Source organism: Streptopelia decaocto (genome assembly GCF_964273445.1).
Source record: "Streptopelia decaocto genome assembly, chromosome: 8".
NCBI lineage: Eukaryota > Metazoa > Chordata > Aves > Columbiformes > Columbidae > Streptopelia > Streptopelia decaocto.
This window is the reverse complement of record NC_138662.1, coordinates 13,047,937-13,284,267: the sequence shown is the minus strand read 5'-3', so window position 1 is coordinate 13,284,267 and position 236,331 is coordinate 13,047,937. Positions and strand designations below refer to the sequence as shown.

General features: G+C 42.9%; 6 protein-coding genes across 18 annotated transcripts; 1 reads left to right on the top strand and 5 right to left on the bottom strand.

Annotated features, from left to right (window-relative positions):
• Window positions 1-14,434: 14,434 nt before the first annotated feature.
• EOGT (EGF domain specific O-linked N-acetylglucosamine transferase) lies at window positions 14,435-35,062 on the bottom strand. Of its 3 annotated transcripts, none has more exons than XM_082060378.1 (17): window positions 34,546-35,060; window positions 34,019-34,065; window positions 32,995-33,224; window positions 32,130-32,230; window positions 31,469-31,577; window positions 31,289-31,383; window positions 30,069-30,173; window positions 28,806-28,912; window positions 26,994-27,097; window positions 24,364-24,456; window positions 23,543-23,614; window positions 22,918-23,004; window positions 21,733-21,801; window positions 20,339-20,400; window positions 19,141-19,260; window positions 18,031-18,133; window positions 14,435-17,652 (listed from the first exon to the last, which is right to left on the bottom strand). In XM_082060378.1, the coding sequence occupies exons 3-17, from the start codon at window positions 33,202-33,204 to the stop codon at window positions 17,506-17,508; spliced, it is 1,584 nt and encodes a 527-aa protein (XP_081916504.1). In that variant the 5' UTR covers window positions 33,205-33,224; window positions 34,019-34,065; window positions 34,546-35,060; the 3' UTR covers window positions 14,435-17,505. The 3 variants fall into 3 exon arrangements, with proteins under 3 accessions (XP_081916504.1, XP_081916503.1, XP_081916505.1); XM_082060377.1 differs by having other exon boundaries at window positions 32,995-33,219; XM_082060379.1 differs by lacking the exon at window positions 22,918-23,004 and having other exon boundaries at window positions 32,995-33,219; window positions 34,546-35,062.
• Window positions 35,063-37,272: 2,210 nt separating this feature from the next.
• Window positions 37,273-54,136, bottom strand: TMF1 (TATA element modulatory factor 1). Its single transcript, XM_082060376.1, has 17 exons — window positions 53,840-54,136; window positions 50,108-51,348; window positions 49,225-49,328; window positions 48,224-48,350; window positions 47,162-47,267; window positions 46,389-46,531; window positions 45,631-45,797; window positions 45,320-45,476; window positions 44,751-44,843; window positions 43,983-44,139; window positions 43,048-43,240; window positions 42,660-42,729; window positions 42,484-42,576; window positions 41,281-41,391; window positions 40,505-40,651; window positions 39,826-39,951; window positions 37,273-38,966 (listed from the first exon to the last, which is right to left on the bottom strand). The coding sequence occupies exons 1-17, from the start codon at window positions 53,979-53,981 to the stop codon at window positions 38,823-38,825; spliced, it is 3,321 nt and encodes a 1,106-aa protein (XP_081916502.1). The 5' UTR covers window positions 53,982-54,136; the 3' UTR covers window positions 37,273-38,822.
• Window positions 54,137-54,771: 635 nt separating this feature from the next.
• On the bottom strand, window positions 54,772-68,656 carry UBA3 (ubiquitin like modifier activating enzyme 3). Of its 5 annotated transcripts, none has more exons than XM_082059778.1 (18): window positions 68,566-68,656; window positions 68,388-68,429; window positions 65,408-65,528; window positions 64,481-64,561; window positions 62,861-62,943; window positions 62,265-62,345; window positions 61,581-61,624; window positions 61,223-61,287; window positions 60,196-60,351; window positions 59,968-60,070; window positions 59,413-59,526; window positions 57,880-57,933; window positions 57,556-57,592; window positions 57,395-57,476; window positions 56,371-56,471; window positions 56,200-56,263; window positions 56,036-56,090; window positions 54,772-55,548 (listed from the first exon to the last, which is right to left on the bottom strand). In XM_082059778.1, the coding sequence occupies exons 1-18, from the start codon at window positions 68,583-68,585 to the stop codon at window positions 55,460-55,462; spliced, it is 1,392 nt and encodes a 463-aa protein (XP_081915904.1). In that variant the 5' UTR covers window positions 68,586-68,656; the 3' UTR covers window positions 54,772-55,459. The 5 variants fall into 5 exon arrangements, with proteins under 5 accessions (XP_081915904.1, XP_081915906.1, XP_081915905.1 ...); XM_082059780.1 differs by having other exon boundaries at window positions 68,555-68,604; XM_082059779.1 differs by lacking the exon at window positions 68,388-68,429 and having other exon boundaries at window positions 68,566-68,600.
• A 1,478-nt stretch (window positions 68,657-70,134) lies between these two features.
• ARL6IP5 (ARF like GTPase 6 interacting protein 5) lies at window positions 70,135-80,230 on the top strand. Its single transcript, XM_082059725.1, has 3 exons — window positions 70,135-70,463; window positions 77,953-78,170; window positions 78,493-80,230. Exons 1-3 carry the CDS (start codon window positions 70,288-70,290, stop codon window positions 78,663-78,665), a joined length of 567 nt encoding a protein of 188 aa, XP_081915851.1. The 5' UTR covers window positions 70,135-70,287; the 3' UTR covers window positions 78,666-80,230.
• Window positions 80,231-82,193: 1,963 nt separating this feature from the next.
• On the bottom strand, window positions 82,194-91,012 carry LMOD3 (leiomodin 3). The gene is made up of 4 exons (XM_082059939.1): window positions 90,898-91,012; window positions 87,701-88,021; window positions 84,515-85,900; window positions 82,194-82,720 (listed from the first exon to the last, which is right to left on the bottom strand). Exons 2-4 carry the CDS (start codon window positions 87,989-87,991, stop codon window positions 82,694-82,696), a joined length of 1,704 nt encoding a protein of 567 aa, XP_081916065.1. The 5' UTR covers window positions 87,992-88,021; window positions 90,898-91,012; the 3' UTR covers window positions 82,194-82,693.
• Window positions 91,013-98,813: 7,801 nt separating this feature from the next.
• On the bottom strand, window positions 98,814-230,038 carry FRMD4B (FERM domain containing 4B). 7 transcript variants are annotated; one of them, XM_082059772.1, is made up of 24 exons: window positions 229,492-229,572; window positions 192,554-192,647; window positions 160,703-160,768; window positions 159,846-159,940; window positions 158,429-158,521; window positions 154,663-154,747; window positions 142,863-142,919; window positions 141,848-141,870; window positions 127,989-128,072; window positions 126,693-126,758; window positions 125,566-125,623; window positions 124,541-124,627; window positions 115,212-115,288; window positions 113,996-114,134; window positions 113,356-113,497; window positions 112,405-112,538; window positions 112,195-112,314; window positions 110,701-110,929; window positions 107,354-107,410; window positions 105,883-106,030; window positions 104,548-104,673; window positions 102,583-103,388; window positions 101,859-101,991; window positions 98,814-100,392 (listed from the first exon to the last, which is right to left on the bottom strand). In XM_082059772.1, the coding sequence occupies exons 3-24, from the start codon at window positions 160,766-160,768 to the stop codon at window positions 100,272-100,274; spliced, it is 2,946 nt and encodes a 981-aa protein (XP_081915898.1). In that variant the 5' UTR covers window positions 192,554-192,647; window positions 229,492-229,572; the 3' UTR covers window positions 98,814-100,271. The 7 variants fall into 7 exon arrangements, with proteins under 7 accessions (XP_081915898.1, XP_081915900.1, XP_081915899.1 ...); XM_082059774.1 differs by having other exon boundaries at window positions 192,554-192,715; window positions 229,492-229,550; XM_082059773.1 differs by lacking the exon at window positions 229,492-229,572 and adding an exon at window positions 220,212-220,295.
• Window positions 230,039-236,331: the final 6,293 nt, after the last annotated feature.

Here is a 236,331-nt window from a genome sequence, read left to right as displayed (position 1 = left end):
AGATCTGCAAAGCAAAACGCCATTCAGCCAGCCCGAGATGGGAAATGCACGAAGCTCCCTGACCCCGTTCAGAGCCGTGCTGCTTCCCCACTTCTCACAGCTATTATTCCAGCTGACTTGCAGATACCTGATAGTTATTTTTGAAATGAAGGTGCATTCAGATCAGGCTGTCACAGCCTGTCTTTTCAATCATGAGTTACTTGATCAGATGCTTTTTTGCTGTAACATAATCACACGATACCAGCTTTACACAGGACCTATATTCTGGCTCCAGCACTGGATACTTCCTTGCCAGAAAGATATTGACACATTGGGAGACAGCTATAAAAGAAAAGAAAGATCCTGCATAAATTAACTTGTGCTATTTATAGACATGGAGAGCAGTCTATCCATGGGACCATCTGCTGATTTATGTCCCATGGCAATTAAAGTCAACATTTCACCATATCGTCTCCATCAAGGGCTGAGATTATGCACTGTACTATTTTTTTAATGTAACACCGACCTTACATCTGTGCTGTTTAGTGTCTCTTTCCAACTTTTCTTAACACTTCCCATATCCAGTCTCTCAGTGCCTGCAACAAGAAAGGAAAATGTTTATCTTTATTACCATGAGGTGAACGAGCCAGTAGTTGACAAAGACTCTATTTATTCAATTTATTCTCAATAACTTTTCTGTTTTAATACAAAGAAAACAGACATTATGCACTGAAGCAATGGACTTATAGATTAAATATAGAGTGGCATTCATACAGTTAAATCTTTTCAGTGCTCCTTGTTATAAACATCCCACAGACATTTTCAGAAGCGACTTATGATTCTGGACACTATTATTTTTAAGCATTCAACCCAAGATGTTTTCCAAAATTATCAGAAACACAGAAACAGTTCTCTTATCATCTCGTTTTCTTCAGGGAAAGCTGGAAGCCTAAAAACTACAGCATCTGAACATATTGCTTTGGAAAACACGTAAAGACAAACAAAATAGCTGTATTTAATGTATAGCTTGTCCACATTATACATATTAGAGAATTTTCTGAAGTAACGTAAAAGCCTGAGTCCTCCTGCCTTGTTCCGTATCTTCTTATATACAATATCTTTTTATTACTCTATGCAATTTTAATAATTTACACTGGCACCATCATTTTAACAACTGCATTCACTGCATTTAGCAACAGGAATTATTATAAAAGCAGGGAAGAAAATATTTGATTAGCAGGAAGACTTCCCAGAAAGGCAGCCTTACAGCCAGACTGATGGACACTTGCTCAGGTGAAAGATATTTTACAGAAACAATAAATCAAGAATACATGTTTCATGGACACTAACAGATTAAGTTAATTTAAAAAAATATTAATAGCTTTCTTAGCTAATATGTCAAACACATGAAAAACATCTCAAGCAATGTTTCATCTCTGTCATAGCTGATACTACAAAAAGCTTTTTTTTCCAGATATATGGGGGTGTGTGTGTGAGAGAGGCACAGGAGTTTCAATGTTAAGCAGTGACACAACCAAGCACTATCCATTTTGATCTGAAACTTAGTCACAAAACAATTAGAAGTTACATGAGCACAGACATATACAAAATCTGTGCTGCCTGAGCCAGTCTGTGTGGGAACAATCCTCTCCCTGATCTCTTTTCCCCATCCAGCCTCTCCAAAACGTTCCTGTCTCCGCTTTCTACTTTCCAACACAGGATACAAAAAACTCTGCGAATGAAGGTGCTGAGAATGAGCTTTACAACCACAACCATCTTCCCAAAGGTCTAAGCTCCTGCTCAGAACCTAAAGGTTATTATGCAAAGTCGTCGAGGAGAAAAAACAGTGTAATACCTTCCCTTGGCATCTAAAAAGATATAACAGACCATTACTGACCACGGATATAACATATACAAAGTATACCAAAGCATAGATGGAAGTATTTGTGGAGAGGTTTTAAAGCCATTGTTGTCCATTTTTGCACATTAAAACCCACAAAGAGATTTATTTAGAGCACTAAATTGTTTCATTTCTCTCTGGCTAGATTTTTAACTATTAAAATATTCATCATGCACTCCAAGAAACTCTATGCCAAGTATTTATTTTATTTTTTATAGCCTTTTAAATAGCTTCTTTAAAATACCTTCAAGTGTACATATTGCTCTTGAAAGAAAACACTGAAAATGAGAGCTTATTGTAAAACACCGAAGAGAGAAATGAGACATCAGGCGCTGCTGGGACCAGAGATCTGCCCATCAGCAGTGGCTTCTGACCACAGTACAATAAAGGAGTAGATTCCATGAAATTCTGTGCTCAGAATAAACAGAAAGCACATTTTTTCAAAGTTGAAAGTTTTCAGAGTGAAAGTTCTTGCGGTTTCACATGGATAGATGTAACATTCTGCTGCCAAGAAGACTGGGGGGGCAGGAGAAAGCTTCTGTAAAGGGAATATTTGTGTCAAAACCTTCCTTTTAGATTTCCCCTCAGATGGACAATATTTTCCGTAAGGCGGATGGTTGGCACTGAGAAAAATCACTATTTTCTGTTTGAAAATCTCCCCTTCATCTTGTTACCCTCTCTGACTGACAGGATCCCCCTGGCTCTGGAACGATGCTCGGCACCAAGCAGCCCTCTCGGCTCGCAGGCAGGTGCTGGACATGGCACTGGTGCCGCGGCTCTCTCCACTCGCACCACACACCTGAAAACTAATCTGTGCCTCTGACTTTCTCAAACACAACCAAGCAGAGAGCTGCACGTAACTCCTACTTGAAGTGGCCTGACGTAGTTGGTACTGATGATCCCAAGCTGCATTTGTCAGGGATGATTACAGAGCTGCCTCATCAGAGGTGAATGTCATATGGTGACGCATAAGTTGCCGTCCCCACAGCCAGCTGGCCTTGCACATTTGTCACAGGGTCAGGAGGGCCCATGTGCCAGCAAAAGGGATCTCTTACCCATGGAGCAATGGGATGAAAGCACAGATACAACAGTCATTGTGTGAGCAGAAATAGCTGAGTCTGTAGCTCACGAGCTCATCCCCAGCACTGGGTTCCTGGCCAAAAGATCAGCAGCACCACAGAGACTCAGCCCACCTCGTCCTGTAGCTTTCAGTATGGTGGCAGATCAAGTATCTCCCATCTGGAAAGGCACTTTGGACGGAGCCTCTGATAGAGACCAAGCCAAAGCTGGCTCGGATGCCTTCATATCCCAGTGATACGGCTGCTCCTCACCCTGCAGCCTCCACAGCTAGAGATGCTGAATGTGATCAAATACAATTTGGCAGCTGTAAAGCTCGGTTACAACCTGCCTGGGAAGAGATTACCTTCGGTTTCAAGAACATTTCTTTTAATCTGAAGAGAAGCAGACACCTCCCCTCTCCTCCCCAGGAATCCTCTGCTTTATGCACAGAGCCAACCTCGTTCTCAAACACTAGAATTTGAACTATTATAATCCTCTATATTCTCACATTACTTTACTTCTTCCACATGGAAAAAAAAAAAAATTAACTGTTCCTCCTTCTATTTCTTCTTACAGCAGAAGGAGTCGAAGAGTGAGAGACAAACCCAAAAAATTATACCACTGACTGCTTTGGCATATCCTCCAAGAGCTCTCTGGCCACCATGGCTCCTTGGAGGACAATGGCAGGCATTATCCTCAGGTGATTTCATACAGAATTTGTGCCATTGCTTCTCTGTCCAAAGAGGTTTCATTCTGCATCTATCTAAATGTAGAAAGAAGAGGCTGTTTACCATTTATCCTCTCCAAGGAGTATGGATGTGTTTGTACATAATTATTCCACCTCTGTTGTTTTCTCTCCCAAACAATGAGACTAATGAAAAAAAGGCAAGGAGGACTGCATTTGTAGACACTGACTACATTATTACTGACCGCAGAACTTAACACTGAATGTCTGGGTCATTTAAAAGGTTACATGCATTTGTGAGAAAATGCATTTAGTGTATTTATGGACAGAGAGACACACTGGATTCATGATATCATAGGTTTTCCCAAGCTAAATGCTCCAGTCAAGGTAGAGGAAGTGAAGAGATCTTGCAACTGGGTAGGAAGCTGCTTCTTTTTCAACAAATTGCTGGTTATACGGCATATTAGGTATCATTAGTGGGCTAAATAACTTTTACTGAAACATGACCTGCTTTTTCCACAAGTCTCTTACCTTTACCACATTTATTTCCTACAAACTCTTTGATTTTCATTTAATGTCTATCTAAAAGGCTAAAGACCCAGGTACTCCACTCAGTCGCACAGACATTATCTTTTAATTAGTAGAGGTCACTTAATGCTTTTAGTACAATCAACAGTTACTTTCCATGATCAACTGCAACAGCATCACAGTTAATGCTGACTGATTAAAACTTAAAAATCCTTTAGCATAAAAGTATCTTAGGACAAATATAATCAAGCCGTTGCATGTAGATCCTTTTCCTTGACAGCTTTGATTGCCACTCCATTAGCGTGTGACTGATTATCACTGTGCAGTATCAGTTTACAGAAAACACCCTGATTTGCTCAGCACCACCAGGTCACAGAAAAAACAGTTCAGGATCAGAGAGTAAATGGCCTCTTGTATTGTGGGTCTTGCCAGAAGACTGACAAAGCTGTGGGTGAAATTAATCCCCAGGGCTATCTCCAGCTGCATGTGTTCAATATCCTTTAAGTGCTTCCAAAACCCTTGTCTCAGAAGGAAAATTTAAATTAGGGTTCACATCTGATTGGTAAGTGATAAATAAATCTCACACTGGTCAGACGTACACAACTCGCTGCTCGGCATTGCAGCTGAATGCACACCTAAAAAAATGTGACCAGCCATATAATGTCTTGCAAGTATAAACCAGTTTCTGCATACACACATGGAGAAGGAATCCTTGCCTGATTTCAGTCGTGAAAGACCTATTGGGTGTTTGGTGGTGACAGATTTGTCCAAAGTGAATGAGGTTTTTGGCTGCAGGGACCACGGTCACTTCAAAAGAGTGGCAGGTGTTCTCACACCAGCGTCATCTGCCCTTTTAAGAGACAGATATTAAAAGCTAAAGGTAAACAAACAGGACTACTGTCTCCAATAACTAATAGTTTTGTTAATCTTTACCCTTTTGACCCATGCACAAAGAAAATTATTCCAGGAAACCAACAGTAAGAACTCCTTTATAATCCCTGTATTATATTATATCTGCTCATGAGTTTGCAAAGTCCACAAAATGAGAAGAGCTCATATTATGTCTGTTACAAATGAACTAACGTTTCTTAGCCTTGGTAGCTTTTTATTGCTAGACAAGGAGCATATGTCAGAAAACATATGGCAAACAACAAAACCAGGATGAACCAGGCCAAAAGAAATAGAGCAAGCATTTCTATTTAAAAAACAATTACATGAAGCTGCCTTGGAATGGCCATATACATCCACAAACCAGCCGTTTTCATCTCCTTTGATGCATTTAGGTTATGAAAGGATTTAGTTTTCCAAGAAAAGAATTTGAGACATAAGGAATGCAGGACAATTTTAAATTAAACAGCATGACTATGGTAACATCTGCAATAGATTGGTTGCCCTAAACACAGTACAGGAGATAACAGTCGTCTTATCTACGGTTTGGTAAATAATTTCTCCTACCTCAAGGGTCATTACATCTTCAGCTCTTTCTGTCATTTGTGATTCCACTGAGGAGTTGAAGAATAAAGTCTCTACAGGTGTTTATGGTGCAAGTGAGCAGCTATAAATAACATTCCCCCGTTTGGCTGCGCAGGACAAGAAACCTCATTCACATCCTGACGTTTCTTCATTAGACACCACCTTTCAGCCCTACAGATCTCAGCATCTTCCAACATCGGATCTGGCAGGCAGTCACTAAGCAGCACTGTGAGGCATTAGGGAAAAGGTTTTCTGCTTTCCTACATCCCAAGAGCTCCACAGCCCTCTCCTGAGATAAATGGGGAGTTGGGGTGGGGGAAAAATCCCTCCAAGTGGAATGTTCCCAAACGCACGCATCAGCAGAAAAATCTTTCTCTCCAGTCCTAAAGTTTGAACTCATTGGGTGGGGAATAACATCAGCCGGGAGCAGATCCCCACCACGGGGTAGCACTTGCTCATCTTTCCCCGCGCCACTGCTGGGTGTTTGCTCCAGCCAAGCCGAGCACAAGGCTTCCTCAAAATCGCCAGCACGAGCTGCTCGCCGGTCCCTGCCCTGCCAGTGATACCCTGTGGCTCCGTTATAGCCCGATGTCTGTTAAAACAGACCTGCAGGTTTGTGGCTGGAAACTGTGTTTCTGTCACTGGGAAAAAGATTTAAGACTGGGGAGTGCAGCAGCATTGGACGCTGCCTGCGTAAGGTATCGGCATAAAGAGGAGTTCAAGCATAAGGCCATGGGGGAGTTCTATCATATGTGTGTAATTTTTTGGAGAGTGCCTAAAACAAGAGGGTCACCCCTTAACTGAAGACAAGAGGGGGTGCAACCCAGCGAGATTTGGCATACAAAGGTACTAAAACTAAAAAAGCTGAGGAGAAGGCAAGGGAGCACTTGGATCAGGCAGGCAGAGCTAGACACGTAAGCAATGTACAGAGATATCATGGGACAAGGTTAGGACAGAAGTGACAGCTGGTCTGAAGAAATAGCATTTTAAGATCCAAAACCCTGTCAGGAAAACCCAACTGTGCGATGGGCAGAGAAGTTCAATAAAAATGGGGTGGCAGAAAAAGGACACGAGGTACATAAATACATGCTTATTCAATAAAGCCAGAAATGAATTGGCAAAATTGAGCAAACAAGGCTGCCCGGTGATGGGAGACAGCCTGATTTATCTGCCTTGCTGAAACACGGTAGCGTGGAAAACACAGCGGGGAAACTGTGTTGTCTCACTAGGAATTATTCAGCAAAGGAGGGTTAGATCATGGCTAGAGCACCAGAAAGAGCCTCTGGAAGCCAAGTTTCCAAAGGAAGAAAAATCACACAGATGATGTATAATTGATGCAGATGTACCAGGAGTGTTGTATGCTCTGGAGAGAGAGAGAGGAAAATTACTTTTGAAAAAAATCAACAAATAGTTAATAATAAAGCAGTAGTGACTTCTAATTACCTGTATACAACTGATTACAGCCCCTGCCACAGTGACAAGCTGTTTCTTAGCAACTCAAGAGACGGCTTTTGGAAGGGCTCCTTCCAGTGAGAGAAACTCCCCTCTCCTGGGGACCAAAGTTTAGCAGTAAATTCTGCCTGGACCATTAGGTTTTAGGGGCTGCAGTACATCGCTGCGATGTAATTTACCTCCCACAGGAAGAGATCACATTTAAAAAAAAAAAAAAAAAAAGAAGATTTGGGAATGTGGACAGGAATCATATTCAAATCGTGCCTGTGGCCTCAGGGATACCCAGGTGTTTCTGGCAGAAGAGGTGGAGCAGCATCGCCAGAGCCAGCAGCACAGAGAGAAGTGCAGATTATCAGGGCCAGATGGCTGCACCCAAATGCTCTGCAAGGAGAGAGCAACTGAGCTGCTAACACGGAGATCCCTCCTCATTAACCTCAGGTGTGCCCTTTTTTTGAGAAATGCTCAAGACAAATCCATTCCTCAGCTGTGATTTTTTTCTTGCACAAAGAGGTTGATTGTTTTGTTACACACACCTAGGTGAGCAATATATTTCCATAGAGGAAAACTGCACCTTTCCATAAGCTAGTCTGCACAATAACAAGGGAAACTCACATACAAATCAAATAATCTTTGAAAATTTCTTGGGAAAGGGCACTGATGAGGGTCTGTTGATGAGCTGAAATATCCAGGAGAGAGGGAGTATTGCCATGGCTCAAAAACCGGTTAAGAGACGGGCATAGCTGGTTAATTTTTAAGATGATCAAAGATCTGCATCACTGTTGATGTTTAATAAATTAACGAGCAAAGATTAAATGTCAAATACTAGAGAGAAGCTAGAAACACTCCAGGGGTTCAGAAAACCTACATGAACAGACACACAGAAAAATAAAGACACACTGAGAGCATGATGCAGCCCTACTCCTCAATTGACATGAGTCTCTTAATTCATCAGAAAATGCTTCCAATAATAAATAATAGTGAAAAAGAACAAGATGAAATGGAGCTGCCTACAATGCCCTGACAAAGCTTTTCTCTGTGAAGTGCTGGCTTGGAGAGTGACTGGCAGAAGTGTCACCATGTGCAATGACATCTGCCCCCACCTCTGATGTAGTCTTAGTGCTGCTGAAGGCCCAGGAGGGACGAGTTGTGGATGTCAGTGCCAGCCCAGGTCTCGTTAACACCAAGAGGAGACGAGTAACAGAATATACTGGGGGTAAACTGACACCTGCCCCCAGGGAGAGAAACTTGGTCATCTCTTCTAGTAAGGAGAAAAAAAAACCCAAACCTTAGATGACAGGAATTTAAAAAGAGATGGAAGGATATGCTGGGGGCCAAAAAAGCTGCAAGGAAATTCTGTAGTTGCTTCACATTTTGATGTCCAGTAAGATTTTGCCCATAGCAGGATTAGCACAAGGTTGTACACAGGATCTTCAGTCACATTCCTTTTCATGCTTCTTCATTTAAATGTCCCAAGCACAAAATTTGACAAGCAAATCACCATATTACTGCATTCAGGAGAAAACTTTCTCGTGCAGCAGTGCTCTGACACAGCATTGCAATGCATATATTCTCATGAAAGATGCTTTAATAAACTGCTCTAATAAAAATGATCTGCCAACAGAAGAGTATCGACTGTGTAAATATGATATTGGAGAGTTGTTAGAAAGTAAATACGAGAACAAGTAAACACTGTATTATTAAGAGAGGACAAAACCCAGAAAGCCTTGGAAAGAAGCAAAATTTTTTACAATGTGCAAAACATAAGGTAAAAATTTTTAGCTGAGTACCGAGTCAGTGGGATCTGGGATGTCCTCAACCAAGTCCCTTCCGCGGGGACCAAGGCCACGCAGACAGGGTTTGTACTGTCCACTGTTGTCTCCAAGGGAAAACAGCATCCTCAGCTGATGTCATTCCATGAAGCTAATATTAAATGTTTTCAAATCTGATCAATAAAACACAGTTTACATTAAATGACCAGAGAGCTGTCAATTTTGTTTTTTTAAATCCTGGACTTTCTCATGAGTTCCTGACTCGAAAGGAAAACATTATGGTTATTAAGTAAGTAATGATTGATTTATTACATACCCATTTGGAAGTGTTTACTTTGAAGCATGCATTAAAAGGTCAAATATTCCCATGTTTTTATTTGGGTGGAACACTAAAAACATTGAATAAATAATATCCAGGGGTGTTTTGCAGCCAAGGGCATTAGAAGGAAGTCTGGTCTACCTGTGTTCCCCTTAATCTACTCAGGGCTTTTTACGTTTTGGGCTTTTTTTTTTTTTAATGAAATGTTTTAATATTCTGCATTGGACTAACTACATAGTTTTCTTCTGTTAGGGAAAAGTAGTGCTGCAAATAAGCCTGATGCCTTCTGGGGTCACGGTTCCTGGATGCAGACCTGCAGACGTTACACACAGAAACTGGGGGGCTGGGGAATGGCATATTTGGCAGCGATTCAAACACCCAGGGAGTAAACTGATTGCTTGCAAGAATTCAAATCAAAGCATCGCTCAGACTTCAAAATGTACAGCCACACTTTTCAGCTGCAATTGTTCCTGTTGACAGTTATCCAACTTCGTAATTAATGACAAAGCAGGGAGTACTTTGTACTCCAAGTGCACCTCCAGCAAAGGAATCCACTGCGTTCCCCCAGTGCTAACACAGCCGCTGCTGTGGGACGGGTGCTCCAGGGCTCCAGGTCCCAGCAGGAGTGGGGTTTCCACCCAGCTGTCTGGGTACCAAGAGCCTCAGTGCCTCGTTCCCCATCTAAAGAGCCATTGAGCCACTTTCTCCCTCAGAAAAGCTCCCAGGCTTCAAAGCAACACACGTTCAAGCATCACTTCAGCATGGACTCGGGTGCTTTGCAGGAACTGTGGCACACGAGCTCTGGCTGCCCAACACGTTTTGCCACCAAGGTCTCTGCTCCTCACCAAGCAGGAGAGTGATGCGGGCACTGGAGGCGAGGGCAGAGGGTCCAGAGCATCCCCCCCTGCCCCGTGCCCGCTGGAACACTGCTGACACAGATACACAAATAACCAACAATATTAAGCCACCACGGAGAAGGTAGTTTTGTAAAGCAGAACGCAGGCTGCTTAAATAATGAATTAAGAGGCATCAAAGAATGCGTATGTAACAGGACAGAAAGGGAAGGTCTGATATTTTAGACTATGCTAGACCACAATGAATAAATTATAAGAAGGCCTGAATACTTTACTAAGTATAAAGACGTCTAGCAAAAGAAGAGTTCCTACACTTCTCATCCCCCACTGGGTCTCAAATGAAGATCAAGCTGCGGGCTCGGTCAGCCTGCAAGGTTTTTTCCATGTACATTTTCATCTGGACTGAGGTGTCTTTATTTAACAGCATCCGTTCTGCCTTGGAGCCTTTTACACCAGAGGCAAGCTTGCTTATTTTTCTGATGCTGCTGAAGTTCTCCCAGTCATAACAAACTAAGAACGCCCGGTCAGTTTGACAAAGATGAAGTGATAGGTAGGAGGCACATTTCATTACACTACCAAGGTAGTGTAATGTGCCAAGCTTTGGCACGGTAATTGGTGAAGAAACAATTCAGAGCTGTCAGCTCTGTACACACGCCTGTTCCCTGACTGATGTGATGAGTCCTCGATGGGGTAATGAAGGATGTCAAACGGCGCTCACCGCCGTGCGCGCACCCTCGCAAAGCCCTGGCCAGCGTGACCATCCGTCCCCATCACAGACCTGGCTCCCCCGACACCTCCTGCACATCCCAAGGGCCAGGACAGGTTCCTGCACCTGACACGTGACCACGACAAGGATTTTAATTACTTGCAGGATGCAAAATAATCAACTGCTGAACAAGAATGAGTCCTGCTGCAGTCTCCACCAGCACTGCACACAAACTGCACTCCACGTTCAGGATCTGTCCACGTTCCTCACCTGACACAGACTCACGAATGACAGCATAGAAGTGACAATCGGTAGCAGTTATTGCCCTGCCCTGTCCAGGGCAGCACCCCTATTGCCACAGGGTCTGCCCCACCCCTGCACCCCTGGAAGGAAAATAAGTGTTTCCAGGTTTTCATAACATATGCCCAGAGAGGGACCCCGAGGAGGCCCAGTTCAAACACTGAAGTTAATGATGGACATATCACTCTGGCATCACTGAAAGGGAGAGCACCTGCCTTCTCTTAGTATTTCCATCATATTACAAATCTCACCTGCTTTCTGTTCTTCTTGCAAGGTAATTTGAACAATTACCACCCTGTATTAACTTTTAAAACTTAGGTTTATTTTGCTCAGCTGTTGAAAGCTGTGGGTCAGACAACAGGCAGAGGAAGCAACTCCACCAGCTCTAACCAGCGAGCAGGGGCATTGCAGGACCACACAGCCCTCCCTGGGGCAGCTCAAAGGTTTGTAAAACTGCAAAGAAGTGTCAATTCCATTTTTAATCACCAACTGTGGGATAAGTTTGGTAAAGGGGCAATGTCCAAAGCTCAAATATTTTTCTTTAAAAACAAATGCCTTCATAGTATTTTTTAACAGAAAGAAAAACTCCACCATTTTCCAGTATTGTCTTACTATTTTCTGAGTGCCAGCGGTCTACATTTTCAATTACACCACATGCATATGCACGCACACACACCCCACAGCGAACTAAATGGGAGAAGTAATGAGGTAGTGGAAGGTGCACGATATATTGCCAGACTGGGTAATGCCGTTGTGTACATGAAAATCAAGACTTTGCAACAGAACAGAAATTACATTATCTGGAAAAACTGATGGTTTGGTACAAAATGTTTTTACAAAAAAATGAGAAATGGCATTTTGCTACCAAAGAATAACCAAAAATTATCTTTCAACACCAACTAAGTTGCTTAAAGAAAAACTGAAGAAAAATATTCTGATATTATAGCATCTGAATAATCCTACATTAAAACCTAAAATCTCCCTGGATTAATTTGTTTCCAGGCATTTCCTTCTACAAACAGGAAGGGGGCAAAACAAAATTATCATCTGCAGGAGTAGATGCTCTGTTGTAGCCCTGGGTGAGCTGACTGTCCGCATTTGAAATGAGATTCCCTTTGAACAACCGAGATGACATAGCAAAGGGCTCTAGTGCCACCTTCTGCACTCTGCTGAAACAGGTAGTAAATGCTGCTCTCTCTTACCTGTAAATGGGGTGTCCACTCCATGAAAAAAGACATTTCCAGTTGACAGAGACCCCGGGACAAGCAGCAAACCTTGGCTGAGGCTGATGACCTTCCAGCACCACACTGGGCGAGTGGGCTCTGAAAAGCTGGGGAGATCAACAGGACTGACTTAACCCCACCGTACAGGCACATCACTGCCCACCAACGCATAACCAGGCAAAGCAGATTGCAAGTTCTTGAGGGATGATGTTCAGGAACTAATAAACCAACTCAAATTCTAAGTGATGGGGTAGCTGAGCTTTAGACAATTGATTTCGTTTGCCTCGACTCAAAGGCTTTGTACATTTTTTGCACTATATGGTTTTACATCCTTTCCTAAGGGTCAAAACAGGACTTGATTTTTTAAAAATCCAGGTCAAAAAAATCAATTCCATGTTAAAGGCTGTGCATATTGAAAACAAATTCAAATATTTTTATTCTCAGTAATAGTGTCATTTTCCTTTTTTGCTACCTGTTCTCCTTTTGATTTGCTGTGGAAATATAGGAAGGGGAAGGAAAAACAAGAAAATGTAAATGAAAGTAAGAGAGAAAGCCTGCTCTTTATTTTGGAGTTTTATTCCCTGATTCAGAAAACAAGAGTAATAACAGAAATAAACTTATATTTAATATATAAAAAGAATCATATCAATTTAATTTATTTAATTATATTTGTTATATTTTGTTTATATACAAACATTATTTTTATGTTTTGTCTATATTGTATTTTTATACTATAAAAACATTTCACTTTTCTAAGAGAGGACAGCAGCCTATAAAAAAACCATTTGAGAGTGTGCTGTCAGCTCCACCAAACTGTGGCAAAACACCCCCAGCCAAACCCCTGCCCTTTTCAGCCCCTCTCTCCAGCCCAACTTGCACATCAGCCCCCAGTTCTTCAGCCCGGACCCTTCTCCCCAAGACGCCCCCTGGCAGGGGCTGCTGCCCCCTCCTCATCTGGCTCAGACCCAGGGGAATCCAGGTCCTTCCATTTCTCCCTCCTGAGTCAGTGACAGTAACATTTTCCCCACCTTCATTCCTGACTCTGTCCCAATGGAGTTTCAACACACTTCACTGCATTTACAATTGTGTTCAGAGGTCTTTTGAGCCTCAGGCCTGGGAATGATGCTCTCTCTGCCCACTTAACCCATCTGCAGGCTTTATACTTTTTCATTCTCTTTCCACCTTCCCTCTAGATCTCTCTGTGCATCTCCCTCCCCACCTCCACAAAATCCTTTTAGCAGCTGCACTGAGATACCCCCACTGTCAATTACTCGATACCACCAGTGCAGAAGTTACTAAAACTTCAGACTTGGGCTCACCAAGGCTGGTTCAGTCACTTACTTCTACCTCTAGTTTTTCCTAGAAAGGCTCCCCCAACCACCACCAAGCCCTGTCTGGCTGCTTCAAGGCACAAGCAGCTCATGTGGCCATCCCTGACACCATAGGAAAAACAGGTCTGTGGCAAATAGTTGAAACCACAGGTTGCGGATAAACCATCTGGTTTTAGAGGACACGAGTCAGAGCCCTCATTCAGGTTGAGTGACACCATCCGTAGTTGGCAGCTCCCATTCAGGGTGGATCAGGACCTGCAAGATGAGGAAATGAACTGCACAAAGGATGAAGAGAATTGATGAAGAAACAGCAAAAAGCCAAGTGACTTCGGCCCTTCCAGCGCCAAAGCCAGAGGAGTGTTTAGTAGCAGTTCTTTTATTTCTAGCAATAAGCCCAGTCCATGAGAAACATGTCCAGAGGAGTGGAAGGAAGAGCTCAACTTCAAGGCAAACACTGCAAATTGAAACAGTTATTCAATGTTGAAATGAAAAAAAAAAAAATCACCCCTTCAGATTTGAGCCTTCTGAGCAGATAAAAAGCTCTCAAGGAAAACGTTTCCTTCAGTTTCTCTCCTGCTTAAAAAAAAAGATTAAGAGACATTCTAAACCCTGAGTTATCTCATTAAAGGTAAAACTGGTAAGATTAACAACCAAAATTAAGCAATTCCATTACTAGTTGCTTTTAAAAATTTATCACCTTAATATTGATAACTGGACTCTTAAAATTAATAATCCTGATTTGCCACCTCCCCATTACAAAGCATTTCTCACACCCACCCAATTTCCAGAGAACTTCACAAAGAAATATTGAAAATACCTCTTCAAGACTTCTGAAGTAAAAAGGAACGACACCATATGCATCCATAAATTATTCTTTATTTCAAATCCAACTCTCAGTTTACATTGTACATGAAACAAAAGCAATCCTGTAATTATTCAGGATTGGCCACGTTCATTAAGCCCCAGAACTAAATTCATCACACTGATGCTAATGTGCCAGTTAAACAGACTCTAAACTTCAGCAAACTGGAGACAAAACAAACAAACAAAACCAGAAGTAGCAAGGAACAAGACTCATAGTCTGTTTAGGAAAACATAATCCAGAGCTATACCCTGCCTAAAGAAAAAGTGGCCCAAAAGTCTCATTAATTCCCTCAAATACCGATTTCCAGGCAGACTGAGATGGCCCAGACCCTCTTCAAGAAAGTCATGAGCCAGATCTTTGCTCTTACCCAAATTCTCTCTCAGGATTTATTGGCAAAATCCCATTAATCTCCTTCTACTGCCAAGATAATTTTGCGACTATTTGTAAAGCTAATCAACCAAAATAGTATTTGCATCCCAGTAATATTAAGCCATTAAAGGCCGAAGAATATCTTGGTCATCAACTAGCCAAAGCTGCACTCAAATTTGCTGAATGTTGGCAGGATATTTACCGTTGGATTAAGTCCCCACAGCCTCTCCCCACACACTCAGGTGTATGTTCAACTGCTTGCTCTCCTGAGTCCTAACAGAGCAGCTTCTCATCGGCTGCTCCTGGACAGACTCAAGCACCCGCCAACATTCACACACCGGCTTCAACAGCATCATCTGCAGCGCAGAAGGTTAAACATACACAAGTGTTTTCCACAAACCAATCTTAAAATACCAGGCAACAAAGCCACCAGTGCAAGACAACAGCGTTAGCTCGAAATGATTCCCAGATGCATAAATATGACTGATTGGACCTCAGAATATCAGGCTGACATGGCAGGAAAAAGCAGAGACACATGACTCTATGCAATTAACACTATTTAAAATATTTGCCTCTAAAATCTGGCAAACCAAATATATTACACTTTTTTTTTAAGTAAAAAGCTTTTTTTATTTTTTAAAAAAATCACTTATCTGTGCACAGTTCATAGTTAAACGTTGTCTTTATTTTGAGTTGGTTTCATTCAAACTCAGACATTTTCCTGACTTAAGTTTTAAACATTTTTTGTTTAACAATCCCACAAGGTAAAAAAATACCAACCACACACACAAACACAGGAAATGGTGTTTCTCAAGGGCTTTGTTTTTTTTTTCATGTCAAGAAGTCCAATTTTGTTTCTATAGTTCTTCAAAGTTAAACAGTTTTATCCATCAGTAAAACAATACACTATGCCAAGAATTGCACCAGATACCTTAATTTATCTTATGTACCAGCTGTATCCAGCTTGTCCTATGCACTGCGTAAGGTCGTGAGAGATCTATATGGAAATGATGCTTACGGTAACTCATCTTTACCAGTATAGGCAGGTCAGTGAATGTATCTACACTCTGCGAAATTGCCTATGACTGTTGGAGAATGGAAGTCAATAATATCTACAATTGTACCAGTGAAATGTTTGTATTTACTGTAATTGTCTTGCTTTTGCATACAAACGCATGCTCTGCTTCCAGCCACGGAGACTGTGTGATTATACCGCAAGTCTATCAAGGGAATACATTCCTAAAAAAAAAATGCATAATGTAACATAGAACTCTGGTTTTTATCTCATTGAACTTGATTCTTCCACACATCCTTCTGGCCCCACTTAAGACAACAGAACTACTCCCTTTTTTTTCCTCCCCTCACTACCACCAACAATCAGCTTCAGAGCGAATTTTATAAAGAACTCGGCTTTGGCTTAGTATTTCCTTCACTGGAAACAGTGAATTATGCTACTGGCTTTGGAAGGATTTTCAAAAATTTTCTAGATCAACACTTAGACATTTTGAGAAAAGAATATCAGCAGATGACGCTCTTAATTATTCCAAAAATCAGGTTCCTCATGACTTGATTCCCTTTCAGCTGCAGCTGAAAGATGCCCTATACATCTTATCATTCATCATGAAAATCTAGAAGTCCATTCCCTTTAGTATCCTCAAAAAGACTCAAGTTTTATTCCAATTTGCTCAGGTTTTCCATTGCAGAGCGCTGTTCCATGTGAAAAAGCGGGAAACACCCAGATTACCTGAAGTTTGACGTATTCACTTAGGAAAAGATTTACCTGCTTTGAGATAGAAAACTGACTAAACCTACTGAGCAGACCTGTTATATTTTAGCAGTTAAAACTACAGGGAGAAGCATCAAAGTTTATATTTAAATGCAAAACCATAAGATTCTGCTCTCTAACATGAAAACGTTTCTAAACTTGAAAAAGAAATCTGCAGTGTCTGTTGGATCAAACAACAAAAGTTAAAGCTTTCTTCACCACTTCATTCTCACAAACACTATTTTACAAAGAAAAGTCTTAAAACCTAGAAGCAACACAGGGATGAGCACAGCAGTGACATGGATGGTGACGGCAAGGAACTAACCCCTCATCCTGGAATGACTGCAGCATGTAACTCAACTGCAAAAAGCAACTGCAAATAACATACTGGGCAGTGTCTTGCAATGGGAAGGTGATTCCTATTCAGACACTTACTTACAGGTGCAGAACTATCGTATAATAGCATCCAGCTTCTTAAAAAGAGGAACCAGGGAGCTCTGCCAGGCCTATTTCATTCCCAGAGAGACTGTACTGGGAAGCCAGGCTGTGACACTCCATCCTCCAGCATTTCCTCACGTAATAGTAGACATAAATTATCACAAAATCAGTATCTACCCCAGATAATCTTATATGAAATGGATGGACACATCTTTGTACAAAGAGAAGGATTTATGAATTTGGAATGCAAAAATACAGTGCAAAAAACAAAAATAGCTCTGAAAAAATATTTTTTACATATCAAAAACTCCCAGGATTAAAGCGCGGTATTATAAAGATAAGGTATGGTGCTAAAAGTGGTTTGACAAATTCATAATGGGTTATTGCCCTCGCAGAGGTTTACATATTTCACACCAGCATTTTGCTTTATGTTGTTACAGTATTTTTATGGAGCGTTATTTAAAAATAGTATTTCAGTCGGAAGTCTAATTTAGAATTCATCATGTTTTACCCTAAATGGCCACTTGGAATGCTGTGAAACATGATTTGCAGCCAGAAGCACCAAGTACATAAATTCTTCCACATCAAAGGAGTAGTTTGTAAATTTTGGATGTTCTCCCAGTGTTGGGTGGTGTCCCTAGAAAAAATGAAATAAGACCTTTTAGACAGAAAAAAAAAAACCCATCTTCCATTCAAAAAGCAAGAAAAAAATTAAGCATCTGCCATTTTAAATTATTATTTCTGATCCACTGATCTGCTCTGAGGCAAGAGAGTCAGCAAAGTAACTGCATAACAGCAATGCTATAGATGGCTTGGATTAATGGCCAATTAATTTCATTCCTCTTCTTCCCTCAGCCCTTAATATCAAATGATTTCTTAATCTCAACAGGGAAGTTAATTTGGTCTGAAAAATGAAAATCCTATTTCAAAGATTAGAAACATTGATAGCTGAAGCAAGATAACCTTTAAATGCTTCACATAGAGCACCGCACCCTTCCAGCAGTTCCATCATTACCTGATCTTGAGGAAACACTTTATTCCTTTTTCGCCAAGTGATGTAGTGAATGCCTCTCAGCCTTGCCAAATCCAGGTAACAACGTTCATCTTCACAATTGTATCTAGGGCCAGGCAGAAAAAAGTCATTTACCCACCGAGATGGTGTTTACCAGGGTGACACAGGGAAGAAATAAACAAACAAAAAAAATCCAAAAGCAAACCCAAAAATCTTCAGGTCAAAACATGTGTCGTCCAGTTCTAAGGCACCAAAACCATGGACAAATTCTAATCCATTGAAAACAAGGGCTACCCTCTGTTTTTAACATGTGGCCCAGGAGACACTGGGGCACACCTGCATGTCAGACATGTCCCTGTCCAGTCACAGCAGATCTTGGACATGTAAAAAACCTCTGGGCTTCTGAACTAATTTGGAGATCACAGTATCACAGTATGTACCACAGATTGGACAAAATACCCTCAAGCCAAGATGATGCTGCAAAGCACCAGCTCCACAGCTTTTCCACAGCAGGGTCTTCAAGCAGAATCTCCCAGGACAGAGAATTCAGTGCTCTTCTGAGAAGTATTCTGTAGAACTGGAGTGTCTATTAACAACCACACTTTGTGATAAAATAAGTTTACAAGGAAGCTACCAGAGAAATTTAGGTAAACGGCTCAGCTTGGCCAGCAAGCTAGTGCTCACACCCTGAGCACAGCACGCAGTATAGAAATAACCTTCAGGGGGATCTTTAACACCCTGGACACTGCACCTCATGTCACCAGTTCTCCCGGACCACCAAAATGCCATTTGATCTCAGACTCACCAGGTAGAATCTGACCAGTGAGGCTCTTTTTTTTGCAGTTTTCCCCAAGCAATTGTTGACCTGGCTGCATTTTATTTATACTATGGCATCTTAAGAAATCACATGTTAAACCTGTAAGCTATAGTTATTTTATAATGAAAGCTTCCTCGCTTTCAGTTCCCAGAAGAGACTGCCAAAAATGAAGTCTAGACAAGAATGCAAGACAAATATTCCCAGTCAAATACCAGCAATGGACAGTGCTTCATGAACACATAAGAACAGACATTAGGAGCTGTGTGTACAATAGAGGGAGAGAGAAACAGACTTACAGTTCAAAAACAACAGCCCAGTCTGGCAGAAAGAGCAAATGGGTAAGTCCCGCTCCATGCATCCCAATGAATATATCAGAGTTGTGGGTAATTCTCAGTTGCTCTGAAAATTCAAGTTCCCTGCAGACAATACAATAAAAATGGTTATCTGGCACGCCTATCCATCTCAGCAAGGATTAGTTTCATGTAGAAAGCGCAAAATTAACTTAAGGGCATACTGAAAAGGAGAATTGATCTTTCAAGGAACAATTCCAAGAATCACAAATGCTGCAGCCAGCAATAACTCAGCATGGAATTAAAAGAAAGGCAGACAGGTTTCAAAACTTCACAAGAGTCTGTTCCACAAATTTTCTTTTTTTTTTTTCCAAGTTAAAGTTTCTGCAAGTTTGGGCATTTTTCACTTGCCTTAAAAAAAAAAAAGCAGCATCTCCTTCTAAAAACAAACAAACAACACAAACAAAATCAAAAACCCCAAACAAACAAAAAAAAAACACTAAACAAAAAACCCACAAGCAAACAAAAAAAACCCACTACATAAAAGACCTAATTGTTTTTAATGTAATGTAGAAGCATATAATTCCCATCTAAAGATGTGGATACCCAAGGTGAACTTATACAAAGGGCATCCAGCAGAAATTAGGAGACCAGGCTTTTCTCAGCTCCTGGAACTGTCACTTTCTCAAATCCTTTGACTGTAAGCTCCAAATAAAGTATTAGCTTTAAATAACCAGGTGTTCCCTGAGCAAACAAGGAAAGAATGGACTAAAGATACTTAATTGTAAGAGAAGAAAGACAACTGAAACGGGGCAAGTGCAACAGGCTTCACTTGCATACAAACAGTTCATAAATCAGAAAGGAAGAGAATAACAACCTCTCTGATCATTTGGAAGCGAGTATAAAGAAACTGGCTTAAATCGCAACAATAAAGTTTAAACTGCTGTAAGGGCAGACATCAGGGAAATGCTTCTAACTATGACAACAGTGATGCTGCAGGATAGCTGGGGAAATCCATAGTGCATCGTAGCATGGGAACACTTAACTAGCTCACCCACCACTCCCCTCAATAACATCCTTTCTTACCAGTTCTTGGAATTTGCAAAGGTCAGACATTGGGGCTTACATAGCTATGCCTGCAAAGAGCTTTCACCAGCCATAGGCAGCGTGAGATCACACTAGTTTCTTCTATCAACTTACGTACTTGTATTTGTAGTCTACCACTTTGACCTTCAATGTTGATACTGTTTTCAAAGCATTCACAAGCTAAGGAAGAGAATAAAAACAAAATTATTTGATGTCCTCCTTCAATTAATTCCTCCCCTGCACTCCTGATCATTTTACACACTCCTTGTCACCCACCAGGAATTACAATGAGTGAGACAGAACATGCTATTACTACTGTATAAAGGAGCTGTTCCCCTCCTTTTGTGCCTTCCCATCCAAGCCACACACGTTATTCCTGGCAGAGTAAACCCTGGAGAGGAGACTCAGATTTCCTGCCCTCTCACAGACGCTACTGTTGACTTTCACATGCTCCACAACTCAATCCTAAACCACTCAAAGTAGTAGGAGTTTTGCCAGGAATAGTGGGAAGACGTGGCTGGATTTCCAGAAGATATACCAACACCTAAAGAAGCAAATTGGTAGCTAGGTGGATTTTCAAAAATACCCTTCCAGGTCAGATTCCTACTCAAATGAGAAGTGAAACCAGGCTAAAGCCTGGGCTTCTATCCTAAAAGGGCTTTTTCCAAGTCTCCAACCCATAGCCAACAGGAGAGGGAGAAGAAGCCAAGCATTTTCTTTTACAAAAGTACAGTAAAGATAACATTAACTTCTCCCTTTCTGCCATGTGTTCATTATCAGAAAACACACTACATGTAGTAGTGCAGGCACGCGCTGTGGACAGTCTCGCAGAAAAGGCACAAATCAGCCATCTGAGCTCTGCCTATTCTGCCACTGAGCTACTGCATCAAACAGGCCTCGGTTTCTCCCTACATAAGGTGAGGCTGATAATGCAAACTCATTTTTGTCAGGCACGAGCAGCTAAAAATGAACATCAGTATGAAAACATTAGATATTGTCATTTTACCACAAGAGAAGCCACACCGTAGTTCCGCTAAGTTGCACGATTTAAAAACATGAATCAATATGAAAATTCATTAAGTTTTGAATGCACATACTCAGACACAATAGCTTATGCATTTTAATCTGCAAGTATAACAGAGGTTTTTGTTAGTCTTCAACACTGGGGATGCTAGAAATAAATGAGATAATCTGAAAGCAAAAAACTGATTTTATCAGAAGCTCTGTAGTGTCTGTTTGTTAAGAGGAAATACTTTTAGTATTACATCTGTCATCTTCCACTGGCTATTTAAAAAGGACAGCAAGGTTCAGTGTGTAGTGTACAGACACAGAGACCGGTTAAAAGACATATGCGAAGAAATTTATATTAGAACTGAACACATTTGTCCAAGATTTGTCAGCAGATAGATGTCATTGCTGTACCCAAAAAAAAAAAATTAAAAAAAAAAAATCAATCCAATGAGCAAAATTAAAGTCCTGACAAATTTGTGTTAAAAATAAAAAGGACCATACCTCATTCTGGTTTAATATTTTCCGGTAATCTGTACTACGTGCAAGTATTGTGACTCGAATTTTTCCATCCTGAAAAGAAAGAAGCAGCAGTGTATTAGCTATGAGACAGGCCTCACTAAACAAACCTCAAATGCTTCCATATTTACTTTTGGCAATTATTTGGGCAATTAAATATGTTCCTTCCCCATGTAACAGATGATGTAACCACCTCAAAATTCGTATCATATTTTCCAACAGATTAAAAGTGTCAAAAACTTTGTGAAAGTCTGACTATTAACAAAGTATAAAACATTTTCTGAAAGATTTATTTAATTCAGTATAAAAGAGCCTTTGTATTACACATTATATGGCAGTTTTTGAAAGCAGCTTTCAGGGTGGCTTGGAAAAAAATATTTTACTTCTATAACAGTTCCTCCTTTTACCTCTTTAAATTAATTGGACTCACAGGGGTGTGTTCCAAATGAAATAAAGAGATTTAACTGCATGACTCCCATTAGTGTCAGCAGGAGAAGCATAACTAAATGCCTGTGCGGTGCTTTGAATGTGTGCCCCTCAGCGATAATATGTAGGCTACTCTCTAGCAAATACTTCAAGAAGCCCAGAACTGCCTTATCCATCAGCGCAGCCATTGCAACAATTTGCAAAAACTACCAGTGTGTAGAAGAGAGAAGCCCAGGGTCAGATGGTACCAGGCAGGGATCGGAAGGACCAAATTCAATCATTTCCTCCTCTGCTCTGAGCTCAGCAGCAGCTCTGAGGATCGATAAAGAGCACACTCACTGCATTGCTCTGTGAGACCCGCTCTGCTGGAGCCAAGGACAGCACCTTGCCAGCTGCTCCACAACTGACCACGCACCACGTATCTTCCTTAACTAGGAAGGACACAAAAGCCTTGAGCACAGAGAACAGAGCTGGGGAAGAGATCCCAGGGTCAGAAATAGGATGTTCTAAAGTCTGTCCTATGAAAATAAGACATGAGGGCAACTGTCACAAACATACAGAAATGTTTGCTGAAGGCCTTTAAAGAGCAGGCTGACTTACTGGAAAAAAGATTCCGAGCATCACACTAAAGGAAAAAAAGTGCGTGATATGCCATTATGTCTCGCTGGGTCCAGCTTGCTAATGCTGTTTCTCTGGTAAGAGTCATCAGCTCCATATTACAGCTTTATTATTCAGTTATCATACCTTGGGTCCTTCTTGTGTGATATTTAATCTGTGCAACACATGCTGAGAAAATGCTCTAAATAGCCCTGTACTGTGACAGCCTGAGATCTGAAATTTAAAAGAAAAAATCATTAATATGAAAAAGTTATTTTGCTCAGAAAACCTCTCTTTGTGGTCAAGTCTTTTGCCATTCTTGTGGAACAAAAGCCCAGTATCATGCACTGCGCTAAACATGTCACTATTCACTGCAACACAAGCGGTACGTTCATTTAGAAAGAAAAAGAACTCTCACTACAGTGTTACAGCCTGAACACATGAGCTAATATCTCCAGGAAAGTCTGTCAGTGTACAAGCTCTTGTGCTCTGCAAAAATACCAGTAAGTTCCCAGTGCCCAGCCATTAAAGAGGAATAAAATGCATCTCATGAGCTGTGACATACAAGATCACACACAACCAGTTATTATCAACCAGCTAAAGTAACTTCAAAAGCCTGATCTTTAGGGAAGATCACTTCACCAGGAGTTGCATAGGCTTTCAGGGCAGTACATTTCATGATAATGCAGCTGTTGGAGAGATTCATTAGCTCAGATTCTATACTGTCACACACACATCTAGTTAACACGGTGGATGGATAAAAAGGACTCACCAATGGTGTGTTATAAAACAAGCCGTATCGCATCCGAGGCAGTAATGAGAAGACTGCTTCTTTAAAGCATACCTGCAAAGGAAGATCACAAGAAGTTACACTGCACTGCTACCTTCTGCTGGCACAGCCCCTGCTCATTCAGTGGGATCACGGCTTACACTGAGCTCGCAATTACACGTTCCTGTCAAGAACATCCTCACTTCCTTCACTGTGCAAATGAATAGAACAAAGACAATCCTGATCCCAGAAGAGCTGTCACTAAAGATGTTACAGATGCAAGTGTGGGAAGAGGTAAAGAAACCACCCCCAAAACAGAACAAACATGAACTAAATAGAAGAAACCAGTTAGAGAGTAGAGACCTTAAGACAGGTTTTAAGGGATTTAAAAGACCAAAATGAGCTCTGAATGAATGGGTAAATTTTTGGTGAGAGTAGAATTTTTTTTTTAATGATAAGCAGCAGGTATACTAACAGTTGCAGGGGAAGATAAACACCTCAGTAGGAATCAGGATACTAGAAAGACAGCACCATTTGAAAACCCTTAATTTCAGTAATGGGTCCTGCAGAAGTAAAACCAATATACAAATACCACCTCCCAGATGACACAAAAGTTAGGCCCATCTATACAAAGCACAGACATGCCACAGAATCAGGTTACAGCTCTGTCTCATTTGTGAGGTAGAGTACTCATATTACACAAATTAAATATGCATGGAAAGTATTAATGCTTTCCTCTGAAACACCCACATCCACAAACTTGAGAAACTGGCATATTTGCTACATAGTGACTATGAATTAAAACAAAATATAAAATTCCATACCCTTTTAGAGTCAAAGGTTTTCAAGTGTATTATTTCATAATCAGTAAATGCCTTCCATGTCTCAGTGAACAGGTCACCATAGCCATATGAGCTCTAGGAGGAAAGGAAAAAACACAAGGGCATAATGATTACACAAACACATAAAACTCTCTTAATGATTTACAAGTTCTGTACATCAGTTTTAACATACAGTTAATATGTGCATCCCCACCATGGGACAGCCTAGCACAGAACACACACAAACCCTACCTTTACAATGGCAGTTAACTCAAGTTACCTGTCAAGTAGTAAATTTTTAATAAAACGGTTCTATACATCAGCAATCTAGACAACTCCTTCAGTAACAGATTAGAATTTCTGAGTTGGAACCAAGTACTACCTATGACTTTCCCCAGAGACAACAGAACCCAAGTTAAATATGAAGTAACAAAAACACAGAGATGGTAGAAGGCATGAACCTTGACTCCTGAGACTAAAAAAAACACCTGGGAATTCAAGTGCAACAGTAATGTTGGAAGTAAAAAGTCACAACCAGCCTGTTTCACATTTGCCTCTGTTTTGGGATGGTCACTTATATCACAAATTGAAGGCAATGATCTGATTTGATGGAAGAAACAGCCAGGAAACTATGTTTTGCATTACTTTGACAAGCTTTTATATCAAGAAGTTTCTCTGAAGGGCAGTATAAATGCTCTGTGGAACCCTTTAAGACCCGTCTACTCCCTACAACATTTACCCAGCAGCAAGGGCTCTTGCCTTCAAATTTGTAATATTTCCTACACATCTGAGGGCTACAAGTCACCACCTCTGGCTCTTCGAATGCAACTAAATATGTCCTCAGTAGCCCTGGTACCAATTCTTGCTTAAAGCTTCCTTTCAACTCTGGAGCTGGTTCAGGCTGCTTGGAAAGTTATGTGGAAATATTCCCAACAACAAGTTTGAGAATAAGACTACAAATAACTGCAGAAGAGAACAGACATGTAGTTAAATGTAAAAAATTTTAAAGGGTGCCAGATTTCCTTCAGTTGAAGAGATGCTGCCTTCCTCTTCTTCTGCCATTAAGTTTTAATGAATTGTAGAATCCACACTGCTTTCTGGCCATCTCTGTCACAAGAACTGCTCTTTCAGATTAGAAGAAGAGAACTGATCTTCAAAGCTGTAAGTATTACTTTTATACTCTATCTGCTCTTCTTAGAAGTGCTTTATAAACATTTCTTTCCTGTATTTACAGTCTACAAATCAACAACCAGAGGACTTCCTACTAATTTTCTGCTTTGTTTAACCTACATTTACAAACATTATTGTTTAATAAGAACAGTGCACTGATTCTACAGTAGCTAGAAAGTATGGCCAAATCTAATTACATCAAGAAAAAATAAAAGAGAATGAAGAATAAGCTCAAGTCCATCTTTCAAGCGGTGTAGACAGTTCATCAGGAGTTAGTTGATGCCATCATCTGGTTGTTCACGGTAAGGAACTCAAGCAGACTGAGCAGTTAAGACATTTAAAATGATAGTACCATGACAGTACATACTTTGCATGGTACATTTGAAAGTTATTTGATTCAACAACGTGATATAAGAAAAAGAGTTGCTTTTCAAAAGAATTTACAGGGCTGTCTGACACATTTGATCTTTTCAGAAAGTCAACAGAGCCAGATTAACAGGTCCCTGTATAACATCTAGAAAACTTGCTGATCTAGCAGGTGCACTAGTTTAGCTTTCAAAATACAAGACAACTAGAAAAAAGGGTCTCACCAAAGAGGTTTCTTATCAAATAATTAACAGGAGATATTTGCAGCTCTCTATCGAATATAAGTTGTCCTTACAGTAAATACTCAGAAAGAGAACCCAGGATTTTATGAGAATGAGACAGACACGGGACAATATTGTAGTCAAGGATGGTGTTATTTCTGGACTTGATTATACATGTTACCTGGCATGCTACAAATTGATTAGTTTTTCGTTGTTTTTAACATTCTCCTACACAACTTGAATACTGGCCAGAAAAAATAATATTACTCTTAAAAACAGTCATGGTTTCAACTCAGCAGTACCGCAGAAATAGCCCCACGTTAAAAATTGCTTTATATGTCATCGTGGCATTCTAAGAGGCGATTGAGAGACGTAACTGCAAGACTACTTAAAGGAATTAAGTATTTAACTCTGTTTTGATACGTATACGAATTTCATTTAGTTGTTTTCCTTATTACAGGCTGCACATTACTGACTTCAAAAGATGCGAGGCTGCATTTCTTTTTAAATATAGGATAGTTTTGAGTAAATCTACTCCAATATTCTCAGAGGAAAAGAAGTCTACAGAAAACAGCATGAAATGTACAAATGCCACATATTAGAAAAACAAATAATGTTATTTTTGGGGTCACACCAAAAAAAGCATAATTATGTACTAGCAAAAGATGAGCTATGTTCAAACAGCACGTGGCTTATTGTCAAAAGTCTGTTACCTAACTATTGTTCATGCAGCTGTATTAACAACATCCAAAAACTTATCGGTTCCACATGGCTAAGCCCACAAGAAAGCTATGTATTGTCTACCAAAAGCTTCAGGGTCTCTATGAAGCAGAAATACAACCCTTTACAAATAGGTTAAAAGCACAACAGACTTACAGTATCCCACATGACTATGTTGACATCAGTGCTGAAGGAATTATTAATATGCTGCGTAATATAAAGATTGACGAAATCACAGAAGTGATGGTACATATTAACACCTGAGAAAGAAAGAATTGTTAGCAAAATACATTACTCACTCTTTATTGGTTCAGGCTTTTTTTTTCATTAATAGTATCCTGCATCTTATACTAGTTTTCCCTTGCTTCTGACTGAATGCTTCTTAGATACCCTAAAAAAGCAAACCTTTAGCAACCAAGGTAAGAAATTTGAAGTAAAACGTGTTTTTAAAGAGGTCAGAGAAATTAGAAGAGTGGTCAAAAGACAGCATAAGAAAAAGATAAGTTTCACATGCTACTTCTCATTACAGTCTGCAGCTGCTTTCAGAGGTATATGAACAAAACTACTGCTTTAACAATAGCTAGTTAGACATAAAGGAAACACTAAACCCAGGCCTTTGGCACTGATCTTAATTCTGCTTTATTAGGGTTGAGAGAAGCTCTGTCTGCAGGACTACAAGACAGAACTTGTACTTTTACACGAGCCAAAGCCCAATTCCTCAGGTTTTCTCTCCAAGCATTCTTGTTCATTCTTGGTTTCTTAATCTAATACCTTAAGACCATGGTGCATAAAAATCTACCATGAAACAAAGGAGCTAACATAGTCCAGTCTCCTTGCTGGTGAAGACCAGATCCCAGGCTTGGAACCATGTGCACACAGTCCTTATTTCTAAGCCTCTGACCAAGAAGAGCTGCCATGATAGGAACTGGCTGCTGTGCCTCTCATGCTGCTCAAACAGCACTTTTCCCCTGCTTCCCTTAAAACGAAGGGCTGGACAAAATCACCTCCTGAGCCACAGACAGACCACCCCTCTCAAAGGTACAAAGTGACAGCAAAGCAACGCTCCCACCATTCAGGAGCCTGCAGGGGAAGAGGGACAATCCAGTTCACAGTTTGTCGCAGGGTCAGAACACAGCAGACAACTATGCAGTTTAAACCATCGCTTACCCCACAGCAGCTTCTCTGCATGTCTACAACTTGAACACCCCCACTTCATTAAAATTTGTTTACAAAATATGCTGCATGAACAAAAAGGCTGGTGAACTTCCAAAAACATCAGAAACCACTGGCTTGGGTGCTGCCCCTCTCAAGGATTTTGGCCGAGCGTTGCACAGCATTCACCAGAGCTCTCTGTACTGACATAGCCAACTTCTTCCTGTGGCTTTCCACCTAAACTTGAAACTTTAAGATTAAAAAAGGTCTGTATTTAGTTTTGTGCATTTTGGCTTTTCTGGGATGGGCGAGGGGACATATTTTAATCAACTAATGAAACTTATTCCCTTGAGCTTTGTCTTTGAATACTGCTTCTTCTCCCAATGGACAGAGAATCCTCAACTACTGAATACATACCACAACACACGTACACACCTATGTCTTGTGCTTTATGGTATGAAAACTGTCATCCAGAAACACAGTCAAAATCAAAGAGTCTATACAGAAAAGTATTTGGCACAAAGACTCTGTCAAAACACAGTGGAGAGTCAAGGACTGTGCAAAACAAGTGGCAGGAGTTTTATTCATTTATTTATTACCTGTGACAAAATGTAAGAGTTTTAAAATCTGAGTTTCCAGCTTCATAAATGGAACTACAGAAAAAAAGGACTTTAAAATTCATATGATTTTTCAAAAATAAAAATATATTATAAGCAAACTTGACAATAACAAAGGCATAATGTAGTTGGGCAAGTTGTATATGAGGTCTTTTTACTGCAGTCCTGGAGGATAAAAAACACTAACAACACCAATTACCTGCATCTAATTTCATGAAGTATGTTGGCTTTTCAATAACAACATCACACTTCTGATCTTCTAGGGGCTTGAAGTCTAATGCAGTAAATGTCTGGAGTTCTGCAAACCTATGAAGATTCAATCACACAGAACATGCTTTGTCATTAACACACTTAAACAAATGTACTTCATACATCTAAGATTTCAGAACTGTTCATCCAGTCCATTTGATTTAATAGGAATGCTGAAAACTGATAGAGTTTGACAATTAAAATGATTTGAAATTGTAATGGAAGGTTCTTCAGGTTATGAGCTTCAAGAGGTTAAACACTGCCTTTGATCTCAGGAGGGAGCAGCACCTTTGATCTACAAATCAAGGCAGCAGAGATGTAACAAAGAGCCTTAGAGCCAAGATCTGTGGGTCTCTCCAACCTGATCCGCATTGGCAAAGACACTTCAGCAAGATCTTCATGCTTTGGTCGGAATAATGAATGGAGATGCAATATTTGTTATTCCTGGATCTCAACAAGGATGAGCAGTTGAGATGACAATAGCAGGTAGAGAAGAAAAGTCTTTTCCTCCTCTCAGCTCCTCTTAACTGAAACCGACCACCAATGCAAAATGAGGAAAAAAAAAATACGAGAAAAGCATAAAAATGAGTTCTTATATGTATCTTGATGTCTCCAGTTCCTTCATGCTTCATCAGTTAACCAGCAAAGCAGCTCTGAAGTGCTAACATACAATCCATGATACTTAACCAGCTACTGCTAAGCACCCTTTGCACTTCCCACTTGGCCTGCAGACTGTTGCCCATTTCCCATTCCAGACACAGGCTCCCCTGGGAACATCGTGCGAATAAATACCCAGATCAGGTGTTGCATTAGCCCCAGCATCGCCAAGGACTGTGTTAACTACGACACAAGTACAAACTTCAAGGCACTTCACAACAAAACAATTGTCTCCTTCTAGAAGCAGATCAGGTGTACAACCAGCACCCTGTCCAGAGAACATCTGAAGGTTAGAACTTCAAATTACAAGACATTTTCAGATCTTTTGCTGCAGTAAATTAGGCATGACACAATTACACATGGCGTAATTGAGAACATTCTACATAGATGTAATTACCAGGCGTACCCTATATGAACTCTCAAATTGACCTTACAAAGGAGCAACTATTTCCTCAGTATTAAATCCCCCCCACAGAGCTGCAAGTGGCAATATAATATATATATATTCATATATTAGTAAGTGAACTTGGAAGCAGCCTTGACAGATGATTCTTACCAAGACTGCAGAGGGCTCTTGCGTTGACCTTCAGCCAAAAATGCTTGAACATCGAGCGTGCAATGACCTCCAATTTCTCCCTTCTGCAAGAAGTCTTCTTTGAATCTAATGCAAATTAGTAAAAGTCTATCAGCTTTTGTGCAACAGTGTTACAAGTGCTCTGCAATCTCAGTTACACACTCAAATCAGCGCTAGTTAGTCTCAATTTAGAAAGGTACCTCACACATATTTAACACTTGAGTATTTTCTTCTGCATAAATCAAGCATTTTCCACAATTCCCCAATAAAGATAGTGGTGTCCTTGGAGTTCAATTTAGAAAACAGCACTAATTCACCCAGAAATGTTATTAAGAATCATTTTCACATACTCAAATGAGAAATTTAATCAGATTTGGTACATGATTACTTTCAGGAGTAGCATTAATTGGGTTTTTTATTTGTTTTTAATAACAATTTCTCACTGAAAATCACCTCAGATTTCATAACCCAATTAGTAAACTAGGAATTTTATACAGCATACGAAGAGTTAGGTGCAAGAAGGAGTTGCATGAAAATGAACTGCCAACTAAAAGCTCTGTCTAAATTATCTTTTAGGATAGGCTGAGAAGATGAGAAAACCTGTTGTGAAGGGTATCAGCAACAGAAGCATGAACCAGCTCTTTTCAAGTCATGTACCCAAGACACTGACTTCAAAGATAAGGCAGAAGGAAAAATCAGTGATGCCAGTATCAGTGGTATGGAGTTTTTTACCCTGTTTTCCAATATGCAGTATTTTAATTTGAGATGGAAGAGATTCATGTTCAAATCTCTCTTCAGTCTCACTGTATCTAAAAATGTAATTCCTGGTTCTGGTATAAAGGCACCTGCTATAGGAAAGGTCCTCTCAGTGCCTCATACAAAACCAGTTCTACTTTGCACATCACCTGATCAAGAAAGGAGGTGAGTGAAGACACAGAAAAGTCGTCTTCTCTTCCATCAGAAAGCAGGATTTCAATCACCCATTATCATTCCATAAAAGTAGGAGCTTAGGTTTTTAAATAACCTGTACTGCTGACAGCAGCAGCAAACACAAGGTGTAGATCTCAACAGGACCTTCAGCAACAAGTCCCTGATCAGCAGTAAAGCCCACGGCAACAAGCACACCAGCTTTGTTAAACAAATTCTGGAGTCCTTTTCCCTGCCGTCCCTTGGTTTTACTACATAACAAGCAAATCAGAGACCTGTCATGGTTTCTCTTCACAGTTCGTAAATCAATGTACAAGTTTGTTGCTCTGCAGTGCTGAAGGTACTGAGAACAGGTCAGAGATGAATCTCCCTGTTAGGAAAGAGTAGGATCTTGTCAGCAACAAAAATTATGTTTGAAAATAGTGAAAACTATCACATCTATCAAAAATACCTACCGTTGCTGCAGGCTTGCAATGGGTTTTCATTTCATTGAGCCTCTCTCGAATGTAACCAAAGTCAGCTTGTTTCCAGAATATCTCTTGGGCTGTCTCAATGTCACTTGCCCTGATGTATGAAGGAGAGAGGGAAAAAAATCAAGGCCTATTGCTCAATTCCAGTAATAACTTTAACAGATATTTTTTTCCACTAAAAGTGGAAAAGAAGAGCCAGTTGGTCACTTTGTTCACATTTAAGATGCAAAACAGGAAGCAACTTATCAGCTGCATGTAAGGGAAAGTATCAATGACAATTTAAAGCTATTCTTCCGTAAAAGGATGTAATTTTTTTTTCACATTTTTCCTCTGCTTTTAAAGCTAAGAAAGGAAATCCAGAGTTATTTTAGGAATCTGAATTCAAGGCTAAATCAGAATAATGAAAACATTGTGTCAGAAAGTATTTCAAACAGTATTTTCTTCCTTAAAAAGTTAAATTCTTAAAATCATCTTGAAAAACATCACATGTAAATACACACATATATAGACGCACACATATTTCCACAAAAAAATCATCCTTTAAACTCTATACATCACAATAATGTTAACTTCAAGCTAATATGAAAGTGAGCACTATATTCTTTTTTTAATATACTGTATTTTACACACATAACATGACACTTACCATCCAGTTTCAACATAATCACACACTGGGTAACTGAACCTGTAATCTGATTTGCAAGATTTCTCATAACCCCAGCAGGATTTTAGTTTCTTCAAGTATTTCTGTAACACAGAATAACTGAATCAAGTTATGCAACTGTAAAATGGGAAATGCCTTAAGTTAGTTGTTAGCTTATAAACTACCTTTTGGTAATAAATCTCACATAAATTACTTTTGTTTTGGTCTGTTTTCTAATGGAGTTTAAGAAAAAACACCCGAAGTCTTTATGCACAACAGAGGCTCCAAAGACACATGCACAGCAACACTATCCTTGTCTTTAATATGTCTGTTCTGGGACAACCACTTTTCCTGACCCAGTGAGTAGGATTCCAAACTTTTCACATCGCTGATGGATATAAGAATAGGTAAAAGAGCTACGATCGCACAAAGGACAGTGCAACCACAGGGTAAGATTATATGCAACCACAGGGTAAGATTAAATCGGCATTTTGTTGATTTGCCTATACCCTTGGCACTTCTGCAAAAGTACTGCAGCACGGGCCTAGAAACTACTAACTCTACTGAGTTCAAACTCCTTTTGCATGTGCCGGAGTCATTAAGATTAAGATCATCGTTTCAGCTCTGTAACAATTAAAAGAGGGAGGATAAAAATCTTGCAAAACAGTATGTTAAAAATCCAGTCTAGTCAAAGCCTCAGATTCAGGAAAAGCCCCATACAACTATTTCAAAAGCAACAACTCCAACTCTCAGTGGAACCAACCAATTGGCAAGGAGACCAATTCATCACCACCTTTAACTGCCATGGCTCCCAGAACAAACCACCCCAACATTATACGTGAACAAACAAACAAGCAAGGAGACCTACTTTATATGGGCAACGAGAGTCCTGCTTACAGATGCCAGCAATATGCTGATTATTGTGCAGAAAGTAGGGAATATGTTCATCTGGCAAGTTGATAGCTTTGTAGCTATATAATGGCTCTTCTGGAATGTTTTTTAATTCAGTAAGATTTTCAGCTTGGGAATTAGCCAGAATTTCTTGCAGCAGCAATCCAAATGCAAGCAACATGAACATGGCAACCTGTGAGTTCTATACTTATTAAAAAAACAACAACAAAAAAAGACATCATATATTCAGCATAGCACATTTCAAGCATACTAGACAATATTTTGCCAAAGTCAGTCACGTACTCAAAGAATTTGTACTTGTATTTCTGGGGTGATTTCTTTTTCCTATGAAAAGTAAACTTTCACTAAGAGGCTAGACTGTACAACGTCAGGATTATCTTTGAATCATTAGTCATTGAGGGTTATTACGTACTCCCAACTCACAGTCAAACTAAAATGGGTGTGTTTACTTTAGCTGAATCCCAAGGGATCCTGAAAGTTCAAATGTGGAAACTAAGTATAGAGCATGTAACATCCAGTCAGTAGGATAAAAATGTAGAAGTGTTGGGGGGGAGGGGTGAGAAGAAGAAGAATTTTAGTTTAAAAATAAGTATAAAAATAATACATTCCCCACTTTGGAAGAAACTAATCATTAGCTGAAGGAAAACTATGCAGTCATAAATAAATGGTCAGACTTAAGTCTGTTTCAAGATGCTTGTTTTCAGTAGCTAACATAATGTTAAAGAAACTTTAAATACTGAGCTATATACATAAAATTGTAACTAGAGCCCCACACATAAATATATACTCTAAAGCAGATTGGATACCTTTCTGATAATAACAACAAACACCCCTGCTTTGAACCATTAAACTTCCTGAGAAAAAAAAAATGGATGGCCTGTATTTAAAAATCCTTTTTTGGCATTATAATTTGCCAAAATTTACATGCTTGCTAGCAACTGAAGCCGTTAGCAATATTCCTACAATACAAGTAGTTTTACCTGTTTGGTTTGAGGAGAACTGCTTTGGGCTTCTCAAGTACACAAACCTGGTGGGGGGAGAGAAAAATTGAGTTACGTACGTCCTGCAAAAGGAAGATTGCTCAGCAGACAGTCTTGCTTCTTGAGAAACATTCACAGCGATGAGAGGAACCTTCCAACAGCCCAGAGCGTTTCTGACCTGCCAGGGTACTCGGATCCCTACAAGAAAGCAACTCCCCTTCCCTTTGGCATGCATTCCAGGGCATGGGGCGATCCCGAGTGGATCACAGCGCACCCCATCCCCAGCCCAAACCAAACCCTGTGCTGCGGTGTCTGGCTCCCCCAAAACGCTGTTGCCCCCTACCCATCCCCTGGACCCTGGCTAAGGATCGGTCACTTCGGAAAGGTGCCCGACACCCAGTGCCGGGCCTGTGCCAGTGTCCAGCCCGCACTAGACTCAGCGTTGGACCTGCTGCCAGCCCCGAGCGAGCCCCATCCCGCCCGGCCGAGCCGCCCCCGGCGCCGCTCGCCCACGCCGGGCACCTCACCTCAGCTCAGACCCGTCGGCCCCGGGGAGCCCCGCGGCCCATGGGACCGGCTGCTCCTCCCGTTACGCGCTCGCCGACGGCCTTAATCCTCATGCCGCCGCGGCAGCTGGCGGCCGTCCCGGGGGGAGCGCCACGGCCCGGCCCCGCCAGGCTCCGCGGGGGAAAGGCGGCCGCCGTGAGAGGGCGGCACCGCCGCCGCGCCCCTCCTTCACACCCGCGGGGAGCGGGGCGGGCGGCACCGCCACACCCCGGCCCCCACCGCGGGGGGGACAGGGCTGCGGCGGCCGGGACCCGCCCCACCTGGAGGCGGCGGGAGCGCCGAAGCCGCCGGGGAAGGAGGGCGCGGGCCGGGCCGGCGGCGCCGCTCGCCGGAAAGCGGGCGGGGGGAGCGGGTTGGCCTCTCCTGGCGCTCTTCAGCCAGGTGGAGCCGGGTCGGTGCCCGCCAGCCCGGCTGCGGCCGCCCGGGGCTGCGCCGAGCGGCACCTGCCCGGGGGCAGCACCCCCGCCAAGGGAACGCGGTGCGGGAGCGGGGCCGGCGGCGCGTCTTCCTTCTGCTGCCGGAAATAAAGCGCTGCCGCCGCCTCGCACCGGGAACGGCGTCCTCAGGATGTGCAGGAAAAGGGCCTTTTCCTGCCGCCGCTCAGCAGGAAGCGCAGCCTCCGGGCACCCCATTGTTTGAGGCGGGCTCACCCCCGGGAGCCCCGGCTTTCACACGGCAGCGAGAAGCGGTGCCGTCAGACACCTTCATATCCGCAAGCGGGGAGGTTAATTAACCCCCTGCCAGGCACCCGGCGTCGTTCCTGCGCTGCCTCTATTGACAACTCACATCCTCGTTCACAGTTTTAGGCAATTCCCGCTTTGACAAGCACCGCAGGGGGCGGAGGCACCGCCCCTCAAATGCTTTGAGTCCTTCCAGCGCAGGAACGGGCCCTTGTCCCCTCCTTCACAGGTGGGGAGAAAGGTACAGCCGTCGGTCACAAAACCCGCGGGGGATCAAGCACCCAGGGCACCAGCCCCTTACAGACACCACTGGATCAGAAATGTTCTACTTCAATAGAGAAAAATAGTCTAAATTTCACATTACCTTTAATCCCATCACTGCAGTGCATTTATAAACAAACCAGTCTCTTGTACCTAAATAAGCCACAACACCACAAGATTAACTGGCCTTTCCAACTCTAAATTCAAACTACAGTTGATATGGTCTAACTTTAGCATCAGGTTCATACACACCCACCCATCACAAAACTATTTTTCAGTCTTTTCTCAAAATGAACCAGAACACAATCTTAGCACAAGATTTTATTTTACCCTGACCCATGCTTTTTACAGTTTATACACATTTTACAACTAGAAACCAAGGGTTCCAATTTCACTGTGCCACAACCCATTTCATATTCCAAATCATTGTAGCCCTTAGTGAAAAGTAAGTACATAAACTGCAACAAAACTTCTAGCAGAACAAAAAATTTAATAGAACTCCCCTTCTCATGTATAGATCCCTAGGATTTTGATCATCACTCCTGTGTTGATAAAGGATGCAAGCCCATGCCCAGAGGAGCGAGTACCAGTGTAGCCTACACCTCATGCCAACCCCCTACATCAAGGGAAACCGTTCCCTTACCTTTCACAGACCGGGAAATCAGGCCCCTCTGAACAGACACTTTGAGTACACCTTTAAACAGCATTTCTTCACAATTGCATACACAGCAAAAATGAGGTATAAATTAGTTGCTTTCATAAGGACTATTCAAAAATAATATACTTAAACAGAAGTGGATATTAGTATGCTGACCGAAGGCCTTTCATTCTGCATGTTACTCTTCTAGGCAATCTCGGCAAGAGCAATGAAGGTGCCCTAGTAGACATTAATCTTAATGATTCTTCAAAACAAGCACACAAGATTTCTACCAAAGATGATCAAAACAAAATACTTCATAAAGTCTGTTACCTTCCAACAGCTGCTTTGTTTTCTAAGGCTTTGACGATTAAGACACGGCAGGCCATCTGATTCTCATGGAATAGTAAAGGTTGCACTAAAGGGGAATAAAGAATCCAAAAATAGTCAGTACAAATATTTACACCTACTATTGGAAAATGAAAAAAACCCTAGTATTCTGACAAATGCTTTTATAGCTAAATGCTGACTGTGTGTTAAAATTTCCCATTTACCTAAGCTCTTCCCAAAAACCCAAGGTGGTCAGAGACATACGCCAAATAGCACCTTGTGTCAGCCCCTCAGGAGCATTTACTCACACATGACACAGGAAATGTTACCTTCAAAAGTACTGGCAGCAATAGGTCCAAATAAAAGTTCAAAGGATATTTTTTCTTTTAAGAGTGCTGCATTTGTCTACCAAAGATGTTAAAAAAAAAAAAAAAAAGACAATTATTGATTTCTTGGAGTAGAAAAAGTTGAATAAATTTCTTATCTTCGACCATCATAAAAAGTTTTCTTAAGAAAAGGCTGAACTTCTAACATTTGCACATCATAATTCTAACACAAAGCAAATCAGTAAGTTCCAATAAGTGGTTTTATAAGTAGTGTGGTGGTTTGTTTTCTGAACTCAGAACAACCAAGCACTCTTTAATATGAAGGCAAAATGTTAAATTCTGGGGATTTTTTTAGAAGAAAAATGATTTCACCTTTGTTTGCAAAACTGAAACTAATAGGGGAGCTCCTTCCCACCTCCCCATGAAAAAAAAAAAAAAAAAGAGAGAAAAAAATAAGAATAAAAGTCTTTTATTAAAGTAGTTAAAAGTTTCTATGACAGATGGGGAGTTCGGACAAATTGTAGTGTTCTTGCTCTATTGCTTTATTGAAATCCTTAGAATAACTGCCTGAATCTCAAACTGAACCAGGCTTTTCCAGAAATACACCCTTGCCTGTGCAACTGCAGTGACTAACGGTTCTCCCAATCAGGAATAAACCCCTAACACACATTTTAAAAGTCATTTTACTGAGAGGCTTTTCTCCAGAGCAACTTCGCATCATTCCCATCCTTTGTGTCTCTCACCCCACTGAATGCACAAGCAAGGACAGAGTTCTCTATCACAAATTACAACGTGCACGGATGTGAAAGAAACCTCTGACAATAGAGGCAACGGTATGATAAGCAAAGAATTTCAATTGCCAAGTATTTCATACGAGTGCCTATCACAGCTATAGTTCTGCGATGTAGCAAAATATTCGCTGTCTGGAATGCAGAGAGGAAGACGAAAGCTTCTTCCCCCAATTCTCAGCATTCCCAAGGGTTCAATTCAAACATTTCCTCTGACATCACCAAAAATGCAGCTAAACTTCAAGCTATTTGACCAATACCTTGCTTAAGGAACAGCATGAGAAATGCAGCCACTGGAGACTTGCTTGAAAACTATATTAAGTCACAGGACAATTTTGCAAAAAGTCTAAACCTTGCTACTTATATACAAGTAACCATGAGAGCAGCAGCAATGAATTACTAAAAAAAACCAAAACAGATTCTTTTGAACTATTTTAGTTATTGTTAGAAATCAGCATCCAAATCTAGATCAAATATTGAATAGTTCAGATTTCTGGTGTTAAAAGTTGAACACATTTAGAATTAGAAGCAAAACAGCTGTCTCTACACAGCTCATGAAACACCACAAGCAACATACAAGATGAAGCTGTAATTTATAGAATTTCATTTGAGTCTCACACTCTGCTTAGAGAACTTAGTGCAGAATAGTCAGACTAATCTGATCTGTTTAAGAATAGAGAATTATCACCCTATCATGTTTAGATGTTTTGAGATTTTCCTGTCATAAAAATACCCACCAATTATGCTCCAGATAGCAAGCCACTGCTATTTTGTTTTTAAAAATTTACTGATGAGGTTTTAGAAAAACTCTTATTGAGAACACTTTAAAAATACTTTTAACGTCATCGTCATAGACATCCAGAGTTTATGGATCCAGGGCTGCTTTAGGAAAACTCACACCTTCCAGTGCTGGTCTCACAGAGTAACCATCACCATTTCTGCTACTGTTCATGAGTAAAATGGTCCACCGTTTAGCAAAAACTTAAATAAAGGGATGACTAAGAAAAAAAATTAAATATTGCACAAATAATTTAACTGCAGACAGTCCAAGACACTTAAAGCATTGATTTTTGTCAACATATGAACTCTATTATATAGTAACACTTTCTATAATACAGTTTGTTTTTTTTTTTACAAGACATTTAAATTCAGCATTTACATAAACAACTATCTTTACAATCTGTTGGCATATAATGTTAAGAGTTCCAGCAGGAATTAATTTTGTCTTTGTTTTAAAAGTTCATCTATCTGAGTCTTGTACATGTTTTTCACATCTTCGAGATCCAGTCGCAGTTCTTCAGCTTCCTCTGCTTTCTCTCCATACATCTGAAGAATTGTATTGTATCTTTGATCCAAATCCTGCAAGGACACGGGGTTTGTTATCTGACTGGTTTTCAACTTAAAAGTTGCTGCTAGGATAATGTTTTACACTACCAGGGAAAATAAGCTCAGCATTATTTTATCAAAATATAACTACTTTATAATGAAGCAAATAGTAAACTCTTCAAAAATACTTTATGCTTTGAGTCTCTGAATACAGGTAGATTTATACTCTAGATACAAAAGGAAGATATTCCAAAGACTCGACTAGGAAGAATTAGTGCTTGCATCGGAGGACGTACTCAAGTACCTTGAAGTTCCACTGCTATAAGCATTAAAAGACAATTAGTAAACTGCACTAAATTTTACTACAGGAATGACCACAGTTTGTGAAAGGTTTCATTGGGAAATTTAACATTCTGTATTTAAAGAACAACGATAATTTCCAAAATTATCCCAAAACAATTTTCAATGTTTCAATTTAAGTTCTTAGACGTTCAGAGGATTAAAATATTTGCCCTATTACCCATACCAGTTCTGCACACTCATTAAGCTTCTGCATCAAACTCTCATAAATCCAGGTTATTTATCAAAACGTCCCTTACTCTAAAAAGACTACATCCAGACAAGTGTTTTAAATGAAACAATAACATGTTCTCTCCCTGATTTAGCGTGCAATCTTACACACAGCGCACATTTCTAACAACTGCATTTTGAAGTGACTCCCTAGTCACGGAGTAGGCATTTTCAGATCCTACTATGTAAAAAAAACCCTCAGGCACTTCAGTCATTTATGATTAGGGACAGATTGGAATACAATCCTAAATTCACAGGGGTATTCCAAAAAAACCTCAAGTATGTCAGTTTTACATCAAATTTACAACAGAAATACACCTACCTTTAACTGTACGCGTAATTTTGGTATTTCCTTTACTTTTTCTTCAAGTTCATCATTTTGATTTGTTAATTTAACCAGTTCTTCTGCCATTATTGACCGAGTTTTCTCAAGGTTCCCAATTTCCAGCTAAGGTAAACAATTAGCAGGAGGAAAAAATTTACTGTATTTATAAAATACCATATCAAAATATTTTGATACAGTAACTAAGGTTTTTTCTTAACTCAGACTACGTGGAAGCATTCTCACTTTCTTTGTGGGTTTGTTTGTTTGTTGGTGTGTTTTGTTTGGTTGGTTTTGGGTTTGTTTGGGGGGGTGGGCTTTTTTGTGTGTTTTTGTTTGGTTGGGTTTTTTTCTTTTGTGTTTTTCTTTTTCGTTTTTCATAATGGCAAGTTCAGTTTTATTTATAGGTCCTTGCCAAAACAAAAAGGAAGCAACAAATCCTTCTCTTGCTTTTCCCTTCTTCCCTACACAGACCTCCAGTGGCTATCCTGGTTAACAGAATTGTCATGAAAGGGGAAGAGCGAATACACTCTGCTGTGAGTAGAAGGATCAAGCTTTTTGAATATAAAATGGATTGCAGATATTTTATATTGAACATAAAACCCACAGATAATATTGATTGCATTAGTATTTACACTTATACATGCCATATTTGGTTAGATAAGATTAACTACAGTACCTGCAGATGTGAAATCTCCCCTTCTCTCAGTTTTAGCTGTGACTGAAGGTTTTCAATTATACTTGAACCTGCTCCCATCCTTATAGCATCATAAAGATTGCTCCCACTAGTAGCTATTGGCCCAAATGAGTGATCATGAGGATCATCCTACAAACAAAAGGTTAGAGAAGCTTAGACAAAAATGTGCACCCTTTGGAATCTTCCCCCTCCCAAAGCATTATTTCATTTAAGATTTAAAATCATACTGTTACTAAGCAAGCACTTCAATGCTTATATTTTGTTTTTAAAACAAAAGCTTAAGGTGAAAAGGTACAATTTGAGATAGCTCCTTACTGGCAAGTTCTTGTCACCTATACAAGTGTCATTTAACTGGGACATCAATAATCGGATCCGTAGGAAAGCAGCAGACTGCACAAGGACCACAACAGTCAGTGATACTGCCCAGGGTTGTGCCCTAACCCAGGGTTGTTGGTCAAAATAAATCAACTGATTTGACTCCTACTAGTGTTATTCAAGTCTCCTAGATGAAATTAGACACGTGAACTCAGCACCAATACACGTATGTATTACTCTGCAATAGAAGGACCAGTTTTACACTCTTTTTCATGGATGTTTTACAGTCACAGACATCCTGCAGGTTTGAGCCATTTCTGCATAGGAATTACCTCATCTAAGGCAAATATACTCTTGAAGAGTCATTTTCAACATTAACAAAAGTTCTTGAAGAGGACAAAAAGCAGTCTATCAAAAAAGTCAACATAATTGACATACGATACCTGCGAGAGGAAAGATGTCTGAAGACCTGCCATGTCAACTCCACTTATGGAACTAGAGCGTGACATAGTTGGAGTACTTGAAACAGTTTCAACTGTAAATGACTTCCGATCCTAAGGAAAAACACAACAACAACAAAGCCACCAACAAAACCCACACCCATACAATATCACCAGTTAGATAAAGAAAAAAGTTTAAAAGATGCTGAAAGACATTCAGTAAAGAACATACTGCCCTTTTCCACCAGCAACTACAGAACATAATGTGACAGATAAACTTTCCCCTTCCCTGACCCCTAAAACACATGGAAGTTCAACAATGAAGAATTACTGTGTTACTAACACTTCCAGCTTATTAATACGTACAAATCCTCAGACTTTTCAGGAAACAAAGTTGTTGCAAATTACACCAAAAGAACTTCTCTTTTAAGTAGCCAAGGCAGACTGAGAGGCCGTTCTGCATGCCCAAATGTATCACATGAAGAATACCCTGAACACAGAAGTATGTCTCTTTTTAAAATGCATGTTATTTTTTTAAATAATGTGTATTAATTTAATTCTGAGATTTTGCATATACCAATAACTTACTGACAACTTCCAAACAGACTAACCTCTTTCTAGAAGCAGTATCTGGAGGCATGCTAGCTTCTGAAGGATAGAGCACTTAGATTTTAGAACTGGAAATGGTAAGAAACCACCAACAGAAACAGTTTTACTTCAATATCAACCGCTTATTAGGAGTAACAAGGTTACTGACTATTGAGGACTGTTCGGTGACTTGTCACTTAAGCTGGAAGCATGTGGTACATTATACACGGTCAAGTTAAATGCAAAACAGGAATTCAGTGCAAGCAATGCTAGTAGATTTGAGCAAAGAAAACAAGTAGCTTCATAAGGAAAGGAATCAAAGAGCATTTAAAAAAAAATAAGATTATTAAGCCAATCATTATCCATATTTTATCTCTTCTCAGGTTAAATAGACTATTAGTCAAGATCCATTTCAGTGAGTATCACACAAGCACTTATTTCACTGGAAATAAAAGGCATTCACAATAAGGAAAAGCCAAGCCTTTAAGGCCTAGGCTGACAGTATACATTGTACTGCTCCAAGTCCATTTTGTTGATTCCAACAGTTTCAGGTTCTAGATAGCTACTAAAATAATCATAGTATCAATAAGATTGAACAGAAATGTTAAGGTTTGGTACCTTCTCCTTTGCTGCTTCTTGCACAAAAATTGCCTTCTTTCTTTCCTGTTCAACTTTCATCTTCTCCATTTCTAACTGAGTAGCAAGCAGTGTCTGCAAAAATAAATACAGGTTGCTAAACTTCTGCTAGCTCAGTCCTCAACGATAACATAGCTTAAAGCTGAAGTGGGCAATACCTTTTCTTTCTTTGCATCTTCCAAGGTTTTCGCGTACTCATCTTTGAGCCCTTCTAGTTCAACTTCATATCTACAATAAGGAAAGAAAGTAAATAAATATTCTGTGTTTGCTTTAGATCCATATACTTTTAGAACATAGTTTCAAGGCTGTAAAACATCATGAAAGTAACATACTTCAGACAACCTCTAGCAGGAAACAAAATATCTTTAACAAGCTGGGCGACTTTATCAAAAGCTGTCAATAATTTTGCACAGTCATATCAACATTCAAAAGAATCAAGTCTTCCAACTTGCAGAGATCTGCCACAGATGGTTATGTAAGGGATGGCTTACTCCTTCATTCCACTACAACTTTAAAGAAATGCTGCTAGCCAAAAATGCAACTCACCTACTGTTTTCATTTTCCATTTTCTTCAACCTGTTTCTCTCCACTTCTAGCTGAGCCTGAAGGCGTGTATTTTCTTGCCTTAAAAGACTATTCTGAGATTCAGTAGAAGACATCTGAATTTTATTAGAAAGAAGTTCTTCTGTAGCAGCCCGTTCTCTCTCAGCAGCTGCTGCTAGAAGAGTTTGAGATTCACCTATTATTGAGAAAAACAAGGAATTTAACTTTTTTGATCAAATATCTATAATATGGACCAATTATTTAAGCATAAAAATGGAATTTTTAAAAATAAAACTATTTTTTCTTTTAAAAACAAACAAAACACACACCCAGAACTGTCTTCTGTTGTAAAGGAAATTCAATATTTTTCACCATACAGTCAGAGGAACAAAGCAATGGAGAACAAGGAGACTTCACTCTTTCAGAATGCAATATATAGCTACAGCTTGCCTCCAGAAGAGAAGCAATTTCTCTAGGCCCACCTTTGGGCATTTTCTGCATTTTTCATTTAAAATAATAGATTCCTACTGTATCAATAAATACATGTCTCATTACCTATGCAGCTGGGTAAGTAAATGATTTGAGCCTTTACAATACAGTATCTAAGCCCCAGGCTTGACAACTGTAAATGCTGGTGTACTTTCAGCGTCTCAATGTCCATCATTCCTTTAGATGCTGTGAGGACACGTACACTTTAACACCTCTATCCTACAATCTTATGTTACACCGTGTTTTACAGAGAATTAGTGAATTACCTGTCCAAGAACCTTGGCAGAACACCCCACGCACCATTTCCTTACAGAAAAGCGTTTTGTGCTCGTCCCCCCTGTGTCACCACCTATGCTTTGGGTAAGTGTCAAGCCCTTTTCATTGACCTTCAGCCATCTCACAGCTACATCAAGACCCTCACTGTTCAGTAAAAGCTAAAAACATCTTACCAAGCCTGTCGGAAAGATTCTTTTCCAGTTTTTCCCATGCAGAGGTTTGTGCTCCCAGTGTGGCTTGCAGATTTTCTATCTGACGGAGAAGTGGCCGTGTAGCAGATGTAACACTTTGACTTAGTTCTTGGTTCCGGCTCTCTGCTTCTTGGAGTCTCTGAAATCACAAATTCAATATGATTAAGCTTTAAAATCATATGATAGATTAAAAGATTAATACAGAATTCAACTAAACTTGTAACAGTTGCTTTACACACTAAAATTCATATGTTCAGATTCACAGCAAAGTGTGGAATTTCTAGATGGAAGCCTAACATTTTTAGATACACGATAGAGCAACAGTCCAGAAATTTACATTTCAAAAGCCTTCTGAACATCACTTGAAACACTTTGGCAACAATCTACCTACCTTCTGGACCTTAAGAACAAGAAAAATATTCTTAAGAAGCAGCTAAAGAGTAATTTAAAACATATTTGCTAGCAATTTTAGAGGACTATTAAAATCATAATGGCTATACTTTCTCTTATACTAAAAGGATAGCATTACAGTTAAAAGCCATCATAATAGTTATATTCTGTTTTCAATATGTGATTAAAAAACCCATTTCCTTTAATATTCTTATTGTTTTTCTATACAGGATATATTGCAGGTAACCAGGAAAAAAAAGATCTCTTTTTCAGGCTATTAATGTCATACTAGCATTTCATTTTCAGTTTTTAGAAGCCCTCCTTGCAGATACAAGTGTAATCATCTATTTGCTACAGTACCTCTTGTAGTTCACCAATTTCCTGGCGTAAATAGTCTTCTTTTCTTGCTGCCTGCTGTTCTGATCGTTGCAGTGCTAGTCTCAGGTCTGCCACCTAAATAATCAAGACATTGTCACTAATCTCTTGCTAGAAGTTATAGTACCGCCATTGCTAGAATCCCACACCATTTTTAAACACTGTTAGCCAGGGTATGTCTGTTTACAAGTTAAAGGCTTAAGTTTTGCATTCACACAAATGGTTACACTCATTTATCTATCACTAAACATTTTAACTAAATTTCTTGAAGTTTGCCTCACAGTAAGAGCACTACAAACTTAACACAGAGCCTGTCAAAGTCACTTTATTTAGACAAGCAAAATTAAAAGTATTTTTATATAAAATTAAAATTTTAAAGCTTAGCACAACTACCACTAAACACTGAACAAGTTCACAGGAAATTAATCCACTGGGTACTTGATAAGTACACAAAAATGAGTTCCACCTTACACTGCACCTGCTTCATTATGCCAGATGCACACACCATCCATTTGTTTAATGCAAAAGTTTTATTCACTGCATTTAAGACCCACCTGAATTGCCAAAGCTTCTTGTTGCTGTCGTGCCTCATCCTGGGCCTTCTCCAGAGCTAACCCAAGCTCTTCCTTTGCCTTCATTTCCCGACTCAGGGCTGCTTCTTGTGCCTCACTGTCCTTTGTAGCATTAGCTTTATGAAGATCTGCAAGTTCCCTGGGGATTAAAAAAAAAAAAAAAGCAAAACTTTTTACAGTTCATACAACACCAACAACTTCGTTTATGTATTAACATTTCACAAGCATTGCACAAGAAATAGACACAGAAGCTGGATGTATGATTGAAGACAGGCACGCAAATATCTGCTTACTTGTATGCACTGTCAAGTGCCGCCTGGACACTTCTGTTCCGTTCTTCAAGGTCTTCCACTTCAGCCTGAAGTTTAGCAAGATCCTTTTCTTGTCGCTCTACAACACTGTTCAGTTGTTTAATGCTGTCTCGATGCTGCTTCTCAAGGTCTTCCTTGCCATCAAGCACCTATTAGAGTGTAAACAAGAAGCACGAGACTAATCCCAGCAGGTGGGGTACACAAGGCCATTTGAGAACAGTGACAACTGTGGCAATCAATTCAGGATGAGGTTACACAAAATGACTAAAACTGATCTAACGGCTGCCAAAAGAGATGGTTTTGCTCCCCCATCTTCCTCAGAGGAGGGGGCTCTTCATCACTACAACTTCACATACGTCCTCATACTTGGTCTGCTGCTTGTAAGGTCTTGATTCAATCACAAACTGAGCAAAAACACTGTCCAAATTCTGCTGGTTCAGGTTTTCCAACTAAAATGTAGTGTGCTGAATTGGGTCAGCCCACCTGAGAACCAGCAGCGCAAATGCAAACAAGCAGCTGGCAAGATACCTGACCACAGTTTTAAAGTGCCCTGAGAACACACTGAGAAATCACATCTCAGTGTTCCAATAATACAAATAGAGAAGTCTCCCAGCAAAACAAACAAACAACAAACCCAAACAAACAACACCAACAAAAACCCAGTCTACCTAGAGCCACCCCAAAAGGCTACTCTGCAGTCAATATAAAAAGCTTTTTAAAAAATCTCTTGGATATCTCACCTGCTTTAAATGCTGCAACTCCTCTTCCAATTCCTTAATCTTTTTGTTCTGTTTCGTGTTAATATTTTCCCTCTCTTTCTCTTTGGCTCTTAATTTCTTAATAATGTTGGAATTGTGCAGCTGCTGTTTGGAAAGCTTTTCTCCTGTGAAGAAAATGAACACAAAGCTTAGGACACATCGCTGTTATTCTATGAGCTCTCCCTATTCACACCTCCCCATGCTCTCCAGTATAATGAAAATGATAATCAAATATATATGGAAATACTTATATTTTGTCATGCAAGTTCTTAAGTTTTTAATCTACCTAATCCTAAAATGACCTTGCTACCCTAAGCTATAGTGAGGTAGGACAAGTAGTGAAAGGCTTTGAAAGTAAAGCAAATGAGCCCATTATATCAGGTAAAAAAAACCAAAATGGCCTGTGCATTTAGTAACTATATTTTACTTCCAAAATTGAAAAGTAGTAAGGGAGACGCTGTAGAAATGTCATGAACAATGCCTTCTACTGAACAGAAGATGGAGTGTTGTAGTGTATGCTGCTTTTACCTCCCAGCACCTTTGAATGCACACGGCAGGAAGCAGCCCTTGAGCCATCTGTATGTGACTCATCCCTCCTGAGGCTCTTCGCTATTAACCAAATGGTTCAAATGTTCAGAAGCATCTAACATGCTTCAAATATTGTATTTTCCAACATACAGAAGGCTCATATGAGAAGGCAGTACATTTCTAATCATCCTACAAATTTTTACTATTAAAAATGTCTTAGTTCTCACCTTCCTCCATTAATCCTTTGATTTGCTCTTCTTTTTCCTTCAGTAATTCAGCAGTTTCATTTGTATTAAGTCTAGTAGCCAATTCTTCTTTAACAGTCTTTACTTCCTAAATAATAGGATAAAATACTTAGAACCATTTATTAAAATATATATAGGGAAAAATGCACCGTAATTACACTGATCACCTTTTCCTTCCCCCCTTGCTGTCAAATGCTTTTCTTCGAAAACAATTTAGGTTGGAAGGGAACTTTGGAGATGATCTGATCAAATCAGATTGCTCAGAGCCTTGACTCCATCAAGTTTTAAAAACCTCTGAGGATTGAGACTTCTCTGTACAATTTGTTCTAACTCCCCCTTTCATTTCACCTTCTATACTTTAAACTTGTGCAGTATAGTAAAAACAAACATATTCACATACAGGTATCAGATCTTTTTCTTCTATTTCGGCTTACTACTGTGCCAACACAGTAAGACATACAGTCACAAAAAAAACTGTGAATTTTTTCTTTCCGCTGTTACTGATTTGAATTGACTTCTTGCAGACTAGCAATAAGTCAGAGAAATGCAATGCTGTGATACCAGGTCAAGAACATTTAAACTCCATTAACTTTGCTGCTGCAGACTTCAGTGCTCATTCCAAACCAATCCGCTATCAGGCCTTGACTTTCCTACCAGTTAACCCTTTAAAGAAGCCATTTTCATTCTTCATCACTTCCCCACATCCCCAGGCCATTCTTCTCCCTCACACCAATGCAAATGCATAATTGCGCACAAGGTAAATTAGAGCAGGTGTTAAACCTTTTTCCCCCAAACCAAACAAACTTTAACTTAAATGAGTTCCCCAACCTGGTTCACAAGACAGCTGCACGAATACATGTGTCAACACAAGGAAACAACAAGAAGCCTGGGAGGCTGGAATCAGCTTCTGCTGGTTACTAATACCATGAGGCAGCACCTGTTTGTCTCATGCTTTTCCCTAGCTTAATTTTTATGAATTTATCACAAGAAATGTAATAGTGTTCTAAAATAATAAAGACTCCTTTCACTAAAAAGCCAAGTTACCTTTTTTGCTGCATCTCTTTCTTTGCAGGCTAGCTGGAGCTTCTTCTCAGCATCTGCAATTCGCTGAGCAAACTCCTCTTTAAGAGATGAAAGGCTACTGCTCTCTTCTTTCATTCTGAACATTTCACTACATTTAAAATTAACATTTCAGAACAGTTGCACAATTATGACATCCCAAAGCAGTTTGCAGCAGGTTATCTTAAATGCTTTTAAAATGTGTTTGTTCAGGTTTTGTTTGTTCAGGTTTTTTTATTATTATTTAATTTACACGTAAGGCAGAAGTCTTTGTTGTTGTTTTTTTACACATCTATATTAGAAGTATTAATCAAAGATCTTTATTAGCTCAGAAATTACCCGTGAAAACAATGAAAGGCTTGATTTACCTTAAATGTTTTGCCCCTTAATCAAGTTCTTCCTGATTAACCACAGGGCTCAGGGCAAGTGATTAAAAGTACTTTTAAGTTAAGATCGATTTATTCATTAAATAATAGCTTCAGATATTATCTGTAAAGTTTTCAACTTTATATTTGATCAATAAACTGGTAAATTCAACTTTTTTTTTTTCTTTTCATTTTAACTGAATTAAATAATGAATTCAAGTTTTTCCCTACACCCAGCCCTTCTACCACACATTCACTGCTACATTTTCATCAGCAAATTACTTAGTAAATCAGGTTCCCCCATCTGGATCTGAATTATAACAAAGATCTTTATTAATAACTAAGTCTGACTCTACACATCTTTTTGTCATTCTTACTGCTTAGTGAAAAATGCCTCACTAGCCTCTTCCCAACAGAAACTGTGGCCTCAAGAAATAATGTGTCTTTAAAAACAAACACCATCACAGTACATGCAATCATTATTTCCACCTTTCCCAAACAGTGCACATCCTTGCAACCTTTGTTCTAGTTATAAAGCTACTTGTTTTACAATATTCTTTACTGATTGTATCACGGTAAAGTTACAGTTACACCCACTACTGTGTATATTTTCATACTTACTCTTTTAGGTTATCATATGCTTCTTCCAGACGCGCCTTTTCTTTACTAGTACTTAATAACTGTATTTCCCTCTTCTCCAGTTTCTCAGTTAATGAATCAATCATCTGGACAATGTTTTTACAGATAAAGATCACATGAATGGGACAATTAAAACACAAGAGGGGCAGGCTTCCCCTCCCCCCAACCATTCCCACCCAGCACTATTTAAAGCTGAACTTGTCAATGTTTTTAGGAACTGGAGGTAAAAGTCAGTGAAGATTGCCATACTTTTGCCACATTAATGTAGAGCTATGCAATACCTATGTAAACTAGCCATACAAATTTATTTTAATCTATCCACTATTCTTAACTATGCTCATCTTCATTAAAATGCATGGTGTACTTTCTTTTTAAAAGTAAAGATTATTTCTGCTAAAACAACCATTAGTTTATCTAGTGAAAAGGACTTATTTACACTACTGCTGTCCTCAAAGAACATGGATAATGCTCCTGAAACATGATCAAATTCTGACAGTTTCTAAGTCTGTGGAAAAAAATGCTTGCAAAAATACTTAAAGGAATCTCCTTCACCCTTCACAGAAAAAAATTGCACCAAGGAATTAAAATAACACATTTGACTTATCAAGGCTTCCCGTTTGCTAGCATTACACACAATTCACAATAACGATAATTGGTGGATTAGGTGAAATCTGAAATTGTTTGACCCAAAATTTCACCAGTATTTGTCTACTGCAGAAAATCAAGGATAGTTTTCTACAAGGTAGGGTAATTCAGCGTCAATTAATTCATTCAAATAAGGTGAAGCTAATACTTACATAAGGAGAAGACAGGAATTTCATCTGTAATTAAAGGGTGTGTTTGCATAAAACCATTTTACGGTTACCTTTTTAAGCTCTTGCTTTTCAGGGTCCTCTTCTAGCAACTTTTCAACAGCATCCTGCTGCAGCTCGGTCTCCTCTTTCACAATCTGTTCTTCAACAGTTTGCACAGCAGCAACCAAAACATCTGGCTGCTCAGAATTAACAGGGGTCGCACTTCTCCCACTCTCTTCCATCTCAGCTTCCTCAGCATGTAAAACAGAAGTGTCAGTCAAGTTTTCGGATTTATTTTTCAGGGCATCAACCGTTTCTGTCTTTGGTGCAGAAGGACTGACAGCAACAGATGCTGAAGCAGAAGCCCTGCCCGATAACTCATCATCTGAATTTATTTCGCTTACACTTCTACTATCTAAAGACTGTACACTAAATGAATCAATTCTTTCAAAAGCATCAGAGGAGCAGCAGCTCTCGGTCATTTTTTGAAAGTCATCCAAACGATTGTAATCTGCACAGGCAGATGTAGATAAAAGCTGAAATGATGTTTGCATTAGGTGAAGACTGGATTTTGAATCTGCAGCTTCTTGTCTTGAACTTACTGAGCTCTCACTTATTACACTTTCATGGTCCAGAACTTCAATATCACTAGTTGTGGATGTCCCTGAGGAGAACGTGCTAATTGGAGGTGACGGTGTATTGCTTTGCCTGTCCTCAGTCTTTCGCTCCTTCGTTTCCAAACCCATGTCTTTTGTACCTGCATTAAGAGACTGTGAAGTGCTACCTGGTGCACCTCCTGTTCCATCCCCTCCAACACTGGATTTTTCATTAAGAGCATCTTCAGTTACTTCCAAATTTAGAGCGGACACCTTTTGGTCAGTAACTTCATTTGCACTTTCTTCAGGCTTGGCATCAGATTTAAGCACAGAATTCTCTTCTAATTTCTCACTGGGAATATCGAGGTTTTTCAAGTCCACTAGGCCAGCTACAGAGGAATCCTTCACTTCTGCCTCTGTTGTCACTGTTACTTCCAGCTGACTGGGGTGCTGAGACTCCTTTAAAGAGTTTTTCACCTCCTCTTTGGGTCGCTGTGATTTGGCTGGAGGTTTGGATACCACTGGATTTTTCTGTATACTCTGAACATCTGTTGGAGAGAGAAAGGCACTGAAGAAGTTTTCGGATTCATCTACTACCGTCCTCCTCACTGGTTTAGTGATTGCTGTTGGTGATATTGGCTGATTCTGTGGTTCTGTATTTGAACTTAAACCCCAGGAAGATGTATCCCATCCTCCACTTATGAGAGAATTTGTTCCTAAAACAATAAAAAGGAGATAGGTTAAGAACACTTAAAATGTATGCTTTTTCAGTATTTGTCTTTCTAAGTGCAACAGAACAGAAAATAATGTTTTCAATATCATATAACTTAAAGTGAACATTATACGTGACCATAAACAGCACTGTTTTTGTCACTACTTCCTTACAAAGCTTGGAACTGATTTTTAGACAAAGCACGAGAAGCTTAAGGGAGACATGAAGTAACTCTAAGACTTAAGGTGGGCACAGACACCTCCAGAAAGTAGGAGTATCTGAATGGAACCAACTCGCTCACTCCCTGTTAAAGAGTTTAGTAACTTAAGCAAAGGCATAAAGAAACCATACACAAATTACACCACTAAATCCACGAGTGAAAAATTCAGAAGGATGGTAGAAAAGCATTTGAGAAAGGGAAACAAGCCCAGAGAGCATTCTGAAAGCTGTAAGGGCAAGTCTGAAGCCTATTCAGGCACATAAAGCAAGCATTTCTTTCGCAAACAGAACGTGGTCTCCTTCTTCCTCCAGTCAGAAGAGGCTAGGCAAAACAATCTGAAAAACTGTAGTTTAAAGTAGAGAATTATACAGATTACGAAAGGAGGAAACAACTACTAAGTCTTAAAAGTCACATGCCAGCAGCACACAGACAAACACTTCACACACCATTGCAGAAAGCAGGGGAAAAACACCTTAAATATTTGCAGAATTTACACTACAAGAAGGCCTCTTGCCCTTTCAGTTTGTGACAGGCTTCATACTTTTCCTCACATACCAAGCAACAGCATGAAGCTGACAACACACATTGTCAGCAGCCCAGCTGATAGCTTTCTTTTTCTCCTGGGGAGAAATACTGAATTGATTAGTGCTCAAGCTGACCTAAACCAACATCAATGGTTCCTATTATTGTAGTTCTTGCAGGTTTTCCAGGACTTGTCAACAGCAAGGATAATAAGAATTTCAGTATCAAATTTCAGCAGCGTCCCAAGTAAGAAAGATTAATCAAAAGCTAATATCCAATTTGATTTTGTACCTACAAACATAATCTGGATAACATAACTATTTCAGGCTACTTAAAAACAAGCTCACTTTATACAGTAGTATCTATTAAAAAACACTGAGTTATGCTACTTAAAGCAGACTACAATTTTCAGAAACTGTTAATAGCTATTGGCCTCAAGATCTCAAGTTTAGATAATCACTGCTCTCCTTGCCAAAAATACTACAAACACCTGATTTATTACCATCTTGTTCATGACTCAATAGCTTCAGAAAAAGCCTTGTGAGTGAAGTGTAACATTCAGAAAATATTTTGACTTGTTATGAAAATAAATCTGCCTTCCCTGAAAAACAGACACAGGCTTATCTTTGCTGCTTTGCTTATGAACTATAGAACTGCTATAAATACTAAGATATAAACTAAATTTAAAAATTGTTTGGATAGGTCTGAAGTTTTAGGAAACTAAGCACAACACAGTCTTTTATAAACAATTTCTGTAATTGAAGACGACACAGGACTATATAAGCGGCTGCTGAGCTCTTGCTCCCACAGAAGGATGAGGAGAGGCAAAACTGACCCTGTGCTTTCCTGAGCAACCAACTTAGAAAACACCTTCCATTGTTACAGCTTTCAATATCCAGAAATCTAACTCTGCTGTGGGTATACCTGGCAATAACCTCCTCCTACGAATACAGACATTTATTCTAGATACAGTCATAATAAGGACAGCGATTCCAGATGACTTAGCTTCCCGTCCTTTCCTTTATTCATTTTTATTTTCAAGGTGTTAATTATGGGTGGAAAAGTTTCTAAGAAGAGGACTCCTTTTTGGTCTTGCATTTCCAAACAGCAATTTAGGACCGATCAGGTTCTGCATCAGCACACGTACAAAGCAGACGCTTCCTCAAAACCAAAGTATGACAGTTCTTCCACCAACACGTTCCTTTCAACCGATGTTGAAGGATTATGAACTTAACACCACAAAATAGTGGAAACTTCACTTGGTTTTATGCGGACCAGACTTTCGGCTTCTTCATTGCTCTTCCTGTCACAAAGAGCGAATCCATGCATGCCTCAGAAAGAAACATCATTACTTCTTTTTTTATTAAGTGAGCGGTTTTTATCGCTCATTAGTTTCTCGGAAAAAAAACAAAATACAACGCCTTGAGAACCAGGGGTATGAAGTGCAGTGCTCCCCATGCAACAAAAGCAGGACACAGGTGACAACTACCAGGAGTTGCGTGTGCTGCTGAGGTTTCCTCCACTTTTGGTCAGTGTTATCCCGGCCCCGCCTGACCGGGGGAAACGAGAAGCACCACACGCATGGCTGAGCCGGTTAAACCCGACCCGGGTTCAGGGGGAGCCGGGGGAGGGTGTGGGGAAGGCGGCGGCCCGGCCAACCCCGCTGCGAGGGCCGGGGCGGGCGCTGTGAGGGCGCGGGGCGAGGCGGGGGGGTGAGGCACGGCGAGGGCCGCTCGCTGTGACCCACACTTACCGTCGCCGTAGTCGGGGATGACGGCGTCGGCCCAGGGGTTCTCCTCGGCCTGGATGTCCAGCACACGGTCGATGGACTTCTGGGCCTGCGACAGCGCCTGCTTGGCGAAGCTGGACAGCTGCGAGGCGTTGAACCAGCTCATCCTCCGCGCTGCCCGGTCCCGCGGCACCGAGCCACAAACACAGAGGCGGGTGCGGAGCGACCCGCCCCCAGAGCCCGCTCCCCGGCGGGCCGGGCGGCCGTGGCCTCGGGCTCGGCTCCGTGCGGGGGGGCAGCGCGGCCCCGCGCCTGCGCGCTGCCGGGCTCCACGTCGCAACGAGCTGAGGCGCAGCCGCCCTCCAGCCCCCTGAGACGTTACGAGAGGCGGAGCGCCGGCCTTCCGCCTCGGTACCCGCCCTGGCGGAGCGCCGGCCTTCCGCCTCGGTACCCGCCCTGCCGGAGCGCCGGCCCAGGCTGCCTTGCTGCTGTTGTGACAACTCTTACATATTAAAAAGTCAAGTTTTCTTCAAGCTTCTTAATCCTTCCTTCAGCCGGTTACCACAAATAACGAACCAAATATAGGCCATTCTAGACCTCAACCTCTCAATTTGCTGCTTAAAGTCCCACAGCTTACCAGAGGCCTTTAACGCTTCCAGAGGCTGCACAACACTTGAAAATCAGCTGTTTAAAAATTACAGTGGAGTGCAGCCCTTTTATTACAGGGTTCCAGTGCAAGGCTGGAAGATGGAATGTTTAAAGACAGTTCATAGTTTAAAAGATGGAAGAAGTTTAAGCATAGCTCATGCATCATGTAAAACCAGAGAATTCAGGTTGAGGTATCCAGCAGCACCTACTGAAATGTCTCTTATTAAAACAGCCAAATGATGCCCTAGACTTTTTAAATCAAAGTTATAAACACTCTTGAATGTCCACCGATAAGCCACAAATTAAGGTGTCTTTATGATTTTTTATTAATAAATACCTTAACAGCACCAATGATACCAAAACATAATCCTGCAATATCTTGCACAGCCCCAGCTTGGGGACTGTGACAAAACGTGTCCATATCCTCATGTACAGCTGATCATTTTGTTGTTTTGTGTTTGCTTGTTAACAAAGTAATCTCTTCCATATTTAACACTTCTCATAAAACTGATCAAATCAATACCAAGAGGAAAATGCTCATTTTAATCTACTACCCTCTTTTGGCTTTGAGGTGATTCATCAAATATATAGAAATGCGAGAATTTAAACCACATCACTGTGGTTCATTTTGAAGGGTCTTCTCTTTGCATATACATGTGCATATACACATTGAAAGCAAGACTTTTGGCCACCTTAAAATTTCCATGTTTCTGAAAGTATATCAGCATTAACATTTTGACAACAAAACCTGGAAAAAGTATATTCCTCTACATCCGAGTTCTGTACATTAAGAAGCATTTATACAAATATAATCCACCAAATATTGGCTTTTAAGTACAATTCTGAAATATGGTGATTCATTCCTATTACCTAACCTTCAACAACTCTAGTACTAACATGAACATTTCGGGCTGTTTTAATGCCCACAAAGCACGTTTGTTTTACAAGGTGGGTACAGATTTCTGTCACTGTATATGCAGCCTAGTTATGAATAATTTAAGTGGTGAAGTGAAGCTTGAACAGCATAGTCTGTGGTGTAGTAACATCAGCAACTGCAAGTTCCTGGCCATCCACAAGCCCCAGTTCTGAAACAGAAAGAAAAAATTAAGTACAGTAAACTCACGTAGGATTTTTTGTTTGTTGTTTTGGGGTGAGGCTTTGTTGTTGTTAATTAAAAAAAACCAAAGCTTACAAATGCCATTCCTGCAAACCATAGGTAGGAAATAGAACTGCAAACAGCTCGCTAACTAAACTAATATTCATCTAATTCAACCAGAAAATTAAAAGACCTTGTCAAGAAATATATAAAACACGACTGAAGTATGTATCATGTACATAAGTTATCATTGCTTTCTCGCCATGTTTTTCTTCACCAGATGACATCTGCCCACACTTCAGATTCAAGCAATTCAAAGCTCTTCCCTGAGCAACCTGAGAAAGGTATATTGCACAGAAAAGGATCATGAAGCTCACTCTACTGCATAGTGCAAAATAAATCTAAACATGCCACACAGAGGGATAAAAATGATTCAGGAGCATCTCGAAAATCTACATGTGACAACTGCATGATACCTTTTAGTGTCTTGGAAAGATTTGGCCTTGTTCGTTCTTCAATTGAAGCAACTGTCTGCAAAAAAAAGAAAAATAAAAAACCCCCAAATATTTCCTTTCAAATTCAGGCAAGTAAATTTCAATATATTAAGATTATTAAAGACAATTACGTATGCTCAGATTACCTGTAAATAAAGTGTTTTATTTCCCCCATACATAGTTGCTGTGATTGCAGGAGATTTCATTTGCCTATAGGAAAACATTAAAAAAAAAGTAAAAATACATTTAGAAATTACCTTTTTGAAACACTAAACTAATAAAAGTTATAAATAAGATCAGAATAGTTACACACTTACAATGAAGCATTATTTGTCAAGTAATCCAAGATCTCCTGCAATTTAGCTGATGGGGAAATCTCTATGTTTTGAGGAAGCTGGCTGCAGGCTGGACAGTTCTCCTACAACAAAGCAGCACAATGCCCATTACGTTAAATATGATTTTTTAAATACTGCTAATAAGGTCTCAAAAGTATTTGTGTGTGTGCGTTTTTGTTGTTTTGTTGTTGTTTTTTAAGTTTTAGCTCTAGAGATATTAATACTGTTCCAAATATTGACAAAACCCAATTCCTTGTGAAGTCTGTCACTACTGAACTGGCTCCAAGCAGCAACTAAGTATTTATGAACTACAACTTGCATCTGACACAAAATTAAATAGTACAAACCTTCAAATCAATTGTTGTCATAACCTCTTTTTGAGAAGATTTGCTTATGAGTCTTCTTAAGATTGTGTACCTTATACCTTATTTTGTGAACCACATTTTCTATATTACAGAGAAAATCTTCAGGATTCACTTTCAAAAAAGTCAAGTATTGTTTTCCTCTGCAGGTGGCACAGCAGAAACAGTTGAGGTACCAATGTTACACCAGAAGACACCAAAGAAATACCTGTCTGAAAAACATCCCTATACCAGCAGCTACTTTCCAAATATTAAGAAACTTTGGCTAAAGAGGCAAAAATGAAAGACACCATTACATATACTATGCAATATTTTTTTGTAAACTGATGGGTAGAAGAAAAAGTTTCATTACCAGGACATCAAATAAAATATCTGTTGATCTGGAGGTAAATAGTCCAGCTACTCTACATGGACAGACAGACCACCACTGTCATCACTATTAGACCCCAAAACCTCCAAGTTTTTTTTTTTAAATTCCTACATACTGGAAACAACCCTTCATAGTTTCTGGTTTTAAAACTTTAGAAATATTATTCAGTGCTAACGGCCAAGAGATTCAATATTGGGTTACCGAAATACACACAAACTGCATAAGTTGAATAAACATCAAGGAAACAACCTTGCAAGCCTTTAATGGCACTAACCTTTCTTTCAGCTTCAAACGTGTACGTGTACAATCCATCCACATCATTAAACACCAGGTAGTTGTTAAGGGGAATGTATGCACTATAATGACAAATATGTTAGTGTTAATAAATGTTATTATGTTGGAAAACATGTATGTTATTAATCAGAAATTAAATACCTTGTGGCTATTTTAAAAACTTCAGTGGCACAAACGGCTGGAATGAGAAAAAAAAATTCTTCACTTTCTAGCTCTATATACTGGGTTTTCCCATTATTTTTCCCCAGTCTCCAGTGCTTTTGCTCACTCCCACAGTCATACATGAACTTAAAATTTATACAGTCACATGCATTTTCTCTATGCAAAACAGAAATGAGACTATAAGAATAAATCAGACCCATTTAAAAACTACTATTATCCTCCCCGAGTTCTCAATTCCGAACTGTTGCCTTACAAAACTCTACAGCCTGTAAAGCGGAAGTGAAATGAGTTCTTTTAGCATACCTGCAATTGCTGCATTTGTAGAAGCTACTGCTGGAATAATTCGTTTAACCACCCCTGGAAGAACAAAACACAAAGCTTTCTCTTTTCAAAGAAACTATACCAAGAGATGACTTTAGCCACAATAATTACAGAAGGGTGTACCCAAAGCTACTTTAAGCACTTTATGGGAATTTCCAGAACAATAAGGCATAATGACATGCTGCTCAAGTACTTTGGCACTTTTTCATTTTAAGAATGGATCAAGCATGTTGAGATAAAGAAGGTATCACACAAAAAGAAGTAATGAACAAATTCTAAAAACAAGTATCCTGTATTGAGCATTGAAAATTAATTTTAAACTCAGTTCTATTCCCGTTTAACTGAAGAAATACATAAAGGAAAGATATTTGGTTTTGGTATTTCTTCTGCAAGAGCAGGCTTGCCAAACAGAATTGGCATCTTTATCCAACTCAGAGCCCATCCAGTCAAACAGCAAAGTACACATGCTGATATAAATCAAGATTTCCTACGCATACAAGTTTGTACATCAGGAACAAGGAAGTTCACTCTTTTTTCAGGCCTGCCAAAAAGACAGCAAATTCCTAAGTAGCGTGAAGTTCCTCTGGCTTCTTGTTATTGACTTGTATCCCTTCACACCCGAGAAAACACACACAGAACTTTTATCTTTGCCTTCTTTCTGTTGTGCTATATAACGAAGACATCTTCAAATGCTGGAAACATTTGCAGCCATTTGCATGGACATAATTAAATGCCATAACTGGAGTTCACACTTATCTGTACCAAAAAATACTACTAGGGAAGCCAGTATTAACTGCTGCAAAGAAAAATGCTATCTGCAATACAACAGCTGGGATCTGCAGAAGATTCACAAGGAATTAGTTAATCCTTTCTTGATAGAAAGGCGCACACTGGGGTTCAAGTGTGGCATTTCAAGCCCAGCGTCTCAAATCCATTCTTATTACTATAAATCAACAAATAGAAGATACCAAAAATTCTGGAGGTATTGTATGAGATTATCTACTTCTTTTCTGTCTGGTTAGCATTTAAAATGCTGATGAAATGATTAAATGAGTGGCAGCATTCTGCACTTGCATGTGAACAGAGGCATACACAGCAGTAATGAACAGATGCTATAGTCTTAACCAGTCTAAAGTGGCATAAATTGTTGCTGTTGCTAAAAGAGGCAATCACGTTCTTTTGTTCCCATTCTGTGACCCGGCAAAAGTGGTCACAGTGTAATGTAAACTTTGGAGCTGCTCCAGGTTAAAAATAAAATGGCAAAATAATGTTCATTTTTTTCCCAGATAAGTTCTCTGATTCATCATGAATGCCTAAACATCTGATTCATCATAAAATATTTGTGCTGGCACAGGAAAAAAACTGTTTGTTTCTGTTTTAAGATGTTAAGGGAGGAAAAAAAAAAAACTATTTCTTTCTCAACAGAGCTGCCAGCCTAGTCATTAAAAAATACAAAGAATGCCAATGCAGTCTAACTGCAAATGGTACAAACTTAGTGAAATGCAATATCCTTACCTTGGGTGAGTCTGTATGTAACACCTTTGATATTAAATTGTGATGCTCTTTCTAAAGACTTCTGGTAAATCCACTGTATATGTTCAGGGTCATCTCCATCCAATGCAACACCTTCTACAGTAAAGAATTTATAGATAAGTTAGAGTTCTTCAGAAATACAGCATTCTTTTTGTCTAAAAATTGAGTTAAAACAAATACCTAATTAACCTATTAAAACATGATGCTTTAAATAATCAAAATATCATTTCTACAAACACGTTAAGTTCTAACACATTCTATATATAAACTACCTCAACTTCATAGATTTATAGAGATGTTACACATTACAAGTCATTGTGCAGCATTAGAGCAATACGTGAACAAATACGGAGCTGCAGAGCAAGTTCAAGAATAGCAAATCCATCACCAGCTCAGAGGAGGCTTAGATTCAATACAGCAATGAGCCACATACGGCAGAAAGGCAGGATTGCTTTATTAAAAGTAGCTGTGTATAACTAACAAAAATTAGTTAAAATGAGAAATGTCAGTTTAGCACTAGTGTGATACACTACTTACCTCCAAAAGGTTGCTCTTTTGGCCACTGCAATATCCTGACGTACTCAATACAGTGCTCTGGCAGTCTGGGCATAGATGCAATAGTACACATGGGAAAATTGACCTGGTGTGTGCAGGGGAAGAAACCAAGAAAGCATGTAATACACTATGGATAGTAGTAGGAAAAGAAACAAGCAAATCAGAGGAATATTTAAAATATTTTAAAAAATATCCCTTGTTTTAGATTACCTGTGGTGGATAAAGCTCAAGCGTGCACTCAACACATGCTGTCATACCAGGAATAATCACACGAACGTTTCCTTTAAAACCTTCTGTTCCTCCGTCTATTAAAGGTATGATGGAACTTGGATCCAGTACACCATCTTCATAATGTAAAAATGACATCTAACAAACAAAGGGGGCAAAAGGGGATTGTTGGTCTTTGCTTGTTTCGGTTTTAAAACAAGCTGCAGGAAGAAAAAAATCCTAAAAATGTTATTCTTAAAGGTACATTACAAGACTGAATGCTTATTATACAGTTTAAGGGTACACAGTACATAAAACACTACTTTTTTGTCAGTGGACAGGACGTCATCTACCATCTCCACCCTCCACCTCCTCCTCCCCTTACTCCCTGACAAATGCTATAATTTCCTTATACTATAACAGAACAAATGGTTGAAGGATTCTGGGGTTTGATTCTTGGGTTTTATTTTGGTTTGGGTTTTTTTGTTTGTTTGTGGTGGTTTGGTTTGGTTTTGGTTAGTTTTTTAAATACGACATTTATTTATAAATCATTTATTTTATAAACAAATTCACAATGATAAAACTACCACATCCAATGACAAGCTTCCTTCTACTTTGCAGCAGTGGGGCTCCGAAAGATGACATTTACAAGTTGCGGCAAGATAAGTACTATTTGGCTAATGAAAAAAAAAAGCAACATTTACAGTGGGAGCATCCAGAGAGGCTGTGGAACTTCCCTTCTTAAGATTTTCAAAAGCTGACTGCGCAAGGCCATAAACAATGTAACCTAACTTTGAAATTACCCCTGCACGGCACTGCACAAATGTTGTCTAACATTCCTCAAGAATAAGGCAGATAAGAGAACATGCATTTTATCCTGTTCACAAAACAAAAACAGAAATAGATACATAAACCTGTGAGTTTCAACAGTTCTCATTTAATTTTAATGACACGTTCTAGACAAATCTGTTCAATTTTAGTTATTTAGACTCAAGTAATAACCAGGCTTTAAAAAGATTGAAGACTTTACCAGCATCCCATTTATCCATCTTCTTGCAATTACAGAGTCCAGCCCACACACAATAATATGAAATTCTAGGGGGAAAAAAAATATTATTTATAGTCTATACTAATGCAAACTTCTTAAGACAAGCAAAGTATTCAGTCCGGAACATCCAAAGCAACCGACTGCTGTTTATCTATCTCCCCTGGATTACATATGACAGATGGATTTAAGTTATGTCTATTTGTTACCTCTATTTCCAGTATAGTGTGGAAGACTAAAATAATCAGCAATCTAACTACCAAGAAAAGCAGCAAGCAGCAACAACTGCAATGTCCCCCTAAAGCACCAGTGGGTTTTTGGCAGGCAAACAAACACCACTTACGTCGATAGAAGCTTTCATCCATGTCTTGAATCTTTTTAAAATATCTGAATGTAGGCCCAGTAAAGGAATATATATATAAAGCAGCTGAGTTTACTTTTTTCTGTTTGCTGCCCTGAAGCCCAAACATTACATAATTTGTCACTATAATTTTATATGACAGTTTTTAGAAATGGATTGAAAGATTCGAAATTCCCACAACTGAAACTGTAGCATCTGACAAAACAAGAAAGTGACACAATGTAATAGTAACACACAGGAGAAAGCTCACCAGGCAAACTATTAATATTTAGGAAGCTTAAAACACGCTTTCTCACAAAGTCCTAGATCAGCAGCGCTGCTCTGTGTTTAAAAACTGTGTCCCACCAGTATGTACCCAAAACACTCTGGTGAATAAACCTGTAATTCCAGTATCTCAGTGAATATGACAATATCATATTTAAATAAGAAGACTCAGTGGGAACATACTAAATAGTTTCTTTAAGCTTAACCTTCTTTCCTCATGCATATTTCCTGTATGCTAATGCCACTGAGAAAGAATTCTCAATCAGCAGCTGAATGCAACTGTTCTTTAGTGTATGAAAAAGAGAGGATGGAAGCAAAATATTTTACATAGTCTTACCACCTACAGAGTTTTATAGACTTTTTTGAAGCCTTTGGGGCTACTACTTCTCTACAAAAGGATACGCTACAACAGCACAGTTGGGAATGCGGCTGTTCAGGAATTCTGCTGCAACTTCTGCTTTTGGTCTCCCAACATCCTTCGGTCTGGGAAAAAACCCAAGCAAGTTCAAATGCATTATTTTAGTAGATTAAATCTTTCCAGAGTCCATGCATAGCAATACTGAATTAAGTGACTAATTGTTACTGTAGGACAATTTATTGATACAGATAATAATAAGGCATCCTTGCAAAGCTTTAGATATGAGAGCTCCATAGTTATCTAAATATGTCCATGTAACTACAGCTATCAGCACAAAAAAAAAAATCCAAAAATTTATAATTTTGCTTGGAAGAAAATGGTACCAGAAAAACTGATATCTCAATCTGTGTGCATTATTCTTTGGTGTCACCTTTTCCATTATTCATTAGCTCTATTTGAATGGTAAGGAATGTATGTTAATTTTCTTCATGCTCAAACTATGACACCCTGGATCTCCAAACAAGACATCTTGTTCAACTAAAATAATGATCATAGTCATGTTACTGTTTAGGTACATTAGAAAAAAATTTTATATATATATATATATATATAAAGGTCCAACTATGAAAATATCACTTACCGAAACAGAAACTGTCGGTTAAGATTAGAAACATCTATAGTATCCATGTCAATAACATGGATCTGTCTAAACCCAGACAGGGCCTGTGAAAGAGACAGTCAATTTCATTTAATAGGAAATGAAACACTTGTCGTGCTCCAAAATTCATTCCACATGCCAAAGTGCAACCTTTGGACAAACAAATATATTTGCTCTTCCTTCCCTGTGCATGTAGACATATGGTCATTCTTCATTAAAATAACATTCTTTGTTGGATTGCTAATGCTGATATTTAGACAGATAGAATTAGCAATATTTCAGTGGCCAAAGACAATGTTTTACTGAACACAATATTGCTGTAGCCTACCTAATCATGACACAGGGAATTCAATAGCATGCTGATCTATAAGGGCAATTTGCAGTATTCCCTTCACAATTGTAGTAAATCAAAAGTGTTCACTGGGGAAAAAAAAAACCAGAATTTTAAAAAATACCATCAGCACTTCCCTGATTAGCAGGAATAGAAAAACGCAGTGTAATCACTCTAAAATTTTAAGTTTTTGAACATGCACACCATTTTTACAGTTTGCATAAATGAGTCTGGTGTATCCACCCTCAAATCACAGTTCAAACTAAGCCAGCATTCCTCACTGCATTCAATGCTGAACAGAACACAAACACAAAAATTCACCTTGCTATCTAAGAACATGCTGAACCCGTGACAGAAGTTCTGCCTCATCTCTGCCTGCAGCCCATTGCTAGATCTGGCAAATAACTTTAAAGTAAAATTGTCTTAAAACTGTATTCTGGGTCTGATCTGATACAGTAATAACATCTGTCATGCACAAAGAAACAATGTGAATTGTGGTTAAAGGGAAATAAATGTCGTAAAACATTTGGTTTAGAGAAAGGAAACGTGTTGTGATGTTCTGAAGTGATTCCAAAAAATTTGAGTCCTGTCCCCTAGCTTTTTTCCTTTGAGACTCAATCTTGTTATATATAAAGACTATCAAACTTTTCATTTTACACTTCCAGAACAAACAGAGCCATCCCACGTGCATGAAGTATTTAAAATGCTGTATCAGGAAAATGATTAAACAAATGAACAACAGAGGACTAAAGTTTTTCAGAATATAAACTAATTCCTGTAAGAAAAGCAGCAAGTATTTCTGTGTATCAGATTGAAGACCCGTGGAAGTGTCACTTTCCAGCTGAAAAGATACATTTTATCCATAGTATTCTACACAACACTTCTTTGTATCATTATGAACGTGTTCTTATTTTCCTCAGTTTCCCCTAATCTGGTAATTAAGGAAAACTACCAACATTACACCATATCTAAGGCTGCATGTGAACTTTTTTCTACACTTTTCATAAACAGCACCATGTTGTTCCTCCTGACAAGCTTTAAGAGAGCTATAAAAACATGCAACATATTAGACTATCACCATTCAAGCTTATTAACAAAGCACATCTTTCACGTTTATTGTCTGTATTGTCATTTATTTTATATGTTTTTATTAGAACTGAGAAACTTAGTAGCTACATACAATCAAAAATGTCAAATTAGCAAAGCAGAAAAGACAATTTCATCAAAAAAAGAAGATTCTAAGAAGTAAAATGTGAAAACTGAGTAATTACCAGGTTTTTCAGGAGTTCACATCCTAATCCTCCTGCTCCAATAACCAGTATTTTACATGTGCTTAACAAAAAGTCAAGAGCCTGTGGAAAATATAAAACAAAAAATTAATAAACTAAACAGGAAAAAGTATAGTTTGTCCTTTGTTTCATAACCCTTATAAATGCATTACCATAAATTTTCAGTGCCTAGTTAAGTTTCACATAAAACAACTTAGATCAATAAAACAATTTGTGTTTGTAGGAGTAATTACATATTGGACTTCAATCAGTTGTTGAGTTCATGCTGTTCCTGTATCCCAACTTACAAGCAAGACCTTTGTTGATACCAGCATTCTCTTTATATTAATTTTGACTATGAAAAAAACCCAAGGTCCACCTTCCTTATTATTTGGTGTAAGGAGATGTTTTCTCCTTCCAAAAATTCTACTGATACATAATACAAAAGAAAACTAAACAGACAGAAAAAAATGCAGGTCAAAAAGAGTTTGAAATTTTTAACTACATAAATGCTTTCTGCAAACTGTTCTACTAGACCCCAGCCTCCAACTAGTAAATAACAGAACATTATATTAAAAAGGTAACAGTAAAATACATTCAACTGTAAGCTGTGAAAGAAAATGTACCAAAAAAGGGAAAATAGAATAATTAAAATAGTCTAAATTTTGCTTTTCCCTACTAAACATCATCCCCAATTCTCTAAGTACTCATATTACAAGAAATTCCTTACTGTATCTAATTACTTACAAATGGAGACAAATGCTGCTATTTTTCAAGCAGGACTCAAAGATAGAGCATAATTCATTTGTTGTTACATACTTTTCATGCAGTTTCAGTACTCATACACTGCTGGTGATCAATTAATGAAACTATTCACATTAGTTTGCAACACACGCTACAATTTTTGTATTTAAAGTAAGTGTTTCTCACTTGAGTGCCTGGCTCGAAATCAGGATGTGTGAATGGTCCAGATCGCTCGAGGAACTTCTTTACATGGTTCCAGCGACCATCCCAGTCTCCAGTGTCCCCACACCCAACATCAACAGCCATTCTGCACAGAACACAGTAAATTCAGCTGCAAAATCATAGAGAAAAAGCCACATCTCTAAAATACTTTTTCTTTATATGTCTCAAAAACACCTAAATTATTGACCATTCATACAAATGCATCTGCATATTCCTTATGCATGTAAGTCATGTGCATGAACATTTGCATGAATGGGTTTTATTTGTGGAAATAGAAAGCAATAATAAAAATATGCATAGATGGTAAAAGCCCAGGCATTTCCATAAATCCCACTGATTAGGCTGTTACTAATAAAAGTTGACCTGAATTGAAAAAAGGGTCTAGTTTTTTTGCTTTTATTTTGCTCACATTTAAAGAGGACACAGAGAGAGGTTGTCCTTTTAGATTCTGAGGGTAATGGGTTTTTTCCCATCAGTCTATCTTGTACCCTTTTTTGACAGACTCCTTAAGATCATAAATCACATTTAGAGTTATCAATATGTAACTGCCATTGTGAGGCACTTAAGAAGTAACATTAGCATGCCCCAACATTGCCTCCTCTGAATCTTCATAGCTTATTTAAATAAGAATTAGAAAAATATGTATCTGGAATGCTCTCTCCCCTCAACTGGTATAATGTAATTTAGAACACTCCTATTTTTCACTCATTGTCTGAGCCTGTCAGTGGTACTGGTCTCACTTGGAAAAACAAACGTTTGCAGTTATGTTCTTTTAAAGTTTCAAGACAGAATTTTGCATCAAACACTCCACTACCCTTTTTCTGCTTTTACAGGTCACTTTTAGTAGTACACAAGTATAAATTTAAACTGTTAAGAGACTTACTGGAATAGTTCAAAATCTGCTCACTTAAGTAATTTTCTAACGCAATATCATCGCCCACCCCGAACAAGCCCTTCCTTAACAGAGCGCACTTCCCTTTTAAAATAGGAGTGCCACTCAATATATATATGAACGATTATGTTCTACATTAACACAAAACTAAGTTTGTTCTAAAAGAGCTTTGCCAATCCTGAGCATGAAAGCTTGTGTCACCATCGATAAGAAGGGTTATTTGCTTCCTCCTACAAAGTAATATGAAGAACATTTGTATCAATAACTGTTGGGTAATGCTTAGAATTTATTTTTACTTCCTGATGATTCGTCTCAAAATAAAAGTGCAGTGAAAACATCTAGACAGTGAATGCCTTTATCCTCACAGAATTCAGAAGATGGACAATACAGTATGTCTATAGTAATGTTAGCTTGGAAGCAATTCTGCAAAAGATTTTCAGTAACAGAGAAAAACTTCACTAAAGTGCAGGAATAAATATGTCATAATTTGCCTACATTTTGATTGCAGACTGAACTCATTCCTGGTTCACTGTTGACTTTACGTAAGTTACTTACTGTGTCAGCAGTTAAATAATATCTACAAAATTTATTTCAATTCATAAGGGTCTTTGACTTGCACTTTTGTATCTCCCCAAGTTTTCAAAATAATGTGAAAAAACAAATATTTCACATAATGGGAAACAGTGTGAATAAATATGGCATTCCCTTTGCTGAACCTTGGGCTCATCTGTTGTATACGAGTTTTCAGGATGTGCACTGAGCACTGACTTAAGCAAATAAAATGGGTCAATACACATCACAGTAATTGCTTCTATCGATTCTACTATAACCTTTAACTTCTCTGGAAACAAATTCAGAAGCTATGCTTGGTGACATTAAGAACAATTTTTTTTATCCTTTTATAAGTCATACAAACAGCCGTTAAGCAGCGGTACTCCTTTTCTGTTTAGATGTGCATTTTCCTTTATAGGTGATAACACTGTAAGATTTAGTTTCACTTTTGTGATTATACTACAGTTTCTTTTTTACAGGGTTGGCCGTTGTGGAGGTATGAAAAACAGCAACAATTAACCACAGATTTTATGTTTAACTTCAGAGACAGCTTTTTGGTTTATTTTTGTGTTGTTATAGCATTATCAGGTATCTGTACTATGAGAGTTTAACAAAATTCTTATTATTTAATCAAAGTACTTCCATTTTAAATTTTGTTTAAAACATCAGACCACTACAGTCCTTATACTGCTTTAGGTGCAGACTCTTCCCTGCCACCTTCACATCTCCAAAGCTCCATGCTTTCGAGGGACTTGGCATGCACCCCCCCCAGTCCAACATGCCCAGGGATTTTTGTGACCCTCACCCCGACACACGCATGCACGGCCTGCGAGCCCACCGCTCAGGCAGGTCTGCTTTGTGGTCTTGGGGAACAGGGCCACAAGCAGATGGGAGGATAGTTAGGGGATGGAAGCAGATGAGGTTAAAGATTTCTGAGCATTAGTTTTCAAGGCCATTAAGACAGATGCATAGAATTTAGGGTTTTAATAAGCAGAGGCAACTGTTCTGTAGTCTGCATTTTTATTTTTCAGTCAAAATTCAGTCACCTGCTTCTAGCCTAGAGGCCCTCCCCAGGCCCCTGGCCGGCAATGCAGCTTTTTCCAGCCCTGTCACAAAGCTCCCCAGCACACCAGCCTTTACTCATGCCAAGCTCCAGGCCCGCAATTCCCATCCCCGCTCCGGGTGAGCCCCTTGGTCCTCTCCCCAGGACATTCCTCTTCCCCAGTCCTTGCTGCTCAAGCGCCCTTTCGCCTTCGCCCTCCTCACACTGACCCGCTAACACCTTTACTCCACCCCCTCCTCCCGCCGGGCCCCGGGGCCGCTGGCCACGGTGGCCCCGAGCAGCGGGTCCCGCAGCCCTGAGCTAACCCGCAGCCTCCTCCCAGCCCACCCCTCTCCTGCGGGGCTGCGGCTCGCCCTGACCTACCAGCCGCCCCTCAGCAAGCGCTGCCTGCCCCTGCCCCGGGCCAGGAGCCCGCTCGCCCGCAGCCCCGCACTAACCCATCCGCCAGCAGCTCCTCTAGCCTCCTTCTTTTCTTCTCCCTAAAAGAGAGAGAATAAAAGAAGGGTCAGTATCGCGCTACAGAGACCGGGGAGGAGGGAGAGGGGACCCCGGAGCCCACCCGTCCCCAGGAAGCGCGGGAAGGGGCGGCCGAACACACACATACAGGGCACTTACGGTTCCTCAGCATCCGCCATATTTCCCTCTGCTTCCCACACGGCCCCGCGGCGCCTCTGTGGGCGGTGCTTTGTCAGAGCGCAGACACGCTTGCAGGCCTATAGAGTTGGGGACGGGGAGATAGAGCGCAAATCTCCGCGGCAACAAAGCGGGGACCACCCTCCCGGGGCCCGCATGTTCCCCAGGTCCTTCCGTAGGGCCTGGAGAGCGGCAGCCCCACCGGCGGGGAAAGGCCCGGAATGGAGCGCCCTCATGGAGTCTCAAGCGCCGTAACGGGGCCTGGCGGCGCGGGGCAGCCCCCGCCGCTGAGGGAACCGCGCCGCCTCCCTCCCTCCCGCGCTCCGAAGCGCTTGGCCCCGGGCAGCCGAGGGCTCCCCGTGCCCCCGCCTTCCTGGTGCTTCCCGGGAGCCTTGGGCAGCATCCTCGGGGACAAAGCATGTGGTGATGGCGGCGCTTTAAACCTCCGAGAAGCATAGAGACAAAACATGGAGGCGGGGTTGGCCTCGGGCTGGTCGCTAGCCCGCCAGCTGGGTGGTTCCTCCACCTGAGCCGTGTTGTCAAACGGTTTTTGTCTTGCCAGCCCTCCCTGGGCAGGCCGGCCTGGCCGTGCCCATGGGCTGTCCTGGGACCACCTGTCAAACAGCTTCTGCACGCAGGAGCCCTCGCTCTCCAAAACTAACAGCAGAGTCAAAGCATAGGGTGGGCAGCAGAGCAAGGTGTACAAGGGTTGTGCTTCAGGCCTCAGGCTCCTAAAGTTTAGGGATGTAAAGGAGGCCGAGGGGAGACCGTATCACTATCTACAACTACCTGAAAGGAGGTTGTAGCATGGAGGGTGTTGGTCTCCCAAGTAACAAGTGATAGGACAAGAGAAAATGGCTTCAAGTTGTGCCAGGGCAGGTTTAGATTGGATATTGGGAAAAAAATCTTCACGGAAAGGTTTGTCAGGCATTGGAACAGGCTGCCCAGGGAAATGGTGGAGTCACCATCCCTGGAGGGGTTTAAAAGGCATTTAGACAAGGTTCTTAGGGATATGGTTTAGTGACAGTTAGGTGAGGTTAGGGTTGGACTCAATGATCCTGAGGGTCTCTTCCAACTGAAATGATTCTATGACTTTATTGCCTAGTGTGGCGACACATTGTGCAATACACACGCGGACAGTGTGCTTGAGCCGTGGGGGATGGAGTGTGAAAGCGCTGAAACAGCAGCTGTTCTTCCAGGGACTGCTGGAGTTTGAACCACCATGGCTGCCAGCACCAGCCTCCCCGCCACGGGAGGGTTTGGGGCACTATCGCCCCACTAGCAGGGTCTACCTGCCATGGCTCCACACACCCTCGGTGCCTCCTTGGCTGGGGCAGCCACTGCGTGGACCCCTCCACATTCGGACCGCGACTCTCTGTTTCACGGAGGATGCGAACTGGATTCGCCATGTGAATATTAAAAAGTGCGTCATCTTTTGACGAAGAAACAATGCCCATACAGCGACCCCTCGCAGCAGCGCCGCGCCCCTGTCAGCTGCTTTCCTGGGCGTGTGCCGGGCGGCGCGGTGCGACACCCGCCTGTCGCTGGAGCCGCCGCTCGTTCTTCACTGTTTCATCAGCGTTCGGTCCCCGCCCCGAGCAGCGGCCGGGCCGGGTGGCGGCGGGGCCGGTGGCGGCGGCCGGGAGCCGCCCCGGGGCGGTGCCGCGGCGTTCTTAGGCCTGCGCGGCGGGGGCGGTGGCAGCCATGGAGGTGCAGGTGGCACCGCTGCGGGCCTGGGACGATTTCTTCCCCGGCTCGGACCGCTTCGCCCGGCCTGACTTCAAGGACATCTCGAAATGGAACAACAGGGTGGTCAACAACCTGCTCTACTACCAGACCAACTACCTGATGGTGGCCGCGGCCGTTGTCTCCATCGTGGGGTCAGTGCGTGGGCCGGGAGGGGTTTGGGATGGCGGGCTCGATGGGGGGCTGGGGTGGCCCCGGTTCCCGTGGGGACGGCGCTGCGGCTCCACCCGGTGCCGCGGGAAAGAGTCCGGCGCGGCCCTGGGTGCAGCGCGGCCGGGTGGGATGTCGGGGGTGCGGGGGCAGGGAAGCTCTCTTTCCCTTCCTCTGCCTCTCCTTGAGCCTCCAATTTATCTGCTGTCTCTAATAATAATACTGAAAAAATTCAGGCCTGGTTGCAGCCTCCGTGATGGAGGGGGAGCTTGTTACGTTAGGAGTGTTAGGTAGGGTTTAGGATTTTTTATTTTTGGCGAGTGTCTAACAAATCTGAGGACTCATGCTTCCATGAGAGCTCGTCAAGCTCTTTTGCCCAAGGAAGAGGGTTCTGAGCACCGAGGCTGTCTCAGGGCACCCTGTGCCCAGCAGAAAGCAGCCGTGGGTTTGAGTGCCGGATGTTGCTGCTCTATGAAAAACTGAGCAGCATCCTGCGCAGTGATCTGCGCTTCCTCGCTAAATCTATCCGGGGTGTTTGGTCAAGCTGAGATAAGCTTTGCTTTGAGTAAAAAAAAAAAAAAAAATAAATAAAGTCTGTTCTCTGTTGCAATTTTAAGCTTATGTCCAGGGGACAGAGCAAGCCTTTTTTATTTCTGAGCTAACTCATACTGAAAAAAGCCTTAAACATAAAATAGGTAAGGTACCCATTCATTTCATTTTGGGGCAGAATTGAGACCTTCTATGCAAGACCATCTGATGTTTCTGTAAGGTCTGACTTTCCTGAAGAGAATTGTGAAATAACCTTCGAATCACCTTTGAATCAAATCCTGTGTGACTCTTCTTCAAGTATTGCTGTGGAATATTTGGTCAGAAAACTCTTAAGCAAAACATGCAGCAGAGGCTGATGATTAAGCTTTTAATATGGAAACTGGAATACTCCACTCTTCACAACAAACAGTGCACAAATGCGAATGCTTAAACTGCAGAATTGCTGAGCCACTAGGCCAGAGTAGTTTTGGCTGAAGTGTATCTTATCTTCAATGTTGCAGAAGCTTGACATTCTTCCCCTAAATCCTTTTTTTTTTTAAAGCATAGGTTTAGCATAGTGACATAGGTCCTCTCTTCTTCTTAATTTTGGTGGGGATATGTGGCAGTCAGCTCAACAGACTACTAAACTGGTAAAATGAGACTTCGATGGTTTTGCTGTTCTTATTCTGCCTTCTAAACTTCTGTGCTCACCTACCCTTGTTTAGCAGTGTGATGCTGTGGCCAGCTCTCAGTGAGTAAGTAAATCACAGTGGCCCTGGAAAGCAGGGGGACAGTTCTCTCCAAGAAGGTGGGGAAAAGATGTGAACAGTTTTGATATCTCTGGTTGGAAAACTAGGAGAGCAGCAGCTTGTACTCCTAAATTCCTTCCTCCTTTTGAACTCTGATCTGTTTTCTTCAGATCAAGTGTGATGTATCTCCCACTTATTTCCCACTATTTTGCTGGGGTGGAAGGTGGAGGAGGAAGAGACCCACAGGAGGAGGAGATTAATGTCAGAACTACAATTCTAATATCAAGTGATAACCCTCTGAGTTGAAAACTTACGGATGAGAAACACCCGGAGTGGTATCTTGATCTCAAATATATTTTTTTTAATTGCATGTCTTAGAGCCTTCAGTATATGATGAATCCAATTCTTCTAACACTGAAGTAAAAGAGTGTGGGATAAGAACTCTAAAGGCAACAGGATAACACTTCAATAGGGAAAAAGCCTATTCATTTCTTTTAATAAAAAGATTTTTTGCTTGGCCAGACTGTGGCTTTGGGTGAAAGATAAAGGAACTTCTCTTGATAAATTTAAATTGATGATTAAGTTGTTGTCTTGCACTTCTGTATGTTCTGCAATGGTCAGGAATCCCCGAGTGATAAGTGATGAATCATGGCTTTTTAGGAACTCCAGGGCTGTATACAGGCCTAAGGGCAGGGTTATTGAAACTGCTAATGCAGTGGTCTTCCTGCAAGCAAAACTAAACTTAGCCCATGACAAACTCTACCTGTTCTTAAACCACTGAATTATATAGACAGACTTGTAATGCAGAGATTATATTTTCAGCTATTGTAATACAGGGTAGCCATGGTGGTGCTGGGCTGACTTGGAAATTGTAGCCAAGAGCTTTCTTGATATTGAAAGTACAGTGTTTATTGCCACGGCTGCAATTTACTGCCCCTTCTACAACAAAGTTGCCCTCTCCAGCCTATTACTATCTCCGCAAAGTATGGAATAACCTTACTGTGAATGTAGTAGAATTGTAATGGTCTCTACTGCATCATTTCTGTGCCTTTCTCCTTCCATTTGCCTTCTCTGATGGCTACTGTTACATGTAAATTATGCTCTGTGCTTTGCAATATTGTAGATTTTACTCTCAGACTACAGGACTAGGTAGAAAATAATCAGTGAACAAGCAGCTAACACTACTGAATTAGTGCCACTCTGCTAATACAGGCTGGTGGTAGTAGCCTGATCTCTTCTGCCCTCCATGCCCTGCTAATTAATTTAAGAATTAATCTGGACTAGTGTGCTGTTGTTTTGGGGTGTTTTGTGGTTTTTGTTGTTGTTGTTTTGGTTTTTCCCTTAAAATCGTGTTGAAGTAGACTGCTGACAAAAAACAATATCCTTACTAAATCAAATTGTGCCCTTTCTCCAAGTTGTGTAGGAATTGGACAGCCTGTTCTTACCCTGAGCCAGGACCCAGTCATTGTGAGTGCTATACAGATACTTATTAAAATCAGTGCCTCCCACAACGGCTTGCAACTCTCCCTCAGTGTGGTTAATAAATGGAATTTTTCTGTGCTTTCACCTACTCCAACAAGGCTTCTCTGTCTTGCAGTTCAAACTTAGAAACTGCATTAACTTGAGTAGTTAAGTTCTTCTAGGCTTTTGTTGCCACGTACTTGCTAAAAAGTAGTTTCTAAATCTGACAGTATTAAAAGGTGTACTGGATTTCACAGTGCCGTGTCTAAAAGAATGATGTCTCTTTCAGTTGCTGGTGCTTCTCTAAAACATCTACTGTGCACCTGCACAACCCCTAGCTATCAAGGAGCGTGTCTTTTTTCTTTTCTCCCCCAGATCACTACCTTAGCTGACATGCTTTGTAGTGGTTCCCTTGTCAAAATGAAGACTCCAGAGCAGCAAAATGCTTAGTTTCTCTAATGCCTAATGAAAAATCGAGTGAACAAAACACTTTGCTTTTAAAACATATGTTGCGTAATAATGTTAGTACATAACTTAATAAAAGTCTGGCAATTCTGCAGAAAGGAATCTGTCTCCCTGTTCTCAAAGCAATTTAACTGAACAACAGTAAGTAAAGAAGCATTGCTAACTCTGTGAATGCTGAGGGCTGTCACCTGGGAGACCATGCCGTATATAGTTTTATGTGCTACCTCTAATTACAGCTATATAACCTCATTGAAGATAGAAGTATCGGGAGAGAAGGCAAAACTTTACTTTTAAAGTTGTTTAAATTAATATAAATGAGAAAGAAAGCATTTAAGTGCTATAACCTGCCCACTGCTTGGAACATGATTGAGCAGAAGATCTTCTAAAACAGGATTTTCATGCTTATTTTGTGTTAACGGCCTGAGTTACTCTGAGTAAAAAAATGTTCTCAATAACTGGAAGTCTTCTACTCAGTGCCTTTGAGACTTGCCTGGTCACGTGCAAAAGAAACAGATGTGACAGCAACTGCTGAATAATCACCCTGAGACAGTCATCTAAGTGGTGATGATTTAATGATGGAGCTAGATTGCTTTTGCTTTTTACGTGGCTTGTCCTATTTCTGGGCTTGTGCCGCTGGAGGCTTCTTGTATTGTGCAAAGGATGTGTCTCGCCTGGCTCTTTTTTCCCTACACTATAGCTGCATATCCTCCAAGTGACTGTTTGTCTCTCCTGCTATATGGCTGTGCACAAATGTGCAGATATGAAATAATCTGTCCAGAAGAGGTGATGTGGTAAGTCACTGAAAGCAGAGCTCTTTGAGCTTTCCTATACCTATGTGAGAAATCTAACCTGTCTTGTCGTGCATGTAGGGCAGAGTCTAGAAATATTAATCCAGTAAAAAAAAAGAAACAAAAAAGGTATTTCAATCTGATTTTGTGGGCCAGAGGTAGCTGCCACTACTTCTTCTCGCACAACTGCACCCCCAGCGGTTCCATCTCTGCTGTCTTCTGATACTACTTCCACAAAGTGTCTCATGGTGCTACTTAGCACAGGAAAACGCCTGTGTCCCTGCCACCAGGCAAGATGTTTCTTTATTCTGTTTATTTTTCCCATCTCTTTACTTTGTATCAAAGCAGATACTGAAGGAAACCTGGTCTCTGGAGAGCAGCATGGGTGGAATTGCAAATCACCCTGCAATATTGCTGGAACTGAATCTAGGTGACAGCTCTTCCTTGCCAGTTTGTCCCAGCTGTACTGGGGGGTCACAGCAACTTTCTGGGTTTGTACGTTGTCCACCACAAGAACAATGCAGAAGATCATCCAGCTAGTGCACTCTGAGCTGTTAGCACCCCCAGATGTGATTTAGTCCTGCCATACTGACTGCTTTCAGGGTAGTGGGAGTTAGTGGTTTTCTTCTCCAGTCTCAAAAGAGTTTTTCTTGTGCCAAGTCATCTAAGCAGTGTAAACTGAAGTTACCACACCATTGTCATGCTGATAGTTCTGTGCATTTTTTAGTTATTTCCCTGCTAAAGGGAATTATATTTAGAAAATATCTGGTAGCATACTTAATGGCTGGTCACTTAGCTTGTCTGTGCATCTTTGAAAGACTTCCAGCCTTCTTGCCTGAGCAGGAATTTGGCATAGTGTGTTCTAATCTGTACATAAATAAGGCCAATATCAATGTTGCTGGTTCAATTCTAAGGTGACTGCTGGGGCTGTTACACAGCTCTCTTTTCCCTGGACGCTGATGTTCTAAAATAACATGTCTATATTTTTTTTTCCTTTTTAGTCTTTAGCTATCATGTTATCAAGAGCAGTGTCCCAACAGATCCAAGCAAAACTGGATAACTGAGGTCTACCTTCCCCCAAAAAATTCTGGAGAAGTTTCTATATATGAATTTCTAGGAGAATCTTAGATAGCACTGTGAATTACACTGTGGGTGAGTCTAGCAGGAAAGGGGAGCTTGGCATATGACACCCTTATCCAGTACTGTAATCAAAGTAATGAAGTCCGTGGACACATGGCTGATAATTTGAATACCAGTTTTTAGTGGCAACTGCTATCTCCATCTGTTTTCATGTGGCTCTGAGTGACTTCATTTGATACTTATGTTCACTGTTCCTTGTACGTGTTGGAATGCAGCCCACTGCAGAAAACATGTAATTCAAATAACTTTCCCCAGGAAAGTGGGATCTTTTGAATGTGTTGGTTGGTTTGTTTTTTTTGTTGTTTTTCTTCACATCCCTTACAGCCAGTAAGTTATATAGAACCTATATAATACCAGAAAGAAGTGTAGAGCAGAGAAGCCTTTGGTCTCTTGCTTATAAATATAAAGGGATTGCTCTTCACCACCAGCTTCTGAAGTTGTAGTGAGAGTAGTGGGAAGGGCAGGGAAGATAAAGCTTTGAAAATATTTACCAGACACATGGAAAATGTAGAGTGGAGTTCTGCCTTGCCCTTTGTCACTTCCACAATTATATTGTCTGTAGATTTTTGGGCACAAAAAATGGGTTGCTGTGAGTTGTCTGAGTAAGTTTGGCCATTTCTGCTCTGAGACAGCCATGATGTGGCACTGACTGCTGCTTAAAGAATCTCATATGTCCAGTAGTACATATATAAGCCAGGCACGAGTGTGGTCCAGTCATGAGTCACCCTCCTTCTCTGCTGCAAAGGAGCACAGATGAAACTGATTTCTTTCCAGAGCAATGCTGCTCACTTTTTCCAGCCTGGAAACTTTAGATTGACAATTCAGAGCTAAATATATTCTGGCTGGCTACAGGGAGTGACTCAGATGCAACAAGCAAGTCTGCCCTATCACCATTTCCAAAAAGCCCTGTTGGCTTTTCAGCATGAGTAGCAGAAGCAGGTGGTGAACTAGTCTGAATTTTAATCTCTTCCCATCCAGTTGTCCTGTTGCCTGTTGGCACAACTGACTTAAAGAATCAAGAGCCAGTCTCTGCTCTGAAATAATTATTGGGGGTTCTTCCTTCTCTAGGAAAATGCTCTCTGGCACTGCAGGTAGAGTGTTGGCATACCAGCAGCAGATTTCTTCTGCATGTGCCGGATATGAAGCACAGACCACAAACCATAGCATCTTCCTCAGCGGTGGGGTGGTGAGTCATTGTGCCTGTTGGTTTTGGAACAGTAAGACTGACTGCAAAGTCTGCAAGAGGAAATGTTGACTACATCTGGCTCTATCAGGCCAGTGTTATGCTGCTGTCATGGTTGTAGCAGCTCAGAGCCTTCAGCTGCTGTGTAATTAGATCAGCGCACATACAAGCAAGTAAATCGGAATGCACGTGAAATCTCATAACTTCTTACTAGATAAGTGAAATATAATAGAGCCTTGACTTTGTACGAGTAGAGAAACCTGCTAAGTAAAGCCATTGCTGGAAGCTTGACTCTAAACAAGCTCTAAATACTTGGGAAAGTTGTTTGAGCAGGTGATGTTCTCGCCCTGGTCCAAAAAAGGGACTTGCTGTTTATAGCCCAAAGCTGATCCACTTGATGGCTTGGTTTGCTTGGTAACTCCAATAACAATAATAGAACACAAACCTCAGCAGTGACCCTCTTGCCAGGCCTGGCTCTTCTTCCTGCAAGACCTTTATCCCATGCTCCATTTCCTTCTGACTCTTAGGCATGCTTGCTTGGATCTAAGCTTCTGTCTGTTGTGCTGATGGTAATAAGCTCCTTCTGCAGGTTCATAAAACTATTTTGAGTGTAAACCAATAAGGTTCATGCAGAAATAAGAAAGTGAATTAACTACTTTACACCATGTTCCCCTACTTTTTTCCCATTTTGCAAACCTAGACAAGATACTATGAAAAGCTAGTTCTTCTGAAGGCCTAGGCTAAGCTTGGTTTTGGTCATGTGCAGGGAAAAGATCAATCCCTTGGGCAACTGATTGTTGGTTTCATCTGCTCTCAGGTTTGTGTTGATTGCACAGGTAGGAGTGGTCCTGGAAGTAACTGCTGCTATTGATGAGGGGCTGCAGAAACTGTCATTATCCTGAGCTATGCTCAGGAAGAGAACATAAAGACAAAGATTATCTAAATTCACTGCTAACTGTTGCTTGTTCAGTTGCACTTGTTGCTTTATTTAGCTTCTGCCTAAAAATCAAAAGTTGATAAAGGTCTTGATAGCAACAACTGACATCTTAATGCCTTACCTCCCTAGTTACAAGTTACCAGTGAGCTAGATGTTTGCTATGTGGACACAAGTAATGAGAGCTCTGAAACGGGACACTTTCTTCTTTTTGTTCCTCTCCAGATTTCTGAGTCCCCTGAATATGCTTATTGGCGGTACTGTGGTGGTGCTGGTGTTCATGGGGTTTGTGTGGGTATCACACAACAAGGATATACTCCGCAGGCTGAAGAAGCAGTACCCAACCACATTTGTAGTGGTCATCATGCTGTCTAGCTACTTCTTGATCTCCTATCTGGGAGATGTCATGGTGTTCATGTTTGGGATCACGCTTCCTCTCCTCTGTAAGTATTTTTCCTTTTCTCTAATGGGCTGGGGCTTGACTTCAGCTTTCTCAAAGATGTCTATAGAGTCTAAATTGACTGTTGCCTTTACTACCTCTATTTAAATGATCCCCAAACTAAACTGGAGGGGAGGGGACACAAAACAGCACAAACCATCTTTAACATTATTATTAAATGGGTACCTGTGGTTACTTAAGTGGTCATTGAGACTTTGTCTTCTTCCAGGGTTGTCATAGTGTTGGAGTGTGTCTTCAGATGAATGCTGCAAGAACTATGCATTCCTGGAGTGCTAACAATTAATAATTGCATTTCTGTCATGCAGTGATGTTTGTCCATGCTTCTCTGAGGCTCCGGAACATAAAGAACAAGCTGGAGAACAAGATTGAAGGAATAGGCTTGAAGAAGACCCCAATGGGCATCATACTGGATGCTCTAGAACAGCAAGAGGATAGCATCAACAAACTGGCTGACTACATATCTAAAGCAAAGGAGTAAGCAGCTGCAACACAGCATTTACCTGTTGCAGGATTGTAGTTGCTATTTACTGTTGTTCAAGCTTGCTTTCAGTTTGTGTACAAAACAGGAAATGCACGTGATACAGACTAATAGTTGCAGGATACAGGTATTCCAAGGTCTTCAGGGCTCCTCTAAGAACATAAGAGCAGCAACTTTTTTTCTATTGTATAGCAAAATGTCTGGTGTTTACACAAATACATACTAACTTAAATGTGTTTCCTTGTCTCTTCTTCTGGGGGGTGGAGGAAGAAGAAGAGATGAAAACCGATAGAATGCAGTCTCTCAAACTGTCTTGTAGCAAATTTGTCTATTAAAAGTAACACCCCTTTCATCTCAGTTCTACAAGATTGCAGTTCAGGCAGTTTGTGCTGGCTGGCACCTTCAGGCTGGCGATGTTCAAGGTGAGCTGGAACAGATCAAAAGTAGGTATTTCCTGCATCCTGCAAATCCCTCCCTTGAGTGGTCTGTATTGAGCCTACATTGCTAGCTTACCTGGCAAGTGGTAAAACTGTGCAATACTGGTAATGAATATGGGTTCCTGTACTCACCTCACATTCCTCCTTTAGCAGCTGGGAAACAGTCTTGAGTAGATCTAAGCATAAAGACTATATATGGCACTGTGCCTGTCAGATCCAGTAAAACACCCCTTTGTTTTCTCTGAAACCTTGATCTATAGAAACTGCTCCTCTCTGCAGAACAGCCAGGCTTCCCTGCCCACCAGCTAAACCAGCATGGCCAAGCATGGGAGGAAAGAAGTTTTCAGATATGTTGGATGAGCTAGGTTTCCACCCAACTGATGTTTTTAAATACTGCTACTTTAGGGTCTTACCTTGTTCTGCTTTCTAGGCTGTTTTATAGATGGAGGTATATGTGTGTTCTCGAGCGTGCATCATCTTTTTCTTCTTAATCAGAATGCAAAGGTATAAGTAAAACATGCATCTCACTGACTCTGTACTTTTAACACTCTTCAAAGGAAAAAGCTGAATTTCAGGTTTACAAGTAAAAGCAATAATGTCAATATAAAGTTTTTGAAAACCCATTCCAAATTCATGAAGATATTTGCCTGTAACAACTCCTGAAAGTGGTGTGTAGGATTCTTTTATATATATTTCAACTTAACTGCCAGCCTGATGGAATTATTTTGGTAAGAGGAGCTTACCAACAATAGGGGGGAAAAGGTTGTCCAGGTGACACTCCATTTCAAATATTCTTACATTTCTCTTTTCTAACAAAGCAATTAATTTAACAAAAAAGCAAGGATCCTTAAAGTTGAAGCTTTTATGTAACTTACCATGCTGTTTTCATAGTGGACTGTAGAAATCTGAACATGTCATTCCATTTAAGTGTTAAGGTGATCAGTATTTATTGAAAATGTCTGTAAATTCCAGCTGAAGAGTCAATGGCCTATTCCGCACTCGTAGCGCATGGTCTTTGTTTTTTGAAAACTGTTTCTGCACTTAAAGAACATAGTAGTCTGAGACATCATCATTACTGTAGAATTTAAAAAACTGCACAGTTATGAAGAAAATAAACTCTAATGGTGATTACTGACTGCATGTACTTCTGTTGGGAGAACTGGCTGGAAACTTGAGCTTGTCTCTGTTGCTGTGGTTGGTGAAATACCCTGGAGTGGTGGTGGGAGATCTGCTGTCACCCTGCAGCTTGTGCTGGAGCTGGTGTTTGTGGTGAGTCGCTGGCTTTGAATGCTCGGTATCAGTGTTAACTCTGTGTGGCGTGAGGGATCTCAGAGCTGCAGGAATGGCCTTGCTCTTGCATCCTTACAAAGGCGTCTCTACAGAGGTGGAGCATTTAAGCATTTGTTCACACCATTTCAGTCTCTTGTATAACTCTACTTAACTGGGATTTTGACATTTCTCTTAATTACCTGAGAGAGATTTGTGTTTCTAGGATTAGTAGGGGCTGCGCCTGGAGTGGTTCTAGGAAGCCAACTCTGCTGCAGTCAAAATAATGGTACATTTTTATCTGGTGGCTTCCCTGTTCCTGTGATCACTCAAGAGGCTACTTGGTGGGCGGACATGGATCAGAGCAGATACCGCAGTACATATCTGGTGATATGTGTCAACTGCTTCTGGCTATAGCACTAATTTGTGCCTGGCAGCTCGAGATGGGGACTGTAAAGCACTATCATATATTTTCCTTTGTACTTCCCTGTCCCAGCTGCTGAAATCTGGGCTGTGCCAGCCTGGCCTTGACACCAGTACAGAGAACAGCTTTCTGGGGGAGTTGCTTCTTGCACTTGGCATTTGCTTCCCTGCTCCATGTGAGGGCTTCGTTAAAAGTATCAAGTTCTGTCCCTTTCCTGCCTTTATCCTTTACAAAAAGTGAGGCATGTATGAAATGACTGCAAAGAAAATGCTACTTCCTTTTTCTATGTCCCTGTTGTGCAGAAATGGGTCTCCCTCCCCCTTATGTGATTACTTAAACTACTTGCTGTGTCTTCGGCAATAAATCAGCCACGTTTCTGTGGCATTACAGTTGCAGACAGAAGCTGAGCTGAGGAGCTGTAAAAGTTTGGAAGACAGAGATTTGAAAGATACCAGGTGAAACAAAAAGGACAAGGCTAGACCAAAACTCGAACCTGAGGGTAGTGGAGACTACCTTGGATTCAAATTGGTCCTGGATGTTGCTGATACTACAGGACTATTAAGTAAATATGGGAAGGGGGAGCAGGGTGGGAGTGGGATTGAACTGTAGGGGAAGGTTACAGAGAGTTACAGGCAGGAGCAAGGAGAGACTCACCTCAAGGAAATCCTGCCAGGAGCTGCAAAGCTGTGCCTTTTGAATGAGTATCGGCCACAGGAAGGCAGGGGAGCTGCATGTTAGCAAAAGGAAAGGTTCGTTCTTCCCTATGCCTTATAGGCTTAAATGGCTTTCTTAAAAAAAGAAACCACCAAAACACCACAAAACACAATATCAAAAACAACCAGTATCTTGTGGGTATCTTCTCTGAGAGTGACTTACCTGTAGCTCCTTTACAAAGAAGGCTTGCAACAACAAAAAAATCTCATGTGATTAAAAAAGAGAGGAGAAAAAAATTCACAAAAATATTAAGGAAAAACTAAGTTGTGTATATGCAGGTTTAACCCCATCATATCCAGCCCTGCTGGGGGAGACATGCAGTCCACACCCAGTACTAGGAGGAATGATAAGTTTCTTAAACCACTGGCAAAGATGAGGGGTGAGGCTCATCCTCCTGCCACTTCAGAGCAGTGGGGACAGAGGCCTCAAATGGCATTTCACCGTGCTCCAAGGTGGCTGTAATTAAGGATTACAACATGAACTGAGGTGAGTTGTGGGGAATTAAGATTACAGCTCTCAAAGCAGAGCAAGGCATCACCCTTTATCTGCTGATCAGGTACAATACCAACTAGACTGTGTTCTGAGACTGAGGTAGCTCGAAACCATCAAGCCACAGTGTTTGAGGTACCAGAGCAGTTGTTCTGTTCTGTGGGCATCTTGTTAGCCATGGAAGTGCTACACACATCGTACAGAGAGAGTTTTATTTCATTTTTTCTTTCCTTAGCCTAAAAAATGAAGCTGTTTACATGGAAATCAAATATATTTCTCATGGACAAGAAAATAATAGAGGAGCATGTGTGTGAAAAGAAAGATAAGATAAAGCACAGCATGTTCCTGTAGAATCTGGCAGCAGAAGGACAACGTGAAAACAAATAGTTTGCTGACAAACTAGAAAGACAAAGTTATTGATGCCTCAGAGAAAATACTCCTACAACAAACTGGAGCCTCAAATCCACTTGGCAGACAGATGGCACCAGGATTGTTTGATACCTGATGGAAACGCTTCGCACTGACTTTTCCCATGCCAGCAGTTTTCACCACACTTCTAGAAGTGTGTATCTCAAGCTTTGTTCCCAAATAGTCATATATACCACCTGGGCTCTGCAGAAAACATCTGCTGAAACAGTTGTATGCAAAACTTGAATAGTCTTTATTCCCAGTTGTTTTCTTTGAGTCAGTCTGGTCTCTCATTCCAGCTGCTTCGGCAATGGCACCTGGACAAGGATAATAAGTATTAGGAGGAGGAAATTTCTCAGTCTTACTTTCCAAACCAGTTTAGTTTAATACAAACCTTCAGAAATTGTTAAACAATAAAAAATATACAGTGGGGGAGCTCCAAGGAGCTTTCTTTTGTTTGTAATTCCCTGCTTGCTGTTTTCGATTCCTAATTGCCAGGAAATCGGTTTGCAAGCAGTGAGTCCTACCATGGAGTGAACAAACATGCATCTCAGCTCAAGCAGTAAAACACCATTTTAGAGATAAAGCTGAGGATATTGAGGCAAATAAGGAGTTACCAAGATCACACAGGCAGTTAACAATAAACCCTAATGCCTCAAGTCCAAGCCCTTTGGCCCAATGACAGAGGACCAAAAATACATCCCAGAAAACAAACAAACAAAAAACAACCCCAAACCACCAACACACATGTCCATTGCTTCATCTTCCCATAGGCTGTGACAACAATTGTTATTTGGCCCATTTAGCATGGACTGTGAATTGTTCCTTCCACCGCAAACACCAGAGCTGTCATTTATAAAAACTGCCCAGGGATTCTGGGGGGAAGGGTTGGGGTTCACTAGTGCTCCCTGGCACCTGGCAGCACCTGGGTTTCTTAATCATCACTGTGCCAATTGAGGGCTGTGCCCAGCAGAGCATCAGCACCATTGTCCTTTGTCTTCCTGAGAGGAGGGGAGGCAGCAGATTCAGCAAGTGACTAACCTGCCATCACAAGCACCATCTTGGTGTGTACAGATAAACTGTGACCTTCACAAGAGCAGGTCCTGTCATCTTAAACATGATACTGAAGTGCAAAACCTAGACTGAGACCTAGGAAGGCCAGAAATGCCCTGAGGAGAGGCCCTGGCTGCAGCAAAGTCAGACTGGCCAGCAGGAACCACAGTCCCAAAGCTTGGGCTGGGGGCAGAACGGTCATCTTAAACCTGGACCAGGATCACTGCAGAACCCGCCCTGCCAAAATTTCAGGACAACCTACTCTCTCTGGAATTACTGAGGGATTAATTATATCTGCGTAGGTATAAAGGAAATAAAAATGTGGCCCACTATATAAAAATGTCAATATTAAATATGAATTACAAAATACTACTTGATCACTTTTAATTGCAAAGGATTTTGTCCTCTTCCTCTAGCCTTAGCTACACAAACAGAAGTGTCAACATCACACACTACAAATAAATCAGTCAGCTTTTAGTATTTCTCAGATAATGGTATGATACAGAGAAATATAATATTTCAGGAAAACAAAAAGTTAAATCTGGTGGCCAGCATTTTGAGAAGTGGCCCATGAATTTGATACCCAAGTGAGAGAATCACCAAGAGGCAGTTATCGCAATTGAGGACTTTGCACTCACACTAAAGCTTTTAACTTCATTTAAACCAGACCAACTGAAGGCAGTCCCAGACCGTGACTGTACCACAGACTTCTCGCTTTCTGCAACCTTGTCCTGGCAGATTTGTGGCAGCACTGCCAGCCCAGGGGCCTGGGCACCCACTGCAGGGGCAGGCAGAGGCAGAGGAGTGTGACCAGCACCTTACTGCTGAAGCCTTGGTGCTTGGTGTCATTTCTCTGTGCCAGCTGTACCTTAGTCCTGCCAGGGGAGACAACCACCTGCATCCCAGGAATGGCAGCTTCATGCAAAACAACAACACACAGTGTGTGGGTGCATTTACAGGACCCACCGAGTGGTCAATGTTTCAAACACCAGCTCCAAAATTCGCTGGGTGAGTGCAAGTGCAATTCCCTCCCCTCACAGCCATCTCTAAGCACTTACTGGTTTAAGATAAGCGACATTACTCTGACGGATGTCATTTAGTAGCTGATCTCTTGGGGTTATTTCGACAAGGGGAGGAGGTCTTCTCCTGGGAACTGGTTTAAGCGTTTTGATGACGTCTTTAAGGTTGGTTTTCTCGGCAGGTTCCACGTACTCCGGCACGGCGGGTTTGCGCTGAATCTTCTTCAGCTTGACCACTCTAAAGCTGACGGGGTTCTCTCTGAGTGGCTGCTCGGGGGCTGGTTGCCTTGCACTCTCCTGCCTTTTGCTCAGAGACACAGCCGTGGGGACGGGTGGCTTTGGGGCTTGTGGGGGTTTGTGCATCCCTGGCTGGGGCAGCGGTCCCCCCAGCATTTCCCACATCCCAGGAGGCAACCCTAGTCCATTCTCCAGCATCGCTATCAACTCCCTCTGCTCTTTCATTTGCTGCTGCCTTTGCTCCTCCTGCCTCTTTTGCCTCTGCTTGTCCAGATTTCTGCTGAGCAGGTTGGTCACCACCATCCTGGGGCCGGGCAGTTCAAAGTGATACCCCATTTTAAGGAGGGTGGCATTGGCTTTCAGCAGCCTGGCAATCTCCATTTCTGCCTGGTGGCCCAGCATGCTGCGCTGGTTGTGGAAGCGGAGCTCCGTCAGCGTCTCGTTGTACTGCAGGCACCTCATGATGGCAATGATCCCTTTGCCAGAGATGCAATTGGAATCGATGTTCAACGTGGTGATGCTCCTGTTCTCCCGCAGCATGTTGGCCAGCGCGAACGCCACATTGTCATCGGCCCCCACATTGGCCAAACTGAACGTTTTTACGTTCTTATTCTTTTTCATGGCATTGACAAAATCTATCAGCATCTCTTTGGGGACATTTTCTATGTTGTTCAGATTGATCTCTTTCACATCTGGGTTGTTTTTTCGAACTTTCTGCAAACTGTCTTCTAAGTTGGTTTGGTTTCCCGAAGGCCTGGCACTTAGCTTCATGAAGCTGGTATCCAGTGCTAACTTTTTGGGTATGTTTAATTTTGATATTTTATTCTCATTTTCATTTGGCTTTTCTGTGATTTTTCCCAATTCAGTACCTGGTTTCTTACTTATCTGATCACTGTGATGGTTCTCATTGGTGTCGGTCTCCTTTGTTTCCAATTCAGTCTTGTCTTCCTCTTCCTCTTCATCATCATCTTCATCTTCTTCCTCCTCCTCCTCTGCTGCTGCTTCCTCCTTCTCCTCCTCTCTCTCTTTATCACTTCCACCTTTGTTTGTCTCCCCACATGGTGTTCCTGAGTTGGACAAATGCTCATTTTTGTAATGTCTCTCTTTTCCCTCTGCTCCTGGCCCCCTTCCACCGTCCACCTCGCCGCTGCCGCCGGCCTTTCCTTCCATCTCCTCTGCAGCACTTCTCTGAGGAAGACAAAACCTCACAGCTGAAATAATTGAACACAGCTTTGTTACATTAACTTTCTGCTCAAATAAACACGTATTGTCTCGATTGCAATACCTTCATGCCCTTACATTATTGAATAATCCTTAAAAGTGCCCTTGCCTGTAAGCCAGAGCTGTGCTGGCTTGCTTGGGGACACAGGAACAATTGCTTTTAAAGTGGCTGCAAACAGTTTCTCATCTTTGCTTATTAATTTAAGTCCTGATGACTAAATCATCTACATATTTAATGCAATGTTAAGGTGGTCCTTGAAAACTTCTGGGTGTCAACATTCTCTGATCCAAAGTATTTTTCTGGATTTTGCGTCATATTTTTATCATTTCCTTAAACGTTTGTTTCATATGCCACGAAACATTGCAAATCAGTGTTAACCCCTGACTGTTTGCTCAGCCCAAGGAGGAGTGAAGAGGGCACATCGTGACAACAGTGGAGTCACCCAGTACATGAGACAACAACGCCACCTGCTCTGGTACCTGCCAGAGCATCACAGCTAAGGAAGATAAAGCAAAATATTAGCTCAGTTTAATTTTCAGTGCAGAGATGGGAAACTGGCCTCTGCACACATTTGTTGCAAGGCAATATGACTTCTAGCACCAAAATAAAATTAGTTGCAAACTTCAACCATCTGCAGAGAACATCCTCGCTGAGATTATTTTTCCAAGCATCTTTTTGCAAGTGAAACTGCCTCCATCACTGAGAAATGCTAACAAAGTGCTAATAAAGATCACAATATTTTCCTAAGAGATTTGCACTAGGCAGGGCAGTGTCATGCCTTGTGCTTCACTGAAAGTCAGACAAAATGGTCACAAAGTCACTTCTGCCCTCAGGGCTGTGTGTCCTATTTCCTGTGGTAGCGGATGGGTTTAGTACAGGAATCACTTGACCAGTTGTGAATGCAGGAGGCACCCAGATTCCAGATTTAAGCTCAGAAGTTTAAAATAATAATAATAATATTTTTTTGAGGCTAAGAGTGTTGCAGGAGGGAAAAACACCCAAAGATTTCTCTCCCTCTCCAGAGGTAGCCGTGAAACCTGCCCTGGGAAGTCTGCGATACACTGTGCTGTTGTGTGTCAGCAAAACCACTAGTGTTTAAAAAAAACCCCATTTACCTCAAATTCACTTGGTGTGGGTATAGATGTGTTTTAGCTGGTCGAGATTCCATTCTATTACCATATTTTTAAGTGTGTCCCTCACCCTGAAAGATACCCAAGTATGACCTTAACTTCATTTCAAAGTCATAGGTGTAGTAGAATAAGTTTAAGTACTTAAAGGGTTGGACTAGTTGTGTTGTTTGCATGCTTGCATGCATTTACTGAATGTTTCACATTTTTAACATACACTTTTTTTTTCCCCCAGTAGGACATTAAATTCTGCAAATTATTACATTAATCATATGTAATTAACTGTTTTCTATGGAAAAAACAATATGGTGTTTTTCCATATACGAAATCAAACAAATTTCGGTTTCATCCTCCAAAGTGATTTTATAACAATTTCTCAGTGATTTGCTTTACTGAAACAGAATTAGGATTTTCTTATATTAAAAAAACTTAAATAAATATTTAGGAAAATAAATTAAAATATCGCTAACTCTGACATCAGTTCAAGCCGGATCCTGACATTGCTGGAGGCTTTTAGGATTAATTTAAATTTGTTTGCATCGTACAGGGACGGAAACAGAGGCAGGTTAAGGTATTAAAGCTATAAAACAGATCCCATAGCAGATGCATAATAAATATTTGTGATTTTTTCTTTGTTACCTCAGAGGGTAAAAGGGTGACGGGAACTCTCTCGTCCTCGAGCATGCGTCTGGAAGCCTTCTGCCAGTACAGGTAGTCAACCAGGGACCTGTGGTCGAAGCTCCCGGTGGGGGGTTTCTCTGTCTGATCCTTCTGTATCATCCCGGTTGGGACTTGGGGGTCCGGGGCCATGACTTCCATCTCACACTGCAGCTCCTTTAGCTCCTCGGGGGACAGGTTTGCCAGGATTTCATCTTCATCGATGTCCTCAGGACACACTTCTTCATCTGAGTTTTGGCTGAGTTCAGACATGTTCTTTCTTCTCCTTCCTCTATTACTTTCCTAAATAGAAAGACAAATTTTAAAGGATTTTTTTCCCCCTTGACTAGCAGTAGTTCATTCAGTTAAATGGACAACTTCATGCTTTGGTCATGAGCTGTGGCAGCTCTTGGTTTCAGTGTGGGAGACAGACTGCGCGACTAAGTCTATATTAAGCTGCACTTGGCTGGATAAAGAGAATTTATGGCGATGCTGCCATGCTCCATTTTCAGCAACCTGTCAGCTGTGCAAACCCTTCTGACATTTCAGTGCAGCTGGTGCATCCCCCATGCAGTAGGGCAGGAGAAGGCCATTTTCTAGAGGATTCCCAGGGCTCTACACCTTTCCATGCTGCACCCCGTGTGTGGGTGCACTGATGTTAATGGTACCTGCGTGCTGCAGAAAGAATAAGCACAAGGTCTCTGTATCTGTCATGTCTCAAATATCCCAAAAGGACCAGGAACTGGAGGCTTTTCTCTGCCAGGTCTAAAGCGTGATTAAATATTGCAGGTGGTTTTGGTGTGAGTGCAGCCATTGTATGATTGATGAGCTCCCCCAGACCCGGGTTAAGGTAAAATCCTCCGAGATGGAAAAAGGCAGGTGAAGAGTCGGTACAACACACACCTTGTGCTTGGGGACAGGGTTCCATGCAGGGATGGGGCACCAGCCCTTTGAACCAGCCTGAGCGGCCCCATAGGGAGAGTCTCCCCAGACCATTTCTCACTGCACATCCACATCCTGCTTCCCATCCCGGCTGGGCAGGGACAATGTCAATGACCCATTTCTTGGCTGGCCTGTCTTTATCACGGACATTATTTACACTGTCAACTGATCTTGGCTAATAGTTCATCTCAGGTTGATCTTTTTCTTTTTAACATTTTTTTTTTTTTTACAGAATTAATAAGCAACTACAAAGGTTTACTTTGCTACTATTTGTAGAACTGATGGAACTACAGAATGTTACCTGAAATCCTGTTTTTCATTCAGTGTTGATTCCAGCCAAGAAGCACCTCCGTTGTTCAGAACATTTTATAGGCTTGTAAATTAACATGGCAAACCAGAAAGCCATGTCTCTGACACCACTGCAGTTATGGTTGCTTTGTGAAAGAGGAGCACTTTTGACAGATAATTTTTCCACTACTGTCCAATTTCAACATGCCGCAGTTTGGACTGTTTATTGGATTAGGAAGCTTTCCTTTGAGAATTTCAAATATTCTTTGCACAAGGTATTGAATCAAATCCTCACCTTGCAACTGCGAATGCATCTTTCTTAGGAAAGAAATCACAGATGAGAGGCTGTGAAACCAAGCTCCACCAATTTTTAAGCCATATTTCTCATTACAGTCTTAACCTGCTCTGCTGGAGTTTGCCAGCAGCAAAACAATCTCTGCATGACGATGGTGTCTCTTTGCTGTGTTTTGTAACAAGAAACATGGTGTTCAAAGCCCTGTTAACCTCCATTAAACCACCGTAAACCGAAGGTCCTAATTTAATTAATGCTGTTATATGGCAGGGAAGAGCGCAAAAATTTAAGAACTAAATAAACAGAAGGATCAAAACAGGATCAACAATTCTCTGCCCTGATTTTTGTATATGGAGAAAGGTCAGATTAACTTCTGCTTAGTAGTAATAATAAAGGAAATAAATAATAGTAAGTAATAGTAAATAATAAGAAATAAGAAATAATAGTAAAGGAAAAAAATAACAAAACCCAAGCAGTGAACATAATGACTCAGTTTGCTCCTTTGGTGTTTCAGGGGACATCCTTATTTTATATTATGCAGTAGCAAGCACAACAGCAGACCCACACATCAATCTATCTGATCAAACAGTTTTAACCCCCAGCAATTGCTGTCCATAATAGAGTCCATAAATGGTTTCCTGATGTTATCAAATAAATCAGTGCTCTTCGGTAGCTGGTATGTTATTCTCTCAAACGATGCAGTTTGGGTCACAGAAGCTGTCTATTCAGTAGTTACTTAGCACTTGCTAATTTCTTGACTGTAAATAAAGCCCCTGGCCACCTTCTTATATTTCCATGATCTTCAGCCAGGCCATCTTGGGCCATGGTCTTGTCAGATCTGCTAAGCTAAGTAGGGTCAAACCCATGAAGTCCTTTCGAGAAGGAAAACAGCAATACTGAGAACACTATCAGGTATTTGAAAAGCAAGTTTTCCATTAAGGAGAAATACATCGCTTGTCGATACCACGATCAGGAAACACTACGCTCCTGGGAGCGATGTCTTCTCCATCAGATGCGGAGTGAAGGGCTGCCTGGTGACACCTCTTCTGGTGACATGGGTGCTAATCCCACAGATTTCCAAGGTAGGTATCACATTTTGCCTACTTTAGGCCTCCTCCATAAATTACCTCGAGTAACGGATTCACTTCCTTTTCTAACACGTTGCTTAGTGTTTTGGTGCACTGGAAACGGCACGTTAATACAACAAACTACACCCTCCAGGCTGGGGACACACTCACGGCCAAATCCAGAAGACTTTTCCAAGGCAAAAGTCCCGTCTTCTTCCCAATAACATTTGTGGGTATTCCACTTGAAGCTTTCCAAAATAATCACTCATTCCTCAACCTCCATCAAGACAGTAAAGCCACTTCCATGAGCAGCACTTCATGTTTTCACGCCAATTTGATGCTTGTTCAGGAACCCCTGGACTAATAAGCTGCTGCACAAAGTGCTGTTACCGGCACTGCTGTGCCAGCAGCTACGCTCAAGGCGTGAGCAGAAGACAAGAGGTACCTGCAGCAATCACAAAGCAATCCCTACAGGGAGCAGCTCAAAATTCATGCTAAGGAGGTACCTAACAAGTGTTAAATAAAAGCACTCCAGGAACAAACTGAGAGAAGAAAAGATCTGCCCTTTGTAATGACCAATTCATACTTACTGCTTATTCTTCCTAAGGCAGGTGCTCGCATATGGGTGAACTCTCCCATGAAACCCAGTAGGCTTTCGTGCAGGATTGTTCCACTTAATTGATTTTTCTTGTTTGTGCATTTTCTTCAAAACTTCCAACCTATTTCTCTTGAAAACAAAAGAGCTGACAAGTTTTTAACTCAAATATTAAGAGGGGCTGACTGCTGTGTCACCACTTGATGCAAAGCAGGCCATCAAACCATCCTTCAAGTGCCTAAAACATGCTTTATTTTTAAGGTAACTGATGAGGCACATGTTGGCGCCAAATGCTTGAGAGAAATTTCTATAATGTTGGCTTTCATTTTTTTTTGCTTATAAAACCCATATATTTATATTTCATTCTGTTACCAATCCATGGCCTTTCCAAGTGCCAAGACATCAAGTGGAACGAGTCAGAGAATGTGCCTATGTAACATAACCTTGCATCGCTTGTAAGAAGCTCGTAGGCTTGATGGGGCAGTCTAAAATTGACAAACAGTAGCATACGCTAAGTATGTCCAGCAATGCAATGTAACACAATATGGGGATTATAAAGGGTCAGATGATGGAATCTTAACAATAACAACCACTAAGTAAGGAGAGTAATCATAGAGAGACACCCTGTGGGAAAAACACCAGGGATCATCTTGGGGTAAAAATAAACAAACAAACAAACAAACACACCACCACACCTCCAAACCGTTACAGAAATAAATATATCAGATTAAGCCTGTTGCTTAAATAGAGCAAGGAGATCTGACTTTCGAGGTATTTGCCCAAGTCGCTTGACAGGGAGCTGCGAAGTCAATCCCTCATGTGAAGTGGCAGGAGCAGCGGTGGCTGGTGTGTTGACAGGATGGAGCAGCGGAGATGGGGGCACAAGCCCCTCGCCCCTGGTCCAGTGGTCACCAAATCACTGCATCTCACTGTCTTGGGGTTTGGTGGTTTCCTTTGGCTCTGAGAGGAGCAAGTGGAGCTGTATCTCCTGTTTCAGTGAGATCTGGATGCCTTTAATCTGGTGCAAAAAAACCCATACTGGTTTTAGGTTGTGGGTTTGTTGGTTGTTTTTGTTTGTTGGTATGTGTGGGGTTTTTTTTTGTTCGTTTGGTCGGTTGGGTTTTTTTTGTTTTGTTTTGTTTTTTTTTTCTTCTGTGTCTTTAGTTTTCATTTTCGGACAGTTTTGAGAGCAGCTACGCTGGGTCCTCTCTACAGAATAGGAAACAACCTCTGTCACCATCCGCACTGCTTATTACAGAGAAAAACAAAAACCTCCTTAAAATGTGTAGGAAGATAGGGGGAGCACAAAGGGGACTTTGGTCATGTCAGAAATTACAGATAAAAAATTTCGGCCTGGGACAAGGTACTGATCCCCTGCACTGGCTTGTCTGAAGCACAGGCGAGTCAGATGTGTACATCTTGGTTTGCATCAAGAAGGGTTAAATAGTTAGCTGATAGATTTCTAAACCATTTCAACTGTTTAAAACCATTTTAAAAAATCATCCAAAAGCCCCATGATTTGGCAGCAGAAGACAGCTCCACATATGAATGCTGACAGTGACATTTCACCAGTGGGGACTGGGAATGACATCGAGCAGGGACTGAGTTGGTGCTGGGGCCAGAGCAAATGTTTGACCCCTTCAGAGCCAAAGCATGTTCCAAATTTCACCCTCAACCCCCAAATTTCTGCGCCCACTCACCAAGGATCAACACTGCGCTTCACCGACCATCCCCCTGACAATATATACGTGCTCTTTTATTTACTGACCAGATTTAAAGTGTCTTGAGCCACAACTGCAGCCCAGTAGAGGACACACGATGCCTCCTTGCACTGTGACCATTTGGAAAGAAGGTTTGTGGCTGCAGGAAGGAGTTTCTACTCCCCGATATCATTTATAGCATAATCATGGGCAAAACGCTGAAACACTCAGCACTAGTTACATCCCCGCTAACTTGGTATTTTACTTTCCCAGTTTGTGTTATTTACATGATCTTGGTAAAGCACTTTCAAATACCTGAACATTTTCATCCCTGGATGGTGGTTCATTGCCTCGTCTTCCCAAAGCACAGGTGTAACAGCTGCCAAACAAATGAAAACCAGTCTGTGGTGAATGGAAACAGGTCTGAGAATGAAAACAGGTTTGTGAGAGACTGCAAGCTATTTTGTTATTTTATGAGGAACAGGCAATTCCTGAAAGAATGTTGAAATGTCTGACCACGACTTCAGGCACTGAGCTGCGGCTCTGCCTGCAACTTTTTGCACATGGGCAAAAGCTATGGGTATCAAAGGGGACACCAGCCCTTTGCGGCAGGGACAACCAGGGACAGGGACCTGCTGCTGTCCCAGGGCTGGCTTCTGTCTGACGGCCACGAAGCAGCACAGGCAGACACAGCGCTGAATCGCATACTGCCCGTGAGCATCACACAGGGCACTTACCCAAATCATTACTATTGTGAACTAAGATCTTATTCCAAATCTCTGCACAAGACAGGCTCAGACTCAATACTTTCTTCTAGAAATACAAGCTCAGATCCTTGGGGAAGTTGCTCATTCTCCATGCAGTCTGCATAAGAACCTATCTGTGGCAGCATATCCAATTTAACAATTATTTACTATCAACTACCTTTTTTCTTATGTTTTATCTGTGCTCTGGATTTGCATGGTAAAGCCTCAGGAGTGACAAAAGCCTCACTCTAAAACCAGTAGCTAGAATTAAACTTTAAAATGTCCTCTCTCTTTTGCAGCCAAATTTATAGTTTCCCTCCAAATGGTACTTGGCAGTGCTATTAAATCAGAATTGCTATAACAAAACACCAAGGACTCTTGGAGGAGCTACAGCCATCATCGTAACCTTTCAAATAAGCAATCACCACCACATTTATATGGTTCGCTGAATTCAGCACAAGCCAGATCAGATGTGATAAGAAATTGAATCATTCTAGGAAAAAATGTCACCCTTCACATTAAACATGGGGTTTATCGTTCTTTTATAGCATTCAGATCTATCACAGCCCCATACCTCATATCGTCCTGCCACTAGAACGTGCCCACGGGCATTGATGTCAGCAAGGCCACATGGAGATATCGTTAGATATGTATATGACACGTCCGTCCCTAACCTCAGCCCAGGAACAGGTGGAAGGTTTCTTCTAGAGTTACTCCAGCTGAGCCCTGGCTGGCTGCAAACTCTTCTCCATCTGCAGCTCTTCGATGACACTCTAGTGATTAAACATAACTTGAGACTCATGCTTGCTACACTTGAGATGGGCAGGAGATGCCCTGGGAGATGGAGCACATCCCTCTGCAGTCAAGGACTTGCTGAAGGATTTATGGTGATTCCCTTCACGAGGGATGGACACAGATAACAAAGTTGGATGGATGAGAAGGAGTTTCTTGGTTAAAGGTCTTGCTTCTCTATCATGAACACCCTGACATCTGCGTCGTGTCCTACCTGGGCTAGTAGCACTGATCACGACTCACACGGCCCTTCCGAGGAGGAAACATCACATCAGGTTTGACTTGCTGCATGAGAGCATGGGGTAATTGTCTTTGATGATAAATCCTGCCCTGGGGGTTGATCCATGTGGTCCTGAACCTGTATCTAGCAGCTGTGAGGGGAAGGGGAAAGTCCTGCCAGACACAGCAGGGGGTTGTGCATCAGACAACGTATCACCACCCTTACCCCCCTGGTAGCATGGGCATCACAGTCATGCTGGGAACGGGAAAATTGTCTTATTTGGAAACCTTAGCCAGGCATTGCAGACACACTGTGCTGGCACCCAAAGGCATTTGGACAATTTGTGACAGGACAGAGCAGGTGAAGGAGAGAGTTAAACAGAAGGGAAAGAGGATGGATGACAATACAGCAAACATTCAGTTGCCTCTTCTTCCTCTGCCCAGGCCAGGTGGGATCAACCTGGAGATCCCAGCCTGTAGGTGCCAATGCTGGTGTCAGATTTAGAGAGAGATCAGTCTCCAAAGTACCAACCATGTGTCAGTGCAGGCAAGGACCATATCTGGAACCAACCACAACAAAATCCATCATACAAAGTTTATAACTGAAAGCATGAACAGATGCCACATGCAACCTTATCCCTTTCCCTGGAAACACCATCCATGCCAGGATAAAGGTCCATTTTCTCAGTGCTCAGTGAAGCAGCAAACATCCACATACGCAGAGTTACACAACTTACATAAATCCAAATGCTAATTGATTCGAACGAAAGCTGTGCTATACGGGAAAATGTGGTCTGCTCCCAGATTAGAGCTGTAGGTCCCCTTCCCCTGCTCTACAGAAATACCACGTTCATTCCGTTCCTGGATTGGAAAACCAGGTTATCCCTGACTGATCTGAGGAACAACACAGGGCTCTCCGTGCAATAGGTGCCAGCAGCCCAGTGTTTTCAGCATGAGAAGAACAAGGGCAAGAGCAGGGAATGTGTCAGGGAGAGACATAACGTCCAGCGTAGCATGAGAAAAAGCACACAGGACTGTTTATGTCTTCACACATTTGCAAAATAAGATTATTTCCCCCCCCCGTACTTATCTCAAACAGCTGCAAAAAGTGACAGAAGTAATCTGAAAACCAGCCCAGGAAGTTTCTGCTACCAGTGAGATAAAACATTCCTAAGGATGCAGATTTATTCTCTTGGCAACAGATCCCTATGGGGAAAAAAAAAAAAAAAAAAAGTCTACGGAAAACAGATAATTGGACTTTAATAAATAACCATTAAATAAAATAAATACAGTTAAAATTTTGCTCCTATTTGCTTTAACTTTACAGATTTCAGTATTTGTGTGAGGCCCTTCTATACCTAAAGTTCTCAGCTTTCTACATTAGCAATTTAATAAATATGATAGGAGAGCACAAAGGAGATTGAAGAATAGTGGAGAAAGCAGAAATCTTCCTAGGAAAGGTGTGAACTTACCCAGAAAGTGCCAGGCAAGCACAGTGACAGGAGCTTCCCCGCAGGCTCAGAAGCCACCTGCAGAAGCAGCTCTGCTGCAATAATCCCCGAAGCCCAGGAGAGGGAGCAAACCTTCAGCCTTTGTAGAATTTCCTACCAGTATTTCAGGACAGGCTGGGCCATGGTAGAGGCTCCTCATCCCCGCAGGAGCCGCACAGCCTTGCTGCGTAATGAACCGCTGCAACAGCGCTCACCTTTGAGCTGAACAAGTCCAAGATCATAAATGATAAGTCAACACAAACCTGCAAGGGTCATGCATCATGTATTAAGGCACCTTGGCTGACAAGTTTCAGCTAAGTATACTGGGGTGAATTTTAAAGATTTGGGATCTTTCAAGTTTTGCCTGTGTGCTTGGGGAGGGAACTCCTGGTCTGAGTCTCATCCGCCTCTGGTCCCTGTGCTGGAGGAATGTCAGACACCAACCTCCCACAGGGCTGGAGGCAACTCCCCCCGGAGTTTGTTCTCCCACATCTCAGAGTATTTCTGTTCAAAACAGCAGGAAAAAAAAGGCAAAACAAAAACCAGGCAGCAATTAGAAACATCAGGCATGGCTTATTTTAGCACAGGGCCCTAATGCCTTTTTAAGGATTCCTGGCAAGGATTGTTTTTTCTTCTTCACCCATCTACTAAAAAGCACTCAGAAACATTCCATTACTTATGGTTTTATGTGAGTTTTTATTTCCCCCTCTACACTCTCATCTGATCAGCAGCATCTTCTGCCTTCTAAAGAGAGAAATTTTTGTGACACTGTAAAATTGAACACTGTGGGTGTTATACATCAGTGTTTCACCTCTTGGCTTTGTTCCGGATCATACTAAGTAAGAATTTCTAAATATTTCTTCAAACTGGAAGGGACAGGGAGGATTTCAGAGGAGTATGAGAGGCAGGAAAGCTGTTCTTGTCAATGCTGCTGGTCAGTCACCAGATGTCCTCACTAATCCTGGTGAGGAAGGGCTGTGGTTAAACAGCAGAAGACACAGATGAGGTAGCAATTCAAAGCACAGCTAATCTGTATTTCAGCTCTGAATAAATATGCTAATAATTACAAATATGCCTTTATTACCTCTTTAGCTACATTATACAGACCTGGTCTCCGTGGACAGTCATGCACACGCATCAAAATATCACTATAGAAACACAGTGCAAGCAAATAAGAAGCTGGAGGTCTGCAAAAAGCAAAGTTAAGGGTCCTGGGGAACAACTAGCCAAAATCTGGTGTTGCACAAGCCGAGCTGCATCACCAGCCCCCTTGCTGGTGATGGGCAGGAGGTCCCATGGAGACACCATGTCCTCTGTCTCCTCCCCTGCTCCTCCTGAGGGCAACATCCAAGAAAGAGAAGTCGGATCTTCCTATTCTCTCCTCTCTGGGCCTCCTTCCTCTGTACTTCCACCCTTCATGAAAGTTTCTCAGAGTAAAACCCTTGCAGGGCCAGGCATGCAGAGAACGACAAGAGGGGTTACAAGTACTGCATCCTACCGCTGATTTCCAGCTCCTCCGCAGCTCGGCTCTTGCTTACTGGAAGGTGCAGTCAGGCTCTGAACTCCGGCCCTAGAGGTTTTGTGCCCAGTTTCCCCAAATACAGCACACAGATCTCAGCCTAAACCCACTTCAAATTACCACCCTCTCAATACCATCATCCAAAGTTGTCCTGGTTCACTTAGAGCAAGCCAGGAGGCCAGACCAAGTACCAGTGTTGTGCCAACACGGATGTGTTAGACTGAGCTGCATCCTGAACGCTAATGGAAAAGGCAATACAAAACTCAATGGGTATGGCATTAAACTAAAGGAATGCAAACAATGGTTTAAATGGGGCACAGACCTGGTCTCACCCCTCATTTATTTTTCTAAACTAAAAGCTTTGAGAGTGATGATAAATAACCGCCAGCCTCCACCAATACCATTAGTTCTGGGTAAGGTATTGGACTTTGTACCCCTCAGCTTCCTGCTCAAAACACCAGTGTTTTATAAGAGCAGCGAGCACGATTCAGTTAATAAACAGCTTCTGAACAGACAAACCGCAAAAACTACTTGGAGAAATGTAAAAGAATGACAACATGGGGGTATTTTCAGTGGGCACCTCTGTAAGTTCTTATTAATAGCTATTTTCACCAGCAACCTGGAAATAAGCATAATGAATCAGTGGTGGTGATGAAGCTTATGGACACCACAAAATGTAGGAAATTACAAATAACTCTGAGGAGAGTGAGACTGAATAACTTCAACTGCCTGGTGACCAGGGTGCAGAAGCAGCTGTACATCTAGAAGCCAAGTCATTCTTCCAGAAAGGTCTCAAGAGAGCACAAACTCAAAAGAGGACCCAGCAGCTGAGCAACACAAACCCCAAAAGCCATGCTCCAAACAGGAAAGGCTGCAGCAATTTTTAGGTACAAGGATAGACAAGTAAGAAGTTATTTCCAGAAACATGAGGCCACCTCCGTCAGGGCATCAGTGCTGAGCTGGGGCTGGCAGCGGGTTCAGGGAGAACAACCATCCTGTGGAGATGCTGCAGAAGCCCAACTTGGTTCCTGGGGTGCAGCTCTGCTGGAGGGGCCCCACAAAGGCACCAACCACCATCCCTCCCTCCCCTTGTACCATGAAAAATTTGGACTTACAGATGTGTTTTGAGAGGGTTTGAACTGCACCAAGCCAAGCTTCCCCCAGCAGAGGCCACTGACTCTCTGCACCCAACACCACAGGCCAAAATAAATCAAACCATGGGAATTTACTCTCTCTTACTTCAAAGCCCTGAAATAACACACATTGCACTTTTCCAAGCACTCAAGTAGAAATAGGAGGAATGCTGAAGAGGTTTCGGTAAGCATACTTTTTAGTTTATTGACCTATACAAAATAATAGGTCTAAAAAATTCAGAAGTAGTAAAAGAATAAGCAAAAAGAGCTTTTGCATTTCTAGAAGGCTATACAAATATGCAAAACCAAGGAAATAAGTTATTTTTTATTTTGTTTTTGTTTGTTTAATTCCAAATCGCGACTCTAATAATACAAACGACTAAGTACCAGCTTAACAAGTGTGTCCTTCTGTATATATTACATGCTCTGGAATACTGGTAAAAAAGGTCAAAAAAGTTTATCAGAAACTTTTCTATTCACAATATGAACAAGGAGTAACTAATCCTTTGTATAAAAGAAAAAAAGAGCACCATTTATGGAATCCTGAAGCACAGTACAGCTGAGAAACGAGAGAGATTTTACCATATGCAAACAAGTTGTTGGAAATCACACAAGATAACCCATGCCAATTTGTTCCTACAGATGGATGACGTGAGGTAGGTTTATCCCTCTTACATCAAGACTGCAGTCGCACTTTTTTCCTTACACAAATGGTTTCGTGAAAAAGCTGTTCTGTCACTTAGTGACTTTGCAAAGCACCTGGCAGTTCAGATGACTCGTGGTACAATCCTAATGCCCCTCATTTTAAGGCACCCACTTGGCCGTTTGTGTTTGCATCCACCTTAAAATACTGGCCCTCACCATCAGATTGTTCACTGTGTGATCACTGGAGCTCCCCACTGTGGATCCTTGATCCACTGTGGCAGAGCAAAATGTAATCATCACCCGCTGAATGGGGATCACTGTGCACCCACCGTGGAAATTTGCCTACTCCTCCGCACAGTGAAGTTGTACCATGGAAAGGTCATTAAACAGGAGGTTATTAATTACACTTTATCATGGAAAAGAGAGTTCAAAGTTCACTGCTTCTGTTTCCAAAATCCACACCGCCTATAGTTTTACACAACATGTATCAGCAAATTACTTTCTTTCTAGAACTTGCTTGTGGTGCTAACACTCTTAACAATACCCCCAAAAATGGATAAACTTATTCAAACCTCCATAATTAAAAAAAAAAAAAAATCCAGCCTTCCTTCAAGTAATGTTCCAATACTGATTAAGTCACCCTTTGCCTCATACACACACACTATCTATCCTTCGTAAGCTTATGAAAGTCCTTCCAGGTCATCATAAGCCATGGCAGAATAAAATGTAATTTCTTTCAGACATCAGAATTGTGCTCCTAGAATTCTTGTTTTTTTTTTTTCCATAAGAGTCTCCTTTTCACAGTTTTGCCTTCAACACCTCCCAATCTTCCAAAAAAGTGCTTGCTAAATATAAATACTTCAACCAAGTGCTGCATCTAGTCATAGATTAAACTGTGGCTTGCCCTTGCTCGTGTAGGCTATCTGGATTCAGAAAGAAACACCATTCATGGTTAAGACTTTGTCATTTTGCTACAGTCCCTCTTAATGCTGAATTTAACCTGTACCAGCAAAACAGCCTGCTTCCTTTTTTTGTTCAGTTTGGAAGTTCCATCCGAGATCTGCCTCGGAGTCGCGGCATTTTGTGCAAGGCACACGAGGGTACGAACGTGGGGCTGCGGGTCATCTACACGAGCGTCCCGGGCTTAGAGTCCTCGTGCCAGAATAACCTCTGCTCGTTGCTGTGCAAGTCTTCTTCCAACTGGCTCTCGTCATCGCCGCCCAGCTGGCTCGTCTCCGCATATGCTCTGTAAGAGAGACACGGCGTCAGGGATCAGTGGGAGCTGAGGGTCTTCTTCAGAGCCCCAAGTGCTGCGCAAGCTCACACAACCCCCTCGGGCTTGAAGCTGGTTATCATGAGTTTACCCCAGTGTAATTTGGAACCAAACACAAACCCAGTTTTCATGCTGAAATCAGTCAAGTTGTGTGCAACGGGATCTCAGCTGCACAAAATTGTCAAGACTATAAGGGCGTATTGATTGCTCGTTTGCCATAATCACGTTAAAATAGAAAATAAAACAGATGAACAATCAGACAAGTGATTCAGAATATAGAAAATTAATAGCTAATAAATCTCAGTTAAATAAAGCTGCCAAAATAAGCGGAGTTTTCAAAGCTTAATTATGGGAAGTTGAGAATTTAGCAGAAATTTAGTAGAAACTGTATTTTTAAACACTGTTAGTGTAGATCTTTTAAATCACTGCAATAAAAAACCCATGGAATTTAGCTTAAAAACAATGATCTAGCAGAATCCTCTATATCTTTTCTTACACTTTCATTTATTTTAAATCAAACAAAATTAAAAATTTGGTTATTTCACACAAGCCAGCCTGGCAGCAAGTACAAGCTGCAACCCACAAAGCAGGTGGCACAAACCTGGGGTACTTACTGCAGTTGGCTACACTTAGCATAAGCCTATTTAAACACCATGGCATTTGTGGGGGCAGAGCCATTCCCCTGGACAGGAGGTCTCTGTTCTCACTAGTAACAGCTGACACACAATAGCAGGGGGACGAGACCAAAACCACCAAGTAGAAGCAGCAGGAGAGTTGCAGGAATCTCCTGAGAAGCAAGCAGCCCCCGGACTCCCTGCAGTCCCTGGAAAAGCCCCCATGAGCAGAGAGGCCCTGACAGCAGCACCACATCCCGTCTGGTGTCTGGGTTAAACTCTGCCAAGCGAGATGTGCTTGGCAGATGCGGTATCACCTTTGTACACCAGCACTCAGATGTGAGGTTGAACAGAGACATTTCCTTTCCTTGTTTTTCCAAAAGTTTATCAGCACAGGCACTACAGCTTCAGAAATAACCAAGGGCTGTGTCCTGCCAGACTGCTGATGAGTGCAGGAGAGACCTCCAGTCACAGGGGTGAGAGGGACCAGGCTCAGTGGGTGCTCTGCCCACAACACCACTCTGAGCATCACAGCTACCAGGGATTGCCAGATCTCTGATGCTCCAGCATCAGTCAGTAAAAAAGGCTGTGCCAAAAATGAGTTCATCCTTCACTGCAACTGCTCCCCTCTTCCTTGAATATTAGTGGCACAGTTAGTGGTGGTACAGCTGATTTACTCCACACAGAGAAGACTTGCTCTCACAAAGTCAATTTTCTAATTACTCTTCATGCCGGCCCTTCAAAATCAAGCTGATTTTCTCAGAAGCTTTAACAGCCTGTGAAATGGAGGAGGAAGGGCAGAAAATCTTGATGTAGTCTACTTACCGGCCCTGCAAAGGAAGGTTGCCATAAACGTTTCCGTAACAGCTGGCGTAAGAGGAATGAGACAACGTATCATAGTCTGAAAGTCCCAGTGCAAGTGGGTTTCGCCAGTTCCCAGCAGTGTTTGCAGAAGATGCTGGAATTTAAAGAAAATAACAGCAAATTAGATCTTTCTCCAGCTAAATCAGCAGAGATAAATGAGACAATTCTCATTAGCGATCTCTATGGCTTTCTGCAGGACACACAAGCAGACAATGCAAACACAAAATAGGATTTATAAGCCCTGCAGAGAGGACAGTGCTGTGTGGCTGGTATTTTGGAGCTAAGTAATCTCTTTAAAAATACTTTCTGACCCATTCGGTGATGCTCATTGTACTGTATATTGGAAGCCATCACGGCAACTGCATTTACATGGCATGAAGATTTGCACATTGCTTTTAATTGGTAAACATGCTTGTTTGAACCCATACGGCTCTCTGTGCCTCTTTGGACTACTGTGCTTACAAAGAGTAAAAGGCAGTGTTACCCACAGGAGAAGGCAACAAGCAAGGTTTTTTTCCCAAGCATGGTAGAAGAAGATCCTACTCAGTTCCTCATCTGTCTTTCAGGACAGAGCTCTAGCCTTGCTTCTACTCGGCTGACTTGATCAAGGCAGCAGATGGGAGTAGAATTTGATACACAGCAGGAACTTACAAAAACACTCAGTATAGAAGAAATAAGACATTACCCGAAGAGAAAGACGACACTCGACTGCTCGGAGAGCACGGCACCTGCAGACCAGCAAAGCCCAAGCTCCTTTGAGATCCTCTGTCCGAATCAAAGCCCGCCTGCAGGCTATGACCCTGTTCCTTTTGACTGGAGGCACGTTGGTACCAACCACGGAGATGCTCTGCTACTAAGGCCTTGTGAATGTTTTTGGTTATATGCTCCGTTTTAGCAACTTGCTTCCTTGGAAGCCTTAGGGTTGCATATGGGTTGTGCGGTACTCTGTCCACTTCATCCTCGTGGTAAGACCTGAATTCCCTGTAACGGTCATATCCGTAATGTGCTGATGAGCGATAGGAAGGATTGACACTGTACTGTCCCTCCGTATCACTCTCATAAACATATCCTCCATTGTAATAAACGTCAGATTCGGTGTATGGGGAATATCCAGAAATATAGTAACTAGAGGAAGGCTGCTCCTGACTTTTGTGGTAGACACCATTGCGGACATCCTTCTGGGCAAGATTTGGCATACTTCCTGAATTTGCAGCAGAAATGTTGTGTTTCTTTGACCTTCTTCGACCCCTGGTCCTGTTATCAAGTGTCTGAGTAGCATAATATGGACTGGGAGTAGGTGTCACGCAGTAATATTCTGCACTTGACTGGCTAGTGTAGGATGATCCATCATCGAGGATCTCTGTGCTGCTGCTTCGCTGGGACTTTGAGAGGGTGAAGTCTGCCTTTCCAGCAGCAGTCTCAGACAGCAGGTGGGATTGAGATTCCAGACTTCCACTGCGCTGCCGGCAATGGTGTGGGGAAACATCTGGCCTGAAACAACACAGGTGTAGGTTGGTTAAAGGCAGTGACATGCAAACAGAGTTGGAAAGAGTGCACATGTCCAAGTCAAACGTGCTGCCTCCCCAATCAAAGCGCAATACCCTATGTGGAAAGAAAAGACTGCATTTGTATCTGCATTGCAAGATATTGAGCTTGGATGAATTTTAGATTTGCTGCAATGGTAGGAGATCTCATGTAAAAATTTGTCATGGTGAGCAAGGTTAATCTGTCATAGAGATACATACAGCAAAGCTGACAAACTCACATTTTGTAATGATTTACAGGAGGGCTCTCTCAGTTTTTAAGTAGGTAAAGGCTACACAAGTAAATGAGGTAAGAGCAGAACACAGGAAGCTGGGATCCTTGTGGCTCTGTCTCTCAAGGCTGCATTACCCCAGCCAAATAAACCATGAACTCTTGATAGTGTTATAATATCTATAACCTCTTTCCTTCCCCAGCACAGATTCTCAGCTGTCTAATAATACAGGTGAGCTCATGTTGCAGCACTCTTCCCATAGTAAGGGCACCGAGTGGGAACACTCTATCTGGCCACATAGTTTTTCAGGAGGCTTGTTGTAGGAATGTAATCCACAGATAGTAGACATCTGTTAGCTCATGAACAAGTTTTTGCATGGAGACCATTAGCTGGCAGATAATACAATTTCATGAGCCTCACTTTGTTATAAAACAAGGCTACAAAGGAACTGGAAAATAAAATTCTGGCTATCTCACAAGTATTCTAAAGAGACTTTCTGAACAAGCATTACTTGTTAAAACTCTCTATAGGTGCCTATCTGAAAATGATCCTTCTCATATTGTCTTTCAGGATCAGATAGGCAATACTTGTGTGGCAGCTTCCACCTCACTCCTAATTTTGCAGACACTCAATTTGTGTGTGCTGTTATTTGTCCAGACAGGGTTTTTTGCTCACATAAATGCTCGCAAGTCACAAAGCTGGTGCAGGACTGTGTCAGAATATAGTGGCCAATATTAACCTTGTGCCTCTAATATCCAGAAAAGACATTTTGAGAGCCTGACCCTGCTGTAGGGAAAGCTGCAAGGCAAAGGACCCTTTGACCTCTTTATACCATTTGCTTTTATTCTTCTGCTGTCCAAGATAAACGTTGCACTTAAAACAAAGCTCCCTTACTGTAAGTGGCTGCTGCTGTAGGCATTGCGTGTGAGCACGGGGGTCGTAGGCATGCTTCTCCCCCCGTGGGGCTGGGGTGGCCGCTCCAGGGTTCGGTAAGGACTGCTGTGAGTTGAAAGAGGGTCCCTGTAATGAAGGAGACAACCCCACTTAGGTTAAACACCATGCAAGTCACAGCACACAGAACATGTGCACCCTAAGGCTTGAAGAAACAAAATGAAGTACAGAAAACACAGGTAAGGGCATAACTGGATGTGCTTCTCCATATAAAGAACAGAAATGTTAACAGGAAGAAAAAAAATCAACCCCTTCTTGTGGTTCAAGGGAGGTCTCTCACGATACGACTGGCAGGAAAAGCTGCTGCCAAAGGACAGAAGTATGAAGCAGAAGAGAGAGCAGGTAACACAGGAGCAAAGTAAACAGGTTTTAAAATGAAGCACATCACAGCTAAATGGTTACATGTGGCAATAATTCAACTTCTGAACCTCATGTGGAAGAGTGTTCTGCTTATCTTGAGGGACAGACAAGAAAAATGCAAAGATATGACATCGCCCAAAACTTTGTAACATTTTTAAGCATGCCTTCGACAGCCTGCTCATGCAAGACACAGCCCAAGAAATATCAAGAGCAGCAGGAAACCTTACACTGAGCACAACTAGTGCCAGATAAGACCCATACAACATAATCACATAACAATCAGCAGAGCTACTGCAATCAATGTGCTCCATGGAACTGTTCTGCTAGCTCAGAAAGTGTCCAGATCCCATGGATACATAGACGAACCTCAGCCCGTCACTGCAGCTGGCACTAACGGTTGACTCTGCTCTTATGTGGAAAACTGCCCATCAAGACTTATGCGAATTCTGTATGCTTTGACAATGTACCTGCTGAAATACTGATACCATCAGGAGAGATGTGTACAGTTTGGTGTTATCTGAGGCCATTAAGTACAGTCATCAGGGCAACTACAAGTTGTTTAATTACTACTGAAAACAAACCATAGAAACTGAGACAAAGGGTGACAGTACCCATGTGCATGAGCAATTCCTTAAATACAGCACTTGCTATTAAGTTTCTCACCTGTCTTGAACCTCTTCACAAGGGCTACACGACCCTACAATTTCAGGGATCATGACAACTACTCATGCATGCTTAACCACGCTTTTGTTACTGAACAGGAAACTTAGCTCCCCATCCCCAAATCCTGCAGTGGCAGAGGAGTGTGGAGGCAGCCGGCTCTGCTGCAGTGCCTGTAGTAACAGGAGACTTGGCAGGAACAAGACGGAGCTCACACCACCAAGGTGGAGAGCAGGGCAGCAGTGAGACGTGCCTTACCTGGAGTGTCTGGTTTCCAAGAGCTGCTCGTTTATGGATGACTTTCTGAGATGAATTCTCTCCACCCCGAGGGACTTTGGTGGGGGAAGCCTTGGAGAAAGCTGCGCAGAGCTGGGTCTCTGTGCTGGCACAGGAAGCGATTCACTGACTGTTGGAAAGGAATATGTATTTTGTTAGCAAAATCCTTGATATTTTTGCCCTATATGCAAACCTGTGGCCCCTAAGCAGAAGCACTTTGCACTACAGAGACAAGAAGCTGTGAACCTAGAAAGACTCTCCTGCCTGCACCGAGCTCTCCTCCACACAGGCAGGACATCATGGAGGTTTGTACAGATCTCAGCAGCACCGACTCCCATGGCGATTACACACAGCTTGGGGCTGTGACAGATCACAAACTGGAACTTCCTTGGGAAAACACCTGTTTGCAGCACGATCCTTCCCAGAGCCAAGCAAGCAAGCTCAGCCTCTGCAAAGGCCAGTTCCTCTCCCTCACCTTCCAGCTCTTTACTTGAAAATGTCATTTTAAGAATTAGTTCTGAAACAGAACGTAAAAGGGACTGACTTCAAAAGCAACCAAATGAGCAAAGACAACTGACAGACAAATTTGTCTGAAGGCAAATAAGACGACACTGGTTTGATCCTTGTTCTCACTTTGCTTAGGGCACAACCCAGGTCCCATCAGAGCCAAGACGAAACTCCAACTAATACCGATAAATGCAGGAGAATCACAGAATCACAAGCCAAAGCCCTGGCTCTACTTCTACTTGTACAAGTAGAAATCAGGTATAACTCCATTTTAAAGCACCAGATGGGTTGTATAGGTCTAAAACTGGGACAAAGTAAGACCAGAATCAGGCCCTAACTGAAAAGTGAGTAATAATTTAGATAATGTTTGTCCCCAAATGATGATTATCCAGTTTAAGGGAGAGGCAAGCCAAGTCCTTTCCACCTTGTGGAACAGGGTGTGAATGTGTGTGTCTGTGGGTGTGTGTGTGAAATGAGTAAGCTGAGCAAACAGCATACCCATGCAAGATGCAAGCTCACCAGGTAACAGATAAACGTAAGCAGATCATTAATATCTGTGCCTATTCTATTTATTTTTTTTAAGTTTTATAGTAGCTGTGAGGACAGAAGGGCTGGGCAAACCCTCCAAGCTTATAACTCCTCCAGCCACTCATCCTCCAGGTCCTAGGGAGGCAGCATTTGTTTGAAATGAAAAGACTTCAGCTTGTAGGTTGGTCACACTAAAACCAATTGCCTTCTCTAAAGATGACTCAGATCAGCTCACAGAGCAGACACTTTCAATAACTAACCCACAATGAAGATAGACAATGAAAGTAGATCAAGTTCTTTTTGCCTCTGCTACAAAGTAATTTGCCACTGAAAGACGAAGTAGCAGGTTAAAGGATAAAGTCAATTGAATGTCTCTGAACAGGCACACTTCACAGGAATAAAAGGATAAGCAACATACCGTCATCATAGGTTGTTGTGTCGGACAAAGAGCTGCTCTCAGATGGAATTATATCATCTGTGAATAAAAAAAACCACTTTAAGAAGGGAAGACCCAGCATTAATTTCCAAATATCACATACAATTTATCTTCTACAGCTTCAGAGACGGCTGCTACTTGTAATGCTCTAATCTGTGTGCTTTAGCCTTCTCAGTCTGATGACAGTCCTGCTTTGGAGTATAGCATGACCCAGTTGTGCTCACTGCAGTTTAGCAAGCTCCCTATGTAATTATCAAAGGAGATTTTTTTCAACTGCAGTGGGAATCAGGCCAAGATTTACAAAGGTGTTTTCCACCCAACTTCCAACAGATCTCACAGGGTGTTCCGGTGCTTCAATAGGAATCAGGAGCCTACATAGACATGTAGATCTTGGCTGCTAGCATCTAGTCTCTTCTAGGTACACCTGAAACCCCACCAGGTAGGTATAAAATGCCTTTTGAAATTTGGCATTCACTTTTGAATGTTTCATCAGCATACAAATTGTTTCAATTTGATTAATATTGATACAGAATAATTCCACTGATTTCAATCAAGTTATCACAAATTCCAGCAACACAGAGAGCAGTAACAGTTTTGAGGACATTGCAAATTTTTTTGTTTCTTTTACATTTTGTCATTTATTCAAAATGTTTTACTGCACCTGCCTGTCCTCTCACCTTGCTATTATACACTACCACTCACACAGAAACAGCCTGTCCTTGCTGAGGTTTAGAACAGACCATCAGTGGTAGAAATATGAGGCTGGTGATAAAGAGCAGCATAAGAGATAATTAACCCACAGAAAAATCTGCTCCTAGGCCGTTTCTGGCAAGACATGCTGCTGGTGGGGTAAAAAACTATGTGAACCTCCATGCAAGAGGGAGGGAAGCAACAAAAGACGATGGTGGCAGCCACTTTGTGTATGACACCTGCTTCCCCCATCACTCATCATGAGGGCATGCAACGTACGCTGTGTACACTGTTCCCTCGCTGTCATGCTTTGCTGCGAGGAAAGGTCTGGTTACCAGTTTGTTCAACAGAGCAACTTTTCAAGAACAGCAACACATCAGGGCTGGCCCCTGCCCTGAGGGGACTTGTCAGACCACTGAGGATGAGTTGCAGCTCTGCTTGCAACCCGACACTGGGAAAAAGCTTCAAGGGAGTTTATTCACATGAATTTGACCACATAGTGGTGAAATATGGAACTGGGCCCAGGGCAAAGAGGAAAAAAAACTAACTAGAAGAAGAAAAAAAAAAAACCAAAACAAACTGAAACCCCCAAAACAACAAAAAAACCCAACCAAACAAGACAGCAAAACAAAACAAAAAAGACAGCCTAAAGCTATGCTGCTGGCTTCAGGTAGGGTCTGCAATGCTGACATATGGGGGAGCTCTGAATTTAAATCTTAAATCTGTGCAATTGCCTTCAAAAGTGGAAGAAACTCTGGGCTACAGAGGAAGCAAAGGAATGGGAGAGTGGAACATGGGGAGTAGGAGACAGTCCAGTATGTCCTTCACCTCCCATCCCTTGGGGGCTCGAGTGAAAATAGCTATGATCTGACTCAATAAATCAATGTTACTATTTAACACGTCATTTCCAACAAGTCATTCCCCAAATCCACAGCCACAAGTGACTCATGACTGTTCAGCTTTCTGAAACCCTGTCCCTTGAGAACCCGAGAGTACAATCAGCAATGGTGAAAAGGTTCCACATTAAACCAGTTATTGAAGCAGGTGACAGTTCTGCTTCAGGTAGTGTAAACAAACACATGCTGCACTGCAGGAGCCAGGAACTGGAATGGAATGCAGCTAACTCATTGCTGGCTATCTGCTGTCTTGCAGCCCCTACCTGCAGGGAGACCCCTCTGAGACACAGCATCCAGTCCCTTCTGGCTGTGTCCCCCTCTCTCAGACAGCAAACAAGGATGTCATGTATCAAATGTTTCAAAATTATGGGCTAAATGTATAAAGACCAACTCCTAAGTTGCCTGTTTGCACAACAGGACAATAAAACACCTGCAGCAGTCAACAGTGACTGGGGACAGATGCTGCTGTCTCATGGGGCTCTTCCTGCTCACTGACCAGGAGCTTCCTGGTTGTTACTACACATCACATGTCCCAGGTAATGCAGGACCTCCCACAATTAATATCCAGATTGGTAAGCAAGAGAGTAGAAACAGATGTTTTCCTCATCTCTGTCAGTCAGGAACTAGCTGGGCCACATTAAATAAGATCAGCCTTTCAGAATAAGCACTATGATGATGGATAGCCCAGTGCTGCTGTGGCTTATGCTGGGTAAGAATCCAAACCAAGCTCTCAACAGGAATGGGGCATGGCAAAGGTTTCCCCAACAGAAACCTGGCAGTGCACAGGAGAAGGGAAAATAGATCTCATCTCAAGGGTCAGTGAGGGGTTATCAACACAAACAGCAGAAAAATCTTGCATTTTCTTTCCCACGTTGCAATTATCAGGAAACACCGCTCTAACTTCACAAAAGAATATTTCCTCTGGGACAAAGGGGGTAAAAATAAATCAATTAAACATTAACAATTATCCATATATATTTTCAATGGAGAAGTAAAACATGTCCTAAAACTGTTAATCACTATGGAACATAGAGAACCTGCAATACTTATGAACTTTTACTATTCCCAGACTCCTTCAGTTGGCTTGGATACTAGCAAGTTTCCATGCTTTATCCTAGGAAACAGCAAGAATCTCACCACCCTCAGGAAAGTCACACTTTCAGAATGGAGCAGCCAAGGGTATCTGCTTCCCCATGCTCATCACCAGCAAATGCATTTAGTTGAAAATCTGTTTGCACCTATTTGCATTCATAAACTCTTGAACTTTGCTTGTGTCTTCCCAGAAATCAGTAATTTTTAATCAAGAAACAAAGCCTTTGATCCTTATTTCCTCTATCTTGCAGCAAAACTCTCAGGTTCTAGTTTTGCTAGAACTGCAGTATTGCAGAAGGGACAAAGATCTTGCATGTGGCAGCTTAGCCATTCTGTGCACTCAACACACTAAGAATTAAGACACCACACCAGTTTCGGCCGAGATGCTCCTGCCAGCCTTTCTAAGTACAGCACCTTCGCTCTGTACCGGTGCTGGAACGTGTCTGCACTTGTTCCTAAAGCTGCAGCTTATTCTGCCCTCAGCCTATAAGCAGTGCACTTAGCATATCAGATGCAGCAATTGCATCTCTTTTTTCTTACTTAACTGCCTTGGAGAAGATAAAAATCACATAGAGGAGATGTAAACAAAACTTGTAAGTGAGCCAATTTTTTTTTTCCTGTTTTCAGAGTATGGGTAATTATGTTGTTTACCTGGTAGAATAAGAGTAGATTTCTGGGTTGGTTTTTTGCCACACTTGATTCTATACTCATTTATGGAATTTTCTATCTCCTGCAGCTTTTTTACAGCATCAGTATACTCTTGCTTTCTTTTCTTCTTCACATTTTTGCAGAGGTCGGGCTCACTGGCAAGTTTCTTGGCAGCTTCCACCATTTTTTGCTGTATGATAAAATTGCTCTCCAAGTCCTGCAAAGTGGGATCCTGCAAATTTGTAAGATGAGTTATTTGCTTGTATTCTGGGTAGAAATTCTCTCAATGAAGACTATTGAACAGAAGACCTATTTTTGTGGTAATAAAGTGAAATCTTGAGCACAAAACACAGAAACACAAAATTTTATACAAAAGACAAACTAAGCATATGAAATCCTTACATCTTATTTCTCTGACAAGCATAAAATTATGAGATCTCTTGAGAAAGGTCCAAAGTTCTCAAGCCTGAGTGACATGAAACAGACATCTAAATTCAGGTTTAGACCCTCCTGTTACACAAGCCAACCTGCAGCCTGTTAAACCTTCTGTTCCAAATCCAAGCCTGAAAATGTCTGTTCAAAAATCTCTGCTTTAAACACAAATGGAAATTGAAGTCACCGTACCTACGTAACAGGGATTTGGAGGCTTTAATTAATTGTTTGTAAACAACTTTGAGAGGCTCAGATGAAAGGTGCTGCCCAGGTGCTAAGCAACATGTTATTAAATCTGGTCAGTAGAATTTGGTTTCAACAGCATTTAAGCAGTCTACATAAAATAAGTTTGCTGCAGACATGGATTACACCAGTCCTGTAATCCAGGGGAGTGAGTTTTAGGTGAAAGACAGATCCAAAGCGCCCAACACCTACTTACTATTTGGATGATAAAACTTTTTAACAAATCTCACAAGGAATGAGAGAGAATGGTATGTGTCCAGAAACTACATATATCCTGACTCAGTGTCTGCCAGCAAAATTCACATTAGCTTCTTGAGCAACATATGGAGCTTTTACATAGGTGGAACTTGCATTAAGCCAGAGATTAATGTCCTCTTGCTGTCACCTGTCACACAAATATGCTCACGGACAGCTGATTTTGCAAGGAGGACAGTGCACACCCCTGCCACGTTCTGGGTTCAAACAATCTCAACACGACACAACTCAATGCTGGAGAAAAGCTCATAGTTATAGGTTGCCAAATGACATTATGCACCTGCTCTTCTCTAATTAGCAGCAAAATGTCCATTGAAATTCAAGGAGCATGGCCAAATCTGGGGTTCAGGTCAGGAGATTAAGGCTTTTCAGCCAACTTCCTGGTCATTTCAAAGGCAGCATGGCTGAAATCAAGGCGGTACCCGTCTATATTTTCCAGACTATGCAGGCAACTGTCCCAGCTGCCTCCTCTTAAACAATCAGGGAAGAGCTGGATTATTTACAAGCGGCTTTGGCCACCGGTCTGGCCACCCCACCTTTGCTGTGAGAACAAACTGCAGCGCTCACCTCTTCACTGGGGAGCAGGTTGTCATCCAGCTTGAACGCCGTGCCAACACGTCTCCTGACCTGGGGAGGTTCCTCACCAGCACTCAGAGGATACTCCTTGGGCATCTTACCCGTCAGCTCCTGGGGAACAGAGAGGGCTCCACGTGAAGGTCCAGAGGGAGAGAAGGGCTCTCACCTGCCCCGACCCCAGCGTAAGGTGCAAGTTCTCACCGCCTCTCGCAGACAGATTTTCTTCAGCTCCTCAACTTTCTGAAGCAGCTTTTCCTGAAGGAGTTTCTCTTTCCTCTTTAGTTCCATTATTTTCTCCTTCTTTTGTTCTTCACTGACCTCTGAATCCTGAGAGCCTGAAAAATACACTCTCTATATCAGAGGATTTGCAGATAAAAGCCTTTTATTTCTGGTCAAGTAAGCCAAGATCTCCCAAAGCAGTCCAGGCCAGCAAAACAACACAGTATTCAAAGTACAACATCCAGCAAGCAGGTTTTTACAAAATCCGTACTTTTTCAAACCTCCAATCTATATCCTTGCATGATAAGTCCCATGTACACACCCCCAAAAATACACTACCCAAACCACAAATCATTGCATTAGTTCTATCTACAATACACTTGGTATTTTGGCTTTGACTTTGCTTTCAAGACAGACACCGAGGCTCCTCACTTGGGCTTCACACCTCAAGGCACCCACATGCAGCAGTCAGGCTCTGCCCTTCCCGTTTTTCCCTTCCTCCACAGTCAAGGGAGATATCTAAAGTCCACTCCAGAGCTGAGCATTATTTGGAAGCATTTATCTTCTCTGCTCATTTTTGAGGAAGCTCAGAGCAATTCAGCTCCTGGAATAGGTGCTTAAAGTCAGCCTGGATCATATTTCCTTTGGAGTTTGATGAGACTTACAGTACATTCAAGGACTGGCTGACTGGTAAACACACCAATTTATTAATGGACCAGGAGTATATGGGTGCTTATCCATTTTTATCTCCTTATTTAGTTACAGGAGGCAGGGAAACAGCAGATTATACCATTGATATTACCGTTTCAGATACATAACTAATATATGCCTTTATGTATGTCACTGTATTTATGGTCAGCTAACCTCGTTTTCCCTTTTAACATACACAAGCCCCACTGTACTTTGCTACCTTGCATTTACACGAAGTATTACCTGATGAGATCAAACTGCCGTTGCTGGCCATAATAAGCTGGTTCTTTGCCTCCAAAGTCACTAGCTTTGAAACTTTTGGTGTTCCCATCTCGGTCAGATCCATGGCAATATCATCCAAACTTCTGGCTGAAGGAATTTTGGCCTGAATGAGTTAAAAAACAAAAATCCAGCCTGATCAAGTTACCTCTAATTAACTTCAGAACAAGGGGTCACAAAAGATGATGTTTCACACTTCATCTCCCACAAAATGAAGGGCTAAAGCAACAGCATCACACAAGGCTGTGCTGGCATTCCTCTCCCCCTCTGTCCCCAAAGCCAGAATCATCTCCCAACTCAAAGCTTCTTTGCTGTTTGCACCATGTTCAAAATGAACATGAGAAGGAAACAAAAGAAAAAGCAGATTAAACACTGAGACATGGGAATTCCCTCTTCTGTAATTACACTTCCACAGCTCTTAATTGCAGGCAGGCTAAAATGGATTAAATAACAATACTGTCAGTCACAGACAGCTCAAAAAGCTGACAAAAATAAATTGTAGTTTTTCTCTGGAGAATAGTTCATTTGTGGAAAAGCATACACCAAAGGATATACAGGAAAGGTGTTGAAACTTATGCCCACAGTAAAATGCCTTATAACTTACTTTGCTTTGCTTTCTGTCCAAGTAAAACTGGTGTTGACTGATTGCCATTACCCAGATGGATTTGATCAGGGAAGTGTTTGCATACCAGGTTTGCACTACCAGTCCACTCTGACCAAAGGTCCTTCTTGACACTGAAATTCTGAGGAGAAAATAAAGGCAATTTCAAGACAGGTCTTTGAGGTTTAAAGTCTCAAATGCTTCTCTCTTTATCAGGTAAAGCTCAGCTGTTATTTTAAAAATGCAAAACCTCAGATTTCCTTCTCCCCATCACCTGGTGCTGCTGCCTTTCCTCCTTCCTAACCTTATTTTAATTCCACAAAGTTAAAGTTCCTCCTGGTTGAACTTTACAACATGGAGCAGTAGCAACTGCTGTGCTTTTTAGCTCAGCAGTGCAATTGTGCTGCTGAGACCAAAAGTTGGGTACACTACAAACCTAGAAAGGGTGAGCCATGGGATCCTGAAAGGAGTGACCAGGCAGGATGGGGGACCTGGGGGGATCAGCAGAGCATCTCACTGGTCCTCAAGGGCCAGCTGGGAGGCACAGTGGTCCTGTGCCAGAAGTAAAAACGACAGCAGCAGGAGAAGCAGAAAGGAAGGTGGAGTCAGAAATTCACCCTGGGCAAAGGCTCTTTCTTCCTGGGAGGGACCTGGAGGGGAAGGCAGAGGAACACAGCTGGCAGCTGAGCTCCCACCTTCCTCCCTGGCTGCTTCGGGCCCCTGCAGGCTCCAGCTCAGAGGAGGGAGAATCGCTGCCAAGGCAAGGGAGGGCAGAAGGTGAGCAACGAAGTCCTGCGGGCTGCATTCCCATGTCTCCTGCTGCACAGTCACATTATGGAGGCCTCTCGGAGAAGGGGCTTGTAAAGCAAGCAAATTTGGCGCTGACGAATAGCCCTCCCTCTGCTCTAAGAACTCCCTTGGTGGACACAATAGGAAATCTGAGAGAAGGATGCCCAGAGCTGTAACACATCAGTCACTCCAGCTTGCTCACTATGGCTGCAACATCACAGCACTACTTGTCCATCACGCACAGCCTGGATCCTGCCCTGGTTTTTCTTTCAAATGCAGGATCAGGCTCAGTATTGCAAAGCCCAGAGTAAACTCAGGTCTGCGTTGAGCTCAGAGGCACCTCCCATCCCCATCCACTAACATGAGGTGACGAATCCCCAGTCTGGGTAAAGATTCATCCCGCTGCTGTAACTGCCTCCTCCAGCCTCACCTGCGGGGATCGTGCACTTCCACAGCAAACTTCTTTTCACGGAAATAGAGATTTTCCAGCTGTTTCCATTGAAATAGCTAGGAGAGTTGGGAGAGAGAAGCAGAACACTGTCACTACAAGAATTGTTGATCCTTTCTCCGCAAGGTTATTTAATTTCAGCAAATTACAATTCCTGTGTACTTCAGCTATGGCATGGGCTCAGCAATAACACCACATATAACACCAATTAAGAACATAAATATATAGGATGCGCCTCGCGTACAATGCATTGCAGATTCAGGATTTTGCCTGTGACAACATCCATTTCCATCAATAGCACGTTTAATTTCCCTGCTAGAAGATCAGAGATCTTGGGGAGGGCAGCTAAATTCTTTTTCTCTCTGATTAAATGCAAAAATCTCTAAACAAAGTAATTGCATAGACACCTCTGGTTTCTTCCCTCAGTCAGAACTTTCCGAGGGAAGAGCAGGAGCTCAGGGAAAACGAAGACCTTTATTTTCTGAAGACACTGAGTGATTCAGCATGACATTTTGGAGCAGGAGTACGATACGTACCGAGAAAGAGCAGCTCCATGAGGAAGCCACCCCACAACACATACTTCTGTAAGGAAATCACAGATTTCCTGCAAAGTGCCAGCTAGGATAAGAGATCAAAGTCAACCAGGGCTTGGCAGCTGCACCCGTGGGATCAGAATTTCATATTAATCTGCTCTTGCTTTACCCCAGCATTAGCCACCCTCTGGGGATGATGATCCATTGGGGTTGGATCTTCTCAGCCCAGCTCTTCCTGAGCTGTTCCCCTGGCCCTGGGTACAGATTTCTGCAGCACCACCTCCTGCACCCTCTCCGGCAATGCCAGGGTGTGCGGGCGCACATGGGGACCTGCACAGGTGTCCCCAGAGATGTCACCTGAAGATCACAGGGTGCAGAAGCACATGCTGTAGTTTACAGCCAGCTACTTTCCAGAGATACAGCCCATGCAGAGTACCTGAGGTACTTCCACCTAGACTGGGCAGGCAGGGCCAGCATTAACTGAGAAAGATCAGCTTTCAATGCCAGTGATCCAGCTGAGGCACCCGGGCCATTACAATGACCCCCTCCTTCCCCACAGCAGAAGTCCCCAGCACAGGTGACATTCCCGCTGGCCTCCCCCAAAACCCAACGCCCCACACTCCGACTATGGAGAAACTTCCAGTTTTGTGAAAAAGTACAGATTACGCCGCGCTTCATTTGAAACATTCTTAACACAGATCGTAACTGAAACATAACCCAGTGCATGTGTTTGTGGGGAAAACTCTGGCTCTTTCAGTGACCTTTCTCTTTGTTTAGTTAAAACTTTCCTTTTTAGTACTACAATTTATTATTAGATACTACTATATGAAAAAGGCAGCAAGAGGAAATGTCATTTACTAATGAGTCATTTTTCTAAAAGACTGTGGAAGTTTTACTCTGCTGCTCAAGTAAGTTTATATTTGTATTTGAGGCACCCTGTCCAATCACACTACTTTCAGAAGTGCCCTCTTCATAACTTAGCATTGAACTTTTAAAGAAATACATTAAAAAAATAAACAAACAGAAACCAGCTCATGCAGTATGCCAGCACATTGAGCAACAGCACCCATGGGTGCTCCAGCACGCAGACATCGCCAGCATGACCCCAGCAGTTCAGTCACCTCCCTCCGCTGCCCAGCCCACCATGAACGCTCCCATCCCTGCACTCACCTCCCCGCAGCACCAGCCCCTTCTCCCGGGCACCACCGGCCGCTCCAGAAAGCATTAAGGGTGACATGAGAAGAGCAGAGCAAGAGGCAGCTGCCGTGCCATCCTTCCGTGCCACCGGCTCCGCTTTCGCCGCCTTCACCTCCCACTGCTGACACACGCCTGACATCACCGCCTCTCCCGGCAGAGACGCCTCCCGACCCACCCTTTCCTCAGATAAAGACAAAACTGAATGGAGCAGAGAACCAAAGAGGGTTTTTACTGAGGGGCTGCACCCCTTAGGAGCACGCCAAGGTCTGTTGTGGGGCTGAGGTAGGAGCGAGCCCAGCCAGGGGGGCTGCAGCAGCAGCCTGGGCCCCCCCAGCAGAGTCCTGGCCCTGACTCACACCCGACACGCAACAGGTTCGACCAGAAGCATTGCTCTGTGTTCCCGGCTGTCCCGCTCCCACGCTCATAAAAACGATGGGCGTGCTTCAAACATGACCTCTGGAAAAAAAACTGCCTTGCTGCCTCTTATCGGTTGCAGGTGATGACTCCCCGTCCGCTTTATCACTTCCTTTGGGCTTTTCCCCTCCGGATGTGCTTGGCATCCCCGAGGGCTGTGGGAGAAGAGGTCACCTGTCCTTGGGACAGCAGGGGTGAAGGGGGACAAAACGCGGCTGCCCCACCAGCTTGAGCAGCCTCCTGCTCAGACAGAGGGACACACTAGCACCCCAAGGGTCTGGGCGGACCCTTCCATGAGGAGCTGCCTGTGCAAATCCAACCCCAGCCCCGGGTGAGATGCAACTCTGATCATCCGTGGTGCCAAGAATGACTGAAAAAAAGCCTTTGCATTTGTAAGGAAACCTTCATGGAATTGCCTCAGGATGTGGGTAGAGCTTTGCCCCATTTCCTCCCCACCCAGTGAGATCCACCCCAGCCCAAAAACGAGCTGAAGGTGCCCGAAGCATTTGCAGACCCGTACACTCAGCACAAAGACATTTGCCACTTTGCCCAAAGACACACAGGTCTGGGACAACTCCAGCTCCCTCCTCCTGCTGCTGCTCCAATGCAAGAGAGATGGAGAAAAGGTGTTTGAAATTCTGCACGCAGGACACATTTTTGCTCTTAGGGACTAAAAAGCACTCTGTCCTTAAGCTATCTCACGAACAACATAAGATCGTTACCAACCAACTCCTCTGACAAACCTTCCTGCAGTCAGGTCTTCTAAAACAAAAAGACCAATGACTATTTGAATAACAAGTTGTAGTCTAATAATATTTAGATAGGTGCACTTCAAAATAATCACAAATGAACGCATTAAGAAGTTTCTGCCTAACATGTCTGGATTCATGAAGGCAAGAGGAAAAAAAAAGCATCGATACAAACAAGGGAAAAAAAAAAAAGAGTAATAAAGAATAAACCAAAGTAAATAAAATGAAATCCTATAAACTCCTTCAAATAAAATTTTCTAAATTGTGGTCAAAAGGCAATACTCGGGAAACTGTCACTGCACTAGTGTTTTCCTACTCCCTTCAAATACTCTAACTCTGTATAGACACGTCTCTAACTCATTCAGAATTTCAATCTTACCTAAACTACGTGCGTATTAAAAGAGTTGTAAAAAAAAAATATATATATATATATATCTGGAAATCTGAAGCTGGTTTTTGAGGGCTGAAAGGACAATTAGAAATAATTAAAATGTTTTTGTGGAAGTTTTGCAATGTATGTTCCCTTTAACCAGATGATTAGGTCCACCAGGGCTAATTAATGTTTTCTTAATAGTCTTCCCATCCATTTAGATTGCCAGATCCTTAAAGGCTCAGGAAAATTCCACTCCTATTGAGCATGTCTGACTCTCCAGGCAGAATGTGGTCTGGTCAAGGTTTGTTCTCTGGGTTTTTGTGGAGAAGGTGGAGGTGCAAAGCTCTCTGATCACACCTCATTACTCAGGCACTTCTGTGCACCAGCCAGACTTCTAGTAGCCAGCTACTACTTCTGCCAGACCATGAGTTTAAGTTTCCTGCATATTTACTGTGATTCCCTTTGAGATACTACAGAAAACCGAACAAAAAGATATCGCCGTTCTAACCCTCTTTTCCCATACAAAAAGAGCTGTAAATTGTAGTCTAATGAGACACAAAGCAGACACAGACTGCTTAAGTAGTGAGACACCTTCATAAAAGAATCGGCCGTTTTTTTACCTGGCCAATCTTGCATCCAGTTTTGAATAAAATGCGAGTTTGTCTGGGCCTGACAGCAGCAGCTCAGCTCGCTGGCTCAGAAAAACGGCCCCATCAGGATCAGAGGCAGGAGCTGGCAGAGCTTGAGAAACTTGTGAAAGAGCTTCTCAGGGGCCCTATGCTTAATATTTCTATCAGCCCAATGCATTTTGTTTTTAAAAAAAATATATTTGTTCACTTTTTTTTCGAATGGGGTCTAAGTCTGGACAGAAGCTGGTTGCAGGGTTGTGCAGCCAAGCGCTGGTGCACCAGCCCCAGGCACAGCACGTGTCACGCTGCACCAACCCAAGGTTGATGGCAAATTCCAGCCAAGAGCTAAATTACCCATTTTCCACCCAAGGAATCACTAGATAAGGTCAGCATGCAAGTGCAAACCATGCTGCAGCATTTGCAGCAGCTCTTCCCTTGGGAAGCACTTTGAAAGCACCTTGTGGTATGTGTGGTGCCTGCAAGGAGGTTCAGCAACCAGCATCTCAGAAGTGGCTGAGAAAGGCAATCTCCAGACAAATCTGGCAATTCAGACCAAGGAAACATTAAAGATTTCTGCCTACAGGAACGCACCCCACTTCAGTGAAGGAAATTACCACCCTCCTGGCAGTGCTGGAAGAAGGGCTGTGTTTCAGCCCCTCTGCTGCAGTTTGCTGCCTGGCACGCTACCTTCAACCAAAATCTTTGTTTTAAATTGCTGTGCCTGGCCTTGGAGGGAAGTATTTGAGGATACAGCAGGAGGGCCAAACTGCCCCACCTAGAGCAACTTCTGAGAGAGGAAGGCAGATGGCTCCCACCTGTGCCAGCATAAATTGGTAGAGCTCACCTGGAGGCATCCTTCATCTCTTGCATATTAAGCCAGTCCTCTAAAAATGTCTTCAGTCACATTTTTTCCTAATGCATTATGATCCGTCCTTGCTCAGTTCTCACTAGCATCAGCATTAACAAGAATCAGAGATGTCTCGGCACCAAGCTGTCCCAAAATGCATGTTTTGGGGCAGGTGACACTCAAGCAACTTTCCACATATCTGGAAGGAAGTGAATTTCAGAGCAGTCTCATAACAGCTCTGTGTTTATTTTAAATAATTATGCAAGCTTGATATCTTATGTCTAAATCAACAGCTTCTACTTGGTGAGAAATAAACACCGTAAAAGAAATCTCTGCCTAATTAGATCTGCCTGCTGAGAAGCCTGTATGCATGCCATTGTGTTCTGAACCATTCAGCAAAGCAGGACAGCAAATTTACATTCAGTTATTGTACTGCAATGGAAAACTTTCAGCATCAGCTCTTCGTATATATCGAATCAAAAGAAAAATATCATAAATATTACCCATTTCAAAACTTGCATACGCTTAACAAAAACACTTCTGAGAACACAATGTGTTCGAGACAACCAGCATTAGAATCACAATTCTTGCAGATTTGAAACAATACCATCTCAAGATTAGTACTTCTCTTCAGACATTATAGTTCATTTATCACCAGGGAGTCGCCCACAGAAACACAATGAAGTGGGAGAACAAGTCAAAAAGCCAGCAAGCTGCCTTCTCAGATTCCTGTTCCCCAGAGGATCACCACATATTGGCTGAACGCAGAATAAACTCAATCCATACCGTAATACACGCTCCATAAACAAGACAATGCATTGTTTATCTCACCAGTGGGAAGAACAGGGCTAGAGATAAAAGGGAGATCTATTCTGTTTTGAAAAGGCATACGAAGTCCTGGGACCTGTTTTATGCTTTTCCTAATTGATTCAGAGACTGGGGACAGGATCTTGGCATGCCACCCCATAGCAAGCAGGAGGCACCTCTCGGTATTAACTGCAGCTGAAGGGAGAATATGTTTGCAAAGCAGCAGGACTGTGGAGTTAATCCCAGGTCTGAGTTGAAATCTGAACAAGGGTTGCCAAACCCAGTCTTTTTAGGCTGTGTGAGACTTCAGGATTATCATCAACTCAGCCAAGTGTAACCTCCAGTCAGTGTGAAGCCACTGCTTCTATCCACAAAAAAAGAGACAATTTTCATAAATGATACAAACCAATAATACTCCACTTTCAGTTTATCACAACATTGGAATGCAATGCTCTCCTTGGCTCCCATCAGCTCACAGTCCCAAGCAAGGGGTAAAACATGGGATCGCTTCACTAGAAACTGCTTCCAAAGCAATATAAGCTTTCAGGAGTGACTTACAGCAACAAAACTCTTTTCTCAAAACAATCTCAGGTCAACCAGCAAAATATTAATAGCTGGACTCAAACCTACCCAGCCAGCTTTACACACATGACAAACACAGCAGGTTCTCCTGGTCCAGCCCTGAGTTACACACGTTTCCCTGACGGATGACTGACGGTGCATGCGCAAGCATTGGCAAGGCTGGGCGATACGGATCTGGAGATTGCTTCATCCAAATCTATCTTGCAAGTTGTTTCCTGTGAAGAGTTCTCAACCTTTGACTTCACACAACAGTGTTGATCCAACCACAAAATCTTGGGATAACCACTGTGCTCCAAGGCCCATTTTTAGGTCTCTTTGCCTAAGGACCTACTTGGATAAGATTTCACTTTTTGAGGAGGGTGGTTATATTTCGTGGTATTTCATTGACAGTTCATTAATAGTGTAGTTAATTGTATATACTTTTATTATTTTTTTTAATTCCATTCTAAATATGGACTTGTCTCTTGCCAGATGCCTATAACGAATGCATTAAACAAATACAGCTATGTGTGACAACAGCCATTAGCACTGCAGAAAAGACACAGGTAGCAGAATAAAACCCCCTGGTGTGAATTCAGCTGGAGCACAGGCACCAACTCCTGTTCAAAGGCTCCTACCTGAAACTCAGCAGATTTCCCACTGCAGCCACTATCAGAGAGATTTGCACAGCTAGAGAGATTAGTTGTATCCTTAAAATTAGGAAAAGCCACCTTAGTCTTCAATATGTTTGGACTCATCCTTTCCCAGATTTAATCAGCTACATGTATATTTAAACATAACTAACTGAAGAAGTGGAGCACCATAAGGATGCTCTTTCCCAGATGACCAGGGATAAACACAACAGCACTTTTGATCCTCAGTACAAACAGCAGGATAACATCAGTGCATGGCAGTAGCGAGTTTGTCTTCATCCCAAAAAGTAAAACAAGAAAATTCTGCTAAATGCAGCAAATCTAGCACCTCTGCTCTAGAAGCCAGGCATAGTTTACATGCCTACTCCCCTCTCTCATGGGCTGCTTCAGAAAGGATTGTGTTTGCAGACTCCTTGGAGATTCAGGCAACCTATACAGACTCTTCTCCCTCTGAAATATGTTCTGATACATTAATAAATATGAACAAAACAACAATACTGAGTAAAATGAAACTTCTGCCTGCCACATCACAGGCAGCATCACCATAGCTACACTGAAATAAACAGCAGTGTGTCAATATTTTAACTCCCAAACCAAGTCTGGATGTGCCTCTCTAGACCCAGCATCTGCTCCCCCTCCTCCCAAAAGCAATCTGATACCAGTTACTTCCACAGATCTCATCAGAATTGCACTTCGTATTTCAAACCTTGAAACACCTTTCGTGTAAAGCAACTGCACATTTAGCCATATGTTAAAAGTAGTCATGAATCAGGACAAGCTGTGGCTTATGTAGTTTTTGTCCCCTCCTAACAACAGGGGACACAAATCCATACGAATACTATAGCCATATCCATCCCCACATTTTCAAACAGCTTATTGGCATTCCAATATCCGCATTCAGGCTCTTCTCTCCCACCTTCCCTTTTAATCTCTAACCTCTGTTGTATAATTACAGTAAAGCAGACAACTGTTATCATTTCCATTGTAACACTTCCACTGTAGAGGTGACCTTTGGTTTTTATTTTATTTTTCTTAAACACAACTCCTGCTGTGTTCAAAGGCAACACCTTGTAACTAACTGTAGCAGGGTGTGGCTTGGTATCTGGACCCTGCTGACCTTAAAATATCTGCCTGGTTGATGTCGGAAACTGAAATCCCACAAGCACAAAAACTGCTTGGCAAAGCAATGCTTCTAGCCAGGCAGGCTACATTTTCTTGGAGAGCATAGCTGGTCACAGCGGGACATCTTGGCTAGAAAGTGATCCATGTTTGACCTGACCAGAAAAATCTTGTAGACGTTGCCTAAAAACTCGGAAGTGCTCAAGAGCAAGAAGAGCTCCTTGATGCTCTCCTTTGATGATCAATGGCTGCATTAATATTGACTTGATCTTCTAGGGTTCCTCTTGTATCACTGCCATTTAGAACATTCATGGTAAGAGAGATCTGGGGCTAAACTAAGTGCTTTACTAAACAAAGCAAATGAAGGATCTAAGAGTTCAACCTGGGAGACACAGATATATAAATATACCAAAAGGAACCAAGTAATAGCCTGCTCTGGAAAAAGAGATCAAGTTAGGAGCTTGAAGGGGAATTACTCTTAACAAGGAAGTTTTGATAAGCTGTGTTTTTTGGCACAAATACACTAAACAATATAATTTTGCAAACGTAAAATTCCCTGGCAAGCAGCACATACTTCATGTGAACTCCTGCCCAGATCATTCCTGGGGAAGGAGAACAGCAAAGCTCCAGGTCTCCATCTCCTCCCTGCTTAGATGTTCCAACAAAGGCAAGACCAGAAAGAAACCACACACTCAACCCTGCACATGCAGTCCTGGCTCTTCCCCCTGACCAAGCAGGTTAAATAACTCTTCAAAGACCATCAGGGCTCAGACCTGGGCTGACGGGGGCTTTGACAGAGCCAGCAGTACAACATGGGACCCTCTGCCCTGTCTGAACAACAAAGGAGGTTTGTTGGCAGAGTTGACTCTGCAGAAGACACACTGGGGAGCAGGGAGGTGCAAAAAGAGCAGAAGTACCTCCAGTATTTGGCATTCACTCCCAATCCTCCCTTATAATTCGTCACATCATGAAAACATATAGTTGTCTAAACAGGTCTGCAGTTTCACACAGTTCCCTTCATATTACAAGGATATCAGTGGAGCCTTTTATCACTTCACACACCAAAAACATCTACAAACGTCAAGTGAAAACATTGTTTGAGTACCAAGGCTTGTAGTCCATGACATGCAGAAACCCACTTGCTTCATATTTCTGTAGGTATCCCTGGAGGCTGCCAAAATTCCTGTCCAGACTGTCCTGAGACCACCAAATTCAAGACAACACATGAGCCAGAGCTCCCAAAGGGAGTTCTCACCATCCACATGAGAGTTTTACTGCCTCAGTGCCAGCAGAATTTCCCTTCTCCCTCCAACCCCTTCTCTTTTGCTCACTAGCCTCATATGCAACGGCTTAAAAAAAAAAAAGTATATTATGACACACAACACCACCTGCCTCCCCCTTAAAAAAAAATCAGATGCAAAAAACTTACTTTTCTGGGCTTAACTTTGTCTTGTAAGTCGTACTGGCCTATTCCTTTGTAACTTATTCCAAGCCACCACGGGATTCCTTGTTTATCCTGAAAAATAGATATCTACGTGAACAAACAGCTACTTAAGGATTAAGCAATTCCAAGATTACAGCCCATTTCATTCTGTGACAAGCACGGGTAGGTACAGAACAAGGACATTTTTTGCAAACAAATTGACGTGAAGTGGATTGCCGGGGTGAATGTTGAAACGTTCTCCCCCTGCCTTCTCAGCCAGAGGGAAGAACCTATGTGATGGTTGTGCGGAGTGGACAAAAAAGCGACGGTGCTGCTGAAACAAGGGGGTGTCACTTGTTGCAGGAGTGGCTGTGAGGGGAGGAGGATGTGGGACAGAAAAACCTGCGGCCAATGACTGTACCCACTAAATGCAGGCACAGACAGCTGCAGGAAGAGAGAACAGCACAAAACATCAGCTTCTCAGGTACCACAGTCTTGGCCATGACTCAAAGTAAGGAGAGATCATCTCTGCTGAGCTCTTCTGCACAAAACACTTTGGCCCAGGCTCTGCTCTACAAATGGGAATAAATGGTGTTTTTCCATCACTCCAAAAATATTTCTCAGCACTTTCCCACTCCAAGTGCACACTCACTAATCACCTGCCACTTAGAAGTACTCTTTTCTACATTGTATTCTTTTCTCTAATCTTGATTAGAAATGTCTCTGAGGAAGCTATTAACTGCTTCAGATCTACAAGTGATATCCAGTTTAATTAAGCTGATACAAATTTAGCTTCTGATAGGATTATAGAAGGTTTCAGAAAGACTCCTTTCAGTCTTCTGTAGGGCATAATGCTTTGCTGCTCTCCGGAAACAATTTTTAAAGAATATTGAAGGGGGAAAAATTATAGAGGCTGAAAAATGGGGGGGGTAATTCTGATAGAAGAGTACTGAACCATCAAACTACTCCTATAGGAATGTAATCACATGTAAGAATCTAAGCAATCACATTATCTATGAGCATTTACTAACCTTTACTCCATAGTAATGAACTCCATATGTTGGCAAAGCTTCCACCACTTTCATGTACCTGTAGACAGATTTATAGCATATCAGCTAATTTTCTCTGGAGGGAATAATATCTATTAACATATTTTTTTCACACATATATGCAGGACATGTCATTTATCACTTGCATATTTTGAAGGTCTTAATAACTGAAGGCCCACATTTTGAGAAAAAACCTTAGCATCCTGGCTCAGGGAAAGATGTGCTATTTTGGTCCAGCTAAAGCTAATGGAAAAATTCTCATATAATGCAATATTCAATCTCTTATCAGAAGGTCGGCGAGCTGAAAGTAAGAATTTTCAACTGAACGTGTGAACTTTTTGGAAAATGTTGGCAGTAAAGACCTGCCTATGATCATTGCACTATGGGTGCTTTGGTTAGGATGGATAGGCTCCAAATTAAAGTGTTCATGCAGTTGTACAACTGTTTCATGAAGCAGTTCAGACAACCACTGGACAATTCTTTCCCTCGTTCCTATTGAAAGGAGCTCCTGAATTATTGAGACAGAGTTACAGCTTCAAGGTACATGAGAAAAACTACAAGTTGCCTGCATTGTGCAACCACGGTATTCTTCTCAAACTTCTTGGTTCGTAACACATCACACTGAGTTTGTCTGCAGGAAGTACGGTAATATTAAAGGTAAATTAAAAATAAAATTCCACAGGCTCTGTTACATATTGGAAGACCTTGCTTCTTGAGATGTACAGAATTTGGCTTTCAAAAGAACATGCATTTGTTTTCTCTCTTTTTTTTTTTTTTTTTTTTTTTTTTTACAGGACCTAAGGTTTGGTGTGAAAACTAATTGATAGCAAGCAGGGTATGGAGAAGAGTCTTCCAATAAAGTAAGGCCCAAATAATTTATTTTATATTTGAGGTATCTAAATGAGGACACACAACCTCAACCGAAAGTGTGTGAAATCTGAAACTTTGAATAAGTTAACTTTGAAATATAACTCAAAAAAAAATCTGACAGATTCAAATGGTAAAGCTTGCAAGCTGTAATGACCAAACAAACCAGCCTGCATTTCTACTTCTCAACAACAACAAAAGTAAAAATAAAATCTTCACAAATTAACAAGTGTCATACTCACTGAACAATGGCTTGTCCTCTGGTCAGACCTTTTATTTGTGTATAATGCTCAATTACTCTGTCCTCACTGCAAAACAAGCACAAAACCCAACTTAGAGGCTCAGTGACTTTTTTCACATGTGACAGCATCTGTCAAGATTCAGATGCCTGCTCAGCATGCAGAGATATGTCCCTCTGTACAATTCTTGCTCTGGTTTATATTCTGTTTCTTACTGATTTCTCCCCCACCCTTCACTGAGCAGCATGGAGATGCCCTACTGATTCCCATCGTTGCATGCTGCGTTCCAGACTAGTTAACAAATTGTTTCAGATCAGCCTGCTCCGTTGCAGAATTACAGTACTAATTGTATAAATTCATTTTCACATTCTAAAGGACCAAATCTTCAAAGGATGGTTAATGGTCCATACATAAGACAGAAGAATTTAAACCAGAAATGTTTTCATTCCAGTATAGTTTTCCTCTGACATTTCACAGGTGAAATATATATATATCTGTCAGCAATGACCTTTTTGCATTTTTCCTGTTATATACTTCAACATTTTGTTTTAGTGGAATGAGAAATAAAATATGCATTTAAGTGTCAAACACTTCAAAGCAAAGAAAAGCCCAGCAGTATTCATTCTGAAAATGAAAACAAAAAAGCACAGATCATAAGCAAGTACTGGTACACTTGAAAATCCATCAGATACATACACAATAAACCACCATCACCAAAAAACAAACGTAAACCCCACCACAAACACACAAGCGAGGGAGTCAAACTTGCACAAAGGGCATTCCAAGGAAACAATGTCATTGATTCATTCCAAACGCTGTGTTCCTTTACAGCAGATCCAAGCCACAAAACTGGACCCGCTTTTCTGTTTCTAGCTTATTTTCTCCCCATGTCCTGTTGAGGGGAGCAGCTGGGTGGGCATCTGGCCCAGCTGACCCAGTTAAGGTCAACCCACCACAGAGGCTGTACTGGGTGACAGCTGAAGAGCAAAGTGCTCTTTGCAAACCCAGGCTTGGCTGGAGTTCAGAATTCATCTCTTTCTAACCCATGGTCCCCATGTATTCCGATCTAGCAGTTTCTGATTCAGTCATTTAATTAGAGTGAACTTTCAATGAGGGATTTGCATCCAATCTTGTGTAATTTATAACCTTCTAAAAACTGGAAATGCTTGAACACAAGCAATTAACTCCAGGTCCTACGTCATGCAGGTTGAAAACTTTTAAAAGAGTTTGCAAAACTGTTTAAAAATGATCTTGTCATTACTACTCATAGCAATTTACAGTTTAAATTAAACAGCTCACCAGTAAGCAAGTGATGGATGCTCCTGCAGTGTCTTGGTAGGAAAGACAGGCAGCGTCTTCAAGTCTTTCCTAGTGTTTTCATCACTAAAAAACAAAAAACACACAGAGTCACTGCTAGTGAATCATAGATGCAATCATTAGCCTCAACAGGAGGAAGGTGCTGTATTTGCTACCCAAGAACATGGCGCATTGCCCCGTATCAGGCTCTCATAGCAATGTAACTCTATAGGCCCTCTCACATGACAGTGATGTATATGGTGTCATGCAGAGTCCTGTTGTAACTCATTATACAGACACGTGATTCTCGGGCCACCATGGCAGAAGCACCGTATTGGTATTTACTTTGCACACACTCATTCTATTTGCTGAGTGCAGAATGAGCCCTCAACAGCTGCAGAAGAAAAGCCTGTGCTCAAAAGCAAGGCTTGTAGCACTAATTTTTGCTCTGTCTTTAGCTAAAATCCTACCTCTGGACAATATATTTCACAAAGCAGCATGCTGTTTGTCAAATCTCAGAGTTCAACACTGATCTGACTCAAAACAAAGGGTTTCAGTTCATACACTTCAGAATATTTTCACTTAAGAGGTTTCCTGGACTGCTCATTCTACAGAAAGTTCAATTATTTTGGACTCCAGGCCCAGTCTGGAACAAAATAAAGGGGGCTGAAGTACGTGACTGCAATTTGTCATGAAAAACCCCAGTAGAATATTCAAAAACCTATTTACAGGCATCAGTAAAATGGTTAAGATTTAATTAATGGAGCATCGAAGAATAAATCAGCTGAAACTTGCACGCCTCATTTCTGCAGGATTTCTGCGTGCCTTCGCAGCAGCGCCAACAAGCAAGAACATGACTTTCCTATGCAAGGAATGCATCAGTCACGTCCATCAGCATCCGCCTTGATTTCTGCATCCAGGCTTTCCTCCTTCTGACCTCTGTTTTCATTAGATTCCATGAGATTTGATCTGAGCTACAAGCTCCCTCACCCCCAACACGAGCACCCTGTGCATCAGTAGAGTGGACCAGAGAACAGAAATCTGCTCCATGGGTACCAGGTATAGACCTCCAGAGACGGAGGAGGCAGCAAACCCCTACCACGCTTCCATCTCACATGGCAGATGTCACATGGAAGGTGCAGTAAATTAAAGCTTTTTGTTCTCGGCGAGCACAGGCTAATCGCTCTGCAAGCTTCTTCCCTGGCTTTGACAATGTGCCTCAACCCTGACTAAGAGAGACCACCTCTGGGGACGAGGAACCGGTTCAATCAACGGCCTATTTATTCTTCAGCGTCTTTGATGAAGTTGCCAAGAAGGGGGTCAATTAGCACCGAGGAGCTGTTGTTGCTGAGCTTTGCCGGGCCAGCGCTCTTCAGTGCAGGAATATGCACTTTTCTTTGCAAGCTGGCCAGCACCCAAGTGCCACAAAGGGGGACAGCTAGGCAGAAAAATCAGGATCTCTCCTCCCAGTGCTCAAATACAGCCAGTGTTCACAAAAGCTGAGGGAATTTTATTCACCCCTTGAAAGCCCATTTTGATGGGATCAAAAGGCTGCAGGACATCCCAGCTTGCAGCGAGAAGGTAAACTACCAAGGTTTTGTAGGGATACATAAAAATGCAGATAGAGCACACCCTCCTGAGGCCTCAGAATCCAGAGCAAAAAAATAAACAAACAAACAAATTTCCTCAAATTTTTAAGCCTGACACATAACTGCAATGTCAGCTGTAGCAGTCAGGGTTGGCAGGGAAATGCAGTGAGGTAGGAGAGGTTTTGGAAGGAAGCAGTAACAAAATACCTCCTTTTTACCAAACAAAAGGGATGTTCCTCTAAATATATATTCTCAACCCACAATATTCACAATCAGAGGTTTAATGGCTAGTCACTAAACACTTATTTAGCAACCTCATTGCCAGCAAACAACAAAATGCCCAAGCAAGGGCTGAAGCCAGGAGGTGAGAGCTGACCTCCTGAGGCAGCTGGGACAGGTGACCCCCAACTGCCACCAACACAGTCAGCTGGAGAAGTCCCAAACTCTACTCTGCCAACCATTACAGGGCCAGTAGCCTCCCCGTCACTGAACCTCTGCAGAAATGCCACAAACCCTGGCAGCTGCATCCTACCATGCTCTGAAATGCCACCTTTTGTCCAATCTGTGGCCTCCAGTGGGGCTACTCACCTTCCTGTTTGGTTTTTGGGCCCCTTTCCTCTGGACCTGGTTGAGTAGCAACTTGCTTCATCCTCATCAAATGACAAAATGTAGATGCTAGTTAAGCTTGATTGATGAGTAGCAACTCATCAAGATGGAAATGTTTGCCACTGAGTTTAAGCCAAGCACTAGCCAGCCAGCACACCCACTGCCTGACAAGGTCTGTGGGCTCTGAGCTGGGACATATAGTGACCAAAGGGCTGCAATCATGTCTGTGCCATGACTCAGGGCACGTTCCTCCAGCACTGACTCAAGACCACAGGCTCATTAGCAGGCATAATCCATAGCGCTGTGACAACTTAGAGCAGAACTGGACCTTCCTCCTCCGTTGTTCCGCCAACCTACAAATGCACCCAACTTCCCACAATAGCAGAGAATACACTTATTTTACAAGGCAAAGTTGGCCCTTGGGACTTGTCTTCCTGAAGGGACACAACCTTATCCTGAGGTTCAGACACACTGTCCTGTCTGCCTGCAGCTAGAGGAAGTCCATAAAAATGGACTTGTAAGGCCTGAAAGTCTCTGACAAGACACATAAGGATTTTATTTATTCCCTGCATAATTGTAAGATAAAGCAGGAAACAACCCTAGAAAAATGTAAAAGACTTGGGAGAAACAGGGCACAGCTCCTTGCGTGCTGGATGCCTTCAGACAGCACAGGCTGGCACACAACAGCCCTGTTCTGCTGACTGCGTGCCCGAGGATTAGCATTTGGGGTGATTCACAGCTCCAGGGATAATAAAAGCCTCAAATGGTCCTCCCCCGCCTTCCACAGAGTTCATTATCACTTCATCTGCACTGAGTAGCCCAAGCACATCTCCCCTTGACCTTCAGGATCACTTTCCCAAGCCCTCCAAGACCCAGCCGTTCTCTAGAGGTGACAACTCCAGATAGCAGGAGTGACGGTTTGAATTATTACCTGTTCCTGTTTGGTTTCACAACGGCCACAAGACAATACAGAATTCACAGGGCAGACACCGCTGGCTCCAGATGTCCAACCGTCTACGCTATCTACCAGCCAAACACACCAGTGTTGTATCTGGCGTGTCCATGGGTGGTTCTCGTCAGGGCAGGAGGACTCGGCTGTCGGGATGGAGAGGCCCACTTGCATTTAATCTGACCTCTGCTATGGAGGGGGCTTCTTGATTGGTGTTTCTTGGAAAAAAGTCAATACATAAACTTAAGCTGCCCAGAGTAAATAGGACGGAACATTTTTGGCAAAGCGTTTGTTTATTCCCCAGGAGGAGAGTATAGGAAATTCTCATCTGAAGTATAATTCTTCTCCATAGTGGAACAAAAGAAAACCAGACAGACACTTTCCTTCCCATTCCACCCTCTAAACAGGGAGTTTTCTCTCTGACAGATATTGAGCAGAACTTGGATTGATCTGAGGAACATAAATTCAAATCTACAGCAGACCCTCCTTACGCCAAACTCCAGCTCGTATTCTTGGTACTGTCCATATTTAATTTACTGTCCCAATGTGAACATTGGGCAAGATGCTGTCCCCATGAACATTCCTCACTCACCAGTGCCAGCTCTGTGAAGATGGAAGGGCAGCATGTCTCCAAAATAACCCACAGCAATACTTAAACACATACCATAATATGAGTAGGCATTCCCACATTCACACTATCTGTAGCAGCAAACCAGGCCCAATTTCACATGCTTCCGACAACCCACTGACATTTCAGTGAAATTATAGGCATCTTGCTAAAACCCCACCAGAAGTCTGTGAAGGAACCAAACCAGACTATTGTGCCATGCTTTGTCTAAAGCACAGTACTGAAAATTACAAGAGACTTACATATTTATGTTTGCAAAAAGTGCATCTTCACAGCTTGTAATCAAGTGATACAACACCCCCTGCTAGGTAAAGATTTACTCTAATGTGCTAATTAGGACCATTTGTCAATGGCTGCCCAGGCTTCTCCCTGCACCCAGGAAATTAGCCTGTGGCTAATGCATGGAAGAGCTTAGATGTAATAAAATGTGGTTAGTGAGATTAGCATAAAATGTGAAAAGCAATAAACGCACCCAGAGCAGCAAAAGCAATATATTGGACTACAACACAAAGGCTTATCAGTCCACATCATCTTTGTAAATATTAACAACTTGATAAGGATGCTGACTTCAGACAACTTTTAACTGACTGAAGTGATGGTAGGTGTGTCTGCCTCTGCTGAATTGTCCTGATAACATTTTATAAAGGCAGGAATTTATCAGTAGGGAAAGTCCATTGTGTACAGATTATCCTCTATTCTCAAAGCCACTTAACCTCTCATAAATACTTACTCTTATGTTGCTATATGATCATTAGAATAGGTCAACTCCTGGGTATTTCTGAATGTCACCATTTTATAATCGGTTAAATCTTGAAATTAATTTCAGGCACATCACTGGTAGAATTTAGTGTGGCCCTGTTTTCAGAAAACAACGACCAACCTCTCGAGTTGATCTGAAAGGTATTTCATGGACACCTAAAATCAGCACACGCTTCAGAGAATCACATGAGAGATACAAGGAAACACAGAGCTTCACAGCTGAAGGACAACACAGTATACCCTGCATCATGAAGATGCTTCAAAAACTTTGAATTAGGATTTTTCTTCTTATTCTGTTTAAGATATTTAGGGCTAGCAAACCAAACAGAAACAGCACACAATTAGATACTTGAAAAACAATCTAAATTTTCAGATGGCTCGTCAGATTACTCAGATTATGTTAGTAACGATCCTATTTCTTGGGAATAACCACTGAATTCCCTTACTGCACGATTACAAGCAATGCTATAACAGTACAAGAACATCCCACGTCACTGCCCACACCTCAGGCTGGTCCTAAAATGACTTTCTAAAGTGACTGGACTTAGGGTAGCATCAACAAGGTCTTCAAGGTGCTCCCATTCCACTCATTCACAGATGAGAGCCAGCAACACAGACCATCACACTGCAGCTGAACTGCTTCAGCAGCAGGTGCCTTTTCTGAAGGTTTTGTTTCCTTTTAAAATAAATAAAACAGTAGAGTGTGGCAACCTCACACTCCCATGGAGGTTGGTCTGCCTTTTGAGGTACCACAAGAAACAGGTGTGAGGAGGAAGCAGCAAGGCAAGAGGAGAGAAAAAATTAGTGAGGTTAAAAGTGAAAGAGAAAAGAGTAGGAGGGAAGGAAGACAGAGCAGGGAAGGTACAGGAAGAGGCGATGGATTTAGCAGCTTTCAAGTATGTCAGAACAGCAGGATGTCGGCAGCAGGATTTTGAAATGCACTCTGACAAATCCTCTTTTGTGACAAGTGCCAGACGTTCCCCATCATTTCCCAAGCTTTCAGTTTATGGTCTGCTGGCACCCTCAAGAAAGTTATTTTTCTATTGAAGGAAGACCAGGATCTGGAAAGGCCATGAACAAGGGGCTCCCCTTGGCACAGCACAGCCAGAGCCAAACCTTACCCCACCAGCCAGCAGGGAGCTTTGCCCAGGGCTGGGCTGCAAAATCTGCCACTTGAATACCAGATAGGAACCGCCTGCTCAGAAAGGTATTTGAAGGAGCATTTTTAAGAGCCTTCCAACCCTGTACATGAAAAGAAACACGATAAGTGGTGCAGATGGCTTTTTCAATGCCAGGCTCGTTGTACATCTATGCTGCAGCCGTGCTGTGGATTCCCACGCTGTGCTGCAACAACAGCTTTAGTTTCACAGCTCGAAAGGGACCTGCACCAAACACAGAGCATGGCTGGGGGCTGGCAGCCCTTCCCCACACTTAGCACAGCCTGGACCCCAGGCCTGACTTCCAGCTCCAGCCCTGCTCCTTTAGGCTAATTTTTCTGCTTCCTGAACCCTGCCTGACTCTAAAAGAGCAGCAGCAGTGCCCACTGATCTCATGGAGGTTTGGTGACCCAGCTCGTTGGCTTTTGGATGATGACCAAGAGCACCACTGAGAAAAAGCAACATTTCTCATACCAGCTATATGCATGTACCTCTCTATCCACAGACACAGAGACCAGACAAATGACGGCGTGAGCTGCTCCCAGACGAGGCACCATTTGTATTTCTACTTTGCAGATGACGAATGGGGGTGCTGAGGAAGCAGTTTTCCATGGCTACAGAAAATCTGTGTCCTGAACCTGCCTTAAATTCTCAGTTGCACTTTTACAGCTCTCGATATGAAATATGAATATCTTGAAGATAAAACCCTTTGGTCCTTGAACAAAACACCTACCACTGGTGATGGCTGACAGTGCCACGGGTCTGGCACAGGACATCCATGTTTACAGAGCCGATCAGCCATTTCAACAGCGCGTGTTCGCAGTGCTTCTGTCAGATCAGATGGGAAGCAGAACAGCTCTGCTTTACCTGGGGATTTACTGCAGACCCAGAGATGACTATTCATAGTTGATACAACGCTTGAAGGATCTCAAACTCTTCCCTTGCAACAACAGACTGTTATTTCTAACATTTACGCTTTCTTCCTGTTCACACAGAAGTCAGATTAGCCATATTAGTTGTAGGGTTTTAGCATGTCTGAGTACAGCAGCAAAGTTTAAAGCTTGTTATCACAGCCTTGTGCTGATACAGAGATACATGGAACCACAAGAAAAATAAAGTATCCAAATAATGATAAAGACCTGACAAATCTGCAAAAGCAAAAAAGCTGAGGCTGAAAACCTGTCGTTTCACTTCCTCAAAGTGCAAAATACACCCCATGTGGTACATCCCAATCACCGTGGGGAGGATAGGCATAAAAAAAATAATAAAAAGTCTCTTAAATTTATTTTTAAAGGGAGGATGTTATTCTGAGTCAGATCAGAGCCCAAACTCCTGCTTGCAGCTGATGGTGCAAGACCGGAGAAGCTTTCTGCAAGCCTGATGAAGTTTTCCAGATATGCAACAGAAGGGAGGCAAACACATTATAACACAAAAGCCATAAAATCTAATTTTACAATTGGAAAAGGCAATGCCATTTAATGCTGCACCTGTACTTGAAGGAAATTCTAAGCCCAAGGGGAATGGCATTTTTTACCTAAGGCTGTGGAGCTTTGCCACGATACTACCCCAAGCCTAACAACTATGACAGCAACATGTCTAACTTGTCCCTTGCATGGGGAACAACTTTGGGGATGAATTTTTTTCTGGCACAACACTTGCCTCATGTCTCATCTGCTCTGGATGCTGAGCACGCACAAAAGTGTTTCCCCTAGCCAACTGGGTTGTAACCACCATAGCATTGCTTCTGTGAGTTAAAAGTGCCAGAAAGGATAGAAAATAGAGAAAAGAGGAGACTGTGGAGGGACACTTAGAAAAGAGCACAAAACACTATGATCCCTTCACTGCCCCTCAGGAAACTGTACAAATATCATGCATATGAAACAAAAATGCACATTTCTTACCAAATTGCCATAATTATATGTAAATATTAAAGTTACACTGCTGTATACAAGTAGTAAACCCCATGAGATCAGATGATTAAATTACTCAAAACACCCTCTTTTCTTTTCCTCTCCAATTCTTTGCTTATTTCACCCACAGTGCTTTCACCTAATTCAGCCTAATTCATCTGCTGTGTAATAAGCACACTACACAGATTTCCTGGGAGCCCTTGCAGACCTGCTTTAAAATAGGAGATTGTAAAAACAAACAAACAAAAAAACCCCAAACAAACAAAAAAAACCAAACAAACAAAAACCAACCAACATTGGAATTGCATCATTGCCGATAACGCATGTTTTGGTCTGCCCTGAGCTGTATGAATCTACAGGTAGCACTAATAGGAAAAAACCCTCTTGCTGTTAGAAATCTAGCAGAAAACATAAGTGTTAGCTACATCTTCTTCTGTAATTGCACCTGGTTTACACAGTGAATTTCTACTTCTTATTGAAAAATAAAACACCAGGAGAGAGCTACATTTTAATCTCAGAACTGCTGCTTAAGTGCTCAGGGAGATACTCAGCAACTCCCTGCCCAGCTCCCCTCCACAGGCTGCCTTCCCTCAGCTACCCGTTCCTCACGGTATTTTGGGGTATAGAACCCCCAAAACAAACTGCAGTGACTTATCAAGAAAAGTGAGACTTGCACACTGCTGTAGAAAAACTACTGCAGTTTTCAGCCAGCTTTTCTTTGAAGAGGGTATAAAATTCAACTAAGTAGTGAGCTTTCTGGGAAAGTGGGAATCTGATACCTGTCAAATAGGGAAATCATTTTCACTGAATGAAATACATATAAAATATTATTTTCCCTAAACATGTTTATTTACTACCTCAGTTCATTAGATATTACCAAATAAAGTAAAATAAATAATCAACACCCTCAGCAAACAGGTTCAAAGTCAATAAATCTTTGCTCATCGTGTTTCAAATCAGTTACTGCCAAAAAACGAGCTCAGGAAAGCCCGTAGCTGGGTTAGACCAAGACAGAGTTAACCGTTCACAAACAAGTGCCTCGCAAGGTATTTAAAGAAAAAGGGTTCAAAGTCGCAGCTGAAAGGCAAAATACACAATGACTCACTGGGCAAACAAGCAGCAGTGGAGCACAAGGAGCACAACCCCATGCCAGTGCTGAGCACTGATTTCCAGCAAGGCGGACACGGCCCATGGAGAGCAGTGGGTCCGGGTGGAGAAAGCTTCTGCACATATCAGTGCATGGGCATTTAAAAAGTGCCCTTGCATGGAAAAATAAAACCAAAACTAAATCACAGTGCTGCCTGTGACAGGCACCAGATGCCTTGAGCATGAATCCTGTGGTGATCCACCAGCCCTTTTGTGTCACCCATCGATACACATGGAAGGAAACCCCCAGGGGCTGGAAGAGGCACCCAGGCTACGCTCATGTCTTTGGCCTTCATGTGAGGCCAGCACAGATGTCCCCCTGTAACCCATCCACAATCCCAATGGCTCTGGAAAAGAGCTTCCAAGCGAACAGTTCACAACAGGTCTCCAACAGTGCAGCTGAAGAGGAGCAGGTCTGTGGAGCAAAAAGATTTGTACTGGGGACCTGACACCCATACCATACCCATTCCAGGACTTTCTTTAGGTCAGCTTTAGCCTGGCCCCACAGCCTGTTAGTGGCCAGCATGCAAGAGGTGGACTCCATTCATGCCACATGGACCCACCTTAAGCCCTCTCCAGAATGCAAACCTGAGAGGGGGGAGTAGGAAAAACTGGGTGATTTGGTCCAAATTTGTGTTTCTGCTCCAACATCAGTCCTGGACACAGCCACACCGGAGTTCTGGTCATATGAACCTGGTGACATTTCCAAAAACAGGCTGGACAAGCTGCCTCCAATAAATCTCAGGTGTGTCCTGCTTCTGAAGCTGCTTTAATCTTGGCCTAGGCAGCACAGTGAACAGGTGCTTTGCTATCAGACAATTATTAACTTCTCTCAAGCAGCTATTTTCTAACACTGCTCCATTAATCAGTTCCACATTCTTTTCTACCAAGAGATTTTCCAGTTTGTCTGGCAAAACTGTCATCTTCCCACACAAATGCTACCCAAAAAACTAAGTGTGCACTCAATCCTAATTAGGAGCAAATTGTTAATAGCAGTTTTCTGTACCTAAACCAAGAACGTAATTTTTATCCTCAGTGAAGTTTTTAAACTCAGGAGTTTCTGAACCAATTACTCCATAGCCACAGTTTCCAGGGGTATCTTTCACACAAACCTTTTCCTTTTACAAACTGCATTTATCACCCATGTAATGATAAACCCTGGTGCCTCGCACATGTCAGCTATCAGGAATTCATTATTTTGTCTGTGTTATGTTATACCAGTCAGGAGTTATCTTTGCAGCCCACAGGCCAGAATCAAAATTGAATGTGTCAGCTATTTAAAGAAAATGGGAACCCTCCTCCAGCAATTTAATTAACTTTCAGGGAGCACGGCTGGGTTCCAGTCCTGGAAACATTACTGGGGAAAATATGATCCAAGATTATCAGTCAGAAAATAAACTTTTTTTAAAAGTTGCTTTCCTTTTATAGTGTCTGTAGCTAATCTGATTTTAATAAGTATTTTTCTAATGCTAGAAGGACAGCATTTAGGACATCTCAGCTACAAACTGTTTCATCAAGCCACAAAGAAAAATAATACTACATAGTATTGTATAGCATTTTTGAGGGCAGACGCTTAGCCTGTAAACTAAATACAGCTAAATCATTTATTTCCCTAGGAGGCAAGACTCTATATGTTGCACATTCACAAGACAAATAATTATCAGAATGATCTATTATTTCGCTTACCGGCCAAGACATTAGGTTTCTTTAAAATTTAAATAAAATTTCTAAAATATGAATTTTTTTCCCCTCAAAACTGAAGCATGCCAGAAGCTGCAACTTGAATCCAACTATCATTTCAAAACTCTTGCACAGAATTTAAAAAACAAGATTCAGTAAAACTAGGCTTGCAGCTGCTTCTGTTTCATTTGCAAATATGAGAGTGGAGCAGTGTAATCAACCAATACGGAGTTCCAAAACCACCATTAATGACTAACACTTTGCTTGAGGTTCTTACTACAGGAGCTGGAGAAAAACTGATGGCAATTCAGTTTAAACAAAGAAGCAGTCAACTGGAAACCATAGATGAGTTGTGAAAAGTGAACACAAGCACAGCGTTACATCCCTCCTCTCGAGCAAAACCTGCCCAGTGCAGCATCCTGGACTTGCTGGGAACATGGGAGCTGCAGGACCCTTGGGAAGCACCACTCTGCTCGTGGCATCCCTGACACCATCCCATGGAAGGGGAAGAACAGCTCAGTGAGCATCCCTATGGCGTGGTCCTCATCACACACAGCGGGGTAATTATCTTGGCTGGGATCACCAGTTCAGGAAACAGGAAAAGGAACTAGATGTGCGGTGAGCTACATCAATTGTGGACTGCTCTCATCTTCATTAACTGTTCTTCCTGCAGCCCAAAGTAATTTCAGATTGCCTTTGAGAAACCAGAGCTGTCCAAATCAGGCACAGATGTGATGGACATGTTGTGGGTGCGATTTTTGAAGCACATACTCAAGTTTTATCAAGAAGTCTTAAAAGCCAGGGTCCTCTCAAAGTGGAATTTGGGTGGTTTATCTTACATCCAAATGATAAGGCACATACCCTTGTGCTAACAAGCCCAGCCCAGGACACTGGGGTCCTATTGCAAACCACCTGCAAGGGCCAAATCCCAAAGACACTGCAGCCTGGTAGCACTGACAGTGTGAAAGTATCAAAGTCCCTCCAGAGTGACCTTTGTGGTGCAGAAATCAAAAGTTTTTACTTTCTCCAAGCGCCCACACATCAGGTTTGCTCACTGAAAATAAACAGATTTCAAAAGAATGTGCTCACCCACTCAGCACAGGGTAAGGGAGGGTGTTTCTCAGGAGATTCCTGCTCTCTGCCATCAAGACGTTATCTGACAATTTGAGCAGCAGATTGGGAAAGGGGTTACTGCAGAGCCACAGGAGCCTGAAGTGTTTGGACCCGGGTACTGATCTGCCTGTTCCCAGCTGAAGTCAGCAGGAACGCTGCATAGCGACCCCACCGCAGAACGCATCCCCACGGAAAAACTCCCTATAGGATGTGTGGAAAATCACCCAGAGATCATCGGTGTTGTCTGGACTGGCCCATTTTTCACTTCCAGAAAGCTAATCTCTAGGACTTCAGGCAATTCTTGTATCTACTGGGAGTCCACACAGCACTAATCCTATATAAAAAAAAAAAATTAACCCGCATGTTCTCACGTAAGCAGAAATGGCGCAAGAGCCACATTCCAGAAAGTGATTCAAAGTGAAATTGCCAAACGACAGCAAAGAATGAACATGCCAAACCCAAGACACTGCAAATGAAGGCAACCGCACTGCCCAAGCAGCACCACTGAAAGGATGTATTTGTATCACAGGGGAGACCAGTCCTGCAGTATCTTTAAGATATGCTCATAATTAAGCTGGTGCTTTATCAGTGGTGGTCCAAACGACCACTTGTGATATGCAGAATCAAATTCTTTCACTTCTGGTACACTCACTGGGCTTGGGACAGCTGGTCATGCTCATTTGCTATGGAGACATATGTTTTGTTTAACAGAGGAAACAATTGCTGCAGCTAATTTCATACAACTGTTAGGGGAAGAGTTGCACTTGGAAAAGGAAATCACTCTTGTAGCACAGTATTCTTCTCTCTGATTTTCTTTAAATAATTTTGAAGGTAACCACAGGCAATCTACTCCTTTCAACAAGTTTGTGGAGGCATGGAAAATAACCACGGACACAGTTCTTGGGCATGTGAAGCAATAGTACAAACCTATTTATGGCAAATGATAAGGAGACGGTGTTAAGTTTAAACCACATAAGGGAAGTTTCACCACAAAGGTAGCTTTTAACCTTAACCCCTTTTCTTGAGAATCAAGAACACCAGTTGCTACAGCTTAACAAGTCACTTCTTGTCAAGTGAATGGTTATCTATGCCTAAACTAAGTTAAGCTTAAGGGTGTCTTAGGTTGTCCTTGTGAGAGCAGGTAAGATAAGCAGGGTCTCTGTAGAAAATAATGCAGCACACTGTGGCTATAAGCAATATACTGTGGGTCACAAAGCAGGTCTACAGCATGAATAGGAACATAAATGTCTGTAAAGCCAGCCCAAGCAGTCAATCTTAGTGACAAGGGCATCTTTTTGTCCCTGCAGGTGTGAGAGCACACCAACAAAAAGGCGAAACAAGTTGTGATGGACTTCACAGAACCTGTCCTTCAGTGAAAAAGGGACTGACATGTGGAGAAGGGGTCTTGGGCAGCAGCACTGACAGTTATTGGACACCTGTGCACTAAAGGAAAAGCAGAGCCTGCCATGCAGCGGGCTCTGGCAGTCAGACAACTCACTCCCTGCATTTCAGCAGATAGCTCTCACTGAGCATTTCAAAAACACGGTTCTTGAAAGCTGTTGTAGCTGAAGTGTAAACAGACCTCTCTTCCTATAGACAAACTCAGCAAGAAGTAAAATATTAACGTGACCAAAGCCAACCTTGCAAATTTCTGTTTGCTTAGAGAGATGTTTCTAAACACAGGTCTTTTCCCTTAGCTATAACAGATCCAAGGGCGACCTCACCTCCTCCCCACGACACCCCAAGGCCAGTTATCATAACCAGTGCATGGCAAAAAGCCATTTCCAAGGGCAAGCCCAGCCTGCTGCTGCAGCTTCAGACAGCTAAAACCCAGCAAGCAGGTCACACACCAACTACAAACGCAACTGTCCGGCCAAGTGCAGGAGCGGGGAGGCCCCGTGGGGCAGCTGCAGAAGAAAGTGGCTCATTGATCTCGGTCACGGGCAGCTGACGGGCTCAGCGTCTCTCCGCATGTGCTGCTGCTGCACAGGCTGTGGGCAAGGTCGTCCAGATGGACCCGAGCTGCAGCGCAAAGCACCGGCTTTTCTCGTAAGAAACAGGGGGAGTTTTCTCCGTGTCCCACATTCAAGGAGGGGAGCAAAGCAAGATGGCCTGAAAAACTGTTTTGACTCAGAGCCCGCTCACAAAGGGCATTACTCACCCCACGGACTCAGATTTTATCCAGCCCAGCAGCGCATTTCACTTTCTTCAGTCGCTGCTCACGGCTGGACTTCACCCCCATTTTTGATTGTTTGCAATACAATGCCAACACAGAAAAACACATCCATCAAGAACACTGGTACTAGAAAGGAAAAATGTTATTACCTGGAATAGTCTCCTTTAGCTTCCTACAATTGAAAAAGAGTGACAGAATTAAAACATGATCTCTTCAAAAGTCCTCGATTTTCCCAGCATTGTTTGTTTCCCAACTCCCACAGCTCCGTGGCCAGATCCTGACCCCAGTTACACTGAAAGCAAAGTACAGAGGCTGCCTGAATCTATTTAAAAATAAAAAAAGGACGTCGCCCTTTATGTTTCCATCTGTAGATTATCCACCTACACCATAAATAAAACCACTTGCAAAACCAGGATGAATTTCACATTGCAAATCAAATGTCACCTTTACTGTACAAGAAGTGAAATACAATTCTCTCTGGCTGACCACATCCAGCTAAAGGTTGGCTTTCCAAGCAGGTCAGCAGTTGAGAGGAATTGTGCTCACTCAAGATGAAAACAGTTCAGACAGATCAAGCCACTGCAGCTTTGCTACAGCATTTTGGAACTGAGAATACAACTGGAAAAACAAACAAACAAAACAATAACAACAAAACCCCCACATTTCAAGGGCAATATTTTTTTATCATAGAAAGTGATAAATAACCAGAGTTTAAGTCTGAGGACAACAAAACTTGATTAAGACAAAAAAAACTGACGTGATATCTATATTTCAACATAAAAAGGCACCAAAAACACATGCTCTGAAAGATTCACAGGCACAATAACAGATTTAGCTACAGTATTACAGCCTTTTCTTCCCATATCTGCAGAACATATTTAAACTACCGTAAGTAACAAATTGAATGGAAACCTACCTAAATTAATGACTTCCCTTAATGAGTTTTTCCTCTTGCCTCTCTCTTCCAATTTAAAATTCCTCAAATAAATATTTCTCTCGTCTACGAGAAAAATAACTCCCAACTATTTCAGCTTCTCTTTCCCAAACAACCACCACTGTGCGGTTTTGTCTTTGTAAAAGGGGAAAAAAACCCAGAAAGGCTAAATCAAATCCAAGTTACCGATATCAGAAACCCGAACGAACACAGGAGGAAGAGGCGCTTACCTGCAAAACCAGGGCTGCCAACTTGAAGACCGTCTCACTTTCCACTTCGATCTGTCCCTGTGCAGGGAGAGAGCAGAACATGAAGCGTGCGGGACCCTCCCGCTCCGCCCGCTCCGCCCGGCGCGGGGGGGCCGGGGGCGGCTCCCGGTACCCGGCGGCCGCTCCGGGGCAGCGAGTTCCGGATGTCCCCCCGCGTCCCCTGGGTGGAGCATGTACACGCACAGCGTGGGGTGCCTTTCCTCCCCCCAGCCCCCAACTCTTCCCTCACCCCCTTTTTTTCCACGCCCTCACGTGTTTTCCCTACAAGTCTTTTAGTGCATTTTACTGGACAGAGTGCTATTGCATCTGTGCACACCCTGACAGGGACCTGACCCTGCACGACACACAAAAAGCTGTCTGTGAACCGGGAAGGCAGGGCTAAACGAATTATTTTCATAGCTCGCAGCACACCATCTCCTCAGGGCAGAGACCACAGTTCTTTGTTGCAATGGTGGTACGCACACTCTTGATGCTAGATATGTAATACTTATGAATCACAAGGACGGTATAACCAAGCTTCCTTTGCCTCACACTGGCTGGATCTTACAATTTCTGATTCTTGCCAAGTACACTGGAGGTGCAGTGCAGCCTTCAGAAAAACTGCACAGACACCCATGCTGGAGCTCTCATGCAGCTTGACCCCAGTCCTGTCCTGACAGCTCTGTGCACTCAGTGACTTCAGAGGCACACAGCTGATAAGTGCCACACTAAAACTCTACAAGGATCCTTTTATTCTTGCTTGGAAGCCAAACTATAGTCTTTCAAAGTTAGTATCCTACAAGCAAAAACCCTGGTCTCGGTTGTGTACTGGGACTAGCAGTAACAGTGGAAGAGTAAAGGAGATGCACTTACAGTTGGACTCTTGTCAAAGCTACCCCTTACACACACTGCATCCTGCAGGCTACACATGAAGAACAAAACTGAGCCCAGGAATACAGAAGTTGGTTGGTTGGTTGGTTGTTTTTCTTATTGACCTTCTGCAAGTAAAGGTAGTAGACATGATGCCTTTCACCAAGCCAACACATCCTCTGCCCCCAGGACCTGTTGACTGAGTGAGGGAACACAGCAGACTGAAAGCTGAAATAGTGCCAAAACCAGGGTAGCAGGAAGATCTACAGAATTACATACAGATACAGGGAAATGACATCTCAAAATATATAGGGTCCATCTGCAGCTGAGCTAATTTAACACAGCTGCAGGTCTGACCCACAGAGACTAAAATTCAGAAGTGAACAAACAAATAATTCAATTTTCATGGAAAGGAAGTTTTTTTGCCAGCTTTGTCAATAAAACATTCCAGCAGCAGTGCTCCCCCAGGCTGCTCTGCAACAGCAGACCAAGAGGAATTTCCCCTTCCCAACAGGTGTGGCAACAGCTATGCAGAAGTAGCCTCCAAAACATTCCCAGACATATTTTATTAGAAGAAGAGGAGGGGCACATCACAAATTGGGAAGAAAAAAACCCCTAGTTTTGAGTTCATCCGTCCTTCAGATCTCTTTATGTTGGTGCTTAAGAGGAAAGACAAGGATCGCAGCCTAGAAACTCTTCACATAGGTGCAATTTTAAGGCAGTTTGTTACTTCCAGGTCTGTTTCATGTTAGTCTTTGTCATGCACATTTGAGCTGCCTTTTTTTAGCTTAAATTGCGTCTGCTCAAACAGCCTCTGAGGCCAACTAAGGCAGCAGGAGGATTACGAGAGATCAGGTCATCCCAGCACTGCACTCTCCTGCATCAGGGAACCCAGACATGAGAAAATGCTATCACAGGGAACCCTTTGCTCAGCAGGTAAGGCTGGCTCTAGTTCAGCAAATCTGTTCCTAGACCACCAAATCCAGGAAAACAGAGCCAGAAGGGACCTTAAAAGCTCATCAAGATGATCTCCCTGCCCCAAGGCAGAATCAGCTACATGCAGCTCATCACCTTTTAAAGGTACAAGAAACTCATGAAGATTTAACTATCCAAATGCAATTCTCACATCAAAGGTCCTCCTTGTTGCTGGCTCCAAAAAAACCTCTGCATCGCTCCATGAGCTACTGCAGCAGCGAGTCTCTGCTGACCCATAGCAATAGCTGCTGTTGCAGGGGTGTTCAGCACTTAATAACCAAGCACTTCTTCATTTTTCATCTTCAAAGCACCTCACAGCCATTAACTAATTAGCAATAGGAATTACAAGCCTGCTTTTCTGTGTTTATTCACTTGGTACTAAATACAAATGTTAAGAAACTCTGGTCACTTTATTAGACTGCTGTGGCACTGCCACAAATGTTAAAAGTGACCACATAAACTACTTCATGTATAATTTTAGGAGACCAAAGAAGCTGAAGGGGGACTGCCTTCTTCAGACAATAAATTTTCCATCTTTGCTTTCATAATGAAGGTTTTGGTGTGCCAATGTCCTCAGTTTCAAGCACATTTGTGTTGAGGAGCAAACAGGTAAGAAAGGTCCTCGCTAACCTGACCTCTCTCAAACAAGAGACTAAAGGTGTCTTGACCAGAGCAAAGGGGACAAACAGGACACCCCATGCATGGGGTCACCACCACAGCTCTGTAGCTGTGCAAACCTCAGAACAGAGTGGACCAGCCCTAATTATCACATATTAGGCACAGCAACAGTGGCAGGAGACTGGGGCCACTCTGAAGGAGGCCCTGCATGTGAAGAAACAAAGTAAAACAAAACCCCCCAAAACCCCAACAAAACCCAAACCCCACAACCTCAAAGGGCAATCAGGAGAACCCCTACTCTTTAAAAAGGGCTAAAAATCAAAGAAGAAAAGAAATGCAGAGAGACAAAGGGTCTGCCCTGAGATCAACAGTCACTAAGTAGCAGAGCAAGGATTTGAAGCAAGGGATCCCACAGCTCAGCCTTTAGCTAACAAACTAACACTAGAAAAGTGACAGTCTCTTGGACAATTCCCTCAGAGCCTGGAATTATTTTCCATCATAACGGTTTTTTGCCATCTGGTTCCCCAATTGGTCATTGTTGTAATGTAATCCAGCCCTGGTCTATCAAAGCCCTTGGCTTGACATAAATCCATATAGTGATACATGTCACTCAGACTGGGCTCTTCCTACTCAGCCAACATTTTGATTTTATAACCATCCTTCTGCCTCCCAAGGCTTGCAGACAGGGGTCTCTGTTTTAGCGTTGCTTTAACGGAAAGGTCAAATTTCAAAAATAGATGGGGAAAAATGGCTGTAAGAAGATTAATTTGTAATGCCTACAATTGCCAGGGTAATCTAGGCAGAGACTTCCACAAGCAGTTGGAGGGGGCCCTGGGAGCCAGGGCAGCAAGCACTCTCATGCCCACATGATGATGATGAAGATGGTTTTCCTACATTTACCCCAAGTGGAAATAAGGTCACTAGTGCAAGGTTAAGTAAATGGATGTAATTCAGATAATGGAACCCAAGTCTTCTACATTTTAGTTGCAAATAAGTTTAAACAGACTAGGGGGTGCAGCTCCAGGGAGGGGATGAAACTGATATTTTTCAATTAGAGTTTACACAGAGACCAATCATTTTAACCAGCGAGACAGATTCGGCCCCTTGTGTAGCTCTCCAAAAGGCCACAGGCTTATCTAGACACTGCTTTTGGTCTGGCAGATTCAGGTGGTGGCTTTTGTCATACTGAAAAACATCAGAATAATAAAAGGTTGGGGCAGATGTCCAACTCAGGTGGCAGTTACTACAGAGCAGGAATAGCAACTCCTTGCTTTCAGTGCCCATGGGCAGAATTTATCCCCCAATTCAGATAGGGGCTCAAGTCTTTTGCTGCACAGACATAGACTTATGAATGTGATAAAAATCACAAGCTCGGTCATGAATAGGGCAGTGAACCTTCATTAGAAAGAGCAACAACACGAGAATTTACTGTTGTAGAGATACAAGTCTGAAATCCTGATGAAAACAGAGATCAAGAATGATGATGGTCAGATAAGCATTAACTGTGCTAAGCAAATCTTTAGACTGTAAACTCCGATTAAAGCAGATTAAAAAAAGTAAGCAACACACAGGAACTGTCATCTTTAACTCTTTAGCAAGAAATGAAAACCAATATGGTTTGTTCAAGGCACATATAACTTTGAGAGGTTAAAGACTGACAAAAACATTTCACTTGGAGATTTGAGAATTAAGACACTAACACACTACTTCCCTCAAACCAACCCCTTTACAAATTTATATTAACCAAAAACACCCCCAAATACACACATTATACTTGAATAGCCTCAAGACAGCCACAATATGTAATATAATTACCCATGATTACTGAAAGGTGATTAAAAAAAGCTGAGAGAAAGAGGGATGCAATTATACAGAGGGAAAGGAAGGATCTGAATGCATACAACAAGGTTTTCAAACTGAGGGAGGCAATTAGTTGGGTGTGGACCCAGCACAAGTGAAGAAAGCAATGCCAGTGCCCAATCTGGTACCTAGCACCACTGAGACTTCTCACAAGTGTCCCAGTATCCCCCTGATATGTCCTGACAGCCAAAGGGTGCAAAGACAGGTCCCTGCAGCACAGAAAGTTTTGCAGCTTTTTAGTGCTTTTTAGGTTTCTTTGGGCGCAGAGGCTGCAGCAAGGTGGGCTGAGCTCCTGGGACAGGCTGGGGAGGGGTTGTTGGCCACAACCTGTTACACAACACAAGTTGAGCAGCACGGCAGGAACTAGGTCAGGTAAATTCAACAACTTGCTCTGTCAGTTTGACTGTGCTGGGTAATTATAGCAAAGAGACAAACAACAGCAGTAAATGAATAACTAGCCAACTTTAAAGCACCTGTCCTGATTACCAGCATTCACACCTGTATCACATTCCTGATGGTGTCACCTGCTGTTCACACTGCCCTGTGATGCACTGGACACTCCATCCCATTCCCATCTGCATCACAAGTTCCAAACTTCGCTGAGTTTCTCAACTGGAACCATTTTCCCAAAGACAGAAATGCCTGGCTAAAAAAAAAAAAAAAAAAGCACAGCAAAGCAAGAGTTGAACTCCAGCATGTTATAGAAGGAAAGTAAAGCACTAAACCAGCAGGAGGTGCAGAATAGGAGCAAATTAAAGGCTAGTCTTTCTGACCCTACCCAAAAGGACACTTCAGATTTGCACTTATGCTGCATTTACCACATGGGGAGCAGAGTTTGGATGGCTCAGGAGGCCTCACAGCTGCTTCACAGCATTTATATGGTCCATGACATCTTTTATTTCATCCACTAAGCCCCACATCCCTTCTTACCCACACAAGAACATAACCTGAGACTGAACACAGCTCAGTGCATGTGCAGCAGCCACTGGCAGGGTAGGCTGCTTCCCAGCTTGGTGGCTTAGGCCAACCCAGACAAAAAAAGAACTGGTAGTGCCTTGTGGTGAGCAAAAGCTTCAGGTGTCTGTTGCACTCTATTTTGCTGCCTCTCCCAGCCACCCTCATCCATCTCCCTTGCTTGTGTTTTTGTGCTTCAGCCAACATTTACATGAAACTCCAGGTACAACAGCAGCTACTCTGAGATTTGTCTACACAGTTCAGTGCAACAGAAGCACATTTAGTGCTGCCTTTTTTTTTTTTTTTGCATTAACAGGCAGAGAATGGGGGAAGGACAAAAAGACTTCCCTGTTTGCAAGCCAGGATATATGGCGTCGTTAGACTTAACATATAATCACGACAGCCTTTCGCTTTCCTGCCACAGCACTATGGTGAGATATCCAACACATACCAACAACAGAACCAGCTGAGCTGTCACAGCATCTTCACCCCGTGGCCAGAAGATCAAAGGTGCAAAACTCTCCATGATTAACGCCAGTAGTTAGTCCCAGGAGGAGGTGAGTATGTCAAGAGGTATAAAACTTTGGCTGCAAACCAATTAAGCCTTCATATGCCATAAGCCAGCCCAGCTGAGACACAACCTATACCTCCCCTTGTCAAGAGTCTCAACAGGTCCCTGGGGCACCATCACCCTTTACAGCAGGCAGCCTTGGACCAACCCCAGCTGCTCTCAGAGTTCTGTGTAGAGTCCCTTACTATACCCACACTGTGGCCAAGTCCTTCCCAAGCCACCAGCACAGCCCCATGTGAGGTCTCATGGGGTAATAAGTGTGGGGGGCCCCATGGAGTTCTGCCAGCTTACATCAGCATCAGGGTCCTGCTTCCTCCTGCTGTCACATTTTGTTCCCAGGCATAGCCATGATCCATACTTCTCAACTGCTGACATGCTGCTGGGGAATGTGGGCCAAGGAGGTGGCTGCCAGCACCCATGGAAAATAACAGCCCTGAAGAGCAGGATACCCATTGGTCCTGCTGATCCTCATCCTGGACTTTACACATCTTGGGGAGCAGAACAGCAAATACAGGCAATGGACACAGCATATTTTAACAGCCTTGGCTAGAATCAGCCTATACTGTGTTATGAGCCTGTATGGGAATGCTCCCCTTTTCCTAGAGATGGGGGAGAATTAGGAAATATCTGTCATAAAACTTTCGAGAGCTCTCTGATATATGACTGCTTTGCCTGCCATGAGCTGGAAGCCAGCCAGACTTTATGCTCACACCAGGGGTCTGTTTCAACAGCTCTTCTTGGTAAGCACTGGTCTGCAGGCTGCCAAGGGCTCACAAGCATTGCTGTTCACAGTGCTATCACAGATACATACTCCTCTGAGGACTTCAATTTCCTTTAACTTTTTTATTTTCCTTTTTTTTTTTTTTTTTAAGAAATTATTGCAAGTCTTTGAAAATAAAAGGTGGGTGGGGGGAGGAAATAACCCCCTTGATACCCAAATATAGAGAGGAAAAGGGGAACACAGCCAATTTGACCAAGATTTTAGTTTACAGAACATATTTTAAGGACTGGCAAAGAGTCAACCCTATGGCTGCAGAGCTATAAGGAGGTTAGCTCCAATGCATAATAAACTTGGCAGTGCTTTGCTAGCCAAGTAGGGTATTATTTTTCCAAACTTGGCTGTTTTGAAAGAAAAGACTAATTTATCTTTCCACATTTATCATCAACATGTGCGTGACCAGTTCTGACCCACCTCCTTAAAAGTACCCCAGCTCTGGTCATGGGCTGTGCAATAACACACTGAACATGTTACAAAGCTCCCGATCCCTGTGCAAATACATGGATTCTGAGATACTCATTTCACCTGAAACTAAGTTCTAGGCTTTCACTGTTTTAAATTCAAGCTGTGTTGTAGATTTCAGAGATCACTATAAATCTAAACCCAACTTCTTACAATTCAGCAACAGGAAAGAAGGAGTTTAAATTGAAGTTGTCACCACTGAAGGCAGCAGCTCTCAAAGACTTGAAAGAGAGAGGCACATAAGAAAACAGGTCCCAGACATATACAAAGCATCCTTCCAGCCATTGCGTTCTTCCAAAATACACATGATAAACAAGCTTATAACTAAGTCCCTGGGAGACCTTTCTACAAACCTGGAGATTTAAGTATTACCAGCTTCCACCTCCTGCTTGGTGGCCCAAGCTGTTCCTGGCAGCAGATGCGGCTTCTCCAAGCTCCAATCCAAAGAGCACAAATGTTGGAGAGCAGGAGCCAGCAGCTGGCTGGACTACACAGGACAGAGAGGGCCTGGGGACTGCAGCATCAGACCAGGGGAAAAAAAATGGGCAGCTCAACATGAAAGGAGAGTAGGGCAAGAGCACTGGCAGCATTTGTTATATTGGCTGGAGGCCAAGGCTTATGCACACAGCAGTGGTGAGGAAACACCAGGCACTCTTATGAGTGGAGCCACAAGTGTTGCATTCAGTTCATATGCAAGGAGACATGGGGAGGGCAAGGCCAGCAAACACTGAATGGCTCATGTTGACAAATCCAGCAGAGGAAGCTTATTCTCCAAGTGTGTAAAGCAGCATGATGTTATGCTGTACAGAACAAAATGCTGGTGTTGATGCAGTGGTGGGTTGAGATGGGGTGTGGTGGAAAGGAGCAGCTGTGCAGCAATTCTTTGGTCCAGATGCAGAACAGTGACACTGCTAAAACATGATTCACAAAAGTAAAAATAAGGTCTCAGCCCTCTTGTGCTTTGGGCACGGGGGAGCCCCCTTGCCCCCCAGCTGCTTGCAGGGGATGAGAGCAAGGCTGAGGGGCACCATGCAGGTTGTAGAGGGTGCACAAACCTGGTGTGTAGCAGCAAAGATTCCAGAGACACAAAGGAGCTTCAACTATTGTCAAGGTTTAAAAGCCAGGACAACCATATAGAAAAGCACAAAGGTGAGCAAGTGGGTGGCAAGTAGAAAGAAATAAATTTTTTACAGCAGAGACTTTGTCTATCTTGTCTCTACCTTGCCAAAATGTTTACAGAAACTGAAGAATGCACAAGCCCCAGATTCTTACAAGCCCTGGTAGGGGCAAATGGTACCAGATATGCAGAAACGAGCAGAGAGGTTTGCAGGAAGGAACGTAGGTGAGGAAAGAGTGCATGGTCATGCACTGCAGAGCACCAAGCCAGCATTCATCCTTTTCAGGACTGTTATGCAGGTTATTCAGAATCCATGTTTTGTATAATTAATACATTTAATATTCTATATTATTTACTCCGAGTTTTTATTCAGTTAGAAGAAAAGCCTCTCTGGAGTCACCTGGGGCAAGACGGCCAACACACTCTGCCCAGCGGCTCCAGCCTAAACTCAGGTGCCAGACTTGATTAGGTAGATCCCATTCTCTTTGATTAAATACAGCCACTTACAGGATTTCACACAGAGGATTGCCCACAGATCTCTCAAAGAATACTGTAAATACATTTATGATGCAGCCTCTGGACCTCATAAGCCACAGATAAATCCCCTCCAGAGGAGGGACTGGCATGAAGCTTCACTAACATACCAGATGTATTTGTCCAAGCCTTGGGTTGACTCTGGTGCTGTGTCCGACATGACAGCAGGAGCTTCGACATGCACCATCTCCCACACAGGACAATGTCACCTGCTCACCCTCTGCTCTGGAAAACCATCATTTTCCTTTAAAGCACAAAAGCCATCAAAGTGCCGGTGCCTGCACACTGGTGTACTGTCAACACATGCCAGTGCTCAGGATTATCAAAAGCGCACAAACAGAAACTCCTTCAAGCATCAGGCATTTGCACCACCCTGGATTTGGGCTTTTCACACACTGTGTCCCCTGTGGGGAACAAGCTACTGTGGAAGCAAAAAACATGACCAGCTTTTAAGCAGTCTTATCCATGCAGGTCTTCTCACACCCCAGTATTGCAGCATTTACCCTCTGAGCTACATTCCCGGCCCACACAGAGCAGAAGCTTCATGTAAACATCCAGGTTAGGATCTGGCCCTGGCAGGGCATCCTCGAGCACACCTTGTGCATTGACGAGCAACCCCACGGTACACAGGTTGGGCATATGTGCTGCTTTTTAGGACACTGAGGTTTCCTCACCCATGCAGCAGGGAAAGGAAAAGAGGAGATAGGGGGAGGGGGAAAAAAAGTAAAAATAAAAAGCTAAGCTGAGGCAGGTCTAACCTCTCCAAGCTGGATTGACAACTGAGGAATGCCAGAGAACATTCCATGCTGTCATCACTGCACATCTGCTCATATTCAGGAGACTCCTGCCCATCCTGCGCCTCCTTCCCTGCAGCACAGCGGAGCCTGGAAACACCACAGGAGTGGACACACTGGACATCTTCCTGTCCACATGCCATGGGCTTAAATAGAGAACTGGTCCCATGTGCACTTCATGCACTACGTAAAACCTAGAGATTGACTGTAAGTTTATCAAGTAGGATAAGGAGACCTAATTTGAAGGTTACAAGCCACTGGACCAAATGAATCTTGAAAGTAAAAAAACTCCAGTGGGCTTCTACTGAAGCTGGACTGCAAAGCCACCCAGCACAGAAAACACTGCAGACAAGACTGAGGGCTCTCAGCTTTTCCTACATGCTGAAACACTCAGCGCTGCCCACAAAGACTTTCTCTCAGGAGGAAGCAATGCTCCTCATCCCTCTGTTGCCCACAGCAACTGGACATGACTGAAAACCCTCTCTGCCTCTGATAATTTTGCTTGCAGGAACAGGGCATCTGGCACTTTGGGTTGCTACCAATTAGAGCACACACCTTGCAAGCCATGGCAGGGGGGGAAATAAGAACCAGTCTCCATTCAAACCTCTCCCAGCTCCCAAAGTCCTGAACTCAACTGGATGACGCACAGTCTGCTTGTAGCAGCGCTCCCTGCACCAGCAGCACTTCACCTGCTATCAGCACCTCATTTCAGTAATATGAAGTTATGCTGCTTGAATAATAATATTTATCCAGGTCAGAAGTGTCTCCTTATTGATTTGATGAAGTGCATGTCTATCACCAAGTGAGGGCCATTTTTTAATGCTTCTCTTTTCCTTTGCTTTCTCTTATGCTTTATGCTTGCACATAAACACATATACTTGCACTCAAATGTTTTAATTTTGACTAATATTTGTTTCAATAGCAGTAGCACTTTTCACATTCCATCCTAAAAACAGACCCACTTTCCAATTCCAAAATTATTTGTGCTGTTTCTCTAGTTAAACTACTCCAAGTTTCCCTGAAAGGATGACTAGAAGTTGCCAAGACCCTTCATTTAAAACATCAGATATGTCAAATAGAGATTTGCTTTTCATTAATCTTAACCAGTGAGGACCCAAGTTCTTCAAGCTTCTTTAAAGCTTCAGCATGTTGTAAAACAGCACCAATTTCCTCTACTCTTCCAGAAAGCAATTCCTGTACAAAGCACAGTCACAACTTTACCATTAACCACTTTCACATCAAGTTTCTGATCCCACCATAAAATAATGAATTCTGGATGCTGAATAAGAATCCTCTAAAATATGAAGCATATTAAAGGTGAAAACCTTGGCCAGCTACACAAGCTCCACCACCAGCTAATGATGCTGGATTGTTTTCCAAGAAAAGGTTGTAAGAACCAAGTAACCCTTTTAGACTGATTGAACCATTAAATAAAAAAAAAAAGCACCAGGTGCCTGGGTTTGACATTAACTGGAAAATCTCAGAAACATCAGGCATTGCTAGAGTAAAGTTCATAGAACTGCCGCTGCTATTGCACCACCAGTTACTGGGGGCATGGCAAAGGTGGCTCTTTTTTTCAGACCAAGATGTATCTGCAGCAGATTGACCTTATTTTTTAAAGTTACTTCAGGATATGGTAACCAAAATATTTAAAAATATTTTTCCAATTTGAAAATTTCAATGGAACAGCAGAAGCTTCTTAACCAGAGAGTAAATACAGAAATTTTAATAACTAGTTTTGATTACTACTTTATAGGCTATATTACTTTGCTAGTTCACTGAATTAAGGCAGGAAATCAGGGAAACAGGAACCAAGTTCACAGCATAGAACCATCCTCATGGGTCTTTTATTCTTGAGACAAGTTTGACACAAGATGTAAAGAGGTGCTTGCCTTGAATGTTTGCTATGCAGTGTACAGGAAGGATATGTCACTGAGACAGAGCCTACCTGCAAAGTTACAACCTAGATTTTGAACAACTTAAAAGCTTTTAAGTGTTTAAGACTTATTCTAGTTAGTGAGCAGCCAGCATGGCTGCAAAAAACAGGACCAGGAAACCACTCTTATCTATCTGCTTGAAACATCAGCATTTAAGTGTAGGAGGAGGGTAAGCATACCAAGTTTCTAATCCTTCAATAAGATCTAGAAATCAGGCACAGGTCCTAGTAAGTTTGCAGGACTGTGTAGGTGGCAGAGGAGCAATAAAAGGGAGATGTATAACAGGGATCTCTGAAGGATGCTGAACCTTACCTGGTGCACACAAGACTTGGCATTCAGAAAGAACAGCTCTACTGTAGTTTTGTCCTTGAGAAAGGAAATGCTTTCAATGTAGAACCTGAAAATTAAAAAAAAAAAAAAAAAAAGTTACATTCTTGAATAGGTTTCCTCATTTTATTTCCTCAGTGTTTTGTTCTCCAGCAATAAAATGGCACAGAGGAACTATGAGCTACTGCACTTAATTTCCTGCCTATTAAGAGGGAACAAGCAGAAACTCATGGGCCAACAGTACACAGAGAACAACAAACTCCTTGTTCAATTATAGATATCTGGTGACTCTTCATCTAATTTGAAAACCCTGTTGAACACTAAAGGTACAAAGCCCATCCCTCCTACACAAATGCAGCCACAGATATGGAAAATGTAACTCAAAATGGCCTGATGCAGGTCAGGACACCAGCCCAGCACTTTGCTGGAGGAGAGAGGCAAGAGGAACAGCCGCCAGCTGAAAGTCATTAACTTTCCTCAAAGCAAATGGGGACAAGCAAAGAGCCACACAAGGAACACTTTGGGATTTGCTCTATTCCATCAGGCATATCCATCCCAATGACCATGGGAAACCCCAAACCAGGGGTCTACATGGTAGGGCTGCAACTGGTCCAGCCTTTCAGGGACCACTCTGCAACATGCTCACTGCCTTCCTCTTCCCAGGGCTATGGGTGCAGCACAGAAGCACACACCAACAATAGCAATCCCATTCCTGGTTACTCTGACCCAGCCAAAAGGTTAACAGATGGGCTCCAGTTTGTTATAGAGCTACACCAAACACCCTGTTTACCACTGGCACTCTGCAAAATCGTATACAACCTATGTGCTTCTCCAGCTCACTTGGGGCATCAAGCCAAACAGCACTGAGGTGCATTAAATGGTGCAGATAAAACACATCTATAATTTGAGGAGCGTAGAACTGCCAAGTCAGTTTTAAGAGACTAATTTATGCGAACTTGGTCCTGTCAATCCTCCTTCAGCTGATTCTGAGAGCAGGATACCTGTGCTTCAGCTCGTTATGAAGGCTGAAGGTGCTGGGTCCACACTCTCCCACCCGATGCTAGACAGAAGGTACACTTTTTACTCCAGCCAAAGACTTGGGCCACCACCACCACTGCCCCTGCAGTGCAGACCAGAGCTTCTCCATGTCTCGCCTTTGATAGCAAGAGGTTTGGATGGCCCATACAGGCATGCAGCTCACTGTTTATCAATTAATTTTAAAGCACTCCCCAGAAAACCTCTGCAGAATAAGGTGACAATTCACCCATTTTACAGGTATGCAACCTGTCCAAGGAGCAGACCCAAACACAGCCTGCCCCAGACATATGAAAGGCTATTTTACATTTCTATGACTCACCTTTCATCAATAACTGTAGGACCCACAGGTATTTCAACCCTCTCTGGATTGCACTTGATGTAACTTTTTTTCAAGCAGCTTTGCTAAACTTCATTTTCAATACACTTGAGTGTTTCTCTCCAGAAATGCAGAGCAGAGGGCAGGAGCCTCACTCTTCATCCTTTCCCAATCTGCTGCCAGGCCAGCCCTTCATGGCAGGGACCTTCCTCAGCCTGCTAAAGCCTTCCTCCCTCCACTGCACCAAAAAGGTGATTTTTCCCAACTAATTATCTCATATGCACTTGCACTTTCACTCAACTAAGAGTCAGACATGGCTGACTTATGCCCAGGAGCAGAATAGTAACCCTGGCCCTGATCAGAGGTATGTCCTGGTTACTGATGGTACAGGGCAAGAGAGCGGTAGGATCTATGGATTTAGGGAGAGGGCCCCAGGAAGGCATCGCCCCCTTCCCTGGCCAGGTCTGCATGTGCCATTTCTTCCATGGTACAAGCTGTACACACTGTACACTCAGCACAGGACAGATGGGGAACACAGGACCACAGAGATAGGGAAGTCCAAGGGATGAGAGGCAGGTTTGGGAACACCATGCAGCCACTTGTTACGAGAAGAACAGCTCAGGTCTACTTGCATCTCAAACAAAAGTGACACTGAAGCAGTGTTTACTCTGTCTGTGGTTGAACCTCTTTCCCACATGCAGAAGGCATGGATGGCCCCAGCAGGAGGGCTGGCCGAGCCCAGTGGACACCCCATCCCTGCAACAGCACCCACCACTGGCACACCACACACATGGCTGGAGACAGTCCAGCCCTGGGGGACGAGAGCCAAGCACTGGGGCTGTCAGATCATCCCCTCCACACCACCTGCCCCACACCCAAGTATGCTTTTCTGTTCAAACCACACAGCTGCAATGTGTATTTCAGCTGCTCTTTTAAGAGTTTAATTAAGGAATAGACTACAACAAGGCAAATGTGCTCACATGAAAGAAGTATCTGAACTAACCACCCAAGGGATATGCCATGGAGCAAAGTCCTGTAGTCACTTACCCAAAAAGTTGTAACAAAGTAAAGAGCTGCAGGTTTTGAAGTGGCTTTTCTGATGGAACATCCATTTTCTACAGAACAGAGAGTTTCTAAAACTGCTAATTATTTCTGTATCCTCCTCTGCTTCTTGCTCACTGCCCACCTCCTTGGCTCCTAATTGCTTGTTTCGGATCTCACAACCCCAGAGTAGTCAGGCTTAAAACTAACTTCTAGAAGTTGATCTTTGCAAGCCCACTCCTCACACTTTAACTCTTGGATGAGTCTCCACACACCCTGTCCTGTAGAGGACCATCTTACAACAGAGAGGACCAAAATGAGCCAACAGCATTAATCTCAAGGAAATGCTCAAGTCCTATGTTTGCCTTCACAGCTTTCTTGGGCAGTCATAGATTTGAGCTTCACAGATCTTCAAGCACAGTGAATATACTGAGGAGTACATAATCTCTTAAAATTGATTTTTTAAAATTTGTGTTGAAAATGAGGAAGGGAAGAAAAGCTCTAAACTCCATCACAAATAAGCACATATTCAGCAAAAACAAAGTGCTGCTTGTTTGAACTGCTCCCTCAATGTCCAGGGTGTGGAGGATGTGGCGAGACAACTGGTCCAACCAACCCAACTGCACAAGAGGCTCTGCCTTGGAAGTGCTTCAAATAATTAAGCACACAAGGCATAAATTTTCTGAGATATGAAAAGCAAATGAGGTCAGTCTGCTCTCATTTTCCTCATAGACTGTAAGGAAAACAAAAACTCCAACAATATAAAAATATGATGCTTGCTCCTTTCTGCCAGCACAGCTCTGTCTCACAGAACATGTTGGTTTTTTTTTTCAGACCCTTAACCAGCAGAGTTTTGCCAGCAAAACCCCTAAAGTAATGCAATTATATTGGCCAAAATCATCACTTTGCCAGGGATTTTACTCTCTCCTGGGGACTGGCTTGAGCTGTGTGAACAGATAAGCCACCAGCAATCCCTTTCAAGTACAGACAACCCTTCAGGACACATAAGAAAAATAAATAAGATTGTGTATTAAAATTTAGCACTATTAAAGGCAAGTCAGGCAAAGATGATATTTAAAATACAAGGTTTTAAACAAAAAAAAACCCCACAACCACACCCTAAGAACAATATCCTAGTAAGAGCTTACAAAGTAGCAGGTTCCAAACTACTTTATGCCATAGTTAAATACAAAAGAGAGCAGCACTTATCCAGGTCCTAATCTCCTTCTAAAAATAACGTATCACTTTGACATTTATTTCCTCTATCAAATCCGTAATCAGTTCTTTTAAACAAAAAAACCCTGGAGATGAATAAACCCAAGTGGTAATGTTTTCTTTGTGGAAACAATTACTCACCTAACGGCAAAGTACAAAGTTGCCGGGCCTGGTTTCTTGGGCAAGTCATGGTCCAGGACTCGGTGATCCAGCTGCAGCCAGACGCTCTGACCTCTGCGGAAACAGGTTGGGGAGGCAGTTAAAAACCGGGCAGGAAATACAGAAACAAGGTCTTGTCAGTGCTCATTTTTACTCCAAGTGTTACTTTAAAAAGCGTGAGATTCAACTCTGAGGCAGGCAAACATCTCATCCAATTATTTCCTTTTCTCCCAAGTTTCAGATTTTGATGCAATTCACTTTTGGACAATAGAGGACTCTCTTTGCAGTATATTTCCAGCTGCAGCATGAAATTCATAGCATGGCACCCAGCAAAAATAAATATTATTTAAATGACCTCCTTTGCTATAGATGGGGACACTTCCATTGACCTCATGTTTTAGCAGAGGGGTCTGATCTGTAGCAGGGGCTGGTTCTTTGCCTGCAGCAGAAATGGCTCTGATCTCTTCTGCTGCCTGGGACCACTCAGCTCTGCAGCCATACCCCCCGCCTCCCATCCTGTTCTGTACCAGTCCCACCCCAGCATCACGTAAAACCCCATTTTGGAACCAAGGGCTTTACTGCAGGCACACTTACTCAATGAGGCAGCTGTATAGAACTGTTTTCTCTGCAGTGGCTGCCCTGATTGAAATTGGAAAAAATCCAGAAAAAAAAAAAAAATGCCCCAAATAACCTCCTTGAGGACTGCAGAACAGCACAGAAACCTGTGTCTGCCCCAAAAGGCTGGGGCATGGGTGCCCTCCAGAGGCCACATACTCCCTCCAAGCGCCCAACCCAGTATACCCAAAGGAGCCTCTAGAGTCTCACTGGTGTTTCTGGAGATGCCAACAGATTTTAGGTATTCCCCTGGCAGCACTTCAAAGCTCACCACGGGGGAACAGCAGCAACCAAAAACACCCAGAAGAATTCCATGGCAGCTCTTCCGGGGCGAAAAAGTAAGCCAAGTGCAAAGAGCATCCCCAAGGGATTTACAGAAGAGCTGAAAGGAACTATTTTTTCAACACTTGAAAAGATAAGGATGTGGCAAATATATTTTAGGGAGAGTCCGAAATGAGAATTGCTAGTAAAAATAATATACTGCTGTGGTCAGGGCTCCAGAGTGAGCAGCTCCCACCAGCTCCATAAACACCAGAGCCAGTCCTGCACCTGCAGATGGGAACTGCCTTGGCAGGGTGGCCCCAAACACAGCTCCGACGGGATTTGTAGGTGAAGCTTCCATCCAAGACACCATAAAAAGCAACAACAGAGAGCAAAAGGTAACAAAACTTTTCCTCTTCCAAAGAGAAGTCTTTTTGCCCTGACACTGACTTGCCACAGTGTCAGGGACAGGTTTCACATCACAATAATTACACAGCTGTTCAAAATAAATCAACATACTTACGTATCATCTATAAATGTTATCCCAAAATACTCTTTTTCTTTCAGGTTGAAGTGTGAAGCCACCAGATCCAGTAACTCCCGAGACAAAAGTTTGGGCTATTGAAAGAATAAAAATAATTTAATTCAATTCATTCCAGGCTTTTCATAGATAATAAAAATTTTCTCTGCAAATAGTGACATTTAAATACACACAGCTGAGTTAAAACCCTGTTGTACAACTCAATACAGAAGTGGCTCCATCAGGCTCGGGGCAGCTGGATTCAGTGTCTCTGTGGAGCTGCATGGGACATTCATAGCACGGAGAGTCAACTATGTACTTAACCCACGACATCAAGCTGAAATACAGTCTGATCACTGCTTTCCTCTTTCTAGGGGGGAAAATGTGGCAGCTCCGGCTTTCCTGCACTTAAAGCAGGAGGGATTTTTCAATAAGGAAAACACTGAGTAATGGAGGACTTTGTGATTTGGGTTCTGTTATGGGAATTAAACGCATCCTCAAAAAGACATACTTTGCTGTCCTTTTAAATTACAAAACAAAAAACACCACAAGGGGTGCATTTAATACATTTGATGAATTTTGGTTAAAGCAGATGAAAAGTTGAATGCAGAACTGATGGTAGATATATTGTCCACTGTGCACAAACATGCAAGGGAAACCCACCCACTAATTCAGGTCCGAGGAAGGGCATGCGTACTGAAAGCATGCCTGCTTATTCCACTTCTATGAATTGTTCTAGTAACAGATACAACTCTTCTTCAAACATCACTTATATTTCAGCCTCCAATAGCACTACTAAAGAAAATAAGCAGAGAAATCTGGCACCCTGCTACCGGTGCCCAAAAAAAGGGGGTCTGTACCTGAACCAGCAGCTCCAAGTTCCTGTCATCGAGGAGATGCACCTGGCAGTGCCGGCCCTCTGTCATCTGCAAAGACAGCAACACAGCCCTGTGAGGACGGGCAAGATCTGTGGCTTTCCTGGCTTGCCCAGGACCATGTGTAGTTCAGGGGCAAGGACAGCCTGTAGCAAACCTCTAATCTGTGCTGATAAGGGAATTGACTCTATACTCAAGCTGAGTGTCCTTCTCCAAGGACTCAGTCTGGGAAGCTGCCTCAGCACTCTCAGCTCCCATAAACTTCAAAGCTGGAATTAAGGGTGCTTAGCAGCACTCAGGATTAAATAAAAACATAAATGCTGTGAGAATTTAATTTGAGGATGAACCTGCCTGGCTAGTACCATAGCCACAAGCAGCAGCAATAGCCTTTTGCTCTGATGACGAGCAGAGATGACCAGGGACCCCTGAAACCGCCATGTGCCCAAGCCTCTCTACAGATGAGTCAGCCTAGATTTGGTCCATTGACAGAGGACCTGGTCTCTACCAGCACATTAATATTCTCCCTTGCATAACTTCTCATAAGTATTAGAAGTCATTGCCTCTATGGATTTTTATGTAGGTGCTTGCACACATCAAAACAGGTGCTCAAACTGAATGATTAAGAACAGAGTGAGCTTTGCAACCTCTAATGTTATATCTGGACCACCTATTTCATGTCACATTTCTCTTGCAAACCAAGTGTCTTTCTCTCTTTAAGAGGCGAGAAATTCGGAAATAGCTGCACATTATGACCTTTTAATATCTGCCCTTTGAAATCTAGTACATTTCCATGAAAGCTTTTACATTATTTAAAATTTATTCTAATTCTGGACCTCTCAGCAGCTTCAGCAAGGACCAGCTTTACAATGCTCTCCGGGTGAGAGCTGGTGAAGGAAACTTGGGTTTTATATTTATTCTCCCAGCCTCAGAGTAACTCATTTTCCTGACAGCACAAGCTTCTCATGGACTATACATTCTGAGCTGTGAGCAGAGACTGAAGGTGGTTTGCTTAGATAGGGGGTCCCAGAGGGATTAGATGGCAACACACAGCAGTTTCTCCTTTCACATCCCTCAGGCTCCACAGGGATGGGGACAAGGACATGGATGAGCTGTACTGCCACCAGCACCCCCCATCACATCCTGCTCCAGGATGCTAGACATCCGAACCTTATAAAGCCTTAAAAAATAAATATAGTTTATGCCCAATTACAGAATAACGAAAAAGAGACCTCCAGCCACCCTCAGTGCTGCCCTCATTTCAACATGCGGCTCTTTGCACAGCAAGAGCTGCCGAGACACAGTCTCTTCTGTCACTGGTCAGCCCATTTCAGCTGTAAGAAGCCAAGTTAACAAAGCTTTATTGTCTCAACTAATTGATCTACTTTTGACCAAAACTCAGGAGGGAGCCCCTTCCTGAGGAGCTCTGCAAACAGCACAGAGACAAGCATCTGAAGGCACAACTCTGTCTAGTGTCCAGGAAAACAGGGTTTCAGCATGTGGCACCAGCACTGGCAATTTATGGCACTGCTAAATGCATACCATCCCATCAGTCACCAAAACAGCAATACTGCTAAAAGCACCGTTTGTAGAGCAAAATGCTTAAGAAAGCTCAATGAAATCCCTTCCTTTTCATTTCTCCTACTCCTATGAATGTGGCTTTGTACAGAAGCACCAGATGAAGAGTGGCCTGTCATGCATGCAGAGGTGCAGAGCAGGGGCCGCACCATCATTGAGAGGGCAGCAATGTCCTCCATGCAAACCATGGCTGCACCCCTTGGTGCTGCAACCTGTGGAGACCTCATCCCAGAGCTGTACCAGCCCCCTGCCCTACACTCCAGCAAGGTACTGCTTCCACTGCTTTATCTTTCAGGTTGTGGAAGCAAAGCTGCTGCATCCCATCTCCAGCTTCCAACGTGCTTCCTGCAATTTACCCACTCACTGAACAGGCTGCCTGGAGCCCTTAAATCCATTACAATCTGATCAGGGGTCCATTTGTTCCTGGGAGCTGAAGATCTGCCATCGTGCACTCATAATGAAGTCACATGTGACCATCAATTAATCATTTCATCAGTGCACCCTTCAAGGTGCTGCATATTTCTGGCTCTGACATACTGTTACCAATCTGCCCCTGTTGTGAAGTGTCTGATCCAATGGTGTTTTTAAATCATTCCCCATCTGTTGCTCTGAGATAGCACAAGAGTTGCCATTATTTAACTGCTAGCTGCTTTAGCTTTCACCCAGTGAAATCACATTAATCACTTCTGACTGTTTTAATTGCCTCGGTTGTCTATTGTTAAGTAAAAAAGGTTTCTATTATAGCAAATACATCCACAAAGCCCTTGTGCTGAGGAGAAAGGAAGGTTGCCAGGAAGATTAGAACATAAAAGAAATACCAACCATAATCTGTGCTTCTATTCAGCTATCCAAGGTAATTGCAAAGCACCTTAAAAGTAATTAAACCTCATGATACCCCTGAAGATAGGCAAGATATAAGCATCCCAAATTTTATTGATGAGGAAACATAAGGACACAGCTTAAAAGTCTGATTTACAAATATAGATACATATAACAGTACCCGAGTCTCCAGAAATCTCACCTCAGAAGAAATCATACAGCTGCTGCCCAGAGTACTGGAAAGCTCGATCAAGAAGTTGCAGAAGATGCCAGGGGACTTGGCAATAAAGCAGCATGAAATGCCATTGCTATGACAAACCTGTCAGCTTCCACCTGCATCCCCAGGGCTCCATGTGGCAATGGGCTCATGTCACCCCAGGGGTGCTCCATCGCATGGTGGGATTTGACAGCAGCATCCAGGGTCATGAAATATGTGCTGTTGGCTGTAGCTGAAGGAAAAAGGGGGCTCTGGAGCCCTTTCCATTTGCTGCTTGCACTCCATCACCCCTCCAGCCCATGCACACACACCTGGGGGCTTCATCCCTGCTAAGATACCTTCACCTGGGCTGAGAGGCACAACATGGATACTCACTGCGTGGCACTGCAGCCTGGTCAAGGAACACAAATCTGCTGGAGTGACTACCAGCTTTGCATTTGCCGGCTCCAGTCCCTAAACTAGAGCAGTCCAAACATCAGCCCTTTTGCTCCTCTTGCAGACCCAAAGCTTCAACAACCAGCACCCTGTTTTTTCACAGCTGTGCAAGAGCTCACTCCAAGTATCCCCACCCCATTCCTGATGGGGCAGAGAGCACATCACTTGGCTTACTCCATACTTAAAACACAATCAGAAGCAAATTACTCCCAGTTACTATCACAGAGCAACACAAGCCCATCCTGCAGCAGGAATGCCGCCCACCAGAGAGGTCATCTCTAGGAAACAACTCTCTCCTCACATGGAGCTGCCTCCCCTGTGCAGTCAGGGCTCCTACATACAAGACAGTACTCACATTTTGCAAGCCTCGTCTGTACAGGGGGCAGAACCAAAAGCTTCAGAGCCTCTTGCAGCAGCCACAAGATGACCTCACAAGCTTCCGAGTATCAGTCACCTTCCACTAGTCCCATATTGTCCCAGCACAGTGACACAGAGGTGTGACATGACTGCAGAACAGCAATGCCACACACTCCAACACAGTCACAAGTATTAATGGTCTGGTCTTCTCCTCTTGCCTGAAGAAAACCTGGAGAGCTTCATAGAGAGAACTTCACCACCATAGTATCACTGAATACATCAAGGATTTTGGCCGTGGAATAGCACTTTGAGCTCAGCTACCAGAGACCCTGAGCTCCTGGAGCCAAAGCAGCAAAAAACTCATTTATAACTCCCCTAATAACACTGCTCTGATTTATTTCCCTGCAGCACATCCACTCACAAGAGTCTTTCCTCAGGCTCTGGGAAGGGACTCATACTTGGCTATCAGGGCACTGGGCTCCTCGAAGACCCAACACCCTGGGATTCCTCTTGCAGACTAATTTTCTTTCATCTTTAATTCAGTACGCCTTGCTAATCTGAACAATATAATTGATTTTCTATGTAGTTGGATCAATCCATCACAAGATGAGCACAGCTGTCTGGCTCAGTTAAGAGGTGGCAAGAGCAGTATTGAGAGAGATATATATATATATATACACATCTATGCTTTCAGTTTATTCTCATTGATTTTGTATTGTCTGTACAAATGAACAATTTTCTTAAATTTTTGCAACATGTCCCCAAGTTGGTCTTTTTAGCAGTTATTTTTAAAAGCCTGCTAATATTTAAGCTATTATCCAGTATAAGAAGTAGCAGCCTAAAATTCATGAAGTATTCCTGTATCTCATTCCAAATAGGAAATTAGCAGGGTGATGTAGTGCACAGCCCCGTTTTTGGCAAAACTATGATATACTGGGATGCCAGATTCTTATTTGTTTTCCAGAGTCACTCTGCACACAAGAAAGTCATAAAAACTCAAAATTAGAGAGGAATTAAAAGGAGACAAACACTGTTCAATGAAGAAATGCAGCAATATCAAAATATTGAAGCCCTCCTGACTAGAGACAGGTATGGACAGTGGGCTTCCAGCAAGAACATGATTGACCCCAGATCTTCAGTAAGAAAGGTAGCTAATTGAGAAGAAACTTACAGTCCATATAATCTCCATGTGTGGAAATGAAAGCATATGGTGAGATCATGATTCTATATAACGTATTAACATGTTCAGAAAGGTTTCATATAGCTGGCCAAAAAAAAAAATAATAATAAAAAGATCACAAAAAACCACACCACACATTTTTTCCTCCATCTAACTTGTGACACAAAAATTAAGATAAATTCTCCACTTAAAGTCATCAAGGCAGCTTTTCCAAAACAGGCCTTTAAAAAGAAAAAAGCATAGAAACAAACCTACTTCTTGGCTGCTTAAACCAATTCCCTGTGATATCCTGAGCCTGAATGTTTGTTTGGGAAAAAACACATATACAAAAACCACATACACAGGATATTTATGCTTTTTCTCTTCACAGAAGCATCCTCCCTGTTCGAAGCTGGTTGTTACATGCAATATTTTTAGACATTCATGTGTGTCATCCGATTAGGAAAAAATAAGAAAAATAAAAAAGTAAATAGACAGGGTGTAAACAGGAAACCTCAAAAAACACTTAAGCCAAAAAAAAAAGCTGACAGAATAACATATCTCCTTAAGCATAGCTTAGGAATGGGAAATCCTGAAGGGTTTGGGTCAGAAGCAAACCCAAATGTGTTGCACTCCCTCCAGACCAGATGTCACCTCCCAGAACTGGGCAAATTAGAGACATCACATGGCGTGGCTGGCCACGTCTGTTGCTGACTTCTATTTTTAAAGCCTTTTTTGTTTTAAGAAGATCTGGAGTCTCCACTACCAGGGAAAGCAAATAAAACCCCAAACCCTAAAACTCTGTGGCCAGAAAGGAGAGGATTATACATTAACTGCACATAGTCGAGACAAAACTGGGAACTGTTTCTACCATCAAAGTGCTCACAGGTCTGCACACACATCCCAGGTGCTCTCACTTGGGATGTGTCATGATTTGGGGTTCAGCAGCCCATGTGCACACACTTCTGGCATGACTGTGTTGCACCAATGTGTAATTCCAGCCTGCCCAGAGAAAGGATGGCTGTGCCAGGGTCCTGCATTCACGTAAATACACATTGCTGGAAGCTTTAAAACAAACCCCTTCCATCCAGCATAGCTCCACATCTTTATTATTTTGAACCCCACAAACCACAAGGAATCTTTTGGAAATGGCAGCCCTCTTCCTCTCAGGACAAACCCTTTTGTTCAGGTACTGGCGTTACTGGGCACCCAGAAGGGCTCTGCCTGGAAAACACCTTAGCATGACACAAAGGATTTGGTCCCAGCTGCAAAGAACTGCACACGTTATTGCAAGGGGCTCCTTGCAGGGTAACCATATGAAATTAAACTTCACTGACAGGTGAGTAAGCTCCAGAAGATATTTTACAGGAAGAAAAAGCTGCACTGATGCATCCAGTGATGAAAGAGAAAGGGAAACCATTTTCACTAAATGAATAACTGGCACACAAAGCCTTAAACCTGCGGTTTTAAAAGCACAAAATTGAGCTGTGGTGCATTATTAAAATATGGATTGTAAAAACTGTATCATTTATTCTTGAAACAGGCACATCACATAATCAGAACACCAAAGAAAGCCACATGGATAAAAAAAGCAAAAGAACAGAATTCCCACTCACAAGATACAGGTGGTCAGTTAGGAAATGCTGTCCCTTTGCCACACTGACCCAGTGGCCACAAAGCCTGTGGCATGGGGGGGAGCCCAAAATCCTGCCCCGTCCTGCTTTCAACCAGTGACTCAGGCAGCAGTGCTGCTTTGCAGGTGTAGGAGCCCAGAGAACCAGCTTTGCACTTAAAGAATTTCATCTCAGAATCCCTACCTGAGCTGCAGTTAACCAACTATAAAACATTGCCAGTAATTTCCTGTATGGGTTCCCTCCACCCCCCCATTCTGTAACTCATAAGTCTGTAAGAGATTTCAAAGCTTCATATTGAAGCCCCTATACTGATTTCATATTTCATTGGCATTTAGGTGAGGGTTTTTCTTCAGTTCTGAAGGCATTTAGGATCAGCTCGTCAGCTGCCTTGGATCAGCATTGCTTCATTGACTTTGATACAACCAGGCAGCTTACGTCTGGCCCATAAACATGTATGGTTTGACAAAAATGTGAAACAAGATGCAAGAATGTATTGCAATATTGAGCTTCTCTAAGTAGACACATCTCAGGAAAATAAAAGCTTTGCTTGTCCTTCTGGAAGGAAGGGGCCTGCATGCAGCTGGGGGGAAGAGGGAAAAAGTTATAGTGCTTGAAATGACCTCAGTTTTCTGGTGTGCCTGTTGGGAGAGAAATCCTCATCATGTTCCAGCACTCAGAGTTGCTCAAAGCTTTAAGGAATAAGCAGAAAAATAACAAACGGGAGTTTTATACCAGTATTTCTACGGGAACTTTTTAAAGGATCTGCACAGGTCTCAAAAAATACCTTGATGCACACTTGTCAGCCTGTGTGCAGCCCACAGGTCCTCCCTGACCCAGAATAGTTTCCCATCACTCAGTGTCCCACGGTGGGAGGCACGTGGCGGGGACACAGATGGGGGGTTGGAAGCACTCCACCCTCACAGAGGTGTAGATCTGGGGAAGGGCAACACACCCCCATCCCACTCTGCACCTCTCCATCACATCCTTTGCTAACAAGGGGTGCAGTGCAAGAGCCTCCAAGTGATGCCTCCTCTGCCTGGTCACCCTCCCCTCAAGGAAATCTCCTGGGCTCACCAATACCTCCTGCTAAACACAAAGGGCTGGCTCTGGGTCTGAAAACTCAGGTTTTTCCCCTCTGGTCTCTGCACACATCAGTCTGGGCAGCCAGTGAGCTGCCCACTATGGCACTGCAGCCTGGCTCATGCAGACACAATAAAATTGATGCGATCCCTTCAAAGGCGACAGCGGAGCTCCCCCCAGATTTACAGGGGCGGACCATGTCTCCAGACGTACTGCCTCTCCTTCCTAATCTTCATGTCATAAAGAAACCTTTGGCTGAAGTCCTGGCTCCAAAGTAGTCAATGAATTTTGCCATTAGCTTTAATAGGGCCAGGACTTTGCCTTAAAGAATTTGTTATCTTGCTATTAACCTCTACAGAGCCCAGTATCTGCTTAATGTTAAATAGCCAGCAATGCACTGAAGTGGCTAGCTACATCTCTCACCCTTCATACTATGGCAAACCACCTTGCAGGACCCATCTCACCTCACCAGAATGACTCCAAGTACCACCCCTGTCCTTCCCAAAGGCTGCAGAGCCACCCTGGCTCTGCATAGTCTCTTCCCAACACTCATGGGCTATTTACTGTCCAGGGCCATTCCCCACCTCAGGGTGTTCTTGTGCTTCTTGTCTCAGAAGCAGCCAGACAGGGACAGGCACTCAAAGACCAGACTGAATACAACATGCACAGAGCTAGTGCTGAGATGAGACCGACTGGAGAAAACTCCAGCACAACCTGGTACAAATGGCCCTTTGATGATGCTTTCCATGGAAATGCTGGCTCTGCTGAAGTTTGGCAAAGAGTTAGAGATGAAACATGCTGCTTGGGGGCTGAGAGGCTCTGGGGTGCATGACACCTTACTAAAATAGCCACATGAACTGAAGATATGATGAAAAAACTGGCTCCTGGAGAGCATCAACTGACTTTCATGTATCCCCACCAGCTGAGACAGTAAAAAAAAAATCTGGCAAAGCAACAGCACAAGAGCTTTCCCTCACTGCAGGCACTGAGGCCTTTCAGGGCTGAGTGCCAACACACTTTGCATGCAATTCTCCTTTGCCTTGTTTATTCTACTATTTCTAATTGCAGGGGGTGGCAAATCTAAGGGACTTTTTCACTTGTTTTATTGATGGCTTGCAGATTTGTACAGGACAACAGGCACAGCCTCTTGTGGTCATTAGAAAGATCCCACTCACTAGAGCAGGTTGTGGGGTTCTAAGTCTCCTCCTCCTCCTCTCCTGAAATGCTCAAATGCAATGCTCAGAAATAATGGTGAGCAGACTGCAATTTGAAAAACAAAACCAAAAAAACCCCACACTAACAAACCACAAACCCAAAGAGCAGTGATAAATGAAAATACAGGGAACAAGTAAATTCAGTCTTCCTCAAAATAATAAATACACTATTCCAGCCAGGAGATAAACCCCTTGGCCGAGAGCAAAACATAAACAGGAGAGCTGCTGCTTCTTGGTCGCTACCAGGAGCATGCAATGTGAAAAACTAAGCCCTCTGCTCCCCAGAAGGAGATTTTTGCCATGTGGCTCCCTTTCCTGATGCTACCAATGGCAGTTTCACCGACTCGCTGCTGCTCCCTCCCACACAGCAGCACAGGGAGTGTTCATTCACTCCAACCTGTGCATCAGTGGGAGGATGAGGATGCTACAAGCTCACAGGTAACATTGGTTCCCATGGCACAAGGCAGAGGGATTATAGAGCTGCAGAAGAGCTTCTGCCAGCTCTGCTGGCCCCATGCTTTTCAGCTGACAAGCAGCATCCAGACATCATCTCACCTCTCCTGACACTGTCAAAGGCCACAGGATCTTGCTGGCAGTGTTATCAGTAGATGCTGAGTCCCTCTGACAGAGGGGGAGAGGTTAGCTATCTTTTTCAAGGAACAGCCCCCTTGTTGCATCAGTATTCTACTGTTAAAGGCATCTTGTACTCAAAACCAAAATGTTTCTCAAAGGGGTTATGTCATTCCACAGGTGCTGATGTTACCATTCCTACCACTTTGCAATGTATTTAAAATAACAGCAAGAAAAGAACAGATAGGCAACTCTACAGCTAATTCTAAAAATCAGGAAAATTAATAGAAAACAATCACTGCAAAGCTGCCACAAATACCAAGTCAATTAAATACTTCATACAACATCTGCTTTCCTTGGCAGAACACAGCTAATAAATTAGTGTCTGGTGGAGACATGCTTATCAGCAACAGCACTGAGGCACTGCATTCAGGTCATTACTGCACACGAGCCCATGGTGATGTTTTGTTCCAGTGCAATCTCCTGGGAACTCACTAGGGGGAAGGCAGAGGGGGAAAATCCTATGGGATCAGAGTTTTTCTGATGCTACCCAACAGAGCAAACACTGTGTCAGTCCTGGCAAGGGCACTGCATGGGGACAGCAGCCCTTGAACAAGTGGTACCCACCATGGGGCAGGACAAGACACCCGCCCTCCCATGACTGTTCTGTTCTGACCTTCCCTTCTCAACCAGGAGGTTGGAGGCAAATCAGTTAAGCTCCTGCTTCTTTGCTTAAGTCTCTACAACACAAATCTCAGGAGATATTCTGTGCAGAGCTTCTGGTAACTTTTCCTGTGTTTTACCCCACTCCAGAAGCCGTCTCTGACCCACTTGAAACAAACTCAGCCTTCCCTGTTATGGGAATAGTAACAAAAGATTTAAAAAAAGAAGTATATAACCTCTTGGCAAGGGATTTCCCAACCCCAGAGACCTGCATCCTTCCCTTGATGCCTCTTTGTCTCTCCCCAGCCCTGAAGCTCTCCCCCATCTCTTTGATGGCTTCTCACAGGCTGCTCATCTGTCCCTTCAACTGCACCTTTTGCTTCTCCACCACCTCCCTGCTTACCCTTGGGTTGGGATTTTGAGGGAAGGCACCTGAGGCTGCAGACAAACACAGAGCAAGCCATGACTAAATATCTGCCATCCTCTCCAGGCAGCATCACATCCTCCAGGGGCGTCTTTTATCTCTTCCTCCCCATGCCCCATTAGTGTCCTTGCACCCAGCTCATCCCCCATCCAGTCCCCACACTCCCCCCTGGACTTTTCCAGCCACTCTCATGCTTGGCAGCAGCCCCTCAGGAAACCCAGACACCAGCCTTGAACAGACATTAGGTAAGCAGACAACGAAAAATAATTTATTTGAAAAAGGTCTATACCACAAGTCCATCTGAATTGCCTTTAACTTCTGTAACTCTTTATTAAAAAAAAAAAAAAAATGCAAAGAGCAAGCAAATAAAAAACACAAAGCATGAAATCCTAAGCTCTTTGGAAGAAGTCAAAATAGCGGGTCCTGGCTGCAAGGGGCACTGAGCAGCGTTCCTGGGGCGAGGAGCCAGCCTGCCCAGCCGCCAGCATCTTGCCAGGCAAGGGCGGGGGGTTGACTGGTTTGAACTGCTCCACGCTCCACTTTTAAAGCAAAACAAGCACTTTGGATCAAAGGCTCTTTTTTCAACAGCCGTTAACAAGCTCCATGTGCACTGCTGCATCTGCATCTCCAGTGCCAACCTCTTCATGAGCTTTTTTTTTTTTTGAGCAAGAGAGGTAGGGACCTTATTGATGAGACATTTAATAGTTACATGCTGAAAGGAGCTACTGTACCAAGCACTGACTGCCTTTTCTCTGGACTTATGAATCTGTTCTTTGTTTGGTTTAAATTATATCTCAGAGCAGCCTATAGGGTAATCTCTGAAGATATGTTTTCTCTCTGATCAGAAATTACAGACCTGCTCTCCATCTGCAGCAAAGTTACCAGAATCAAGCTTGGATTTAGCACTTTAGGGCAGCCAAGGCAGCACTTACAAAGGCAGGAAAAAGCAGCTGTAAATGCTGGAAGTAAACAAACAGCCCCTTATCTCCACAATAGAGTGCAAAAGATACAAAGAAATTTTTTATGGACTAATCTTTCAGGGCAAAAAAAAGAGCAAGAAAAAAAAAATGAATTCAGCCTGCACTACCAAAGTACCCCAAAGTGAACTCACTTTGCTCCATGCTGCTTTCCGGCTGCCTGCTCTCCTGCACTCACAGCTCTGAGTCTGCATGATGTTTGAGGTGGGGCACAATGTAACAAGCACTAAACAACATTATCTGTCACTGCTAAGCATCAGAAATTAAAATATAGCCTCTTACCTCCAAGCCACACGCCCTGCTGATTCAAAAGTACTGGAGAAACTCAAGAAGCACTCTGTACATGTACTAAGCTTTCACGTTTTCTGTACATTTGGGCTGTGAGAAGAAGGGAGACACGATCCCGGACTTCTTCCGTTGCCATATAATCTGAAGGAAGTGACCTTCGCATTTGTTGCTTTGATTACAGATTCAGAAACAAAAGCCCTTCCAGAGTGAGTCAGGACACATGAGAGGTTGAAACACAACTGTTAAAAATGGAGGCAAGCTGGGAAAGCATTACAATTATTTTTATTTCCTTTGTAATATTAACCCTTTTATTATGAAACAAAAATCAAGTAGAAAAAACAGTAGTTACTGACTAAAAGGCATAGCACAAGGTGCCAGCCCCAGGGCAGTGGGACACCTCACTGTGGGAACACAGGTCTCTGCCAACCCCTGTGGCACAGTAGTTGGCCAAGGACCCCCAGGCCAACAGTTCTGTGCTTGTTGGGAGCTGCCACTGTCCCCTCCGGCTCTTCCTCTCCACACATCCCCATCCAGGGGACAGAAGGAGCCTTTATGCTAAAACTTGGCACAGCGCTAAAACTTCAACAAGCCACCTCCACTTTCCAGCCCTGGGAGTGAGGGCTTCACCCTGCAGCAGCAATCTGCTGCCAATCTGCAGGTATGTGAGTAAATGAAGATGACCAGAGCTTGTCATCTCAACACACCCATCCTCATTTTGCACACTCACATTTCCATAGTTCCCTGCTGCAACAGGTACCCCACATACAGTGTTTCACTGGGTTTCCCCAACTTCTTTCCAAAGCACACTTTGGGCCACTGCCACTGATGTGGGTGCATGTGAGGGAGGAAAAACCAGGAGCTTACGTCCTGGGCCACCAATCTGAACTTGTTCTGAGGCCAGGGTCAGTCTCCAGGAGCACAGTTTGTAGCTGGTAGAGGTGCAGGAGTAAATCAGCCTGCTGCTCCCTTCTCAGGACTGCTTTCTGTGTGCAAAACATCAAGTTATACTGAAAGGACACCCAGCTCCTCTCCCTGATTTCTTCTGCTCTGGTGCATCAACCTGCAAGGCTTCAAACACCTCTGGGATTTGACACAGCAATGCTGTGTCAGGAGTAGCATAGGTTTCATGCTACAGTGCAAAATACTGAGGTCTCCTCCAAAAAGCAACATGAGATGATTACATTACACTGCTTTTGTCAAAACAAAAAAACCCAAGCAAAAACAAGAAAAGCCTAAACACATATCAAACAGAAAACCAAAGACTATGCACCCAAATCCAGAAGTCTGTAACCTTGAGAGCTCCAGTCTCACCTCCAGGAAGGTAAACAAGGGGCATAAAACTTCAAATTTACAATTACAGTTACTTCAAAATCTAAAATACAAGCCTATTCTACTTTCACAAACATAGCTCAGCATTATTAATCTCCTTTTATGTGACGCAAGTATGGATATACTAGCTTTTGAATCACACCACTGACTCACAACCTCTGGCTTCACAATTCATGTTAGGAAGACTAATGCCAAAGGAACAACCCAGCCCAGGACCACAGCACCCAGCATGGGCTGGAAGATACAGGACAGGGAAAACCTCACAAAATGCTACCAGAGCAGCAAAAAGCTCTTGACATGCACCAAGACAATCTCACCTGGGATTGATAACAACCTTTTCCCTTTAGCTGGATGTTCTCCTTTGGTTATTTATGGTCCCAACTGAGCAGTCACTACATAGAGAGGACAAACCAAGAAAACCTTTCCACTCCAATTTTGTATAATCCATGGATCTATTTTAATAGAAAATTCAAGTTCAATTCCAGGAACAAACTAATTTCCTTTTGTCAGAATGGGAAGCAAGAACCTCAGGATCAAACTTCTGAAAGCAACACCCTACTAGAGATACACAGCTCCCACTTCTGAGAAGTACCAAGCCCACTTGGTCCAGCTAAACTCCCCCAAACAGAAGGCTCTATGTACCAACCTCTGAGGCCAACAACAGGCTCCCTTAAGCTGCAGAGCACTCTGTAAAGCCAGAGCATTCCTGATGCTGCTGGGAAGAGAAGGGCTGCCTGATCCATAGGATCAAAGTTGTTCTCCCCTTGCCTGGGGCTGCCTCCCTAAACCATCAATCCGGCCACCTCCAGAAGACAACTCACCCCAGCTACCCCAGACACCTGGGATGCAGTGAGGTGCCAGAAATGTCTTGCCTTCCTTGTTTGATGCAGAGGAACTAGCTTTGATCAAATATCCACCTTTTAACTAGCTGCAGACAAAGTGGGGTTTTGTGTGGGTTGGTTTTGTTTGATTTTTTTTTTTTCCTCCTCCAAAGGTTACTTTATAAAAGCTAACATTCTTATAGTCATGAGACTACAATAGCTCTCCACACAACACTCAGTATCACAGGTTTCATGAAAAACCCATAAGCTGGCCCCACATCAGGCAGGAGGATACCAGATCAGGTCCAGCCAGCTGGTCCAGACTGTACCAGCAACCCGGGTAGCAGATGAGACAATTTAGGGAGAGTATTTCAGAGTAATAAACTTGCATTTGTCTCCAAAACACAGACTCCAAAGCACCAAAATAAGACAGAAAACAGACAGTGAGTCATTTTTCCTCAGAGAAATGACGTGAAGGTTACCTGGGTGGTGCCAACTTCTGCCCTGCTGGGATGACCACAGGGACAGGAATAGCTGGAGGAGGAACAACACAACTCCTTGGAGGATCCAGGGCTTCCAAACAAATACAGATCTGGCCTGTGTAATTCATCTGTGCTCTCACTCACAGCTGATTTTTCTAAACCAGAAAAATCAGAGTTTACAAGTAGTGCTGCACATTCATAAGAGGTTCCAGCAGTGACAAGCTGTAGGAGAAGCAAGAGTTAAACAGGGGCAAGTCTCTACAACTCAGAGGCCACCAGAAGAAGAGTTCCAGGCTAGGGTTTGGGGACGGCAGGACTGCGAGTCCTCACCAAAGGCTCTGTAACCACAGGGTGAATGCAGCACACCCCAGCCACTCTGAATAAGGTGAACAGATACAGTGTGCTCAATATCAGAGAGGAATTACTCGCTCCCACTTTCACTATGGCTTAGCAAACACCAACTTACGTGCCTGCCAAGCGCACCTGCCCAACCAGATTCCTGATGGGCTTCATCTACACTGACATACTTGCTCTCCAAAAACAACTGTGGCAACCGAGCACGTCCAGCCTGGTGTCAGCCAGACAACTCTACACTCAGCATGATGGGGACCTCTTTGCCTAGGGCAGCAACCTTTCTGGAAAGACTTCTCATCTCTTCATTTTTTTCCTGTTCAGTTATAACCTCAGTTTTCCTTTCCTATTGCACTTCTGACTTTTTTTTTCCTAGCTGTTTGTTTTCCCACCTGTTTGTTTTCACACACTTCCTTGCAAGATTGTGCTCAGTTTTGCACTTTTGACATACACCTGATGGGGTCAGAATGTTTGTTTATTTATTCTCTGGTCTCTCCACTCTCTTTCCTTGCTTGCACAGCCAGTACTTTTTGGGCCATGCAATTCTTGCACTGCCCTCTCCTGTTCTTCCAGCTTCCTCGCTCCCATCATCCAGCCTTTTGCCTTCCTTGCCCATGCACAAGCCAGTGACCTGCCTACAGCAGACACCAACGAGCGTGACCTTCTCCACGCCATACACCATCTGCCCAGCCCACATCACCCTACCTAGAAACCACTGGCCCAACAACAGGTAAAACCAGGATGCTCAGAAAACAGCCCATAATTAACAGTGGCCACACAGTGTAAGTGCCTTACTACAGTAACTTCCCCATCACCACCCCAGCTCTGCTGGCACCACACATTTGCACCCAGTGACAAGCAGGAAGAGGAACACTGGGGAACCCATTGCAGGGACAGTACCTCTTCTACATCAGCTGAAAAACCAACCACAGAAACATCAGTCTTAAATCTAATGTTGCTTGGACTGTCAATGATAGCTTTTAATGGCTAAACAACATCACCCCCAGGCTATTCTCAGCGTTTTGGTGACCCTTATTCTCCCCACATCTCCTTATTCAACATGCACATTGAAATGAATGACAGTCCAATTAGCAGGGAAAAGTGTATGTGTGTATTTGTGTGGGAGGGTATTTAAGCTAATATATTCCAGCACTGATAGCTTTATCCTCTTTGCAGTCTCTCAGAATGAACTGGCCTCCATCTGTAGAGAAGATTAGTAGAATTACTAATCACTAATTATGACTCAGAGGTTTTAAGAGCAATACAGACTGTGCAAGGGTGGCCTGATTTTCAGAAGATGAGGAGACAAAGATAGCACAGTGTTATTTTAAGCACATGGACAGTCCATCCAAGACTGCAAAGAACTGCAGTGACAGCGCTAGCAAAAGGAGTGACAGAAAGCTAAACACTCATAAGGACAGGAAAAAAAGAAGTATGGAAAAACTAGCATGTGCCCGAAACACTTTTAATTTGCCTTTTCATAAACCTCTAGTCCAGTCAGAACAAGTTGGCCAGCCTCTCTGCACAAGACCAAAACGGAGATTTATCCAGGCAAGTTCATGCAGTGATACATTTGTACAGGAGCCTGGTTCTGAGAAGTGGCGCCAGCGACATTTGAAATCTAACATTTTTTTAACTGTGTCAGATCGAAGAAAAAATATTTATACAGGCCAAGCGGTTAGTGAATAGAAGGCACTGTTTGAAACTGGCACCGTAACACCCTGAAGGAAATGAGATGAAGTTCAGAGTCTGGTTGTGAAGTTTGTCTGCTAAGGAAGAGGGAGGAGCAGTACCAAAATTGTATTTTTGTTTGAATAAACTGTCTCAAACAGAAAACGTATCACGAACTCAAATGGAAATATGTCTGTCAGAGAGTTTTGGAAAGCTGATGCTGGAAGCACGTAAAGCCAAGTTTAAGCTGTTAGGATGTAGTGCCCATAGCTGGTCCTGTCCTCAGTTCTGCAGCAGTCTCTCCCAAAGCCCCAGTCCTGGGGAAATCTGTCATGTTCAGATGCAACAGGGGCTTCAAGCAGAACCAAAGTTCTGCAGGTGATGTATGAGCAGATCAGATCCCTTCAAAAAGAAAAACAGCTGGATGAAGGCAGTCAGAGCAACAGATAACCCCCGGTACCTAAGTTTGAATCTTTGAAGGGGCACATAGTCGGCATCCTCCAAAAAGGTCTTCAGGCTTCCTTTGGAAAGCCCTGGGTTGTAAGGATGCCAGAGATGCTTCCTCTGAGCATCACTCCCAGAGGAAGGAAAGCTCTGCCCTGACAACACAGCACTCCCACTTCGTGCTCACCCTTACTGTGCCAGCACACCACCCTTCACCATTGTGAAAAGGGAAAAAGGCTTCTGCAATTTGTCGTCAGCATTTTTTATAATGAAAAGTTTAGGTGTGGTAGCAGAGGAAACATGGTCCTCGCTATCCAAACCAACTACGTTAGCAGCGTAGGAAACAGAAGTCAGCCGCTTCCTCTCTCACTCCTCCACCCCAAGTACATGAGACAGACACATGTATGAAGTTTATTTATTGTGCTTCATCAGCAAAATTTTTTCACTTCATACAGAGGAAGTGACCTTTCAGAGGTTAAAAAGCACTTTGTCTAAAAAACCCACGTGAATTCAATTTACACTTTTACACCAGAGATTTTTAGCCAAATTACCAGCGTAACTGAATAGCTTAATCACAAAGATGCTCCCATACTTGGTTTTATGTCCAGCAGATATTAATCACATGTCATTCTGCAGGGAGTTTGGGGACAGTTTGCTTTGTTTCTGTTTTCCCCTTTGGCATGAGCAGGCTGACTGACATGCACTTTAACCCTAACACTAAAGTATTCACTTCACCAGTTTTTACTTTATGAAAAGTTAGTTGCGTTATCAAATAGACTTTGATGCAATTTTCTTTTATTTTTTAATGCTTAAGGCATAGGGGCTAAAGAGGAATAACTGATGAGGGATGTCTAGGTGAAATTTTGTATTCATACCTCATGGGATGACAGGCAGTAAAGTATGGTAGCGTTGACATCCTAATGAAAGTCAGGCCAGTGATAACACAAGTAACTGAACACAGGATGAGTGATCTTGGAAGTTTTTGGCTTTGCCACTGCTTATTAACCACATTTATATATTAATAAAAATTTCACTTTCTGTTTTACTGCTCTATAATTAGATTTAAGACAGGTGGCCTATAAAACCAGCATGGGAGAGCCCTGCCAAAAACTTTATTTTGGAAGAAGTGTCAGGACACCCAGAAGCACCACACTCTTCCACTGTGGATTTTGGGGGATTCTGGGAAGACCCCGCCAAAACTCAGCTGGCAATCTGAAGCACTACATGCCAGCTTTCCACGACAAAACACAGCCCTGGCTCCTTTCCTTCATAGAAAATGGGTACCCTTGCATGAAGGCACCTATGCCAAATTCTCACCTAGTTTTTTTTCCAAGCTGTAATAGCATTAGCTTATATTGACTTGCTGTAGTTAAAAAGAAGATCTGTGCCAGCTCTTCCATCAGCTGTCTCTGCAAGTCTCTGGTTTTCCTAGGACAGGCTTTCAGATGCTTTCTGCCACAGACAAGACAATGTTCCCTGGCATACAACCCAAGCACACAGAGAGGATAAATTCACATACTGTACAACCCTCTTCCCCTCACATGGATTCAGAGGTTATTTCAGGGGGAAATGGGACAACCCATGAGCACTTTGGCTCTGAAACTCCTCCAGATGAATAGGCCTGGACAAATAGGACATCCCTTCTCCTTCGGCAGTAGAGGCGGATAATGGCAAGCACCCTGGAGCAGAGACCAGCTTGGGAAAGTACCAGAGCTTGGCTTGCTAGGCTGGGGCTGAAGTCCCTACACTGGTGATCAAATAAAACAGCAGCCTGTAGGAACTCAGGAGATGTTTCCTACACAAATATGCTAGAAACACAAAGGCTAAAGAGGAGGTGACTGACAAAGGCTGTTTTGTTCTAGTTGGGTTTTTTAGGGGTTTCTTTGTACCTAAAGGTACTAAGACAGGTAAAGGCTTTATGCTGGCAGAGCAGATTTCAGCCTCCCTGGCCAGACAGCTCTGCCTATGTGACAACCTCTGCACCTGCTGACTTCAGAAGATGTAGGTGAGAACCCTGTGTAGAAGCATGAGGGTGTTAGTGGTTTCTTTGTGTTGAGACTCAAAAAACCAAACAACAACAACAAGGAAAAAAAAAAAAAACAAACAAAAAACCAACATACAAACCAACCAACCAAAACTAAACCACAGCCAATCTCAAAAGTTACCAGCCCAGGGAGAAATCCTACTGGCTTTCATTTCACCACAATAATGTACTGATGATTAAAAACTGAAAATAGCCACCCAAAAATAGCCACTGACACAACAAAGTGGCATGAACCGCAAATATGGATCAAAGCAAACTGAAGCCTCCAGGGCTGCCCAGCAGCTCAAGAGCCCATCACCTCACCCCTCCCTGTATGTCCCTTGCACGTACCTCAGTGACAAAGTTGTGACTTGTCTCCTGATTTATTACACCATACACAGCCCAGGGAGTCCACACAGGGGGCAAAAGTGTAAGTTCAGTCAAGTAAGCCTTTATATACAACCTGTGGCACTTTTCTCACCTGGAATATTAATATGAAGGAGCTACAGAAATATGAACATTCTTGACGAAGCCAAGTTGGGAAAGGACCTGGTTAAGCACCTGTCCTGGTGCCAATATTAATAAGAACACAAGGCAAAAACATGCTTTCATCTGGTTGCACTAACTACAGGGCTTATTTTAGCAGGAGCTTAAACAGCATCCCTACTAGGTAGGAGAGTGGTATTATATCCATTTTATAGACAAAAAAGGTACAGAGAAGGAAAACAATTTTGCTCAAGAAAATGCAGGATGTATGGTAATGACACAACACATCTCACATCCAAGATTAGAGCTTAGTCCTATAGACACTGTAACGTGACACTTCACATAGAAACAATTCCATGGAGAGCTCTGCACTGTGCGTTTTGCTCCTGTATTGCTCCACCAAGCCTCAGGTGAACAAGCATAACAGCGCAGCTCAGAGTATTATACATCTCTGTATGCAGAGGTCATGCAGCTACCCTCTCTAGATGTTCCATAGCTTGAAGTGTTTAAAAAAAAATGGAAAAGTCATATTTGATTTGACCTCTTACAGGGCTCCAACATCCAAACAGACCAGTGATGTTTAATCCTGTGTGCTCAGCCCTGCACCCACCAGACTCAGCTGGGATACTGTCAGTGGTTTCAGCAGCAAAGAGCCCAGTCTTCAGCACAAAAAGCAACACTTTATGTAACCCAAGGAAGAGCTGCAGGGCATTTGTTAAACCATCTCTCTTTTATACACTCCAAATTACCACTAGGAAATTCCTGATGTTAAAATGTGAGAGTTGCCTGATTCCATCTCCCAGGGATGACCCTTAGAACTGCGAGCCTGGAGCAACAGGTCACTGTGCATCCCCAGCAGTCTGGCTGTGCTCTCCTCATGGCTGTGACAGGCTGTGGGCAGATGGGAGTGAGAAAGGGACACACTCTGTTCCCCCTCTGGTTTAAGGACCACCTGGAAGGATGACAGAAGGACCAGTCTTCTCTTTTTACCAATTTTCACACCCCAGTTTAGGACACAGGCAAAAGTCAGTGATGCTTTTCATAAAGGTGACAGTTTAATGCACCAACAGCCACTAAAACATGGTAAGTTTGAGCAGAGGTACAGTCACACTTCGTTTAAAAAAAAAAATAAATCTCTTTTTACTTTGAGCCAACCATTGGAGAACTGCAGCTGAACAGGCTGAATACAGCCGTTGTCAGAGCTGGTCCTTACTGAGCCATTATTCTAGCCCTGAAGGGCTAGGATTTGATTCCATGGGGACACAGCAAGGAGCAACGGCAGTCTGAGCTCCACACTCTTTACATGAGTGGACTGCAAAAATAACATACACATAATACAGGTGTAGCTGGACTTTATTTATAGAGAAAGAAGGGAGCCAAAGCTGCATCCCACATTTCTTCAGATCAGTAAAGGTGGGCAAATGAGGAGCAATGATGCCTGTACCCCCGCATTCCCTCACTATACATGATCTGTGTTCCTCAAGTGACGTGTCACATATCAAAGTGTTTACATCCTTCATCTGCGCAAGATGCCAAGATGCATTCAAGCACTTGGTAGCACTGTCACCATAAAACTGTTCTCCCACTCCTAGGCATACTTTAAAGCTAAATAGCAACAGATCCTTTTGGGATTAAATAGACACAGATGTCCTTTTAGCATGACTTTCCCATGGAAGTTACATCCTGATGGGTCTGCAAAGCTGTTTGTTATGAGCTGTGTTATTCTCTGTATTGCAACACACCAAGGAGAAGGGAGAAGCAGCTTTGAAATACAATAGCACAATGTAGCAAACACATTCACTGACACTGTAACCAGGCACAAATCACAAGTTTACACGTGAGACAAAAATACAGACACACAAAAATAAATAACTGCCAGCAAAAACAGACTCCAAAAAGAGTGACACCACCCTAACGGCAGCTGGGCACCACAGTTACTGCAAGTAAGGTGCTGTATTTTTTGCCTGCAGGAAGAACCACCTCCCAATACTTGTTTCAGGACTCATTGCAGTCCACCCCAAATAACAAATCCTTTGCAATGCAAAGTATTATCATATTACAATCTGCCACTATTTAATGACACAAACAGCAGAAAAAGCTACAGCCGGTCTCTCCCACAGCAGCATAGTGCTCTGGGTGCCTGATGGCAGCACAGGCTGAGAGCTGAGCTCTGTCTCCCAGATCCCAAGCACAAGGATGGTGACAGCAGTGAAATGGGCTCTGAGGGGCTGTGATACAGGGCAGTCATCTGCCAAAACACTTCTAGATAAACTGGCTAATAAAACACATTTAACATAGAAAATACCTCTCCCAAACCCCAAATTTAAGGCACACAGCACTGGCTGTTTGAAGGCAATATTGGACATGAGCTCAGACCCTGATTATAAACCTGCCGAATATCTTTGCAGCACAGCTGAGTGGTGGCTCTGGCTCGATGTTCCTCACCTGGGGTGTCCGCACTTAGGAATCAGCCAGGTGACTGAGCACATGTCCATCAGGTGGCACAATGCCTTTTTTTTTTTTCCTTAAACAAAACCCGGAGTGCTAACTGGGGGGTTTTTACCTGGTAGATGTCCCGGAGGCCACACCACGCTCGCAGGGCTTGCCGGCATGCCCGCAGCCGGGCAGCGTACCATCTCCTCAGCGCTGCCACCGTCACCGTCCAGACGAAGCGGCTCCCGCTGAAGAGCAGATCCTCCACCCCGCACATGAACACCGAAGCCATGAGCTGCTCCACCAGCAAAACAAACTCCCCGTCCCTGCTGGCTGCTGCTGGCTCTCGCTCTCCCGTTCAAACGCCTGGCATTACGCAGCCTGGCTTTATACGGCAGGCGGAGGCCAGGGGTGTTGCACAGAGCCAGGGTCAAGCCTTAAAACAAACTCCTCTTTCACAGCGTTTCCTGGGCAGATTCCCAGGCGTGCCCCGGCGCCTGAAGCAGAGCCAGCGGCTGCACTAGCTCAGCCCCACCAGCAGCTCACACAGCAACCTTGTCCTTCTTAACAGCTTACAGAAATCTCTGTTAAGCTCCAGTAGCTACCACTATGTTTTCTAATTAAATTTTAACCCGTTTGCCATGTGCCCTGACAAACACCCCATTTAGACACTGCAGGAAAAGAAGGAAACCACTTGAGAGCATTAATCGCCGACGCTCTTCAGTAAACTGGGCAGGCACTTCGCACAGCTCCTGCCTAATGCCCGGTGCTATCTGCCTCCGACACCTCCTTATCTGCTGTGCAAGGAACAAAGCTGTCATCATTTTCTCCTGGCTGAACCCGTGCTCAAATCATACACTAGAAATCTTATTTTAAAAAAGCACCTGTGGGAGCCAGCAATTGGAAGTAAAAAAATAAAAGATCAGAATAGCTCCTGTAGAAATAGATGGACTAACTTCTCTTCCAGCTCAGATTGTGACAGATGCCCACAGCACAGAGCCATCTCCCTGCTCCACATCTCCTGCCAGCTGTTGCATCTACCAGTTAAATGCTGAACACCTGCTAAAGAGATGATTTTGCTACACTCTTGAACATAACTCCATTAATGCAGTACTTGCTGCATGAGAAACAAAGCTGCCTGTGCTAGCTGAGTTCTTCACAAACAGCCCACAGCAAATAAACACTGACATAATAGCCCACAGGAGATTCCAGCCCTGCCTCAATAGTCAGTACAAAATTAAGCAGCACCTTGCCCTTCTAGGGATTAAACTGTTAATGCCAGCAAGCTGCACCTTTCATTTGTGAGCTCTTTCCTATTAAAAGCTAATGGAGAATGGGGAGTCAAAGGGCAATTAAATCTTTCTAAGACCCCTCAGAGGGTTTGACATTTCCTAAGCTTATTTGGGACAGAAGCTACAGGGGGCCCCACATGCCACCATCCACACCTTGCTGAAGAAACTACTCTGAAGTTTACAAACAAACAAGAGACCAACCTCTCCATAAAAGTAATCTCTTGTTCAATGAAGTGAATGAGCAGGGGGCAGGAACATTTTGCACAAAGGCTGCACAGGAGAGGTAAATCCCAGGGTGTTGATGGTGTTGCTTCTCCAAAGGCACCAACTGCAAACAGCCTCTACACCAGAGTCATTGCAGCCCTGTCCCAAATGCTGTTCATAGAAAGAAGACATTCTGCATGCTCACAATACAGTGAAAATATTCACTAAGTTTATTTTATTCCCCATTAATCAGCCTTCTTCCTATTGCAATTCTATTCTCATGCATTCGACTCCTGTGTCATATTTGGGGTGATGTAATTCTGTAGACAGATGACTGCATATTTCAGGCAGGCTTTGGACCTGTATGTTTCCAAGAATCACACTTTTTCCTTTTATACATAGAAAAGCAAGGGTGGCTCTGTTCCTCATGGTGCCACTATCAATTGGCTGTGCAGATGCCGGGGAGCTTAAATATCTCTAAGTCTTGCTTTCACAAGAGGAAAACAACAACAACAACTGTATTTCAAATACTATTAGAAGCTGCTAAAGTGAGCTGGTGCAGAGAGACATACAGCTTGTTATAACAAGAGGCAAGTAAAGACTCAGGGTCTCCATTGAAATACAGCATGTATATATCCACCCTGTGAGTTTTATCACCCCTTTGAATGCTGTCTTAGAGCCTGTAGCCACAAGAAAGTCTTCCATCTCCTCCTCCAATGTTGCCCATCATCACCGTTCTGTGTTTAGAGAACTTTATTGTCAGCATGAATGTACGAACGGGAAAAACTTTTCATCTTTCACTGGAGTGGCAGTGGCAAATATCTAGAGAGAGTTATTCCAATGACCTAAGCCCATACCAGTGCCAGGCTTGGCAGCGGGTAATTGCCATTCTTTCAGATAATGCTGCTTCAGAGGAGAACAGCCAGGAAAATCTCCAATAGCATCTGTCCATTATGGTCAAGTCATACCCAAATTTAAATGCTGAAAGATAAAAAAAGAAAATCCAATTTTCCAAGTTCCATTTCTAAAAGAAAAGAAGCTCTGTAGTTAAAGAAACAGCGCAGGGAATAGCCCTGTCCTGTGCCAGGAAAATCCAACCAACCTACTATGAAAAGTTCAAATGCTTCTGCTCTGTGTCTGCTGTCCTCAGCACCTTTGTTTCCCTATCACCTTATTAGAGTAGAAAAATTAGAAGAGAAAATCCTCATCCTTAACACTGCACAAGAGATTTTAAAGCTGATCCATTATTCATAGTACCTTTAAGTTGAACTTACATGTTCAGCACTGTTACTCTTCATGCTTTAAAAGTTACTGTGTGCCTGAGTGGTGGCCTCAGGCGACTCCATCTCAGCAAGCAGAGCCATAGGTGCTCAGGCCCTCCTTCAGCTCTCCCAACCACTTTACCCATCAATACTTTCACTACCTTGTGCAGGCTTCATACTCTTATAGTAAAGTTATAGCTCCACATGTAGGCTAGAGCAAGGCAAGAACCTATTCCCGACTCTTATTTATGGTACAAGGACTTCAAGTCCGGTCTCGTGAATAAAAGCTTCACACGCATCTTGTCATTCCTTCTGCAGACAAAGTAGGTAATAAAAGAAATAAGCAGCAAGTGCCATCTGGACTTCACCTTCCCAGCTGACCCAAGAACATGAGGCACTGGTCACACCTTGGTGCACTGTCCCTTCAACCTGGGGAACAGCATTGAACACTCATGAAACAAAAAAAGAGTAAAGAAAGCTTATGAAGCAAAAAGCAGCTAAAAGCAATTTAGAATAATTTTGGTGTTTCATTAATAATATGCAGCTAGTGATTTACCCATTCAAACTGATCTCAGTTTTTATTGACTTCCACTTTTAGAACCTGATTCCAAGTGGGTTAATTGGAAATACCTAAATAATATGCAGGGCTCCTTAGAGTAAGAACAGAGATGACAGAAGATTCAGCAAGGGAAAGCCAGTAGGATACTCAGATGGCTTGCCATGGCTGTAGAGTATCTAGATCTCTATTGTACAAGGGAGAAGGGAAGACATATCTTAGGAGATGTCTTTGTAGATGTATGTTCCACTTTCAGGCAAGATGAGAGACAACTGTTGCAAATCTATTTGATGTACAATCATATGAACAACAGGGCATTCATTTCTGATAAGAAATAAGCCTACAGAACAGGAATCTAAGGGGAACATCAGTTAAAAAGAAGACAGAAAACTTGGTGTGGCAGATTCATGCTTTTCCTTACATTATTGATTGCAGTTCCAGAATAATGAGTATTAAAAGAGAACAAAGGTTTGCTACCAGCATAACAGGAAAAGATGGTCCTAAGTGGATTCTCAAGCTTCCTTGCATGTTACCTTCTGTGCCAAAATGAATGGAACAAGGCTTAGCCAAATTGCTGCTTTTCCAAGTAGCTTGTATGAAGTTCACCTGAATAGAGAATTCATCTACCTGTGAGACCACAGGACAAGAGCATCAATCTTTCCTTATATCTACAAAGCGGTATTGCTTCTAGGTACAACTTTTGATTAGACATATAGGAAAAAGGACACACAGACACACAAAGTCCCTAGCTGCAACCAATGAAATCAAAGCTCTGATCACTTTTGGTCTATGAACCTTCAACAGTAAAAAGTGAGGTATTGTACAGATGCACAAAATGCCTAATTATATCAGCTAGCAGATGTCTGCCCTAGCTTTAAAAAGTGTGCTTTAAAACACACTTTAATCTCTAATTTGTCCTCCTATATTGACTACACATAGCTGCAACCAATATCCATAGTATTCTATAGTAATAGAGTAAATAGTAAAGTTCAGCAAAGATACAAAACAAATGAAAACAAAAACCAAGATGGTCCACAGAAGGTTATGAGAAATGGTTCTGTTCCACGGCACACACCATTATTTTAAAATCTTGCTGTTACCTTAACTCCCAGGGTTCAAACCCTCAAGCCCTGATACCCTGAGCTGGTCTCAAGTCAATGCTCAGCATCACTGAGGTCCATGCTAGGACCCCAAGGGTTGTGGTACCACTTGTCCACTGAATTCCCACAGGAAACCAGCTACAATCCCAACTCATGCTGCTGCACCCAGACCTTCCTCCTTTCTGCATACATCTGTGTGCAGATTTTTGAAATCTTCCCATTTTGCTCCATTTAAAAGTTGTATAATCATGCATTGTTAGCTTGTAGAAATACATTTTCAAAAATGCCTGGAAGTGCTGATTTATAGAGGTTGTCATGAGCATGAACAACAGGATTACTTAGGAAATAGAACTTTCTCAGACAATGCTGAAGCTGCATATCCCTATCACCTTTATTTAAAATTCCCATCATGAAACAAGCCTGTCAAGCTGTGAGCATTAATACAATTAAGCCTGAATAAAGATGAAGTGACTTTTCAAAAATAATTCTTGCAACACTCTGGCCCTTAATTACCAATTTAATAAAGATAAAGTGAAATATGGTCGTTGGTCACCCTCTCCTTGATATTTTAACCTCTCAGTATGTAAGATGCTTTAAAAGCAGCACGACTACATAGGGTAAGTCTGTAATCCAACCTGCCCTGATCAAGAACTTTTGACGCAACATTCAACTTCTGGTAAAAAGTGTTTGCAAACCAATTTTGTTTTTCAATAATCTCAAAGAGCCAACAAACAAAAAACCTGACACACCTAAAATATCCCTAACCTACTTCAATCCTTTATATTGGCATTAATTTTGAGGACCTCTCATAAGTCTACAGTTCCTGAAACATTTGTCTACCATTCATGTTACCAAACTTTAATTTAGAAAGCAAATAAAATCTGCATGAAAGGCCCATGCCACCCTTCATTAAGGCTAATAACAGCATCTGATGCAGGTATTTGGACACACACCTCCCCCCCACCCCAGGTGCTGCACCAGGAATTTCGATTCCCAGCTTTTGCCCACTGACCTGCCCCAAAGTCAATGGAAGGATGCAGCTGAAAACCACAACTACACCCCAAACAATCCACTGCAGCAGAGGGAGGCTTTGGTACCCAGTGCTCTTCTCTCTGGATGAGGCATAACCTCTAATAAGCTCCTTTAACAGCAGCTTTACCTACTTCTAGATGAGGTGCTGCCTTTTTCCCTCCTCTCAGAGAGCTTCAGCTGTACACATATTGCTCTGCACTAATGATATAAACATAACACCATGACAAATAAATACATTTTTGAATATGAACTGCCACTGTGCCAGAAACATGAATTTTCTGTAGTATGTATCCCATAGTAAGCTAATTTGCACTTAACATCAAAAATGAAGTGCCACTGCCTTTTAACTTTGTAAATGATTAAACAGTTTTCAGTCTGATTCTTCAAACAACAAACTTTCATACCCGCTATACCTAGACCTGCAAAATCAGGTCAGGTTCAAAACAAGTAGCATATGCTCCAGTTTCACAAGTCATCTCTCATTACCATGCTATTGCCATCAGTACTTGTCACCCAGTTTTTGTAACACAAAACTAGCTCCTCCAGTACCTTACAGCCAGTGTATCAGGGCTACAATTTGGCAAAGCTCCGCTGACCTCAGTTAAAGCGTATGGACCTTGTGTCCAAGAAGTCTACGTGCAATTTGGCATCAGTACGCACAACTTCTAATGCATGTTGCTCTTTAACGTTTACTTATATACAAATTAAATTTATACACACTTATTTCTCAGTCAATAGACGTGCATAGCATCATAAAGGCAGTTTGCACAGGGGAGACACATAATAAGGGGAAGTAACACCCCAGACTTCTGGGGAAAGAATGATGAAAATACATGAGAGAAAAAAAATTGATCTCCATCTGAAAGAGGATTTGTTTCTATCACACACGTGAAGCCTGTGAATGCTTTCAGACAGACTGATCTTTATGCCCTTTCTTGGCGGGGCAGGTTGACAGCAAGCTGAGCAGGCTGGGAACAAGCAGGAAGGTTGACATCTACCCAGTCACCAGCAGCACTGCCTGCAGCTCTCCAGGCACAGAGACCTGCCCCGGGGACCCAGTACAGCAGATCAGGATGTCTGTGAGGTCAGTGCAACACTGCCTTTCCCAGTCCAGGATGGGGCAGGAGCCTGGAGAGTCATCTTCCTCTTCTCTGCATGGTGGGAAGGGCTTCCTTCTCAGGGAAAGTTTAATTAGGAGGGGAAAGTCTGGTGACTTGGTGACATGGGAAATCATCCTGCACTTGGTGCTACTCCCAAGCCACATCTGGAGGAAACGGGAGAGCAAATGAGCACAGGGTGGAAACCTGGAGCATCCTCAGAGCTGCAGAGAAGTGACACAACCACCACCACTGCCGCCTTCCCTGCTGAGGGCTTCACCCAGAGCCACAGGGTGATCAGGCCATGGTGGTGCTGCTGAAGGAAATTATTCATCCTGCACCAGCCCAGGCCCCTGCAAGAGGGAGACACCCCCCAACCTCCATATTTGCCAGGGGGACCTATGGGAAGTGATGGGACAAAGGAGAAGCCGTGACTGCCTTTGGAGATTGTGGCAGGAGGAGCTATGTCCCTCCAAGCTGCTGATTTTGCCTTTCTAATATTCAGCCCTATAGCCTCTTGCTCACACATAGACTGTGCTTGTGGCTCCTCTCCCAATAACCAGGCCACAGAGATGCTGCCTAAGCCTGAAAAGAGACAAGGAGCCTCTACAGAAGAAGTGTTGAGATGCTGTGGAACAAAAGGACAAACAACTGTCACACACCACAAAAAAAGTTATAGGAAGGGACAAACCCATATTTTCCCTCTATGACTGCAGTTTCAGTGGTCTCACACCTCTACCTCCCCTGAACAGGCAGGGGAGCAATAAAGTGCACTAAATACCTTTAGCATTGTAGTTTTGGTGTTAAAATCTTAGGAGTTTTGGTGCACTGACACACCTTTCTGACTAAATTTCCACCTCACATGTCCAAATATTCAGGTGGGTCATCACAGTCCCCTTCACCTCCCACCTAGACCTGATACAGCATATTCCCAGCAGCTGAGAGCAACACCACACACTTCTCTGGCATTTGCATTTTAGTAATCAATGTCACTCTTCCTATTCATCACCTCACTGAAGCTTTGAAATGCTTCAGGGTCTTATCAGAGGAGCGGCAGGTTCAAAGCCTGCTTCTCTGAACCAGTGGCTGGTGCAACATCTTGTTCCTCCAACCAAGGGGATGGAGTTCCAGGCAGGGCAACACATCCAGCCCCACCAGTTTGTCCTGTGCTTCCCATAGCTCCAGCAGCAGCAGGAGAGTTTCTTCCACAGCTTTGCTGACCAGTCACTGGGACAGGCACTGCACTCCATGACAAGTACCAAACCTGCTCAGCTTCCCTCAGGCAGCAGCCTGCAATGGGTGCTGGCATCACCCCACAGCTGTTGCAGCCAAATATGGGGCAGCAACTCCTGCATTTTGAGTTGTCAAGGAGTATTAAACAGAGCCTAAGAAGTCAGGTAATTACTTCTGGATGAAGTATTTGATGGTAGATATAAATATGTGAGAAGCATGAAAACCCAGGGCTACCCCAGCTTTACGATTATTTTATAGCCTAGTTAATCAATGACAAATGGGGTAGAATTACTACATAACCTAAATACCAGGCGGAGATCTACAGTGCTGTAAGAGAAAGCATAAATGAGATAGTAAAGTTTCAGCATTTTGCATGATATTTATGGCCATGAACGCAGAAATAACAACCCAAAACCTATCACTCTCCTGACAGGAATCTTTTAAAGACTGAGAATAAATGATGTCTAACTATTAGAATTATATCCTCAGTGCATTCATTCTCTCAGGATGAGTAACCCAGGGATGCTGTAGCCTCCAGAAAAAATCATGACGCAGAGCAATACTCTGCCCTTGATTAGACTTTATGGGTCATGCCTGCCCAGGAAAGGTGTACACACAGCAAAGGGCTTGTCCTTCCCTGAATACATGCTCAAATGACAGAGTTCAGATAACTAGATCCTATTAAACATGAACTAAGAGACCATCTTGGATGCTTTTGTGCTTCTTCTCCCTACCTGCAGTTTCAGACCATAGTACTTTAAATCCATATACTAAGTTGCCAGCACTCTCAATGCTATGGAATGACATTTTCTAAGAATACAGGTATGCTGCACTGTGTTCCTTGAGCTGGGAAGCAAAAAAAACATCACTTCACAATGTATCATCTCTTGTTACAGCAATTAGTGCCTCATTTTACTAACAAAGTACCTGTACAATGCACATTTGTCAGCTCTGAGCAAATAAATAGGGAATAACCATCCAGAATTTGAAAAGAGGCAAATTGGTATGTTTCGTTGTTAGAGCAGATGAGCATTAGCAGTCTCTTTCTTGAAGGTGAGTCTCAGTGCTGGGTGTCTGACCATGGAAAATTACATAGCTCATGGCATTTCCCCACATTGCTCATACAGAGCACTAAACATCTCTACAAATAAGACTAAAGCGAGCTTTCCAAAGCACAAGAGCTGCTGGCCCTTCAGAAAGTCAGTATATACCCAGCATCACAGAGCCAAGGGGTGCAAGGAGCAACCGAACCAAGGGAGAAGGAGAAAGAGCAGCCATTAAAAGGGTGCTTTTGTCCTCAAAAGGCCTCCAAAATAAACAAACAGCATGGCATGGGCTTGATCCAAAGCCCATTCACATCGGTGGAAAGCCTCCAGCTGCCCTCAATAGGCTCACAGCAAGGCCGGGCATGCCACAAGAGCTCCACGTGCTGCCCCACCAACACACCAACCCCCAGCAGCGATTCTTCACCACCACATCCTGCAGCTCCTCCTGCCATTGCTCGGCTCTTCTCTCCTTGGCCTCAGCAGGCATTTTGCAATCGTTAGCTACTCAAGCCATCCAAAATTTTTATTGTATTAAAATACAGACTTTGAAATAGTACTTTTTTTCTACCCAGTCCTGGGAATACAGGAAGATGAATGGGTCATAAGTCAATCACCCACATAACTGGGGCCCACAAGATCTGTCTCCACACCAGAAGCCTAAACCATATCTGCTCTGTACTTTGTGACGTTTCTTCTGGAGCCACCACAGAGGTCAGTCCTCCCCCAGCTGCCACTCTTATACTTGACTTTGGAGAAGAAATCTGCACTGGTACTACACCAATTCAAAGTTTGCCCCACCAAGAAGGGTGGATCAAGTTACAACAACATTTATTTTGCATGTTCAAGCTGAGCAGAGGCCCTCCAGGAGCAAGGAGACTCAGTAAGGTTTTCCCTTCCATTTCAAAGAAAAGCACAAAGAGAAAGGTCTGATGTCAGCAATGGCTGTATCAGATGCCCTTGGGGTGGGAACAGTGACATCAGAAACACAAACAATGAGAAAGGAAGCAGGGAGGGAAAGGAAGCCGGGACAGAGGGGACAGCAGGATGGCTGTGGCCCCAGCTGCTGAGTCAGCCTGCTCAGGTCAGCAGGACATCACCCCTGCAGAAAGCAGGGTGCAGGTGCAGGACACAGAGCCTTGTCCCTGCCACGGGAGATTTCCCCGTGTCTCCCACCAGACACATGTGGTACAGCACTGGGGTTCTCACCCACCCTGGCACCCCACTTGCCAGCACATCTGCCACCACAGCTGCAGCCAGATCCAGCTGTGCAACCCTTTATCGGGTTACAGGCAGAGGGTGGTGACATGGGTGCAGATGAGTGGGTCACCCCAGCCCGCTACTAAAAGCAGCAGAATCGCTTGTCTTGTAGCTTACTGGGGAGAACAACAGAGAAAAGGTAATGGTAGAAAGGAAGAGTCGACTTTACCAAAGGGCTCTTAATAGCGTAGATTGTTAAAAACTCATCTTCAGTCAAAAAAAAAAAAAAAAGCAAGCAGCTTTTAAATATAGTTTGGATCCAGTGTTTTGTTCTGTTTAACCTCTTTAAACTTTTCTCTAGTCACCTTGGCAGTGCAGGGAAGCCGAGCAGGCGTGCTGGGAGCAGGGGTTCATCCCAGCCAGGTTCCCCACAGTTTCCTCATCTCTCTTCTGGCTGTCCTGCAACAACATATTTTTCCCAATGGAGGTCAATTGGAGACCATTTGTGTGCTTAAAGTTTATTCCTGCTATAACAGACACAAATGAGAATTCAGCATTTGTTAACAATTATCCTAGGCAATAACTTAAGTGTCCCCTGTGTACTTCAAATGGAAACAACACAGTAACTGAGCATTACCTGTTGGCAGAGAAACATTTAAATGGATGGATAAGAGTGGCTAAAATGGCTTCTTGAAAGAAAAAATTCTCATTTCTTTCCTTTTCCCCCCCACCCTCTCCCCTTTGGGACATAAAGCAGGCTTGCAAACTGCCCTTGCCATTATGAGAGCTGTGATTCAATCAGCATTTCATAGTCATAATTAACAAGTATTTGTTTTCATGGGCATGATTCCTCATTTGCCAAGGCTGAAAAATTATAATGCATTTTTCCCCATCCTCCTTGGTGAGGACATGAGAGCTTAGCCAGTGAAAGGAAGCCATTTGGAGCAGCAAGAGGATGCTTGGAAACAGAGCTGGAGTGCTTATATTAGGCTCTTTCTGTAGTGAGAGGATCAAATTGACATTTAAAAAAATAGCTGTTATTTGCATTTAGGTTAATGGCCAAAACTATAGCACAAAAAGCCCTTTGCCTGCCTGTTCCAGCAGGTCATGCCATCCTGCCTGTCTGCTCCTGGAGGCTGTTTCCCAGGAGCTTTGCTCCCATCCTGCACATGTGCTTAGAAGGAAAGATCATAGGGGACATCAAGCCCAGGGAAACCAGAGCACCCAGTCCTTCTCCTCCAGTACCACATCAGGAAGAAAAAGGACTTCCATCTACTGCTGACTGTGCCCTGCTACACCCCATTTCATTGCCTCCTGTCCGATATACCTGTTCCTCAAGTTTTGAAAAAACACACAAGAAAGAGGGGCCAAACTTCCTTCTCCTTACATTCACCTGCCCCTCTTACAGTACGGAACACTGCGTACTGTGAGATACTGGGTGGCTCACCAGATCCTGTCCCATCTTCAGCATCCACCAAAGCTGAGGTTGCTCTATACCTCTTGCCCACTACATCCTAAACATGTTTTTCATCCCTCAGGGAGGCAAACACGGATATTTGGGCCACAGCAGGAAAAATGGATCGAAGGAACTGTCAGGAGACAGGCAGTATCTTTAGGGTGGGAAAAACTCCAGGACTAGGGTCTTTGGGGAGTAAAGCAAGCACAGCTGTAGGCTGAAAGGGATACCAATGTACCATAGATTGGCTGTAGAGAAAATAACATCTCTCTTTGGGGGCACAGATAGAAGGGACCATCCCTCCCCTACAGTAGCTGGCCTTGACAGGACATGGGGGCACCTGCCACATCCGCAGAGGCAGTAAACTCCCTTAGCACACAACTCATTCCTAGGATTCACATAAATGATAACGGGAAAATAAATTCAGTGATTCAAAACCAAGTTTAGTGGATGCTGTATTTCTAAATCCTCTGTGAGTAAAGAAGTTACGTATAATGTCCTTCACCCCTTTCTCCTGCTGATTTGTTAAACCAAATAAAAACTCCCACAAGAACACAGCCACCACTGGAATACAATTCATGTTTCTGTATTGCTAAATTATACATTGGTCTTACAGCACGTAAAATAGTAGCACAGCACCATCTGTTTCTCAATATGCTTGCTGCCAGCTACCATAGCAGGGATTTACTCGCATATCCCTTTCGAGGTACGGCTGAGCTGATGGGCAGAATGTCTGTCAAAGAGATTAATCCCCTGCCCACTGCACATTTGGGATATACCCTACTGAAAAGTGGGGACAAATCGGTTATGTTCTGATATACAGGACAGACAGTGCCAGCTCTAGTGAATAGCCCCTGATTATGTTATGCATCCTTAAAATATTGTGAGAGAAAGCACATTTTCCAGCTGTTTGTGTCTTATGCCAGAGCATATTTATACCAGCAATTTCATTTTTAAATATTCCAAGGGTTGTTGCTAGCTTTTACATTACGATAGATGAAGGGTAAGGAGAATAGCAGACAACATTTCTACATCTTTATACTTGAAATCTGAGGGGCTTGTACACAAGTACACATGAAAGTCTCAGCTGTTAATCAGGGAGCTTTCAACTTATTGTATCTATCTGTTCAAGCAGACCTTAAATAGTAGTCAAAGCACCAGGGAGCTCATTATAGAGCAGATCCTGAAAGCAATTGTCCCCACGGGTGGTACGCTGGGTGCCCAGGCCCAGTGACGTGGGCACAGGGTACAGAGCCCTGTGGCTCCCTCAGCTGGGTACGGAGTTATTGCTAAAAGTCAGATGTGGCAGGCAATGGACGAAACCCCACACACCTGATTCATCCAAATTCTTGCTCTTGTGCCTGGGACCAAGTCCAACACAGCCTGTAGCAGCACTGGCTCCTGCTGTGGTAGCAAATGCTTTCAGCCTGTAAAGATCTCAGTACATACCCCAGCACCCACCCAAGGCCAGGCAGCACCCCCACATGGTTAAGTCTTGGTCCCCTCCGCATCCATGGCAGACATTGCATTCAAGTGAATGCTTGACCCACCAGCCAGCCCTGCATCAGGAAGAGGTACTGGCAACACTCTCACAAAGCAAGCTTAGGAGAAGCTTTTGAATACTTTTCATGCTCAGTGACTTCTGACCTGAGCTCCCAGGAGCACCTCCACAGACCGCAGGAACATACCCCCCAACTCAAAAGGTAATAACAGTCTCCCAGGCTCAAGCAACTCAACAAGTTTCTCTCACCTGAGACTCAGGAGACAGGAACCTTCTGGAGGTGAACGTTGCTTGCACACCTCACCCTCTACCACACGCCATAAAAGCCTTTCCTTAGCTCTGTATCCAGGTGCTCCACTCAGTCCCCCAACCTCAGCTCGTGTCTTCTGCAAAGCCTCCGTGGAGCTGCCACGAGTCAAAGGCTGCTGGCCACACACCACGGCACCCGAACCGGTGGCTGCAGGCAGGGGAATTCCTGCAGGGCTGGGAGAAGAGGCCAAGCACCTCCCAGGGTGCCTGGGACAAGAGAGCGCCTGTCAGGAGACAAAAGCAATGAGCAAACTGGTTCAGCCTGTTGCTGCCTCTGCTGAAGGCCAGCTCGGCACAGGAGGTGTTTAAGTCATGTGTTCTCTCCTGCCCCAGCTTGGAAGGAAAAGTAAAGGAAAGAAAGTGGCTTCACAGGATTTTTCACTTAACCATTTTCAAAGGGGATATTTGATGACTAAAAAGAGAACAAAACAAGAGTTGAAACTTCTATGCCGAAGTCGCAACAAAACATGATCTTCTTTCTCCCAGATTTTGTTTTACATATACACACCTCACCTTCCACAGCCCTCATTTTACTGATCAGAGCCAGAAATAGGGAGACTTGTTTCCCCTTCTCTCCCCTCCAGCCTCAACTATCACACAGGCGATAAAGAATCCAGACAACCAGCACCACTCCAAATGAACAGCCCCCACATCTTCACTTCCCATGAAAGTAAACAAGATGATCTGTGAATGATTCAGAAAAGTTTCATCTGACCTTGAAATACAACCTGTGATACCTTTCTTATGCCTTACATATCTCAGTTATCACAGGTGTAGGTTTTGGTAGCTGTTGAGTTGCATACGGGATGCATCATACAAATGCACCAAAACACATAACAACCGGCTGCCACAGCTGATCCCAGGCTGAGCTGGTCCTGCTGCATTTGGTGCCAGGGAGGGCAGGAGGAGCCCAGCCCGTCCGCAGCTGCAGGACTCCCCCTCCACTATCAGAAACATGCTCAGGCTTCAACTCCTCAGGTCAGGTCCAGGAGCTTAGACTTCGAGTCACTTTTCTTTATTCCCTTCAATAAAATGACTTCCTTGGGAGAAATTGAGGTATTAGGTGTGTCATTCTTCACTGTTGCGCCCCTGTTAGCATCTGTGTTTTGCTGCATTTCAGCTACCACTGCCTTCTAGTAGAGAACTATTATTTGGGGAGAGATTCATCCACTTTACTGTGCATCCCAGGAGGACGTGTGTAAAATTAGCATCCCCCACAGTAGCCACTGGCTCTCCTACAGCATCTGGGGTTCTCAGCTTGGAGAATGCAATACTCAGAACTTGGAACATCTTGAAACATCCCCATGTAGGTGCACCTCTGGCATGCTATTGAACCATTAGTTTATACCTGCAGTTGCGGTATAGCCTTTGCTTAATCTTTACTTCCCATTACCACATATGGATTTAATCCTTTCCATCATTTCACTCTTCTTTTTCTCCAGTCCCTTTGCTAGGACACCACAGCACAGAGAATATCTATTTTCCCTTACAAGGAAGTCTCATGCATCCTAACCTGTTACATTTTCCCATTTTTTTTTTTACCCACAGTCACACAGAACAACCTCCCTGTCCAAGCTTAATAGTAGGCCTGGTCTACAGATGAAACCAGGCATATTTTGCCAAGAGACTGGTGCACAGATTGAACTCTAGGACGGCTTGCTGATAAGGTTTCTGGTGCTCCCTTTTCTAGCAACTATAAGTGCTGTGTGCCCTGGTTCATTCCAGATGCAAACCCAACCTTGCTTAACATCTTTTAAATTCATGTCTGCATAATCCCTCCCTCCATTAGATTAATGAATGAAGTGTTTCCAAGGAACAGAAGTATACACATTACCTAATTACAGGAGTCAGGCTGAAGCAGATCCTTTAAACAAACACATCCTGACTAAGCTCTTCTAACTCTTACCCAATCCTACCCCCAGGTATCCCCTACAAGCAGCAGCACTTTGCTGCTGCAGGACCAGTCTTTCAACAGCCCAGGGCACCGGTGCCTGTTTCAATCCAGTTTTTGTATGGGGAATCCATCCAATTCACCTCCTGGGTGAATTTTGCTACAATTCCCCACCTGCATCCACACACCTGCACTGCAGAGAGGGCAGCTCTAGCACTGGAAACATCCAACACTGCTGAGATCTTCTGCTCTCTCTGGCTTTTCTCCTTGGCAGGCTGCAGCACACATTGCTCACAGTTTTGGGGACCCTCACACATAAAACTCAAGCCTGGACGACCAGCACAACACACTGTCTGGGCAACCCCCCAAGGATTTCAGTGTTGCCAACCACATCTTAACAATGTGCTTTGAATCGCAGTGATCACAGCAATGATGGGAGCTGCCAGACAGGGCTTGCACCAGTTTAACACTCCACATCCTCTCCCCCCCCCATATAGATCACAATATAGAAACAACCAGAGAAATACAGGATTAAGTAGCCCACCCTGAATGATCTCCCCTCTATGGAAACAAAGCAAAGCCTTCCCCAGCACAGGAATGGCACAGAGGGATGCCAGCGCACCGATGCTGGCTGCCTGTCTCCCAGGACAGCACGGCTGGGGTGGGACAGCACACAGCTTCCGTGGGGCCTCTCACCACCAGGCACAGCAGCCTGCACATGGGGCACACAGTGCTCCAGCCCACTGAGCCACTCCTGCAGCTGCTAAAAGCCACCCTACACTTTTATTATACAGATAGAAACGTGGTGCAGAAGTCTGCCATTCACTTCACCCAGCAATTCCTCCACAGGATCAGTCCCCAGCAGCACAGCTGTTCAAACCAGAAAGCACAGGGCAGTGACAGAAACAGCTCCACTGACAGTGAAAATAGAGGTTTGATACCACATCACAACAGCTGCCTTCCTGAAGATGTGATACTCTCCAGATGTGGAAAATTTAACCCCTCCCTCTGCTTAACACACACTAATTGGTCAGCAATCAAATTCCTACAAGGTTGGTGCATCATCATGTTGAAATTAAAAGGCTTACACTGATCACAAATTTTAGGAGACTATGTATGGTGAACTGTAATCTTTGCTCCTGCAGTGATTTATTGTGGGCAGCATCTCACTAGAGGGCAGCCAGCACATGGCTCAGGCTCCACCACCCCGAACCTCTGCAAGCAGAGAACCTCACACCACACAGCCTTGGAGAGCTCCAATATAAACATACAAACAGTACAATAAAATTTGCTCAAGTAATGGTGTGATGAGGAATTAAAAATTAACCCTATACTATGGATGTGGTGGCTCAGACAGGCTTGGGCTCTCTAACAGACACACACCTTGTTGCCAGTGCCTTGATTGTTCAAATCAGATCACCAGCTCCAATAATTCAAGCCTACTTTTGATGGCTTTCCCTATACAAGTGTCAAATACTTAGTGAACAATGGAGGTCTTTCACTAAAACTTCTAAATTTGTCCTCCAGACAGAGGCAGGGAGTTATTCAGGTACACAAAGAAGGAAGGAAAAAAAAAAAAAGCTGCATTTTTGTTTTCTTACTTCTGCCAGGCAAATATAAATCAATGAACCAACAGCATTAAACAGCACAAAAACATCCCTTATCCCCAGGAAAGTCCTGCTCTTGCATGGGAATATCCACAATTTCATGTACCAAGCTCCTTCATGCCAGCCAGAAACAGCAAGATATAACCCCGTCAGTGGGAGATTTGCTCTGTGTTTTAGGTATTTTCTTGATAAATTCTTTCCAGGGTGTAATTGCCTTTGTATGGCAATGAACTATTATCCTGTTAGGAAATACCACAGGAAGAAGGATTTAACATAGGTAGTGTAACTTCTCACCAGGCTTTAATAACCTCCAGTGGGACTGATTTGCTTATATCAATAGTTAATCAGATCAAATATTCCCAACAGACCCTTTTCTGATGGCACATTATTTATGTGAAGGACCAGCAACCTGACCTAAAGCTTACTGGAACCTTTCGGTGCTGGATCAGTCCCTCCAATGCCAACAGATGGTTCTGCAGGGGCTCGAACCCAGCACAGCGCCACAGATGAGCCCAGCTCATCTCAGCAGTGGCTACCCTTCCATCAGTTCTGCTCCCTCTTTTAACTGACCAAATTGTTTTATTATAGCCCAAAGTCTCCACAAACTATCTAATAGAAGAAAATTGATCTCTGACTAGAAAGGAACATAATTTAAAATATATCACAAAAAAAAAAAAAGGATTGAGTCTTAGGAGAAGAATGATTTGCCTCCTTATTTTATAAACTGCTCTCAGCTCTTCCAGGTCACCATGGTTCCAGTTCCACACACAGACCTAATTTAGACCCCGAATGCCTCCTTGCATTTAAGGAGCAAAACATACTGCATCCAAGAAATTCCTTGTGAGAAACCAGTCTTGTCCACAGCCACTATGTAATTGACCTTTTCCTGATTTGTGTATTTTGTGTTGGCAAGCTAGAATTTGTTTCATACACGTTTTTCTAGTCTGTCCCTTAATTCACCTGAAATCACAGTAAGATGACAGGACAGAGGTCACCCTTTACTGTCACTGGAAAGTGAGCCCACAGCAATCACACTGTGGGAAAGAGTTTGCAGGGCAGCACATGAAATCATTGCTGGAGACACCTGTAGCAACTTAAACCCTTGGAGATAATGAAAAGTTTCCCAGGATAGCCTATTATTATTTTACCATTCCTTGAACAGGTATTTTCACTCATATTGACATTTATGTATAGATTAGAAATGAGAAAGCAAGCCAGTTTGAATTAAAGACCATCCTACCACTTTATAAGCAATACTCACAAGCCAAAGCCTCAGATTTTTTATTTGACTCTCTAACTCCAGTAATTTAGCAGCACTTATTGATTTTAAAAGAATGGACAAAGCTAAGTAAGCAGGATGCAGTGGCAGCCAGGAGTAACTGCTGAGCAATAGAAAGGACTAAGGAAATATAAAATCACTTAATCACTGAAAGATCGGAGAAAGAGTTGATGTCTTCCCCCACTTGAATGGCAAACTTCCCAGCAGTTTAGAGATACCACTTAAAACCAAAAGGTCTTCCACTGGAAGTCTAGGCAAGCCTGGGTAGAAAAGGAAAATTGGCCTGTATTGTCCAGAGGCTCAAATATTATTTTAATTTATTCTAAAGACAATTTTTTATTAAAATGTAGGAGGGAGGAGGGGTGTGCATTGTTTGTTTTACTGAAAACGTAACATGGCAGTTCCCCTGGTGCTCTCATGCCCAGTACAGAACCATGGACACTGCCAGGGCTGACACAGGGACTGCAGTGCCTGGACCCACTGGGGAGCCAAGTCCATCCCAACATCATCCCCTTCACTGTTCTCTCAGGGGAACCCCACCAGCAAGAGGCTGCAATACAACAGTAGAGGGCTGAGGCAACATTTCAGGGAAATCTTAAGTTCCACATGTTCTGGATAGGCTTTCTGAAAACCTAGCTCCCCAAAAATGATCTGCTGCACATGGCGAGGCAAAACCTCCCCAGCCCTGGGGTGAATGGGCACAACACAACCTTCACCCTGTTGTAACACAGCAAAACCTGTCCATCCTCTCCTTGGAATAGGGCTGAATTCTACTATCTAAAAACCAAAAGAAAAAAGAAACAGTGTATGGGGAAAGGATTAGTGTTAGAAATTAATTAACACATAATGCCTAAACAAATGAGTTTCATCCCAGTTTTATTCACTCCATCCCAGAGGGAGAATATCCCTCTTATCAGAGCAGCAGAGAAAGTGAAGGCAAGTCTAATAAAAAGACAAGCTGGGCTTCCGAGAGTTGTTATTTTTAACTAATTCTCCCTTTTTGTTCCACATTATTTTAATTAAAGGGTTGAGATTGTAGTAAGAGCCCAATCATGCACCAGCATTATTCTGCAGCACCCTGCAAGGCAACAAGGGTCTTGGCTCAAGTTGCTGAGTGCAATTTCTAAAGAGGCTGTTTTGATACACAGCACAATTTGAAGTCTTTGCCACGTCACCTCAGAAGAGGAAAAGCCCATGTTCCTGCAGAGCCATGGCTGTTGTATAAGTTACCTAGAATTATGTTATCCATATGATGTTTTCTAACCAGGTACAGAACAAATGTGTGGCAGTGGTGAGGCTAACAAGATACCTCTTGCTTTCTTTTAACATGACACATCCAGAGTTAGGGGTGGAAAAGAATTACTGAATTTACATCTGCTCAGGATAAGCATCCTGCATCAGCTGGGGAGAAGAGGGAGATCTAGAGCACAGTGACAAGAGCTCACACACGTACAGACTCACTTGACATCCTTAGCAGATTCCACATCCCAGCTGCTCCCAGTTCAACCCAGGGTAGGAGACTTCAGCTGGTCTCACTCCCAGCTGCACAAGACAGAGCCCAGAAGGATGTGCTGGGACCCCAGTACAAGGACAAGGTTTCACAAGAGACAGGAAATCTCAGCAGTCAGTGGCCTGGGGTTGTCATCCCCAGGACAGGTGATGGTGCCATTTCTGAGAAGGGATCACATCACATGGAGAAAGACAAATGTCCTCCATGCACCCAACAGAGAGTGAGTGTTAGAAGAAACCCCTCCTTGAGGCAGTGTCCCCATGACAAATCTCACATGGGAAGGGCATGCAAGGGCAGTCACTGTGCTCAGGCTGCTCGGAGCTCTTCTCCTTGTGTCTCATCATGACGGAAGGAAACAAGGGGCCTGAAGTTGCAGTCTCCATCAGTTGTCAACCACCAGTCAGGAATGGGCCACAAAAGCTCCCACTAACAACAGCAGTGAACAAGCTACATAAAGTAGCTGTCCTAAAAATTAAGGGAAGGATGTGCCCCAGCCTTGCACACTGTAAAGAGCTGCTTGGCAGGAGGAGCTCATGGTCCTGCAGCCATACATTTTCAAACACTTATCTCCTCCCAGCACAGGAAGATTTAATGCAAAGAGCCAGAACAGCTGCCCTGGGAAACCTCCTGCCCAGAGATGCAGCCTTGCATTTATGAGCTGTTACTTTCCAAGTTGGGAAGTTATCTGGGTGAGTGCTGGGACAGATCCAGGCTGAGCAGCAGTAGAGCTCAGGGCTGCAGCAGAACTCCCAGCACCCTGGGTCAGTGGCACCCAGCCCCTGACAAGGAAAGAAAACTGGACTTGAGTGGTTTGGGGTAATTTCAAGTGATTTTCTCAGTTGCCACTGTCTTCTCATTGCCCACAAGCCCCCTTCTAAACAAAGCATTGCCCTGCTCTCCACTAGTTTTAAAAAGCTAACCATAAAACCTAGATTCAGACCTAGATTTAACAACAAGCTGTTCCCAAAGGCCATGTTGCACCTCAGGAAAAGCAGGGGCGTGTGAATACGGCAGTAGGGTCCTTCCCTGACACACATCTACACGTACCCCCATGGAAGAGCTAGTTTGCAGTAACAGGGTACAAAGGACCCAAACTCGCATTTTCTGGGGCAAAAGGAAGGAAAAGAGTGTGACACAGGAGGGCAGAGGTTCAGCTGCAGGAACAGAGATGTTCTCTCCAAAAAAGACTGCAATAGTTTCACTTCTCCATCTCTGCATCAGCCAAATTAATCCCTGATGCAATCCCAGTGGGTTTCTGGTGCCTATACATTTTCTGACAAGCAGGGCTGGCCAGTCTTCAGCCCCTGACAGCCAGCAGGACCCTTCAGAGCATGTTGAGAGATTGCTCTGCCAGAGACCTGGTGCAAGTGACAGCAGGACCTTGCTGGAAAAACAAGATAACACCACACAGCACCCTATACCTTAGCTAAGGAGTCCTCAGCTGGAGACTGCTATCTTTAATTCAGATTCTGATAAATTATCATGTTCTTGAGCAATAATCGCTAAACCCATAGGAGGAGAACTTTATGCCAACAGCAGTGAGTCATTCCCCTTGCATACAGTCCCCAATTCCTTTCACTCCCCCCTTCCAGGATTTGATTCAAACCAGCCTTTCTGTTTTCAAGGCCTCTTATCTGTTCACTTTAACCCACAGCTCACAGGGCTGCTCTTTTTTTTCAGGGGGTGAATGCCACGTACCAGCTTGGGCTGTGGGTTTAAGCAACAGCAGGGAGGTACAAGCAAACAGCTTCTGTAATCACTGGTCTGACAAATATCTGCAACCTGAATCTGAGCTGCTCTTTGCAAGAGTGTCCTACAGAGCTGCAATTTAATTCAGCCTGAATAAGCACCTATTCCCCCTACCACCTGTTGATGTTTTAGGATGAGCCATACACAAAAATAAAAATGGACATATTATAAAATGCATCTAAAGTGCAACATTTTTATTTAAGATGAAAGGAAATTTCAGCTGTGGGATCTGTTCATTTTCTGGGACATGTATGAAAAGTTTAGCACTTTTTGCAAAAAAAGGGGCAAAAGAGCATGGTCATGGAGAAATACACTCAAGACAACTTAAACTGAAGGAGAAGGTGGGAAGAGAAAGCAGCCCCCTCCCACAGCACATTACTTAACCATCTCACTTGCAAATGAAGAAAATCCTGTTAAACAGGCTCAAAGCTAGTCTCTCCTAGTGCAGTTCACTGAAACTATAGGAATTTGCCCTCAAAACTTTCCTTCTAGTACCAATGTCTATACTTTGAGATCAGAAAAAGCATTTAATAGATAAAATTAACACTTCCAAAAACTCACTTTGATTAAGTTGCCCACAGGGAATCACATAATTACAGGACGAAAGATAAATCTTTGTCTGGGATAATGCACAAAGGAGAAACACATTATAAAGTTATCATCATTTGGGCTCCTTTCCATTTGCCCTCTGAGATTCAGATCTCAAAGATCTCAGCTACCCTGAGAGCTACAAGCCTACCAAAGGAAGAGCAGCTATTGCAATATCAAGACTCCAGGAGTCTGCAATTTAAGACATGAGAAGAGAAAACAAAACCAAAAGGGCCACAAGACTGCAAGAGCTACAAATGTGAAAATACTAATTCCCCACCATTACCAGGGAGAGCAGGAGCTACAGCAGCCTCTAGAAATCCAGTGCACAGACAGTAAGGGCATACAAAACCCATTCTTAAGGCACAGACCAACCACTAAATGACAAGGGTCAGGATAAAAACTTCCTCTATGGACTGGTTAGCCCATAGTTGTTTTGTATCAAGATGCAATTGTCAGCTGGTTCCTGTCCCTTAAAATTACTTCCATCTGCCTTCACCCAGACCAATAGCGAAGCTTCTGGCATAAACAAAACCCCTACAACCGAACATCCACTGTCTCCCCATACCCCACCATGTTTTCCTTACTGAGAAGGGCACTTTCCATGCTGCTCTACAGCTCTGCAGGCAAGCTTAAACAGTCCTGCCGCATATTTTTTGCACCATGGAAGAGGGTGGAGGCAGTTGCTCCCCAATGTAATCCTTCTTTGTGTTACAGGGAGAAAAGTTGAAGGATGACTCCTGCCTGAGTCCTGCCAACTTCACTAATAGACAAAGGACATGTCCCATACAAAGATTTGCAGCAAAGCTAGCCAACACCTGGGAAAGTCCCAGGCATTTTCTATCTAGGACATGCTGCTTCTCCATCCCACCTGTTGTCATTCCCTCAGACACAGGAGCTTTGCCCTCAAGACCTCCCACTACACACCAAGGATTCTTGCTGTGTCTTTTAAAGCACTCAGCAGCCAGATTCAGAACAAGAACATAACCTGTTTTGCTCCAGGGTGGCAATCCTGGAGTGCTGGACTAGATACCTGAATTACACAGTGATATTCAGCTTCGATGTACTGTGAAGATGCTTCTCAAAAGAATAGGTTTGAGTTGATGTATTTTGCAACTGAGTTGTCACCAAAAAAAAAAAAATATAGGAAGAATCATATTCAACATCTACTCCTTTTAACAAAGTATTTCAAAGATAAACACTTTCCTACTCCACTTACCAGATAGATCATGGGCTGCCCTGCATGGAATGGTGTAACACAGAGGGACATAACCACCTGCATCACTTGAAGCTGCAATTCACTTCCCATTGCTCAGGAGCTGGTTTGTAGATCATCCATCTGCTATTCCTCCTGCAGCAGATTCTGCAACATTTAACCTACAGCAAGGCAGATATAACCCTTTCTACAAAGGCATATGTGCTTAGCTTCAGCATGTAAAAAGTGGAGTGTATTTTCAATCCAACATACCAAGCCAAAATAGAACACACCTTGTTTCAAAGCTAGATCATAAATGCTGTTCCACCACTACAAAGACCTTCTCACAGACCCCACTCCCTTCTCTATGGAGGAAGTGAAGCACAGACCAGTGGCCTGATTCTATACAAAAAGCAAGTTTCAGAGCTGAGAGCACAGCTACGTCTCAGCTCAGTGCGCCATCCAGAACTCCACCACCCTCATCCAAACAGCTGCACTGTACTGAACTAGCATACAAAAAAATTCCTGCAGTAATCATGCCCTTGTAGCTTTTTTGTTACTGTATACTCCAACTGCTGTTGAAAAGATACTCCTGATGCAGGCTCTAGGTTCATTTAACAAGCCAACTAATAATTGTATTTCATTTCTCAGACTATTTGCATGTAATTGAGCAGCAGCAGCCTGGGCTCCTGCTGTCTGGGAAGAGAGAGAACTCATGCCAAGGGGTAAGTGCATTGCCTTGAGCCAGCTGGTCCTTCCAAATCACAGAACACATCTTCTAGGAAGCGGGAATCCCCCTGTTCTGCCCTCAGCAGGAACTGAAGCTTCCAGTTGCTCTTCAAAAGACAAAGGAAAAAAAAATAATAATCAACATGTTTCCCAGTACTTACTCCCTTTCTGTTTTTCCCCTTTTGTAGTTCTCCGAAATAACAGAAAGACACTTAAATGAGATGTACACACACATGAACCAAGTTAATTAATAGCCTCAGCCTAAATTGGTGAAATCAGCATGCCTTAAGCGATGATTTAGCAGTTCACCACACTGAGCTGCCAGACTTTCTCCTTCCAAGCAGTCCCTAATCCCTATACTAACATTCGGCTCCCTGCTGAGGAGCCACTTCCAAAACTCAAGCTCTTTGGGGATTTTGTTCTCAAGACAAAAGCAGGAGACTGTGGAAGAGATGAGCTCTCCAATCCATCTTCATCTTCTCTTGCAAGATGTATTTTCTCATCCTATATGAGGAAGGAAGGCAAAGAGGGGAGGGCTGGGAAGGTGGAAAACTTTTCTCAGAGCTACACAGTTGTGTTTATCCAGCACACTTAGGTTCCAATTTTTGGCAACTCCTGTCCCCAAATATCTATTGTGCACACTGGAACAGACCGATGACTACTCTGAAGACCTGGAAGTCAGTTGCTGTCAGGGTGATCATCACTTCTGCCTGGGACAGGTCCACATAGCAGAGGTGACAAGGACAACTAGAAAGACTGGTGAGCTGTGCACAAGTAACAAGGAGCCTCCTCCAGACACTCCAGCCTCCCAGAGGAGCCACTGCAGACTTTGCAGAAGTTCTTCCTCATGCTGAGCAGCAGGCAGGGAGATTAAACTCAGGGAGAAGAGGGGAGAACTGGAGCTCAGCCAGGTCCTGCTCAGCGCATCAAGGGGTAAACTCCTTCCCCAAGACCTGGTTGATTCCTGGAGATGAAACCCAGCTGCTTCTCACCACATGGGGAAGAAGCAAACCAGAGCTCTGCCCACATACCCGACTCTACTTTCCCACTTCATTTCCAAGAAGAGCAGCGTGGACAGCAAACCCCTGTTCTTTGCCCAGTTGCAACACAACCAATCTTTGCTGGGACACAGCCAGTTAAAGCACTGGGTCAAGGAGTGGACGTGGTTACAGCAAAACTCCAGTTGACATAAGGCAGCATTTTGGTACACTCTGACTAAAGGAAACCATCAAGCAGTTATGCACAGAAAGCTGCTCCAGCACTCACCCAGTTTTTATCTGGTTATGAGATTTTTTTTTTTTTCTTCCCCAAGAGGATTAAAGCAACAAAGAGGGAGCACAAAGGGAGAGGTGGGAGGACTGCAGCAGCATGAGGGAGATGAGAAACCAGGGGCTCCTGGCCTTTGATGTTTGGATGATCACATCATTGCAATTACTATGTTGAGGGCTCTGCTGTGTCACTGGTAAATAAATCATCCAAGGAAATTAACTGTGAAGGGAGCTTGCACCACAAGTCACAGCGGGTGAATATGATAACAGAGAAGTCAAAGCATTTCAAACAGAGGAAAAATGCCAAAATGCTAGGAAAACAAAGTAACATATATTTCAAATAATTTCTGTAACAAATATAAAATCTGGGTAAGTGCCTGAACAGGAAAGATCATGGAGACTTTAGATTCATTTGCTGTTCTTTGGGAAATGAAGCCATCAATTATTCATATGTACTCTATTTGAAATAGAGAGAGAAGGAAGAACTCCAGAATTTGCCTTCTACAAGGATGAGTCTGGCACTTGGTTTTCTGGAGACAGCCGTTCTGATAAAGCATTAAACACCACACAATGTTAATTATCTTTTTTATCCCCCAAAAACCATATGTTGGCTCTTCTCCCTCTCCCCTCCAATCACAATAAATGAGGTGATGCATAATACATCATGATTACACAGTATTTCATACTCTGTTGTTTCACAGACTGATCTAAAAATGTCATCTTGAGTACTTAATGATGATCAATTGATATGAATTCGCTACTATGGCTGATGCTCATTTTACATGCGAGTAAACAGATTCATATAAAGGTTAAGACTTTTGGCCAGGACCAAATAGCAAGTCAACGTCAGGGCTAGGAGCAGCCAGGGCTTGCACCTACTCTATTCATCTACAGTACCCAACACAAAACACCCTGAAGCCCATCAAGCAAACCAAGCATAGGAAACATCACTGGTAGGGGCAGCATATAGGAGCAGATGGGATGGAGCAGAGGGTAAGGTACTGCTGACCCACGGATCTTTGACCATTCTTGGATCTGTGGCCTCCTGCTCTCAGTCAATCTCTCCAGGCTCAGCCAAGTCTAATTTCCTCTTAGCTACTTGCCCTAAGCACCACCTCATCCCTCCCTCCACGTGCTCCCAGCCCACAAGGCTCCAGAAATGCTTTCTAAATGCCTGCTTTGCAATTCAGAACATCCTTAAACTCCTCCATCAGCTCAGTATTTGCCTATAATCCCCTTCGGATCTAAAGTGTTTATATAGTATTACTTGCAAGATTTAACTCAAAGATGATTAATTTGGTTCTGTGATTTTTGGCTTCATTTTGATTTCAGTGCAACAACAGAAAGACTAGTTTTTAGTATCTTTTGGACTTTGCCTTGAATCAAATCACTTATGAATTTCACAAGCAGATTTACAGCCCTGAAGAGGACTCAGCCTTTTTTTTTTAAAAAAAAAAAAAAACAAGCTAGTTCTATTTCTATCCACCCCTCTTGTTTAAACCCACCTAGCAATGGTGAGAGCACAGATTCTATTATCACATTCATAATAGCTGTATCATGTTCATTTTAGATCAAAATCCATCCCATTCTACTTACAAGTATGTAAAACCCAGAGCTGGTGTAGGAGAGCAAACTAAAATGAGAACAACAGTTAAAGCGATGGCACCCACCAACATGAGCCAGCACAGCACCTGCCACTGCCCTGCACCCCATGTGCCCCACGGTAAGAGGATGCAGAGGGAGCTCCTTGGCACAGCTCTACACCCCCAGGGCAGGATTAGTGCAGTGATGTCAGGGCCAGCTTTTGAAAGAGCTCATAAAGATGCCGCAGCCCATTCCTGGGAGCAATCAGTGCACTGTGGCCAGCACAGTGCTGCTCCTATCCATGATAAGAGCTGCCATGAAGGGAGGATACACACACAACGTATTACATCATTTAATACCTCTGTTGGGTGGAAGACTAAGACTATTTATATAGATTCATGCCTCTGCTTTGAGCAGAGCAGGAGTTTTACCACTTGCCTGTCAGTACCCAGAGCATTCTTCCAACAACTTCAGAGCAGCTGAACCATAGTTAGGGCCAGATGTGTCCCCTCCTGGCTCAGGCAATAGCCACCAAGCTCTGCTTACACTGGTAATTAGAATTCACACTTTGAGGCATGAAGTGGTATCACATATGGGGTCATGAAGAAATGTTAACCCACAGACAGGGTCAGTAGGTGTCCTTCCTAGGCTGAGCTAATGACACCAACCACTATCCAACCTGGAACCACAGATGATGTTCTCCTGGTTCCTAGTTTTCCACGTTGCTTAAAAAATAACCAGCTAGATTCTTAGAAAATATTACTTTAATGGTTCTTTTTCCTAGAAAAGATTCCTGGTTGTACTATTACAGGAACATATTTGGAAAACAATAGATCAAATGATGCGAATAAGTCCAGCCACGTTCAAATGAATCCAAGTAAAGGTGAAGTCAGAAGTGTAAAGTTCTAATTACCTTGAATACAAGCCTACTAGCAACAGAGCTTTAAGGTACACTGTGCTGGTTTCAGGGTGAACCTTGAAGTATATGGAATGAGGATCTCTGTTTAACTTCACCCTGCAGACCCCTGGCTATATATACCAGCTGTATACATACAAATTTTAGAAACAAGTGCTGTGTACCACTGGTTCAAATCTAGTTGTCCTTTTCCTGCCAACTTCTTGGCTCCTGCCATAAAGCTGGGAAGTTCTGGGGCTGTTTAGATGTTGCTGGCTCACAGTCTTAGCTGGGTGACCAGGGGCAACCAAGTGTTCCACATGGATACCCGGCCTGATGTTGCTACACTAACACCACAGCTCAAAGTCTTTGCAAAGATCCTAAGTAAGGGTACAAAGAAGACAACAAGAAAACAAATGAAAATGTAGCTTTAATTTGTTTTCGACTGCATGCTACAATTAGGGTAACACAACAAACACACATTGCAACATTATGCTCCCTATGACCACAGCCTTGGGAAAGGTGATGCTCTGAGCTCACATCTCTACTTTCTGTCCTGAGTGGCTCCACAGACAAACCAGGTACTCTGCACAGGCACAAAATAACTGCAGTTAGGCTCTATGCCTACTGACAGAAATGTTTTAAACATTTGCTTCAGTAAGAAATATGGCAAATGAGTAAAAAATAGTTTTTATTCTATTCTTCTACCAGAGAAAGAAAAGAACTTGCAGCTATATTGCTTTTCTGCATTACTGTCAGCACTTGCATGCTGAAAAAAAAACACCCTTAAAAAAGTGTCTATTTTGTGGAGTTCCCATCCATCAAATAGCATTAGAAATACTCAGGGGACTCTGCTTTGGCTTTACTGTTATTTAACATGGAGATTTGTTTGCCCCACCCCACTCTGCACTTTGTTTTACAGTCTTGGGTAGCATTACACTTTGAGCTTCAGTAGCACCAAGGGGGGCTTCTATTTAAAACCTTCTTTACTGCAGGAAATTCTGTTACATGACATTTTTCAAAAGTATTTTTTTGAGGAGAAAAAGGTGTCAGATGATTTGGTGCCTTCTGAGACATGCAGATGCAATGACCCAGAAAAAAAGCACCCTCTAATGTTTAGGAATACAGAGCATCATATTGGAGAGAGGAAGGAAAAATGTCAAGCAAAATATTAAAAATCCACAGCTACTGGTAAAGTAGCAGGGGGAAAAAGGACAAGCATGAAGATGTGACAGCCAAAAGATGTGAAATTCTTCATCTTAGCTTACTTGTGTACTATTAAAATACACACACATAATCACACACAATATTTCCCCCTGGGAACCCCAAATTTATGCCTAAACTGTACAAGAGGACAGCACAGCTGTAACAGAGAACAGGCCTGTAATTAGGTCTCTGTTGTGCCATCAACAAATACAGCATTTATGAACATACATCCCCAGAGATACAATTCCCACACATATACAGTTGAAAGCTCATACATCTCCTGTTTGCAGCCTCACCTTTTTATGCATTTCATTTTGGGTTTGATTATTAGATGCCCACAAGCACCTATTAAGCAGTCAGAAGAAACCATGGCAGAGCAAATCCCAGCTCTGCTGTTAGACAGGTCCAATAAACCAGGAACAAAGAGAATTTGCCATAGCACACCCTCACCATGCCCCTGCGGAGATGTGCATAGATCCAGGAGTGAGGGTTGTGCGAATCCCTGCAAGAGTATGGCACAAGGACACTTGCTCCCCCTCAGTGGCACACCAAGCATCACACCTCTGCTTTAGTGGAACTTGTGAAATTATTTACCATCTTGCTGCAGGGGCCATGGTATGGGACTCATTATCATTGCTGAAGATGCAATACTTATCGCAATGTCTCTTAAACAAGGGATGTTTAAGGGACAGCCCAGGCAAACCAGCCAGGGCTCCTTGGGGTTTGAGGCTGCTCCCCAGACTTGGTATACAAGGCTGTTCCCCAAACGGGAAAATAAAAGCCTACCCCTTTGCAAATCAGGGAAAGAAAGCACAACTGCCAAAGAACTGGGGATGAGATACGGCAGCAAGTGCATGTCACAGCCCATCCAAAGCAGGGTAGATGTCCATTTGGGCCAGATGCTCATGTCCAAAACCAGAAAAAAGGAGCCTGTCCATGAAATGCTGTAGTCCCAGTGCAGACAGCTGTAGACATCCTGAAGACAGGGTGTACAAACACCCTGAGGGGAGGTAAGGTTTCTACATTTGCATCATACGTGTTTCCTACTGTGGTAACCTACTTACCTGCCAGGGCAAAAGACCTTGATTGTCAACAAATCAGAGCAGCAACAAACTGTGTCACAACAAACATATCTAGCCCTTTAACAAAAAACCCAACTCCAAGATTTGTTTGCAGCTTATATTCTTTGTCCTAACCTAAATGAAGTAAAGAGGCTATTAAATCCTTTTTTGGACCTGCCTTACAAAGCCAGAGCCTCTCTCCTCCTTCTCTCCAAACATCCTCATAAAGTAAAACCCTTTTGGGAAAAAAAATCAGTGACCTTGTTGCTCTTCCCTGCCAGTGGCTCAAGAAACACAAGCATGATACTTCTCTTGTTTCTGCCCTTGGCAGATACTTCCCTGGGGATACGTTGTATCTACCTGCATTGGACTCCATTGCACAGCTATGAGAATTCATATTATGTAAATGCACAGACATGAAAACACCAACTGATTTAGTGTATGTTTTTGCTCTTCCCTTTACAGTAAGTGGCAGTGCAGTAGTAATTCAAACACTGTCATTTGGTGTTCCTCTTTTTGAAGTGCCCACACCAATTTTAAAGCAGGCAGGCTTGGCCTGAAATGAGCCCCACAGAGGTAGGTTTTCCTTTGTCTCAGTAACACAGGAAACAAAACAGCTACAAAAAGACCCAGAGACCACATGGTGATGGTGCAGGGGTGAAGAGGGAAAGATTAATCTGAAAATATCTTGACAGTTTCCAGAACAACATAAAACAAGGAGGGACAAGATAACACAAAAGTGAAGATTGCAAGCCACAAGGAAAAAAAAAAAAAACAAAAAACCACACACACCAAAAAAGTAATCAATGCGAAGATGAAGTCAGCAGATCACTGCAGGAAAGCAGAGGTGCTAAAGGAGCTGTATACCCAACCCACAGCTGTACTTGCCATGCCCGGGAGCATCTGTAGGAGCAGCACACACACACCAGAATAATGTGGTTGTAACTCACAGAAACATGAGCAAACGGCAGTTTTCCTGCACACTGCAATAACTCCTTGGATAATTTAGCACAGACAGACACTGTGCTATCATATTTCTCCTCCCTCAAAGCTGCAATGTCACTTTTTCTAGGGGTGTGTATTGTTTTAGATCTGGCTTCGGTTTTCTTTAATAGAGAGAGACTCCACAAGAACATGTGCACCATGATGCACACAGTGCTACAGGTACATATAACAGATTGAAAAGTCACCTCTGAACTATTGTAAACCAGATGCAAGGACAAATATATACATGTAGCTACCACACTGGCTAGCATTTCAAATTTGAAAACCCACAGTCTTGCAAATTTGAACCTAAATTCCAATTGAATCCATCAGACTTTCCTGAACTATGGATTCAGCAACATTTTTATAGAAATAGCAGCCCCAGGTTCATCAGTTCAGAGCAACTCTGAAAGGCAGATAGTGAAACCTGAAACTGTTTGCAGCTAAGCAGCTCAGATGAGAGCACCTTGGCACACACCCCATGTATCAGCATCAACATGCCTGGAAAGTCTCAAGAATTCGTACTGCATTTACTACTACCAGGTACTGAACAATCAGCTTTCAGAAATACAGGGACATCTGAGCAAGACTGTCTCCTTATGCACAGGGCTGTGCAACCACCACAACCCTTTGCACAAGTGACTACGTTTATGGGAACTGCTGGAGTGCATCCATGCAGTTATTCCTGCATGTAGGTGTGCTCCTGCACACACCGATGTACAGTCCCCATGGAGCAGATGTGCTGTGCATCCTTACCTCAAACATCCCAATGGTAGGTGTTTGGCTGTTGAGAGAAATTGCCTTTACTCTGAGGTAGTGAAAGACATTGTCCAAAAGTCTGGGGCTTAGTCCTGGCTCAGAGCCTACATTTACACATCCCTTTTTGGAAGGCAGGGACCAAGGCCATTGGATCGGTTGTTCAGATGTATTATCAACTGCAACTACAGAGCAGCACCAGACAAGTACCTGCCTGTCAATTCAACACCAACATGGAAACTCCTCCTTTCCTGTCTCTTCTGCTATTTGCATTCATTTCATGCAGCTCCAATTCATACAAGCCTCCTGCTTCACTGCACTCAGATCTGGGGAGCTGCACCTGTCTCACTTGGCTGTCCTCTACCCCCAGGTAGGTAATAGACTGCCAACACCCCCAGGAGTGCCAGGATCCATCAGCAAAAGCAAATCACTGCTTGCCTGCCAGTTATTTCATCAGCTACATCTCCAAGGCCACTGAACAAGGGGTCATGTTCTGTACCTTCTGGTGACACCTCTCCTCCAGGACTTGTCATCTTCCCATTTAATTTTAAGCAAGCAGGAGAGGAGTGCAGGAGGGTGAGTTCAAACACAGCACTCTGCCTAACATAACGGCTACGTGAGGAATCCAGGTTTACGTGCAGAGACTGTCAAAACAAGGGGCAGAAGAATTAGTTTACACTGCAGAGCTGTGCATACATTTTAAGAATGTACAATCAGCTTTATGTTAGCAGTTTTTCCTCCTTTAAATGAATCTTTAAGATACATCTGAGGGGGGGTTACTCCTATCTGACCACCTGTCATTTTAAACCAAACCAGCCCCGCTCAAAATATGCTTAATCCCAAATAACTTGTACAGCAAAAACCAGGAGATGCCCAGGGCTATTTCTGGAAGTGGGGCCTCAAACCATTTTGCAGACAGGCTGCTGTTTTCTGGACAGACATCTCAAACAAGCACCCCTGTGCTCATGCAGAAATGCTCCCCTTACCTGCTCCTCCACATGTACCATTTTCATCCTACTTGTATACACAGAGAGGAACAGAATCGGGAAGATTAGGTAATACCCCTGCCAGGGTATTCTTGTTTGTTTTTTCAATATTTCTGTGAGCCAACTAGGACTTTGGTAAGCAATGACAGTATTTAAATGGTGCTGACTAAAGTAATTCAATTAAGACATCATGCCTTTAGAAATACCTGTTTAATTCATGCTACAGCTCTCTTTTTCCCCCCACGCTGTGGATTCAGCTATTCCGACTGTGATCCTCCACACAAGCCAAACACATAAGAATTCTTGCACCTCCAGTGCATGGAGACATGACAATATTTGGCCTTTTTCCATGGAAAGGCGTAAGTAAATTGGAGTTTTACCAGGACTCAAAGCCATTTGGATACTTCTGGACACAAGCCAGTTTTTAACTAACTGGGAATCAAGAAAGAAAATTTATTGGAAAAAAATCATCCCAACACACACAGGACTGCTGAAATATCAGCTTCTGTTGTAAATGGGATATTAAACTACCCAGTTCATTCAGGTTGTTTTCTATAGGCTTCACTTGAGACTTTAAATTTTGTACAAAGTTTTCAACACCTTCACAGTGGTCAAACCGAAAGGGCACTTAACATGAGAAGTACACAAATTTAATGGTGCACCAGTATAGCAGCACAGAGCTCACTATAACATAAACATTACAATCTTGCTAAGGCTCCCAGGAAAATGCACCGAGTTAAAGCTACTTGTTGCTTCTCACTCAAACCCTGTGGGTTTTTTTATCTGAGAAAAGGAGTACCTTGCTTTGAGACTGTGATTTCTTGAGAAGCATAGTGTCTCTCACTAATTCTGTCCCACAGGTAAAGTCACCCAGATCCATTTTCAGGGCACAGACAATACAGAGGGACACTCACTTTAGTCTCTCTCTGCTTTTGCTCTTCCAAACTTGCTCTCAAACCACCCCACACCTCTTCTTTTATGCAAACTATCAGATTATATGCATGAAAATAAACTATTTAGCCCCATAGTGGCAATCTGCTTGCTCCTCCTGACCAGCAGCTAACTCCACACTGCCAATGGGACATGCTTATCAATCCTCCTGAAACAAAGAGCCAATTAGAGCAACCTTTGTTGAACCATGGCACAGCCCTTAGTGAAGGGAGGCCACCCGACAGTTGACAGAATGGTCTGTCAAGGCTTTTTCTTCAGGAACAACATGATCTAGTACCAAGATAAGTGTTTAATTATCCACCGCTATACAATAACTTCCCACTTTGCACCATTCAACTCTACATTTTGATAAGGAATCTGCAGCAATCCAAGACATGAGTCTAGTTTGATGATGATTTGACCAAGCACTGTTGGAGGAAGAAAACATGTTCTGCCCTGACAAGAATTAGCAACACCAGCCTCTGCACCCAGCCCTCAGTACCATGCAGGACAAGCTTAACATTCTGCTGCTTCTACTGCTCTTGGTTTGACAGAGCTGTGCAAACAGATAACAACCAACCAGCCAGCTGACTTCCAGTGTTTCAGAAGTTGGAAGCTAAAACACTAAAGGCCTCAAACTGCTTCTAACTCAGGTCAGTTCCAGCAGTTTAACTGGTCAGGTAAAATAATTGCAGAATAACTGGTCTGGAACATCCCGCCTGTACCAGAGCCTCTGACCAGCTTTGGGGTGTCTCATGCAGACAAGAGGCATAAAAGCAGAACAGGAGCAGTACAAAGAGCTTTTGGAAATGTTTTGACAACAACAGTTACAACCCATCACACTCTTGTGTTACCTCAGCTTTAACAAGTTTCTCCACATCAGCTCCCCTCCCTGCCTTCAGCCCACAGCAAATGTTACGGCTTTTTTTTTTTTTTTCATCTTCTTAAGACCATTCACTACAGGCTAGGAGCTAATTTATGGCAATTCATTAGGCTACTCTAATCTAGGCAACAACAATTCATGCTGTAACTTTATGAAATGAACGCTTCACAAAAATACTACCCCACCCTTGCAAAAAGTTAATTAAGGATTCTTTTACCTGCTCTCAGAAGATCACAGGGCAGATGCTGTCAGACGGGTTTGCCTTCTGTTACTACCAATTTCAGTAGCAATTCATCTCTCCTAATCCCATTCTGAATATCAGGTACTCACACAGACATATTAAAATTAAATAAAGAGGTTTGTTGTAGCCACCCAGGTAGGAGCATTGGTTCGAATGGAGCTGGCAGAGAGGAAAAGACAACTTAGCATACAGGGATGACTGGCTCTTCCTAAAATCTGGAGGACATACTGTTCTTCTGAAGACCCCTGGCCCTCCAAATATTTGCTTGAGGTTACTTTATATGCACAGTTTCCTAGAGGAATGGTGAGCATGCAGAGCACATTCCTCTGCTAAGTATCTTCTTCAAAATTTGGGTAAATACCAGCACATTCCTGCCCAGCTCACACAAACAATTAGAATTCTAACTTCAGGAGCAGAGTTTGAAAGAATATCCTTGCTGCCTGGTATTCACTGAAACCGAGAACAACTTAACTGATTTTGTCCTCTGCTAACCAATACTGTTAAACTCTCAAGGTGGACACATTTATCCCAGTAAATGATTACTCTAAACTGTATCATTTAGACAAAAAAAGGTAGCTGTAACCATGCCAGGAGGTTCTAGCAGGTAAAAAATAGTATCCTGTATGTAGAGAACTATCCTTGACAGTAACGAAGCCATTGCTAATGTTACTGTCATTATATACCGAGAATTTATTGGAAAGTGGTACATTTTAATTTGTCTTCCTGTCTTGCTCCATCATCCCCTTGTACACAGGTGTCACAGCTACAGTTTAAATGCTTACCTGAAATAATCACTCACTGAAATGGCAAATGCAAACTTTTGAAATATTTTGTTCTTAAGAAGGGCACAAAGCACCATTGATAGATGCCTCTGAATCCTTCCTCACACAAAATAAGTCCAGACCCTTGGATCCCATCACCGCCTGGTCCAAGCTTAATCTGCTTTAAAGCCGAAGGTCTGCCTTGGACACTTCTCTGCTATTTTTTTGAAACAACTTTCTGGGGCCTGGCAAGGATTTTTATCTGAAGAATTCCTTACCACAAAGCAAGCCCAAATCAGGTTTGTATCAGCTTTCTCAGCTTTCTGTGCTATCACTCCTCCTTACCCTGTATTGAGTAGTTCTGCCTTCGGGTGTGCACCCATCCAACATTTGTCATGGTGGGTTTTTTACACTGCCCTGTGCAAACCCCCCTCTTGCTTTGATGTTTATTTGCAGACCTTGCCTGTGCTGTGAGGAGCCACTCTTGACTCAGAATTGCAGTTCTCTGAATCATTTACTCTAGGAGTTTCCACACCAGTTACAAGAACCAGCTCGCACAAGAGACCACCGAAACATGGAAGTATTTCAAGCAGATCTTTCCAGCTCCTCAAAAAGCAAAAGCACAGAGATTTCACTTGGATTTTAGCTTCCCATGATTTTACTCCCTAGGCACAAGCGTCTTTCACCTTCTTTATTCTTCCACACAGAATTACCCTCTGAATTTAAAGTCACAAACCTCAAGGACAGCCTCTAAAGCTCCACAAACATGCAGAATTCCTCAGTAAAAATAAATCAGTTAAGATGGGCTAACTCCAGACAAGTCCTTTTTTGAGGGGTAGGCTGTGCTAAACCAACATAAGCAGCATCAGGACTGACCCTGGGATCTCCAGAGCTCGGAAGGGGTATGGTGTGAGTTGTGTGGGCCCAGGCAAGACCTGCACAAGAGCCAGTGATATCAGGGACTGAATGCAATATGCAGCCTTAAAATAGAAGTCCCTCCAGCCTGAGGTGATGGTGTTGCTGCTAAAAGCTACTCTTACATCTGTCTTGCCCCAGAGGAAGAAAGCAGGCTACACACAGGTGTTACGATTCATCTACTACAGACTTCCTAGTCAGACATCACCTTCTCCTCCCAAACCTTTTATTCTCTTCCAGAAGGAGATATCAGCTGCTTTAGGCAGAGCAGTACCTCAAGCCTTATCAGACATCTTCTCCTGTACAACAGGAATTTCCACTCCCACCTGCCCCAGGAGGCAGAGCCACCCTCAGGCCCCCTTCCTCAGACCTGGGAGAGTCCCCAGGATTCGATGGCTCCAGGGTACATGACTGGGAAGTGCTGGGAGGAACAGCTGGATCCAGTGTAAGACAGAGATCCCACTCCTCTCCATCCAGCATCCATGCACACACACTCCTGCGCACGTCCCTGACACCTCCAGAGGCCCAACACTGCCACCGTGTTGCACCCAGAATGGGACTTTTACTCAGACATTTTGCAGAGGAAGACAACAGGCATAAACAATAAGTTGCCAGCAAAATCCATTTTAACTACAGTATGATCTTAGCATCCACATGAAGCATCTCTGACAGCCCTTTATATGCAGTACACATAGAGTATATTTTATAATTGCATGCCATACTATCCCATATGAAGCTCACAGGAAAAATCCTGTTTCCCCCAGTTCTCTCCAGTTTGTTGAAAACAACCTACTTGGATACTCATTTTAGTAAGGTGAACAGGCCACTGCAGGGACATCTTGGCAGCACAGCCAATGGTGCCACCAGCAGATGCTGTGTTAAGCCCACCAGTATGTCCTTCTAAATGGGCCTTAATTTTTATAAATAACTCAATTTGCTACTTCTTTGTTACATCTGGCAGTTCTGTACAACTGTACTTTGCAGTCCAAGGCTACAAAACCACAGGAAGAGAGGGAAGCTTGTACTTAAAATCCAGGCATGTGAGGGCCAGGTCTCACTGCATTGCCATTGGAGGGGTGTGGAGAACTACACAGCTTGTTCAGACCTTGATCTCCAATCTTCCTTCTCCCCTAGGAACTTACCTGCTGTTCACTGAAGGCACCTAACAGCTCTACCGCTGAGTAAAGTGTGCCGACTGTTGTTTAAGATTAGCTGTTACAACACAGGCCAATGCACCTGAGCGTTAGTCAGAGACTGAGTAGTTTGTATTAAGTTTTAAACAGCTGGATTACAACTATAAAAAAAACTGACACAAAAAACCCACACACACATTAAATGCAACTTCTAGTACCTCAAAGCAGAGGTTTGGGCCTGTAACTACTTGCTCCTTCATTAGGCACATCTCCAAAAGACCCGTCAGGCAGGAGTTACCCTTAATTCGGGAAACTGAGTCGCACTCTGCAGCCTCCTACCCTGCTCCTGCCCAGGCAGCCAGCATCTCTCCCTGCTGTTTTCACACTTCAGGTCTCAGCTGAGAAAACAGACCACACATCTCCTAGGCCTATTTTCATGCTTTTTCATAAGTAAGAGAAAGGAATAACACAACAACTTTCTTTACCAAGACAAAGAAACAGCCCCAAAAGCAGTAAACATGTTCCACACCTGCCTTCAGCAGGGCTGCACACACTTAGCACAGCAATGGTCTGGGAGCGAGAATCATAGATTAATTTTCCACTTACCTGGACTCACAGGGTGAAACTTTCTAAGGATGAACCAGCAGGCAGTTCATTCCCCGCAGCGTTTCCACACTCGCTGCTCCCCACTTAACACCACTTGTCTTTGTTTCTCCTCTGGCTGCCTTTTCCAGCTCAGTCCCTCCCATGGCTAACCGTTCTTACTACTTTTTTTTTTACTCCACATTTTATTTTAGGACAACAGGACTGCAGAACACCACTAGTATGTAAAAACAAAACCAAACAAGTATAACTTTGCAGAGGAAGTGCCAGACACACAGTCTGCCACACAGCACAACCCACCACCCTGTACTTAAACAGCAGAATTGGAGACAACAACTGCTAAAGCAAACTGGGAGGCTCATTCCTGGTGCCACTAAAATCCCACGCAGCTACGGTTTAGCTGAGAGCAAAGATGACACACTCAAATGTAGTTAAATAAACATACCGTATCTCAGCTGCTGCACAGCCCAGGCTCCATCCAAGTAATATGGGGGAGTTTGAATTAGGGGAAGGGATTGCTCTCACGGGGAGAAGAGGTGTAGCTTGCCCTGACAAGCATATGATGCTGTGACAGAGTGTAACTTCTGAAAGATGAGATGTTAATGCATTACTGACAACCATTTCTGCCATTAAACAACAAAGCTAGTCATGCTGGGTTAAAAAAAAAAAATAGGCTGAGCATGAAGGGGTTAAAATTACTCTACTGACATAAGCTCCCCAATGCTCAAAGTGGAGCAAGTTGCAAGTTAGCAACCAAGTTAACTCGGAGTAGGAGGATACCTTCAATGTACTCCAAAACAGGGTTAATGCTGGAGCTCGCCTTAGCCTCGTTAAATAGTTTTTCCTAAAAATTTCTTCAAATACCTTTGTTACAAAACTTACTTGTTTACTGATAAATTGAGATCTGATATGCCATCTGATACTCTGGACAGTGCAACAGAACATTTTCCTTGTTTCCTACCAGATTTCTTTTCCCTCCAGTTTGATTTTTCACAGAGAGATCTATGTTACACACACACACACACGCACGCACCAGAGACCCTTCCCCTCCCTTCCAAACCCAGCACATACCCACATCCCCCATTGACTAGAAATGAACATCCAAGAAATCCTCATCCCTAAAGACCATTAAAACAAGTAGTGTAGCACATCACAACAAATCTTCCTGTAAGTCTGTAGTAGAGAAGTAAGGGTCACTAATATTTTTAAAAGTAACCAAGGTTTGCAAAGGAAATTTATCACACCAGTAACACCCAGTAGGCACACATATACCCCCCCTTCCTTCCCCACACCCACTGTCAGGTCAATTTGAGAAAGCCCATGGTTTTCTTCTCCTTCCCCCAACAATAATCAGTTCATCTAAGTGACAAACTTAGAAAACCTTAACATCAGCTTCATGCCTACAAAAACAGCTGTACAAGTTTACTGGTGTCCCTTGGATGTCCCAAACTAACAAGGACAGACTTACCAGATTTCAACTTCAATTTACCCTCTATTTCATGGAAACCCATCATTAGATGAATTCTGTCATTTCCAGCAGATACTCATGTCCAATCCTTAACAGTGATTTACTTTTAAGTGCAATAAAGGCTAAAACATGGAAAAGGAGTTGCACTGTTGCCAAGAGAGGCAGACTCACATGGTCAGCATTTGGAAATACTGACAGATAAGCACATAACTGCTTGCTCTTGTGCCAGATAATGCATCAGCCTCAACGCTGCCAAACAGACACCTCCTGGAGCTTCCTATTTCTGCCTCCCATGTAAGTGACATCAGGTGAAGCTGGAAAAGTGATTAGGAACAATTATTCTCCAAACTTTCTCTGCACAAGAGCACAGACTATTAAATCAGATTGAGATGCAACCTATTTTCGAGATGATTGAGACAACAAAGTCAGAAAGATTTCAATTACCTAGATTACAGAAAAAAGCAAAACACAAACACATTTTGGAAGACAGAAGAACAAACCAAGTCTGTCAGCTGTCTGCAAAGCTATTTTGACACTGGAGGAGGAACAAATGATTTGAAACACTTATTCTATTTTATTGTAAAACCGAGTAATATCATACAGAGTCAGGAGTCCTACTACAGCACATCCTTTTACATTTCCCACATTTTACCTTACTGCTCTATATGCAGCTTTCATATGTGGTGCGGTCGTTATACTGAAATATTATCATCACAATTTTGATCATTTAAAATTTGCTTTTAGCCAGGCCCTGCTGTCAGGCAGCATTCCTGCAAACAGAGACATTTCCTTCATATTATGCCCAAGAGGGAACTCAGTGTCTGAGTTGGATACACCTAAATTGCTGGGTCCACAATCCAGAAGAGTTTATAGTTCGTTTTCTAAACCAGGAACAGAAGTCTAATTGAAAATAGAGTAAGGAAAAGATGTTAGAAGTAAGAAGAAGAAATCCCCCAAATCATTAAACATCTGCAGCTACCTCTGTGTACTGGGTACAATTTGGAGTTGCTTCCCAAGCTCCAGACACATATTTCTGATCATTATCACCTTCAGGGACAACATGACAAGTCATGGCAAGGTTTAATCTTACACACACACCCCCTCCATTTTTAAAAATAGTCTTTTTAGGTTTAAGACATTTTACTTTTTACAATAACTCTTTCTTTTCTGGTTTGGTTCGGTCCCAGCTCTTGCACAACAGCTACTGAACATGTGTGCATCTGCTTTCCATAACATCCAAACAGGACTGTTAAGACTGATGCAGTAGTAGCTGTGTTCATGTAACGTACACATTTAGCATTGCAATGCCCCTAGAGATATTATGTCACATAAAATACATCAATACACTACTGTCTCAGACTGAGGCTAGATCATGGATGACAGTCACCTTTTGTGCAGTGCCCAGCCCAGAGCTATGGTTCTGCCTACCTGCTCTCCTCTTCTCCCTCATGGTTTTCTAGGCTCCTGTCCTCATTACCAATCCAGGTTTGCTTGCTGCTCTAAAGCAACCTTACATCTATCATCTTTCACCTCTCCATTACATGAGCCTTAAACAAAAGAAAGGAGCACAACAAGCATTGCTGAACGAAACTATTCCACATGGTCTGACTACAGACCAACAGCCTCTGCTATGTTCTCGGGACCAGGTTAAGCTGACTCAAGTGAAAACACTCAAATATTCACCAATTACTTTTTATTACTTTAAACTTGTTTCTAAACTAGAGAAATTGGTCTCTGCACCAAGATACTGCTGATGACTCCCCAAGCCCTTCTAGGACTTGTTGGGAAAGAAGAAAGAAAATACACTACATTTGCTGATGCTCTTTCACCTACTATTTAAAAGTAATTGAAATTTTGCAGCTGTCTGTTTCCTAATCTTATGCTTCACTTCAATGAGGTAGGGGGGAAATCAGCTGAGTCATTTATGAATAAAGCTGGAATATCTGGGAATTAGTATTTCAGTAGAACTCTGCAGTTCCACATCTCTAAAAGCACACAAATACAGTATTTTAAAGAGATACTTCATTAAAACTCCAGGTGATATTCTGGCCTTAAGATTCCCACTAACTTCAAGAGGGTCAAGATTTCATCACTGATTTCTCATTTTTTGTCACTTGATGTTTTATAAGATTTTTCAGGATTGAAAGCTTCAAAAGTAATCTTTCTTGGAAAGTTTTTGGGGAGAGAATAATTATTTGTAATCTTATTTTAATGCCCTACAGCAATAATAACCAAGAACGTACAGAAAAATGTGTCTGTATTTTTCTTTTGTTTATGCTTTCGAGTAAAAGGGCTTTGTGTTCCATGCAACACAAGGTAAATGGATTTGTTTCTAAAACCATCTCTCTCCTCCACTGGGATCTGAAAAAAATAGAGGATTAATTCTATGAAAGAGATTTATATATGGGGAGATTAACCAGCCTATGGAATTCTCTTTCAAAGAAACTAAAGATATCTCAGACATTAGCATGAGAAAAGTAGCCCTACAGTTTGGGTTTTTTAAAACATATTAGGAAGGGTTTTGATGCCCATGTCCCACTGCAAAGGCATCACCACACAGCAGTGTGACCAGGCTGTGGCAATTTAAACTGATCACTGACGATCAGTAACCAATCACCTCTGTGCTCCAAGACCAATAAGCAGTGACAGAAACAATTCTTTTGGCTCAGTAACTAGACGGTATGATTTCAAAACATACCTAAGGGGTTTGAAAACAAACAAATAAAAATCAGCTTTCAACTAGAGGAGGGTAGTAGTGATCAGTCTCATCCTGGCAGAGGAAAGAAAGGACCCAGGTGGATTTGGGCTTCATACATATGAGTTCTGGGCTATCTTGGGAAACACTCTTCATCAAGAGTTTTTTAAAATAGTTTAAGCTGACAGATAACTAACAAGATAGCCCGAGTAGAACTGCATTTCTTCTCCCTCTTCAGCATCCCCCTTCCTTTGCACTGAAGTTTTGACAACTACTGTAAATCTGAAGCTCTTGTCAGCTCTACATCCAGCTAATCTACTCGTTTGGTCTCTAAACAAAGAAGTCATCACATAAGTATAACCTTCCATGATTTCGCAGAAGACAGCCCTGTAAACAGACTACACAGGAAACAAAGAACTGAAATTACAGTTTGCATGTATTTGATGTGCAGTCTAAGTTTTCCAAAAATTACTGCAATTCTGGAGGAACTATGGTTTGATGGTTTGTTGCGTTGCTTTAAATAGCAGAAGAAAATTAAAGTCCCTTCTTTCTATAAGCTATACCATTTAACAACAGAACTGTTAACCATCGCTGAAAACACTTATGTATTATGACTGGGGGCAAGAGGAAGGCTTAATGCCTTGAAATGGCTGCAACCAAACAATAGCAGCTTTGCCTGTGGCTTTTCACCATTACATCAGATACAGACTGCTTAGCCTGTTAAAAATATGTATACATGCTTTAAGGCAGCCAAAGACTAGCTCCTACAACTAAACACTGTCATACAATACTGCTGGTGATGCATGCTAGACAATGACATAGCTCATTTACCAATGATGCCCAGCGACCCACTTACCGTGCTCAGCTCTTGACTTCACCATATTCTCAGCAAATAGTCTTAAGTATGGACCAATCTTGCAGCACATGGCACGCGCTGGTTTATCTGAGGCCTGACAGCAAACACAGAGGTGCCAAACCCATGTCTCCCATCAGTGATCCTTCTTGCAATGACGTGATGATCTAAAAAGCTTGATCTTTCTTCATCTCATGTGGTTGTGTATGCTCTACAGCTGTCCTCAGCTGCTCAGAACTCCTTAAACCAAAATATGGTCTCTTTATGGAAACCATTGTCTGCAGGCAACTCTTCACATTCCATCCACAATCAGTTCTCATGTTAAACTCAAAAACCATTTCACCGTGGTTCAGAAAAAAAAATAGAACATGATTCAAATCCTAGTATTATCCCCTTAGAGAATTTGTTATTTTATTTTTTAGGTTTTGGTATATAATCTGAGAGGAAAAGTCTGAAATGTGATTAACCACAAGGGCCTCATAGTAAATGAGCTCAGGATAAGTTGTAAATTCTATTGCCATGTGGCCTGAACATGCAATGTCTTTCCTTCCCCATGCCACTCTGGACAGGGGTGGCAGGGAATATCTCCAAAGTCAGCTGCTCTCCCCGTGTGTCACTGCTCCAGGCTGGCTTTGCCACCCAGTTCAAACCCATGGAAAGGCAGAGCCTGATGCTGCCAACCAACCCATGTCTGCTCCTGAGCTGAACCTGTCAAGTGAAACCAACACAGCCAGGAAGAAGCACTGAATGACACCAGCACTGCCCATGTGAGATGGAAGGATCTCAGCTCCTCTCACAGCACTGGGGTTGCTCCAATCACTAACTCAAATTATACTCTGTAGGAACGGATATCTACACAAAGATCAAAACTTGGTGGCCTGAGCATCTTCTAATGTGTCTGAGTGTTAAGTCAGGCACTTCCAGTCATAAGTAAAGTCAGCGCATGAAGAAGTTAACCACCCTTCTCCTTGATATTCACTGCTCTAGATATTCAAGCTGGGCATAGGCTTATAGAAAGAGCAGTGCCACCCTGGTTTGGATGCTGCCTGACAACTTTACCTTCTAGAAATCATTTTACACTCCATTATAGCTCTTCCTCCACTGGTCTTCCTAGCTTAGCCTGGACAACATCACATCTAAAGAAAAGGTTTCTATTAACCCTGGGATTGAACAGCTCTGAGCCACACACAGCAGCACACCCTGGCTATCATGCAATGATCAACACTCCATAGCACTGAGATCCAGAAGACACAGGGTGCAGGGTGCTAATTCAGAGCTATCTTACTCTGTCCAAAATCATGTTAACCCATGCCAGGGAGTCAGGCTGAGGTTTCCTAGCCACATTTTCCAAATAGCTATGGTTCCTCACACCCCCATCCCTTTTGCTACTCCTTATATTCATGTAACTGCTGTAACACAGCATCCCAGGGAGAGAAGAAGGCAAACAAAAGACATTATAGCCAATTTGTATGGGAAAAAAATCAATTAAGTTCAGACATCTCATTGACCTTCTAACCTGTTTATCCCCCAGCTTTAATTTATACTACCACTTGCAAATGGATTTGACACATCAGCCCACCATTTCCCTGGGAAGGTGCAACAGGCACAGACAGAGTGCCTGGATCTCAGAATACTCCATTTATCCAGATCCTTCCCTCTCCCCCCCTGCCATTCAGTGGATGCTAAGGAGCGCTAAGGGAATAAAATAGGATACAGAAAATACACAAGAGCTCTTTGAAGCCCTGCAGTGGGCCTCCTTTTTACCTTCCACTGATTTAATTACCAGAAACTAAGGGCTGACTTGCCAAAACCAAGAATGCCCATACATTGCCACATCAGCCCAGTCCCACAGAGGTGACAGAGCCACACTCAGAGTCTTTTCATGCCACACTTGTATGCATTCACAAAACTTAACATGCGCTGAAAATAAGTTATAGGTGGCGGTGGGAGGTGTTTTTACTGTTACAACACAAAGCCTAAGAAAGAGCTCCAAGTTCTATTGCTGAGAAGCATTTGCATCCTTTATTCTGGGGAACCAGATAGCAATTTCATCTCACTAGCCAGAAAACACCCTAGCTTCAGCAAGTACAAAACCAGCATCCTCACAGTAAACCACAGAAAAACAGTCACCTGTATGTTAGACCTCAGGAATTCATTCAGTCCTGTCATGTTTTCAAAATTATGGCATTCCAGGGCTTATTAACACACTGAAAGGTTTCTGTACAATCCCTATCTTTTGACTAAGATGACATACATATTTCTAATGGACTGAATGGCACTTTCTTACTCAACATTTTTGGACATGTTTAATATATAAGAATCAAACAAAAAAAAAAAATCAAGTCTGACATAGCTGCACCCATGCAAGTCCAAGGGAATCAGCAAATGAATCTCATAATAAAATAGACCAAACCTTGAAATTGGTGCAGTTGCATGGAATATAAATTTTTCCAAGGCAAGCATTGTTAACTTCTGCAGAATAAGCTCTTTGAAAAAGAGGAAAAGGGCAGCTTCAAGAAAACAACTTTAGAAAAGCAGAGAATGCAAGTGAAAATACATACATTTTTCTGAATGTGTGTTCCTGTCTCTGTATGAACCAGCCAAAAGTAAGCACTGCAGTCTTCTCCAGCCTGCAGACACAGCTCGCTAGCCAGTGCCTCTGCGGCTCCTCTAAGATTTCCCTAGTTATAGCCAAGTAAAAATTGATTAAACACTGACTATTTCACTGCAGCTATTGGAAATCCCACAAAAGTTACTAGAATGAGCTCAGCTGCTCTATGCTTTCTGTAGGTAAAACTCTAAATAAAGGCAGAGCTTAAAGAACACAATCCCCTGAAGAAAAAAACCAACAAGCCCAGTGGCCAGCAGCTGTGCTCTGCCCCGTGTTCCAGCAGAGACACAGGAACACTTTCAAATGGATCCAAGTCTGAATACCAATACACTACAGAAGATGGGACCTGGTCCTTTTGGAGACGTGTCTGTAACAAGCTCCTAACCTGGCCTCTCTCTAGTTCTCACCCTCTGACCACTACAGGCACTCTCGAACTTTTTTCCCAGTAACAGTGTATTCAACATGACAGTCTCCAGTTACATTCAAATAAGCTACATTCAGTTAGCCAAGGACCCACCTAGTCCCATATATAAAAAAGGGAGCTGTGAAGTCAAAGGTAAAGCATTATGTTATTTTACATCATAGCAATGACTGGGTTAGAAAGCCCAGTCTAAAAACACGGAGTGCTTAGTATAATTCATATTGATATCAAGTGGTGTATAGAACCAGAACTCTCATCCTTACCATGCAGCAGGTTACGTGAAGTTTATTTCCATTAAAGCCATTCAAGTTTAATTTGAGTCAAGTTGAAACATGGCTGTTACACTCATGAAAAAGGAGAATTTTCTCAAAACAGGTAGGTCTGGACTTAAAAGCTCTATATGGGAGAGGGAAAATGCATGTCAGGGTATCATGTCTGCAGACGACCTGCGGCTAAGGAGGGGTGGAGGAAAGGAGAGGCGAGAGGAAACACACAGAGAACAATACGGGGAAAGGGACTATTCTCGGGGAGAGGGAGGATGCGAGGCCAAGCCGGGAAGGCAAACAAGGGCAACAAAAGCAAAGGAAGCGCCCTGGGCTTCCTCCGTGGGGCCTTGGTCCGGCAGGGACGTATTTCTATCCTACTGTGCCTGTTCACACCCCGATGGACCCTGCACTGTGGCTAAATCCAGTGCCACACGGCTCCTTTCTTTAAGGGGAATGACAAGATGACAGTGCCGATAGATCCGCTCCTGCTTGGCTAAGTTAGGGTGGGAACGCTTCTCAGATTCCTTAGTCCCCAAACGGCACTCATTGTCTGAAAACGAGCAAATATTTGTTATCGCCCCAGCCGAGAGCAGAATCGCAGTGGTGACACTTCATTGCGCTCCATGGGGAATTCAGTCTCCCTGGAGAGCTCCCAGGTTTGCTTTCCTCGGTAGTCCCTGGCTCCGCCAGACACCGAACTTGAACCAAACGGGGGACGGGACGGGTGGGCAGAGCCACGAGTGGGTGGGGAGCCCCCGGCCCCCCACCGCCGCTCTCGCGTGGGTGTGGCCGCGCGTTTCCCTCGCGGTATCACGGCGGGGGGAACCCCGCAGCTTCAGCCCCCCCATCCACGGGAGCCCCGCACCGTGTACCCCTCAGTCAGCGCATCCCCTCCACCGCACTCTCCCTCCTGTCACCCGTTGCCCCCGCCCTTTAGGAGAACAATGCGCTGCCCGCCCCTGCTCTTACCTTGGCGGGGGCTCCCTGCCGCGGTGCGGGCAGCCCGGCTGGCGGCCGCCCGCTGAGCGCTCGGGGCTGCCGGCGGAGCCCAGCCCGCCCCGCCCGGCCCCGCCGCCGATGCCGCCTCTCCCCTCGCATCCACCCCCGCGGCGGCTGCCGGCTCCTCACCGCACACCCGGCGGGGGCAGGGCTTAGAGCCGGCGGGTCCCGCACGCCCGGCGGGGCAGGGCTTAGAGCCGGCCCGGCTCCCCCCCGCATCGGGGTGCGAGGGGCAGCTCCGCCCCCGGCTGCTGGGACCCTACTCCCCCTCCCCGTGTGTGAGGAGGGGGACCAAGGGACCCGCAGCCACTCCCAGCAGCACAAGACGCGATGGCGATGGATGCTCAGGTCATGTTTACATCCGTGCGTGTGTGCATGTGCACACGCAGACGCGATCTCACCCCTCACAAAGCGCCGCAGCTGCCTCCCTGCACAGGAGAGGGGACACGGGCAAGTTAGAGCATCCTCGTCGTCAACTTCAGCAAAAGCCGGAGCCGCGGAGGGACGTGTCCAGCCCTGCTCTCCACATACCAGTATAGTCAACACTGGCAATTCCTCTGGGTCGCCTTCCCCAGGGCCACTCTGTGTCCTCCCTCGGCTTTGATTTACTCCCAGCTGCAATTCACGGTATAGGCAGAAGACACGCGTCATCTCCTCTTAGGTGATATATGGATATTTCTACAGAGCAATCGCTGGACTCATAGGGGTCCTTTGTCATCCTCGGGAGGTGAAACAAAACAATGAGTTCAAGAATATCCGTGCTGGTATGTTACAAATGCAGGTTTCTATTTACGGTATGGAAATGGATTGTCTAAAGTACAGCAATGAACAGCAGCCTGCCTGTTGTTGGGGGTTGTCAGATAAAGTGGAAGTGCTTGCAAACCATGTTAGAAGCCCAGCTTGCCATTTGAAATGAGCAGCATCATAGCAAGTCCTATATATTCCACAAAACAAATCACTGCAGCTAAAACAGCACTTGTGTTGTGAAAAATTTACTCCAGTACTTTGCCATGAAGAAATATGCCGTTATTTTTCTTAAAATTTCACAAATCCTTGTTAGTTCATTTAACCAAAATTAAGAAGATCACAAGATCCTCCTAGGTAAATTGGATTATTTTTTTTTTTCCATGCAATCATCTCACATTAAATAACAGTTATTAGCCCCAGCAATGCCAGGTCTTCCTATTTATCACATCTACAGACCACAGTACCCAGCTACCTGGTGCAGAGGAATGAACTCAGCTTGACTTACGTATTTTGCATACATCTCCATCTACATTTGTGCAGGATTCCTTGGCAATATTGCACCCATGCCATTGTAGCAGCGATCTGTTCATGCTGTCCTGAACTTGGTGCATCAGTCATGCTAGCGGTGTTCATCCAGTTAATTCTCTTGCCTCTCCTGCCTCATTTCTGCTTATACCTGTGGGGGCCCCATGCCTAGTCTTTGCTGTGGTCTGACTTAGTTGGGTTGGTTTTGGTTTTTTAATTCCTTCTGTTCCTCTGGGGTTGCAGTTTGGGAATTGAGGAGTGGTCTCAGATGTTGCCAATTGCCAGGACGATAGCAACATTGACCTCTCCTGCTACAACTTAACACAAATCAAGAGTGAGGCCATAACTTCAGGTCATTGGCTTTTGCACATCACCCTCCAAACTTTCTTCCATACAGCCTGCATCCTACAGATCCTTCATGCCTGCTTTATTCACAGGATGTCACAGGTTTCCTTTACATTCATGTGCTAGGGAGTTTATCTGCTCCCTAGAAACACTAAACAGATTATTTTAGCTACATGTACCACTGTATCAGTAGTCTCATCGATGCCTAATTTCCAGCTACTATCAACTGCCATCCCCCAGTGGGCTCCGTACTGCAGAAGATGAACAACTATGCAGTCTCCCTAAAGAGATTGTTCTATATCACAAAAAAATTCTAACAGTACCTATTATTTCAACCGTTACAATTCACCATACCCTCTGTGTGTGTAGTACTTCATTAAGGGAAGTTACACTGACATTTTCTAGTGATGTATGCATCCATTTGCCTTCCACAAATAATCCTAAATCAAAGTCTAGATACAGAGGAGTGAGCTTCCTTTGGAGAGGAAAGGTCAGCCAGTATTTATAGTAGCTGAAACAAATGCTCTTTATCTGGTTTATAGCTGTATTATAACAAAACCAAAAGCTTACAGAAAACAGTGCAGATGCACCTGTACAAATAATGAGTGATAACAGTGCATGACAGCAGAGAGAACCTTCCAGTGTGATTGATGAAGTGCTGCAGGGCAAAATTCTTCAGCCAGCTTTGCACTGGACCCTGTGATAATAACCTATACCAGCTCCCCGTTGTGGGTGGTGTCTGACAAATCCACAAGTTCTTTCCCTCAAGAGCAGAGAGGCCAGGGATGTGAAGCATAGAGAACCTGGAGATTTGGTTTGCCCAAGGTCTCACAGCAAGCCACAAAGAATTTGTCCCACTTTCAACCAAGCTACTTCAGAGTACATGTCTTACATTAAGATGCCCCAGGTTTGGTGAGAAATTCCACTTCTAGTCTATGGTGGGGAACAAACTCAAAGGAAGACTAAACAATAAAGTCCTTTTGCCTTGCTTGACCAACAGCTGTTTACACAATCCAAAACTCCAGAGATTAAATGCATTGCAGCATAACTAGTCAACATATCTATTTCCTGAAGGTTTGGCAGCCTGAAACAAAACCCCTGCATTCCCAGCTCTGAAACATTATTTTTGGATATCAAATTTTAAGTAAATATCTAAAGCCTATGGACATGTGAGAGATATCGGGTTAAAGATCTCTTGGCAACAGTGGCTGAATATACACTCTTTTCCTTATGTGGAAGGTAGAACCCAACACTGACCATAGCTCTTGGCAAAATTCCTTTATAGCAAGGAAAGAATATTAATGTTTAAAAGGGTACTTTGCCTCTCTGCTGAGATCTACCACTGATGTTAATCTGTACAAACTGCTGGAGTGGGTATCATTTATTATTTAGGATGAACAGTGCAATGCCAGGCTAAATGGACTGCTAGTCTTACCCATTGCAGCACTCTTCTGGGAGACCCCAGTAAAGACAAGCTGTTTATGTAGTTTGGCACTGACATAGACAGAACCTAAAATGAGCATCACTTGAGTGATGGTGATGAACAGACTCATTGTATTTCATGTCCTCTGCACAGCCAGTCTTCACTCAGGTGTGCTAACAGCAAGTATCCAGTTTTTTGAGGGCTTTGGGGGAAGAGTTGCTGTTTAGGCTGATGACAAAAAAATCCTCTTTCAGGTTCCTCAGGAACCGGAAAAAGGTTATCCCTCCAGCAATAAACCACTTCACATGACTGGAGGTTGCTTCCATGAAGCTCAACTGGCAAAATGGAATATACTGTCATGTAAAGTTAGCCAGCTTAGCTAAAAATAGTTTCACTGCTGGTTTCAGCTAAGTTGGCTGCTTTACTCCTAAAGCTGAGATGACCACTCACACGCTGGAGCTGTGCACCTGCAGCGAAGCATGAAACTCCAGAAGAGAATGACAGTAAACAGCCTGGTAGTGATCCATATTCATTTTACAAGCAGGTGGTAGAGTTTTAAATATCTACATAAACCTTAATGGTATAGGCACGCAATATATTAGAAACAATCCAAGGTAGACTATAGTCAACTCAAAACTCCCACAGCCACCTTGCGTAAGCCCCAGAAACACCACAAACCACCTGCTGTGTTTCAAATCTGAACCAAAATGTGCATATTCTAAAAGTTGCTCAATCCTGAAAAAGCAATTTGGATGTTCCCTTCTAAAATGATTTCCCAGTTCAAATTATTTTTCCCCCTTTCAGAACAGGTCTGCTGAGTTGGACAGAAAAGTCCTTACCATAAACATTCCTTCTGTGATACTGCAAACCCATTTCCCATGTTGCTATCATGAAGAGGACTGGAACATCCAGGGCAGGCAGGAGCTGCTCCTTGGGCAGCTGTACAAAGTTTGGTGACACCCTGGTCACTCTCCTAATCATAACCCTTCTCCTTCCTACTTTCCTTTTTCCTCCACTTCTCAAGAACATCCTGGGGTCTGACCCTCTTCACAACCTTTTGCAAGCTGTGTCTATTTGTGAAGTTTCATGTAGTTGATGCAGTTTAAATGAAGAAGTGGAAGACAAGGGTTTACTGGCTTTTCTTTGTGTTCAGATTCATATCAAGTGTGTCTTATATGTTGAATAGTCAACTTAGGTATATTTTTAGAAAAGGAAATGAGATAAATAAAACTCAAAGATAGAGCAAAATGAGGTCATTTACCTTATCTGCCAAAACATATAAACTATTGTTATAAAAATACACCAGCAGACCTGAGCCCTGGGAAACCTTCTACAAAGCCAACTTGTAGATGCCAGGGTTCATGTCCAAGGTCCAAATTCAGCCAATATATTCATACATGTTTAATCTCAGCTTTCAGTGGGCTCCTGGGGTACTGCTGCTGATGTGAGCAGCCTGTTTGCACCAGACAATTTTACAAAGCTTGATGGGGCTGAGCTGTCTTCTGCCACCTCTGCACATTACACAACTCCTGTTTTCAGTTGTAGATCCTCATGTATCCTTGCCTTACATTTAGATGCATTAATGCCATTCTAAGGCTCTAACTATGTCAATATGATGTAACTTAAACATGAGCAAAAACTAGGGTCACTAATCACATCCAATAGTAAATAATCTCTTAAATATTGCTGCATAATATTTAGTTTCTATTTAAATTTGGTTCTGTTAGCTGATATTCTTCTAAAATACTACAAAAGCAGTTAAAAACAGTAACTCCTCTAAACACCATTAGTCTTGATATTTTGTTTTCTTCCACATATATGTGTCTGACACTCAATGTCCCAATGCCATTTTTCGTCTCCCCACATTTCAGAAAGTCTTGGTGGTAATAACCCACTTTTCCATCCTTCATCCAGGCTGAATTAATGCCTGAGTTTAAGGGCCTGAAACTAGATGAGTGAACCAAATATTGACTCATACCATTGCCTTTCACCTCCATGCTTTGGACTTGCAATTATCTATTCCACCTCCCTGTATTGCCTGCTTACACCGCAGATGAGATACTGTCTCCAACACAGACTTGACAATAGCTGAGCCCAGAGGCTGAAGATAAAGTTTGCAGAAATAATTGAAGAATTTTGCAAATTTTTGGTTTCTAGGCCCTTAATATTTCCAGTGTTCCTAAATAAGAGGCAGTTCTGCAGGATAACAGCAGGACAAGAAACACACACTCAGATCCTACACATGCTCTCACAGACCTTCCTTCCCCTTACCTGTGCTTGAGAAGAAGATAAAGCAAGCTGAAGGCATGAGTGTTACTCTTTTTATCACTAAAACTCATCTCACAGAAATGATGGCTATTCTGATGGGTAACAGCAGGATCTACTGGGTTTTCCTTGCGCTGTTGTCACTTCATTATTCACTGATCCTATTCCTGTTTCCATAGAACTAGAGGCAGATTGCAAAGTGCAGAATGGCTTGCTACAGTCATTCAGTTAAACCACCTTGCACTCCACGGGCCACAGTATTTCACCCAGTGATTACTGTAGGTCTCCTAACCACTGCTGAGCAATCATTAGTCTCTCTAAAGGACATACTCCTATGTCTGCAGCACCATTAATGCTAGAAGAGATCCTGCTTCTGAACATTTGTCTGCATGAGAAACTGTAAAGAGTTTTTACATTCACATTCCTGATAAATTTGTGCATTCAGAATGATTTGGAATATTCATTAGTTTTGAAAGATACACTTAGAAAATGAATTTCCAATTTGTTCCTGGGGCTATATTAGTACCTAAAGATCCAAGCTGTGTCTCCCATATTTCAAAGTGTTATCCAAACAGTTTAAAAAACTGGTCTCCTAGTGACCTTGCCATGTATTAATAAAAACACTACTCATTATCTCATCAGGAGATCCAAATGCACATTACTAATATTACTATTAGCAGTTTCCCTTATTTTTCATAGAGATGGCTGAGGATCAGAAAGGGGCACAGGTTGACCAGCAAGGAAGCTATGCTCCCACATTCCGGTCCTCCACACAAATCCATCGTTATACGCAGACATCTTCTGGGTGTCTCTTGCTCAAAATGCCTCCAGAACTTTACTTACTTTCCTTTTCAAATGAAGTCTCTGCTAAACTACGTATTTTGAACTCTAACTAAGACACAAACATCAATCACACTCACTAAGGACTACTTCAGCCTATGAGGCTAATAAAATGAGGCTCAGAAGGGACATTTTCATTATCACTGAAGCACCAGTTTGCTGGAGACTCAATACTCATGGGTGGTCAGGGAAGCTGCAAGGACAGGCACTGTGCCTGTACCCAGAGTTAGTGGCTATAACTGCAGCGCTTCTGGGATACATGGAAAAGGCTGCTTGCTAGATACTGTTTAAGATTTAACCTACCATAAAATGAATTAGCTTAGACCTTTACCTATTAGTTTGCCTTTCTACACAATACTTTCTAGTGAGTCCAAAACTTTTCTCCACCACTTTATTGCCCTGTGATTTTGTTTGATGACTAGGGAACAATTGTCAAACTTCTGTTTTTTACTTTTATGCATCAAGAAAAGGACCACTTTATACTTATTTTAGTTTTCATATCTCATGATCAGAGCTTGAAGCTACTTTGCTTCTGTCTCCAGGAACATTTGACAGCCATAAATCAGAATCATGGCTACTCTAGTAGCCATCAGGCATATCTTGATGGCTACACAGGGGTTTAATGTGAGGGCTTTTTGTTTTGCCTTTCCACCAGCCGGTCTAGG

Coding starts and splice junctions, on each gene's coding strand:
- EOGT (XM_082060378.1), bottom strand. CDS start 33,204: ATGTTCATGTTGCTTGCATTTGGATTGCTGCTGCAAGAAATTCTGGCT. Junction 20,401..21,732: donor AAATATTAAACCAGAATGAG/GTATGGTCCTTT, acceptor TCTCTTCCTTAG/CTTGTGAATGCTTTGAAAAC. Junction 18,134..19,140: donor TGGGCTGTTGTTTTTGAACT/GTAAGTCTGTTT, acceptor GCCTGGCCCTAG/ATACAATTGTGAAGATGAAC.
- TMF1 (XM_082060376.1), bottom strand. CDS start 53,981: ATGAGCTGGTTCAACGCCTCGCAGCTGTCCAGCTTCGCCAAGCAGGCG. Junction 49,329..50,107: donor AAAAGCAAGAGCTTAAAAAG/GTAACCGTAAAA, acceptor AACATTGTCCAG/ATGATTGATTCATTAACTGA. Junction 45,477..45,630: donor GCACTTGACAGTGCATACAA/GTAAGCAGATAT, acceptor TTTAATCCCCAG/GGAACTTGCAGATCTTCATA.
- UBA3 (XM_082059778.1), bottom strand. CDS start 68,585: ATGGCGGATGCTGAGGAACC. Junction 57,934..59,412: donor TACATACAGACTCACCCAAG/GTAAGGATATTG, acceptor TTGTTCTTCCAG/GGGTGGTTAAACGAATTATT. Junction 56,264..56,370: donor TTGACAAATAATGCTTCATT/GTAAGTGTGTAA, acceptor GTTTTCCTATAG/GCAAATGAAATCTCCTGCAA.
- ARL6IP5 (XM_082059725.1), top strand. CDS start 70,288: ATGGAGGTGCAGGTGGCACCGCTGCGGGCCTGGGACGATTTCTTCCCC. Junction 70,464..77,952: donor GCCGTTGTCTCCATCGTGGG/GTCAGTGCGTGG, acceptor GTTCCTCTCCAG/ATTTCTGAGTCCCCTGAATA. Junction 78,171..78,492: donor GATCACGCTTCCTCTCCTCT/GTAAGTATTTTT, acceptor TCTGTCATGCAG/TGATGTTTGTCCATGCTTCT.
- LMOD3 (XM_082059939.1), bottom strand. CDS start 87,991: ATGTCTGAACTCAGCCAAAACTCAGATGAAGAAGTGTGTCCTGAGGAC. Junction 85,901..87,700: donor TCACCCTTTTACCCTCTGAG/GTAACAAAGAAA, acceptor TGTCTTCCTCAG/AGAAGTGCTGCAGAGGAGAT. Junction 82,721..84,514: donor ATGTCGCTTATCTTAAACCA/GTAAGTGCTTAG, acceptor ATCCTTGTCCAG/GTGCCATTGCCGAAGCAGCT.
- FRMD4B (XM_082059770.1), bottom strand. CDS start 182,461: ATGGCTTCGGTGTTCATGTGCGGGGTGGAGGATCTGCTCTTCAGCGGG. Junction 158,522..159,845: donor ATAACATTTATAGATGATAC/GTAAGTATGTTG, acceptor CTGTTTCCGCAG/AGGTCAGAGCGTCTGGCTGC. Junction 110,930..112,194: donor ACCTGCTCCCCAGTGAAGAG/GTGAGCGCTGCA, acceptor ACAAATTTGCAG/GATCCCACTTTGCAGGACTT.